At 44.9% G+C, this 288,358-nt stretch overlaps 4 protein-coding genes and 1 long non-coding RNA gene across 16 annotated transcripts; 2 read left to right on the forward strand and 3 right to left on the reverse strand.

The window, feature by feature from the left end:
- The first annotated feature begins 64,937 nt into the window (after positions 1 to 64,937).
- Positions 64,938 to 82,905, forward strand: ADPGK (ADP dependent glucokinase). 3 transcript variants are annotated; one of them, XM_084816945.1, is made up of 9 exons: positions 64,938 to 65,172; positions 65,708 to 65,792; positions 67,206 to 67,556; positions 68,266 to 68,491; positions 70,862 to 70,924; positions 72,831 to 72,951; positions 77,695 to 77,891; positions 78,560 to 78,658; positions 80,142 to 82,905. In XM_084816945.1, the coding sequence occupies exons 3-9, from the start codon at positions 67,339 to 67,341 to the stop codon at positions 80,691 to 80,693; spliced, it is 1,476 nt and encodes a 491-aa protein (XP_084673071.1). In that variant the 5' UTR covers positions 64,938 to 65,172; positions 65,708 to 65,792; positions 67,206 to 67,338; the 3' UTR covers positions 80,694 to 82,905. The 3 variants fall into 3 exon arrangements, with proteins under 3 accessions (XP_084673071.1, XP_084673070.1, XP_084673072.1); XM_084816944.1 differs by lacking the exon at positions 64,938 to 65,172 and adding an exon at positions 65,180 to 65,389; XM_084816946.1 differs by lacking the exon at positions 64,938 to 65,172 and adding an exon at positions 65,180 to 65,389 and having other exon boundaries at positions 80,145 to 82,905.
- Positions 82,906 to 83,178: 273 nt separating this feature from the next.
- BBS4 (Bardet-Biedl syndrome 4) lies at positions 83,179 to 140,817 on the reverse strand. Of its 5 annotated transcripts, XM_084816940.1 has the most exons (17): positions 140,627 to 140,817; positions 127,219 to 127,270; positions 114,039 to 114,118; positions 111,383 to 111,446; positions 109,627 to 109,738; positions 108,708 to 108,780; positions 105,767 to 105,820; positions 102,739 to 102,866; positions 99,643 to 99,697; positions 97,547 to 97,615; positions 96,660 to 96,812; positions 95,406 to 95,577; positions 94,429 to 94,498; positions 91,327 to 91,465; positions 90,636 to 90,837; positions 88,944 to 89,102; positions 83,179 to 83,444 (listed from the first exon to the last, which is right to left on the reverse strand). In XM_084816940.1, the coding sequence occupies exons 1-16, from the start codon at positions 140,648 to 140,650 to the stop codon at positions 88,948 to 88,950; spliced, it is 1,602 nt and encodes a 533-aa protein (XP_084673066.1). In that variant the 5' UTR covers positions 140,651 to 140,817; the 3' UTR covers positions 83,179 to 83,444; positions 88,944 to 88,947. The 5 variants fall into 5 exon arrangements, with proteins under 5 accessions (XP_084673066.1, XP_084673065.1, XP_084673068.1 ...); XM_084816939.1 differs by lacking the exon at positions 83,179 to 83,444 and having other exon boundaries at positions 88,086 to 89,102; positions 95,406 to 95,598; positions 140,627 to 140,791; XM_084816942.1 differs by lacking the exons at positions 83,179 to 83,444; positions 140,627 to 140,817 and adding an exon at positions 128,886 to 129,019 and having other exon boundaries at positions 88,086 to 89,102.
- A 3,309-nt stretch (positions 140,818 to 144,126) lies between these two features.
- ARIH1 (ariadne RBR E3 ubiquitin protein ligase 1) lies at positions 144,127 to 213,598 on the reverse strand. 2 transcript variants are annotated; one of them, XM_084816936.1, is made up of 14 exons: positions 212,976 to 213,598; positions 191,914 to 191,981; positions 185,846 to 185,990; positions 175,579 to 175,671; positions 174,329 to 174,384; positions 165,902 to 165,968; positions 163,901 to 164,007; positions 163,500 to 163,542; positions 162,636 to 162,707; positions 161,310 to 161,440; positions 160,435 to 160,492; positions 159,301 to 159,561; positions 148,372 to 148,484; positions 144,127 to 147,269 (listed from the first exon to the last, which is right to left on the reverse strand). In XM_084816936.1, exons 1-14 carry the CDS (start codon positions 213,357 to 213,359, stop codon positions 147,185 to 147,187), a joined length of 1,683 nt encoding a protein of 560 aa, XP_084673062.1. In that variant the 5' UTR covers positions 213,360 to 213,598; the 3' UTR covers positions 144,127 to 147,184. The 2 variants fall into 2 exon arrangements, with proteins under 2 accessions (XP_084673062.1, XP_084673063.1); XM_084816937.1 differs by having other exon boundaries at positions 159,301 to 159,572; positions 160,434 to 160,492; positions 212,976 to 213,530.
- Positions 213,599 to 228,542: 14,944 nt separating this feature from the next.
- Positions 228,543 to 260,062, forward strand: HEXA (hexosaminidase subunit alpha). Of its 5 annotated transcripts, none has more exons than XR_014785330.1 (15): positions 228,543 to 228,854; positions 235,252 to 235,350; positions 236,981 to 237,046; positions 237,474 to 237,520; positions 238,672 to 238,782; positions 243,770 to 243,871; positions 244,790 to 244,922; positions 245,209 to 245,389; positions 248,189 to 248,275; positions 248,638 to 248,875; positions 249,598 to 249,670; positions 255,150 to 255,330; positions 256,216 to 256,306; positions 256,825 to 256,929; positions 257,641 to 260,062. XR_014785330.1 is itself a non-coding variant. In XM_084816949.1 (15 exons), the coding sequence occupies exons 1-14, from the start codon at positions 228,617 to 228,619 to the stop codon at positions 257,702 to 257,704; spliced, it is 1,578 nt and encodes a 525-aa protein (XP_084673075.1). In that variant the 5' UTR covers positions 228,543 to 228,616; the 3' UTR covers positions 257,705 to 257,734; positions 259,446 to 260,062. The 5 variants fall into 5 exon arrangements, 3 of the variants coding, with proteins under 3 accessions (XP_084673075.1, XP_084673074.1, XP_084673076.1); XR_014785329.1 differs by lacking the exon at positions 248,638 to 248,875 and adding an exon at positions 257,083 to 257,307; XM_084816949.1 differs by lacking the exon at positions 248,638 to 248,875 and having other exon boundaries at positions 257,641 to 257,734; positions 259,446 to 260,062.
- On the reverse strand, positions 228,971 to 230,538 carry LOC146337043 (uncharacterized). The gene is made up of 2 exons (XR_014785331.1): positions 230,085 to 230,538; positions 228,971 to 229,986 (listed from the first exon to the last, which is right to left on the reverse strand). It is a non-coding gene; the product is annotated as an uncharacterized LOC146337043 (long non-coding RNA).
- Positions 260,063 to 288,358: the final 28,296 nt, after the last annotated feature.

Below are 288,358 nucleotides of genomic sequence, written 5' to 3' on the forward strand. Positions count from 1 at the left end.
TATAGACACAAATTTAAAAAGAATGACCATAACTTAAATAAAAATACAATCTATCACAGCATAGTGGAGAAGACTGTGACCAGGTGACTTGCATGCCTCCCTGCTCAGTCTGTTTTCCAGGTGCTCAGTGTTGATGAGCAACTTCAAGGCTCCTGCTTCTCTCCTAGCTTCTTATGGTTCTTTACCTTTATACTGGACTTGGACTGGAGAACCCTTCAAATAAAGGATGACTTCAAGCATAAGATTGTCCTCCTGCAGCTCTTCAAATGGAGGACTGACCCCTGTAAAGTAGGACACATGGCCACCCTAACTACAACCCACGCCTGATCTGCACCTGGAATGCCATGTTTGAGGGCTTACCTCCAGAGGAAACACTGCCGGCAGTAGATCTATGCTTGCTGAGCTTTCTGGAGGCATATCAGAGTCCTCTACAGCAAATGTGCCACCTCACTGGTGGAGATCCTCTCTGTTGCCAGATTGGCACACCTGCGACCGTCCTAACCCATCTCAGCCAGCCTTCAGCAGGGTTTAGGGCCCTTCTTATAATTATTAACCAAACAGGCTGTTGCCTTCCTGCCCTGCTTGTGGGCTCGTGTGGGCATCCAGTTGGCCTACCTGTGTGAGGGTGAGTGGGAAATGCCACTCTCATGTGGCGGTGTCTGCCATCTGCAGTTTTTATAAATACTTAAATTAAAATAATTAACATTTTAATTTAAGTTTTGTCCAATTAATTGGGATGCCCTTTAGTTCATTTTAAAGGTTTTCCAATTAACTGAGCCAATTGATTTAAGGCGCAGTCTTATGGTGCTAGACCGCGTCGAGGCAGACATAGGATTTTTCAGTTTCTGGGAAGCAAGCTCAGAGCAAAGGCTTCAAACTCGGTTCCTAGAACCTGACTCCCTGCTCCCTCCCCCACTGGCTCATAGGCAGCGCAGTTCATCCCCAGCTCTGCATTCATAACAGCAGCATGGAACGGGCAAAAAGGGGGTGTTCTTGGGGGCAGGGAGGGGAGGGGACTGGGGAAGCACCGTTACACAGCTTCTTAGGAACCGTCCAGCCTCCCCACCCTCTGCTCCAATGTGCCCTGGCTAGACGGCACCCTGTCTAGCTGCAAATGCAGGGCGGCTGGATCCCCGCCGTGCTCCACCCGCCCTGCATTGGATAGTTGGCCACCTCTGAGTTCAGAGATGGCCAACTATCCCCATGATAAATTAAAAGTTGCAAATATTGTTGTTGTTCTTGTTGCATTTGATTTGTTTGCAATTGGCTTTACAATCTTCATTTGCATTGCAAATTTGAGGCTGAGATATAGAGAAATAACAGAGCTATGCACAATGGCCTGGTTCAGATGTAAGGTTCCCAGTCCAACAAACTATAGTTTGTTGGAGTGAGAATGATCAATGAGCTAGAGTTCTCCTTACTCCCCCTCCCCTGCCCTCCCCTCCTGTGTCGGCTTCAAATAAGAATTCCTACTTCCTTAAACCATAGTTTCCCCATGACATCTGAACTAGGAATGTGTGGTTTAAGCACTCCCTATAAACTAGAACTGCGAAACCAGGATCAGCCAGGATCAAACCATGGACTGGAGGCTTAATGTCTGCCATGAACACACAGCAGAGGTGGGAATCCCAGGATTTATTTCATTACCAGCAGTTATGTATTTATCACCTTTCTAAACAGTGACATAGTTTTTGTCATTCCTAATTCCAACTAATTTGGGACAGGGTGTCAAGAGATAGCAGTGATTGTACACATGTGATGGCTCTACCCTCTCTCCCTCCCACCCCATAAGAAAATTCTGGGACTTCACTTGATCATTTCTGAAGTGGATCTGCCAAAGATGCCAAAACTTGCAGTCTTTCCGTCAAGGATAGAAAAAAGCCTTGCATTTTGCATTCTTGAGCAAGAGCAGAACAGCAAGAGCTCCAGTAGCAACCAGCTGGAAGGGCCCATCAAATCTGAGCATTGCCATGTGGTTTAAATGCCTCTGGGATCACTTCATCATGTGAAAGCTCACTAATCAAACCAAGGAAGCTAAGGGACAGGTTAAGCCAGAAATCTTTTACAGTACCTGGCATCCGTTTCGAGATAACATAGATCACTCATCACCGACTCAAGTGCTACTTGATAGTTGTAAAACATCGACTTACTGAAATGCCTTCAATATTTCCGGAATCTTTCATTCAGCTGATATAGCTATATATCTAGAAGTGTCTTTTGTATTCTTAGGTTGTTGTTTAATGTAGATGTTTATTGATATCCTTATTTGCATCTTCATTAAGTACAACTGTATTGTCAAAACTTCATATCTAGATAGATAGATGAGATGGATGGATGGATGGATGGATGGATGGATGAATAGATAGGCAGGCAGGCAGGCAGGCAGGCAGATCCTACAAGCCTACAATTCAGTGCATGGTGCACATGGTAAAAATATTGTACATTTCAAGTAGGATTGCAGTAAAGCAGCCACCTCCAGTTCATCACCCCAATCTGCAGGTAGCAAACAGGAACTGGTTTGTTACCTCCTGGGTACAAGCGTACCCAGCCAGAGAACTACCTGTGCTTTGATCCTAAGCAACTTGTGGCCCTCCAACTGTTCTTAGACTGCAACTCCCATCAGCCATAGCCAGTAGTGAGGAATTATAAAAGCTATACCTATAACATTGCCAATATTACCATTTAGTACAACATAGATAATCAACCTTACATTTCAGTATCATATCATCAGTCTTATAGCAAGGGAGCAAGCCTACAGTTCTTTCCCAGTAACCATATATCGCCCTTCAGTTAACATATAATAGTAAAGCTCAATAATTTAACCAGCCAAAAATATTACTAATCAAAGTCTAGTAGTGAGGAATTATAGTAGCTGCAGTCCAACAAAATCTGGAGGTCCACAAGTTGCCCATCCTGATCTAAAGCACCTACATTTAGACAATTCCTGGAGGAGAAGGCTTTCAGTGGCTACTAGTCCTGATGGCTTTGTGCTACCTCCAGTCTCAAAGGCAGTGTGCCTATGTACACCAGTTGTTGGGGAACATGGGTTGCACTCATGTCCTGCTTATGGGCTTCCCGTGAGCAGTTGGTTGGCCACTGTGTGAACAGAATGCTGGACTGATGGACTTCAGTCTGATCCATCATGGCTCCTCTGGTGATGCCACATACTTCTGGTGGTGCCACATACTTCTGAGGTCTGTTCTGGAGTCTTTTGGAGCACAGCATTTCCTCTTTTTTGGCGATTCATAAGTGGCCACCGTACTGCTGCCTCTGGTACAATGGAGGAAGCTATGGTGTCACCAGTAGCCTTTTGCAGGCATTTGGCCTGCACACTTGAGGGCTACAAGGATGTGGGGGTGGGAGGCTGTACACATAAGCCCCACACCCCAGGTCCATGGGCACCTGTAAATGGGCACCTGAATGTGTTGATAACCCCCCTGTGGACACTCAATGCACAAAAAATCTAAAGAGCAGCTGGGCATGAGCTGATGTTGGCAGTAGGGATGTTGGAGAAATCTGCAACGGATGGAAATGAGTTCAGGTTTCTATGAATCTGACCTGCAGATTCCATAGCAGGCCAACTTTTTCTGAGTCACGTGGATTCTGCAGTCATGTGGACCAGTTTGTCATTTTTTGAGGGGAGGAGATGTGCACTAATTCGTATTAGCGCTAATGCACACTTGTGCAAATGCACTAATGTTCATTAGTTAATGAAGATTAGTAGGGCTGTGCAGGGACACCTCACCCTGATTCGGAGGCCGATTCGGAGATTTTGAATCAGCACCAACTCTCCTTGGCCTGATTCGGACCCAGTCCAACCCACTTCAAACTCCAGAACTGAAGCATGATTCAGACATCCAAACTGCACCCCCCACCAAGCCCTGCACTCCCTCCTCCCAGCCATGGGAGCAACATTTCAGGCATAAATGGCCCACTTGAGCAAATGCACTAATGTGCATTGGTTAATGGGAATTAGCATATTTGGGCAAGTACACAAGTGAACATTAGCGTTAATGCAAATTAGCGCAAATAGAACGAAATTGGGGTGGGATCAGATTCTGTCAATGAATGGATGACGGAACAAAAGATGCTTAACAATCCACAGAACACCGACAGAACAGATTTCACAAAATCCATACATCCCTAGTTGGGAGTGGGGCTTGCGTGCATACTGTTGCCCCCATCAATGGACGCTGATGGCTCCGATGACAGTGGGGTGGTGAAACCGCTCTGGGTTTGAGTCAGAACTAGTCAGAACTCTAAAGGAGCTATCCAACATGCTCCACACATTGGCTAGCTCCTTCAGAGTTCTGACTGGTTCTGACTGAAACCCGAAGCGGATTCACAGCCCCACTGATATCAGAGCCACCAGCCTCCACGGGCTCCTGCTACATCTTTTAATTCTTCCGTACACAAGCAAAAGGCCTCACATAGGATTAGTGCTGTAGAATTCAACAGTCCATCCAGTCAGCTTCTGTATGTAGATCTGGGGATGCCATCTTGTCCTTCACCTCAGGCATCAAAATGTCTTGGGCCAGCCCTGGAGGTGACCATGCCCTCATGTTAGCTTTTATGCATTCAAACTCTCCATGGCTTCATCTGGAGACAAGTCACAAATCTCCTGTGTCCTCCCCCCTCCCTCTTCTGCCAGAAAAATTCTTGTCCAGCAATGTTGTGCTTGCGTGTGACCTTGATGTGCTCTCTTAATCCCACTGAGCTCCCAGCTTAACCATCCATGTATACAGCGTCTTCCTGTCCAAGAACCTTGTACACGAGACAGGCTGCTCTCCAACTGGGTGTGAGCTTTCTCCTGACTCCAGCACCCATCCCCAGGGCCAACCAGACAGGGATCTGAATGCTTCTGACAGCCCGCAGTGGGTCCCGGAGGTTCGTGGTGCGACCTCTAACTCGTCTCCGGCTGCTCCAGCTGGAGGCATACGCAAGGCGGATCAGAATTCCTGCAGTCTTTGGGGGATGGGCTGGCAGGCAACTTCCTAAACAAGACACGGCATTTATAAATCCCTTGTAAATTGTTTACCTAGCCCACAGAGAATGACAGATCAGGAGCAGCTGGTACTCTTTCCTCAGATGCCCCTACGTTTGAATTTTTGCTTGATGGTTAAATGGGAAGCTCAAGACAGAGTTGGCACAAGTGGAGAGGAGGGGAGGGCATATTTATTTATTATTTATTACATTTCTATACCACCCAATAGCTGAAGCTCTCTGGGCAGTTCACAACAATTAAAACCACAAAATGCATGATAAAATACAATGTAAACAATTAAAATGACAATATAAAAATACCAACCACAATAAAACCTAGCAGCAATGCAGATAATTAAAATACAATAACAGAGCTAAAAGACTAAAATGCCTGGGAAAATAAGGTCTTCACCTGGCACCAGAAAAAGCACAGCATAGGTTCCAGGCAAGGCTGACTGAGAAGCTAATTTCACAGCCGGGGTGCCACAGCAGAAAAGGCCCTCTTCTTTGTAGCCACCTGTCTCCCTTCCTTTGGCAGGGGCTCCTGGAGAAGGACCACTGAAGAAGATCTTAGATTCTGAGCAGTTACATATGGGAAAAGATGATCCTTCAAATAAGGCTTAGAAGTATCACCATCGTCATCTGCACACCCTGGAGGGATTCTCGTCTTCATTTTGAGTCATGTTCCTGGGCTGAGCCATGACTAGTTGTACACAGTAGTGGAGTGGAGCCAGGGTTCAAGCAATGCAGAAGTGGCACTTTCTGATTAGCAGGGGTGTTGAAGTGTGCCGCCACCCCTGTTCCCTTTGAGTGCAGCTGCAATCCTGAGAGTAGGCGGGGGTGGAATGGGTTTTCCCAGTTCGCCATGCAGAGTATTTGGGGGTGGCTTGGTCTTGAATGGGCAATGAAGACCCATCGGTTTTACAAAAGACCTGTTCCTGATTGAGATGAAAACTGTCGAAATGGTTTGTTGACTTCAAGTTAAAATGTTTCTCTCTGGTGCTGGGTAAAGAAACTCATGGAAAATCTTGAGCCAGTGGTCTTATCCTGGCTAGGGATATGTGGTGTCCCTCTTTCAGATCTCTCCAGCCAAAGTCCAACATGCTAACCACTGCACTGCCCTTTGCCAACTCGCTATTCTATGATTGATAGCTGATCTTAATAAAATGGATGTCATGTTAGGTCCTCCTCTCTGTGATGTTGTGTGTGTGTGTGTGTGTATATATATATATATATATATATAGAGAGAGAGAGAGAGAGAGAGAGAGATGGATCAACAAATGGGCCTGTCATGAGTGTCCGTGCTTTGAAATTTACCACTACACCACTGTAACTCAGGCTGGGGTTTGTGGTGTTACCCTGAGCATGAAAAACCATTTCTGCAACTGGTGGTATAGTGAATTCAGGACTCAAGGGGATACAGCACCATCACCTTTTGACTAGCAGGGATGCTGACATCATCTGCCACCTCCCACCCCCACCCACTCCCACGTTCCCTCTGAGCTTAGGTGCAATCCTCACAATAGCTGAGAGGAAATGAATTTTCTCAGCAACAATATTTTGTTCCATGTTATAACATGAAGTATTTGGGGTGACTTTGTCTGAAAGGGCAATTAAGAGTCATTTGCTTTACAAAAGTCCTGCTCCTGGTGGAGATGAGAACTGCTAGAACTGTTTTGTTGACTTTGAGATAAATTCTTTCTCCCTGGTGCTGCGGGGAGGAGTGGGGGACTTATGGAAAATCTTGAGCTGCTGTGTTTGAGTGTGTGTGGGTGTGTGGGTGTACTCATGTATAATACACCCAAACATATAGATATGGACAGTGGAGACTGGTGGCTCTGATTTTGGTGGGGCTGTGAATCCATTTTGAGTTTCAGTGAGAACCAGCCAGAACTCTAAAGGAGCTACCAAATGTGCTGTTTTGGGGATGGGGTCCAGCACCTTGGCTAGCTCCTTTAGAGTTCTGGATGGTTCTACTCAAACCCAGACTGGATTCACAGCCCCACTGAAACTGGAGCCACCTGCCTCCTCTTGTTCCAACACTTCAGTACAGTCCTATGCATGTTCAGTGGGGCTTAAATGTGCTTAGACAAATGTGCATTGGTTTGCAGTCTTGGCTGCAGTCCTATGTACATTTCTCTGGGAGTAAGTCCCATTGAACTCAGTGGAACCTACTTCTGAGTAAACATGCCTAGGATTGCACTGTCAAGTATGATAACCTGTGCTTGATGGGGAAGGTTGCACCAAAGGCTTCCAGTCACACCAAAGGCTTCTGGGAGAAACAAGTAATAGGTGCTCTCTATTTGAACATCTAAAAACCTGTCGTAATTTGGTTCTGTCTCCAGCATAGTTCAGAACACATGGATCCCTTGTGAAGCCTAGTAGAAAAGGAAAACATGGCAATCCTTACATTAGCAAAGCTGGGGATTAATTTTAGGTGATGTGGTAGATCAGGAGTCAATAGAAGCCAATGTGTAATATTACCCACTGGTTGGAGTGTATGTTTACCCCACAGACATCCCATCATTCTAAAGTAGAAGCCAATCTTACTCCAGTTCTCCCCTTCTAAACAGCTAAATTTGGCACCCTGCTAAGCCAGGGGTGGGAAACCTAGAGGTTGATGGACTACAACTCCCATCATTACTATCCATGGTGGCTGGAGTTGATGGGAGTGGGGCTCCAACAATATCTGGAGAGACCCAACTTCACCATCCCTAAGCAGACAAAAGTTGCAGGTAACCAAACAGGAGAAAGCAAGTAAGAGTAGCATACTACCTGTTGTAGGACCAGCTAAAAAGTCACAAAGTATCAACCAAGCCTTTGAATTCAAGTTGGATGTTAAGCACACATTGTTGTTGTTTATTCGTTCAGTCACTTCTGATTTTTCGTGACTTCATGGAAAGTACTTCAGTTTTGCCTTTAATATCCTTCCCTCAAGTGAGCAGTCTGGCTTTATTTCCTGGAGTATGGACTGGTTTGATCTTCTTGCAGTCCAAGGCACTCTCAGAATTTTCTTCCAGCATCACAGTTCAAAAGCATCTATCTTCCTTCGCTCAGCCTTCCTTATGTTCCAGCTCTCACAGCCATAGGTTACTATGGGGAATACCCTTGCTTTAACTATGCTTTAACTTTAACTGACAACTTTGTTGTCAGTGTGATGTCTCTGCTCTTAACTATTTTATCAAGATTTGTCATTGCTGTCCTCCTAAGAAGTAAACGTCTTTTGATTTCCTGGCTGCAGTCAGCATCTGCAGTAATCTTTGCGCCTAGTCTGTCACTGCCTCCACTTTTTCTCCCTCTATTTGCCAGTTATCACTCAAGCTGGTTGCCATAATCTTGGTTTTTTTGAGGTTTAACTGCAACCCAGCTTTTGCACTTTCTCCTTTCACCTTCATCATGAGGTTCCTCAGCTCCTCCTCGCTTTCAGCCATCAAAGTGGTATCATCTGCATATCAGAGATTGTTAATGTTTCTTCCAGCAATTTTAACTTCAGCCTTGGCTTCATCAAGCCCAGCACGTCGCATGATGTGTTCTGCATACAGGTTGCAAAGGTAGGGTGAGAGTATACAACCCTGCCGTACTCCTTTCCCAATCGTAAACCAATCCGTTGTTCCGTGGTCTGTTCTTACCGTTGCTACTTGGTTGTTATACAGATTCCTCAGGAGGCAGACAAGATGACTTGGTATCCCCATACCACCAAGAACTTGCCACAATTTGTTATGATCCACACAGTCAAAGGCTTTAGAATAGTCAATAAAGAGAAATAGATGTTTTTCTGAAACTCCCTGGCTTTCTCCATTATCCAGCGGATATTGGCAATTTGGTCTCTAGTTCCTCTGCCTTTTCGAAACCCAGCTTGTACATCTGGCAATTCTCGTTCCATGAATTGCTGGAGTCTACCTTGCAAGATCTTGAGCATTACCTTACTGGCATGTGAAATAAGTGCCACTGTTCGATAGTTTGAACATTCTTTGGTGCTTCCCTGTTTTGGTATGGGGATATAGGTTGATTTTTTCCAATCTGTTGGCCATTCTTGTGTTTTCCAAATTTGCTGGCATATGGCATGCATCACCTTGACAGCATCATCTTGCAAGATTTTAAACAGTTCAACTGGGATACCGTCATCTCCTGCTGCCTTGTTATTAGCAATGCTTCTTAAGACCCATTCAACCTCACTCTTCAGGATGTCTGGATCTAGCTCACTGACCACATGGTCAAATCTATCCCCGATATTATTATCCTTCCTATACAGATCTTCCGTATATTCTTGCCACCTTTTCTTGCTCTCTTCTGCTTCTGTTAGGTCCTTGCCATCTTTGTTTTTGATCATACCCTTTTTTGCCTGGAATTTACCTCCAATGTTTCTAATTTTCTGGAAGAGGTCTCTTGTCCTTCCTATTCTATTATCTTCTTCCGCTTCCGCACATTGCTTGTTTAAAAATAATTCCTTATCTCTTCTGGCTAACCTCTGGAATTTTGCATTTAATTGGGCATATGACCCCCTATCACTGTTGCCTTTTGCTTTCCTTCTTTCTTGGGCTGCTTCCAGTGTCTCAGCAGACAGCCATCTTGCCTTCTTGGTTTTCTTTTTCTTTGGGACGTTTTTTGTTGCCGCCTCCTGAACAATGTTGCGAACTTCTGTCCATAGTTCTTCTGGGACCCTATCTACTAAATCTAGTCCCTTAAATCTATTCTTCACCTCCACTGCATATTCATTAGGAATATTAGTGAGCTCATATCTAACTGATCTGTGGGTCTTCCCTATTCTCTTTAGTCTGATTCTAAATTGTGCAATAAGAAGTTCATGATCTGAACTACAATCAGCTCCAGGTCTAGTTTTTACCGACTGCATAGATGTCCGCCACCTTTGGCTACAAAGGATGTAGTCAATCTGATTTCGGTGTCGACCATCTGGTGAAGTCCATGTATAAAGTCGTCTCTTAGGTTGTTGGAAGAGAGTGTTTGTTATGCACAGTGAGTTGTCTTGGCAAAATTCTATCAGCCTATGTCCTGCTTCATTTTGTTCTCCCAGACCATGCTTGCCTGTAATTCCAGGTGTCGTTTGACTACCCACCTTAGCATTCCAGTCTCCTGTAATGAAAATAACATCTTTGTTTGGCGTACTATCCAGTAGGTGCTGCAGATCCTCATAGAACTGATCTACTTTTGCTTCTTCAGCATCTGTGGTTAGGGCGTATATTTGGATCACTGTGATGTTAAATGGCTTACCCTGAATTCAAATTGAGATCATTCTGTCATTTTTTGGATTGTATCCAAGCACTGCTTTAGCCACTTTATTATTAATTATGAAGGCTACTCCATTTCTTCTGTGGTCCTCTTGTCCACAGCAGTAGATCTGGTGGTCATTTGATGTGAAGTGGCCCATTCCAGTCCATTTCAGTTCACTGACACCCAAAATGTCTATATTTAATCTTGACATCTCCCCAATAACCACATCCAATTTGCCCTGGCTCATAGATCTTACATTCCAGGTTCCTACGGTGTGTTGATCTTTAGAACATCGGATTTGTCGTTCACCACCAGCACCATCGGCTGCTAGCTGTCCTTTCGGCTTTGAGCTAGCTGCATCATCACATCTGGGGCTAGTTGAACTTATCCTCTGTTCCTCCCCAGTAGCATTTTGACCATCTTCCGACCTGGGAGTCCCATCTTCCGATGGTATACCGACATATCTGTGGTTGTACTGATTCATTTAGTTTTCATGGCAAGAATACTGGGGTGGGTTGCTGTTTCCTTCCGCAGGGATTGTATTTAGTCTGACCTCTCTACCATGACCTTCCCGTCTTGGGTGTCCCTTCACGGTTTAGCTCACGACGTCATTGAGGTGCTCAAGCTCCAGAACCACGACAAGGTAACGATCTCCTTTGCTGAAGAAAGCACACATACACAGACAAATTTAATTGAGGTAGAGAAGGAGGAGCCCCAGTCTGCAGTTTGTTAAAGCCTTAAGATGGAATGGAAAGAACAAATGTTTCGGACTTCAGCTCCTACCAGCCCCAGGCAGCATGGTGCCAATGATTGGGAATGCTGGGAGTTGTAGTCCAAAACTTCTGGAGGGCAGCAGATCAGGGAAGGCTGTTGTAGGATTTATTTTTATTTATGTATGTATTTGTTGTTATTATTTATTACACTTATTTATATCCCACCTTTCAGAACAACAATCCTTCCATAGTGGTTTACAAGGAAGACAACAAGACATTAATAAAAACCACTGTAAGCACTCATCAGGATCCATCCCACAGGGCAAGCTGATGGTAGAAAGCCCTGTGAGGAAAGGGAGGGTCAGCGACATCCTGTACAAGTCTACTCAGAAGGATGTCCCACTGAGTTAAATGGGGGTTACTGCTAGGTAAGTGGGCATAGGATTGTAGCCTTAGGCTACAAGCCTATACATGCTTACCTGGAAGTAAGTCCCAGTTTTAGACCATACCTGCTACAAAAAGATCCCATGGGAGAGGAGCCAGGGCTGACCTTGGAGGGGCCGTGGCTCCGTGCTACAGGACACGTGTCAAGTTCCACTCATGACCTGGACCCCCTGAAAGAGTGACTCCTAAGGATCTCTTGCCTCCTTAAGACTCCCACCTTCCTTCTTTTAAGCTTCCCCTTCCCAGTAAACATGAGGTTTCAGCTGTAGACATGGGGTGACTGACACTCTAGACACAGGGTTTAGCCACAACAGCTTACTAGTAAATTTAAAGCAAACAAATTACAACTAAAGGTAGTCACACAATAGAGCTGAGGGATACAAAACGTATTAAAAGAAAATAAAAGTTGAAAAATGCAAGTTCCTTTACCCTAGCTGTCCCTAGACTTTTCTAGGCTGCTTCTTCCTGCTCACTCTTCAGACTCTACTCTCACTTCAGGCTCTGGCTGTCTCTGCTCTTACTGGCTCTCTCATTCTCTTTACTCCTCTTCCTCCTCCTCCTCCTCCTCCTCACTCAAACTGAAAGTACTGCTTCAAACCTGAAGAAATGAAATTTAAGTGGAGAAATGAAACTGACACTCAACTGGAGAAACGCAACTACTTCTCTCAGGGTTGCCCCTCCCAACAGAAAACCTCAGGCCTCGAAGCCTGACCTTTTTCCCCTTTGCCTCTGTAGGCCTCAGACCTTCACAACATGCTTTGCATGCAGAAGGTCCCAGGTTCAATCCCCGGCATCTCCAGACAGGGCTGGAAAAATTCCTGCCTGAAATCCTGGGAAGCTGCTGCCAGTCAGTGTTGACAATACTGGGCTAGATGGACCGATGGTCAGACCGGTATAAGGCAACTTCCTATGTTCCTTATAGCGTCTCTTTGAAAATCTAATGCTAACAGTTATTCAGCACTGATCGGAATGTTTTTCATACTTGTGGCTTTGACTGCGGTTGGCTAGAGCTGAAATCAGACTTAGCATCCCAGAAGAGATGGTTGACTTAAAGCAGAGTATTGTTCAGTGTCTGCATTTTTATTTTTTTAAGCTGCAGAGGATGATCTAATCTAGAATCCTACAATTAATGCAGAAATATCCTCTGAACCCAAACATCTCTGAATAGATTGATTTCTTTCAACACTTTATGGGTCGCTTTCCTACAGAAGCATCCAAGGCAATGTACAACCATAAAAAAATTACATACCAATAAAAAAAATCAAACTAATAAAATACTAATACCATTAATCAGTTACGAAAACAAGCAGCGGCAGCAATCGGTAAGGCAGCAAAAATGAAAAGCCAAGAAGTGCTGAAAGAGCCTTCTCCAACCTGTCCCACTTCAGATGTTTTGGACTACAACTCCCAGCATGCCTGACCATTGGCCATACTGGCTGGTTGCTTTTGGGAGTTGAACTCTAAAATATCTGGAGAGTACCAGGTTGGGGAAGACTGTACTAAAACAATAAAAGGCAAAGGGCAGTATCCAACAGTGTCATTCCACAAACTCAAATAGAGCTAGTGGAGCTCTGCTGAATTTCTCCATTGTGCAAGCGATTGCCCATTACACTTGCGCAACTGGTTGTGCGAGCAATTGCTCATCTGATTGTACAATAGGTTGCACAACAGTTGCACAAGAGTTATGCACAATGCATTGCACAATGGGTTGCACAAGAGTTTTGCACAACGGGTTGCACAACATGTTGCACAAGCATAACTTTAGTTGGATTCTTCTCTTGCACTTAGTTCAGAACCTAGTTTCTGCCAGCCCAGCATCATTTGCATGAATGAAATGACACGAATACTGCCCAAACCAGCCACTTACAGTGGAACACTACACATGTGTACTCAGAAGTACATCCCACTGAGTTCAATGGGACTTATTCCCAGGTAAGTGTGTTCAGGGTTGCAGCCTTAAAAGCTTTCATAGAATAATTAAAGGGTTGGAAGGGGCCTATAAGACCATCGAGTTCAACCCCCTTGTTGAATAACGAAGTTTAAACTTGGCACTAAAATATCCATTAATGAAGGCACCTCTCAAATCTGTTTGGGGAGGATGTTCTGGAGATGAGATGCCACCACTGTAAAGGCCCTGTCCCTGGTAGCCACCTGACTCACCTAACAAGGCAGGGACATGTGTCCACTCTACCAGCAACCATACACCCTTCTCATTCAGCCAATATGTGAAGATTCTCTAAGCATATATCGATCCTCCAGGCAAGAGTGGGATACTGGTTCAATTGGGATCCCCCCTCATTCATTCATTCATTCATTCATTCATTCATGTATTACATTTATACCCCACCTTTCTTCCATTGTGGAACTCACCTTTCTTCCACTGTGGAACTCAAGGTGGCTACATGTGGTTCCCAGTGGTCTCCCTTCCAAACACTGACCAGACCCAGACCTGCTTACCATCAGAACGGTGGCTGCCTTAAGTGCCTTCAGAGCATGTCTTGGGACCTCACTTGGAGGATCTGTAGACATGTACATCACCAGTACACATGCAGATTTCCTTCACATGTGTGCCAAATGTTCGGGTGGCAGGGGGCGCAGCTCCACAACCACCTTCATGCATTCCTTGACCGCATGGGAGGTTCATCTGAACTCCCCTCCCATCCAGGGTATAATGTGTCTCAAGCCAAAAGCATGACAAAGCAAACTCTGCTATTGCCCCAATCCCAGGCAAATGCCCATGGCTCCTGCAGAAGATCCACTGGCATTCTGAACAGTTGTGAGTTCCTGCATTGAGTGGACACATCTGATCCCCAGGGATGGTGCAAGACATGTTATGCTGCCTGAGGCAGACAAGATGGCAGCTACTCCCCATTCCCTGTATGGAGGCTAGCTGGACTGGCAGTTCAACTCTGCTGATGGGATTGTGTCCTCTACCCTACCTGAGGCAGTAAGCTAGGTTAGGGAGTCCGGACAGGTTGTGTGGCACTCACAGCTCTGTCATCCAACAAGGGGGACAGCCAAGGAGTCCAGGAAGAACAGCAAGGAGGCCACCACCACTTCCACCACCACCCCAGAGCATCTGCCACCTGAGGTGATTGCCTCCCCTCTGCCTAATGATAGGGCCGGCCCTGCCAATCTCCAAGAGAAACCTCTTGCGGAATTGTCCCCAATATGGGAAAACAAGAAGGTGGGCCAGTAAGTTGGTTGGGGAAAATGCTGGCAAGGGAAGGGAATGAGGCCTCACTACAGAGGGATGAAGTAAACTCCAGGGAGGAGATGATCCTAGAGAGGAAAGATTAATCATTATTGGCAGCAAAGAAGGTGCACAGCTAACAAAAGCCAATAGTACTTTTTATTACAGCCCAATTGCAGCAGAGCAAGCAACTTCAGCTAACAATCATTAAACCTATTGCAATAATAAATTCACTTTGGGCTGAATCATAAAGTGGGGAGAGAAGGGGAGGGTAAAAGTATCTTAAGAATGAAAGAAGTCTCCTACACACACACACACACACACACACACACACCAGCAATCTCCACAGACCAAATAAAATAAAATAAAACTGCTCCAATTATTAAGAGGAGAGATTAGGTTTCAATATGGAAAATATTTACTCAGGCAAACTCTGGCTCATTCATTATCCAGCACAAGTAATTTTAAAGTTTTGTATTATAATTGGACAGAATAATGACATTGGCTGCCTATACAAATATGGATTTGTGGATCCAGTTTGCCCATAATTCCGGTATACGGAAAGATGTTGAAGAGAGAGAAAGAGAGAGAGAGAGAAAGAGAAATCCTTCATCTTGCTAACCCTGGATAGTTTCAGTGCTTCTGTACTCAGCTTGGGAGGTTACACAGTTTCTGGCAGCATACAATCAGTGAAGGTAAAGCCAAGGACTTCTTATTTAAGCAAGTCATTCGATAAGCTGAAATGTCCAAAGGATAACAGGCCATTTGTGCTGCTTCTGAGTAGGAAGATTTTCTTTTTCATCCTGGAGGGTAACATTTCAATGATGGGTGTGGGTTGAGTGGGAACTTACACATCTCTAAAAAAGAAGATATGCATCACCGAAACAGAGGACAAAATAGGGCACTGATCTGCATGAACTGTGCATATGGTCATTGATACACATAGACACAACTTTAGAAAGGATTGCTATAACTTAAATAGAAATGCCATGCATCTCACCATAGGCAGTCCAGGTCACCTGTGTGCCGGCCTGCTCGGTTTGCTGTTCAGGAGCTCACTGTTGACAGCAACTCCAAGGCTCAGCTCTGCTGGATTGTTACAGTTCTGTACCTTTATACCGGACATGGACTAGCCAGCTCTTCCAATAAAGTGTGCCTTCATAGAAGACTTTCTTCTGATAGCCCTCCCAAAAGGGCTATCCTCCGAGACTGTAGGACATGAAAGCTGTTTAATTTACAGGAAGGCAGATTTCAGCTGAACGTCAAGAAAAACTTCCTAACGATCAGAGCGGTCAGACAGTGGAACCACCTGCCCAGGGAGGTGGTGGGCTCTCCGTCGCTGGAGATATTCAAGCAGAGACTGGGCAGCCATCTGCCAGGGATGCTTTAAACTGGATTTCTGCACTGAGCAGGGGGTCGGACTCATGGCCTAATGGCCTAATGGCCCCTTCCAACTCTGTGACTCTATGAAATCTCTGTAAAGGACATACAGCCACCTGAGGTGTGGGAGATTCATATCACATAGGCACAACACTTTAAGAATGATGGGAGAACCAGTGCAGTGTAGTAGTTAGAGTGCTGGGCTGGAACTGGGAAGACCTAGGTTCTGGTCCCCACTCAGCCATGAAGCTGACTTTGGGCAACGCTGGGCCAGTCACTGTGAGGTAGGCCTAACCTACCTCACAGGGTTGTTGTGAAGATAAAATGGCAAGGAGGAGGAAGAGTAAGATCATGTATGCTAACTTGGGCTCCTTGGAGGAAAGGCAGGATGTACATAGATAGTGTTGCTACCCATAATACATGCACCAGAACTGCTTTGTTTGCACAGTGCAATCCAGGCCTGGTATCAGCACACAGGACCTTTGGACAGTTGTTGGGTTCCTGGCAAGGCCCACTACTGTTCTGACACTTGCCCCAGGGGAGCTTCTGCCCTGGGCCACTGGGATTAGTAGCCGTCCACCATTTTAATTCCTGACAATGCCCCCAGTGCAGCATCAGTCTGGGGCATCATGGGAAATTTGAATGGCAGCTCCAAGTCAACTGGTGGTCACTGCTGATGCTGCTCCTTACCAAAACTACCACCCAGTAAGCCCACTGGCCTTCCCCACTGTAGGAGGGGCCCATCAGAGTACACTCTGCTGAGGGCCCTTCAAGCCTGGAGTTGCCTCTGATGTAGTCTGCAGACTGCAGTGAAACCACTTTGGAAGGTTTTTCGGTACATATCAAGATGTAACTTGCAAAATCTTATTTCCCCTCCAGGATGGGAAACAAAGGCTGGTTGTTTGTTCCATAGCAACTCCAGCTGCCAATTTTATTTTATTATTCTTATTTTTGGGGAACTCTGGGTGGGGAGGTGCAGCCCACAGCGGGGCGAGGGGAGTCCAAGAGATGAAAATGGCCCCTGGACTTCACAAAGTTGTCCACCGCTGGCTAGTGTACAAGTGGTCTGATGTCTGTCTTGCATGGTCTTCTTTTCTTTTCCTTTTTTGCTAGAATCTTTGTGGTCCATTGGTGTGTTTAAAATTTATGAACAACTTATTTCTCTTGATAGTACTTTCAAAATGTTTGAGGCATTAAAAGCCATGGATCACTGCCTTGTTGTGGCGAAGGGGCTTGCGTAACTCAGGGAAGCCATAAGCTATGCCGTGCAGGGCCACCCAAGATGGCAGAGAGTTCTGACAAAATGTGGTCCACTGGAGAAGGAAATGGCAACCCACTCCAGTATTCTTGCCAAGAAAACCCCATGGAACGTATCACAAGGCTAAAAGAGATGACGCCGGAAGATGAGCCCCTCAGGTCGGAAGGTGTCCAATATACTACTGGGGAAGAGCAGAGGGTATTTCCAAGTAGCGCCAGAAAGAGTGAAGTGGCTGGGCCAAAGCTGAAAGGACACTCAGCTGTGGATGTGTCTGGTGATGAAAAGAAAATCCGATGCTGTAAAGAACAATATTGCTTAGGAAGCTGGAATGTAATATCAATGAATCAAGGCAAGCTGGAGGTGGTCAAACATGAGATGGCAAGATTGAACATCGACATCTTGGGAATAAGCGAACTAAAATGGACAAGCATGGGCAAATTTAATTCAGGTGACCATTATATCTACTACTGTGGGCAAGAATCCCTTAGAAGAAATGATGCAGCACTCATAGTCAATAAAAGGGTGGGAAAAGCAGTACTGGGGTACAATCTCAAAAAGCAGTACTGGGGTACAATCTCAAAAACGATAGAATGATCTCAGTACGAATCCAAGGCAAACCATTCAACATCACAGTAATTCAAGTCTATGCCCCAATCACTGAGGCTGAAGAAGCTGAGGTTGATCGGTTCTATGAAGACCTACAACACCTTCTAGAACTAACACCAAAAAAAGATGTCCTCTTCAGCATAGGGGATTGGAATGCTAAAGTAGGAAGTCAAGAAATCACTGGGATAACAGGCAAGCATGGCCTTGGTGTACAAAATGAAGCAGGACAAAGGCTAATAGAGTTTTGCCAAGAGAACACGCTGATCATAGCAAACACTCTTTTCCAACAGCACGAGGTGACTCTACACAGGGACATCACCAGATGGTCAATATCGAAATCAGATTGATCCTTTGCAGCCAAAGATGGAGAAGCTCTATACAGTCAGTAAAAACAAGACCTGGAGCTGACTGTGGCTCAGATCATGAGCTGCTTCTTGCAAAATTTCAGCTGAAATTCAAGAACGTAGGGAAAACCACTAAACCGTTCAGGTATGACCTAAATCATATCCCTGATGAATATACAGTGGAGGTGAGGAATAGATTTAAGGGATTAGACCTGATAGACAGAGTGCCTGAGGAACTATGGGCGGAGGTCCGTAACATTGTTCAGGAGGCAGCAACTATCCATCCCAAAGAAAAAGAAATGCAAGAAAGCCAAGTGGCTGTCTGATGAGGCTTTACAAGTAGATGAGGAAAGAAGGGAAGTGAAAAGCAAGGGAGAAAGGGGAAGATTTACCCAACTGAATGCAGAGTTCCAGAGAATAGCAAGGAGAGACAAGAAGGCCTTCTTAAATGAACAATGCAAAGAAATCGAAGAAAACAACAGAATGGGAAAGACTAGAAATCTCTTCAAGAAAATCGGAGATATCAAGGGAACGTTTTGTGCAAAGACAGGCATGATAAAGGACAAAGAAGGCAGGGACCTAAAGGAAGCAGATGAGATTCAGAAGAGGTGGAAAGAATACACAGAAGAACTATACAGGAAAGATCTGAATGTCCCTGATACCAATGATAGTGTGGTTACTGAACTTGAGCCGGACATCCTAGAGAGTGAAGTCAAGTGGGCCTTAGGAAGCATTACTAACAACAAACTAGTGGAGATGACAGTCTTCCAGCTGAGCTATTTAAAATCCTAAAAGATGATCCTGTTAAAGTGCTGCACTCAATATGCCAACAAATTTGGAACACTCAACAGTGGCCACAAGACTGGAAAAGGTCAGTTTACATTCCAATTCCAAAGAAGGGCAATGCCAAAGAGTGTTCAAACTACCACACAATTGCACTCATTTCACATGCCAGCAAGGTTATGCTCAAAATCCTACAAGCTAGGCTTCAGCAGTATGTGAACCGAGAACTAGCGGAAGTACAAGCTGGATTTTGAAGAAGCAGAGGAACTAGAGATCAAATTGCCAACATTCACTGGATCATGGAGAAAGCGAGAGAATTCCAGAAAAACGTCTATTTCTGCTTCATTGACTACGCTAAAGCCTTTGATTGTGTGGATCACAACAAACTGTGGAAAATTCTTAAAGAGATGGGAGTACCAGACCACCTTACCTGTCTCCTGAGAAACCTGTACAAGGGCCAAGAAGCAACAGTAAGAACCAGACATGGAACAACCAATTGGTTCAAAATTGGGAAAGGAGTACGACATGGCTGCATATTGTTGCCCTGCTTATTTAACTTATATGCAGAGTACATCATGAGACATGCCGGGTTGGATGAGTCACAGGTCGGAATTAAGATTGCTGGGAGAATTATCAACAACCTCAGATATGCAGACGATACCACCCTAATGGCAGAAAGTGAAGAGGATCTAAAGAGCCTCTTGTTGAGGGTGAAAGAAGAGAGTGCAAAAGCTGGTTTGAAACTCAACATTAAAAACACTAAAATCATGGCATCTGGCCCCATCACTTCCTGGCATATAGAAGGGGAAGAAATGGAAGCAGTGACAGATTTTATTTTCTTGGGCTCCAAGATCACCACAGACGGTGACTGTAGCCATGAAATTAAAAGACGCTTGCTCTTTGGGAGGAAAGCTATGGCCAACCTAGACAGCATAGTAAGAAGCAGAGACATCACCTTGCCGACAAAGGTCCGCATAATCAAAGCTATGGCTTTCCCAGTAGTAATGTATGGCTGTGAGAGCTGGACTATAAGGAAGGCTGAACGCCGAAGAATCGATGCTTTCAAACTGTGGTGCTGGAGAAGACTCTTATGAGTCCCCTGGATTGCAAGGAGGTCAAATCAGTTGATCCTAAAGGAAATCAACCCTGAGTGCTCATTGGAAGGACAGATACTGAAGCTGAAGCTCAAATATTTTGGCCACCTAATGTGAAGAGAAAACTCTCTGGAAAAGACCCTGATGCTGGGAAAGACTGAAGGCAAAAGGAGAAGGGGACGGCAGAGGATGAGATGGCTAGATAGCATCACTGATGCAATGAATATGAACTTGAGCACACTCCGGGAGAGAGCGGAAGACGGGAAGGCCTGGCGTGCTATGGTCCATGGGGTCTCGAAGAGTCGGACACAACTTAACAACTGAACAACAACAAATGACTGTCCTCAGAGTGCTTGTTGGCAATTTATTCAACTTAAACATTTGTTATCTCAGCTTTTTGGTCATGGTGCATTTGCAGCTTCTGAAATTCCACCTTTGTGACCAAATTTGGATTTCTCACTGGGTGTACCTTAACTGGTAGCTTATCTATCAGAAACTTTAAGTTGTGCAGAAAAGGCACAGAGAAGGGCAACCCAGACGATCAAGGGGCTGGATCAACTCCCCTATGAGGAAGGGTTATGATGTCTAGGATTCTTTGACTTTGAAAGATCGAGTCGGGGGAGACATAATAGAGGTGTACAAAATTATGCATGATGTGGAGAAAGTGGACAGAAAGTCATTTTTCTCCCTCTCTCAGGATACTAGAACCTGGGGTCATCCCAAGAAGCTGGTGGTGGGATGATGAATGGTGGGAGATTCAGGACAGATAAAAGGAAAGACTTCTTCACACAGCACATAGTCAAACTATGGAATTTGTTACCACAAGATGTAGTGATGGCCACCAACTTGGCTTGAAAATGGGGTTGGACAAATTCATGAAGGATAACACTGTCAATCCTGATGGTATGTGCTACCTCCAGTATCAGAGACAGTAGGCCAATGAATACCAATTGCTGGGGAGCATGGGCAGGAGGGTGCTGTTGCACTCATGTCCTGCATGTGGGTTTCCTGTTGGCAGCTGGTTGGCCACTATATGAACAGAATGCTGGACTAGATCAGCCTTTGATCTGATCCAGCAGGGTTCTTTTCATGCTCTTATGTAGATAAAATTGATCTTGATTCTCTTTGAGATCTTTGGAATATTGAACATGAGTGCCCTATTCTTTTAAATTCAATGGCAAACCATTTTGAAAACAGTGAAGTGTGCTTCTTTTGATCTTTGATGAGGCTAATGAAACTTCCCCAAATTATTGCCCTCTGGGTGTAATGGACTGCAACTCCCATCATTCCGAGTCAGCATGGCCAATGCCTTCAGGAGAGGAACTGGAGCAAGCACAAGTGGCAGAAGGGGAGCGGAGTAGGAGGGGAGGGGCTGAGGAGAGAGGCATGGCAAAGAGGAGAGATGCCATTGACCAGACTGGAAATCTCTGCAGACTGGTCCAACCCAGAGGCTGACAATCACTCATCCCTGATTGAGACACTGAGTTGCACTTTGTTGAAGCAACTGCCACTGCTCCTGGAAGTCTTCACTGGGAGCTGTTGCAGGTCCTGATAGGGATGTCCATTGCTTGGAAATCTGGCCCTTTTGGGGCTCGATGGACTTCCACTGCCAACCCAACGCAGTTTGCATTTGCGAGCCAAGCCGCGGGTTTTCCTGAACTCCAGGGACTTTTTGAGGATTGGGGCGGGGGGGCAGGCCACAATTTGCACACATAGATGTTTGCACAAATTGTGCCCAAAATTTGCACAAATTTGCATAATTTGCACAGATCGCAACTGTACTTTGCACAATTTATGCACATTGCACAAATTTATGCAAGTTGTGACTGTAATTTGTGCAAATTAAAGAACACAGATTCTTCCAACTTCCATTGGTCCTGACCCTGCAAACATAAAAGCATGCCACGGTGCCCCACTGGCCTTCAATTCCCTATCAGCACTGAATACTGTGTGGGGACAAATGCCTTCCCCTCCATTTTGTGATGGGATTGGAATGGGCATTCCCAAACCTTCTCTAGGGCCAATGCATGCAAGTACTAGCCACGTGTCATTGTCCCATTCCTGGTCTCCCAGGCGTGGTAGGTGAGAGGGCCAGCTGAGCTAGCAAGGTCCTGTAAGAGGCAGAGGCCTGGCAGCTAAAGTAGGGATGGGCAATGTGTGTGGCACTCCAGATGTTTTGGACTACAACTCCCATCAGCCTTAGCCAACATAGCCAATGATGAAGGATGATGGGATTTGTAGGCCAAAACATCCAGAGGGGCTTCAGTTGCCCTCCCCTGAGCTAGAGTATTGACTAGCAAGGGAGCTGTCTGCCAGTGCAACCACATATTTTGCACAAGTCAGAGGGCGAAGTGCTGAACTGCAGAGGAGCTGTCCAGAAGTTGCTAGGTGCTGCTCCAAAGGGCTGTTGCACCAGCAACTTCCAGGCAGCAGCTGTGGGCTGTTCCAGGCTTCCCAGTGCAGTAGTGAAGCCCTGATCATAACCATATTAATGGTAAGGATCTCCTGAGCAGGACTCTGAAATGGGATGCCTCATGCTGTGATTGGGTCTGAGCTTCGCATCATGCTCCTCTACTCTTGAGGTCCGGGGGGGGGGGGTAGTCATGGAAGGTCCAAAGCTGGGAGGTGAATCTGTTTGGAGTGCATCAGGTCCCTCAATTCTACAGATAAGATTCCCTGAGTGGCGTGTCTTCCTGGTAGGGCTGGCCCTACCATGAGGCAGTGTAAGGCAGTCGCTGCAGATGGCAGATGCTGGGAAGTGGCGGGAAAGCGACAGGGGAGAGAGCTGTGGGCCACGTGGCATGCCCTATGCCCCCTAAGCTATCCAGCTACCTTCAGATGCAGTGGAGAAAAATGCTTCATCCCCAGTATTGAAGTAAGATTCATCTGCTAGTCCGGTTGGCTTTTGTATGTGGAAAGGGAGTGGGCACCATCTTGTTCTTCGCTTCAGGCAGCGAAATGTCTTGGGCCAGCCCTGCATCCTGGATTGTGGTCTCAGGATTTCCCTAACTCTCCCTGGCCCTGGTAGGCACTGGGGCCCATGGTGGAGATCCTCCTGTAATGAGGAGGTCTCCTCTGATTCTGGTTCTAGATGCAGGCTGGTCTTGAAAATAACTAGCTGTTTGTAACACCTCATTGAGCACGGCTCTCTCCAGGAAAGGGCTACAGCAAGGGAGTTGAGACTGTGCAATGCTCATGAAATTACAGGCAATGGGTATGCAAAAGTGACACGGGGATAGGATTAGGAGCTACCATGCCGTGTTCAATAAGAGCAGAGCTGGCTCCATTTTCCGAAGGACTCTATCCATCACAGCACAGCTTTGCTCTAATTCCTATTACTTTATCAGATCATGCCATGTCGCCAGGCCCTCTTTGCATTAAGCACTTGGGCAGCCATTATCCTCTGGCTCACTTGCTCTCTCACGTGCTCTGTGCTCATGTGTTACCCTCATATTTTCTCGTCAAATATGACAAGCAATTCGTGGGAAAAAATGTGCAATATAAAAACTCCTCCAGGCTGAGGCCTCCATTTCCTCTGATTGCTGCACTCATCTGAGGTGAAGGAGCCAGTTTCAGGGTAAATCAATAAACAACCTTTAACGGGGACTTACAGCAAGACAGAAAAAGAAACAGCCAGACAAAGAAGACTCTGTTTGGTGCTCCTTGTTTCTGAGCAGTGCGATGTTCCAGTGTGGGGCTTATGGAACCCAGTTTCCTTCAGAAAAAAGGGCACCAGAGATGTAGGTTGCAATCCAAGGCACACCTTCCTAGGAGTAAGCCCCATTCAAGACAGTGGAGTTTACTTCTGAGTAAAAATGCCTGAGATTTGGCTGTTAGGGCTAGGGATGTACGGATTTTGCAAAATCCATTCCGTTTGCATTTCACGGATTGTCAGATGCCTTTCATTCTGTTGTCCACTCACTGATGGAATTAGATTATTTCCAATTTCCTGAATTTGTGCAAATTCACACCTGCAAAAATGTGCAATTCCCCCCAAAATGTGCAAACCCCCCAATGCATATTTTCATGATTTAGCCTATGGGGTAAATGTACATTTTTGGACAGTCTTTTAAAAAATATATAGATATGTATTTTTCTACAACTGAATGTGCATAAAATTCTAGATTTTTTTTAAAAAAAACATGGTCCCCATGTCTGCAGAATCCATGCAACTCTGGAAAAGCCAGTTTGCTGCAGAATATGCAGGTCAGATTCATAGAAATCTGAACTCATTTGTTTCCATTGCAGATTTCTCCGACATCCCTAGTTAGGGCATTGTTGTCCTCAACCCCTCTAGTAATGCACTCAGGTTGTGAGTGCTGACACAAATGCAGCCAAAACCGGAGCACTGAGATATCAGCTTGCTCTGGGGAAGTTCAAGGTTTGCATAAATACAAAAAGATCTTTTTTAAAAAACCCACAAACCTAAGGAGACAAAAACTAACCCAATGAGGACTTACTATGCTCAGTAACCATGGAATGCTGACTATCAGTTGAACATGAAAAAAAGGTCATGGGTGTCTGCAGAATGGCTTGCTGGAAGAGGGCACAAGTGGCTGGCTGGCACCAACCTATCGGAGCTGAGAATAGATGAGGAAAACAAAAAAGGAGCACACATTTTGGCTTATATATATATATATATATATATATATATATGAGAGAAAGTACAGCCTTCCTCAACCTGGTCCCCATCAAATGTTTTGGCCTACAACTCCCATAAGTCCTAGTCAGCATAACCAGAGGCCAGAAATTATGGGACTTGTAGTCCAAAATTTCTGGAGGGCACCAGGTTAAGTAAGGCTGAAATATACAAAATGATGCAAAACTGTTTGAGGAGCATATTGTTAAAAACATTAAAACCAACAATACAAATACTTCGTAATACATCAGAGGCAGGGCACCAGCTAGGGAGGAGGTTGGTCCAAAGGATAACAAGGAAGTTAAAAGTATACTAAAGGAAGATTAGGAGACTGCAGAAATGCGGAATGATTTCATTTTATTTTTTGCATCTGCCTTCCCTGCGGAAGATGTAGGGCAGATACCTGTGCCTCAACTGACATTTTCAGGAATTGAGTCTGAAGAACTGAGGCAAGTAGTGGTGATGAGAGAGGAAGTTGCAGCCCTTGTTGATAAATTAATTATCAGATCACCTGATCTGGATGGTATCCTCCTGAGAGTTTTTAAAGAACCTGAAGGTGAAATCAAGGTGTTTTTCTGTATGCTTGGTCATTGTGTCTTTAATAATGCTTTCCAACAATTTACCCAGAACAGATGTTATGCTTAACTGGCCTGTAACTTCCTTCATCCCCCCTGGATCCCTTTTAAAAAATTGCTCTTAAATTGGCTGCTTCCCAGTCCTCTGGAAGGGAAGCCAATCTTAGGGACAATTTACATATTTTTCTTAGACAATCAGCAATTTCACATTTGAGTTCAAATCCCAACTTCACATATACACTGACGGGGTCTGACCACAAGTAATTGGTTAGGAATAGGATTTTGGTGTTGTGATGGACAGCACAATGAAAACGACAACCCAGTGACCATTGCCCAGTTGAAGCAACCATTAAAAAGGCAGATTTTATATTAGGGACCATTAGGAAAAGGAATTAAAATAACACTCCCAATATCATAATGTCTGTATACAAATCTATTTTGAGACCACACTTGGAATAACCGTGTATGGTTCTGGTCATCACATCTCAAAAAGGATATTGTAGAGCTGGAAAAGGTGCCAAAAAGGGCAGCCAACATGATCAAGGGTCTGGAGCAATCCCCTACGAGGAATTGTTACAAAGATCGGCCCCTTTAGCTTAGAAAAAAGGTAAGTAAGGGGGTGCGTGATAGAGGTATATACAATTATGCATGGTGTGAAGGAAGTAGATAGGGAGACATTTCTCTTCCTCTCTCATAATGCTAGAACCTATAGCTAGAACCTATAGCTAGCTGTATGCTATAGCTTCTGAGAACCCTGTGCTGAGAACACATAGGTTCTATTCATAGGTTCTGTACTATAGGTTCTATGTATTCCCCACAGCAGCTATATAACCTATAGCTATATGCTAAAACCTATATGATATAGAGACATTTATCTCCCTCTCGCATAATGCTAAACCTATGATATTTCTCTACCTCTCTCATAATACTAGAACCTATGATATTTCTAGTATTGTTGAGTAAAAGTATAATGAAGCTAAATGGTGGGAGATTCAGGACAGGCAAAAAGAAATACTTCTTCATCTGGCACATAGTCAAACTGTGGAATTCACTACCACAAGATGTAATGTTGGCTGCCAACTTCAACAGCTTGAAAAAAGGATTAGAAAAATTCATGGAGGATGCTATCCATGGCTACTAGTCCTGATGGCTATACATTACCTCGAGTATCAGAGGCAATATACTGGACTAGATGAACCTTTGGCCTGATCCATTGCAGCTCTTTTTATATGCCTATTTTATGAGCCATGATAGATTGGACAAACTTGGCTTGGCCACCACTGAATTTTTCACTCATTTTAATTCAGCCGCACACTCATGCTGTTAATGCACACAAGCTTGATATTTAATCCAAGTAGTGGCCTTGTGATTTAATCCTCCCTTCTTCAAACTGCATGCTTTCTCAAAAGCCAGATGCTCTCCTGGCTTTAAAAGTCCCCACTCTGTGCCCCCAAGGAGACCACTTTGGTATGCTCTGTGCAGACAAAGGTCTGATAGACTCTTTTGGAGTTTTTGTGGACTGTTGGCTAAATACTTCATTAAGGGATTCATTGAAACACAGACTATCTATCCTGTGGGGCTGTTCTGCACTCAAGGATCAATGAGGCCCATTGAGTTGAAGGGCTAAAGTTTCCTGTTGAAAGCTTGGCTAGTTTTTGTTCACAGAGACATTTTGGCAGCAAAGACTCTCACTGCGAATATTTGCTCTGCAAACCATCAAAGAAACAGCAGTAAACTTAACAGACTACATCTGAAGAAGACACGTTGCACTGGCAAATAACATTCTTTGGATGATAGGTACAATTTTATAGGATATTGCTCTGATATTTCAGGTAGAGGAGCTATGGCGTGTGTTTAAGATATGTTTCCCATACTGAGAGAATCTCCGTGCAGAGGACATGTAGGAAGCAGGTCATAAGTGTTTCTTTGGCCATGAGGACACATGTGGAGAACCCAATACATGAACTTGTGTACTTACAGCGAAATAAACATGCCATACGTCACATAACTGGGTTCACTGTGCTTCGAGGACTGTGCCCTTGGGATGTTCCTTGCCTGATCACCTGTTATACCTCTAGGAGGGAAGAACATCTGTAGCAAAGGTGTAGAACCTCAGGCCTGGGGCTAAATGTTGCTCTCCCCAATCTTCTTCCCCAAGGTCCCCCTTGTCCTGTCCCCACCCACTTTACCCAAACCACCTATCCTTTGGTGGTTTCCTGGGTTTTGAGCAGTTTTCCCCCTTATTCAAAGGTGGAAATGCCTCTCTTAAATTATTAAGCTTAGTTACTGGCAGTAAGCTCAAATATGCTGGTGTTCTTGGTATTTTTGGCCCACCCCTTATGCCAATGCCCTCTCCCCCTTTCACCTTTCACCCCTCCCACCATTGCAATGCAGCCCCTGGGAGCTTCCCCGCCATAGAGTTCAACCCATGGGCAGAAAGAGGTTCTCTGATCAATAGAATACATACAAAGGCTCACAGTCCAACACAAAGTGAAATGCACTTGAATCAGTGGGGTCAGGTATTCAGACACATACCGACATTGCCCCAGTCGTAGGAGATGCCAGTTCATTTCCAGATTCAATTTAAAAGCCTGGTATTGATGTTTAAAGTCCTAAATGGTTTTGGACTTAATTTAATGGTTATTCAAAGGACTTGTTGTTCAGTCGTTCAGTCGTGTCCGACTCTTCGTGACCCCATGGACCATAGCACGCCAGGCCTTCCTGTCCTGCGCTCTCTCCCGGAGTGTGCTCAAGTTCATATTCATTGCATCGGTGATGCTATCTAGCCATCTCATCCTCTGCCATCCCCTTCTCCTTTTGCCCTCAGTCTTTCCCAGCATCAGGGTCTTTTCCAGAGAGTTTTCTCTTCGCATTAGGTGGCCAAAATATTTGAGCTTCAGCTTCAGTATCTGTCCTTCCAATGAGCACTCAGGGTTGATTTCCTTTAGGATGGATTGATTGGACCTCCTTGCAGTCCAGGGGACTCATAAGAGACTTCTCCAGCACCACAGTTCGAAAGCATCAGTTCTTTGGCACTCAGCCTTCCTTATAGTCCAGCTCTCACAGCCATACGTTACTACTGGGAAAACCATAGCTTTGATTAGACGGACCTTTGTCGGCAAGGTGATGTCTCTGCTTCTTACTATGCTGTCTAGGTTTGCCATAGCTTTCCTCCCAAAGAGCAAGCGTCTTTTAATTTCATGGCTGCAGTCACCGTCTGTGGTGATCTTGGAGCCCAAGAAAATAAAGTCTGTCACTGCTTCCATTTCTTCCCCTTCCATATGCCAGGAAGTGATGGGGCCAGATGCCATGATCTTCATTTTTTAATGTTGAGTTTCAAACCAGCTTTTGCACTCTCCTCTTTCACCCTCAACAAGAGGCTCTTTAGATCCTCTTCACTTTCTGCCATTAGGGTGTTATCATCTGCGTATCTGAGGTTGTTGATAATTCTCCCGGCAATCTTAATTCCGACCTGTGATTCATCCAACCCGGCATTTCTCATGATGTACTCTGCATATAAATTAAATAAGCAGGGTGACAATATGCAGCCTTGTCGTACTCCTTTCCCAATTTTGAACCAATCGGTTGTTCCATGTCTGGTTTTTACTGTTGCTTCTTGACCCTCATACAGGTTTCTCAGGAGACAGGTAAGGTGGTCTGGTACCCCCATCTCTTTCAGAATTTGCCACAGGTTGTTGTGATCCACACAATCAAAGGTTTTAGCATAGTCAATAAAGCAGAAATAGACATTTTTCTGGAATTCTCTCGCTTTCTCCATGATCCAGCGAAAGTTGGCGATTTGATCTCTAGTTCCTCTACCTCTTCGAAACCCAGCTTGTATGTCCGGTAGTTCTTGGTTCGCATACTGCTGAAGCCTAGCTTGTAGGATTTTGAGCATAACCTTGCTGGCGTGTGAAATGAGTGCAATTGTACGGTAGTTTGAACACTCTTTGGCGTTGCCTTTCTTTGGAATTGGAATGTAAACTGACCTTTTCCAGTCTTGTGGCCACTGTTGAGTGTTCCAAATTTGTTGGCATATTGAGTGCAGCACTTTAACAGCATCGTCCTTTAGGATCTTAAATAGCTCAGCTGGAATACTGTCATCTCCGCTAGTTTGTTGTTAGTAATGCTTCCTAAGGCCCACTTGACTTCACTCTCTCAAGTTCAGTGACCACACTATCATTGGTATCAGGGACATTCAGATCTTTCCTGTATAGTTCTTCTGTGTATTCTTTCCACCTCTTCTGAATCTCATCTGCTTCTGTTAGGTCCCTGCCTTCTTTGTCCTTTATCATGCCTGTCTTTGCACAAAACGTTCCCTTGAGATCTCCGATTTTCTTGAAGAGATTTCTAGTCTTTCCCATTCTGTTGTTTTCTTCGATTTCTTTGCATTGTTCATTTAAGAAGACCTTCTTGTCTCTCCTTGCTATTCTCTAGAACTCTGCATTCAGTTGGATATATCTTCCCCTTTCTCCCTTGCTTTTCTCTTCCTTTCTTTCCTCAGCTACTTGTAAAGCCTCATCACACAGCCACTTTGCTTTTTTGCATTTCTTTTTCTTTGGGATGGATAGTTGCTGCCTCCTGAACAATGTTACGGACCTCCGCCCATAGTTCCTCAGGCACTCTGTCTATCAGGTCTAATCCCTTAAATCTATTCCTCACCTCCACTGTATATTCATCAGGGATATGATTTAGGTCATACCTGAACAGTTTAGTGGTTTTCCCTACATTCTTCAATTTAAACTGAAATTTTGCAAGAAGCAGCTCATGATCTGAGCCACAGTCAGCTCCAGGTCTTGTTTTTACTGACTGTATGGAGCTTTTCCATCTTTGGCTGCAAAGGACATAATCAATCTGATTTCGATATTGACCATCTGGTGATGTCCCTGTGTAGAGTCGCCTCTTGTGCTGTTGGAAAAGAGTGTTTGCTATGATCAGCGTGTTCTCTTGGCAAAACTCTATGAGCCTTTGTCCTGCTTCATTTTTTACACCAAGGCCATGCTTGCCTGTTATCCCGGTGATTTCTTGACTTCTTACTTTAGCATTCCAATCCCCTATGATAAAGAGGACATCTTTTTTTGGTGTTAGTTCTAGAAGGTGTTGTAGGTCTTCATAGAACCGATCAACCTCAGCTTCTTTGGCCTCAGTGGTTGGGGCATAGACTTGAATTACTGTGATGTTGAATGGTTTGCCTTGGATTCGTACTGAGAACATTCTATCGTTTTTAAGATTGTACCCCAGTACTGCTTTTCCCACCCTTTTGTTGACTATGAGTGCTACTCCATTTCTTCTGTGGGATTCTTGCCCACAGTAGTAGATATGATGGTCACCCGAATTAAATTCGCCCATGCCTGTCCATTTTAGTTCGCTGATTCCCAAGATGTCGATGTTCAATCTTGCCATCTCATGTTTGACCACCTCCAGCTTACCTTGATTCATTGATCTTACATTCCAGGTTCCTAAACAATATTGTTCTTTACAGCATCGGATTTTCTTTTCACCACCAGACACATCCACAGCTGAGTGTCCTTTCGGCTTTGGCCCAGCCGCTTCACTCTTTCTGGCGCTACTTGGAAATACCCTCTGCTCTTCCCCAGTAGCATATTGGACACCTTCTGACCTGAGGGGCTCATCTTCCGGCGTCATATCTTTTAGCCTTGTGATACATTCCATGAGGTTTTCTTGGCAAGAATACTGGAGTGGGGTTGCCATTTCCTTCTCCAGTGGACCACATTTTGTCACATTTTCTCTGCCATGACCTGTCCGTCTTGGGTGGCCCTGCACGGCATAGCTTATGGCTTCACTGAGTTACGCAAGCCCCTTTGCCACAACAAGGCAGTGATCCATGAAGGGGATTCAAAGGACTACTTGCACCCAAATGAACCTGCCTTGGCCTTAATTACGATGGCCACATGCATCATCAAAAAAGAGGGCAAAAGTGGGTACATAAAGTTGCATAGAATTTTCAGGTGCTCATTTCTAGCTCTAGGTCACATATGGGCAATCCCTTGGTCATGCTCTGTGAATCCCATCAACCCCAGGGGTGCTACCCAAAAAAACTGTTCCCAATGACAGCCAGTAGCTGGGTGGTGAGGAACCCATCACTTCTGCCTTCTGCCATTTGCAGTGGGGAAACAGCCATCTTAACACCAGCTGCAAAGTAAAACAATCCAATCAACCAGCAACTAAATAGGAGCAGTAAAATATAAGGTCAAAGGTCAGAGGTCTTCCTAAAAGAGAAGCACTCCACCATCCACCCAAAGGCCAGTGAAGAGGGCATCAAATGAACTTCCATCAGAAGGGCTGTCATGGTCTATCTATGGCTATCAAGAAGGCTCTCTCCTTCCTGGCAGATAAATAGACAACAGGGTGAGATGGAACAAATTAAAAAGGGTCTCTCTTCATGACCTTAATGAGCGGACATGTTCGTACAGGAAAAAAGCAGCCCCTTAGATATGCTAGTCCCAACCCATAAAGGGTTTTAAAGGTCATAATGAGCACTTTGTATTGCCCCCAGAAACAAACTGGAAGCCAGTGCAGTTGTTCAGTAACAGAGGAATATGCTTCTAATTAGTGATGCTGCTGAATTTTGTAATTAGTTGTCTTCTTTGCCGAAACTCATCAATTCATAATGTTCACCTTCATAGCAAGCCTGGGTCAATGTATTATGAATGCACTATTAAGATTGGAATTGATTGTGAGCTTCAGAGCATGTGCAGTAAAGTAGTACACAGATTTTGTTGTTGTTCAGTCGTTCAGTCGTGTCCGACTCTTCGTGACCCCATGGACCATAGCACGCCAGGCCCCCCACCTAAATTTTCAGTCATCCTACCACCTAGATGTGCCCCTCCCCCACAAACTTATTTGAAGCAGTCTCTTTAGCTGCCTCTCTCATCGCTGCCACAACTAGGGATGTCAGAGAATTTCGCCAAGAATCTCGGGGAGGCGGAATGCCAGCGCATTCAGCCCCCCAAAATCGGTGGCAAAACAGTCTGCCCCCCTGCCCCCCCCCCGGGACGGGACTTACCTTGGGCAAATCTCCCTGGCAGCAGCGGCGGCGGCAGCGGCTCCGGCAGCGGTTCGGCGGCAGCCGGTCTTCCGACCGGATACCGCCACCGCCATTTCCAAGTTAAAAAAATAAAACAAAAATGTGATAGGCTACGTAAACATTTACGTAGCCTATCATGGCTAGATTTTAAAAAAATACCATGATAGGCTACATAAATGTTTACGTAGCCTATCACAGCTGAGTTAAAAAAAACCAAAAAAACCCACACGTATGCAAATGGCGGCGCCCATGGGCGCCGCCATTTGCGTTCCTTATTTTGGCACGTGTAGTCTACGTAAACATTTACATAGACTACGGCGAAAATAAGGGGAATGCAAATAGCGTAGCGTCTATGCTATTTGCATTCCCCTTATTTTCGCCGTAGTCTACGTAAATGTTTATGTAGACTACACGTGCCAAAATAAGGAACGCAAATGGCGGCGCCCATGGGCGCCGCCATTTGCATACGTGTGGGGTTTTTGGTTTTTTTTAACTCAGCTGTGATAGGCTACGTAAACATTTACGTAGCCTATCACGGCTGACTGCAGGGACGCAAACGGCGGCGGCTATGGCCGCCGCCATTTGCAGTCCCGGCAGGACAAGATTCATGGCAGGAGGGATGGGGCGCCTCCCCCCCCCCGCCAGAATTTCGGGGGGAGGGACGGGGTGCCTCCCCCCCGGCCAGAATTTCAGGGGGAGGGACGGAGCGCCTCCCCCCCACCGCAAATCAACTTTCGTAAAAGGTAAGGGACTTTCGTACATCCCTAGCCACAACAGCTCTGACTCCACAAGAAGGAGGAGGACTTTTTGGTGTCCATGTTCATACTGGCAGTCGGTGATGGCAAGTAAACAGCACATGACATCATCAGGTAGGCAGGCCACATGAAAACAGCCAATCACAAATGGGGCCATAACATGGTGATGCATGATGTCATGTCGCACTACGCGATTCCAAATGACAGCTCCCGAGATGCACCTTGATACTGTGCATGCACAAAGACTCGTATACATGGAATGAGATGTCGTATTACAGGGGAACTCTAATCCGAGCTCACATGGACAAATGTGTCACTTTCTGAGTAACACACTCACATAACAAATTCACTCAGGGTGAGTTCGCTCATCACTAGTTCTACTATGCAGCTGTGGTTAACAACCTCCATGTTGCATACTGGACCAACTGAAGTTTCACAGTGCTTTTCAAAAGCAGCCCCATGTAGAGCACATTGTAGTAGCCCAACTAACTAAGGTATGTGTTACCATGGCAGGATATAAGTGTTCCAAGAATGGGCATATTTGGCACACTAGCCTAAGCCAAAAACCATTTTTGGGGTGCAAAATCCTCTTGAATTTAGCAGGCAAGAGCTGTGAACTGGATCCACTGACTCCAATAAGGAAGGTGTGCTAAGAACAGGAGAAGGCGGAACAGCTCATAGCCTGTGTTGAGTTGAGGAAGGTAAACTGCAAGCAAGTGGCTAATGAAATCAAAAATAGTGGAGAGAAGCAAAGGTTAGGACAAGAGCACTTCAGAGAATATTTGGTTACCCTGAGTGAACTGAAGGCAGCAGTTGTTACTGATCTGCACCATCACGTCCTGAAAGAACTGCCAGAAGAAATCCAAGCAATTGTCTGCAGGAAAGCAAAATTGCAAGAATTTGGCTGTCCATCAAAAGGCAAACATACTACAAACAAAACATAGAAAACCGTTGATTTATCAGACCTATTGGTTTATCGGTCAACTTCCTTGGTAGGTTACTAGAACAAAAACTATGAAACTATTTGTAAGCTGGGGAGACCAGGAGTATAAGGGGGATGACTAAACACCAGCCAGGATGTGTGAGTAGGAAATCATATTTCACTAGCCTAATTTCCTTCTCAGCACCCTCCTGCCCATGTTCCCCAGCAACAGGTGTACATAGGCATACTGCCTCTGATACTGGAGGTAGCACATAGCCATCTGGCCTAGTAGCCATTGATAGCCTTCTCCTCCAGGAATTTTCTAACCCCCTTTTAAAGCCATCCAAATTAGTAGCCCTCAATATGTCTTGTGGAAGCAAATTCCATAGTTTAACTATGTGCTGTGTTTCCTTTTATCTGTCCTGAATCTCCCACCAATCAGCTTCGTGGGATGACTGCATTGGGTTCTAGTATTTTGAGAGAGGGGAAAAAATGGCTCCCTCTCCACATCCTCCACGCCATGCATAATTTTGTAGACCTCTATCATGTCTCCCGTTACCCTCCTTTTCTCCAAGCTAAACAATCCCAGCTGTTGTAACCTTTCCTCATAGGGGAGTTGCTCCAGCCCCTTGATCATTTTAGTTGCCCTTTTGAGGGAGGGGCACCATCTTGTTCATTTCAGGCAGCAACTTGTCTTGGACCAGCCCTGGTACCTCGATTGAACCCGGGACCTTCTGCACACAAACCATGTGCTTTGCCACACCGAGCTAAGGGGCTCCCACTACCTGTGACGCTTTGACACCCCTGTTGTTGGTTGGTCACCCACAGATGAGTCATTTTTGGAGCGGGAGAGGGAAAGAGAGAGATTTACAACACAATCCTATTCATGTCTTCTCAGACATGAGGCCTATTGACTGAAATGGGGCTTACTGGCATGGAAGTGTGTATAGCAGGGGTGTTGGACCTCTTTCAGCCTAGGGTTGTCCATCATGGGAAATCTGGCCCTTTTCAGGGCCGATGCATCCCTGCAAGGAACCCAGTTCAGCTTGCGCGAGCGAGCCGAACCCTGGTAAAGTTCCCAAAACTCGGGAACTCTACTATTTTTGCTGCAAATGGCAGCAGCTGGTGGCAGCAGGAGTTCCGCCACTGCCACCTGCCGCCACTGCTGCCACTACCTCCATGCGCAAACCCCTTGCGCTCTCCTTGCCGAGAAGAACGTTGCACACAGTGGCGGTAGCAGAAGTCCCTGCCACTGCTGCCGCTGCTGCCACTAATATGCAGAAGTGGCTCCTTCTCCCTCTCCCAGGATGGGGGGAGAAGGAGCCATTTGTGCATATTAGTGGCCCCATTTTGCACAAATGGCTCCTTTCCCCCTCCCGTTTTGCCTTTTGTGCAAAACGGGGCTGCTAATATGGGGACTCCTGCCACGTGCCAATCCCTTGTGCTCTCCTTGCAAGGGGACTCCTGCTGCCACCACCTACCAGCCCCTTGTGTGCTCTCCTTCCCAATGCATTGGCAAGGAGGCGTGAGGGACTGGCAGGTGATGGGTGTGCACAAGCTGGCCCAAGTCACACTGGTTGAGTCAGGCCAGCTCACTGATAAGCAAGCCGGAACCCGGGAGGCTGAGCCAGTGGAAACACGCCAAGCTCCACCCCCAAACTGGATTCCTCCAGCATCTGTATGAAGCCTGAGGTCTGAATGCCATTTTGGTGACGCTCCCAGACTCCCAATTCCAGTGGTGGGCAGGGCCAGAAGCAAAAGGGGATAGGGTCAAAACACAAAAGAATACCAGCATGTTTGAGCATAAAGCTTATATTTAGTATAACGCCAGTAACAAAGCCTTAGGAGAGGCACTTCAATCTTCTGAGATGGGGAAAAAAATCTGTGCAAAAGTTGGAAAACAACCGAACAATCAGTGGTTGGAGAAAAGGGGGTGGTGCCAGGGGAAGGGAGCATGGCCCCAGCGGGCTTGATTAGGACCCCAAGCAGGCTGGATTTGACATGCGGGCCTGAGGTTCAACACTCCTGGTGTACAGGACTGCAGCCTTTGTTGGAATCCTTAACCTGCTTGCAAGGTTGATTTTGTTACTAGCATAACCCCTGCACTTTTAGATCAGTTATCAGGCTTGATAGCCCAGTTCTTTCTGAATACAGGTACAGGTCTGGTGTCAAGGGTAGGTACAGTTGAAACCCTGCCAAGGGCCCACACCCCAAAAGAGGTCCATTGACAAGAGCGCCCTGGAGCTGCTCGTCCTCTTCAGCACTGCAACCTGCTTGTTCACCTGCCTCTCTCTCTGGCCCAGACAACGGTGGTGTTCAGAAGGAGGAGCAGGAGATGCCGCTGCCGACTTGCTCACTGGCTTTCTGCTTGTCCAGCAAGGAAGCAGGAGCAATGATGAGGAAGAGGAGGAGGAGCAGAAGCTGCTGGTGACAATGGCGATAAGGAAGTCAACTCACTCAGGGAGCGGGGGACACTGTGGGTGTCTTGCCCAAGGGCCCTCCAAAACCTGCTGGTATGAATACCTGATGCTATTCATGGTATGAATACCTGCTGCCATTCATCAGTCAGATACAGGGATGTCCATTTTTTGTGAAATCCATCCTGTATGCATTTCGTGGATTGTGCGGTGTCGTTCGTTCCAGCATCCATTCACAGACAGATTCGATTTTTATTTGCTGGTATGTGGAAAAATACGCAAATAATTCTGTGAGAGGGTTCGCAACAATTTACGGAATTTACGTAAATTAATATACTATCCCCCTCCCATTCCACTCAACTTTTCCCCGTGCAGCAGGGCATATGTCTCAGCAGAAGGTTACGTATTTTCCTATGAATAAATTTGCTGAAATTTCAGGAAAGTTCAGGAAAAAAAAAAAAAGATCCAAAAGTACACGGACTCTGCATGGCCTGAAGAGCCTGGTCCACAGCAGATTCCACAGGTTGGTTTCTTAGAAATCCAAATGCATTTTAATCCGTCTTGGATTTCTCTAGCATCCTTCGTTAGAAACCACGTTTAACATGCCATTATCCTTACTACAACTGCTAGGACTACTACGATTTTCTAGGCACTGTACAAAGATTAAAAACAGCACCGTCCCTGCCTCCAACCTTGCAATCTAATACACATGATAACAAAAGGGGGAAAAGGATGGGCATGGAACAGGAAACAAGCAAATTCAGGCACTCATTCTTCATAAGTTACATCATGTCACTGGTGATAAGGAGTACATCTTCCATGGGGTGCTGTGCTCTTTAGCTGGACAGTCGAGTCTCACTTGTTGGAAAGAGAATAAATAATTTGCTTCTGGTAGATTTCACCCATACACACACACACACACACACACACAGTGTGTGTGTGTGTGTCTGCATGTGTGAACATTTTGCTGGGAGTTGTAAATTATTCTGATGAATTAGGCCTTATTAAAAGGCAGCAGAAACAAAGGGAGCTTGCTGATTGGCTCTCAGTGATGTCATACAATAGTAAGATGCAAAGTCCTCGGTTTCCCTTTCTTTTATATACATGTGTGTACACACATACACACACACACGCATGTCAGATAGTGGCTAGGAAGCTTCTCCAGCATTACCTTTCAGCGCTCACACATGAAAAGGATTTTGCTTCCCCAGAGTGGTTTTCTGGTCATTTCTTTTGTAAGAACACCAGATAGTAATATTCACTTTCGAGTACATTCGGTTTTCTACAGCCCTATTTTCAGCAAGAGAGAAAGGTAGAGAGACCTATAATTTGAAGGTCATGTGTAACCTAGATTAAGCAGCCAACAGCCGCTGATGGAAAGAGAATGGGTTTTGATCTTTGCAAAGCTGGCTAAGGGCCGTGGTCCTATAAACACTGACCTGGGTGTACATCCTATTGAATTCAATGGGCTTACTTCTAAGTAGACTTGTTTAGGATTGCACTGCAAGTCACAGCTTGGTAAGGACATGAGTTCTAGCAAAGGAATATCTGATTCAGATCTGCCTGACCTGGATACTCTGAGGTAGACAAGAGAGAAGTTGTCAAAGAACACAGCTGAGAATTGCTTTAGTAGTGACTTAATTTTACTAGCAACTTTTTAATGCTCTCCGATAACTCATAGCAAAGTTTTTATAAATTCCAGCCTTTAGCAATTAATTGCGGAACCTTGTAAAAAACCACTTTCTAGGTACACACCTTTGCAGTTGTACCGAGTAGCTCAATTTCTTCTCAACCATAAATTCTCAGCTAATTTCCATAGGAACTGGTCTGTTCCATCAACTGTGCAAGCTTGACCAAGAGATCAATTGCTTGCTCCTGAACAAGAAACTTTGTCTGCAGAGCAGAGCATTTTAGAGATTTGCACAACAAATAAACAATTACCATAGACCATACTCAGTGACGCTTTGGGATTTTTTTTCCTTCCTGGGTTTTTTTTTAGCCTCACTAGTTCACTTTTAGGAAATGGGTGCTTTGTAGGGATGTCACAAGAGTTCATTTGGGGCTTGATGCTCCACAATTCCTCTCCAGCTCAGCCCCAGGGATGCCAGGCCACAGATCCCCACACTTGCCCGACTAGGTCAAATCCAGCACCTTGAATCAGGCTTGGAAATGTACAGCCAGTGCAAGTGGGCCAGAATCAGTATCATAACTTGAGACCTTCTGTTCCCCATTATCATTCTCACTGCCACATTTTGCACAAGCTGCAGTTTGTGATTGAACCATCTTCAAGCGCAGCCCCATGTAGAGCGGATTGCAGTAATCTAACTTGGAGGTTACCAGAGCATAGACAACTGAAGCCAGGTTATCCCTGTCCAGATAGGGGCTGTAACCTCCTGATGTGTTTGCACAGGAGCAAAGCATTCGGCCCAGGTTCCTTTAGCAATGTTAAACTGTTTGCAAATACTATTTCTCTAAAAGGGTCACTTCCAAGGTGGGTGGGCCACTTGGACACTGCAAAATATAAACAAATCTCAGGAAATAATAGTTTTTAAAGCCTGTAGCCATGTTCTTTGCCCCCACCAAAATTCCCAGTTCCCTTGCCAATTTGGCCATGGAGCCCTTTTCGACTGGGTGTACAAGCAAGCAAGCAAGCAAGCTCTGAAGGCTTTCAGGAAACATGATGCAAAATTAGATACTGTACATGGAGATTATCTCTGTGTAGGGAGCATGTTCCCTCTGAGTTGGTCCTAATGCTCCAGTCCTAAACATATACTGTCACTTACCTTCCTGCAGTGCCAGCTTAAGATCATATTTCACTGTATTGACTTTTGACTTACTGTAAACATAGCAAAATAAAGGATTGCTTAAGTCAGGGCTAGGCAACCTGGTGCCCTCCAGATGTTTTGGACTACAGCTCCCAGAATCTGCGACTATTAGCCATGCTTGTGCATGGGGCTTATGGGAGTTGTAGTCCAAAACATCTGGAGGGCACCGGGTTGCTTGACCTTGATTTAAGCAGATGCTCCAGCCAAGCTATGCATCCTCAAGCAAGCATCAGGAAGACCAGCGAGAAAGGGGAGGGTCTCCTTTGGGAGAAAGGGGAGGGTCTCCAGTGGCTGATCACGCATTTTGTGTGCAGAAGGTCCCAGGGTCAATCCGCGGCATCGCCAATGAAAAGGTTCCGGTAGCAAATGATTGGGGGAATCTACACCCGAGACCCAGTCAGATAGTAGGCAATCGGAAATGCCTCTGCCTGAGACCTCAGGTGTTGCTGCCAGTCCGAGTAGCTGATACAGTTCTCAGTGGAATAGTCTGACCTGGCATAAGGCATGTTTATACGGAAGAGAAAGAAAGAGTGGGGAAGGCACCAGGGGGCGCCAGATATACCATACTCTTTGCACTAGTGCTGTGCAGGGACCCCCCAATCCAATTTGGGAGCCACTTTGTGGCTTTGGAGGCGGGCCCGATTTGGCTCGGGCTGATTCGGGGGCCCCCGACCTGACTCGGCCCCCAACCCAAAGTGGGATTCGGATGCCAAACCCCACTTCAGGTCCCCCCCGACACCTCCATGCAACCCCCCCAGCTCTTTACCTTGCCGCCACCTTCTTCACCTCCAATGCCGCCGCCTCCACTGTCTCCTTCTCCCCCGCCACTGCTGCAGCCTTCTCTTTGCCACCACCTTCCCCGTCTTCTGGGCCTTCGCCACCTCCTCCTCGCCGCTGCCATCTCCACCACTGCTGCCAGCTCCTGCGGCCTGGATGTGCACCAACTCCTCTTGCAGGGAGTCGCTGTCTTTAAAAGGGCAGCCTCTGGGAAGTGCCTGGAAGTTGCCATTTCTAAAATGGCGACTCCCTGCAAGAAGAGTCTGTGTGTGTCCAGGCCTCAGGAGCTGGCAGCAGCGGCAGAGACGGCAGCGGTGAGGACGAGGCGGTGAAGGCGGAGAAGACGGAGGTGGCGGCAAAGGCGGCAACGGCAGAGATAGCGATGATGGCGGCGGAGGATGAGGCGAAGGTGATGGCAGTGGCAGAGAAGGCGGTGACGGAGGAGTTGAGCAGCTCAGGTAAGGACCTGGAGGCGCCAGTGCGGCTGGGCCAGGGGTGCCGAAGCTCCGAAGCGCACCGAGCGCTTTGGAGAACCCCCAACCCTCTCCGGGTCGCTTCGTGCCCCCTCTGCTTCGCCTCAGAAGGGGCTCAAAGTGACCTGAAGCAGCCTGCTTCACCTTGGGGTTTGGGTCTCAGGCTGAAGCGGTGCACAGCCCTACTTTGCCCCACCAGAGCAGCTGAGAATATGATGTTCCAAAACGGTGACACAACAGGACATGCCCGGCTCAAATGGATATATGAACCTTGCTGATTACAATTTCTCCAACATTCTGTATTGTTTGCATTAGCTATTCTTGCCAGACCTACTGGTGTGATGTATACCATCGATGTAACAATTTCAGCGCATTCTCCCCGAGAATTGTTGATACAGTTTTCTTTGATTGCATCGTCCATATTTTATCCCTTGCCTTTTGCTCTATTGTTATCCCAGTATCATCTTCCCATATTATTCCCATATTATTTTCAATCTATCTGACATATTTGTATCTATTTCAACAAAATGTGAATAAATTTTAGAAATGAATCCTCTTGTATTGACCATTTGTTCCAGTAATATACCATCAAATTTTGTCATATTTCTAGCCACACTTCGTTTTACTAAAGGATTTGTAATAAGATATTTGGTGAGGAAGTATTCCATTCCTTTGCATTCCCTGAAGTTTTTCTTCTCACTTTGCTACAGTAAGAGGAGTTTTGTTTTCATAGAAATCTGTCATTCTAGTAAAATGCCTTTTGTTTCCACTTTCCATATTACATTAATAGTGATTTTTCCCCATTTGTTCCATTCCTACCCATATCTTCTCTAATGCCCACAGTGGAGGAAGCTACTGGCCTGGGTGGCCAAGTGTCCTCTTTTACAGAGGACAGTCCTCTATTTGAAGGGCTACCAGAGGACCACCCTCTATTTGAAGGCTTTATTTTATAGGCTTCAGTCCAATTCTGGTGTAATGATAATGGACCATAAGAACTGTTGCCCATCAATTGTGAACACCTGGACAGGAAGCTGGACAGGCCAGCACACAAGTCACCTGATCACAGTCTTCCCCACTGTGGTGAGATATACTGTATTTCTATTTGAATTATAATAATGATTTCTAAATTTGCATCTATACATGCAAATTTTATGCAAAACACTGTCCTCTTTTGCCCTTCTTTTTGGTCATGCATTTCCTCTTTTGGGGTGATTCATAAGTGGCCACCCTAGGCCTGATCCTCGCTGCTCTACGGTGCCACCCAGGTCATGGCTGGGAGGTGTACTGCAGCTTGCGAGTGCAGCTGGATCAAGTGGAGAGCTAATAAAGGCCCTGCTGACCTTGTATAACTGCTTAGGCTTGTTTCTCCAGTCTAAGCAACAAATCAGCCTGGTTAGCTGTGCTACAGAGTCCCAAAGCTCTATCCCTGCTTTCTTCCTCCGTGCTGATGTTTAGACCCCAGCCATCAGCTTGGGTTCCAAAAAATGACATCCTTTGCTTTTGGAAAATTTGGTTGCAGCCTTTGGAACTTGACCTCTGGTCTCTTGGACTGCTACCTCTGGCATTTGATCAGAACTGGGCTGGTCACCTCGGACCCCTCAGACTGGCAACCTGTAGCCCCACAGACCCATAAAGGGGATCGCTTAGGTGTCTGACTCCATTGGAACATGACAAAGAGAGTGAGAGCGTGCACTACCAGTTCCACCTATTTTTAAAACTCCTGAAGTCCCACCACATCATACATCAGATCTGGGTAAATAGATTTCTGCCTAATATTTTAAAAGAAACTTCCAGAAAGATGGGATTTCAACCTTACAATTTCCTGGGTCTGGGTAGGTGATTGGCAAGGAATGTATATGTCATATACATTGGGATTCCCAACCTTTTTGGATCAGTGGGCAAATTTGGGATTTCGGGAGAATGTCTCACAAAATGGCTGCCGTGGTGAGGGTGGCCATCAACAAAATGGCTGCCATGGTGAGGGTGGCCATCAACAAAATGGCTGCCTTGGTGAGGGTGGCCAATCACAAACACCCATTTCCTAGAAGGCAAACTGGTGAGGCTAAAAGAAGAAGAAAAAAGTAACTTACTCAAGAACCAGTAGAACGCAGAGGGAGGTCTGAGCTCCAAAGCACAAAGTCATTCTTTTGAACCCACTGTTTTCTACACAAACTGATGAGGCTCAGAGACAAGTCACTTGGCCAAGAATGCCGCATGGGACCCAGAGGCATTCCTGGAAAATAAAGATGGCCCTGGTGACAGGCACTTCGCTTTGCAGCATGTCAGCCTCTCAGTTAAAAATAAAATAAAATAACAAATCAGGAGAGACAGGGAGTCTGATGGGCACCAAGGGAGGTGCCTATGGACATCACACTGGAGACCTTAGGTATATGATAAGGAAGACAGACATGCTTGGCTGACTCTTGAAATGGAATTTGAACACTATGAAATGGTGGTACCAGATCCAGTTCCAGATTTTTGAGGGCCCTTGGGCAAGACACCCTCAGTGGGCCCCCTCCTCCCTCAGTGAGCCTACCTTCTTGCCACAGCTGCTCTCGCCTCTCATCCTCCTTCTCCTCATTGCCAAGACTAGCTTGCTTGAGAGGCAGAAAGAGCCAGCGAGCAAGTGGGTATTTACCACTCCTTCTTCTCACCACCACCATGGTCTCAGTCAGAATGAGAGGCGAAGAAGCAGCCTGCAATGATCAAGAGTAGGAGCAATGCCAGGGGGCTCTTATCAGTGGGCCCCTGCTGGGGTGTGGACCCTCAGAAAGTGCCTGACCATGCCTACCCTTGACGCCAGCCCTGGACAGTAGCTATGTCAAGCAGGATGAGGCCATCCCATGCCTTGAGTGATGCTTTGGTGTCTGTTCTCTCACCTTGGCCAGCTCTGGCCTTCCTCTTCGCCTTAGCCATGCCACGAATGTAACCATTCTAAAATCACCCCTTTCTTTTAGTGGTTTCTGAGGCAAAAGAATCTGGGCTGTGAGTTAACCCAGACAGCTTGAGTGTCTCTCATCAATGGCACGACAGCCTCATTCGTCCTACTAGGGCACAAAGCAGACACACAGACCATTAGGAAGATTGAGCCTGCCCGACAGATTCCCTTGCTGTCTGTGTTGGGGGAATTCAGGCATCTGGCTTGTCAGAAAAGGGTAAAGGTGGTGAGTGATCTGCCATATTCAAACTCTGAAATTTTCCGACAAGCGTATTTTCCGACAAGCGTATGTGTGTGTCTGTTCCTGATGGCTGCCTGGCATCAGATTTGTGCCTGTCTGCGCATGTGTGTGTGATGCTCTCTCTAATATCCTGGCAAGAGCAGAACTGAACCCTACCCACTGGTGTGGCTAAAAGGAAGTGAAAGGAAGGATTTCTCCCAACTGCCCAATTTATGAATGTATTTATTTATTTAGAAATTTATTTTCTTCTACCCTGCCTTTGCATTCACAGAATCCACAGCACAGCTGTCAGTAAACTTAAAATGACAACCAACGAGGTCAAGTGGGTATTTGCAACAAAATATTTCCGCAGTGTGTCCCCGGCCACCAGAAGGCATCATCTGAGATGCTCACTCTTTCCCAGCTGATCGCCACTATCCCTCTGACAGCAAGGAGCACCGGTTGCCCCTCCAACCACACAACAAACCCTTCACTGCAAGGACCACTGGATCAGAGCCTTGGGCGGTTGCTTCCCCATAAGTCCAGCATGCCTTGAGGTCCATCGCAAACTATACGCTTCTTCACAGAGCACATAGTCAAACTATGGAATTCGCTGCCACAAGATATAGTGATGGCCACCACTTTGGATGGCTTTAAAAGGGGGCTGGACAAATTCTTGGAGGAGAAGGTGATCAATGGCTACTAGTCCTGATGGCTCTGTGCTACCTCCAGTACCAGAGGCAGTGAGCCTATGTACACCAGTTGCTGGGGAACATGGGCGGGAGGGTGCTGTTGCGCTCATGTCCTGCTTGTGGGTTCCTGGTTGGCCACTGTGTGAACAGAATGCTGGACTAGATGGACCCTGGGTCTGATCCAGCATGACTCTTCTTATGAATGTAAGTACATAAGAAGAGCCCTGCTGATCAGACCAACTGGAAGTCATAGGACTTTTTTCTGTCTAAACATGCATAGGATTGCACCCTTAGTTACCCTTTTCTGCACTTTTTCCAGCTCTAATGTCTTCTTCTTTTTAGGTGTGGTGACCAGAACTGCACACAGTATTCCAAGTGTGGCCGGACCATAGATCTGTATGCTCTTAAAGCTTCTGAAAGTACATTTGAGCTATAGCACAGTTGAATTGAAATACTGGTTGTTTTGGAAGCTTGGCAAACACTAAAGCAGGGGTGCAGATGCTCAGGCCTGGGGGCCAAAACTGGCCCACCTGGGATCTCAGTGTGGCCCTTGGGATCCCCCAGATGGCCACACTCCCTTCTCCTGGTCCCACTTCTTTCCCCCAACCCCTAATCATTGGTTGGTTTCCTGGCTTTCATGCAGTTTTTCCCCCATTCTAAAAGTTTGAAATGCCTCTCCTAAGGCTTCACTGCTGGCAGTGGGAGCTTGAAGCTAAACTATGCTGGCAATTTTGTCCTTGCCTCTTTTGTCTCCAGCCCCAACCACCACTGGAATTTGGCCCCCGAGAGCTTCTCCAAAATGGAATTCAGCCTGTGGGCAGAAAAAGGCTCTGCACCACTGCACTAAAGCATAAAAACACCTGCTACAGTACATACCAAATAATGCCTGCATCAATCCAATCGACGCACAATCTTGGTTTGCCACTGGGGTTGCATGAAATGGACACAAGTGGGGAGACCTAGATTGATCTATACCTGACTGTCCTCCAGTGACATCGGGGTAAGAGCAGGCATGAAGCACCTTCTAGTTTAAGCCAGTTTAGCAGAAATAAGAAAGGATGGAGTTGGGGCTACAACAGAGCAGGGATGACTTCTCTGCAGAGAATTTGCAGGAGTCTTTTTACATCTCCCTGCTCATGGCATAACCTGCATGTTCCCTTTGGCTTTATGGTTGTCGCGGATGGAGTAAGATGCATTAGCAACAGAATCTGGCCCATTTACTGCTTTCTTTATGCAAGTTCTCCTATCAAGTTAAACGTTCTTAATTAATTTGTTTTTGATGTGTCAATCATCTTCCCCTCCTCACTTGAGGGCATTATTGGATTATAATACATGCTGGAGGCTGTTTGAAGGGTGATATGAATCAATTCCCCCCAGAGTGGGATTGGGTTTAATTAATCATGGCTGTCAAATGAGCACATTGATCCCATGTTTAGGGGGCTTGTGTTGGGTGGAGACAAGAGAGGGAGAAAGGCACGGGGAGGCGTGCAGGGGGTGGGGGAAGGGATGCTCAACTCCGTGCTGGAGTGATATTTTGACATTCAAGTTGATGCAGCAAGCATGGAAAGACGGAAGGCGAGACATGAAATAAAGGGAGCTTCCGGGGCTGTGTGTGTGCAATCGCTTTGTCTGAATAATCAATGGCCAAGCAAGTGTATGACTGAGCAGCAGACAAAAACACAAACACACACAGACCAAAGATCTCACCTGAAGTCTGTGTGTGTGTGTGTGTGTGTGTGTGTGTGTCTAACAAACAGGTTTCCAAATTGTGGCCCCTACAAGCTTAGTGTTTGGGGTGGAGGCAGGGAGAATAGGACTGAGGATTGTCAAGCAGCAATACAGACAAGGCTTCCCTGCCTCAAGCCAGTGAATAAATATGTGCCAGGAGAAAGCCAATGAACGCTGGAGCTGTTCGGGACAATGGAAGGTGTCCTTGCATTAAACTCTGCCGCTTGCTGGCTGCATCTCATCTGCGTGCCTGCCACTCCCCCCACCTCCCTTGCAAGTGTAACCTGGCAGGAATCCAGCTGCAAAAAAAAAAAAGGAAAAGAAAGGAAAAAGGACAGGAAAAAAATGTCTGTCATCTGAAATGGTGTGAAGAGTGATGAAAGGGGCTTGGCACACTCATTTGGAGATAGCAGTGCACCAGTTCTTGCTGCAGGGGGGCAAGAAGGTCCCTACCCTAGCAGAGATGGCACGGAAGAGGCCAGCCTTTCACTCACAATCTTCCATGCACACGGCATCCAGCTCACAGCTTCCTACCTATGGGGCTCCCCATAATCTCTCGAAGCAGGTCTGCTGTTCCGCCCGCTCTCATCACCGGCACAGCAGGTGCAAGGCAAGGGGCGTGGGAGGCAGCGAGAGCCATCTAGCAGGGGGCTAATAGAAGGCCTGGTGCCAAATTAAAACCCATGCAGGTGCGCACAGATCTGTGTCAGTTGCCATACACTGTGTTTCTCCTCCACCACCACCCCCAACCCACAGGAATGGAGTACCTTACCATATGGCATATGCAATCCAGTGGAGGCTGGTGGTGCCGACGTAAGAGGGGTGGTGCATCTGCTCTGGGTTTCAGTCAGAACCGGTCAGAACTCTAAGGGAGTGATCCAAGGAGCATCAGCCACCAGCCTCCACTGATACAATCTGCATCCGGGAAGGGGACCAGACCATGGAACTGAAGAGGGAGGAGATCAGGGGATGTGTGGTGAAAGCAACTGCAACTCAAATGATTCCATCTCACAGTGGCTTTCCAAAGCATGTGCTTTGCATGCAGAAGGCTCCAGGTTCTAATCCTTGGCATTTCCAGTCAAAAGGATCAGAAAATAGGCAGTGGAAAAAGACCCTTCTACGCACATTACTAGATTTGTTGTCATTTGATTATTCAACACTTGGTGACTCACAGTTGGATGCGTGAACCGCCTCCATCGAAAGAAGAGTTGTGTCTATAGCAATATGGACATTTTGCCCATTGGTATTTGACAGAAGGCTGCTCACTCGCCCATGAAAATCTTCAAGTGATGAACACATTGGTGTAAACTGGTCCACTGAATTCGTTCCCAATGAAATTGATAGAAGATTCGGGGACAGACAAAATGAAGTTCTTGTTCAGACTTCTACAGCCTGTTGGCCTCCAGATGTTTTGGACATCAACTTCCATTGGCCCCAGCCAGCATAGCCAATCAATAGGAATACTGGGAGTATAGTTCATGAACATTTGGAGGGCACCAGGTTGAGAAAGGCTGTTCTTGTTCATGCAACATATAAATTCAAATAGACTCCCTACCCTAAGATGCAGTGGCAGCTTCTGGCTTAGATGGAGGGAATTAGAAGGGGAGATCATGGAAGATAGCTCTATTTTTTACTTTTAGCTATCATTCCCTCTAATTCTGATACTGCAAGTGAGTGCTGTTGCTTACACAGCCAAAATGGCACTGTCCATGTTCACAAGGGAGATGTATTTCTGTAAACCTTGGCAAAGTATTTGTATTTCTGCAAACATTTGCAAAAATTGTATTTCCACAAATCTTGGGATTTCCTGAAATCCCAAGGTTTGCAGAAATGCAAATTTTAAGAAGGGGGAAGAAAAGAAAAGAAAAGAAAAGAAAAGAAAAGAAAAACTAAGCTGAGGGAGAAAAACCCCAAACAGCCCAACGGGGGTTGAGTGTGCTCATTAGCTATGGAATGCTGACAGTGAATTGCGAGGAAATCAGAAAACCAGGAATAGAATGTTGTAGCTGGAATCCTGAATAGAGAGCACTTCCCATTGCAACAAGTGTGGTGTAGTGGTGGTCGGAGTGTTGTACTCCAACTCAGGAGATCTAGGTTCTTGTCCCCACTCGGCCATGAAGCTCACTGGGTGACTTTGGGCCAGTCACTGACTCAGCCTAACCAACCTCACAGGGTTGTTGAGAGAATAAAATGGAGAGGAGGGGGATCAGGGAAGCCGCCTTGGGTTAGCTGCAAGAGGGGAAAAGGTGGGATATAAAATGTAATAATAAATAATAATTTTTAAAAACAACAACAACATTTTGTTGCAGGTCACAGCTGGGATGACTATACGGAATCTTCATTTTCATAGAAAGTGAGCCTCTGAATGCCAGTAGCAAGAAGCAGTGGAAGCTGATGGCTCCAATATCAGTGGAGCGGTAAATCCACTCTGGGTTTCTGTCAGAACCAGTTGGAACTCTAAAGGAGCTATCCAAGGTGCTTCCATTTGGAGAGCTCCTTTAGAGTTCTGACTGGTTATGACTCAAACCTGGAGTGGATTCACCGCCCCACTGACATCAGAGCCATCAGCCTCCATTGGCTAGGAGGCAACCATGGGAGATGACTATTGCCTTCACACCCTGTTTATGGGATCCAGTTGGAGGCATCTAGTTGACCACTGTGGGAAACAGGATGCCGGACTTGACTGATCCACCAGGTACCTCCTATCCTATGACCTTCTCCCTTGGACCATGGATGGTGAATGATGTTCCACATCTACAACCTTTATGTCAGGAGTGTTGAACCTCTTTTAGCCCAAGAGCCAAATTCCATTTCAAAGAAGCTCTCAGGGGCCACATTCCAGGGGTGAGTGGGGCCGAAGGCAAAAGGAGGTGGGGCCAAAGGCAAACCAAGTGAGGCCCAAAATACCAGCATATTTTAGCTTCAACCTCTTAGTGCCAGTCACTAAGCCTTAGGAGATGCTTTTCAACCTTTTAGAATGGGTGAAAAATGGCACAAACGCTGGGAAAACACCCAACCATCAGTGGTTGGGGGGAAGAGGGTGAGGCCTGGGGAAGCGGCCCCCAGCTGGACCAGAGTTGGCCCCTGGGCCTGAAGTTCTGCATCCCTGCTTTATGCGATGGGGGGGGGGAGCATCCGCTTCCCTACTGCACTAGCCTCCAGAGAAATGAACGGATCCCATTTTTAAACTTGGTAACAGCCCCAGTGTGACTTTGCATTGTGTCCAGCATGAAAAGCCTTCTGGCTAATAGGGGATCCATTTATCTCCACCAGCACTCTTTCCCACCTCCTATTGCCTGAAAAGTCCCATTATCTAATAACCCTGCATCTTCATCATCACCATCATCATTATTCCCTAACAAGCTCTGGAATCAATAAGCTTCACAGCAAATCCTTCACTCCTATTTTCTAACTCTTACTGCCCAGTTTATGCTGCATATTGCCCTTAATCCATGAAATATGTGATATGGCAATAAATCTGCTAGAAAAACGGAGGATTCGCCATACCATGAAAATGACTGAGGAAGTAAAAATGGTAAGGGCAGAGCGCTCTCTAGTGCATGCCCAGCATACTGCTGGACACATGTGTTATCAGAGCAGTTGAAATCTTCAAGCTAGTATTTGGGAAAAGACCTCCCATACTCCCTCCACTATGCGAGTCTTAAGTATCTGTGCTGCTTTGCTTATCAGGTGCAGTGGTTGGTTGGCTGGTTGGTTTTAACTGTGTTCCTTGGCAGTTTGAACACCTTTGCTGATCTTCCCCTGCAGGGTATTCAAGGAGATGCTACTGCCAACTTTGTAAACTGCCCAGGGAGCTTTGGTTATTGGGTGGTACAGAAATGTAAGGAAGGAAAGAAGCAAGCAAGCAAGCTTAGCCCAGTAGGTCTGGCCAGCACAAACTAGGACACTCCACAAAATGTCTTGCAATGTTTGTTTCTCTTTCTCTCTCTCTCATCTATCCATCCTAATCTAGTTTTGCTGCTCAGCATTGACAAAAGAGCAATAAGGTCAAAGAAAGAAAGTTGGATTTTAAAAATCAGATCCCTATATCTAACCTATCTAAATTTTATCTTTGCTGCAAAGGTCAATTAAAGGAAGGAGAAATTTGGGGGGTCCACTTGCGTTGTGCTTGTCATTTTGCTATAATATCACTGTCCGAAAATCCCACCAAGCTAGACATCAGTTGAAGAAGATTCCTTTTGTTTGCAAGGTTGGTCCCACAAGACCCTTGAAGAAGCAGTTGAGTGAGTCACTCAGCTGGCCTTTTCTCAGCAAGAGGGCTACCTTGGCATCTGCAGGAAAATTCAAGGTGACACCATCCATGGGACTTTAGACAGGGGGTCACACCTTAGACCCAAGGAAGCTTTGCAGTGGTATCCAGGATGTGTGTAAGGTCAGGTTTGCCTTATCAGACAGTGTGCTCCAGTGGATAGTGCTGGACCTGGATTCGAGAGATCTAGGTTCAAGTCACAGTTCAAGTAAATTATGGGCTTGCTGGGTATTCTTCCTGCAGGGTGGAATATCTCCTCTAAGATCATACTTGTTGCAATGCATGCATGCATCCTCTAAAAACAATGAAAATATCCTTTTTGCTATTGCTGAATGGATATTAATTCATTTGTTACACTTATATCCCATCTTTCCTCCAAGGAGCCCAAGGCGGCGTACATGATCCTCCTCCTCTCCATCTTAACCTCACAACAACCCTGTGACATAGGTTAGGCTGAGAGGCAGTGACTGCCACAAAGTCATCTAGTGAGCTTTATGTTTATGGCCAAGTGGGAACTAGAATAGGGCCCCCCAGTCCCAGTCCAACACTCTAACTACTACACCACGCTGCAATATGCTGAAGTATGCAAAATTAATTGATGGGTGAATTAGACTAATGAATTAATTCATTGGCAGAGCACGTGCTCTGCATGCGGGAGATCCCAAGTTTGGCCCCTGACATCTCCAGGCAGGGCTGGGAAAGAATCCTGTCTGAAACAGTGTAGAGGCACTGCTAGTGAGTGTAGAATGGCAAACCTGTGGCCATGCAGCTGCTGTTGGATTCCAGCTCCCATCATCCCTGACTATTGACAAGCTGACTGAGTCTGATGGGAGCTTGAGTCCAACAACACCTTCAGGGCCAATGGTTCCTCACTCCCAGTGTACATAACACTGATCTAGATAGATCAGTGGTCTGGCTTGGTGTAAGGCAGTTTCCTATATTCTGTTCTAATTAATTAGTTAATGATTAACCCACTGAGATGTCCATAACTGACGGACAGGCCTAAGTAAATCACAGTAAGTAAACCAGCAAACAAATTAACAAAACTCTTGCACTTATAATGACAGCGCTCTAAGTGGGTTGAACTACATCTCCCAGTTGGCTGGGGGATGCTGGGAGTTGTAGTCCAATGCTTCTGGAAGGCACCAAGTTAGGGACAGCTGGTATATGGGCCTATCTGCCTATAGCCGGGCTGCAAAACCTCTTTCAATGAGAGGGACAGATGCCATTTTGGGGAAGCTCTCGGGGGCTGCATTCCAGTGGTGGGCAGGACCAAAGTCAAAAGGGGCAGGGCCAAAAATCCCAGCCTATTTAGCTTAGAGCTCTTACTGCCAAGGATGAAGGCGAGGCATTTCGACCTTTCAGAATGGGGAAAAAACTGCACAAACACCGGGAAACCAAACAATTTGTGGCCAGGGGAAAGGGCATGACTATCTGAAGAACGCCGGTGGGCCACATCAGCTGGATTTGCCTGAGGTTCTGTACCCCTGGCCTGTAGGGAGTTGTTCATTACTGCAAAAACAGGGGATGGCTCAGCTGAGGTCAGTGGAGGCTGGTGGCTCCGATGTCAGTGGGGCAGTACATCCGTTCTGGGTTTCATTCAGAACCAGCCAGAACTCTAAAGGAGCTGTTGATGGTGCTGAACCCTATCGCTTAAATCGGTCCGGCACCTTGGAATGCTTAGAGTTCTGACTGGTTCTGACTGAAACCCAGAGTGGATTCACCACCCCATGACATCGGAGCCACCAGCCTCCACTGGCTGAGGCGATCCCAGACCGAGGTCTGTCAGGCATTTCAAGGCAATTGGCACTGGACTGCCTTAGAACAGAAGCTTGCCCAAACGTCAATTCCGGATTATGACTGTAAGGAGCAAGGTACTTAGGCTGCAATCCTATACACACTTACCTGAGAGTAAGTCCCATTGATCTCAATGGGCCTTATTTCTGAGTAGACTTCTATAGAATTGTACGGCTGGGCTACAATCCTATACTCACTTACCTTGGAACAAGCTTCATTTAACTCAGTGGCACTTACTCTGAGTAGATACTCTGAGGGTGCAATCCTATACATATTTAGACAGAAAAAAGTCCTACACCTCCCACCATTCCTCAGCCAGCTTGGAGCTGTAGGACATTTTTTCTGTCTAAATATGCATCAGATCGTGCCCTTAATGAACTACTTTAAAAGAAGATACACACCGTGATCCTGATTTGAGTGACTGAGAGGTTGACGTGCATTTTGTGGTTGTCGGAGACTTGAAAGTGTTCTGTCATTAACACATTGCTGCATAATTAGGGAGCCCAGCAGGAAGTAAGTGGGGTGTGTGTTTTCTTTAGTTGACAGTTCATGTGTAGAAGGAATGTTATGTATCCTGTCAGGTGACAAGTGAAAATGAATTTCGCAGTTCAAATGAAACAACTTGGCACAGTTTTTCTGTAGCTGGTGTTATCTGCTTAGGAGAGGGCCAGGAATGGAACACCAGGGGGTACTATATAATATACCGGACGATCTTTTTATCGTATGGAGCAGATGTGCAGCTTTGTATATCACATCCTAATAATCTTATTTTCCCCTTTCAGATTCCTCTATAATTGTATTACTTTGATTAGTTATATTTATTTTACTTTTATAGCCAGATACTGGATTTCCAGGTACAAAAGTCTGATCAACACACACACACGACAGCCTATGGTACATCTCACCATAGTGGGGAAAACTGTGGCCTCTGTGCCTTCCTCAGTCTCCTGTCCAGGTACTAATGGTTGATTGGCAACTTCAAGGACCAACCCTTCCTTCTTAGAGTTCTTTATCTCTAAACTGGACTTGGACTGGGGAGCCCATCAAGCAGAGGATGCTTTCAAAAACAGAACTGCCCCCTGTAAAGTAGGCACACCTTACGAGGGAGCAGGTGTGTGCATGAGGACACAGAGGTTTTGTAGATTTGAATGGAAATGGACAGAGAAAGAGAGAGAGGTGTGAATTAGCTGAAGGATGGAAGCACATTGGGGTAGCAGAGTCTCTGGCAATCTGATGTGGGGTAGTGAATTGTCAGAGGTTGCTGCATCTATGTGCAGCTCCCCCATTTGATGAACCACTGAACTGCAGGGGGCAGCTTCTCCAGGAAGTGCTTTCAGGCCCTGGACTGACTCCGCCCACCCAGGATGGCCATTGGACAGTAAGGACTATAAATGGGCTTCCAACTGATCCTTGCTTCAGCAACAAGGTCCTCCTGAACTCTGGTGTGTTCCTACATCCCTGGTTATTTTTCAGTCCCAGCTTGCTCATTGAACCTACTTCATCATTCGGTTCTGACTTGCTCTTTGGTCCTGAATTGTGGCTTGTCCCATGATATCTGCTTCCCAGCTTGACTCACCCCAAGACTGCTGCTCATCGCCCAGCCCTGGCATGACTTGACTACCTTGTAGGAATGCTGGTTTGCCTTCGCTTATGCACTCTGTCTGTAAATAAAGGAAATATTACAAAAACGGTGTACGTCTCCAATGGTTTCTCCTCCAAAGCAAACATAACCTGAGCTGTGTTAGCCTTGAAATTTCTCACTGGTGGTTAGAGAAGTGGGGAGTGTCCCAATGATTTTATTCTAGGAGACAGAAGAGGCTGTGACATCACATTAATTCCACCTGTTCGTAGCCAGGAAACTCTTCAGAAAATTGAAGGGTGAGAGTGGTCCATGGGAGTCTGAAATGGACAGTTGTTCTGGAAGCATCTATATATAGGGTTATGGCTTGTGTAAGAGAAATAACGTGAGAGGAAGTTTGGCTCATGCTCGGTATGGTCTCCTTCTTTCATTAGCAGCCGATTACAAAATAATTAAAAAGCCACCCCAAACTGGGATCATCGTTAATAACCTGTGTGCAGAGTTTGTGAGCAGCCTGCCTGTAATGCGGCCCTCTGATAAAGCCTTCCTAATAAAAGAGTCCCTGAACTGTGACAAAGCTATGGCTTGTTACTGTCTTAGAGGCATATCTAATTATGATGTTTAGTGTCAAAGAAAATGGGCTCCCCTAGGTTGAAATCTTATTGTGCTGAGCCATTGCCTGCTTCTAGCCGCTTTCCCTATTGCTTGCACAGCTATAAATTTAATCTGAAGCTAGCCTCCTCTGCCAAGAAAGCTCACAGCAGTAGCTTACTGTGTTAAACTTTCAAACTGTAGTGTGTTCAGGATCCAAAGGGGGTGTGTGGCCTGACCTAAGGTGGGTCGCACTAGCGCACCACAGGAGCAGAGAGATTGTGGGGTGGGGCGAAGAAAGGAGAAAGACCAACAGGCTTGTATCCAGGTTTAGTCCTACTTAGAGTAGACCCATTGAAATCATGGGACTGAAATTAGGCAAGACTAATGTCTCATTGATCTCAATAGGTCTACTCTAAATATAGAAAATATAGATAAATCTGGATCCAACCTAGTGTTGGATCCCGTGCTCCCCCAGCAACTCGTATTCAATAACAAGCTGCCTCTGAAGTTGGAGGTTCCATAAGCAGGGGTGTTGAACCTCAGGTTCATGGGCCAAATCTGGCCTGCGTGGGGTCCCCAGATGGCCAAGCCCCTTTTGCTGGCCCCACCCCTTTCCTCCAACCGCCAGTCATTTGGTGTTTTGTGCATCTCCCCCGGCATTCTAAAAGGATGGGAACATAGAAAGCTGCCTTAGACTGGGTCAGACCGTTGGTCCATCTAGCCCAGGATTGTCAACACTGACTGGCAGCCGGGACTCTCTAGGGTTTCAGGCAGGATTCTTTCCTGCCCCTACCTGGAAGATACTAGGGACTGGACCAGGGACATTCTGCATGCAAATTTTAATCTTTTTAAACTGCCCAGAGAGCTTTGTCTATTGCGCCATATAGAAATGTAATAAACAAACAAACAAACAAAGCATGTGCTCTACCCACTGAGCTACAGCCTCTCCCAGGTTGAAATGTGTCTCCTAAGACCAAATTACTGGTAGTAAAATGTGCCAGTCATTTGGCCCTGACCTCTTTTGCCTTTGGCTCCACCCACTCTTTCCCCCTAATATACACATTGCTTTGATTGGAGAACTCCATTGCAAAATTCAGAGAAGTGTGAATATCGAAGGATAACTGAGTTTCGCTTCATGTATTGCTCCAAAAGAGCAAAATTTCTGAACAAATTTCTCCTCTATCCCTAATAAAAGGTTTCCTATTTTGGCTGGGATTTTGCCTAAGTAGCAATGGCCCTTTGCCCCTGGTTTCTGATTCCCTGCCCCAGCTACTCGATCCACACGCATGAGAGATGTTTTTCCTCCATCTCTCATAATACTAGAGCTCCAGGGCTATCCAATGAAGTTTAATAGTGGGAGGTTCAGGACAGACAAGAGCAAAGACTTCTTCACAAAACACATCATTAAACTGTGGAGTTCATTACAATAGGTGATTGTAGGGATGTACAGAATGTGTAAAATCCGTTCCATCTGTGTTTTGCAGGTTGTCAGGCGCCTTTTGTTTTGTCGTCTGCCCGTCAACAGAATGGGATTTTTTTGTTTGTTTCTGAATTTGCGCTAATTCGCTCATGCAAAAATGTGCAAGTCCCCCCAAAATGCACATTTTTACACTTTAGCCTATGGGGGAAATGCACATTTTTGGACAGGGTGTGTGTGTGTGTCTGTGGGTGTATTTTTCCAGGACAAAATTTGCACAAAATTCCCGAAGGTTAGAAAAATGGTCTGTATGTCTGCAGAATCTGCCTGACAGGTGGAAAGCCAGTCCACTGTGGAATCCATGGGTTGGATTCATAAAAATCCGAACTTGTTTGGTTCCATCTCAGATTTCTCAGACATCCCTAGGAGATGGTCACCAACTCGGATGGCTTCAAAAGGGGATTAGACAAATTAATGGAGGAGAAGGCTGTTGATGGCTCCTAGTCATGATGGCTATATACTACCTCCAGTATCAGAGGCACCATGCCTCTGAACACCTGCTGCTTGGGAACAGCAGCAGGAGAGTGCTAGTTAGGGTAGCCATGTGTCCTATTTTACAAAGGACAATCCTCTATTTGAAGGCAGCCTTTATTTGAAGGCTGACCTGGTCCAAGTCCTGGGTAAAGGTAAAGAACCATAAGAAGACAGGAGAACTGGGGCCTTGAAGTTGCTCATCAACAGTACCTGGGCATCAGATAGAGCAGACAGCCACACAGGTCATCTGGTCACAGCCTTCTCCTACATGGTGAGATGCATCGTATGTCTATACACATTTTATGCAAATCAGTGCCCTCTTCTGCCCTCTTTCTGGAGATGTATAAGTGGTCAGCCCTGTGCTATTGTGCTCATGTCTCACTTGTGGGCTACCTATACGGAAGAGTGGGGGCCACCACAGAGAAGGGCCTTTTCTGTGGTGGCCCCCACTCTGTGGAACTCCCTTCCTAGGGAACTCCGCCATGCCCCCTCTTTAATGAGCTTCCGCCATGCATTAAAAATGTGGTTGTTCAGGCAGGCATTTGGGGTGGGTTAGGGTATTTTTAGAAATATGATGTTTTTAATGTAGGATTTTATTGTTTTAAACTGATTTTATTATTGTATATCGCCCAGAGTGGCTGGGTGACCAGCCAGATGGGCGAGTAATAAATTTAATTAATAAATAAATATATGCATCTGGTTGGCCACTGTAGGAAACAGGATGCTGGACTAGATAAGACTTTGGTCTGATCTTGCAGGGCTGCTCTGCAGTGGTGTAACAGAGCCAGGGCTCACAGGAAAAGGTGTGTTGAAAAACATCCCTGTCCTTTTTATTAACTGTTGTTGTTTTTCCTCGAGAATTCACCTCCTCCTTTTGCAGCTACTGAAAATCAAAGAGATATAACTCTGGGGAAGGAATATTGCCCTCAAGAAACTCTTAATAAAGCTCACAATCTTTTTTAGTATAAGCTGCAGTAAATTTTGGTGAAGTGGCTGAGATGCAGAGGGTAGTCCCTAAAGAAGAAATCTCAGCACTCTATGACGCTGCTCCAGGATGAAGACTGGATACACAGATAATGCTTTCTGCTTAACCACTTCGGTCCCAAATATGCTAGTGACAGATTACAGTGGCAAGTAGCAAGGGGCCTGTTCATCCAATCAGGGCTTTTTCCCCCACAGTAAATTTTCATTGGTTCCTTATTTGTTGCATGTACGAACATTCATTCGTTCTGTTGCCCAAAAGCCAAAGCTCTCTGGGTGGTTTACAGAGCAGTAGTGGTATATTTTGAAGTGCAGGTGCTTATCATACTGGTCCCCATAGCCACACACCCCAAAGAGAGTCCAAAAATTCAGGCAGCTGTGTTGATCCACATCAACAAACCAGTTCTAGTAGTTTTGACCTCCACCAAGAGCTGGTCTTTTGTAAAGTTGATGGGTCTTAATGGCCCCTTCAAGACCAAGCCACCAGAAAATCCTTTGTATAACAACAGGGAAAATTGTTGTTGGGAAAAGTCATTTCCCCCAGTTACTGTGAGGATTGCAGGAATCCTCTGAGGAAACAGGGACGTCGGCGGCGGGGTGTCACACATGACACAGATGCTCCTGTGAGTCCTGGCTCTGCTACACCGCTGCAGAGCGCTCCTACATCCTACAGGATCAGACCAGAGGCTGAGAACACAAAAGAGCCATGCTCTACCTCTCGTTTAAATCTTCACCAAGGTTGGCTGTAGAATCCCTGTCCAAATGTCTGGAGACGGTGAGTGGCTGGATGGGGAGGAATAGGCTGAAGCTGAACCCTGACAAGACCGAGGTACTTTTGGTGGGAGACAAGAGGAGGCTGGGGGATGTTGACCTGGTGTTGAATGGGGTATGGCTACCCTTGAAAGACCAGGTCCGCAGCCTGGGGGTCATTTTGGACTCCCAGCTGTCCATGGAGGCTCAGGTGTCAGCTGTGAGCCGGACAGCGCTGTATCAACTCCATCTGATACGGTGGCTGCGCCCCTTCCTTCCCGACCATCTGCTCCCATCAGTAGTACATGCCCTGGTCTCCTCTCGTTTAGACTACTGTAATGCGCTCTACGTGGGGTTACCCTTGAAGACGGTTCGGAAACTGCAGCTGGTACAGAACGCGGCGGCTCGCCTGATTAAAGGCAGCCGCCAGCGAGATCACATCGCTCCAGTGCTGAAGGAGTTGCACTGGTTACCAGTTGTTTTCCAGGCCAAATTCAAGGTGTTGGTTTTGACCTTTAAAACCCTATATGGTTCCAGCCCAGCCTATCTTAAGGAGCGCCTCCAGCAGCACCAGACAGGCCGCTTAACAAGATCAGCCTCAGATGGCCTTCTGTCTGTCCCATCAGCCAGGACAGCTAGACTGGTGGGGACGAGGGACAGGGCCTTTTCTGTGGTGGCCCCCACTCTGTGGAACTCCCTCCCTAGGGAACTCCGTCATGTCCCCTCTTTAATGAGCTTCCGTCGTGCATTAAAAACGCTGTTGTTCAGGCAGGCGTTTGGGGTGGGTTAGGGTATTTTAGAAAATGTTTTTATTGTAGAATTTTATTGTTTTAAACTGTTTTTATTGTGTGTTGTACATCGCCCAGAGTGGCTGGGTGACCAGCCAGATGGGCGATTAATAAATTTAATAATAAAATAAATAAAATAAATGCTGGATCAGACCAAGGGTCCATCTAGTCCAGCTTTCTGTTCACACAGTGGCCGACCAGCTTGTCTGCCTCTCTCTTGCTCTCTCTCTCTGCTTTGGATTGCCCATTCAGGGGGAACTATTTACTGCTCTGGAAGATGCAATCCTCTGGCCCCTAGACAGCATCTGGGAGACCATAGGATATTTTGAATTCCTGGATCCAAGGTTGGAGACAGCACTCTGAACTTTGATCTGGGAATCTGCACTCCACCCCCCTCCCCCTTGCAGCCAGTGTGGAAAGAACCATGCCAGCTGCCTCTCTGAGGTTGGGAGCTTGACCTTGAAGGGGGGGCAAAGGAGGTGTTCCAATGGGTGGGGAGGGGAGGAGACTGGAGAGGCCAGGACATGAGTTATCCCGTGGTCTCTCCAGTCTCCTACCCTCCCCCTCCAATGTGCTCCAGCAAGATGGGCAAAGAAGCCCATCTAGCGAAAATGCAGAGTAGGAGAGTGGGGAGATGACGATTGCCTCCGCCACTCCTCCCACTCTGCACTGGATGCTCATAAACCTATGAGTTCATAGGCTTATGAGCACTGAGGGCATATGTCATAGGACTGTGCCCTAAAAAACACTGACATTGAGAAAGGAAGGAGGCTTGACGTGTTTCTTATTTCCATGCAAACAGCCTTCATAAGATAAAAGCATTATTAGAGGTGCCTAGCCTCAGCAATATATCAAATTTTATTTCATATGGGTAAGGATAATCCAGTCTATACTGTAACACAGAACTTTTACAGACCAATGTTCCAGGAGAAATTTGGAACTATCTGGGGGACTGATTGGACACTTATATGGTTATGTCATCATTCAGGGAGACCTGTGATGGAATCATAGAATAGTGGGGTTGGAAGGGGCCTACAAGACCATCGAGCCCAACCCCCTGCTCAATGCAGGAATCCAAGTCAGAGCATCCCTGACAGATGGCTGTCCAGCCTCATCTTGAATGCCTCCAGTGTGGCATTGATAACATGATGGCTCAATGGTATATGAGAAAGTCCAGCTCAATTATTAGATGAAATAGAATCACACAGATTGGTACTAGAAATGTGACAGAGCCAAAGGAGGTTTTTATTCGTTATTGATGGATATGAGGGAATGCCAAGAGATTTTGAAGTCCAGTTTCATGTGCAATCCATATGACCTTTAAATAAAGATTTAGCCTGGGTCCAAAAACTTTTTTGTTGACTTTGATTAAAGGGCAAGTCTCCAAGGATAAAGAAACTTTACTGTTTTATATGACTGTGAAGTTGTTTATCTAGGACTGAGAGCAATCAGTCAGCAATCTCCCCCAAAAGAGGAAGGTTTATGATAATATTGGGAAATTAATCAAGTTCAGAAACTAGGGTAATGGTATGTAAATGTGTGGGACCTGGCTGTTTTGAGTAAATTAACTTGACCTATTTGGGTTAACCAGGAATTGTGCTCTGTAAATAAGTTCTGAAGAGGAATGTAAATGGTTTAAACATTTTGGGAATAATAAACAGAGTGTGGCTATTAGTAATCTTTTCCTTTTATTGTGAACCTTGTCAAAAGGATGTTTCTGTGTTTTTTGAATTATTGAATACATAAAATTGCCACCAAGGCAGGAAAGGGGAACAACTTTTGTTTTGCAATTCACCAGCCATCTAAACTGCTCTACAATTCTCATGCTTGTAAGGGAAGTATCCACCCAGAGGGATGCTTCACTATGATTTGGGCTTCAGAAATTAACACCAGGCTTACCCTGCCTGGTGCCCTCCAGATGTGTTAGCTGCTGGCTGCGGATTATGGGAGTTGTAGTTCAACACATCTTGACGACACCTCACAGGAGAAGGCTGAATTGCACCTTTTATTGAAGAATCTCTACAAACTTCAGGCTTTAAATTACAACACCATTAATTAAACAAAACTAGATTAAAGAAAGGAAGTTGGATTCATGAAGGACTCTATCAGCACCAGATTCACACACATATGGTTATTGCTTTTAGCCATAGGCCACTGCAAAACAACAAGACACAAAGACATCCATCAGGATGAATGCAGGTATAAACAAGAAGGGAAACACTGCACATTCCATTTAAAAGCATTCACATTTTAAAATACATCTTGGAACATTCACATTTAAAATACACCTCAAAACTTACTAAAATTACTCACAAAATCTAACAGTGGAATCACTAGTGGTGTGAACACTGAGATAGAAATAAAATAGAATTTTGCATTCAATTTACACAATTTGTAAATTATAATATAATTTTGCACAAATTGAAAATGGACCTTGAAGCCTACTAAAATTACTCACAAAGTTCGCCCTTTCAGATAATTGAATCCCCCTTACAGTCTATTGCCACACGCCACACTTCTATTCTTAGGTATTTGTCTTTCATTAAATTCAACCCCTTCCTCCTTCTCCTTTGGCTTCTCAGGAATCCATTCATCACCTTTATTGGCCGGAATCAAGCACAGGGAGGCATGCTCTGCTGTTGGCTTCAGAATCAGATCATTGTCTAATTCTATTTGCATAAGGCTTATGCTATTCATGGCGCTCTTCCTGTATTTGGGCAGACGTTTTAGCTCTCATCTTTGTTCCAGGTACAATGTTGACCTTTAGGCTGCAATCCTATACCCACTTACCTGGACGTAAGCCTCATTGAATTCAACAGAACTTACTTCTGAGTAGACATGTATAGGATTCTTCTGTTACAGCCCTAAATGGGTTGGGACCAGAGTATCTTTATTTATATATATATATATATATATATATATATATATATATATATATGCATTTTCCAACAATAACAAATACATCAAAACCTTCCTCCCAGTCCCAGAAACTAACAAATAATTATAACAATATGTCAAATAATATGTCAGATACCAGAGTATCTGAAGGAATCCCTGCTCCTGTATGAACGTGCCCCACAGCTGAATTCATCATTGAAAGCACTTTTTCAGGCGCCATCACCTGCAGAGGTTAGGTGGACAGCTACTGGAGACACGGCCTTTTCTGTGGTTCTGCCCCAACTGTGGGATTCCCTCCCAAAGAATACCCACCTGGTGCCAGGCAAAGTCTGTCCTCTGTACTTGGATTTATACTGGATGCTGATTCATTGAGGGTGGGGCTGCCTCTCTCTGGGGACCTGATGTGGGACAGTGGATTTGGTCATCTGTTAGAGTGTTTAAGTAGGAGCGTTTAAGCTGGGAGTGGGGAACCTCAGGCCCAGGGGCCAAATCTGGCCCTCCTGGGTTCCCAATTTGTCCTTCTGGGGTTCCCAGATAGCCATACCCGCTGGGTAAGTCCTGGAACCTTTCTGAACTCTGAGAACTGTTTCTGTCATTCCCAGCCATCATCATTCTATCATCTGCAGTGTGTTTCTATGTAACCGCACTCACAAAGGTGAATGGGATTCACCTTCTCTAAAGGTCCAATCCATGTTTAAACAGAAAAAAGTCCTACAACTCCCAGCAAGGCCCACCCAGCCATGCTGGCTGGGGCATGCTGGGTGTTGTAGGACTTTTTTCTGTCTAAACATGCATAGGGTTGCGTCTTAAGTTAAAAGGTGACAAAGAACTTTTTGAAGTGCCTTAAAGACTAATCCATGTTCCAGAGTAGAAGCTTTTGTCAACAGGGGGCATTTTCAGTCTGGTTTAATTCCCAACGTCTCCTCCTTTAGAAATCAATGCATTGACGGAAGGGCAAGAGGTTGACCTTTTGGGACCAGGTGTCTAAAGCAGAGATGGGCAGAAAGTAGATCTCCAGATGTTTTAGACGTCAACTCACAGCATTCCTGACCATTGGCCATGCTGGCAGGGGGTTCTGGAAGTTGATGTCCGAAATATCTGGAGATCTACCTTCTGTCCACCTCTGGTCTAAAGGACCATCTTCGCCCATACAAATCTGGCCATCAGCTGAGACCTTCATCTGAGGCCCTTCGGAGGTGAGGTGGCTAGTTACCAAAGACAGGGCCTTCTTTGTGGTGATGCCACAGTGGTGGAATTCCCTCCCCAAGCATATCTGCCTGGCGCCAGTCATTGCTATCTTTGCAGCACCAGTGTGCTAGAGCCTTTTGTTATTACATTTATATCTCACCTTTCCTCCAAGGAGCTCAAGGTGTCATATGTGGTTCTGACCCCCCCCCCACACACACACACACCCTTTTAATCCTCACAACAACCTGATGACTCAGAGGGTGGTCATGTGTCCTACCTTTCTGAAGACAGTTTTCTATTTGAAGAACTGTCTAGTCCAATCTGTGGAGAGACAACCCTAAGAAGGGAGCACAAGGGCCTTGAAGTTGCCAATCACCAGATAGCAGCGGAACTGCAGAGTGAGCAAGCAGGCATACAGGTCACTCAGTCGCACTCTTCCCCACCATGATGAGATGGATTGTACTGCTATTTACATTTTGCATCTACACACACAAATTAGCACGTGGCTGTTTTATACGTATCAGTGTCCTTTTTTGTCATCTCTCTTAGCAGTGAGCCTAGGAGCCCAAGGTCACCCCATGAGCTTCACACGGCTGTGTCAGGATTGGAACCTGGGTCTCTCCAGTCCTAGAATCAGCCTTTCCCAACAGGGTGCCTTCCACCCTGTTGTTGAACTGCAACCCCCATCATTCTTAGCCAGCTGGGAGTTGCAGTCCAACACATCTAGAAGGCACCAGGCTGGGGAAGACCAAATTGTTGCAACACATTATTTATTTATTATTTCACTTATACTCCACTTGTGTGGTAAGAGGGGCAAAAGGCCCCTTGGTTCAGTTCGTTGGCTAGCTGATGGTCCAATAAATCAACTAGACATGGGTAAGCTTCTGGATCAGACATGTATTTATTATGAGGCTCGCAGGACTCTGTCAGCAAAGGGGCAGAGAGCGCTGAATGTTCAGTGGGGCAGGCTTTTATACAGTGAAATACATCACATATAGGGAAGTACTCTAGCCATGCTCTAGTAGCCGCATTACTTGCAGGCATTCACACAGTCTGTTATCCAGAGAGGGGCTGAATGTTCCTTCTTTGGACAGGATGGACGCTTGCCAGCTGGATATTGAGTTGGTGCACGGAGTACAATGTTATCAGCCCGCAGCACAGCCTGTGAGCTGCGACTCTCTGGGGAGGAATCTTCACTCCCTAGCAATTCTCAGAGCAAACTGCTGACAGGCTATGATCTGTTTCTTATAGACTAAGGGGCCAAGAGAGGGTGAACTGGCGAACAAAGACTTAACACAAACGCAAGCACCTCGTGGCCATCTTATGCAGATGCCAACGGCATTCTTATATCTGCGTTGCCACTCTGGGGTACACACAACACATTAGGGGTGAGGTTAAAAGATTATTTCCACACACCTTTCTTCCATCACGGAACTCAAGGTGGCTACATGTGGTTCCTGTGTGGTCTCCTCCACAAGCACTGAGCAAACCCAGGCTTAGCTTCAGCAAAGTAGCTGTCTCATGTGCCTTCTGATCATGCCTGGGACCACATCCATATAGCTCTTCACTAAGTAATACTGATCTCCTTTTGTCTACTGCTGTTTTATGTGTTCCTAGATTTAGTATTGGCCACGTTTGGTGTTAAATATATATATATGTATGTATGTATATGTGTGTGTGTGTGTGTATATATATATATATATATACACACACACACATATATATATATATATATATATAGTAAGCCTCCTCCGGGGAGAAACAGAGGATTAAATTTAATCTAAATAAATGCTGAATAAATTTCATCTCCCTCGTCTCCTAGACCCCCCTCCCCTGCTCAGCCAAGGGCACCATTAAATAATACATCCAGGCTGCTAAGGAGAAAAAGGGGAAGAACATAAATCCACTCCTACTACACCTCCTCATGGTATATTCCGCTCCCCCCTTTGTTCTTTCCTGATGGTTTGTTCCGAGTCCGTTCTCTTCCCATGGGCGGCGCTTCCTTTCCTTTCATTCTCGGCCCGTTCCAAACGTACTACTTTTCAAGTGCTTCTCTCTCTCTCCCCTACCCCCCAGCTCCTTTTAGTTGGTACATCCCCTCGGATGGGCGGCTAAGGCTCTACCTTCCCTACAGGCGGCTCCGGGCCCGTTCCCTCATTCTGGAAAGGCCACTACGCTAAATGAAGAGCGCCTGTCTCGCGAAGATAACGGCGCGGCGCGCAGACGGATACGCTGTCTCCGCAGCGGTCGCTGCCGGTTCCCCCAACGTTTACGGAGGCGTCGCGCTTATTCCCCGGCGACGTTTACGGCGGCGTTTGAGCCGAGTGACGCGGTCAGCGGGTACGGAGATGGCGTAAGGGAGGGCCCTCGGGGAAGCCGGCTTTTTCTAGGACGTGGCTGGTAGCCGGCCGGGGGCGGAGCGAGGCGAGGCGTTTCGGGGCAAGCAGCAGCTCCGAGGGGCTTCTCCTTTGAGAGACGCACATTTCCTGAGGAGAAATCGGGGGGGCGTGGGGGGAGGAGAGACCCCAAGCGACCCCGGGCCCCCTCCTCAGCTGAGGTAAACGCGAGCCCGCGCTTTTCTCCTCATTCGGCTCTGTGAGGGTCTCCGTCAATTGGGGCGGGGGCAGTCAGTCAGTCAGTCAGCCGGGGTGGGTGGGCGGCCTTCTCTTCCTCCTTTCCGGCTAAAGAGGCTCCTGCCCCCGCGGCGGGCCTCGCCTTCCCACTCCCCCGGCCTCTTCTTCCCCCTTTCTCCCTCCTTTCCAGCCCCGTCGGTGCTTTTGCTTTCCGTTCCATTCCTTCAGAGGAGAAAGAAAGAAAGAAAGATTATTTATTTATCGCATCAACAACTGCTGTCTCTCTTTCTCTCCATCCCTAGGGACAGACCTGGCTTCACGTGAGAGGCAGGGGAATTAACCCCACACAGCTCAGTAGGTCTCTCTACTCGTCACCTCTCTGGAAAGGTTATTTTCTTTATTCGTTTTTCTCTATTCATGTCTTTAGTAGCAGTAAGCTGCCGTGAGGTTAATATGCATTGCCTAGATAGAAAGGTGGGGTGTGGAATTAAGCTTTAGTAGTAGTAATTCAACGTTTTTTACACCTTGCTTTTTAATGCAAGGCATATGTCAAGATGGTTTATTATTACAACCTGTTAGTAGTAGCAATAGCAATAAATAGCAATGCATCCTGAAATATGCATTGCGTTAAAAAAAAACAAAAAACAAAACACCCACCACCACAGTATAAAAATGTTGAATAAAAACAATTCAGCATGTTATATGCTGCTTTTCTATGTATATACCTCAAGGTGTCTTACTGCTACTACCTGTGAGTAGTAGTAAGACACCTTGAGGTATATACACTGTGTAGAAAAGCAGCATATAACATGTTGAGTTATTACTACTACTACCAAATTTTGGATTATAAGTACTACAACTGAATAATAATTGCATAACCTACTTTTCTATGCAAGGCATATTTTAGGGTGGTTTACTATTCCTGATACCTGTTACAGTATTGAGTCACCTTGAAGTATACACTGCATAGAAAAGCAGCATATAACATATTTCATTACTTTTACTACTACTATAATAAATGTTTGGGTTATTATTACGACTACTGCTAAATACTAATCAGAATTTTAGACCATGCTTTTTTATGCAGTGCAGTACTTCAAGGAGGCTTGCTTGCTGCTGCTACTACTGCTAAACAATAATAGTAATAACACCATCAATGTGAATGGCACTTCACAAAGTATAAGAGGGCAGGTCTCTGCTCTGAGGAGTTTGCAATTTAATTGGGAACTCCCCATAGATCTTTGGGATTTGGAGTCCTTTTGAAAAGTAGCTGGGAACATCTCCAAGGGTTTACGGAGGAAGAGGGTTGTAGATCAGTGGTGGAGCACAGACCTTGCATGTGGAAGGCCCCAGGATCGGTCCTTGGCATTTTCCAGTTAAAAGGAACTTGGGTAGCAGAGCTTGGGAGAAGATGCTTGCCTGATACTCAGGGAAGTTGCTGTCAATCAGAGAAGACAGTACTGAGCTAGAACGACCTGTGATCTAATTTGGGATAAGGCAACTCCATAAATTCATTTTTGGGCTCTGGAATCTCTCTGAAAAGTAACGGGGGAGTTCCCCCAGGGATCATTGGCCTTTGGGGTCTCCTTCCATGCCTTGAGTCTGAGCTTTCCTCCAACCCAAGTCTGGTTCTCTGGGCAGCCCCTCCCCCACAGTTTTGTACAAAAAGAGTGCGGGGGGGGGGACGACAAAGTCAGAAGAAGAAAATGTAAGGAGGAACTAGGAAACCAGAAGAATATGATCATGAGTCTTGGATTGCTGGGCAAAGTCTAATGTTCATGTTTAAACATTTCTTTATAGATTGTGAAAAATAACTGTCCTTGAAGCTGTTGATTTTGGGGAAAATCCAGCATTCTGGCAAAGCTTGAGAAAACCACACCATATTAATCGTTCTCACACACTGCATCCTTAGTCTTGGTTTAGGAACACCAGCATGTGGAACAAGTCAGTGTGTGTGGCCCTATTGGCCCTGGCTACAGGCTACATCTTCCTGTTGGACTCTGATCTGCCGGACTTCGTGCTGGAGTATATTTCAGGCTCCTTCCTTTACCAGCTGCGGGAAGATCTTGCGTCCCCAGAGAGCAGCATGTCAGCTGCCTGGGATGCACTTATCACCCGTCCAGCCAAGCAGTGGAATAGAGTTGCTGTTGGGTGAGTGATTGCGTGACATTATCGTGCAGATTACTCTGAGTGTCCTCTGGACCACTAGCTAACAAAGCTGTTGTTGCTGAAGAGCAATGGTGCTCAAATTTTCTGCAGCGTATGAGCCCTTTCTGTGTCAGCTTGTCTGCTGAGAAGCCCCACGTGTTTGTCATGTAGGATATACTGGGCCATATATTTGGGTGCCTACTTCAGTGCAGGGCACTGGCTAGTCCTATTAGGCTTCATTCTTGTCTTATGCAAAATGCAAGCATGATTTAGAATTTACCCAATGCACTTGTGTGTGGCAGTATGTGGCAGGGGAAGATGAAGTAGAAGTTGGCTAGTGTGGAATCTTGTTATGGTGGTTGGGAGTATTCTCTACATTGCACCTATAGGTTACTTGGATATATGGGAATATAAAAGCACAAACTATTTCAAATACAGAATGTATGAAAAGTCTAAGATTCAGTAATGCATGAAAGTTGTAATCCTGTACACACTTACGTAGGGGTAAGTCCCATTGAATTTAAAAGGACTTCTAAGTAAACATGCATAGGATTGTGCAGTACGGAGTAGCAATATGATTCCTTGGCATTTTCTGTCAAAGTCTACAGATTATTTGTGCCAAGCAATTGTAAAATACATTTGATTGCGTTTTGCCTTGTTGAAGCAGACCTTAGAGTTCATCCAGATCATATCTTGATTCACTGTTCTACAGGGTCAATGCCTGTGTAGATGTGGTCCTTTCTGGTGTGAAGTTGCTACAGGCCCTGGGCTTAGATCCTGGGGCTGGGCAAGACCATTCAATCTTGCATTCCACAAAAGATTTGAAAGAAGCCTTCATCCACTTCATGGAGAAGGGAGCCGCTGCAGAACGCTTCTTCAGTGATGAAGAGTCCTTCCACTACATTGCACAGACTGCTTCAGAGTATCCTGGGGCACAGGTACATTATTTTGTTTGGAACAAATTACTCATGTCTCTGACATATAATAATACCACAGATGTCAAACACCTGTTTCATACTACAAACCACAGCAGTCAAGGTAACAAAGCCTCTTTATTGCTTCCCTGTTAGATGATGTAGCTTTCTGTTAATCTGTTATTCTCTCTCTGCTCTCTGTAGAGCTATTAAATGGCCACCGTGTGGATATTTTCTGCTAATTGTGCACATTTTCCAGAAGAGTAAATATGTTAGTCTGTAGAAGCAAGAAAACACAAACTGTTGTGGCACTTGAGACAAAAGGCATGTTGTCTCCAGAGAGAGATTGGCATTTGACCGCATGCTCTCACATTGCCTTTTTTGCTGCTGTTCTCACTGCAGGAAAATAAAGAATGACTAAATGGTTGATCCAGAGGTTATTTGAACACAAGATCTCCTGTCATCCTGGTAGATTTAAAATCTCGGGAATTAATTTCCCTAGGTCTGAAAAGATCCTGTGTTAAAATAATAATCAGATCTACCATTTAGTCATTCACTTTATTGTGCAGTGAAGAGGGAGGGAGTAGGATGGGGAGGATAATGTCCAGACAGACCCAAAGCAATTTATTTGGTATGAGTTTCATTCTTCTTCATCAGATACAGTCTGATAAAGATGGGTGCTTCCTTAACAATGCTTAAGCCACAAAGACTAGTTTGTGTAAAGTGCCCCAGCAGTTTTAAAAATCTTTCCTAAACACTTAGTTATAAGCCCTCCTCCATTTTCTAACAAATACCTGATTCATATATAAAGGGGTTTTTTTTCATAAAAGAGTATTGCCTTATGTCAAAATGAAGAGATGAAATTGGTGCTGGAGCAGGCTGGTCTTGCAAAGAAGATGTTGTAATTATTTAAAGTTGCAGGCAGCAGTGTGTAAGTGAAAGCTTTCCAAATGTTGTAAACATAACACAAGTCAGTCTTCCAAGGCCATTTAAAGTCAGTATTTCTGGAATAACCTGTTTCTACTGCTGAAGTTGACAGTGGATGTTCTGGATTTTTCCCTATGTAAGTTTGTGCAAATGTATATAACCAAATGTATATAACAGAGCTTCGGCTATTGGGCGGTATAGAAATAAATAAATAAATAAATAAATAAATTCTGTTCAGCCATCTCTGTGGTACAGAAAGTTCTAAATCCCCTCTGAGCTGAAGGCATATTTTATTATGCTTGTCTACCTCCTTTTGCCTTCATTTTTGCCTTTAGGATTTGATCAATAACTTAAAAGTTCCTCAGTTTATGTTTTGATTTACCTGAGCTTTGGGATCTGAAAAGCTTTCTGCATGAGCTGAAACATGGCTCAGTTTTATTAGATTTGCTCTTATGTGATTAAGACCTATCTCATTTCTACTTAAACTAGGGGATTTAGTAGTGGACCAGGGCATGATGTCTTTCTAAATTTGTGGGGAAAGAACCATTATTGTTGGATTTTTAAAAAATGTTTTTTTGTTCAAAGTTGGTTTTAGTTATGTGTTATTTGTATATACTACCTCTTTGCTTTTATGTAAATGGTTTTAAAACTTTGTATAATGTTTTAACTTTTGTAAATTGCCCAGAGAGCTTCGGCAACCATAATGGGGATTTAGAATGTTTACTTACCAAGGTTAGCCATAGAACTCGTGCTACCTGTTTCTGGGGAGGGAAAGGAGAAGGAAAATCCTCTCACGCACCAGCTAATGGCCAAAGTGAGTAGAACAGCCTCGCCCCAGCTTTGGCAAACAACTTGTTAAGTTAGGCAGCATGGTTATTCAAAGTACTATATGGTTACGTTTTAGAAAAGTGCAAATATCAAGCTGTGCAAAGGACTGCAATTCTGTAAGATACAAGGCCATCGGAGGGAGAGGAAACAGCAGTCAGGCACCCTCCATCGTGCCTCAGTACAGCTCCAGCTGCCATTGCTGAGGCCATCAGAGGGAGAGGAAACAGCAGCCCCTCCTCCATGTGCTTCGATCCAGATTCATGTTCTTCTAAATTACTGCTTGTCATGCGGATGTGAAGAGCTAAATCTCAAAGCAAGTGCTGCTTAAATTCCAGAATCTTTCCACCATTAAAGTAACATTTCACAGACTAAGGTGTTGGACATATAAGGAGGGAGGTGGATCTGGGGTGAAGGAAGGCATAAGTGCTGGGAACCCCTTTGGTGACTAAGCATGGCAGAATGGTTCACTGTACAAGTGGATTGTATTCTACATTATTTGGAAGCATAATAGCCCTGCTATGTATATGAACTTGATTATCTTTTGTAAGCTGCCTTGAGAGGGTTTTACCTTGAAAATATGCATAAAATACTGTAAATATTGAAATTACAGGTTAAATGTGTGCTTGAATTGTCTTACAGTTGTATGTGGGAGGAAATGCTGCACTCATTGGCCAGAAACTTGCAACACATCCAGACCTGAAGGTAAGGCTCTCAAACATCAGGCTTCACTGATTTATCTATAACTGTATACTCCATCCTATCATTGGCTTTCTATTAAGAGCCCTGGGCATAATATCTAATCAGCTTCTCCTCTTATCTAGTGCATATACAGTCATAAAACAGAAAAGATTTTCACCAGATAAGTTCACTTCCTGCTGGTGACACAGACCTCTCCTGCTGGTGCACATGTTAGATGCTCTCAGTTGAGGCACTCGTATGTCATGCCTGCCTGCCTGCCTTTTTGATTATGCTTTGGCAAGGCAATGAGGTGCATGCAGGCAAAGTACTGTGGAGTAATGTGTGAAATAAGGAAAATGGCATAAGCAAGGACAGTTATGCATGCTCATTTATTACATTGTAGCTATTCCTGCCTCCCGACATCACCAACTGAAAGAGGCATGCATGTGTGCAGTGTGTTACTCTAATAAAAATTAAAAACTGCCTGCTGGCTATCGAAAGCATTACATGGTGAGGAAAATGGCAGCTGCAGCATGGTAGGGGAATGTGTGAAGCTGCCTTCAGTGAGTAAATGTGAGTAGACATACCAGCAAGTGAAAAAGAATTTGAGGCAAGTCCTAAATAACATTTCACTAACCCTTTGGAAAGAGCTTATTTCTTCATTGCTTCTGTATTGTGTGTAGAGATGCACTCGACACGTCAAAAGGAATTCATGAATCAGCCCACAGTAATGCTGCTTTTGCCAAGTCACAGCATAACTATTACTGGACCACCTGTATTAGAAGGTATCTGCTCATTTCAGCAACTCTATCTACTAGTCGCTAACTGACATCAGTGTACATGGTCCTCTAGAGGAGCCTTCCCCAACATAGTGCCCTCCAGCTGTTTTGGATGACAACTCCCAGAGTTGGCCCTAGGCTATGAGGCCCTGTACAGTGGCCAAACAACCCTAGTCTTCCTACCTATTTTGGAGCTGAGGAGGGCATAGGTCATAGATCCAAGGTTTGGAGGAAGGCCGGAGCTCATCGTTGGTTTTAATTTTTGTGAACTGCCCAGAGACCTTTGGCTATTGGGCAGTATAGAAATTAAATAAATAAATGAAATCATGTTCTCCAGAGGGCAGCAGCATACTGTCCACGGTGAGTGTGGCTAGCGTAAACGTGGACCTTTGGTCTTCTGATAGCCATGTTGACTCTTGGGACTATCCATGGGCCCACTGTAGTCAGAGAATTACAGTCCTGCTTCTCTGTGATTCCAAGCAAAGTGTGCTTGTGATTCATATTGTGGGAATCAAACACACGTTTTTTTGTGCGCATCTCTTCATTTTACAAAATAGGAAGAGTTTGTTTGAGGAGAAACCAGAGTCTGTTTCAAATCTGTGTACATATTAGTTGCTTGGACAGGAGAATAATGGAACTTTTAATTATGGTAAAGTTTGAATTTCTAGATGTTGCAGAACACAAACAGTATTCCCTAGCTCTTATTGTTAGTAGCAAAGATTCAGTATTAAATGTCTTTAAATATGATATACAGAAAAACAAAGTCCTTATCCTTTTTTGTAGGAAATTTGACTTCATATCTCAGCTGTGGTCATTATCCATATATTGTTTTTAATTTAGCTGCCAGTGTAGAAATGCCACATTTGGCCACTTAATTGGTGCACTGGTTGCAAAATTCTGAGTTTGGTTGACTCTCTTTCTTTTTCACTTTGTGCTGAAGTGTCCTTTTGGAATGCTTTGGGACTTTCCAGGAGCCTATTACTCATAGGTATTCTAATTGGAAACATTATGACAATAGTATACCTTGCTTGCACACATAGTGCATGTATGTTGGAGCAGGACAGAAAAGTAAATAGACTGAAATCCATTTTATAGTATGGCTAATTTGAGAGATGCTAACTATAAGCTACTATCAAATTTATTGGTTTTAGGTTCTGCTGTGTGGCCCAATTGGTCCTAAACTCCATGAGCTCCTTGATGAAAATGTAATTGTCCCTCCAGAATCAATGCAAGAACAGGATGAATTTCACCTTATTTTTGAGTATCAAGAAGGTATGCTCTGTTGGAAGATACAAAAGGCCTATTGCTGTATTACTTTAAACATGTCATCATTAATTTGTTGTGACTGGTGGTATAGCACAGGAGTTAAGAAAGGAGCTGGTTGTCACCTGGTATGTCACCGTTCAGTTCTCAGTTGTGAATCCACTGGGTACCCAGTATCTCTGAGCCTCAGCTTCCCATCTGTAATGTGGGGCTAATAATGGCTTTATTTTATATTGCTGAGGGGATGCATGCAATGTGCTCTGAGCACTTTTAAAAAAATGCTGTATTGGTGCTAAGTACTAATAATATGAATAATATTAGTTTGAAAAGGGCAGCTTTATTAAATAAGGCAGCTGCTTCATGCTCTGCTTTCGATGTTCATTACTTTGTGCATGCTCTGTGTTGTGTGTGTGTGTGTAGCTTTGTCTGTCTGTTCAAGAAGTGGTTGAAAATTATTTAGCTATTTTCAGGTGTGTGGTTAATGTGAGCTGATTTCAATATCAGAATGGAAATTCGCTTCATCTAGGAAATTTAATTCCTACCTCCCTTCTTAGATGTGATTAGAAAACTAGACAACTGTGTTTAGGGAGCTACAAATATAATTGCTATACTCTCAGATGTGGAGTTCTTTGGAAGGAGGTTACCAAGTGAGTGTCTGATTAATACACCAGCTCTAATTCCACTCTCAGAACACAGTGAACTGGATGGCCTCAGTGGATGACAGCACGGCCAGTGAAGCATAGAGCTGAGCTTTCTGCAATAACAAAGAATCCCTTTTTCTTAATAATGTACTCTGAAGTATTAGTTGTAGTAGTACAGTGGAAGATGCATTTCAGTTACGCAGAGACTTGTTTTGATTATCTGGAAACCAGCGTCTCCAGAAACTCTCTGGTCTCTTTGCTGTCAGTTTAAGTTCCTGGCATCTTCAATGAAAATTGGACATGGAGATTACACAGTAAAATATGTGTATGAGTACTTGACATGGTAAGAGCTGATTCACATTTTGAACTCTGGTGGAGAAAGTCCTTAAATCTAAATATGGCAAAATAACGATTGTGAATGTTGCACATGCTTTTAAATGGCTAGGTTGCCCTGCTGTGTACCTTGAAACGGCTTTTGGGAAAGCTTTTCCCCCTTTTTAAGGGAAGCACAGACATTTAAACATGCATGTAGCACTTGCAGTTGATGGCAATCCATGTGTCTTACCATTTACACTTGCATACTATTTGAACTTGAGTTCAAAAACTTAGATGTGAGTGAGCTACAGAAATTAAGGCAACCAATGAGCATGTTCTGTACAAATCTACTGAAAACAGGAAAAAGTGGCAATGGAACTAGTTCAGTGCACCACACCAATTGCATCACAGTACCTTGGCCTGCCACTTTTTCAGCACTGAGCAATATTTTACTGCAACCAGGGCCTATATTTCCTGTAGTAAAGTTGTATAGGTCTGCTTTAAAAGGAGGCAGCTTCTGTTATAGGTTAATCAGCAAGAAAGTAGGAAAACTGAAAAAACAGCTTCATTTTCAGTTGGTGCTGATGTTACTTATGCTTAGAAATTGGGGATCTCTGATTAATGTAGCTGATGTTCGAGTTGGGGGAAAAGCCCAGGATTATAGTTTTGATGGCTTTTGGCAGTGATTTGAGCATTATACTATTACATGTTTCCTATTGAAACATATAAAAATTCAGGTTTTTTTTAAACAACTGTCTCATGACTTCTGTCAAGAAGAAAGAAATCTGGATTTGACTGAGGTAGTAGTGTTAATTGGAAGATAACTATATCTCCCCTTTCAAACAACAAAAATGCAGCACTTATTGAATGTGTTCTTCTTGGATGTCGTAAAATTTTAGTGGTGAGTCGGTGCACTATTTCTGAACTCTGTGAGTGGGTGGAAGATCCTAATAGGACTGTGTTAATATGGCATGTATTCTGGATAGAGCCTTAGGTTGTTAGTAGTGGCTCTTCTTTTAAAGAGGGTACTTCCATGTAGTGCTTCTCTTCTGAGTATGTCTTTGTCTTGGGAAGTGCTCTCTGAGAGTGCTAATGATTACTAGATGCTCTCAGGATTAGGGAGTGAGGAAATCTGCTTTTTGAAGTGTCTAGGATACATTTGTTTTGATAGAGTTCAGTAACTTCTAATTTTTGCAAGTTTGAGGATTTAAAAAAATTGCTTAGGTGTCACAGTAGCAATGTGTAGAACCTTAGTGTATTTCTGGTTTTATGATTTACATCTCAAGTTTCATTAGAGTCAAGGATGCTAAGAGCCATCTAAGTTATCAGTATTAGCAGCTGTCAGTGTTGGAGTTTAATCTGGTACTTCTGCTAGGTTTCCTGTGGCTGTGTACGTTGCTAGGTGAAGAAGCAGTATAAGCTGTTTTAAAACTGTTGCTTTCCATTTGAACTAGAGCTCTGTAAATGCTCTTCTGTCCCCATTTGCTGCAGCATTGCCACCTTCGTAGTCTCAAATGTGTCTACATACTATAAAGTGGAAAATCTGATCCCTGGTTTCTGAAGAAGAATGGGAATGAAGCCCATATCCCAAGATTCTGTTGATTGAATTATACATTCCTGGCTTGGGTGCTAGGAAGTGAAAGCACTTTTGGGGTTGGTTTTCTTGTCATGGCAATGAGGACGCGCAATAGCTGGCTTTTTCTCAGAACAAACAGTATATGCTTTGTGAGAATGAAATGCTGTGCATGATTGTGCTTCTGATGCCTAATTTATTTAGTGTTTATTTAAAATCATTTCCTGCTTCTCTTATCTAAAAGATAATCAAAGCACATTTGTTGTGCTCCCATTCTACTTGATGTAGGGGGAATAGGAGCTTGACATATGTCCTTGCTTAAATAGAAACTGGCTCTGCATTGAATCCCTAACCGTTCCTTCTGTACCAACACAGTGTCCAGTCTCATTAGCAAGCAGTGCACGCTAATGCAGTCAGGTGTGAGCACATCTCTTGGAGGTTCAGCACTTGAATTCAGGGGGGTGGGGGTGGGGGCAGCCTGGGTACTTTAGCCACTGTTTTTATAAGGCTATGGGTACAGCATGATTTGGCTCAAACTGGAAATGTAAGGGTGAGGCTTGTGGATTTCATTAAGGACCCCCACCTCTTCCTGCACAATTTGAGCATTGCACAAGTCTGACATGCATCTTGGTTGTGAGCTTGCACTAGCGTAAATAACTGCTTTAGTGGCTAAGTCCCTTAAACAATGTCAACATCAGTTGATCACATTTCTTCCTTCTTGGCTGGGAGCATTCATTGCATGTGGATCATGGCGGATATTTTATGTACAATGTAGTGACTGCAGCACACACTTCTACAAATCTAGGCTTTTGGTATGAAGGCTTCAAGCTACAAATGTGTAGTAGCTGGGTTATTGTGTTTGTGTGGAGCGGGGTCTCCCCTCTAAAAAAGAGTCTTTTGAAAGGTAATATACAGCCAATATTGCCACATATTCATTAAGACAAAGGCAGTTCCCAAACCCCAGATACTACTCATTCGTTCTCAATAAATGATATTGGGGTGGATCCCGATTTAGTCCTACTTAAAAGTAGATTCATTGTCCGGGTTTGGACAATACACTGTGGCTCGTCATGGGTTATTTAACCTAGAACGAGCTGTAGTGCACCTGGGCACCTGGTTGCATACATAGCCTCCACTCTGGGGATGGTGTGTCATGCAAACCCAGCAAGCATCATTTTTCAAGGGTTGTTTAACCCTCTCATAACCCACATTTGCCAGGTTCGCATGACACTTGCCAGGTTTGCATGACATAACAACTCCCAGAGCAGGGGCTACATATTCAAAATGGCGGCTGCATGAACCTCAGCCTCACTGTGGGTTAAAATCTATGGTGGGTTGTGTCATGCGAACAGCCCCAATGAAAACAAGAGACTTAAGTGAGTCATGACTAATGGAACTTAAGCCCAGTTGATTTCAATGGGTCTACTCTGACTAAATCTGGATCCAACTTGCTACATTTTGTTGTTCAGTCTAAGAATTTTCCCACATGTCCTGCCAAAGGCAACAGAAGTAGCATATTTGACTCTGTGGGATTCAAATCCTGTCAAGGATATGAGGAATGCATGAGCTGTGACTAAAGGGAAAGCACACCCCCTCACAGTAAATCTAATGAGCATGGCAGTTCAGCAGGGCATTGCTTGCTCGTGCATTCTTTAGATTCTATACAACCCGGCTTCATTCAGCAAGTTTGGAAAGGCCTAAGAATCAAACTTCAGTACTATGAGACTTCCTTCTTTCAAACTACTTATCATACTCTGGTATTTACTTTACAGTACAATCGGTTGGTTTCAAGCAGTTTGGCTGGCAGAGGTGCCAAAGCTGAGATAAGGCCATGGAGTGATAATTAGAGATGGAAGCCATATGTAGAAGTAAACTCCTTTGGGCAATGGGTTCTTCTGGGGATTTTATCAACATTTTTAATAATGTCATATACCTTGAATTGCTTTGGTGCTTTGTGTAAGGCAATGTAAGTGAAATCTCAAGTCCTGAAGGAGGGCAGAAAGGTGGGGGGTTGTCTGAGCAGGATAAAACACTGTTGAGCAGAGGCGGAGGAAAATAAAACAAGGAAGAGCACCCACCCTGCTTGCTTCTCTTCTCTGAGGTAAGGAGAAAGGTCGTTGTTTTGCTAACTATGTTATGAAAAGAAACCATAAACATAGTAATTAATGTAGAAGCCTATCTATATAAACCTGATATAACTGTGTATTGGGGGTTGTTCCTCAGGTGAACTATGGGGGCAGCTGAGAGCCCCAAATGCCAACCGCTTCATCTTCTCTCATGACCTGTCTAATGGGGTTATGAACATGCTAGAAGTATTTGTGTCCAGTCTGGAGGAGTTCCAGCCAGATCTGGTGGTGCTCTCAGGTCTGCATATGATGGAGGGACAGACCAAGGAGATCCGTCAGAAGAGACTCCTAGAGGTAAGAACCAGAGCGTTTGTTTCCTCCTGAACCCTAGTTCCACAGTGTTCTCCTTGGGTATGTTTTGTTTTTTAAAAAGTAGCCCTACTGTTGTTATGTTGGGCGTGTTGTACAATCTAGTCATTCTCTTGGCCTGCAAGAGGCACTCTGGGATTTGCATGAGCCTCTGTCAACTAGCTCATTTACAGTGCAAGCCTATACATTAGAAGTGGTCAGACTTCAGCCTTGTAATCTACTTTGCCTACTACTGGAACCCCATATCCACAAACCAGAACCAGGTGAAAAAAGGACACGTAGGGTAGGAATTTGTTTTCAGTACCAGAGCTGAACTGAGGTCTGTCCTTTCATACAAAAGTCCACTCCTTGTTATCCCTAGCTTTCTTCATTTCAGAAGCTTAATTTAGGTGGAAAAAAGTCTTGTTTTTGTTAAACAATTGGCAAGGATTTCTGCATCTCAATCTGCTGCAAAACTCATAGTTTTACTTTCTGCCCATCCCTGCTATACATGTCTATTCAGAAGTAAGCCCCATTAAGTTGAATGGGACTTGCTCAATTGCAGCCTTCAATATCTGATCACATCTGCAGTGTATGTAATACATTGTTGAGCCAGGTCTTCCTCTTTTTGTTCATTTCTTCTAACGTAAGTTTATTCCCTCTGTTTTTTGTAGGCTGTAGTTTCCATCTCCGACATTCCCACTGATGTCCCTGTACATCTGGAACTAGCCAGTATGACTGACCCAGATCTCATGAGTGAAATAATTAATCAGGTAATCAAAATGGCAGAGTCTGTTCTGTACTTCACTTTGAATAAATAAACTCCTTGATCTCTCCCCCAAATGAGAAATGGACAATTCTCTCTTGTGATGCACTTGAGTTATGCTGGAATGTTGGTGGCAAGACACATGTAACGTAGCCAGTGCTGCATTCTCTAGTATTGTGGAGAAATATCTTGGCCAAAGGAGTGCTCAGTTAGCAAACTGTGATAGATTCTGCTTCTAGGCTTATGAGTCTGGGCCTCTGCCAAGATACAAGATACAATGCACTAGTATATGTAGCCCCTAGTAAGTCATTGCTGACATAGCAGGCCAAAGTCAAAGAAATTGAGACTACAATGATGTCCAGTTGTTGGCAGCTCCTTCTAGCTATCTTTGTCCTTACATCTTTTGGTAGTCTCTTGGTTCAGAAGACAAGATTTCCCCCTAATCTCCAGCTTGCCATCAGTTTTATACACATCTGAAATTCCTCAAACTCTGATGTTGAAGCTCTTAAAAGACTTGTTGACACGAGGCAGAGATTCTACACCATTTTTGGTTTCCTTCTTGAATAAATAAGATTCAAATTCCATTGTTTGGCAGGGCTGAGGGGGACGGGCCATGTCTGTTTTACTAAGTGTTTGGAACTGGATTGCTGGTTATTTGGTGAATTATTATAATTATTAATAATAATAACCATTATATTTCTATACCCCCCCATAGCTGAAACTCTCTGGCCAGTTTACAAAGATTAAAAGCCATTAAAAATACAGTATACACAGTTTAAAAAACTATTTACATTAAAAAACACAAACAGACTGTACACACAAACAAAGTGTGTAAGTAAGTAAAGTGCTCTCCAAGCATGGGCATAAATGAAGCTAACCCTCACCCCATTTAAGTACAGAATAATCCACATCTGGTTGTGTTTCTTATTCAGGAAAGCAAAGTGCCTGGCATTTCTAACTAGTGTTGTATATGTTCTTCAGATAATGGCTTAGTTTGCACATAACAACAATCCTGTGTATGGGTTGTTGTTGAATTGTGGATTGACATTATGTGTGAACCCTGCACTATGGTTTAACTATGGGTTGTTAACCACAAACAACCCAGGAAGAGAGCCCATGGTTTGTTGTTGGGTTGTGAACTCTGGGTTGTTCGTGGTTAACAACCACAATAATTAACAACCCATAGTTAAACTGTAGTGTAGGGGTAATGACAACCCACGATTTAGCAACAACCCGGCACCAGTAGAGTCATTTCTGCTCCCGTCCCAATTGGGGTGTGAATACTGCAGGGAGAGGCTTGGCTGGGCTTGCGGAACTAGGCTTGCGGAACTAGGTTGTCATCCCCTGCACTAATCAGGAACCTGGGGGTCTTGCTGTTCATAGAGGCTCACAGCTTTGCATGCACTGGTTTATATATCTGCTTGTCAAATCCTAATCTTCTGAATAGTAGATTCCTCTGAAGCCAATCTTTCACTTGCTGTGTTTGTTAGCAGGTCTTTCCTGTTGTGAACTCCATTGGCTTGAATGAACAGGAGCTGCTCTTCCTCACTCAGGCAGCCTCTGGACCTCATGCTTCACTAGCTTCCTGGAATGGTGTCCCAGATGTGGGTATTGTCAGTGACATCCTCTTCTGGATCTTGAAGGAACATGGAAGAACTCCAGCAAAGGCATCAGACCTTACTCGGATCCACTTTCACACTTTGGCCTATCACCTCCTGGCTACTGTGGATGGATATTGGGCCAACCAGGTGGCAGCTGTCGCTGCTGGTGCAAGAGTGGCAGGGACACAAGCTTGTGCCACCAAAACCATTGATGCCAGCAAAGTTTTCCTTAAAGCACCGCTGGAGTTTGCCACATCCAAGATGGAGGAGGCCTCTAGAGTCTCCTTAAATCCTGGTGAACCTGTGTCAGAATGGCGCAGGGATGGGATCACATTCCACTACACTCCTGTCCTAGTGTGCAAAGATCCTTTGCGGACTGTTGGCCTTGGCGATGCAATTTCTGCTGAAGGACTCCTTTATTCTGAAATCTACCCTCATTAGCCTATGGAAATAAGATACTGCTTACCTCTCCACAAAAATTTGAACCGTGCAGGCATGGGCTGGAAGTTAAGTGTGCAATACAAGAACCAAAGAGTTAGGCACAGTCAAGCTGCTGGGTGTTGCCACAGGGATGCATACAATTTAGTGGTGAGGTATGAGGCGTTAAATACAGGGGCCACATTTTGTTCAAAGTGACAATGTAATCCAAAGCAGCTTTTGCTTTACATAAGCCAGTCTTATTTGCAGTGACTTCAAAAACTGGGTACTAGAAAGAGACAGTCATGGCTAGTTAACCCAGGAAGGATATGTTGGTCCTTCACAATGTCACATCTCTGGGAAAGCAAAAGTAGAAGGTATTTGTTACCTCTTCATCACATTCCTAATATGGCTGGAGCGAACCTTCTACTTGTTTGTTAGTGGTGTGTTCAAAACTTTTACCCTTTCAGCTTCAGCAGTCCACGGGAGCATTCTCCCAAGTGAATAGTACAAAACACCTGTCAGCTCTACAAATAAGAGGTGGGCAAGATGGGAGCATCGAAAAGTTTTTTGTAATGAGGAAAGGATCCTGAACGGTACTCTGTCACTTAGACCCATGAAATGGCAAAATACTGTGGAGAAGGTAGCATTTTATCAGATGTACCTCCTTGGGTGGTGTATGCTAATTTTGATACCCTCAGTTTTGTTTTATTTCTACTGCTATCAGAGGTATATACTTCGCTTTTATTGACAAGGTGACTCTTAAAATGCAAGGCAGCTGCACACCAAGTTATTTTATCCTTTCGTAGCCACTGTTTGTATTTAAGGCAGTGATCTGGAGGTCATTATTGCCAGAAGTGAGTGTTTACAATACAACTGCTGCTTCCCTCCTAGCATAATGGGGGACAAGTGGCAATGAATCTGAGCAAATGCCAAAGCAATGTAATGTGTTGCACAACTCCTGAGATGACTCCTTGACTCCTAATAAATGGCAGGAAGCAACATTTTCAACTGTGAGGGAGGCTAGGAAAATTGGTGCACTCTGCTATTCCTGGACTGCTGTATTAGCATCAGATTCTGGCATGCTTGGATCACATGACCGCAGTAAGGAAATCGCCTTGGGCTGTCATCTGTATAGACTTTAGTCATGCATCCTACTCCTTTTTTCATACTGTTGCCTAGCATTGGAACTATATAAAATCTTCAGAATCTGAAAACAGACTGCAGGGCAAAATCTGGTGGTGGTGTATTAACTAGAGGTGGGGTGTGTGTGTGTGGGTTGGACTGGGGAATCCAGGCCCAAATCTGTGATCATTCATGATTCTCACTAGGTGACCTTGGGCAAGTATTTCTCTCTTGGCCCAACCTATCTAATAGGGTTGGAGTCAGGCTAAAAATGGCTCTAAGCCTCATGGAGGAAGGTGAGATAGAAATGTAACAAAAGATGGGACTATTAAGTCCTTGGTGTACCAGTAGATTGTGATGGAAACAGGTCAGAGTAAGATTGTCAGTAGATGTGAATAAGGCATCTTCTAGTGAACTTAGCATTTCCCCTTCTTGCTTAAGCTAACTGCATTGCCTTCAGAATCAAAGAATGTATGAAATTTATCATGGTTAGCAAGACTCCATCTAATTGGCAGGTTGTTCATTTGTTTTTGAAAGTGTGGCACATCCCCTTTCAACCAGCTGAGGTAGCCAAACATTTGTGGCACATCCCCTTTCAACCAGCTGAGGTAGCCAAACATTTTGCACAGTTTAAGACCTTAAAACAAATCTGATGCCTTTCTTGTACCTTAAGGTGAAAGTAGACATTACTTTACATGCTTATTTGAGTCCTGGTTTCAGGATTCCCCATGTCTCTTCACTAAAAGCAGTAATTGAGTCTTTGGATCAGGACTGGAGGAGGGGGCTTTAATCCTTTCCCCTAGGTGCTATTTCCCTGCTGAAATTCTTCCCCTGACGCTGCTATTTGCTGCAAATAGTGGCTTGGCGGTGGGGGTTCAGTGGGAAATCTGGGAGTGGGGAGTTAACCATCCCCACAGCTGCTGCTGTTTGAAATAAAGGAGAATGTCAAGGATGGGATTAAAAGATGCATGTAAAATAACATCTAGTTTGATGGTTACACCCTGAGCTTTTTGAGAGAGTAATTCCTCAAGACTGTGTGTTGGACCTGGTTGCCAGCTGTGTTTGTTCAGGATAATATAGAGCTGATAAAGTTTTACTTCAGGAGAGGTAGGTCTTGTACAAGCGTGTTGGTGTCTTCTCTTGGCAGAAGTTTCAGAACTATATCTTAGGGTATGCTGATACATTTTATATCTACATTTAAACATGAGCAAGGCATAATGCTGCTGCTCCAGTTGCCTTCTTTGTTACCCACTTAAAATTTCCTCTCATCATGATGTTACAATGATTGTTTGGCCACCGGTCCTGAATTCCAGAACTCTTAGGGTGTTAACAGTGCCAAAGTTGTGGCTGTGACATGAGAGAAGACAAGAGGAGGCTCCAAACTACCTCTTCTCATCTTTATTCAGGAACCATGTAGATGTGTGTTACTCCAAATGGCTTAGATACAGACAACGTTTAGATTTAGATGAAAAGTCATTTGTGGAATGCTTGAGAGCAATTTTCTAGAAGTTGTTTGAGCCTTTTGCAATAGTCCCATTGCTGAATTTCTAGAACTAAAGAGGTTTTTCTTTCACTTTGGGCTGGTCAGCAGCATTGAATCAAGCGGTCTTGAGTTTGCTTGCCTGGGGTGTTTTCTTTGGTGGTTTAGTCCTGCATTTAAAGGCAAAATTCAATGTAACTATGATAGATCCATGTCTTCAGCTATGAGTCACTGCTGAACAGCTGTAAAGCAGAGGTGGGATATCAATTTCAAGTGGAGAAGCAGTAGGAAGGAGCATTCTAAACATCTCTTCTGCTTTCAGTTTCCTCTACTATGCTTATTTTTTCTCTTAGCCAGGCTTATTTCCAGCCTGCGTCTTGACTAGGAGAAAAGTGGTGGTAGTGGTGGTGGTGGTGGAAGGACTGGTGGCCAAAGGAAAAATTCAGCACCTTCACTCAGAGATAGAGTACATGCTTTGCATGCAGAAGCTTCCACGCTTAATCCCTGGCATCTCCAGTTAAAAGGAACAGGCAGCAAAGATGGGAAAGACCTCTGTCTGGGAACCGTGAGAGCTGCTTCCAAAGTAGGCAATACTGAGCTAGATGGACAAATAATCTGACCTGGTAAAAAGGAGCTTTCTATGTTCCACCTTTTTCTTATCCATGTGAAACTGCCACTTTCATCCCTGCTTTACACCTGTTATGTAGTGAACTGTATTTGAAGCTCGTTGTGTTGGTAGTAATTCGGCTTGTCTGGCACTCTGCTGCAGGAAGTGCCTCAGTCGAATGAGCCCTACCTGCTGATACCATTTTATTATCCAGGTGCTGGCCTTGCCTATTTACAGCTGAAAGTGCCCTTTGCTGTCATAAGTCCAAGTACTGAGTGTCAGTGTGTGACACTCTTACCAAAATAACATCAATATGTAAGGATGGTGTTGCTTTTGTATGCATGAGCAGTACTTCTAAAAGAGGGCTCGGAAGGGCAAAGAGAGTTCTTTGTTATAGTAAGACCACAAAATCCAGGATCGTGGCTGGGCTTTGTTTGGTTGAATGTTCAAGAACAGAGTAATTGGAAGCTTGACTGTAGTATACAATCATGTTTGCAACACTATTGGAAGGGCTTCTGGATTCAGACATCTTGGAACAGTGAGCACAAGGATAGCACAATCAATATACTAGCAGTCTTAAGTTGTGAGACTTAAAATATATCTTGCATTGTCTCCTTTGATAGGAGAAATCATTGTTAAATGTGCAGCTTTATTCCCAGAGTTTTGCTGCTTTGGGTTATAAGAACTGTTATGTAACTTGTGTTCATTCCAAAATTGTAGTAATTGATTGGCAGCTGCATGGCAGAAGTGTTTGGTACATTTCTCTTGGCTCTCTTTGTTCACTTAACTCTATCCTAGGGATGGCGGAGAATTTCTCCACGAATCTCCGGGAGGCCGAATGCCAACGCATTCAGCCCCCCGAAATTGGTGGGGAAATTCTCCGACCCCCCCCCTCCCCCGGGATGGGACTTACCTCGTGCGAATGTCCCTCTCGGCGGCGAGTTTCGGTGGCGGCGGCGTTATAATAAGGGCAAATAATAAATAATAATAAGGGCTTATAATAAGGGCAAATAGCGTTGCCCTTATTTTCACCGTAGTCTACGTAAATCTTTACGCAGACCACCCATGCCCAAATAAGGAACACAAATGGCGCCCATGGGCGCCGCCATTTGCGTATGCACTTCCCCCCCCCCCCCCAAAGTCAGCCGTGATAGGCTACGTAAAGATTTACGTAGCCTATCACGGCTGACTTTGAAAATCTAGCCGTGACAGGCTACATAAATCGTTACGTAGCCTATCACTTTTTTTTTTTTTTTTACAATTTACTTTTTTATTTCACGGCCGGAGAGACGGGGCGCTCCCCCCCGGCCAGAATTTCGGCGGGGAGGGATGGGGCGCCTCCCCCCCGGCCTGAATTTCGGCCGGGAGGGGCGGGACACCTCCCCCCCTGCCAAGAATTTCGGGGGGAGAACCGGAGCGCCTCCCCCCACCACCGGAAACAACTGTGGGACCAGGTAAGGGACTTTCGTCCATCCTTACTCTATCCTACTCATATCCACAACACACATCAGAAGGGTGACAGAGGCTTCTTGTACAAATACTCCTGCCTTATGTCTGTAGTCTTTCTGCTCCCTCTAGGATCTCCTGGAATCCGCTATTCCTAATTGAATGTAAAGAGTGGTACAGACCTCATGTTTGGGTATATGCTGGGTAGAATTGAGCCTGGTTTTATGCTATCTATTATTCAGCCTGCTTATCAGTCAGGAAGAGAGAAAGAACATGAGCCCAAGAGTTGCACATCTCTCCTACTAGCTAGAGTAATGTAACAAAGCTGGAAGCCAAAGGCTCAGGTTGGTTGTGTCTGCTTCTCAAGATATTCAAAATATGTGGGCCTCAAATATATGTCTGTGTTCCTGGAGGCTTCCTCCCTTTCCCCCAGCATTTGGTGCCTTCCTATTTTTATTTCCATACTACTAACACATCTGGGTCCAACAAAATTGTTCAGGCTGCATTAAGAATACAGCTGCTAAATGAGCACATCCACTTGGCCACAAGCCAATCACAGCTTTAACGGCAATCACAATGTGACTGCACAGGGCCAGGCCCTCTTACAAATGTGTGTCTGTGAGCTACATTTCCCTTATAACTCTCCTTGCACTAGGGAACCATTTTGAGAAGCAAAACACTGAAGTAGGTGCATTCTCCCTCTTTCTGAAACGCTGAATAGCTGTTAGGTGATGGTTTTGCCAAAAGGTAAACCTACCTTATACCTTGTTGCTCCATAATCTGAAGCAGCAGCTATGTTTTGCTCTTCCAAATGGTGCAGATTCTTCCCTAAGCTGTCACATTGCTACAGCTCTCTGGCCCACCAGAAATCTCAGGGAGTTGCTGGCCCAAAAACCTATGGCATCAGGGGCTTCAGACTGCATAGTTTACTTGGGCAAGGAGTATACATAGCATCTGTCGTCTTGGTGCCAGGCAGTTGCCAAGGCATATGGTTGTGAAAGTCACCTGTGATGTGAGAGCTACACATTCTGTTCTCACTTCATAAATAACAGCAGGGGTAGACTAGATGTAGTTTGCAAGAGCTAAAGAGCATCCTTTAAAGCATTTTTTTTTCAAAACCCTCTATTGCCAGATCGTTCTGCCTGTGTAATTCCTATGAAAAAAGTATTTCTGGACAGTGTGTGATGTCTCAGAGAAGGATGTACATGGTTGTAACAGGATTCTGTATTATGGATGGTATTTTCGCTAAGTGTTGTTTTGCATTTAAGATATAAATGTGTCCCTTTTTTGTAATTACTTGATTTTGCGCTTCAAAATTTTGAGTGTGTGACTAACTTAGGAACATAGAAAGCTGCCTTATATCAAGTCATACCATTGGTCCATCTAGCTGAGCACTGTCTGCACTGACTGGCAGTAACTCTCCAGGGTTTCAGATGGGTGATGCAAAGGATTGAATGTGAGACCATCTGTATGGAAAGCATGTGCTCTACTCCTGAACTGTTACCCTTCACAGCTTCAGCTCTGCTGGTTCTTATCCTAGAAGAAATAACTCCGTAGTCAATTGAAGACCATTGTCCTACTTAGTGATGCCATGAAAGGGCTCCATAGAGTTCCTTTGGCTTCAAAGTTTAGCTTCAGGTTAAGGGCCACAGGTCCTATAATGCTTGAATTCTGCTTAAACTGAGCCCAATTCAAATGTGCCCTTATGCAAATAGTATATCTCTCGCACACAAAGGAGAGAAAATCCAAATTGCTGCTGGACATTATTTGCCAGAAGATTGCAATGATGATAATTTGTGAACGAAAGCTCTTTATCAGCAAAATGACGTGTGAAGGAAAGGGGGGTTGAAGTAGACTTAGCATATTAAATCTGTATAATTAGTGAAAACATTTAACATTCTTCAGTGTTGTGTGATATTAAAATATGATCTCACTGGACAAGATGGCTACAGCAGTAGCTGCTGCATCTTTGGGGAACGTACCTGGGATGGTAGCAAGATTCCATCTTGTCCCCAGTGCAGCTGTTTTGAGAGATCATTTTAGAGGGTGGTATTCCTATGCAGGGGGTACCCTGCTCTATTTCTCCCCCCTACACACACAGAATCCAGGAGCATCATCTTCAGTCCTTGAATGTTACGATCTGAATCGACAAATATTACTGGCGAGTGCTCCACATGACTTTGGGGAGGAGCGTGTGCCTGTCTCTTACAAATGCAGGTTTATAGCTGCTGGTGCTCCTGGCTGTGCTTTGCTCATGGATGCTCAGAAGTAGTCAGGGCTGCCTTTGTCCAACTAAAACTGATAAGGTGGGTGAGCCCTTCCTTGATTGCATTGCCATCCATGCTCTGGTCACTTCAGTTTCCACAATGAGCTTTGTTTAGGGCTGCCAGTATGTTTCCAAGTGTAGTTTAAGGCATTGGGCATTTTAAAACCGAAAGCAGGCTGGGGCCAATGTATTTACACCAGAGGTGCGCAACCCACAGCCTCTGCAAGTCCTACTGTGCGGCTTCTGATGACTTGCAGCTGCCACTGAGAAACTGGCACTTGCCACTACTGAGAAAAACATGGCATCCTGTAGATTTTACATGAACATGAACCTCCTGGATCTCTGAGATGATCTGAGGAGGTATTGCTCCAGTTTCCTCCTTTGTGAGGTAAGATCCAGTGACACCTAGAGCAAAGCTCTGTAGTTGTATTCGTGTTATGCATAATTAAACCTTTTTTTTTCCCCAGGTGTTCCAATCTGGGACTTTTTTTCCCAGGCAACATTGCTGTTTTATTTCATTTGCTAAGGAGATGTGTAGTCCTTTTATATTTGAGACAGTAGTGGGTCGGCATTAATTCTCAGAAATTCACAATATAAAGGAATCCAGTAACACATGAGAAAAGTAAAATATAGAAGGAGCTTCAATCCATTTATTAAAATTCTATAGGGGAAGCTTTTTAAAAAAATGTAAAAGTTTTCTTCTGCCAAATAGTCTGTAGGAGTAAATTCTACCATCCAAGGATAGGGGGAGGACATCTGTTCATTCATCTAGGCTGATCCCTCTAGGATCCAAAGCAGCAGCAAAAACATGAGACTGGTGCTAAAGCACTTGCAGCTGGATCTAATCCCAATTTAACAACCCTGAATAAATTAAATAAATCACTAGTTTGAGGAGTACAGCAGCAGGTGCCTCTGGCTGGCCTCTCACAGTCAACAGTTGGCTGGTGGTACAGCTACGTTATGGGAAGTTAAGTCAAAGCCACGAGTAGAGGAAGGTTGCAACCTCAGTTTGTAGGCCATGCACCAGGATGGTGATTTTCCTGTTAGGGACTCTGCAGCAGGAAGAGAAGTGGGTTTACAATTATCAAAGGGCTACCTGCTGCCAGGTAAGGCCACTCCCAAATCTTGCTCTGATCTTGATGGCATTTTTAATTTGCCTGTATGTGGAGTGTTGAGGAAAATAGGTTAAAATTCAGTTCCTAACATCTTGTTAGCTCAAGGAGGGAGGACTAGCATATCACCTTGCACTGGAGCAAGGGTTGTGGGATACTAAATGCACATTTGATACTGTCCCTTTGCATCTAGCAGGGTGAGAGTTCTGCAACTCTACAAGCTGTCCAAGTCAGGAACCTTTTCAAGATTCTTTGCCTTCTTCTATGGGCTGATGTCTATGATTTTGCTCCTGCCCCTCTGCAAGAGATGTGGTTTCCTCAGGACCAGTGTCAGAGTTGGGCTTAGGCTCCAGTGGCAGGGAGGGATGTTTTGCCAGCTGAGTTGAACTTCCAGCACCTGGAGAAGGAAAGTGAATAGAAATCCAGTAATAATGTCCTGGTCTCCTCTTCAAATAATAGAGGAGAGCTTCAGCCCTAGAGCTAGAGGATGGATGGTGAAATACATATGATCTATACCATTTTGAGTTTCTATATGGCTTCCTTTGTGACAATGACAGCAGATGCTAAACTGCTGTATCTATTGCTAGCATGTAACTTTGATAAAATGGCAGACGGACTGCATCCAGTCCTAAGGACACTCTGCTTACTGTGCCTGTGTTTGTAATTCTGTATAATTGGGGATTGTTTTACACTTCAAAAATTCACTCTGGCTTTTTAATGTGTCTTTCTCCTATCTTTTTTTTTTTTAACTTTCTATTTTGTGGGAATTATTCCAGTAATATCTTTTCCCACCGCCCTTTAAAGTTTCTCCAGCCTATTCTTTTCCTTCTGACTGATAACATCTTGCTTACTGTTTGTTTCCTTTCCATGCTGTTTCCGCTCATGTTTGTCCTCTACTTTTGTTTCACCATTTCCCCTTTATTGCCTGCTATTTATCATTTATTCCTCTCCCCCCTCCTTTATTATCCTGCCTCTTTACCAAAGGGCCTAAAATTCTGATATGAATATGACACCTCCAGAGGCTTATGAGACCTTTGGAAGCCCCCTTAGATGTAATGTACTCATTGGTAAGACATGAGTTAGGGCTGAGTCAAATGTCCATCTACCATGTTGGGCACTACACAGGGCCTGTAATATTTGCAGGCTGCTTAGCAGTTAGGCTCAATTCCCTGAGGATTTGCTTGTGAGTTTTCTTATGGCTCAGCTGGGCCAGACCGCATGGTAAGGAACATGCAAATGTTATGGCTGCCTACATGAAATTCCAACAATGCAAGCAGTCCTCTTCAGCAAGGTGTTTTCCTCCTGCTGCTATTGCTTCTACAATGCTTCAGTGGATAAACAGCTGAATAAGTTTTGCCTTAGGGAGAGGGGGTCAACCTGAAGAAAATCTGTAGTGATGGTAAGATCTACAGCAGCAATCACTTTTGCAGAATTATCCTGAAGCGGCTGCCTTTAGGTGCCACAGAAACTGAGGTCCCGTGCAAAATGGAAGGGATTTCCTTTCTGTCTCCTTCACTCTGTTCCTGTTCTATGCTGCCCTGCCACCATAATGTTCTTTTAACAAACGATATGCTGGCAGTACAGGATCACCACAAGCATCCATTCCTGCCCTCTAAATACAAACTGTGGCCCTAGGCAAGTTGCTTAGTTAGCATATTTCTTCAGATTATGAGGATGCATGCAGGAGCTGCTCAGAAGCCAACTACAGTTAAGCCCACCCTTCCGTTTAACCTGGGTGGCTGCGACACCCTGCACAACCATGTGGTTGCAGGCTACATCTAACCCATTACCTGTGAGATTACAGGTGCCAAGTGATGGACTCTTTAGCTGCTATGCTGTAGCTCCTGGTTGCCAGAATCCATTTCTAGTGTTCAACCAAAGGAAAAGGTAGGTCTGATTACACAAATGGGTGTGGTGTAGACAAGCATACCTGGAATCATGGTCTTTGCATACCCAGCTGCAGAAGACATGGCCTGTCCAAGGGCTTGGTTAGAGCCTAAAGGCTGTGCAGTGGAAGATTTGCCGGATGCAGTCCCTCGCTGCTTTGATTTGGAGTCCTTAGTAGGTTTAGTCCAGACTGCGACCTCTCCAAGCTGTAAGGCACCACCCAGTTTCTGTGCTACATCCACCATCTACCCATAAAAAAGAAAGAGAGGGCTGGGAGGAAAGCTGAACAGTCAAGTCCTACAGCAGGTCTCCTTGACATCAAGTCTGCTTCGATATGAAGAGGAGGAGGAGGCCGAACCTGGGTAGATGCCTGTTCTTGGCCTATGTAGTAGAAAATACTCTCCAAAGTACATCATCCTGTCTATCCAAAGAGCTGTGGCTGCCAGATAGGACAAAGATCCAGAAGCAAATGCTGACCTGAACAGGCATTCTAGCATTTCAGAGCACCACAGGCTGGGTTCACTGACTTGGCTAAGGGAAGAATCCCAACCGCGTTGCTCTTCGCTAAGAAGCCTGTTTCCACAGCAGAAACAACTTCAGCGCTCCTGTGTTTCCACTAACAGAATAGCATTTCTAATTGTCAACTGCACTCTTGAGTATATGGCTGATCCGTTTGCCAAGCTACCTAGCTGCAAAACCTTGGAAGCGCTCATCAGTGGTTTAAAACAACATACCTCAGGGTCAAATTCCAGTGTGCTCTCCTTTAATGCTTGGACCTTTCTTTTCATCTCATAGTACTGCAGAACAGCCCCTTTCTTATCCCCTTGATTGTAGAGCAAGATTGCATAGTTCAGACTTATCAGAGGGTTGCACCTGTAGCCCAGGAGAGACAGAAAATGGGTTGCTAAGATTAAGCAAGAAATAGTAAAATTGGTGCTGGTGCCAAAGGGCCACCAATGTGACAGATTATGTTGCCAGTAAATACTGCAGGCAGGACAAGGATCTTTACGGAAACCAGGATTTTGCAACCTAGAAAGCTGAATTCTGTTTGTTAAGGAAAGTATAATAGATAATGCAAATTAAATAACTACAAATATTTTATCTTTTAAAAATTAGATCTGATTAACTGGATAAACAGTAAGTCATGGGAAACTGAAAGACTATACACAGGTGAAGAGAGCTGAAAAAGGAGCTGCACAAAGTAGAGCAGCCTCACACAAAGCCCCTTCCACAGAATCTACTTCTTGGGGCTTTTAGCAGATGCTACTCTGTTTTCAAATTTATCTCCAAACCACAATAACTGAAAGAACCACAGTGTGTCTGTGTTTTTAAATGAAAACTAGGATTAACAGCATGCCAGATGCACTGGATCTTATGCTGGAAAGTTGCCATGAACTAGCATCCTTTGTTGCTCAGCAGCTTGTAAGCGTCAGGGCTGGAGGCAGAGCCTGAGCAAAATCAGCTGCATGGTTCTGAGGCAAGAGTTCCATTAGTGCATTTTTTTTTTTCATTTCTATACTGCCCCACAGCTGAAGCTTTCTGGGCGGTTTACAAAAATTAAAACCACAAAGCGTAGCATAAAGCAATATAAAATATTGTTAAATATAAACAACAAAATATGAAAGCTTAAAACTGCAATATAAAAGTACAACCAGAATACAACCTAGTAGCAATGCAGAGATTTAAAATACAGATTTAAAACACTAAAGCTAAAAGACTAGGAAGCTAAAATTCTAAAATACTGGGAGAATAAAAAGGTCTTCACCTGGCACTGGAAGGAGTACAACGCAGGTGCCAGGTGAACCTCTTTAGGGAGCTCATTCCATAGCCGGGGTGCCACAGCAGAAAAGGCCTTCTTCCTGGTAACCACCTGCCTCACTTCCTTTGGTAGGGGGTCTCTGAGAAGGACTGCTGAGGATGATCTTGGGGCCCAGGCAGGCACATATGGGCAGAGGCAATCCTTCAGATAACCTGGCCCCAAGCTATTTAGGGCTTTGAATGTTAATACCAGCACTTTGAATTGGGGCCAGAAAAGTACTGGTGTAATGTGATCTCGTTGGCAAGTCCTTGTTAACAATCTTGCTGCCCTATTTGCTGCATAAACAATCCTAGAAGACAGTGCTGCAGTTCCCAGTCACCCATCCGCCAACACATGCCTTCTCCAACCACAAGAAAGTTCCAGCTGGTTTTGGAACTCGTGCCGCACCTCTTGTGTTGGGGTACATGACATGTGGAAACAGCCTGGCTGATGCAGGGCGAAGCATCTTGGATTTGGCAGAGTGCTGGACCTTACCAGCTGGCAGCCTGTGCATTTCTTGCCTACCCTATTCCAAAAGCTTGGAGGCTGATAGAGGTGAAGCACTACTATCCACATAAAATATTTAAAAAGCACCCCCTGACTCGCAGCTAGTCCCTACTGGCTTAAGACTGGGCAGAGAGAGATAATGCTGCAAAAACACACTCAGGCTTGGGGTGAGAGGCAGCTTCCAAGAATACTTTTCCAGCTGCCTTTGATACCCTAATGGTTAAAAGAATGGCCCACCAAAATTATCTTGGAGATCATGACAAGACACATGGAGTGTGGTCTCTTATGAGTGGTGGGCCACAAGCACTACAACCAATGTAGGGTCTTTGGCTTAAGGGCTTGGGAGTCATGCTTTTCATATACAAAAGAAATCCTGCAGAGATGGGTGCTTGGGGCAATTATCACTTAGGTGGGGGAGAGGAGAGAAGTGAGACTCTTTCCTGGCTGTCGTGCTAGACCCTTCTTACCACCCAAGCTTTGCCTTGTGGATTCTCGCTGAAATGTGCTGCTTCAGCCTCGAAGAAATGGAGTCCTTTGTCTAGGGAAGTTTCAAAGAGACAAGCAGGGTCTGGGTACCCCTTTGTCACAGGCTTCACTTGCCCCTGAAAGCACATCTACATTCCTTCCTGCCTCTAGAGCTTCAGAAGATCTGCAGCAAGACTCCTTGGGGGTTCATATAGGCAGCTGTGTCCAGAGTGATACGCCAAAAATGTTAGTTATGCTTTTGTACCTTTGTGTTCATAGTATTCACTTTCCTATCACAGTGTGTGTGGATACATGCAGTCTTTGGACAGCATATCAGTTCACTGCCAGGTCACACCTGTGTCATAGCTCAGCACCAGACTTTAGCGCTGTTTCTACAGCATCTCAATGTATTATGGGCAGGGGAGGAGCTAGTGCATAAAGCAGTGTTTGCCACAAAGTTCTGGCAGCTAAGGCATGCTTTCTTTTGGAACTAGAAGCAGAGGTACAGTTCACTCTTGCATAAAGAGATTAACTTTTTAAGTGGCTATGAAACAACCCCACCTCACGTGATTCACTGTTCTAAGTGTACTTCCTACCAAGGGCAAGCAATTCTACCAGGTCTTTATACTGGGAGTGATTCACTGGGCCAATGACACCTGTTGCAGGGATGCTGCAGAATGTTATACCTCCAAGGATGGCTGATTGGAAGAGGGCAAGATCAGAGCAGGGAATGTTCCAGATGAAAAACTGCTGGCAAAGAAGGGAAAGGGGTGTGTGTGCGTGTGCGTGTGCGCGCACGCACGCACGCACACTCTGCCCTCTTGCTCAAGATCACTGCCTCCTGAGGCTGCTTTTCATTAGGAAAAAAAAAAAGTGGAGAAGGTTACATGCGTCTCATTTGACCCAGTGAACAAGAAAACTCAGCAATACCGCCAGGCCAGCCTTAAGGTCCAGTTTAAGGCCATGGAGGATGTGTAATCTGTGTTGCCACTTTGTGGCTGGTACAGAGAGAGCAAACTTAACAAGGCTGCTGCTTGCAGCGATCCCAAGTAAACAAAAAACATACATGTCCAGCGCTGAAGCTTTCTGATAGGCTAGCTTGGCATTCTCAGCATCTTCAAGGTTTGTCAGTGCAACTGCATCAAGAAAAAGAAGGATGACTTGTTGGCAATATGAAGGAATACTGAATTGATTTTGCCCTTTGGCCAGTATCTTTATTCCCATATTATGGGGGGGGGGGACAGGATGGGAAGGGACTTGGAGACAGTGACTTGCCTCGTCTCAAGGAACTAATGGCTGAGCAGAGTTTGAATCAGTGAGGCAAGACTCCACCTCACGACTCATACTCATAAGAAAACACTACAGTACAGTTGGCCTAGGGAGCACAGAGGCCTCCTGGGGAAGGGGCTCCAGTCCCAGGCAGGGAACAACCGTCGTGTCAGGGAAAGCAGTAGGTGGAGAAAGAAAGCTCAGTAGCAGAGCACTCATGCTTTGCATGCAAAGGGTCCCAGGTTCAATCACTAACATCTCCAATTAAAGTATTTCTGGGTGATGGAAAAGTCCAATGATCTGACATTGGAGAGCCACTGCCAATTAGAGTAGACAGTGGTGGGCTAAATGGACCAATGACATAACTCAATATAAGGCTGCTTCATATGTTCAAGCACAATGCTAGCCAAGGATAGGAAACTTCCATCTTCCTTATACACAGCTCTGGCTTGAAGGGGGTCTGCATTTGGGTCCCTGTGGATTTTATTTCAAGACAGAGTCTAGATCACGGAACAGATTGTTGGACGTGAACCTGGGAATATATGAGGTGGACTAGGGCAAGTTGCAGGCTCTTGACCAAAGTTCCCAATCCTTAAAATGGGAATAAAGACATATTTAATGAGACCATTAATATCAAGCACTCCACATGCTTAAAACACTACATAAATGAATACTAGTTATTTCAGCAAGGGAAACATCCCTTCCTGCCAACACGAAGCAGAATTTTCATTGCAGTAACCATGCATGGTGGGTGGGTATGCATGGCATTGCTACCTGCTAACAACATGTAGAGTCCTGCCAGCTTCGGCTGGAGATGGACAGCCGCGCTGATGAAGTGGAAGGCAGAGGCATACTGCTGCATTGTCAGATGGACTAGCCCGAGGTTGTACAGAATCTTCCAGTCAAAGGGGGCGAGGTAGTTGGCTCGTTTCAGGCAGCTGATGGCCTGACAGAGGAAAACGACTCTCTTCAGTAAAAGAAAGGGCAAAGGCATTCTGTGATGTTTCCTTAGGGCTGGAGGCCAAAGGTGCCATTTTGTTGCCCCTTCCAAATAATAGTGCCCCTCTTGAAAAGAAACTTTGCTCTCCAGTTGCCAATCCTGGCTACAGATAATTTAACGAAGCCATAATGAAATTGATCTGTTCTCTGCTAAGATGGCAACCCAGCAAGGTAAAACATTTTAAATAAGATTAATACATTATTTAAGACAGGGGTGGGCAAGTTATGGCCCTCCAGATTTTTGGACTACAACTCCCATGATCCCTTACCATTGGCTAAGCAGGCTAGGACTGATGGGAGTAGTAGACCAAAACATCTTGAGGGCCACAAATTGCCCACCCTCGATTTAAGATATAGTAGAGGCAATAAAGTGTAGAATGTCACTATGCAGCTAAATAGTTCAGAGGGATTTTTAAAAAATACAGGTGCTAAAAAGCAACTAATAAACTTGCAAGGGGAAAGAATACTGCTTCTTGGTCAATGGGAAACTATGAATAACCTTTAAAAACAGTTGCACATTAATAAAAATAAAAATGCATGTACCATCTAAGCCACATGGCTAAACAAATGTCAGTGCTAGGCTAGTGGTTCAAATAAACAGGGCATTGGTGCTTGATCAAGTGTTCACAAATCCACTAGCCAGTCTCCTCTGGAGAGACAGATGCCCAGCAGCACAAATCCCCACTTCTGAGCTCTCAGTTTCACTGGGATATAGAGAAGAGTCTCTACCCCGTTGTTTCTTAGCTTCTCAAAAAAGCAGTTCAAATGAGATAAAACCCAGGCTCGAGGGGAAGGTGGGCATTTTGCTGGCGTATATGAAAGTGAGAAACTGTGGGCTGTTTCTTACCTTCTCCGTACAGCAGTGTGAATGAGAGAAATGCCAGCCTGCCCAGCTAAAATCCCTTCCTGCATGTCAGAGGAGTTGAGGGAGGGAGGGGTTGGTGGCTAGCTAAAAACAGAGGCAGGACCCCTGCATGTGGCCCTATTGAAAAAGGGAGGGAGGACAGGGGACACAAGACACACACCTACCGCCACATATTTCTTTTTTCCAAAGAAGCACATTCCAATGTTGTTCCAGAGCGGGGGGCTCTCAGGAACGGCGCAAGCTACCACCCGGTACTTAGTGAGAGCTACATCAAAATCTCCATGCGTCTGCATCATACTGCCAGCTGCTAAAATGGCCTTTAAAGTAAACACACCTGATTGTAGTTGACTTACTAACTGGGCTTTTCACCAATATGCAAGGCAAGTAAATATGGTGCAAAGACATCTTCAAAGCACTGAAAGAAACATTTTGCTAAAGATGAGGAATACATCAAAAAGTCAGAAAGATCTGAAACCTTCCCCAATGGGGTGCCCTTGATATGTTGGACTACAGCTCCCATCAACCTCAGTCAGTATGGCCTTTGCTGGCTGGGGATTATGGGAATTATAGTCCAACGTTCCTGGAGGGACCCTGGTTGAAGAAACATGATCTAGATGATACAGGTCAGGGGTGGGCAACTGCGGGAGATCTGGGGGCCATTTTTGCCCCTGGACCCCTCTTCTCACAGGGTGCACTCCACAGGGCAGCCTGCAGGGTGCCCTGAAAAAAAAGAAAAATGGGCAGCAATCCGCTCTGTAGTGCCAAAACGGTTAAATTTATCTTGTTCTCAAGTGCTCTGTAGCGCTAAAAGCACAAAACAAAACAAAAAACAGGCCATGCAGCAGGGGGGAGCAATAAGGGCTGTGCATTGTCCGAGCCTGATATAGGTCGTTCACACTACTCCATTGCTCCCTGACCAGCTTATCCAGTTGTTTTCTTGGGTTACCATTCAGTGACACACACATTTTTTTTCAAAGGGCTCAAGTTAGCAGTATTTTAAAAAACATACATTCTAGTCAACAATGCAATATATTCATATTCCCCGTGGTACCTTATAGTTGCTGGAATCATATGTAAGTGCATTCCCAAGATGCTCAAAGGCTTTCTGATAAACCTCGAGCTGAAAGAAGATAATAGTAATTTTTAAAAAGCATCAGGAGAAAAGGACATATAACACATTCATCGCTGCTTGTTACACCATTGTCCAGCTACAGCAGTGCCGCTAAGAATCACTACAAACTAGGAAAAATGACACTCTCACCCCACTGAAGTTCATGAGAGCAGAACTAGGAAGCCAGCTGTGCACACCATCCAGTGGAGCGTGCTGCACCTCTCTAACGGACACCCCCTGCACTTTGCTTGCTGTAGAGAAAGGCCTCTCCAGAGTCAACCAGCCCCAAGTATATCCTGAGCCCCAGGATGCCAAGCTACCACTCCTTCCCAGGAGCTGCTCTCTAAGCTGAATACTCTTGGACCATTACTAAAGCTGCTGGGAAATGAATGGCTGCCAAGAATTTTCAAGCACCTGTTTTTCAAGGCTTACTAAGTATTTCCCTGGAAGCAACAGTATTTCATACATGTCAAAATGCAGGACAAACTGCTCCTTGCCCAGCTCAGCTCAGCTGAATTCTTAGTTTTAGTCCAGGGGTGGGGAAACTCTTGCCTGTGGGCTGGATGCAGCCCGCCAGGCCTCAGCATCCAGCCCACCAGGCCTTGCCCCAACCCCCACCCACTCTCCTTGGCCCTGTTTCCCCCCCACTTCCTGTGGGATCAGCTGAGCAGGGGGGCAATCATGGGGGTGGGAGATCTGCTCTGCTGCTGCTTAGCTGATCTGTGGGGGAAATATAGGTATGGAAGGGCAGGAGGGTTGGATAAGCTGGTGAAGCAGGAAGTGATTGCGCTTCTAATTGCCAACTTGCTTGGATTCCTTGGAGCCCCTTTCTCAGTCCACAGAGAGGAATCCAACACAGAGAGCTGATGATGCAGGAAGAGATTGCTTCCTGCATCTCCAGCATGCTGCGTTTCCTCTCTGTGCCCCTTTCTCAGCTCCCAGAGAGAAGTGAGAAAGAGGAGGTGGGGAGAGAAGGCATGGTAGAGAATGTTGCTTCGGCCCTGCCCACTTTTGGTTTTGGCAACTGGTAGCATGCAGACCTCTTGTGGCATGCAGCCCCCTTGGCCTAAAAAAGATTCCCCACCCCACCCCCGCTCCAGACATACTCTATTAGACACTTTTTGGATTTAAAGCCATGCCCCCCTGTCATATACACCTCTGCACAGGGATGGGGGCAAATTTTGGAACTGGGGAGTCTGGAATTGAGAAAATCACTCTCTGTTATGAACCAAGCCCAAACACCTTCGAGTCTGGGCTGGACCCATAATTGAGTTCACCCCACCAGCAAGCCATCCTTGATGGTTCCCTCCTTTCCTAAGCAAACAGCCTTGCAAGGTGAAAGGAGGCCTAGCAGGAGGGCTTACAGCAAGCTTCCGTGGGTTTGGTTTTTTCCTGAGCTCTCTCAGAAAAAGCTTGGAAAGACTCAAGTTTTTTCTCCCTTGAGAATTCTCCCAGAAAGCTCAGGGGAGTGGGAATGAATGCTTTGTAGGGAGAACCAGGGGGAGTTCACTCATCATTAGCTCCACCAGCCTCTTTTAGTTCTGATCTGTAATCCCCAGTGTGACTCCAAAGCCCTTTTGCTTTCCCCTGGGCTAAGAATGGTGTCTACTTCAATGCAGCAATGACTGCTAATTTGGGGAAAAGGTGTGCTTGCAGAGGAAGCTTCCTTTGAAATACCAGGCTCCCAACTGGTCCAAATCAGGATTTAATCTCTTTCAAGTAATTTCTGGATTTTTCTAAGCCTTTGCATCTCATACTTCTGTAATTCTTTCCTATAAAGAAAAGTCATGAAATGAACATTTTATTGAACTTGGAACAGGCAATAACAGAAACAGGGCCTATCAGCATTTCTTCTCTGGCTCAACTGCGTGGGGTTGAGTTACTTCTCTTGGGGACCTAAAAAGGATATATAGAAGGGACAGTTCCATTTTGCCAATGTGACTTGAGAAGATCCCCAACAGGGATGCTTGAACATGAACACTATACAGGGCTGCTGGACCACATTAAGCAGTTAACCAATTAACAAGCTCCCATACCTCCAGGTACAGCAAGCCCAGAGTTGTAAGGAGCTCTGTGTTTTCTGGAGAGAACCTGAAATATATAAATAAGAGACTCTAGAGTTTTAAGACATCTGGTGCCATCATTAATACAGAGCAGCATCCACTGTCATGCAAGGGAATAAATGAGTTTCAAAAGAGATGGCCCAAGACATTTTGGCTCTGAGACAGAAAATAGAAATGTTCCCCACCAGGATGATAAAAATATATAGTGTAATACATAATTTACAAGTTGCTGCCCCAAAATCTGCCACCCAAAGCAGCTTGCCTCCAATTTAATGGAAGGACCAGCCCTGACCTTGCAGGTTAAGAAAGGAAGTTTCACCAGCTCATGTGTTGCCATAGTGTGTCTTGGTCAGAAAGCTATGGCAAACTCATCTGGCAGAACTCTCTACTTGCCCCGGGCAAGTGACTAGCTGAAAATCTGAAACACATCCTCAACTGAAATATTCTATTGCTAACTGACCCATGCATTGGCAGCAGCCATAACCCCAAGTATTTTAAAATAGCTATGGCAGCAAATACACCAAAGGCTTTCTCTCTGTCTACAAGAGGTATTGTTGCAATTCATTCAGTGTATATACCACTCTGCAGCAAAGTTCTCTGAATGATTTACATTAAAATTACACATATAAAGAACAAGGAATAAAAGACAAAGGACTCCAAGTAAAAAAAAACCCATAATTCTATTTAAAGCCTTTGAACATGACCTACTTTGCTGGAAGTGTAAAAAGGGAGCTGACACATTATAAACATTTATGGTTGACATGCCATTTGGCTCACACATTTTGGTTAGATGTTAGGAGCATCATCCATAAGATAGCAGATATTCAAACTGATTTAGACCCTATGCTTTACTTGTTAACCTACTCTAAAAAAATTGAGCAAAACACTATACAGAATTGGTATCATATGCGACTTGTGTAGCATGGATTCTATATGCCCAATATTGGAGATCAGAAAAGATAAACTGTTATCATATGTCCCTGGTCACATGTATACTGAAACAGCCATGTGTACACATGTAACTGACTGACAGGTGAAAGAACTGATCTTGGGCCCAGAGGAGGTGTGCCATGAGAAGGATGTGCTTTAAACTTAAAGTAGATGAATATTAGCTATTAAACACAGACCAAGACTTGAATAAAAGAATATTATTACAAAATATACGAGATTGCTCAAATAAATATATGACTTTAATACAAAATGGAGATGTTGGTTAGATGAACTCAATTAAGCTTAGACTGACAGAGAAAGACAGAGGCAGGGAAGTTGCGGTTGCCAAATAAGAGAACTGGAGGGTGTGAGGATTTGGCAAGTGGAGCTGAAGGCCTAAATCTAACAGGGAAATTCAGTATGTCACAATATGAGATTAGGCAGTGAGAGGGATAGAACAGAGAGAGGAGAGGGGCAAATGAGAAAATGGGAAAAAAGATTAAAGCGTAGATATTTACCTATTCAAGGGAAGGAGGGATATTAAGATGAGGTTTGGAGTGTTTTGGACCTCAGCTCCATGTTCAGAGGTTTTCATTCTGCAATGGGGAACTGGAGCTAGTGAGGCCTGTGCAGATCCCTATACCCTTTGCACATTCTTAAATGTAGAGAGGAAACACAAGGCTGTGTGTTCCCTAGGAACTCCGACTGAGCCAATCACAAAATAACAACATGGATGCAAGAGATGGCAGGAAGGGAAGGGGAAGCAAAGACTAACTCTAACTCAGCTCTCTTCCTGGCAAGGGAAATTTAGTTGAGAAGGGGGTTTGGTTATTTCCAAAACAAAGGGGATCAAAGGGAATCTAGGCTGCTGGGCTCTCTTGCCATTGGTGCAAATAGAGTTCCATGTGCAAAATGGTGGAGGGGTAGTAGGTTTCAATGAGCGCAGGTTTCTATCCTTAATGGCTGTTAACAACTGCTGTTGTGTTTATCAGTTGTGGTGGTGGTGGTGGTGCTGCTTCATAAATGGAACACCAAGGCTCTGGACTGGCCAATTTAGCAGTTACCTTGAGAAGCTTGACTGGGATAGAGACTGAGGAATCAGCGAGATATTTTCAAAATTCAGAGTCCCCATTCCTTGAATACTAGGGGGCTAGTGCCTGATAATTTAATTAGATTAGTAAGTAATAGCTGTTTTGCTATGGCTAATCCATAACCCTTGCTTCCAAGACAAAATGGAGATTTCAGAGCTGAGAAGAATGAGGCACACCTCCAAAAAACTGGCCAACTGGGCTTCTCGGTAACAAAATGTAACTCCAGTACAGAAGTATGTATGGAAAACATACTTTATGATTTTGCTGTATCTGCCAAATGAACAAGTTTCATTTGCACCCAGGATGGTAGGCAATTCTGCAATTCTTTTCCAGTAAGCTGCATTCCGACATTGTTTATCAGAAAAATAAGATTCAAGCAGCTTGAATTTGGAACATGTTGTGATGTGCAATACCCATGTCATGCTCCTATTTTTAAAAGCATAAACAAACACTTGGTGGGGGCACTCGCCAGAGAGACTCCTCTATTTCAATGTGTGCGTGTCGGGGGGCAGTGGGGAGGGGAGAAATCTGGGGCAAGTGCAAAATACGTGACTTTGATCTGCTTTCAGCAAATAGTTCAGTAAGAACTTCACTTCTAGCTAGCATTAGCACTCAGCCTTCAGAAATAAGTTGAAGGACCTGAGCCATAGGCTACCACAACACTTTTTCTTTTGCTTCAGCCTATAGCAGGGGTGGGCAACCTGCAGCCCTCCAGATGTTGTTGGACTTGCAACTGTCATCAGCTTTAGCCAGCATAGCCAGTGGTGAGGGATACTGGGAGTTGCAGTCCAACAACATCTGGAGGGCCACATGTTCCCCACTCCTGGCCTATAGCCTCAGGGTTGAAGAATTCCAATATATGTCTATGTGCTCCAAAGCGACACGAAAAGGCTCCTTATGCTGACGGAAGCAGCAATCCAAAACAGCATCTGTTTGGCTAGGTCAACAGAGGTCAAGGCTGGCTAGGTCAATTGCTGGGTACAAGAAACATTTCCTGTCTCTCCATCCACCCACCCATCCAACACAAGAAGGGAAGAAAGGGTCTTACTCCACTGCTTTCTTATAGACTTCAATGGCTTGGTCTGTATGCCCCTCCAACAGGTAGATTTTCCCCAGCATCATGTATGTTAGGTCATGTCGGTTGAGCTGCAGGGCGTTGTTTAGCTGATCTTTGGCCTGAGCACAGCACAAAGAATAGGCTTAATGAAATTGGCAACTTTATATTAAATCAAGCCAGCCTCAGCATTGGTTCATATGCTATGAGGGAAAAGAGGTACCCCATCCCTCTTTCCACTGTCCTCAGGCACATTTTTGCAGTCAGTGGGCTACCATCAGAATTAAGAAATTCAGCTTTCTCTTTCTTTTTCAAAAACCCTTGCTTGCAGTTTTCATGCTTGCAGAAGTTCGAAGAAGCTCAGGGAGCCCCCAGAAAAATAATAATATGAACATCTGAAGCAGCCTTATACAGAGCCAGACTGTTGGTCTGCCTAGCCCAGTACTGTCTCCTTAGCCTTCCCCAACCAATGGCCATGGTGACTGGGAATGATGGGAGTTGCAGTCCAACACATTCAGAGGGCACCAGGTTGGGAACGGCTGGTCTACTCTAATGAACAGTTGCTTCTCAAGGACTCAGGCAGAGAAAGGTCATTCCAAATCTGGCTATCTGTATTCCTTTTCTCTGGAGATGCCAGAACTGAACTTGGGACTGTTTGCATGCAAAGCATGTGCTATGGTCCCTCCCCAGGATTCTGCTGCTGTCTAGGACTAACTGCTCCCTCGCTGCTCCAACCCCACTCTAGATGTGAAGCATCTACACCTTTGTGACAAGGAGAAGACAGCAGCCATGCTCCCAACATGTTACCCAATCGCTGCCCCTGCCTCTCCTCTCCTTTATGCCACATGATTTTTAAATTTTGCTTGCCCATTTATTCCTCACTCCCTTTTGCTGGTGCAATTTGAGCTCTCTGGGGCTCCTTCCAAGCCCTCTGCCTCTGGGGATTATTTTTTCTCTTCTCTGACATAAAAATGTAATTCTTGCATGGAGCTCCCTCCACCCCTTTTCGAAACTCCTGCAGGATGTGAGTTAAGAGCAGAGTTCCTTTTCCCTCCCTCCCTCCTTGAATGCCCCAGCCAAGCTGAGCAGTGGGCTTGGTGTTGAAGCTGGAGCTGCGTTTGCTTTGCCCCTTTCCTTCTTGCCCTCCTGGGTTGTTCAGCCCTGACACATTTGGATGCCAGAATTTGTTGTTTTGTGGGGACTGGCATGATTGGATGTAACTGAGACTTTTACAGTTCATCATTCCACAAAATGCTTATCCCAGCATTGAAGCTTGAGGGTTGCTGAACTGCACGAAGGAGCAGAACTGCTCCTCCTGGGCACATTGTTAATCCCCTCCAATGAGACACATCGATTACAATGGCCTCTTTTCCTCCTCTGGGCCCAGTCGGTGGGACAGGAATGAAAGGTTGCAGAGGTTTTTTTTTCCCTAGGCACATTAAAGGTGAGAGAGATGCTGACAAAGTAAAAGAATTATGCAGCATGGGATATTCATTACTAAAAAGTGAAAATGCCAGCAGCACACTCTATAGGCTTCATTATATTTTATAGGCCCATGTGACTCAATGCAAGGAACGCACACAGTATATAGTGGAGGGGTTGGGGGAGAGGGAGGGGAGCTTCTCACAATAATGGCATATTAAGACACCAGGAAAACCTTCCAATTAAAACCAAAGTTCATTCCATGCAAATGTCTTTGCTCCCAAAATTGTAGAGGGCCGTTGGCATGGCTCACAAGGTTCAAACTGGAGCATCCTCCAAATAATGCTTCTGCTAGAGGGAAGTATAACAAGCTCTGACCTGAGGGCTGCAATATTACCAAAAGAAACAGCATCACTGAGGTGGATGCTTCCTGCAACGACTGACTTCATCACTTATAAAAGGCCTTAAATTCTAAAAATATGAGAGTGGGAGCCAGTCATGCAACACATAGAGACTGGGTGGTTCAATGTGATTATCAGAGGGTCTGCAGGCCATAGCTCAGGCAGCAGATGGTGTGTCCTATGGGTTTGAGGCTCCCTTTCACAGGGGAGCTTAAATTTGTATGGTAACAAAAGCTGGAATCTGGCCTTCCAATCAGAATCAAGTACACTTTTGGGATTTGGGGGAGTTTCCATTTGAACCAACAAGGTTATTTTACTGTACTATTCCTGGAGAGACAGGCATCCTCATATGGGGCATCTTTTCTCCTCCTGCTTCCCACTTGCAACATTTTAATGAAAATGGGCTTGGCTAGATCCAGCATGGGGTCTAGATGGTGGTTTAACATGCAGAAGATTCCATTTTGGGATTCATTTTCAAAACAGTCCCTGAAGCCATAAAGGTTGGGGACCCCTGTCCTAGTCCCACAGAGCCATTGAGGATTCTCCTGTGTGAAACAAAACCATCTGGATTGGCTGCTGAGGAACTCTGGGCTGTTTCTGTCAAATGTTCGCTAACCACAGGAAGCTAGGCTGGGGATTCCAGTGGACAGGTAAGTGTTACTGTACCCTACATAATTTCCTGTCCATTAACTTCAGTCCCTCTCCTTTCGTTTCTATATCCTTCATTCCTACCTCACATATTTCATCCCTTTTTCCTCCTTAATACCTCAGATCTTGTAAAAAAAAAAAAAATCTGCCTTCCCCAACTCAAACTCAGATTCTACCAACAGAACACTTTATATATACTAAGACATATTATGTGAAAGTATCAGTTGTCCGTAACTTCTTATGACAGCAGGGGTTGTTTTAAGAGAAAAATTGTAGTGGTTCAAAGGATTTGAAAATGAGGCTGATTGCAAACCTTCCAGTCATGAAAGCAATCTTTTCAAATGCTTACAAAAGCAACCCCAAAGTCCACCTTTTATCAAATTGTCTTCCATGCAAGTTATTTACTACATGAAAGGTATGTAGTGTATTGTTTGGGTCCCTGGAGCCATAAAGGTTGGGGACCCCTGTCCTAGTCCCACAGAGCCATTGAGGATTCTCCTGTGTGAAACAAAGCCATCTGGATTGGCTGCCAAAGAACTGTCCACATTTACCTTGTTGAAATACTTCAGGTGCATGTAACAGACACCCAAGTTGTGGCAAATCTCCTAGGTGCAAAAGAAAATGGACATTTGTAAATTGCATGCAATACCTGAGGGATGAGAACCTATCATCCAGTGTAACAAAATACTGGTCTCAGATTCACTGCAAATGACAGAATCAATGCCCTCAAAAACCAGGGATGATGCAATCTATGGAAATATTCCACCATCAAATGGCCACCCTGTTTTCTCAAATTGATAACAGATTATTCCCATCCAGAAGTAATAGTGCAAAATGCCTTAGCGCTGGGCTTAACCAATCTCTCTACTGTATCTCTTTACAAACCACCAAATACTGTAATTTACTAGGCCTTCCAGAATCAATAATAAAAGTTCAACAGATCATAATTCCTTTGCCAAAGATGCTATAGAAATACAATGAAACTGGAAACTTGGCGAAAATGTAGCCAGACACATTAGCCTTCTTTTGACAACTATCATTGGGATGTTGCATAAAATCCTGGCCTTGGTCTTGTCAGTGATGTATTACTTCATTTATACAGAAAATAATTACTGGACTCAATACGCATCTAGTTATAGGGCATGTCAGTATACTAGTTCAACATCATAGGCTTTCAGGGTTCTACAGTTCTAGATAACATAGCCAGCCAACAGTGAATCAGTGCCAGAAACTAATCACCAGATTGTTCTTCAACACATTGAATGAATGAATGAATGAATGGTCACAGTTCTGTGCCTATCCTCTGAGGAGAGTACTTCTTCCAGATGTGGACAGATTTATGGTTAACACCTTAGGAGATGTGCTGAAAAATGTTTTCAAGCTAATCAGCACCACTGGTAACAAACATCTAAAGAGATTATACACCAGAAAACCTGGCTGAATCACAGAATCAAGTATATATCTACCGTAACTAAACCAAACCCTAACTGTGGTTGACGCTCTGGGCTTCCCAAAAGATCAAATGAACACTATAACCCTTCAGCAAATGAATCTGCTCATTAACTTCCTTGAGAAAGCGGGAAAGGCATAAGCCATGATCAAATAAAATTCTAGTGAAAATCTTCCCCAAATTATCAAAGCGGTACAAATGAGCCTTTTTCAACAGAACACTGAAAACCTTGAAAATATATTTGGGCATTGTCACCCAAACTGTGGTTTGCCTAACTATCAAAAATACTGAAAATCTGTAGCCAGGCACATGCTGTGGCCCTTTTGTACCTGACAAAAGATGGTCAGATCTGTCTCCCTGCTTTGTCATTTCTGTGGCTCAACTGGCTCAGTCTGATTCAACCATTAATGTTCATAGAAGAGGCTGGTTTATCTCTGAAAGGGTCATCTTTCAGATCAATATTAAATTTAACACCACAGCATGAACAGGAATGCATCATTCATTGTCCTCTCTGCTACTGCTGATAGCCACGTCATCCTGTACCTAAGATAATGATGATGACCTCAAAATTGAGTTTTATAACCTGGACAAAAGCCCTATTACAGCACAAAAAATGTCATTTTTGGAGACCCTTGGGAGCAAAAGGAAATGCCTGCACATCTAGCTGAAAAGTTTCCCTCCTGGCTTTTGGAAGAAAGAAGGGTCTTTTCAGCTACGACACCTCAGCAGGAAAATGTTCTCCCCAGGATGGCTCACCTGGTGCTGAGTTTGATGCATTTCGGGTGCCCGGTGAGGACCTTTTTATTTGCCCAGGCCTTTAAACTTTTTACATCTTTAAGTTTATATCAGGGTGGGCAACCTGCGGCCCTCAGCCTCACTTTGTATTGTTTTATTGTGTGCTCTTTGGTTTTAATTTTTGTGAACCACCCAGACAGCTTCGGCTATTGGGCGGTATAGAAATGAAATAAATAATTCAAAAGCCCTGTGCAAGTGATCTGTTCAGACCTGTGGGGAGAGCATTCTGTTCTTTCCCCAGCAGCCTGCAGGCAGGGAAGAAAAGGGACAGCAGGGGGTCAGAAAGAGGGAGGGAGGGAGGGAGGGAGGGAGGGAGGGAGGGAGGGGTGGCCCCACCCACTTTTGCATCTGGCCCTGCTCAACACCAGCATACAGTCCCCAACAGCTTACGCCAGAGGGGCTCCTCATCCCTTGTTCATAGACTGCTGGTTTGACATGGTCTGGCACAGGCAGGTTCTGGCTGTTCTGTCCATGTTTATCATACCCAATCTTTATTGTTTTATTACTTTTATAATTTTGCTACTCTGAGAGCTCTTTGGGTGAAAAAAAGGGGTAAGAAATGTCCCAAATAAATAAATGGTTGTGCCTTGGCACTGATGCCTTTTGGCATCTGTAGCAGTGACTAATCCTTCTTGGTACATGACCTTTTGCCTGTGGTGGGATTACCACCCAGCATGTGGTATTTGGTCCATGAGAGAGTACTTAGACACGCTTTGTTTTCTTGCTGAATATTAAAGCAGGCAGCCATCTGTGTGCACATCTGGCAGAGACACAAGCCAGGGCTTCCTCTGTTTTACCTCAGGAAAAAGTTTGTATATTCCTTCCAGCATCACTTCATCAGAGAGCTGGAATCTGTGAAATAGGCTAGTGGCTGGAAAGCGACTGGACTGTCGATGGGACGAAGCGCTGGTACACACCATCACTTTCTCCCATACACAAGCAGCCACAGTCTTGTCATCAGTCCCATGAACATGTTGGGAAACATTTTTCTCAATCAGGCTGTACCCTGATACAGGCAGCAGCAATTTCTGGTGTTGCAGTAGCACTTTCCCCAGTTACCATGATCACAGGCTGCATCTGTGTAGAGCCAGATTCATATTAAAGTCTCTCTAGGTGAGTTGCATGGGGCTGCTGTTCACACAGAGAGGAAAGTGGCTGTAAAACAGGCCCTATGTCACCCAACGGTCTGCACGTGTCAAATTCTAGTCAACTCTATTTATAAGCAGGAAGGAAAACCCCATACGTACCCAGTCTTTCTGATTGTGCCGAGCTGCATCATTGTAAACTTCAATGGCCGCTTTGTGTTTCCCCAGGAGAAACCTGCAACAAAATTTCACATCTTATTCTTATAGCTTTTCTTCCCAAGGTATCACTGGACAGGCAATAGGATTGTCAGCCAGGGGGGTCAACGGGAGTTCTATAGCCTACTGGGCTATAGAGTCAAACAGAATAACCAAGACCTGCCCAAAGAGTGTCCCATCTAAGATAGTGGGAACTGATAGCATGCCCCAACGCCTGCTCTTAGTTGGTCAAAAAGGCCTTATTATAGGTTGGATATTGTATGTTGCAGTTTTTCACAACTTTTTAAATTTTATTTTTAATGTTATCCACCCCAAGCCTTTGGGGATTTGAAGGATTAAAATAATTCAGAGCGCAATCCATTAAGATGGCTAGGGCATTCTGGGAGATGTAGGACTTTTTCTGTCTAAACATGCATAGAATAGCACCCTCAGAGACACTTAGTTTTAAGCTGTACAGCCTTCATTGTCTTAATAGCTCCAGATCTGATGGATGTTATTTATCCTCTGGTGGTGATGGTCACTAGCTAGATGGCTATAAAAGGGGGATTAGACAAATTCACAGGGAACTGATCTATCAGTGCCTGCCTGGCACCTCCATATTCAGAGGCAGTATGGGAGGTGGGGAATAAGACAGGTGGGGCTGTTGCCTTTATACCATATTTCTGGGCTTCCTTAAGGTATCTGGTTGGCCACTGTGGGTAAGAGTTTGCTAGACTAGATGGACATCGAGCTGGGCTGTTCCTATGTACTTCAGCAGGTAAAGTTAGATTGTGCAAATATGGAGGCTAATGAAATAGTAACAGTCTTCAGGAACCTGACCACCCTGATGGGACATCTCAAATCTGAAGAATAAAATGGCACCTACAGCGATCGGGCCACCTGCTTGAGGTTGTCTGCACTCCGAGGCTTGAGAATAGCACAAGTCTGGAAAAGCTCAAGTGATTCATGTATCTTCCCTTCCAAGCGAAATATCAAAGCTGAAAAGCAACAGTGCCACAAGCATGTTAATCAGGGGATCTTTTGAGGAAGTGAGTTGTACCCCGAGCAATACCTGAATGCATAAAAGGGCACGGGAATGGGGACGCAACTCCTGTCAGTTGTCCAGTGGAATCAGACAAATGGCTTTTGGAGAAGCAGGTGAAAGCAGTGCAGGGCTGGCAGTGCAGGGCTTGAGACAATGGTACAATCTGCACTACTGTTCCCTTGAAGTAAAGGTAATATGTAAAAAGTGGGCCAAAGTGGCATAATTTGCACCATGGCAGCAGACAAAGCTGATCTTCTGGCTCTCACAGGGGTGGCAATGACCACAGACAATGACGAGTTCAAAGCTCCACATCCATATCCATCCTTCTGGATCCACAATGTTAATATCAAACTCAGCCAGTAGGGAAATTACAGAAACTGTCACACCCTTACCCTAACGCATAGTTATAATACAAAATGAATACATGTCCCTGAGCTGCTACTGGAAGTGGTGCTTCATTCAAATCCTGGTCTGATTAAAGCATGTAAACAGGTAAACAGAAGTCCCACAACCCAACATCCCATCCCATGTGTGGTTTTGCTTACTCTAGACTAGAATGCTGAACACTCACTGTGCAGACATCACGACACTTACGCCGTCTCTTCTGGAAAGGGTTTAACACCCCTTCCTGACAGCACCTCTGCTCAAAATTTCCCCTCCCCAAAGTTGTTTTTCATTTAAAATTATTGCTTGGGCTTTATTACATCCATTTTTGTGTAACATGTAATTTGCACCCTGTACTTCATGACTGAGTAGGGATATGACCTGTCTACAGGGTCAAAATCCAAAACTCTAGTTGCTATATCACACTGGCTCTGAAGTGAGCTCTCCCTTGTTATGCGGTAAACTTAATATCCTAAGTTCTGACTGTTAAAATGTAAAAATGGCATATGATGCATTTCTACCGTTGAAACTAAGCAGATCTAGAACCATGTGTAAGTTGCTCCAACCTCCTCAGAGGAAGAGAGCAGCCTACATTTAATAACATATATAATACTAACATAACTCTGCATTAAATGTTGAATGTTTGCATTGCTGTTTTGTTTTTTTCATTGTATGCCACTTTGAGTGCCAGATCGTAGAGAATGCAGCTAATGAATGGATGAGTAAATAAATAAATAAATGCACCCCACTTTTCAGAATTCTGTAGTAATCATTGTTTTTTGGGCTACGTGTGTACCAAATATAGGCTTTCTTGGTGGTCTTCGAGTATTGTAAATATTTAAGAGCACACTTTAAGAGAGAGACGTATAAGTGCTCTATTTTTCTGACTTTTAGCAATCAGTTGTCTTCAGCTGTGTGTACACCAGATTAATCTCTCCTACTGATGTGTAAGTACCATAACCATGCTGCTTAAAACTTCATTCCCCCCTCTCCTTAGGAGCAAAAGATTATGCAAATGTGCCATTTTTATTTTTTTCTAGTAATCAGGTTATTCTGGATAATGGAAGCACCCTAATAATTCTGGCAGTTGCTGAGGCTGTCAGTGAAAAAATATTGGTATCAACACCAATAGAGGTTGTTGTAGTTCTTGAGAAACATGTCAGTTAAGTTTGCAGCATGTCAGCCATAGGGTGGGGGTGCACTTTTAGCTTACCTTGAACATAAACTGCATATTCACACATCCCTTGTGTCTCCTGAAGTTGTTCTTTTATAGCAATCTGACCAACAAAGTAAAGAGGCCATGTTTTAATAACAAGATTTTCTATTTTGGACAAGGGGCAGAATTTCATTAACAGCCCAACAACTGTGTCCTTTAACAAGATGGCCTCAAAATTAGGCTGATATTTCTTAAGGAAATAGCTCCTACAGCAAAAAGCATTCTTTTCTTTGGGGGAAAGAAATGCTTGTTGAAACCATTGCCTCTCATGCTGGTAATTTGTTTCTCCTGGAAAAAGAGTCTCCTGAAGTCAAATTATCCAAAAGCAGAGGCTCTTTGACACCTCTAATATTTACAAATCTCTCTCTTTCACCTGTTGTTTATTTGGTCAGTCCCTTCCAACTCTTTGTGACTTCATGGACCAGCCCATGCCAGAGCTTCCTGTCGGCTGTCGCCACCCCCAGCTCCCCCAAGGTCGAGTCCGACACCTCCAGAATATCATCCATCCATCTTGCCCTTGGTCAGTCCCTCTTCCTTTTGCCTTCCACTTTCCCTAGCATCAGCATCTTCTCCAGGGTATCCTGTCTTCTCATGATGTGGCCATTCATTCCCTCAAGTGAGCAGTCTGGCTTTATTTCCTGGAGTATGGACTGGTTTGATCTTCTTGCAGTCCAAGGCACTCTCAGAATTTTCCTCCAGCACCACAGTTCAAAAGCATCTATCTTCCTTCGCTCAGCCTTCCTTATGGTCCAGCTCTCGCAGCCATAGCTTTAACTATGCAGACCTTTGCCTTTTCCATTAAAATGTTAACATTAAAGCCTCTGAAGAAGCAACATTATAGCAAACTGAATACTTTCCACCCAAGTACTTGTGTAACAGATTACTGCTAGTCATCTATTGAAAAATTAGACACATGCCCCGATGGTCCGCAGAGTGGCACCCTCTTCTTTGCACAGGACCAACAGCAAACTACCTTTAAAACAAACAAACCTATACCAAGGCTCTAAAAGAATCTTGTTTTCAATGCAAAGAGAAAAGTGTACCACTCAGGAAGACTTTCAATTTTTCTGTTTTTAGTTGTAATTCAATCCTATTAAGTTCTAGCCAAGACAGTCACTTTTCTGAAACCAGAAGTGATGTAACATCTGTGCTGTGGTACCACTGATGCTGGAAGTTTCCAGATTATTTTGTATTTCTTTAGAATTCTTTTTCCTATCCTAGGAGACATTATACACTATGTGTGTAGCTCACTTTATCCTCACAACAATCCTGTGAAGTAGGTTGGACTGGGTAGGTATGTTAGGGGTTCCTGGCACAGAAAGAGCCAGGCTACATTGCACCAAACTGGAGCAGTTTCTTTGAAATTTCATATTTCGGCAGAGAGACAGTGAATGGACTAAGGCCAACCCAGGAGCTTATGGTTGTGCAGAAATTTGAGTATAGGTTTCTGCATTTTGTCCAATGCCTAAGGTAACCTTTCCCAGCTTGCTGCCCTCCAGATCAGTTGGGCTACAATTCCCAGAATCCCCCAGGCACTATTGTTGGCCTAAGCAATAAGCATACCTGGTCTGAATGCATGTTACCAATCTCTTTTAATTACATCAGACATCATGCTAGCAAGTAAAAGGCCCACCTCATGAAATTTAGAACCACGGTGGTAGAAAAGGAAGGCTATTGCCCATCTCTCCCCCTCCCCCCCTCCTCTTCTTACTCACACATGCACACACCAGGGTCACTTCTCAGTAGAGAAGTTGCAAAGTCAGAAAAGGCATTCTGCAAGGGAACTCCACCACCATTAAAATGTTTTGCTTTGTGCCTGATGAAGTAGAAAATGGTATATTCCAAGGGGCATACGCGCGCACACACACACACACACACACACACACAGCATCTCTCTTCATTTTTGTGGGTGAAGAAAAAATAAAGCTGAGACTGCAATTTAATCAGAAACAGCAGAATGAAAAAGTAAAAGTAATGACTGGCTGCATTCATGAGATAGACAAATCAGGGCAAAGGGGAGAGATATGCAGCAGTTCCACAGGATGCCATGAGAATGTTAGCATGCTGCTGATCTCTGGTCAGATGTTTAAATGAACAAAAAAGGAGTACCTGACCAGGAAGACGGGCCTTTAGAAGAAGACAGTATATAACTAAGGCTCCATTCAGACATCACATTCCCCAGTCTCCAAACTGCTGCTTTGCACACAGCCTCCTCTCCATCTCACCTCCCCTTTTGTGTGTGGATCATCTACTGCCTTCCATTGCTCACCACTATGCCCAAATTGGAACCAGCGATAACCAGGATTGTCCCAAACCCACAGATTGTAAACCCACTTCAAATCATGGTTTGGAGGCAATCTTGGTTACAATTACCCATAATTAGCTCTGATTCAGGCTTAACAGCAAACTATGGCTACAGCAAGGCAGGGAAGGGAGGGGGAATTTGCATGAGAAAAGAGGGAGGAAAGGAGGGAGTCCCTGGTGTATTCCTGATCTCTAAACATTGGTTTGAAGAATGGAAAGAATGACATTTCAAACAGATCCAAGAAGAATTGATCATCTCCAAAGCAAGGACCTGGGGGTCCTCTTCCTCCCCAAAGTTAGTTTTTTAAGGATGTAAAAAGGCCATAGCTGAGGTATGTCACACTCCTACCTTACACGAATCATAGTCTTTGCGGATGTAGTACAGGTGGATCAGCCAGTTCCTTTTCTCCAGAATGGGAAGTTCTGGTGCTGTGCAAAAGGTTGGCAAAACAAATATTCAGAAACTGAACAAATTATTCTGTTTAGACCCAGCCCTTATGCTTCACCCAGAGAAGCTGCACCTGGGATCAGGGCTATGGCTGAATGAATGAGGCAATCAATGCCTGCTCTTCTTGCTCCAGTGTAACAGGAAGCAGCAACAAGAGAAAAGAGGAGAGATAATTATCCTACTTGGCACTGGAGAAGATTTTTTAAAAAGAGACTTGTTCTGGATCCATGGATGCTGGGGACAAAAAAGAAGGGATGGCTACCACTAGAATTATTAATTTATTGAAATGCTTATATCCCAGCTTTCCATCTCATTTCTGAGTTGCCCAAGGCAGCTAATATCAACAACATTGCAAACAATCACATGGTATTAAAAAGAAAGAAAATACCAGCAGAAAAGATCATGTTTAGCAAGCCAAAGAATAACAATTCAACAATCTGTCAGGCCAAATGCCAGCCAGAACAACCAGGTTTTCACCTGGCACTGGGTACCACTCAGAAGGGAGCCAGATGGGGAGGAAGTTCCACAGCCTAAGTCAGCGTTCCCCAACCTGGTGCCTTCCAGATGTGTTTGACTACAACTCTCAACATCCCCAGCCAGTATGGATAGCTGGGGATGACAGATGCTGTAGTCCCACACATCTGGAGGGTACCAGGTTGGGGAAGGCTGACCTAGGTGCTGGCACAAAAGTGCTGGCACCCTTTCCTATACTCCCAGCATCTGCACCTCTGAGAGTAGCAGGTCATGAACCAAGACCTCTCCAGATGATCTGAGTGGACGAGGAAGATCATGTGGGAGGAGGCAGTCCTTTAAATATCCAGTTCCTAAGCCATTCAAGGCTTTAGAGGTAATAACCAGCACTTTGAATTAGGCCCAGAAACAGCCCAGATTTCACTCCTTTTTGTGAGATTCCCTGGGGCATCTGGCTTATTATTATTGCTATGTGGACTTTTGGACTGAGCCAGCATGGCAAATCTTACTCTCTGATTGCATCATAATTGCATTAAAATCAATGTTAAGCTCTAAAGAAGTACTAGGTTACAATGCAGTCAATAGTAAGGAGCCCCCAGAAGTAAATTCTGGCAGGGTGTTGCTTTTCCTGACAATCTTTAGGCTGGATTTAAAGTTTTAAGAACACACCACTGTTCACATCATACAGACATGACTTGAAATGCATCAAATTCATTTCTGCAGCTGAAATGATGGTAACTCAAAGGTAACCATAGCAACTGATAGGAAAATCTAATATTTGTGAGCCAATATTAGGATAGAGAAGCCTAGCAGAAACAAAGGCAAACGACTGCTGAAGCAGCAGCACAGAGGTGATAGTGGAGTTGGAATGGGGCTAGTATACGAGGGCAGCACAAAATGCAAATTCTCTTCCTCTTGAATAAGGATCAGGCAAAGCCCCTGTTGAGCTTGCCCCAACCCAAATTCGGGCTCACACATGCCCTGTAACACCTGGAGAACAAAACAATTTTTGGAGACAGACTGTCTGTGTCCCTCTGAATCCTAAATCTTCAGGAGTGCTCAGATTCGGACTCAGCCCACTTTGGAGGAGCCTCGCTGTGATTTGGACATCTTCCGAATCTGTCCAAATCGGTCTGAATCAGTTCTGGATTCAGGATTTGCCCAAATGCACACCCCTATTAATTATATGTAAGTGCACTACACTGTCAAATTCCCTTTTTGCATTGTTCCTTGGGATCTAATGTCAGTTTCTCTATGGACTCTGGAGACCAGAAACATAACTCGCAGTGGAAATCCTACACATGTCTACTCAGAAGTAAGATCCATTCAGTTCATGATATGATAGGATCAAGTATGATAGGATCACAGCCCCATTTACTCACATCTGTTCTGGGACCTGTAAATCATAGCAGCAGTGTTGGCTCCCACAGTCCCTGGGATCTCAATGGTCCTGATAAGCATGGGGCTAACGCTGCTAGAATCTGTTGGCTGCTCCCATCTGTGCAGAGGAAATGCCAGCAGGAACTAAGGAACTCTGGGACTTGTGGTTCTTGAGAGAACATGTCTCACAGGGAGGCACACTTCTCCCTGTCTCACAAATTACAAGTCCTAGAGTTTCCTGTACAAGAACTCTTGTGCACTCGCTCACTCTCTTGGAGGGGCCGAGCCAGCAGAGCATTGTTTGGAATGCTTCTTGCTCTGTTCTAATACTGCTTCAGGTTGGCTCCAGTCAATTTCATGAGATCTGGACACCATCGTATAGTTACAGAGAAATGTCTGCATCAAGACCCTCAACATGATCAACTGTTTAGCCTCATTTTCCCCCTTATGGTAATCATCCCTAAGCCATGAGCCATCTTTAACACAACCTCTAATAGGATACTACTGTATATATATTTTTTGTATTACCTTACTTGTATTACTGTATTTCTGCTACTGAGGAAGGTAATTCCATATGCAGGGTCTTTCTTTCTTTGCCTTGTTTATGGCAAAGCTGTAGGAAAATAAATTTGTGACCATTTCCCTTCTGTTGCAGCTTTAGAAATATCCAAGCCAGTGTGGTTTATAATGCCTCTTTAAAAGAAGCAGGGGAAATAGTAGTAAAAAAAAAAAAAAAGCCTAAAGAAATGACAGCAGCAGCGGCAGAGCAAAGAGGAAGGGGTTTGGCAGAAAAATCAAAGACATGGCACTAGCGTGAATTTATCCTACAACCAAAGCTGACTGCCGTAATTTCCCCTCAACAAGGAGCAGAGTAGGATTAGAACGTACACACAAGCCCTAGGAGGCCTTCTGTGTACTCTCTGAAAGCCAGTGGTTTAAAATCCTGTAGCCACAAGATACGGTGGCTTTTATAAGAGACTCTGGTTTCACACAGAATCCCAAACATTAGATCACAGCCACAGCAGGGTAAGTGAAGGGTTTGTTATAAGATGTTATATTAAAGAACGTCACCCACCCCCCAAATACTGACCATGATCTATATAGATCCACTATTAGAAAGGCCAAGAATTATCAAAGATACACCACACCCTATCTAAACTGAGGTGTTTTACTGCACTGCACTGCATACAAACAGTCCAAACACCTGCAGGTTATAGGCACATCCCTTTGCATATGCACACAACGCAAAGCTTTGAAATCTCTACTCCCCAAGCCACAACCACTGTCTCATTGCTTAGTGCTTCTTTCCCCTTTGCTCACTTCTGCAAAAAGCCACTGGAACCAACTTTAAATCAAACAATAAACCTGTATGGCTCACAGTTATTTACAGTCAACTGGGCTTCATAAAACCCATCATATACAATTCTGGTGCTCTCAACAAAGCTCTAATTCATCTCACTATCCTGTATTAATAGTCCCCATACACAGGGAAGGAAAAATTTGATTGAAACTGCAAAAATAAAAGCAGCAGACTCAAACAACAAGCTTCCATTCTTGACTCTATATCTCCCCTTAGTGGAAAATGGGTTGTATGACACGTTTCCCCACCACCACCCCTTGTTTCTAGACGCCCTCAAAAATCTGAAAGGAAATATGTGAAACAAGGTTGGTTTTCTGTTGTAATTATATATAGTTTAGCTAACAATGCATTTTCTTAGTGGTTGATGCAGACAGAATCATTTGCAGGTTGAGACTGAGCAAGGTGCAAGTCCTTGGTGGCTTCTAGTCTTCACTCACCAGTCCCTCAGACCAGATCAGGATATGGCTGACAATATCTGGTTGTTTCTTTATAGTTTTCCAGAGAGTTTTCTCTTTGCATTAGGTGGCCAAAATATTTGAGCTTCAGCTTCAGTATCTGTCCTTCCAATGAGCACTTAGGGTTGATTTCCTTTAGGATTGACTGATTTGACCTCCTTGCAGTCCAGGGGACTCGTAAGAGTCTTCTCCAGCACCACAGTTCGAAAGCATCAATTCTTCGGCACGCAGCCTTCCTTATAGTTCAGCTCTCATAGCCATACGTTACTACTGGGAAAACCATAGCTTTGATTATACGGACCTTTGTCGGTGTCAGGGTGGACACTGAGCCCATAGAATCCCAGACTAGTTCTGATTCGGAGGAAAAGCAGTCGCTCCTGGGAGAGGAGCGCGCCCCTTTTTCCCAGGGCCCGCAGCTGACAGAGATTCCTCCCACCCACATTCCTAGATTAGAAAGCAGTCCAAGGAGTGACCCAGCACCGATAGCAGACTGGTTGGATGCGCGGCGCAGAGAGCGGCGCCAAATGGAGAGCGCGGAAAGGAGGCGTAGCGCCCGATTGGCGCTCAAAGAACGGTTGCGCCCAGAGGAGCCAAGGGAAAAGGGGAGGGATTCTCCCTAGTCCTTATATTCAGGGGTCTGCCAGTAATTGCTTTTCAAACGGGGACCAACTGTTCCAACTTAGGGCATAGGGATGCTGCTGCTCAGATCTAGTTGCTACCTGTAGAGTTGTAAGTTGTAAAAGAAGAATAAAGCTTTGAAAAGAATCCCTTTGTCTGCGTCTGGACTTGGCTACTGGATTAGACTGAGAGAGCCCTCCAAGGAGCCCTTGACAGTCGGCAAGGTGATGTCTCTGCTTCTTACTATGCTGTCTAGGTTTGCCTCCATCCATAGTTCCTCAGGCACTCTGTCTATCAGGTCTAATCCCTTAAATCTATTTCTCACCTCCACTGTATATTCATAAGGGATATGTTTTAGGTCATACCTGAATGGTTTAGTGGTTTTCCCTACATTCTTCAATTTAAGCCGAAATTTTGCAACAAGAAGCTCATGATCTGAGCCACAGTCAGCTCCAGGGGGTCTTGTTTTTACTGACTGTATAGAGCTTCTCCATCTTTGGCTGCAAAGGACATGATCAATCTGATTTCGATATTGACCATCTGGTGATGTCCATGTGTAGACTCGCCTCTTGTGCTGATGGAAAAGAGTGTTTGCTATGATCAGCGTGTTCTCTTGGCAAAACTCTATGTGCCTTTGTCCTGCTTCATTTTGTACACCAAGGCCATGCTTGCCTGTTATCCCGGTGATTTCTTGACTTCTTACTTTAGCATTCCAATCCCCTATGATAAAGAGGACATCTTTTTTTGGTGTTAGTTCTAGAAGGTGTTGTAGGTCTTCATAGAACCGATCCACCTCAGCTTCTTCGGCCTCAGTGGTTGGGGCATAGACTTGAATTACTGTGATGTTGAATGGTTTGCCTTGGATTCGTACTGAAATCATTCTATCGTTTTTGAGATTGTACCCCAGTACTGCTTTTCCCACCCTTTTGTTGACTATGAGTGCTACTCCATTTCTTCTAAGGGATTCTTGCCCACAGTAGTAGATATGATGGTCACCTGAATTAAATTCGCCTATGCCTGTCCATTTTAGTTCGCTGATTCCCAAGATGTCGATGTTCAGTCTTGCCATCTCATGTTTGACCACCTCCAGCTTGCCTTGATTCATTGATCTTACATTCCAGGTTCCTAAACAATATTGTTCTTTACAGCATTAGATTTTCTTTTCACCACCAGACACATCCACAGCTGAGTGTCCTTTCAGCTTTGGTCCAGCCGCTTCACTCTTTCTGGCACTACTTGGAAATTCCCTCTGCTCTTCCCCAGTAGTATATTGGACACCTTCCGACCTGAAGGGCTCATCTTCTGGCGTCATATTTTTTAACCTTGTGATACATTCCATGAGGTTTTCTTGGCAAGAATACTGGAGTAGGTTGCCATTTCCTTCTCCAGTGGACCACATTTTGTCAGAACTCTCCACCATGACCTGTCCGTCTTGGGTGGCCCTGCACGGCATAGCTTATGGCTTCACTGAGTTATGCAAGCCCCTTCGCCACAACAAGGCAGTGATCCATGAAGGGGTTCTTTATAGCTACACATTGTGAAAACTGGGATATGTGCTGTTGCTTACAGGCTTCTAACAGATTTAGAGGAATCTTATTTCCTTCAGAGACCCCTTCCAGCTGACTAAGCCTGTAAAACACAGGGCAACCAAAATATTTGAGCAGGTTTTCCTCAAAGTGGAATGTGAACAATGTGGATCTACTCCTATAGGGGAAAAATCAAATTTGCAAGGCAGAGGCCTAGCTCTGATCCTACTGGGTTTTCATGCAGAATTTAATCCTCTCCTCTGTTTCTCTGAGAAGATGTAGGGGCACTATGATTAGTTTCCAGAGCAGTCCCCCTCCCAGAGTCCAGCAAGTTTGTCAGCAATGCATGGGTTCCAAGTGACAATATTTACTAGGCAGGGACCTCAGAAGGAAGGGAGCAGAGAGGGTATGAGCCCCAAGATTGACCAAGGAGTCTGCCCCCCACCCCCGGATGATGAGGCAAAAAAGATAGCTGTTGTAGTCCAGCCCAATTGATTAAAAAGAGGAAGAAAGATGAAGGACATTTTGTTTTCTAGGATCCAACAATCTACTGCAGCAACACGCTTGCTGTGCCTTGGGAGCAGAGTTCAGTTCAGCCTTCCCCGGCCTGGTGCTCTCCAGATATGCTGAACTACAGCTCCCATCATTCCCAGTCAGCAGATTATGGCTGGAGATGATGGGATCTGTACTCTAGCACATCTGGATATGTGTCCCCTGTGCTACTTAACCCTGCCCTGTGGTGTTCAGACTCATTCATTTTGGGAGCATCCTGTATCTCTGCCCATTTTGCTACCATGAGGGGAGACTGAGACCTGTCATGAAATGCAAATAGTGATCATCAGGGCAAGACAAGGAGCTAAACTAAGGCAAGCAAGATCAAAGTGTCAGAAGAGTCAAGCTAAGGAAATAGAGTGTTCAGCTGGGGGTGGAGGATACTGTAGCATGAAGCTACAATGTTGAACATCCTGTTAAAACAAGTAGGATCTGCAACAAAATGTTGCAGGGTGGAGTGCTCCTGTTCAGTGACCCAGCTAGCCAAGCAGGCCTTCTTTCAGTATATTTCATTCCATTCCCAGCCTCACCCCCCCCCCAATGACTAACAGACACTCAGCATTATGCAGCCACTGCGCATGCTCAGCCCTCAATCGGATACTGTTCCTGTTTTGTGAGACAGAGTGTTACCCCCTCTGGTTTGATTTCCTAAACATTTTTTTCTATTTCTGCAAACCTTGGAGCTCCACTGAATGTGCTGATACCTCCATTTTGTTTCTTAGTAGCCCCATTATGGCTCTATAGCCAATATAACTCAATATTTGAAGTTGTTATTAGCATATATCAGGGGTGTTGAAGCTCAGGTCTGTGGGCCAAATCTGGCCCTCCAGGATTCTCCCAACAGCCAAATCCTGTTCCCCTGTCCCCACCCCCTCTCCCTGGCCACTGCTTGTTTGGTGGCTTGTTCAGGTGTCAAACCTGAAACAGGTTTGACACCTCTTGTATATATGTTGTCTTTCAGCCCTAAGCAATGGGGAGATTTCCAGGTCCAGAGCTTGACAAGGGGATAAGCCTAAACACTGGAAGGGGGGGGGGAGGGGAGACACACTCCTTCAGGATGTATCTTCTTCATAAAATATTTCAGAATCATTTCTTTCACATGCTGATGTCACATCAGCTAGGAATCTAATGCTTCTGTAGCTTAGTGTCTATATAAGCCGTGCTCTGGGGCTCCTACATCATTAAAATAGTTCCTCTTCAGATCTTAAAAAGAGTGGAACAGGCACATTAAAAGTAGTGTTTACATGCAGCCAATAGTTACACTTATTCTTAATTATGCTACAAAAAGTCATTGATATTCATAAGGATTGTTTGGCTTACACCATCAAGGGTATGACTGTCATAGACCAAGACCCTGAAGCTTTGTCCTCAGAGAATCCCAACCTTTTGCCCTCTGAGGAACAGGCTCCAAAGTTAATGGCTCAGGGAGAGGACCCAGCTATGGAAAGGTGTCATGAAGTTTCCACCTCCCCAGAACCCTGTTCTCCAGAAAGTTCCCAGGGCTCAGCTCCCCTGCATCCAGAGGAGGCCGTATTCTGAGGACCTAGCCATGGAGAAATTAACATGCTACAGTCACTCCCATGTTGCTGAAGCTTGAAATTACTAAAACACGTCAGGCCAGGCCAGCCTAAAAGCAGCCAAATTCTTATTTAAGCTTGAGTCTTGTTCTGCTCCTTGTTGGAGCAACGTACAGACAACCTTGTTTGGTTTCCAGCCCCAGCACCACTTGAAGCTTTGTGAGGTACTGATCTTTTTCTGTCTTGCTTCCTGAGAAACCGGACCCCTGCTCAAGAACTGATCCATGGCAGAACCCTGCAACCCAAGCTACAGCACAGGGCACTGACAGAATATACAGCTTGAAATGGTACAATAATCCAGCCCAGTTTAAGGGTCCATTTGTTTTTAATGGGAGTAAATTCACATCTGCTTAATTTTTCCACTGAAAGAAATACCATGTAAATATCCATACGTTTTGCCAGATCATACCCCAATTGTTTTGGAGCACCTTACAAACCAACAAATTTATTGTGGCATAAGCTTTCACAGACAAGAGCAACTAGTGGTTATGTAGGTGGTTAAATAAAGGTATATTCATTCACATTTCACTGTTGGGCCTTTTAGTGCTATAACTAGCATGTGTGAATCTCATGTGGTGTAAAGTAATGGTTGTGAGAGGCACTATTAAATGCAGCACTAGAAATATATCTGCTCTCATGACAAAAGTAGTACTCCTCATGAATAATATCTATCGGTTTTGCATTCACACAGCAGGAAATTCAATCTACTCCAATCTTAGTCTATCAGGGGAAATTTACGATATTCCACTGTTGTGTGATTATTTCAACAAGAGAGAATCCAAATGACGAATTCCATTTAGCATTCTGCTGCTCTACAATAAAAAGCCTGTGATGAATCTGCTCAAAAGCCTAAGTTGAACGCTAGAACAAATGAGTCAGGAGATATTTTTTCCATAAACTTATCAACCACTGCATGATCAACCAGAGGCACCAAACTTGCCAATTGTTAGTAACTTTTTTTTTTTAACAAAAAAATTCATAAATTGAAATCATGTTCCATGTAACCACTAGCATACACAGAGAGAAAAATGCCTTCCTCAGTAGGATACTGTAAGTTACTATAAAATGATTGCATTGGACTAGAATGCTTGGGGAGAGGAAATTGGAAAGACTGGAACTAGTTGTTTTTAAATTCAAAACCAGAAAAGCATTTTAGAAAATATCCAGTTACTTTAACATGGAGCAGCAAGATTATGGTTGTCATGGCAAGCTGATATTAACTCTGTGCTGCTTCAAGAACCAGGGCTCCTTTTATTCAATACTGTTTAATTCTGGGCTTGCAAGGAGACAACATGGAGTATGCTACAGATTGTGAGGCAATAACACACCGGTTTTCAGAGAAAGTCTTCCCCCTTCCCTGTGGGGTATAAATTAAGATTTATTCTGCCAATGCATTAATCTCTGAATAGTAGCTGGCATTCAGCAAAGGCAAAGCTCTAGAGAGTTTACTTTCTGGCAGTGCCTTTAATTCAGAAGGGATTCCAACATTCAAGATAATTTGTACAGCATAAAAGTAGCTCATAATTTCCCTTTGGAATAAAGTGTGTTCTACAGACACCGTTTAGATATCTCAGAAGAGAAAGCTCATGATACCCAACATCCTATCCATTTCCCCTTGTGTTACTGGAGGTTTATAATTATTACTGTAAAGTAATGTTGCATTGGTATATTTGCAATAATGGTATTTACCATAGATAATTTCTTAATTTCTTTGAGGGATGTCTATGAATAGGTTCAGATGTCATGATTACCCAGAGTTTTTAACAAGAGTTAAAACTTAACAAGAGTTAAAAAGAGTTACAACTACCCAGAGCTGTGAACAAGTGGGAGCAAGCAAGTGTGCTGCCTCCTACCCTACCCAGCTGCAGCTAGAGTGATCAGGAGGCAAGAACCAGCCCAGCACACTCGCTTGCTCCCACTTCTCTCACAACCCAGGGTTTCAAAAATCCTGGGTTGTTGTGACATCCAAACAGTGTGAAACCTGGTACACTACTGTCTCTTAACACTGCTGGGGCATTGCTTTTTTATAACGAGTTGGAAGTGGAATTTAAACAGAGGTTCCACACAATTTATTATAATACTCTATTATCCAGCAATGACCTGCCCCATGACCAAGATCCTTCAATAAAACGTAGTCACAAATCAGTCTCATTTGGCAAAGGCCCTTTCCAATGTCCATTAAAGGTTTCTTGCCTGAGGGTCTCCCTGTCTAATGCTTCCTGTTGATCAAAGTGGGGGAATTAGTGATGAATTGTGCTTAGAATATAGGGATGGACGGACTCACCCAAGTCTGCCTCACGCACCACTCGACAGACCCGTTGACCGGTCTCTCCTGCTCACCACGTGCAGCAAGTCACCAAGCAGTTTGCGAGCACCCGGCAAGCGGCCACCGAATTCCTCAGCGAGCTGCCATTTTGTATAAAAATGGCAGCTTGTTCTTTTACATAAAGGGCCTTTGACGTAAATGGTGGCCATACAGCAGCCACTTACTCAAGATTACAGGCATAAATGTTCCATTTACACATGTAATCCTGCGTAAATGGCCGCTTTATGGCCACCATTTGCGCCAAAGGCCCTTTATGTAAAAGAACAAGCTCCTTTTTTTTTTTTAACACAAAATGGTGGCTCGGCGGACCAGCAGGGACCGCTGTGATTGCCCGACTCAGTGCACATCGAGTTGGGCAAGTTCAGCAGTCCACAGACTGGAGTCTGGGCGGCTGAGCAGGGGACAGTCTGCCAGACTCCATCCCCCTCTTGGACTCCCACGACATCCCTATTTGAATACTCCTAATGTCAGTTTGAGTTCCTGCAAGGGGGAATGGGCAGATTACGGATTCCTTGCAATATTTTGACTTGGAACTTCTTTTTGAAATGCACCATGAGAAAAAGCCCTCAATACCAAGACAATATTCTGTAGGGTATAGCCTTTGGCTGACTGAAGTATGGTATGGCTAGTTGAAGTACAAATTTGCTTAAAGAAAGTAAAATGAAATGTGGAAATATATTTGGAATAACTTAAATAGATATACAGCCTCTATGTCTTTAATAGAAAAGTCAATTAAACTTTTGACTCAGTAGTACATAACTCCTTTACAGTTATCCAAGATCTATGAAAATTGTAAAGACATTTGGTGGAAGTGTGGAAAGGGAAAAACAGACTTTATACATTGTTGGTGGAATTGTTCTGAGGCAAGGAGGTTCTGGAAAGACATTATTTTTAATATTAGTAATATTCTGCAATATACTATACCTTTGGATCCTAGAATTTGTTTATTAATTTATCTGAAAGATGCACTACCAAATAACAAAGAAAAACTACTCTTTTATATGATATTAGCAGCACATCTTTATGCCAAATATGGGATTTGGCACCTTAAACAAAATTACATGGGTTCCCTAGGTTAAGCAGGGAAGATACATGATAAATTTGAACAGGAATGGGAGCCATTTAGGAGACTCTCGAATGATAAGCAAGGTGTGATACCTGGTAATCCATTTCCTTTATTGTAAGATTGAAGGTTATTTATGTCTAGATGTTTTATTGCTGTAAGATATTTGATGGGTCTCACTGCTTTTTAAAGTTAGTAATAGGTTTTAGTGTTCACAATGTAAAAAAAAAAAGTAATGTCTTAATATTCACAGTGATCTGTTTTGTACAGTAATCTGTGTTATATGAAATAATAAATTCATTAATAATTTTTAAAGAGTTCAAAACTGTTCCTGTAGGCTGCAGTCCTGTGCACAGTTAGACTGGTTCTATCCCATGGAATTCAATGAGATTCAAGCAGCCTGAGAGATCTTCTTAAATTAATTAAACTAACTGCTTATCAGAGGAACACTGTGGACTATCAAGCCATCTGCCTCATAGGGAGACCAGTTATTTGCTATATGTTAGACTTCTGGCATGATCCAATGATGCTGCTGACCGTTTTACGCTTTGATGAAATTCCTCTTTAATATCATATCGTTCTTATCTGACCGTATTTTTGTATGTTGACTGTATTTTTTTGTATGTCATATGTACTTGTGTATTCAATGAATACTATAGATATTTTGTACTTGCATACTTTTTCAATATTAAAAAAATGTATATTGAAGAAATACGAGTGAACAGTCTGCGAGTGAGGGCTTCAGAATAACTCTTCAAGAAGAACCTGACACTGTTCACCTTTGCTCATGTTATATGACAACAAAGGTGTGACACAGTCAGTATACGGAGAATCAAACTTCGTGTCTCAGTAAACCCACCTAAATGGGAACATCAGCAGAGTTCCGTATGTTTTTCAGCATCATCTTTAATATATTGGATGAAAGAATGGATAATACACTTTTCAAAGTTGTGAATAATACAAAACTTTTAGAAGGAATGCAAGGACTTTAGTAGACAGGGGGTGGGTGGGGAATACAGATGCCCTCCAAACTGGCCTGGTAATAATAGACTCAAAGAACAAATGCAAAGTACCACATGCAGGACATACCAAACCATGCACATAAGACTGGAAATTACTAATTAGGTAGTACATTGCTGAGAGGAATTCAGAGATCACGGTGGATAACAAAAGGACTCACTACTCCTTTATCCAAGTGATATGCTGATCAACATATAGAACATCACTGAGAGCTTATGCACATAAGGCATGGATGCATGGTTGCTACTTGAAAAATGTGAATACGTGGCAGCTCCCAGTTCATAGATAACTGCCTGTGTGAAGATGTTTGCATGCACAGAATCAATGGCCTGGTTCAAGCACTCAATTCCTAGCTCACTAAAACATACTTTAGGAGCCAGGAACGAGTAACAAGACTATGTGCTCCATCCTCACCCCCTCCCTTTTTCAGTGAGATCATCCTGGTTTAATTAAATAAATAACAGCTAGCAATTATGTCTGAATTGGGGAAACTGTGGTTTAATGTCAGTCTACTAACCAAGATCTTGAACCAACTCTCTCCCATTTTGAGCTACTTAACTGGGACATATTAAAAAGCATTGTTTATCATTATGTCCAAACGTGGCCATTGGGTCCCAATGTGGTAGCTGACCTACTATAGTATAATGCAATTCAGCTTAGTCAGCTGTAACTCTCCTGTGTTAGAAACTGCTTAACCGATGAAATAATGATGTATGTGTAACATAAAACAAACCTCTTCCTGCACGGACTTTTGGAAGTTCTGTGCTTGCCAGTACAGATGCAGTCTGAAATAATACAAAAAAGCAGTAAAAGTGTGTTAGAATTAAGAACGAGTCATTCCTACTCCCTTTCAATGACTAGTAGACAGAAATGAAACACAAATAATCTAGGCTTGCCCATACATGAATAATTTTGGCCTCTAACAGTACAATCCCATGCATGTTTAGACTGAAAAAATAACTTGCAACTCCCAGCATCCTTTCAACGAGCCATGCTGGCTGGGGCATGCTGGGAAGTGTAGGGGGTTTTTTTTCTGTCTAAACATGCATAGGATTGCACCCTTAGCCTTAGCTAGTCCAGCTAAGACAAACATCCTTTAAGAAGTAATGTTATTTAAAGCATAGTTCTCACTGAGGTGATAAGCCTGTGTTATACTGCTTCAGAATGCATGCAGGAGTTCTCACACAATGGAATCTCCTCCATCCAAAAAAGAAAAAAAAACACTCCACATAGAAAGCTTGCATGCTGAGGAGAAGGCCCTTCTTCCTGACATTCTAGCTTTCTATATGCAGAATTTATTTTATGGAGAAGCATTCAATCATGTCAGCCCCCCACTGCAATCTGAAGTGTTACAGCCCAGGTACAGGTTCACCACTTCATTGAGAATAAGACCCAAATCTACAGATTTAATAAGTAGAGCTATAATTATTAGAATTATGGAAGTAAAAAAATACTCCATGGAAACTTTGGTTGAATGTACTGATACAGTCAACTATGGGTTCAATACAAAATACCAAGAACACTCATTATATTTACTGCCCTAGCTTTCTAACTGTTTAGAATTTTTTTTAAATAAAAAAAAGTTAAGCCAAGCAAAGGGAGGGGTCTCTCTGGCCAAGCAAAGGGAAGGGAAGCTGATGGGGTCAAAGTTGCAAGTCTATAGTTTTAAAAACAGAAAACTCAAATCACAATATCAGCTTTACAAGATTGTGACTTTTTAACAAGCTCATGTTTATTTATTTTATTTATTTATTTATTTCATTTCTATACTGCCCAATAGCCGAAGCTCTCTGGGCGGTTCACAAAAACTAAAACCAAACAACACACAATAAAACAATTTAAAATATATAGAACATTAAAACCACAATATAACAATACAGCCACAATAAAACCTAGCAGCAGTACAGGAGTTTAAAATACAGATTTAAAACAGCAAAGATAAAAATTTAGAAAGCTAAAATGCCTGGGAAAATAAAAAGGTCTTCACCTGGCGCCGAAAGGAATACAATGTAGGCGCCAGGCGAACCTCACTAGGGAGCTCATTCCAGAGCCGGGGTGCCACAACAGAAAAAGCCCTCCTCCTAGTAGCCACCTGCCTCACTTCCTTTGGCAGGGGCTCACGGAGAAGGGCCGCTGATGATGATCTTAAGGTCCGGGCAGGCACATATGGGAGGAGGCGATCCTTCAGGTAACCTGGCCCCAAGCCGTTAAGGGCTTTGAATGTTAACACCAGCACTTTGAATCGGGCCCGGAAATGGACTGGCAGCCAGTGCAGCTGGAAAAGTACTGGCGTAATATGAGCTCGCAGGACAGTCCCTGTTAACAATCTTGCTGCCCTATTTTGGACCAGCTGAAGTTTTGAAGACAAGTCTGCCAGGATTGAGAATTTCAGAGTATTGCCTTTTTATTCTAGGCATGTAGTTTCCTCAGGTATCTCTGCTTTCTTATCTTATTCTTTGTCCACCATGTGCGCATGCTTGTAGCTGTATCACCTAAATCTCACTCGCCTTGACAGGTTATTTTTTCCACTGACTCTGAAAAACAGTCAATGGAACAAAGCAGTTTTGAGTTGGAACCACAAATTCAAGATTCTTTTGTTGACATAAAATATTAATCTTATCAACTCTGCTTTTTATTCAGTAATATTACAGCATCATGTTTATCAAAACACCTCATTGATTTAGTTTTACCCATTGCAGAAGTGGGGGGAGGGGGAAGGAACAGATAAAGGGACCCCTCTATCGATGTAATCATGCCTCTCTTGTGCCACCAAGCTGAACGCTATGTGTATGCTGCCTTTGCTGCTGCAGTCTTTAACAGTGGAACAAATTCAGAAAGGTAAAAACCCTACAGCTCCACCCTCCCAGCTCCAGTCAGAGTGAGGGGCCTGTCTAATTGGGGCTGTGTGACAAAAAACATATGTAGGGAAAGCTACAAAAATAATTTCGCCACGAGGGAAGGCATTTGCAATGGGAAATAAACAGTTATTTCCTTTGTCATGGGAAATGAAAAGAGGTGTGTTTTTTTTAGACACTCTTGCTTCCTCTGACATAAAGGTCTCTTTCTGTTTTCTAATACAGAGGGCCCTGCCCCTAGAAGGGGAGGTCTGCACTTGGATGCCCCCTCCCAGTCCCCAGAGAAACCTTCACAGCCTGTACTGCTCCAACATCAAGTAAAGGCAAAAAAGGGAGCGGATCAAGAGGCATTCCATAGGTGTGCTGGGAGAGGCTATGGAGGGCAAGATCAACAGCTCTCCCAGGGCCCTGACTAACAGTGGGGCAGGAGGAGCTACATCAGCCTTGGAGCTGGCATAGTTCATTTCCCTCCCATTGACTTAAATGGGAGGGATACAGTTAAAGAAAGGGAGGGACCCAGAAAAGGAAAAAAGAAGGAAACAACATTGCTTCTCTTTCCCTTTCACCCTGCCGGTGTGAGCCTGACAGGGCTTTGGATTCTTCGAAGACTCTGATGTCAGAGCAATCTGCCCCAATCGTTAGGATTGCCATTTGTCATATTTTGTTTTATTTTAAGTAAAAGTCCCAAGTGCTTTAGGTCTTTTCCTGTAGGGAAGGTGCTCTATACCCCAGCTCATTTTGGTTGCCCTTTTCTGCAACCTTTCCAGATCTACAAAGCAGACACGTCTCCCACCACAGAGGACGTCCTAACAAATGCAGCTTATGCCCTGTTGACAACCAAGGAGAAAGAAAGCCTCTGCAAATCAGTTGACTGCATTACATCTATTATTAGCAAGAGCATTAGATTCATTCCAACCACTTACACCTGCCATCCTTCCTCTGTTGTTATTGGTAGTATTGATACTTGACAGCATGTAGGAACTTGTATGTAACAGATTTGCTGACGGCTGAAATGCTGGCCCAAAGCAAAACCTGCACAAGGAAAAAGCTGGAAAAGTTTTGAATTTTCTGTTGTGGATGCTAGCGGACATGCATATTCCTGAATACATATGTATGTCTTAACTAGTACTGTGCTGAATTTTCCGATCTATTTATTTTCAACCGTTCGTTGGGGTGGAGGGGTGAAAAGAAATTGTACCTGCTGCCTCCTGAGTGCCTGAAAGCTGGGAGAGGCATTTTTTGTTTTGCTTTGTTATCATGAAGTCCTTTTCAACAACAACAACAACAACAACCATAATAAGAATAACAACTCCACACTCAGTTTTCAGACATTCTGCAGGCAGCAGGCACTGCAAAGTCCCAAGGGAGGAAGTCCTGGCTATGTCCTCTAGAGGGCTTTCCAAAAAGCTCAAGCAGCCGGAGAGGCTACAAAGACACAACGGGGGGAAATGGTAAAAGGAAGAGCACACACACCCCTCAGCCACCTCCTTATAGTAAGGTAAGCACTGAAGCCCAGCACCCTAAGAAATGTCTCCACAATTCTCAGCATCCCAACGAAACAGGCAGAAAACCCACAGCCTCTTTCACAGGGAAATGAAGAGACTGCAAAAGGGCAGGTGGGGTTTCGGCACAGTACTAGCCTTAACAGCACCATGTGGTGAACTCCACTCCTGTTTGGCAAATGCATGCTACTGCCTGGACTGGTTTTGCTTCCTACAAAAACCTGAAGACTTTAGTGGGGGGCAGGGGGAGGGGGGCATCTAGGGATGTATGAGAAATTTATTTCAGTTCATCTTGGACTAGAATTTACCCAGTTTGTACCTCCTGGAACCAAATGTGGGCCTGAACGCAATCTGCAGTTGAGGTTTGTACATTTCTGGGCTTACGATATGATTTGCAGCACGCACAAAAATGCATTTGAAAATGTGTACTTTTGAAAAATGTGCACAAACACGCTTTAAGCAATGAGAAAATGCGTACATTTCAAAAATGTGTACAACTGATGGACACATTTGGAAAAATATGCATCAAGATATGCATGAATTTACATACAAAAAGAAAGAAAAAACCAAAGCTCACAATCTGATACGGGTAAGAGTTGGAACAAGCTTCGAGGTGAAATTCAGAGAACCTCAACAAACTCAAGTTTTGCTGATTTGCACATCTCTAATGCTGACTAGGGACTTCTTTCTACTCTGCTTTGAAATTAATCTGTTTCAGCTCTTGTATGAATCTCTCTTTGTAGTCTGAGTACTTGGTTAAAAGAAGGCAATTTGGAGTGTGGGGAGAGTGGCACTGACCACCATCAATGACTTCACAGGTACCATCCAGAATATATCCATGACATTAATACACAGCTACACTTCAACAAGCATTTTAAATTGCCCTGTCTCTGCTAACAGGAGGCAAAGGGAGGGGGGACTGAGTCACAGGAAACTGGAATATCCCAGAAATTGAAGTATTGCTCATTTGTTGCAAATGATCCAGACACCTTCCTTCAAGGAAACAACTGTATATTTGTTATGCCTTAAAAGGATCCAAAAGCCCTCTCCAAGCTGTGGCAGTAAACGGATATCCTCCCAATCTGGCAAGAAAGATTCTTATATTTGGTCTGTCTCACACTGAAATAAATATGCTGATGTTTCTACTAACTGTTGGGTTTATGAGCTTTATCAAGTCATCTGGAGAATGGCTACAAGATTGTCAAAGATCTTGCATTCAAGATCTTGCATTACCAACAATGGCAATTTAATTTTTATTCTAATAGGATAAGACTTTTTAAAAAATCTTAAAGATAAGGACTTGGTGATCAACACACAATCCAATTAAGCTGACAGAGGAGGGTGATGAAGCTGGACTGCTAGATGCCATAGAAGCACACAAAAGGCTACTCGTTAGGGAAGAGAGCTGCTTTGTTGTCCTTGATGCAAGTCTCAAGACTTTCAGGAGAGAAACCATTAAAAACAATGTGTTGTCAGACCAATTAGATTTTTAATCTGGGGGTGCTACTAGATCTGGCTTTTTCTTTGGAGGTTTAAGTGGCCTCAGCAGTGCAAAGAACCTTCACTGGCAAAGACTGCTCCATCAACTATGGCTTCTCCCGGACAAAGTTAACCTGGCCACTCTTGTTCATGCTGTGGTAACATCCCAACTGGATTATTGCAATATGCTGTATGTGGAGCTGCCCTTGAAGAAAGTCTGCAAAATACAGTTAGTACAGCTGCTTGGTTATTAACTGAGACCAGGTATGTGGGATGCATCCTACAGGTCGTGAAATAATTTCACGGGCTCAATTCAAGGTGCTAGGACTTTGAATTGCTTGGGACCACGTTACCTTAAGGCAGCCTTGTACATAAGCACGTGTCTGGCATCAGCAGACAACAAGGAACTGCATACATTCCATCCCTTCTCTGTCCCCAGTATAAAAGCCAAGTGGGCTGCCAGAGGTGGGAAGCCCCCTCTTCTACACCCAGCATAAAAAGGAACACACTGCTGGAGGAGGGATGAAGTTGTCCACCCCCACCCCCGACAGGCCCCAGTAGGTCAGTTGTTGTTGTGTGTTTTTCAGGCTAGTAGGTTTTGTGGCCTTATTTATAAGGCTGCCTTAAGGCCCACTATCTCCTACTCAAGCTTGCCTGGATATTGAGATCTTCTTCAGACACCCTTCTTTGGGTCCCCCTCCTACAGAGGTGTCATGAGTGATGAGCAACAATCTGGCCCTTTCAGTTGTGGCACCCTGCCTCTGGAATTCTCCTCCCATGAGAGCTTAGCTGGCACCAACCCTAATGTCTTTTTGGTGCCAGGTGAAGACTTTTATGTTTGTCCAGGGTTTTTAAGAATCAGGGTTCTATAAGGCTTTAATCTGGCTGTTTGCTTTTACCTATGCTGCTACTGTTTTATGTCATTTTATAGTTTTTATGTGTTTATTGGTGATTTGAGTTTTTAATTTTGTTAATCACTCAGATAAATTTTTACCTGAAGAACAGCCCAGAAATTCATTAAACAAACATATTTGTGAGTTTTCAGGAAAAAGTACTCAGACACAGAGCAGAGCTCTGAAAACAAAGGAGGTTTTGTTTAGCCAAGCCAGTGTTGACTTGATTCATTACAGCTCATGTGCCTCTGCCCAGAGGGCAAGCTTTCTGTGAAAATCTCAAGCCTTTCAGAATCGCTGCTTTTAAACACTACTGTCTGCAAGTAGTAATGGAGAATAACTTAAGTGCATAGATAATCTATCTCTCTATAATTTTCTTCATCCTCCAAATGTAAGTAAATCATATCCTGGACCACCACCCTAGCAGTGCCAGATCAGGATGGTAGTGTGATGAAAAGGCCAATGTAATAATCATACCACAACCAAGATGTCAAAACTTGCCCACTGTACTACCAAATAGAGTCAAAGAGAACACGACAACCAATTGGCTTTCAGATTGTAATCCTTTTGCCAAATGTATAATGCTGAGCTGAAATCACTAATAAAAAGAGCTATTAAAAATCTTGGAATGCTCCCATAAAGAACCCAGATTCTAACTAAACTCTCCAGCTGTGGCCACCAAAAAAATTAGCATCAGTGAGTCACATCCTTTGAAAAGAAGTACTGCAGGATATTTTAACAAATTCAATGCTATAACAGGGCATCATAAAAAAGATAGATGGCACTGTTAAAACCAGTAAATCTATTTCCAATGAGAATTCTGATTATTCTCTAGACTAAGGCTTGGTCTACATTTGAAGCAGAGTGATGTGAAAGAGTCCTGAGGTGGTAGAATAGACTATTATAATTTCAGACTGCAGGTAGGGGAAATCAGATTTTTTTTAAACGTTCCCCTCTGTAATGTGCTTCAATCAGAAAACAAGAATGGCAGAAAGTGGATGGGGATAGAAGCTTTCTCCATAATATGCTAGTGTTTTACTTGCAGGAAACTTGGTAGATGAGATAATTGTTTTAATAACATTGCCCACCAGCAACCTGAACATAAACTTGTGTCTCTGTCACTTCAGACTGCAGATGGGGACTTGCATAAGTGACTACTCCCCCATACAAATTACACACACACACACACACACACACACAAGGAATCAGGGAGCTCTCTGACCTGCTAATTTTGTATGTGTAGGAATCTTTCTTCATAGAGAAGTGTTCCAATTGCAAGTGCACAAGAGCTGAAATTGCACTCTTGCGTCCTTGCGATAGACTAGGGTGTAGGGTGGTGATGGTGGTTCAATAATAATTAAAAAATAGGACCACATTTGCACAATTCTGAGGGACCTTTTTTTTTAGGTGGTGAATGAAGTAAGTGCTCTGAAAAGGGGTGGCGACTGGAGCACAGAAGGGGCAGAACAAGGAGACAAGACACGCTGTGCTCTGAAAGACACTGGGATACATGCAGGGAGTGGGCTGGGGGACTGAGGGGGAAACAAGCCACACCAAGCCACCACTCGCTCAAACGTTTGTCAAGAGTAACATGAGTTGCCAAGTAAACAGCCAACCCACAGTAGCTTAGGGCGCAGTCGTATGGGGATAGGCGGCTGCCTCCGAACTCAGAGGCGACTGCCTATCCAGTGCAGGGCAGGAGCAGCATGGAGGGGATCGTTCCTTCCGCTCTTCTCCTGGGCTTGATGGACTATTTCAGCTGTCTAGCAGTGGGAAGGCACAGCGGGGGAGGAGGCTGCCGGACAACACATAGGAAGTGTTGTATCAGCATTTCCACCTTCCCCGCCCCAGAACGCCCCATGGAATGCCCCATTTTGGCTGCTCCGTGCTCTTCTTCTGAGCACGGGGCTGTTCTGTGCTGCCAGCGAGGCAGCACGGAAGGGGGGGAAGGTCGGTTCTCCAGGAACCAACTTTAGATTGTGGGCTCTGAGGTCGGTTTCCGGAAAACCACATATCCTATGGCCGTCTAGCCGCTGACTAGCGGCCATAGGATTGCTCCCCCCATCTCCAGGGTGGCTTAGCATTACATGTGAACCCGATCTATTATCTAAGTAAATATGCACAAGATACTTACAAGTAAGTATGCACAGGATTACACTTTTAACCTTACACAGTTCTATGGTCTGGACTACATGTGCAACAGAATGAGGTGGTAGATTGGTCTGCACTAATGCAGAATCCAGGTGAATCATCAGTTTCAGTGCTCCAGTATATTGAAACTCCATGAAAGTAGAAAAGTAACACAACTCAGTGCTGAACTTTAAAGCCCTTTGCAGCTTGGGAAACCAGCTGTCTTCTCATGTGCCTAAGTTTGTGTACGTACACTGAGATAGTCATAAGAAGATCTTCTCTGGATGTAACCACCATGGCTAACAGGGAAACAGCCTTTACAGTAATGGCACCCTGACTCTGGAATCCTCTCCCAGAGAGGCTTGCCTTTTGCCTAACTTATTCTCTTTCTGGCACTGGGAGAAGGCCTTTTCATTCTCACAGGCTTTTAACCTACGCCATTTTGTTCCATCCTGGCTTGTGTCTTCTACTTTTGTGCTGCTTTTATCTGATTGTATGTTTTATTCCATTGTGCTCTGCTTTAATCATGTTATTGTAAGTCATCCCGATAATTTGACTGAAGGCACAATATAAATTCAAATAATAAACAAACAGCAGACCGAAGGCCTTTCTCCATTGGGGGGCTAGTTTTCTATGCCAGGAAGCATTCAGAAGTGGCCTACCCCACCTGTAGTCTGAAGTCAAAACAATCCATCCCACAACCTCATTCAGTTGCATGTGTCCTCAGAGTAGAGTTAAAGCATGGAGTGATTATGGCTACAGTCTTCTCCTGAAAGAAGCACACACCTCATTGTTCTCTTGAACTGTTTATTAGTGCAAATATTACTAGAGCTGATCTTGCTCCACTCCTTCCCAGGTAGCCTCCATATACAATTGAGTTAAGAACTGTTTCCTCTTTCAGAAGCATCACAAGAAGAACTTTGGGATAGTCTCATATAAAATAACGGTGTAATTCTGTTCATTATGATAAAGCAGGGAATGCCCATGTGTGAATGATACACAAGTAAAAAACATACATCTAACATTTGCAATTTGTTAAATTGAAATTTTAAAGTGGAAAACTAAAAGAAAGCATGAAACACCCTAAAGACTATCAGATTTATTGTGGCATAAGGTTAATAAGGTATAATGAAAACCAGTGTGGTGTTACAATTAGAATAGCAAGGAGAGACAAGAAGGCCTTCTTAAATGAACAATGCAAAGAAATCGAGGAAAACAACAGAATGGGAAAGACTAGAGATCTCTTCAAGAAAATCAGAGATCTCAAGGGAACGTTTTGTGCAAAGACGGGCATGATAAAGGACAAAGAAGGCAGGGACCTAACAGAAGCAGATGAGATTCAGAAGAGGTGGAAAGAATACACAGAAGAACTATACAGGAAAGATCTTAATGTCCCTGATAGCCATGAGAGTGCGGTCACTGAACTTGAGCCAGACATCCTAGAGAGTGAAGTCAAGTGGGCCTTAGGAAGCATTAGTAACAACAAAGCTAGCGGAGATGACAGTCTTCCAGCTGAGCTATTTAAAATCCTAAAAGATGATGCTGTTAAAGTGCTGCACTCAATATGCCAACAAATTTGGAACACTCAGCAATGGCCGCAAGACTGGAAAAGTTCAGTTTACATTCCAATTCCAAAGAAGGGCAACGCCAAAGAGTGTTCAAATTACCGCACAATTGCGCTCATTTCACATGCCAGCAAGGTGATGCTCAAAATCCTACAAGCTAGGCTTCAGCAGTATGCGAACTGAGAACTACCGGAAGTACAAGCTGGGTTTTGAAGAGGCAGAGGAACTAGAGATCAAATCGCCAACATTCGCTGCATCATGGAGAAAGCAAGAGAATTCCAGGAAAACGTCTATTTCTGCTTCATTGACTATGCTAAAGCCTTTGATTGTGTGGATCACAACAAACTGTGGCAAATTCTTAAAATGATGGGAGTACCAGACCACCTTACCTGTCTCCTGAGAAACCTGTACGAGGGTCAAGAAGCAACAGTAAAAACCAGACATGGAACAACCGAGTGGTTCAAAATTGGGAAAGGAGTACGACAAGGCTGCATATTGTCACCCTGCTTATTTAACTTATATGCAGAGTACATCATGAGAAATGCCGGGTTGGATGAATCACAGGTTGGAATTAAGATTGCCAGGAGAAATATCAACAACCTCCGATACGCAGACGATACCACCCTAATGGCAGAAAGCGAAGAGGATCTAAAGAGCCTCTTGTTGAAGGTGAAAGAGGAGAGTGCAAAAGCTGGTCTGAAACTCAACATTAAAAAAATGAAGATCATGGCATCTGGCCCCATCACTTCCTGGCATATAGAAGGGGAAGAAATGGAAGCAGTGACAGATTTTATTTTCTTGGGCTCCAAGATCACTGCAGACGGTGACGGTAGCCATGAAATTAAAAGACACTTGCTCCTTGGGAGGAAAGCTATGGCAAACCTAGACAGCATAGTAAGAAGCAGAAACATCACCTTGCCAACAAAGGTCCATCTAATCAAAGCTATGGTTTTCCCAGTAGTAATGTATGGCTGTGAGAGCTGGACTATAAGGAAGGCTGAGCGCCGAAGAATTGATGCTTTCGAACTGTGGTGCTGGAGAAGACTCTTATGACTCCCCTGGACTGCAAGGAGGTCAAATCAGTCAATCCTAAAGGAAATCAACCCTGACTGCTCATTGGAAGGACAGATACTGAAGCTGAAGTTCAAAGATTTTGGCCACCTAATGCGAAGAGAAAACTCTCTGGAAAAGACCCTGATGCTGGGAAAGACTGAAGGCAAAAGGAGAAGGGGACGGCAGAGGATGAGATGGCTAGATAGCATCACCGATGCAATGAATATGAACTTGTGCACGCTCCGGGAGAGAGCGCAGGACAGGGAGGCCTGGCGTGCTATGGGCCATGGGGTCACGAAGAGTCGGACACGACTGAACAACAACAAAATACAAATCCCTGCTTGATCAGCTATGAGCTTAGTGGATGACCTTGGGCCAGTCACTCACTCTTTCTCTCTCAGCCCTGCCCCCAGCAATCTGTAATATGGGGATAATGCTGACTTTATAGAGCTGATGTAAAAATTACTACGAACTCATGTGCGAGAACCACTTTGAACACTTTAAATGATTTTGTAAATGCCAACAACCATCATAGTTTAGTGGCTAGTATTGGGCTCAGAGCAGAGAGTCCTAGGCTTGAATTGCCACCCAGGCACAAAACTCAGTAGGTGATTTGGGTTACTTGCTGTCTCTCAATCAGACTACCTCACAGGGTTGTTGTAATAATAATGGGGAGAGGACCACATATAATTCCCTGAGGTCCTTGGGGAAAAAGTAGGATAACAATCCAACAGATAGATTTTATCAAGTGGGGCTGCCCACAAAAGTTTATGCTACACCTACCCCGCCCCCCCCCCCATGGCTATAATAGACTAACCTCCTTTGGAATCAATTTTAAAGGTGTGATCTTATTCTAAATGAGATTAGAGAGCTGTCACTAAACATTTATGTACTTTATGAAAAACCAGTGCCTGAATTTTCCTCTTTTTCTGTTCCCTGCCAAATCCTTTTCTTTTTTGTATAGTTCTATTAGACTGTCATCCTGTGGGTAACAACTGTTGAGTTTTAATCTCTGTACAACATCTATATGACATCAGGCACAATAATCTAACCCAACCCTGTCAATGTTGAGAGGGAGAAAGTCTCACATCCCGCAAAATAATTCCACTGGTGATGCTGGTATTCAAATCTAAAGTCTTTTAGGTCTGCAGCTGTGAGCCATTACACCCACCTCGGGTAAATGATACACTTCAGAGAGACACAAATGTTGCCCTCCCAGAATACCTGCATGACACAAACTCCCTTAACTTCTTCTGGTCTCCTCAAATCTTTTCTGTGATCCCCTAATTCCCATGCCCTGCTACCATAAACAAGCCAAAGCTTTGGTAACTCAAATGACCACACATTTTCCCCAGTTTACCCCAGCTCCACTATGATGAATTTTAGGCTATAAGCCCCTCAAGGCTGCTTCGAGACCAGGGGCATTGACCCTCTTTCAGCCCAAGGGCCAAATTCCATTTTGGAGAAGCTCTCGGATGCTGCACTCCAGGGGTGGGTGGGAGGCAAAGGGCATGGAGCCAAAATAACAGCATATTTTAGCTTAAAACTCTGTCAACTTAGGAGAGGCATTTCAGCCTTTTACAATGGGGGGAAAAACTGCACAAAAGCCAGGAACCCACCAAACTGGTGGTCACAGACGGGGGAAGGCAGGACCAACTGTGGAACCCAAGTGCCAGACTGGGACCCCAGGAAAGCCAGATTTGGCTCTTTGGCCTGTGATTCTGCATGCCTGTTCTAGATGGACAATTCCTAGTTGTTGTTGTTGTTCAGCCATTAAGTCGTGTTCGACTCTTCGTGACCCCATGGACCATAGCACGCCAGGCCTTCCTGTCCTCCGCTCTCTCCCAGAGTGTGCTCACAATTCCTAGTACCACCAATCAAAAGGAACTGTACACCTATCCCATCTTTTCCTCCGTAACAGATTTTTTTTTTCCTCAAGGGAAAAACCGCCAGAAGCAGCAATAAGAAAACACAGAGGGGATTACAAATGGGAGACAACAAAGTCTGGACACCAACCCTGCCGTCTATTAAAATTCTATAAAACCACAGGGTAATCTCTTCATAGGAGGACACACACTCCATCTACCCCTAGCAGAAAGCAGTGGGTGGGGGCAGGGCCAGCAAAGACAGGCATGGTCGGGCACCTGTCAAGGGCCCACACCCCAGCAGGGGCCCAACTGACAAGAACCCCCTGGCCTCGCCCCTCCTCTTCAGCAGTGCCACCTGCTTGTTCACCTGCCTCTCGCTCGGGCCCAGGCAGTGGTGAGAAGAAGGAGCAGCAGATGCCGCTGCCTGCTCGCTCACTGGCTCTCTGCCTGTCAGGCAAGCAAGGGGCAGCAATGATGAGACAGAGGAGAAGCAACAGAAGCGCTTGAAAACAGCAGCGGGAAGGCAGACTGGCTGAGGGACGAGGCGCATTCAGGGTGCCTTGCCCAAAGGCCCTCCAGAGCCTGGAGCTGGCGCTGGGTGTGCGGACAGATCCTGGAGGCCGCAGCACCCAACACCAGGGTCGTGTTGGCTCTCCTGGCCTCTCGGGGCAAGTGTCTAGTGGCTAAACGGGGCGAGGGGTAACTAGGCCGCGCAGGTTCCGAGAAGAAGGCGCCGCCCGCCCGCCCGCGTATAAAAATGGAGCAAAAGGCGAGAATGGAGACCCGTCCCCCTCACCCGTCGGGCCGACACCTCCGCCATGGCACCTCAGCTTCCAGCCAGCCTCGACAAGTTGCCCGTTGCCACGGTGACCAGCCAACGCGGAAGCTCTACGCTGGGCGAGAGGCCCGGATGACTAGTTGCCACGGTAACCGCGGCTCTCTTCTCCTTCCGCGCTTATAGGCTTTCAGCAGGGCACCATAGAGAGGAAAAAAGGGGGAAGAGACGGGAAGTGAGGTCACGGCCCTCGCCGCAAGGGCCGCCGGGATAGGGGAGGGTTCGAAGCGAGGCGCTGAGCGTGCAGCCCCTTTTCCCTCGCGCCCCCCCCCCGCTTCCCGAAATGAGCTCGCCCAGCGAAACCTGGTCGAGAAAGACGGTAGCGCAGACGCTACCAGTTCAAAGCGCGCGGGGGGGGGGGCTGTTAATATTTGACCGCTCCTCTCCATTTAAAAAAAAAATTCCCACCTCCCTGTATGTAGAAAACTAGGGCTATAGAATTCTAGTGCCAAACGCACATCTGTCTCGCAGCGCAAGGGCTTTTAGCCTCACGTTGGAGGAACCTTCCCAAGCCCGACAGAATATATTTGCATTTGAGGTGCCACCAGACTGTTCCAGCCAGAAAGAACAAGGAAAGGCGAGCACGGCCCGTTTTACCCCTATCCACTACACTGAAATGTTTTAGCCCATTGCCGTGGCTAGTTGTTTGCAAGTGTGAAATGTGCAGGCGCTAAAATGCCAAATCTGTCCCACAAAGACTGTGTGTGCGCCCGTGCGCACACAGGTACGGGGTATGTATCTTTAGTATACGAAGAGTTATTCCGGGTTATTTTATTTGTACTGTTTTACCCAGCAGCACTAGCTGCATTGACAATTGCTGGTACCAAACCAAGTCAGACCGTTGATTCATCTAGCTTAGTACTGTCAACTCCCAAGTTTTCAGGCAGGATTCCTTACTAGTCCTACCTGGAGGTGCCGGGAATTGAACCTGGAACCTTCACAGCATGCAAAGCAGGTGCTCTACCAGTGAGCCCCCCCTCTACAGTTTGCTACTGTCCCTTACTGGTCCTTGCAGTTATGTTTCTACTGTTTTGAATTGTCATTCGGTGTTGATTTGCTGTATTGTAAGCTGCTTGCAGCATAAATAGGTCAATGAATGTGTTAGATGACACGTATACAAAAGAGTGTAGGAGAAAGATAGGGGAAGTCATCAAAAGAAGGTTCAAGTTTGCTATGCTCACCTTAATGTATTGCAAACCTCTGAGTTGGATCATGCCCATAATGTGCAACATGGATTGGCAATACTTTTTTGGGAAAAAGTGTCTCAAAAGGATGTTAAGACTGGAATGCAAGCTAGGAACTTTAAAAATTAGATTCCAAGGCAGGAGTAGCATAACTTGAGACATGTAATATTTAGTTGTATTCTTCATATTTAAAGGTTAAATGGATGATTCTCACACATTCATATAAAATACTGCATTGAGCGCAGGACAGGAAGGCCTGGCGTGCTATGGTCCATGAGGTCACGAAGAGTCGGACACGACTGAACCACTGAACAACAACAGATGTGTATTGAGCTCTACATCTAGAATTCTACTTTATCTTGCAATGTTTTGTGGAAACAGCTTTTAATGAAATACTTGTCCAGTGGTTGCATTGAAAGCACTCTTGAGCTATGCTAGTCACTATTTTTTTTGTCTTGTTTAGCAAGGTCCATTGTTGTTGTTGTTGTTGTTCAGTCGTGTCTGACTCTTCGTGACCCCATGGACCATAGCACGCCAGGCCTTCCTATCCTGCGCTCTCTCCCGGAGCGTGCTCAAGTTCATTGCATTGGTGATGCTATCTAGCCATCTCATCCTCTGCTGTCCCCTTCTCCTTTTGCCTTCAGTCTTTCCCAGCATCAGGGTCTTTTCCAGAGAGTTTTCTCTTCGCATTAGGTGGCCAAAATATTTGAGCTTCAGCTTCAGTATCTGTCCTTCCAATGAGCACTCAGGGTTGATTTCCTTTAGGATGGACTGATTTGACCTCCTTGCAGTCCAGGGGACTCGTAAGAGTCTTCTCCAGCACCACAGTTCGAAAGCATCGATTCTTCGGCGCTCAGCCTTCCTTATAGTCCAGCTCTCACAGCCATATGTTGCTACTGGGAAAACCATAGCTTTGATTAGACGGACCTTTGTTGGCAAGGCGATGTCTCTGCTTCTTACTATGCTGTCTAGGTTTGCCATAGCTTTCCTCCCAAGGAGCAAACAAAATTCGCAAGAGGCTGGATGAAACAACTGCACCTAAATTCAAATTTCAGAGACCGGTGCAACAAAAGTGACCTAGGGTTCTTGGGGGGGGGGGGGGCGAGATAGATGAAACAGTTATGCCTCAGCTGTTAGCTACCTTTATGATCAGCAAGATGGATTGCAGAAGGAAAAAAGTACTGTTTCTATGGAAACAATCCCCAACTGTGCTGAACGCATTGTAAAGGCTAAATTGCTAGCTACACAGGAAAAAGCAGATAGAAGAATGAACACTATAAGGCTTCAGTTTCAACGTCTCTATGAGGAAAGAGTTTGCAGACAATGTCCACCTCCCCCTGCCCCCCACATCCAACACATTACAAATAACCTTACCAAACGTCTTTTCATACGTGCTCTTTCAGTACTGGGTTTCATGGTGCTCTTGAAAATTTGTCAAGATTGTGCTGGGGCTCCAAAGAAACTAAGTTTTCACAGAGCTGCAACGACCACATCTTTATGTGTGCTTGTTGCATGGACTTCACACTACACAATGTTGGCTCTGGATCTGTTGCTAGGCCAATTCCCAACAATTTCTGCCTGCTGTATTTGGAAGCAGGAGGGGGGGGGAGAAAATCTTAATACAGAATGTACCTATTTTATCCATTTACTATTTTTACTGGGGGTTTACCATTTTACCCATTTACCATACGGCCTCATGGTCCACAAGGGCAGCTGCTTACTGCATCACTCAAGAGGCCAGGCCTGACCTAAAGAAACCTAGGCTCATCAAAGACATTGTGGGCAAACTTCCAAGTTTGTGGGATCTCCTTTGCGTTTAACTAGGCCTGATGCAAAAGACACACACTTAGAATTAAACAATTCTGAACCCAGTAATTTATTTTGACTAGCAGAATTTAAGGGAGCTCACAGTCCCCATATGCAGATTTCAACAGATTTGCATATGGGAAATAGGGCCATATGGACAGTTTGAAGCATCCCATCAGTTTGAGGACTGATTCCAACTTGTTCTAGGGCAAGGCCAACTTCTCCCTGGCTTGTTCTATCTGTTCACCCAGGCATTTTCCAAGGTGGGATATTTTCCTAACATGTATCAGATATACAGTCCAAACTGCTACACAAACACGCATGCACACACGCACACCCACACTTACACTTACTGTCCCTTTACTAATGCAGCAAGTTCTTCAAAGCCAGGCAGGCTAGGAAGAATGCCTGTTCCAGTTTAAAAGCAGAAGACAAAATTACGGCAAGCAAACACAAAAAAAACTAATGAAATAACAAAATAAAAGTTTATTAGAATTAGGAACGCTTTCTCTCCCTCTGTTTAGCCTTAACACGGAACAGTCCAGCAGTTACAATGAAGTCTAAGAACAGTTATTTCCACAGCATAGGGTGCTCTCTAGATGGAAAAAAAAATTAGAAGATTACAAGTATTCCATCACAGCTCTGTCCGATTGTCTTACCACCCCCAAGTGCTGGATAACAAGATCCTCCTGTACATGGAAAGGTTCTCAAAAGAGCACCGCTTTCATCTCACGCAATAACTGATTTCTAATACAGCAGTTGTACTAAAACATTTCAGGGTTAAATGGTTTTGAAAAACTAAGACTGTCTGATACATACACTACAAAAAACCAAAACAAAAAACAAACCCGCTGCAGTGGATTAAGTGGAATAGACGAGGGCGGGCGCTAAACACAGACCATGCTCTGCTCTCCTGTTTTGTGTGGCTAGAGGACCCTCGTTCACTTAGCCCATGATAAAGTCAACACAAACCATTATTTTAGCATATTGCACCAACCAAAGCTTGAGAGTAGCATCTTCATTGCCAAGTATTTGCTTGTTTGTTTTTAAGAAAAGAAGGGACTGTAAAGGATAGAAAGGGGGTGGTGGAAATGTCTAGAATTGATGAGTAAGCCTTTACAAGAATTTCTGTTTAAGTGATCTCACTGCTAAGCTGAGTTTTAGGAAGTCCCCCCACCCCTCCAAAAAATATGTGTATGGTCTTTATAAGCAGAAGATACAACATATTTATATACAGTTTGTATTTTTTAAAAAGTGGAGGGAAGAGAATGGCAAGAGCAAGCCATTTAGAAACAGGAAAAAATGGGTGTGGGATGCTGGAAGCATGAACACATTCATCCAGTTTACGCACCCACACAGCATGGCCACCTGTTTCATTATCCCAGTTCCAAGCAAAGATGCTAAAAGAATCTTGGAAAAAGATAATCTGAACCAGACTGGAACTTTTCAGTCAATCTTGGGTGGCAGTGTGCAAAGGCATAGCAGAGGACGTGGCAGAAAACCTTAGGAGAGGTATCCAAGCAACAGTTGCACTGCACTCAATTTGAACGAGCAGAATTCTTTGGAGAAATATTCACCACCCCTCTGAAAGAGATGTTTGTTCTGCTAGTGCAAGCTGACTAAGAAAATTCAACACCCTCTGCCCCACAACAGGCATAAGTTTGTTTCTGCTTTCAGGACATTGCAGGCAAGCCACAAGCAAGCAAATAAGCCCTGTCACGCCAAAGCTGCATGGGAACAGATGAAAAGCTCAACCTCCAATTGTGCTGTTCGATTCACAAGCCAGGCAATATTAGATTAGGCTCAAGAGCTCACAGTACAATCTGATACTCTTTCAACAACTACTAATTCCCTTTCTGCAATTCCCTGCAATTTTAGAAGTCTTTGCCAGGCTGCATAGGAGGGCTGTTGTTCCAGAAACACAATCTACAGCATCACTCGGTGAGCATGGAACTTGTAGAACAGATCTTTGGATCCTGGTCAGTCTCTGCTTGAAAGAGTAGCAGAAGTAGCCCTTTGGGAAACTGACTTTACACAGACCCCTTTTGAACTGCTTCAGCAGATCCAATGTTTTCCTCTTAACTTGAAAGTGTAAACACTGCCATGGTGGGGGAAAAAATAGATGCTCCCATGCAGGAGCAGATTTAATAAACTGCTTCCAACTAGTGCTTTAACATAGCTTTTATTACAAAAAAGACTATAAATGATGGTATAGTTGAAACTCACTCACTCTTCCGTCCCATGGGGAGGGGGGGAGATATCCAATGACTTCATAGAATGCAGACCCTTGCAACTAGATGGAGTGTTTGCTATATTAGGCACTTTTTCCAACATTCTAGCCCCAGAATTGTTACCCACAGCAGCTCCATCTTAGTTTTCAGTGTTCCACAACTGATAAAGACAACGTAACATGGAATGTTCCATTTGAGCACTTCAAATCCTAACACTTCCTATGAATGACTATGAGCCAGGTGCAAGGTGGATGTCTTGACGTGCATGGAAATAGCTAGAGATTGGGCAAGAGGGATGAATATTCTGAGCAAAGAGACAAAGCAGTCGGAATCACTACACTTTCATTTCCAAATGTTAAACACACACCAAGGTTAAGTCAGTTTGCATCAGAAAGCTGGAAGTGCAAATGGGACAGTGTCCGTTGCCAGCAATGAACACACCCAAACAATGAAATAGTTGCAAAGGAGCTGCAGGAGCAGGAGGAGGAGGAGACCAAGATTTCTCTTGACATTTTGAGAGACAGAGAGAAAGAGAAAGAGTCATTACAGCAGCACACACTGCCCCCCCGCCCCATCCCAATCCCAGATAAAAAGCAAACTGAAAGAAAAATGCACAGCAAATAGACATCTTGAAGATTTTTAAAGAATAAATATTTTTGTAATTAAACATTATGCAAACACGTGCCACGCTTGCTCTTTGTCCATGCATATGCGCTATTTACAATTTTGAAAAATACTGTGTTGTCCTCTTTGTTTTTTAAAAGTCATATACAAAGTTTTTTCCTTGCTGTGTGCCCCCTCCCCGCCCCATCCTCTTTACAATAAGCCAAACAACATTCACCCATGAACTGGTGCATGTGTGAGGGGAGCGGGTGGGAGGGCAGGGAGGGGGAAATCTCATACCAAAGTACATCAAAATGGCTGGTTGGACATGAAAAGCAGTGTCAAGAAACTGTTTTAAATTTAATCTGTAATACGCATAGGAGAAAGAAGGGGGGAAAAGTCAGCTTGGAGAATGAAGCTACGTTACAAGTTAAAGTTGGAGGGATGCTTTGTTTGTTTTTTTAGTGCGTCTGTCACACTTACTGGCCACCTAGAATACTGTTGTACAATGGTTTATCTACCTTTTTTATTACAATATAATTTACTTAAATTTTTCCATTAACAAAAACAGAATTCCGGTACTACAGACCAGCGGTGTAATAGGCGTAGTGCCCCTTTTTGTGTGTGTTTTGCTTTAATTGCATGAGCACTCTAGATGTAAAAGGTTTTCAGAGTTCGTTTTATGCAGGCCACTTTCAGTCCTCAATATATTCCCACAGGTCCTTCTCATAGCCTTCATGCACGTGCTGCAACAAAACTCTTCGTCGGCTCTCACAGTATCTGCAAGGGGAAGGGCAGACAATAACTGTTAGATAACACGGGCTGGTGGCCATTACACACACGCTGTATTTCAAGGCAACGGGGAAAGGGCTTTTATGCCAAAGAGTCAACAACAGTGGCTCAGTGAGGGATGTCTGCCTTTGCCTAGTTCGGAATGGAAACAGACAGAGGGCCTCCCATCTGGTCAATTTCACAACTGGGTAGTCTCCAGGGTAGATTTTGGAGATCTTGAACTACAGCAGGGGTGGGCAGAAGGTAGATCTCTAGATGTTTTGGACTTCAACTCCCAGAAGCCCCTGACAGTATGGCCAACAAGAATGCTGGGAGTTGCAAGTCCAAAACATCTGGAGATCTACATTCTGATCACCTCTGCACTAAAAGATGGGCCTCCTACCACATAACCATTATGCTTACCAACATAATACTATGGCAGCTGAGCTCAAGCTTTCCTCTGCTAAACATTCACATTTGTAGTGGGTCCTGGCCTGATGTCCAAGAACTGAAGCATGATGACTGCAGGAGAGGCATCGTATTTAAAACTATGTAATTTCCTAGGTGGCAACACTGCTCCCCCTGAGCACTGCATGCAAGTCAAGTCCCCGCCCGGCAAAAACGTTGCATATTGCCCATTCTTTCTGCCCATCTGTTAAATGGCAAGGAAACCCATTCAAATAGCCATGCCTTGCAGCATGGACCCCTAGATATTGAGGAAGGAACATGACATGCCACTGTTCCACATGCCCATTTATTCTTCACTCATAAGGCAAGATCTTTCCCTTCAAAGGCTTCAAGAAAGAAAGAAAAAAACATGACACAGTCCTGCAAGCAAGCTGAGGTCAGTTTCCTCCTTAGGAGAAAAAAAAAATGCATGCCCCCCCCAAAAGCGGGAGCAGGTGTGTGGGAACCAGCACACACACTCCTGCAGCATCGTTAACCATGGGCTGAACTGGCTCTTTGTCTGTGTCTCTTTCTCATATACACATCTCATATACACATGGCCATTTCCTATCAGCTAGGCCATTATGTAGCTTCATTCATTTCAATATCTACTTCATGGTATTTTAGTCATGAGCAAACCCTCAGTTTTAAAGACGGAGTGTACCTGTACTTATCTTGCACTTTCTGCTTTATGTCTTGCAGTGAATCTTGGGAGATATCTCGTTCCAGATACCCAGAAAGGACCTCGGTAGCGTTTTCCAAATCTGCTTGATTATTCTAGAAAGGCAAAATAAACAACAACAACCTCTTATCCAGACAGCTCCTGGAATTGAGAATCATCATGTGAACAATGCTAAAATCAGGAGTGAGAAAGAACGCTGAAACGCCCTTCACAAGAGCCCATCTATGAAATTTAGCACTTTGCTAGCAGGTACTCATTGAAGCCTTCTTGGAACATCTTCAAATCTTGAGGAAGCTCTCTCATTTGGTCTTATGAATAGCAGGTAGGAAGTTCCTCCGTTCATAATCTCCTAATTTATTAGAACCCTTAGCAGCACCTTTTGTTCTACTATGAATGAACAACAACAAAAAATTGTGGATATTTTTTGGACTGCAAGCAAGTTGCTACCCTGGCCAATCATAAACAAGATGGCTAATGACTGACTTCTACTAGTCCGGATGCCTATGTGCTACCTCCAGTAGCAGAGGCAGTGAGCTGATGGACACCAGTTGCTGGGGAACATGGGTGGGAAGGTGCTGTTGCGCTCGTGCCGTGCTTGTGGGTTCCCGGTCGTCAGCTGGTTGGCTACTGTATGAACAGAATGCTGGACTAGACGGACCCTTGGTCTGATCCAGGAGGGCTCTTCTTATGTTCTTTTGTTTAGATAAAACTGTTAAACACTCTTTCCCATTAAGAAGCCACAGTTCTTAAGAACGTGTTTCCATGTTCTTCATTACTCCTGTTTTGAAGTCAAGTAACAATATATTCTAACTGACCCCCAGCCCCAGCAATGAATTCTCTTATATCTTATAAGTAGGGCTGAAATTAATTTACAGACCAGTTGAAGCTGTAGTAGCAGCAAGGGAAAACTATTATTTTTAGTCTTTTCTGGTTTTCATATTTTACTGACATGGGAAATGAAATAAAATATTAAAAGTGACTTTTGTAGGAAGGATGAAGGTGTCAGTGTGGGGCTCCAAGATGCATGCTGGCTGCCATTTTGAGTATGCAAGCCATGACAGGGCATGCCACAGCTTGTCACATCATGTGAACCCAGGTGCTGTGAGTTATTTGAGCATTAAACAATCCTCAGATAAATCCAGAACAACCCACAATACCCAGGTTCTCATGACACAAGCCAAGGTGTGCCACCATCTGCACTTTCAAAATGATGGCCAGTGTCCCTCTCAGAGCCCTGCAGGTTAATTAATCCACTGTGGCTTATTGTGACATGCAACCAGCCCAATACTTGCATTTCCTTCAATATCCTACAATATCCCTTCAAAGTACCTATACATTTGGTAATATGGAAAGTTTTAAGTTGGAATTTTATTTTATTTGCATAGTTTATAACTCACACCTTCAACATAAATTTAAAGTTCCCAGGGTGCCTAACAAAGTAGTAAGATACAAAAAAAAATATACAAGAATATGAATACTAAAGTAAGGCATATCAAGTTATACCGAAAACCAAAACAGCAACAGCCCATTCAAACAGTCAGTAAAAATAAAAACTGCTCAAAGTTTAAACTCTACATTTCGCAGCTCTTAAAAACATGGAAAAACAAATGTTTTTGCTTGGCTCCTAAATGCTAGCAATGAGAAAGCCAGACAGGCCTCCTGGGGAGGGCAAAGCAAAGGCAAGGAGCCACCACTGAAAAGGCTTTCTCCCCAGCAGTGGTGCTTTGGTCTAAGGTGTACCATTCTATGCAACTTCAATGCTCAGCACTCTGAATAACCTTAACAGCTTCTGACCTCTGAATAATTAAGGCTGTAATCCACAGGAAACATGTTTCCTTTCAGCATTTATAGAACACTTTTCACAAGGCAGATTGCAACAAATTTTTTTTTTTTAAATACAGGATAGAAAATACAACTAAGCTCACAGAAACAAAGACAAACATTAAATTGGAAGCAACTGTCATTTGTGTTCCTCCCATCACAAAACCATCTCTTGTGGTGATCATTCCACCTGGTCATTATGCAACTTCGTTATGTAACAGTTTGAATTTGCTTTTTCTCCTCTTTCTTCCCCACCATTTCTGTACCAAATCTCTTACATCAGGGGCGTAGATTAGGATCTACTGGTGTATCTCTGGTGGATTTGCATGTGAAGGGTTCCCAACTCCCAATTGTTTAGCAAGAGCAACAAAAGGCTCTTCCATGCATCATTTCCTCCAAAATTAAGACTGCAAAAACTCTGCTCAGGGCAGGGGAGAAACCAGGGTGGGAGACTGTAAGTGTTGTTCTAGTACTAAAAGCAAATCCCTGGGTTGACCATGTGCTTAGAAACATCCTGTTCCTTAATTCTAAATGTATGCCTGCCCCTGTTGCTACTATTTTGCATATGGCTATGCTTATTAGGCCTTGGGATTCTAGTAAAAAAACCAAAACACAAGATAGATCCTGCAAGCCATTATTTTAAGCTGTAAGTCACTTTTGAGTGCTATTCCATCTGTTTCTTATCTAGCCTCTAGGGCACTTCTGTCTCCATGTATATTAGCTCGAAACAAAGCAAGCTACGTGTCTGCCTAATACAGAAGCAGTTATTACAGTGCTGTGTCCAGGAGTTATTAATGGGACACACAAATGTAACAGTGGGGACAAAGGCAGGATGGATTCACATTGTTGCTGTACTGTGTGAGGCCACTTTAAAAAAAGGCAAACTGCATGCTGGGGATCATTAGGAAAGGAATCGAAAAGAAAACTACCAATACCATAATGCCTTTATTGAAATCTGTGGTGCAGCTGGAATACCATAGGAATATGACTATTTATTTATTTATTGCATTTATACCCCGCCTTTCTCCCTCTTGCAAGGAACTCAAGGCGGCTTACATTATCCTCCTCCTCCTCACCGTTGTATCCTCACAACAACAACCCTGTGAGGTAGGTTGGGCTGAGAGTCTGTGACTGGCCCAAAGTCACCCAGTGAGCTTCCATGGCCAAGTGGGGACTAGAACCCGGATCTCCCAGCTCCCAGTCCGTCACTGTCACCACTACACTACACTGGCTCTATTTCTGGTTGCCATACCTCAGAAAGGATATTGTAGAGCTAGAGAAATGGCTAATTTGTCTCAAGTGAGAAGCAGTATATAAATGTTGTTAATAAATAAATAAATAAATAAATAAATAAATAAATAAATAAATACATGGGCAATCAGAAAAGATTAAGGGGCTGGAGGACTTCCCCTATCAGGAAAGGTTATAACATTTGGCGGTCTTTAGAAAAAAGCTGGGGGGGGGCATGATAGAGGTGTATAAAATTATACATAGTACAGAGAAAGTGGAGAGGAAGAAGTCTCTCTCTTTCATAGTATCACAACCCTGGATCATCCAATAAAGCTGAAGAGTGGACAGGACAGACACAAAAGTACTTCTTCACACTGCGCATAGTTGCTCAAGCACTCATACAGCAGAAGGATGATCCGAAAATATTTTGAATAGTCAAACTATGGAATCTGCTACAAGTAGTAGTGATGACTGTCAACTTGGATGGCTCTAAAGGGGATCAGCCAAATTCATGGAGGAGAAGTCATTATGAACATAACGACTATACATTACCTCCAGTATCAGAGGCAGTATGCTTCTCAATACCAGTTTCTGGGGAACATGAGCAGGGTGGTGGGGCTATTGCACTCGTGTCCTACTTGTGGGCTTCCCATAGGCTTCTGGTTGGTGGGATCCAGCATGACTCTTCTTATGTTCTTAACTGTATTTTTAGCCATCAGCAAACGAACTGATAATTGTGAGTGACTGAGCTGGTTGGATTGTGGTAGGCCTCGAGGCCTTGTTATAAAAACGGGGCTAAGCACATGCCTCAGGTAGAAGAGTTGAGAAGAACATGTGAGGTGACAAGTTAACCTCAAAAAAGGGATCCCAGAGAAAGTATATGGACCCTCTGATAATAACGTAGAAGACTGGCACACATATGTTGTGTGCCTTAAGTAGTATTTTGCACTTCAGGATACCCAAGATGAAAAGAAAGTGCCTAGCACTGCTCAACGAGAGAGAGAGAGAGAGAGAGAGAGAGAGAGAGAGAGAGAGAGAGAAAGGGGGGGAAGGTCAACATGCCACTTGCTTCATAGTTTGACATACCTAGAGAAAGCATCCTCCCAAATTCTTTGCTAAAATCATGGCTCAGCTACAGGAACATTTTGCACCAAAATCTTGGGACATTGCAAAAAGATTCTAATTTCACAACCATAACCAGAAAAAAGGGGAAATAGTTAAGGCTTATGGAGTTGCATACTGAAGGTTGGCTGAACACTGCAATTTTGGGGACACCCTACAAGTAGGGATGTTGGAGAAATGGGTGGTCGAGTTCGATGCGTTTTCCTAGGTTCTCCCCCCCCCCCCGGACTTTGTTCCTACTGTGGTGCCCAACTCAATCTGCAGCAAGTTGGGCATTTTGCACATTTCTCCCTGCTGGTTCTGTAATTTGCGCAAATTTCTGAGTAATTTGTCCAAATTACAGCCAAAGTTGCACAAATTCAGCCATAATTTACACGTATTGCTCAGAAATTTCTGCAGATCGCAGAAACTGCGAAAAATGCACAAAAAACATTCCTGGAGTCGGGGGGGGGAGCCCACAGGTCAGCCGAGAGTCTACCGAGAGTCCTTGGTCTTCACCAGACCCCCTCTCCGGGAGACCAAGGTTGCTGAGTGCATGTACTGGAGGTTGGACCCGAAGGGCAGTCTGGGGATTCTGCTCGTGTACCGTCCACCCCGCTGCACGACTGACTCCCTGGCCGAGGTGCTTGAGGTGGTCTCTGATGTGCGTGTACAGTCCCCTAACTTCTTGGTATTGGGGGACTTCAACGTACATTCGGAGGCCATCCTCACAGGAGCACCTCGGGACTTCATGGAGACCATGGCCTCCTGGGAGCTGCACCATATTCTAACTGGGCCCACCCATGTAGCCGGTCATGCACTAGACCTTGTGTTTGTTTCTGGAAAAGTGGGGAGTGATCTGGAAGTCGGGGGTATATTCACCACCCCCTTGTCATGGTCAGATCACTATCTGGTGACGTTGGACTTCTCGGTTCCACAACCCCTCCGCAGGGGTGGAGGACCCATTAAAATGGTCCGCCCCAGGCGTCTTATGGATCCAAATGGATTCCTGAACGCGCTTGGGGATTCTCTGGGGCATGCCAACGGCCACTCGGTCGAGACCCTGGTGGGTGGCTGGAATGCCGCAATCACTGGGCATTAGATCAGGTGGCTCCGAAATGCCCTCTCCCCCTGAACAGGGCTCGGACTGCACCATGGTTCAATCCGCGGTTACGAGCTCTGAAACAGGAGGTGAGACGGCTAGAGCGCCGGTGGCGGAAGTCTCGCTCCAAAGACGATCAGACATGGGCTAGAACTGTATCTTCAGCCTATCACGTGGCAGTGAAGGCAGCAAAAAAGGAATATTATGCTGCCTCCATCGCGTCTGCAGAGTGCTGTCCCAGGAGGCTGTTCCAAGTGGTCCAGAGCCTGGTCGGTCCTGTGGCTCCGGAACCACTGGAGCATTCTAAGGCCTCCTGTGAGGCCTTGGCAAGGCACTTTGCAGATAAAATTGATCAGATTAGGTGTGTTACTCTTCACGCTGTGGATACAGTTAGTGAGCAAGAGGCGGCCTGTGGCAAACTGGTTTTGTGGGATCGGTTCCAGCTTCTTCCTCCTGATGAAGTGGACAAGGTGCTTTCATCGGTACGGCCGACCGCCTGCTTACTTGATCCTTGCCCATCTTGGCTCATTATGAGCTGCAGAGAGAGACTGGGTGAGGGGATCAAGGCGGTGGTGAACGCCTCCCTTGAGGAGGGAGTGATGCCATCAGCCCTCAAGGAGGCAGTGATAAGACCGCTCTTAAAGAAGCCCTCCTTGGATCCTCAAGTTTTGAACAACTTTCGCCCAGTCTCAAATCTGCCATTTTTGGGCAAGGTGATTGAGCGGGTGGTGGCGGTGCAGTTGAAGGCACACTTGGAAGAAACTGATTATCTAGACCCATTTCAGGCGGGCTTCAGGCCTGGGCATGGGACAGAAACGGCCTTGGTCGCCTTTGTAGATGATATGAGGAGGGCTCTGGATAGGGGTGAATGCTCCTTCCTTGTTCTCCTCGACCTCTCAGCGGCTTTCGATACCATTGACCACGGTATCCTCCTGGACCGCCTGGAGGGGTTGGGCATTGGGGACACCGTATTGCGGTGGTTCCGGTCCTTCCTCTCCGGCAGGTACCAGAGGGTAGCACTGGGAGAGGAGGTTTCGGACCCGTGGCCACTTACTTGTGGGGTGCCACAGGGTTCCATCCTCTCCCCGATGCTATTTAACATCTATGTGAAGCCGCTGGGGGCTATCATCAGGAGGTTTGGGGTGCAGTGTCATCAATATGCGGATGACATGCAGCTCTACCTCTCGTTTAAATCTTCACCAAGGTTGGCCGTAGAATCCCTGTCCAAATGTCTGGAGATGGTGAGTGGCTGGATGGGGAGGAATAGGCTGAAGCTGAACCCTGACATGACCGAGGTACTTTTGGTGGGAGACAAGAGGAGGCTGGGGGATGTTGACCTGGTGTTGAATGGGGTACGGCTACCCTTGAAAGACCAGGTCCGCAGCCTGGGGGTCATTTTGGACTCCCAGCTGTCCATGGAGGCTCAGGTGTCAGCTGTGAGCCGGACAGCACTGTATCAACTCCATCTGATACGGCGGCTGCGCCCCTTCCTTCCCGACCATCTGCTCCCATCGGTAGTACATGCCCTGGTCTCCTCTCATTTAGACTACTGTAATGCGCTCTACGTGGGGTTACCCTTGAAGACGGTTCGGAAACTGCAGCTGGTACAGAACGCGGCGGCTCGCCTGATTAAAGGCAGCCGCTGGCGAGATCACATCACTCCAGTGCTGAAGGAGTTGCACTGGTTACCAGTTGTTTCCCGGGCCAAATTCAAGGTGTTGGTTTTGACCTTTAAAACCCTATATGGTTCCGGCCCAGCCTATCTTAAGGAGCGCCTCCAGCAGCACCAGACAAGCTGCTTAACAAGATCAGCCTCGGATGGCCTTCTCTCTGTCCCATCAGCCAGGACAGCTAGACTGGTAGGGACGAGGGAGAGGGCCTTTTCTGTGGTGGCCCCCACTCTGTGGAACTCCCTCCCTAGGGAACTCCGTCATGCCCCCTCTTTAATGAGCTTCCGTCGTGCATTAAAAACGTTGTTGCTCAGGCAGGCATTTGGGGTGGGTTAGGGTATTTTAGAAAATGTTTTTATTGTAGAATTTTATTGTTTTAAACTGTTTTTATTGTATGTTGTGCATCGCCCAGAGTGGCTGGGTGACCGGCCAGATGGGCGATTAATAAATTTAATAATAAATAAATAAATAAAAGCTCACAAACACAAATCAAGTCATACATGCCGCGTAACTCCATCAAATCAAGAAAGAATTGGATTTCCCAGTGACAGACAGCCCTGCCTACAAGTGGCTCTTAGGACCCAACTGGTCTGCGGTCATGAAACTATTCAGAAACGTCTCCTCTCTCCTTTAAAAAAGCCATGGAGATCACTCTCTCCATGGTAGCCACCGCACAGAAGTCACAGGAATTTCATCCCAAAGGCAGGAGTGAAAACCCCACCCACAACTTAAATCATGCTCAAAGAAACAAAATGGAGCCAAAACAAAAATGCAGACCCGGTGGCAAGGCAAGATAGTAGGCAACGCACTGCCATTCCCTAAGCTATGATTTGCTGGTAGCGTGGCAAAAAGGGGCACATAAACGCAGTGTGTAGTCTGACGTACAACATAGAATAAACAATGATAAAAATAAAAATCTGGAAGGGTAGCATAAAGTACATGAAGTAAAAACAGATGCAAAGAGTAGTGACAACATAGCTTCAATAAATATTGCTGGTGTAGGAGTGTCTTATGTAAAAGAGATGGAGATAAAGGAGCCATAGGGCTAATACCCACAGTGGTTATTCCTCACAAAGAGGTTACCCCCAAATTAGCAATGTGCAGTTGAATGAAATAGGTATTATGCTGAAAAATACATGGGAGAAAAGGTAACTCCACTGACAGTGTGCAGTGGCAGTATACTATAAAGGTCATAGTCATTAACAGAGATCTGAATGTTGTACCTACAAAGGGACCAGCACTGTCTGGACGAAGCTGGCTGATTAACACTAAGTTACACTGGAAACTTATCAAGGCTTTTCTACTGGAAAGACCAGCTCACAAGAACAGCTGATAGAATGCTTGGCGAATGCCAATCCAGTTTTTAAACAGGGCATTGGGCAGCTGAGGCCAGATTATTTTGACTGATGGAGCTAAACCCAAATTCTTCAAAGCCTGACACATTCCACATGCTATCAGAGACCCAGTGGCTAAGGAACTGGAAAGACTACAAAGAATGGACTACAAAATGGGAGTGGAAGACACCTATTGTTCTTGTAATGAAAAACAAAATAGATTAGTATGGATTTGTGGTGACTGCAAGGTGACTATTAAGTCTATGTTCTCCTTGCCTCAAATTGAGGATATTTTCCTATCGTTAGCCAGAGAAACAACATTAAGCAAATTGCATCTCACACAGACTTATCTCCAGTCATGGAAGCCTCTGACCATCAACAGTGAAAAGGGATTATCCTAATACAATCAGATTGGTATTTGGAGTGGCATCTGTACCTGCCATTTGACTGAGGACCATAGATCTGGTACCAGTTTTGGTGCTAACTAGATAACATAACTGTTACAGAATCCAGTGATATGGATCATCTGAAGAATCTGCCACAAGTTCAAGAGACTGAAAGAATATGGACTATGAGGAAACCATGATGTTAGTTCTTTGAGAATCAGTTGCACACTGTGGACATACTACAGATGTCAAACAACATCTGTCAAAGCTATGTCACAAGCCATTCTTGAGGGCACCTCACCCAGAGAACATACCACAGGTTTGTTCATTCACTGGGTTTCTCAACTATTACCATTTTTTTCCAATTTAGCAATGGTCCTCTACCCACTGAATCAATTACTCCAGAAAGGAAAATACTGGAAATGCACTAAGCAATGTGAACATGGCTTTCAGCAGTCAAAAGAATTTGTCACTTCAAAGTAAGTGTTGACACATTAGAACCCAGAATTTGAAATCACTCTGACATGTGATGCTACAAGCTTATAGATTTAGAACAGTGGTGTCCTTTCTAATGCCAGATGGAGAAGAGCATTCTGCAGAGCATAATCATGTCCAAGATAATAGATCAGGAGGTTTGAGCCTGGTAAGTTAGGAAATGCATTTCAATTACATACCACAAACACTTCCTGTCTGTTTTCCATCCCAAAGATAACTGCTGCCTGTATTCAAAGATGGGCTTTGTTTTAAGAGGCTCAGAATTATGATGTTAAATTTAAAGGAACAATGCTTTAGCAACAGTACTGTAGTACAGATGGCCTTTCACAACTGCCGTTACAAGAGATGGATGAAGATACAAAACAGCAAGTTGGACTCACAGCTGTTGAGATGTTCAACATGACACAAACTGGTATCCTGTCAATTATGTCTCCAGTACTGAGATGAGCAAACATTTCATCTCAGAGATGAGCAGACTGAACGGTTAGTCAAGAACTGCTCCGTCTCTCACCAGGTACAAAATTTGCCTGAATTTGCACCACTTTATCCATAGAACTAACCAACAGCTCCCTGGGAACACATTCACCTGGACTTTGCAAGCCTATTTTTTGGCATGGTGGTGGAGGGATATTCTAAAAGGCCAGAAGTATTCTGCATGTGATCCACAACTTCACTGAGCACCAACTCAGAAACCTTTTTGCTTGAGCAGACTTGCCTATACAAGTGGTAACTGAAAACAGCTCTGAATTTTTATCAATGGAACTCCAAACCTTTATGAAACCAAATGGCATCAAGCACGTGACATCAGCACCATATCATCCAGTGATGAATGGGTTGGCAGAACGCTTTACCCAAATCATGAAACATGCTTTGAGAGCTGCAGAAGAGCAGCTGGGCTTTCTGTTGGTATATAAGAATGCTACACAGGTGTCACTCAAAATACCTTGCAGCTTGTTTCAGGGACGTAATCTCAGATCCCGATAGGATCTGTTAAAACCTGACCTGTATGGGGATGTTCTCAACAAGCAGGCTGATCAAGTAAAGCACTGGGGGCACTCTTCTGTTAAAGAAGTGCAGATAGGTCAGCTTAAGCATACAGAGGAAATACAGAAATGGATTCCAGGTACTATTCAAAGTGCAAGAAAACCATATTCTTATGAAGTCACCGTCACACCTGATGTAACTTAGCATCGCCACACTGAGGAAGTATGAAAATCATCTTCACACAACTGTTTAGCACAACTTGCACAAGGTTTGGTAGATCCAACCAGCTGGCATGCAGCCCCCAGAAGCGCTAAGGGAATGTGGTCCTTGGGCTGAAAAGCGGTTCCCTTACACCAGGGGGCTTCTTTATCTCTGTGTAGGCTAGTCCAGAAACAAACAAGCATGTATGCCTAATAAGCAGTTAGTACAGTGTTGTGTCCACAAGTTATTAATGGGACACACAGGCATAGCAGGTGCTTCAGTATATACCTGTAGTAAATAATAAACTACATTAACAAGCAAGAATCTCCACTAACCCCTAAAAGCCTGAATAAAAGTGCTTTTGCTTGACTATGCAGCTCCGAAGCCATCACAGAAGAGGCCTTCAGAACAAAACCATCGGAAAAATCAAGTGGCTGCCATGGAGTGTGCAGTTCATTTTTATTTATTCAGAACGTGCGTATACCGCCCTTCATCCAATTAATTCCACAGTGGTAAGCAGCTGTATCGTCATTCTAACCCATCCACCCATGGACTGTTTTTCAAGACATCTGGCAAGTTCTCCTTACCTCAAAGATAATGGACTGATTATTCTTTTTGAGGTAGAAGGCAAAGACGTATGTGTACATGAGTGTGGCACGACACTGGCAGAGGACATCGACTGCTTTCTTCAGGAACTGGACCTCGATCCACGACATGTTGTGCTGCTGCATCTCCTCCATTTTCTGCTTGACTTGGGCATAGAGTTTGTGCTCAAAGCGCAGGCTCTGCATGTGGTTCATGTAACGGTTGCAGTAGAAGAGGTACCTCTGCAGGGCTGCTCTGGATCGCTGCGTTAATTCCCATTAGGGAAAAAGAAAATCAATAGTTAAAACACAGTAAATAGCAGAGGGCTCTTGCTATAAAGGAGGAATCCAAGGCAAATGACAGAGCAAAGTGTTTTACTCAATTCAACAGGTCCCACAATATTCTTGTACATAGGAAGGGAAGGTAACTGCTGTTTGCCCCAAGCCTGATTCCCCTTAGCACTATGTAACACAGCCAGGGAAGGTTTCAAGAGGGTGGGAGAAACAATAAATGTCCTCTGCAAGCCTCAAAGAGCACAAGGCTCCTTTCCAGGTTATCTATTAGTGACTTAGGATACACTGCAAGATTTTGTGGCAATTCCCCAGTTGTCGCTTTTATTTGGTAAACTGCATGTACCCCATTATGCAATGACCAAATATGTTTATTTTTCCAGGTAAAGGTCTGCCTGGCAGCAAAAATACAGTGTGCAGCCATAGCAGAACATGGTAAAAGAAATCACCTAGATGGAAATGATAAAATAGGATATTCATTATGTGGAAAGCATCTCTCAGAGCTAAGGAGCTGTCAAAAAGGACTAGGATGATATGATGCTGCTTAAAGAAGGGGTGAGGGAGGGAAGGAAAATATTAATGCTCCAATTAATGCTTCCAATGCTCCACAGTTTTACAAGTCAGCCAGAATTTCGACATCCGGAAGCAATTACAAAACAGATCGGCCTCTTGGATCAAAGTCTAACAGTTCTGTGGAACTTAGCTTGGAAGCTAGCAATGGTCAACTTTCACTTGAAGTGGTCAATGTTCACTTGTTCAACAGGAAAATGTGAACAAAGCGAGACAGCTAATACAAAGCATCCCACTGAAGCAGATTATCTTGAGCACCAAGAGTTATGGACTCACCTCTTGGGCATCTCTTGCTGCTTTTGCATCATCCTCATTGTAGCGATTACAGTTGTACCTGAAAAAAGTTTTTGTTTTAATGAACACGGAGGTTTCTAAACCTGCCACTCTCTTGTTTCTAGCACTCTGGGGCTCTGAAACAGTATTCTTTCACCAGTATATCACTGGACTCATGAGGTTAAACCCCTCTGATAACTTTGGTGGCCTCCAGAGCATTTAAGAACATAGGAAGAGCCATGCTGGATCAGACCATGGCTCCATCTAGTCCAGCATTCTGTTCACAGTGGCCAGCCAGCTGCCCACAGGAAACCCACAAGGAGGACATGAGTGCAATAGCACCCTCCGGCCCATGTTCCCCAGCCAAGTGGTGTGCACAGGTATACTGCCTCTGATACTGGAGGTAACACATAGCCATCAGGACTAGTAGCCATTGATAGCTTTCTCCTCCAGGAATTTATCTAACCCCCTTTTAAAGCCATCCAATTTGGTGGCCGTCATTACATGTTGTGGTAGCAAATTCCATAGTTTAACTATGCTATGAGTGAAGTCCTTTCTGTCCTGAATCTCCCACCAATCAACTTCATGGGATGACCCCGGGTTCTAGTATTGTGAGAGGGAGAAAAAATGTCTCCCAATCCACATTTTCCACACCATGTATAATTTTGTACACCAGAGGCTCACCATGGAACAGCCCAGGTCTTCTCACTCTAAAAAGTACAGGATGGAAAGGAGAGCTCTTTCATGCACACACATCAGCTACTACTTTATGATTCTTTATTCTTCCAGAGGAAATCTTTATGTGGAGTACAGAAACGAAATTCAGCAGTACGATTACACTCACCAAGACAGCTCGAGAAGCATTTGTTTAAACATACCAGGCAGACCCATGCGGCTCCCAAGGGCCAAGACACACCCAGCAGAATTCTGCTTTACAATTCTGGTTCCGACAGACCATGTGATTGCAGCCGCCATCCTTTTCTATGGTCACATGGCATTTGGGGCATTCCTGCAAAGAGTATAAAGAGTTGTGAGAATAAAAACAGACAAGTGACTCCCAACTTAAAAAAAAAGAGGATGAGGGGAATGCAGACAGTGACTTGATGGTATAAAAGTTTGAAGGAGTAACTCTTCTGACTGAACACTCAGCTGTTGCCTGGCTTCCCATTGCTCCCTCAGCAGTCTAGTTAAAAGATGGTCTTACAGCAACAGTGACACAGACAACTGTTCAATGCCAGTATTATTTATTATTATCACATTTATATCCTGCCTTTTTTCTTTCCAAGGAACCCAAGGCGATGTACACAATCCTCCTCCTCTCCATTTTATCCTCACAACAACCCTGTAAAGTAGGTTGGGCTGAGAGTCTGTGACTGGCCCAAAGTCACCCAGTGAGCTTCCATGGCTGAGTGGGGACTAGAACCCGATCTCCTGGCTCCCAGTCCAACACTCTAGCCACTACTACAACACACTGGCTCTCACACTAGTAATTCCACTTCTTCCAGTTCATGTGATGGTTTTCATAGGAAACAATCTGCAAGTAGCATGGCTCATAAGTTGGACATTGATGTATGTATGTAGGCTCACCTTCAGTCCTTAATATGAAACACATTCTGGATTTGCTGATTTAAGCCCACAGGGACTAGCTGAGTAAATATTTAACTTCTACCTACTTTGAATGAACACACTCTGAGGAAGGACTGTAGCTCAGTGGTAGAGCACATGCTTTGCATGCAAAAGATCCAAGGTTCAATCCCTGGCATCTCCAACTACAGTTGAGAAAGACCCTGGAGAGCCACTGCCAGGCAGCACAGACAGTACTGAGCTACATGGACCAATGGGCTGACATGGCATAAACCAGCTTCTTATGTTCCTATACTCAGCAAACTGCACATGTGTAAGTATATTCATCCTATATTGTACTCCAGTGTTTTCCAGTTTGGTAGCTTCCTTCTATTTAGGTTACAAACCCTCACTTTACACCAATGCTAGACTGAAGCATAGCGTACTGGTACCTTTTGGCTTTACTGTTATTTTGAGCTGAAAGGAAAGGAAACTGCAGCCTCATTATTTACACGCAGGAATTGCCACTCACTACCCACAAATGAAGGTGCAAGATTTGGCATCTCTGAAAGGGAAAAGCAGTTCTGCTAATGTAAACTTTTGAGCACTTATGGTTTTGTGAGAAACTGAAGCCACCAAACCTTGGTGTTTGCTGCAATCCAATTGGAAGTTTCACTGTCGTCATCACACTTCTTAATCCACTTCTTTAACCACTGTTAGGAGAGAAAGAAAATAATTGTTCCAAAGGTGTAATTGCAAGGTATTTAAATCATCAGTTAACATCAAATGTAAAAGGTTACCTACAAACATATATATGCAGTTCACAGACTCCTTGGAATAAACACTTGTACAAATTCTATCCTGCAATGCAAACTCTGACCTTTCAGAGCCAAGACATAACACCAGGATGCCAATATTCTCATACAATTGCTAATAAACCTAGGTGTCTGAATACTCAATCCAGGAGGAGAATGGTTCAGAAGATAATCTCTAATCATTCTTTCCTGAACAATCAAGACTCTATTTATATTCTTTTCTGTACATTTGTATGAAATGGCTTCCAGATGGGAACAAACATCCATACGAAATGAAAGATTGCTTTTTTTCTGGCTATGGCCAAATTTCTTCTCAATTATCCAGACTTCTATTCCATATATCCAAAGGGTTCCGGTGGATTACGCGTAACTTGTGGCAGCCCTCCCCAGCCTAGTGCCTTTATACTCAAACTTCCAGTCTTCCTGACCACTGACCATGCTGGCTGGGACAGACAGGAGTTGAAGACCAAAACATCAGGAAGGCACCAGGCTGCGGAAGGCTGACTTAAGGTAAACTAACAAGATGCTGTCACACAAGATGTCCCTGTTTTGACACTCTGAATGGCAGCTTTGCCAATTACCATAAAGGCCCTTTACCACACTACTACTGTGATATTTAAGCAGCAAGACTCCATTACTTTGCCACTCCTCTGCTCCACACAACTGAGGGAGAATGTTTAAAGTGCTCACCTTGCACTTAACAGGATCATGCCAGTTTTCACCACAGTTAAAGCTGGAAAATAAAAAGATGTACACATCACAGAATCTACAGTTAAGCAACACCAACACCTGAAAGTTTACTGTATTGCAAGCCTGTGCAACTGCGACACACCAAGCCAAACAGCCTACAGACCATATATTCTGGCTTGCCAGGTGCTTGACATTCCTCAGTTTTGCAATCCCAGGCAGGCAACAAAAAAGAGAGGAGGGAACAGAGATTTATCAGACCCTGAGCAGACCATGTTCAGTTTGCTGGTCATATGCTGCAGCTTAGGCCTGCTATATTGCACAGTATGTCTAGGCCAGGGACTAGCTACTGCCACTTAGATGGTTTTGGGCCACTTAAGCTAACGCAAGAAATGCTTCCTTACCAAAACTGACGGCCACATTTACAGCGAACAGGCTTAGCATCAGGATACTGTACTTTAACAACATGGTGGCAATCTGGAGCAGGACACCATTTTAACAGTCGATTGCACTGGAGAGAAAAACGTATCAGATCTTGACATGGAGAAAGATGAGAACAAAGATTGCAATCCCATACATACTTACCCAGGAGTAAGTCTCACTGAATTCAATGGGGCTTACTTCTGAGTAGACATGTACAGGATTGCATTGAGAGATATCAAGTTACAGAATGGCCCTCTCCTTCCATGCCCCCAGAAGTCTCCTTTTATCCAAAGCTTCATTTCACCTTTACAGAGAAATGTCACCATTCCCCCATTTTGCCACAGAGAAATATCCTCACTCTCCCACCTACCCACCATCCACGTTCCTGCACAGATAAGGCCATTTCACAAAATCAGTTATAAAGTTAGAACTGAGCCCTACCATTATCTAGGCTGCCCTCTTAAACAGAACCAACTCCAGCTAATCCATTTTGGGTGCAATCCTATGCATGTTTAGACAGAAAAAGACCCACAACTCCCAGAATGCTCCAGCCAGCCGTTGTAGACCTTTTTTTCCTGTCTAAACATGCATAGGATTATGCCTTTAGTCTCCCAGCAACCTTCCTAACTGCTACCCTACACAGACTACAAAAATGTGTACTTAAACTAATAACCAAATGTAAGCCAACAAAAATAGCTAATGGGACTCTATCTGCCTACACATCATAAGGGCATTTTGTTTGTTTAAGCTAAGGGCTGCAGAACCCCAGGCCTGTAGGCAAAATTTAGCCCACTTGGGATCCCAGTCCAGCTCTCCGCAGTTCCCCAGATGCCACCTCCTCTTCCCTGACCACCGATCGTTTGGTAGTCTCCTGAGTTCTCAGTTTCCCCCCACTCCCACATTCTAAACGGGTGAAATGCCTCTCCTAAGGCTTGTTTTTTTTAATGGACCCACCCCATTTTGCCTTCAGCCCCACCCATCACTGGAATGTGGCCTCTGAGGGCTTCTCCTAAATTGAATTTGGTCCTTGGGTTGAAAGAAGTTCAATGACCCTGGTTTGAGCTTTAAACCAAGACAAATGTTGAATTTCAGCTCAAAGTAAGCAAGAAGGAGGCCAAAGCAGTGTGCATCAACATGTGGCCTGCTCCTATTTGCCTTCTGTTCAGGATCCAACCAGGGGGCTAAGCCCCATCTTCATCAGTCTATGGCACCAGGCCAGGCACATTCACAAGGACCACACTGAAAGCCACGTGTGGCCTGCTGTGATTTTGCAGCCCTCTTCAGATTAAGCACCACTGGCATTTTACAAATGGAATTCTTAAATGCTTTGAGACCACTGAGAACTTGGCCAGCAGGGGTGCTTATGCATGTATTTATTTAAACAGATCTGGCTATTTATTTATTTTTAAGAGATGTGGTTAGGTATCACCTGGGTGTAACGTTGGATTCAGTTCACAAGCAACCATTCCAAGTTTCTATGAAGACACAAGTATCTAGTGCCTAGGTTTTCTCCAAAGACTGGCCATGATTCAAGTGGTTAAAATGCCCTGCTGCAAGATCAGTAATGTACATTCAGAAACGATTACCTTCTCTAATCTCCTGAACAGCTGTCTAAAGCCAGCGATTGCGATCTCAGATTTTTCCTCCATAAGCAATGTTACAGCTTAAAATGCTTTCCTATCTGAAGTAGCACTCTAGCTAAAAACATTTTCACCTATTACTACTAGTCAGGCTGACTGACTATTACTACTACTGCTACAGCAGCACCAAAAGCTTACTGCTGAATCTCAAACTGAGCCTCTGTAAACTCTACATTGTTTGTTAACAAGCCAAAAAAACTATCCCCCAACAACTGTCCAAAATTTGAACCCAAACTGTAATCAATTATCCACAAATGCCTGCTGTAAAAGAAAAGAGAAACAGGGACAACTCCCCAATATCATTCAATTCCTTCAGCATATAGTTTTAAATTGAACACTCACCTCTACAAAACTATTAGTTATTAAATGCTGGTACTTTAATTTAACTTTTGAATCTGTGATCAGGCGCCTGTAAAGAGAAGAGAAAAAGAACATTTCATTGAGAACACTCATTTCTTGAATTCAAGAACTGGTTGCCTATAATAGCTATAATGTTTGGCAGAAGCCAAACATTTTTTCCTTTAACAGATTACACTATTATTTTCCCAGCATTTTAAAGGCATGCAGTCTTTTTTACTCGACTCCTTCATTTAGAAGCAGAAATGAATGCTCTGCTGCCACCACCACCCCCCCCGCTTTAGGACCAGATTTTATTTCTTCCCAGTTGCTTATTTCTACTCCGCATTATTTGCATACCTGTCAGATTTTCCTTCAGAGAACCCCAAGTAGTGTTTCAAATATCAATTATGTTTAATCTTCAGTTTGATCCCAAAGTCAGTCAGTGGATGGACACTCAACATGGTACTTGCTCGGTCATAAGCAAAGAGAAAGCAGTTTGGAAGGGAGGGGTCACTCAGCTCTACTTCTCTGTGTCATCTGAATCAGGTGACACTGTGGAGATGATGCACCACTGTCTGGACTCGGTAATGGGATGACGGGCCAACAGACTGAAGCTGGAACCTGACAAGTCTGAGATGCTGTGGGTAGCTGCTTCCTAGGTCTGGGAAATAAGTTGGTGTTCAACTGGTTCTGGATGGGGTTGCACTCCACATAAAGGAACTGGTATGCAGCTTGGGGGTGTTTTTTGATCCAACACTGTCACTACAGACCCAAGTGGCCTCAATGAGTCGCAACATATTTTACTAGGTTTGGCTGGTTCACCAGCAACAGCCTTCCTGGACAGGGATATAGCCTGGCTACCTCAATCCATGTTCTGGAAAGCTCCAGGATGGATTATTGTAATGTGTTATATGTGGGGCAAACTGGAAGCTTCAACTGATACAGAATCCAGCTGCTAAATTTCTCCCTGGCTTACCCTAGGTGGAGCCAGATTAAACCAATTCTAAAGGAATTACACTGGCTCCCTATTTGTTACCAAGGCCAATTTAAGGTGGTAGTGCTTACCTTCAAAGCCCTAAATGGCTTTGAACACAAATATCTGAAGGAGTGGCTCCTCCCATGCCATCCTGCCTGTGCATTTAAGATCATTAGGGGTTCTCTCCCAAATTCCATTGTTAGGAGACATGCCTTATGCATTTACAAAAGACAGGGCCTTCTCTATGGTGGCACTCTTGACTCTGGAATGCCTTCCCAAGAGAGGTACAGCTAGCACAAACACTGTATTCCTTTTGGCACCAGGTCAGAACATTTTTTATTTGGCAGGAATGTTAAATAGAGTGTTTTTCCATTGGTTGAAGGGTTTTATGCCTCTCAATGTTATCGTACTGATGTTTACATTTTTGCTGTATTTCATTTTAATCCCATGTAAACTGCCCTGGGATTCTCTGTGGATGTAGCAGAGGTTTAGAAATTAAAAATAAAATAAAACGCTAAGTAGTATAACTATCATGGCAAGACTGTTTAACACTGAACGTTTTCCATAAACCACAAGATGAGAACAGTTTTAAGTAGATTTCATGCATTACTGAAGATACTGGTGTGTGGATAATAACTGCACAGTGTGATTGCTGAAGGACCTTAACAAAAATCAAGACTTCGAATGTAGTATTCAGTGTCAGTTTAACATATGCTCTACAGCTGTAACAATGTAGGCAATCCTGCTCTGAAACAAATTTGCAAAGCAATACACTCATCATAATCCTAGAGTTCTGTGACAATCGCATTTCCTTCATGAAAGTCCTGATGGTTATCCAAAACGTGAATGTTTAATCTTCTGATTAATGCTATAAGCAACCTCCAGGTACAGAGACAGTAAGCTACTGAACACAAACGGATGATTGTGGGGTTCCATGAGGCACCTGGACAGCTGCTGCAGGAAACAGGATGCTGGCTTAGTTGGACTTGGGGTCTGATCCTGAAGGGCTGCTCTTATATTCTGCAATCAATTTGTTCCATCAACTAACCAAAGTATTAAGTGTGGAGCTCTGTTCAAGCAGCTTTGCATATAGGCATTTTGAGAGATATGGCCCACATTCAAAGGCTAAGAACAAACATACCATTGACTTTCCAGGAAAATACCAGGCTACGCCAAGTATAGTGAGAGGTTTAGATGGCAGCCTTATGGAGCGAGTTGCAAAGTAGGTGCGCCATCACAGAAAGCTACATTTTGGTCCCAACTAGTCTGAGCGACAGATGAAACTTGGAGCAAAATTTGGGGGCTCATATGGGCACAGGCACTTTGAAAGCACCATGCAGCCTGGTATTAGCATATCTTTTACAGACAATAACTAGCCCCTTGAATGTAGTCCAGAAGGTAACAGGATGTCTGTGAAAACTTCAGAACACTCACGTCACACACTCCCTGCTGCTAACATTCACTAAAATGCCAAGCAGCTGAAACTTGTGCTAGCTGAAGCTTCTAGATCCTTTTCAAGAACAGCCCCACCACACAGGCACATTACAGCAATTGATGCATGAGGTTACTAAGGAATGCATGATAAAGGCTTCTTCCTTGGGTGGGGTACAGCCGCTGAATCAATTGTAATGGTACAAAGTGCTCCTGGCTGCAGGAGCAAAGCCAGATCAAGGACCACTGCCAAATTGCAAACCTGCTCTTTCAGGCAAACTGTGACCCTGTCTACAGCAGGCAAATTTCACTTCCCCTAGGTAGAACAGGCCACCTGCTATCACAACCTCTGACTTATTTGGATTCAGACTCAGTTTCCCCCAACATTCATCCGATCCACTAAGCCACCGATTGAGGGCTGAGCGGTGCTTCTGGGTCAGATGAAAGAGAGAGCTATGCAGCAGCAAGTTGATGACACCTCACTCCAAACCTTCGGACTGTCTCTCCTAGTGGTTTCTCATAGAAGTCATATAGTACTGGAAACACAATGGAACTTTGATAACCAATAGAAGATTAAGGACATTTGTTTCCAGGCTGGTTTTAACATTTAAAGCTTTGAACAATCTGGAACCAGGACGCCCGACGGTTGCCTCTTCCCATAAATCCCTACCCAAATGCTCAGATCAGCTTCAAAGGCCCAGCTCTATGTCCCACCACCACCTGAAGTACAGTGGGTAGGAATACAAAAGACAGGGCCATTTTGGTTGTAGCATCTCAGTTCTGGAACACCCCATTCCCAAGGGAGGCCACCTGACTGGCTCCACCGCTTCCAATCTTCCAGTGAATGGTAAGGAATTACTATTTCAGAAGGCTCTTTTGGAGGAGAGTGCATATCAGTCCCATGTAGGATTCTGTGGCTGATGCCAACATTTTCTGCTGATGCTTTTGCTACTTTGAGAGGAGGGGTGAGATGGTTTTTTAAAAAATATATATTTTCAGTGCATTTTATATTGTTTTCATTTGTGACAAAAGGCACAATAAAAATCATTTGAACAATGTACTTCACGGGACAGCTGTCAGCTGGGAGAACATGAGACTCTCGATACCACCTTCTGAGATCATGTAGTCAGAATATCTGCAAATCAGTGTTTTGCACTCCCAACATGTTCTAGCAGATTGTCCAGAAGAAGTTGACAATCAATAGTGTTGACCACCACTGATACACCTAGCAATACCCAACAGGGTCACATTACCCTTTTCATGTCCAGGTGGGGACTGCCTACGTACATGGACAACCAAAATTATCTCAGTCCCAAACCATGGCCTGAAGCATGCCTGCAATGAATATTTTGTCAGACTGACTTAAAAACATTTTAACCTACTTTTCAGCCAAACAGGCCCTTAGAGCGGCTTATAGAAGATCAACAATGACCAAAACAGTCTCTACCCTCAGGCTTACAATCTAAAAAGACAACATACAAGAGGAAAGGGAGGGAAGAGTAAAACAAGTACACTCGTCTCCAGTTCTTAGGAAATGACTGGCTTGAATGAAAACAATTCAGGGAGGGAGAAGCCAAACGGACCTGGTCTCTCACCAGAGTCAATGGAGCAGCTCAATAATATTAAATTGCAAGGCATGTTTTTTTCATGACACAGCAATGGAAATCTATTTTTTAAAATGTAAGATAGAACGCAACGACAGAAATACTGCATCATACTATGATGTATTTTAGTACTGATTTTATCTGACAAGAAGCAGTAAGACATACTAAATTTCTTCTCCATTAACAGAAAACTGTTCAAAAGTCAGACATATTCAGTGGGTGAGGGAATATGGGGACACCTCTTTGCGTTTCTGATGTCGATAGCCTCCTCCCACTGTGGGAGACCTCAGCACTGCTGGCTAATGAATAAAGCTTTGCTCCTTTAAGACAGCCACTGTCAAGCTTTCGGTCTTCAGATAACCTTTTCCCCAGATTGATGCAACTGCTGAGTTGCAAAGAATTTGGGGGCATGCTGTAGGGCCGCCTTCCCCAACCTCGTAGTCCAAAACATCTGGAGGGCACAACTCCCATCAGCACCAGCCAGAATGGTCAATGATCAGGAATCAGGGAGTGGTAGTCTGAAACATCTGGAGGGCACCAGGTTGAGGAAAGCTGATCTGGGCTTCACTGTCCCATGTAAAGCAGGTGTGACCCCATACACACACACACACAGGCTGCTGCAGCCACCTTCCAGAGGTATTTTGGTGAAGTGTGAGCAAGCGGTCTTTCAGGGAAGCTTGTCCTCCATTACTTAGCTTCCCCAATAAGCAACCCTAAAGAAAGCTTTGAGGAAATATTCCCCACAACACAGTTTGAAAGCCACTGCATTAAGAAGAATTTAATTACTGCCTCTCACTTCTCCCCCTCCTGCATCTCGATTCTGAAAAACAAAGAGGCAAGCCAGCTAAACCACACGCTAGGTCACAGTGAGCCAACGTTCTGTAATAAAATCCACAGAGTAACCTGGTTCACATGTCACGGCAGCAGTTCCTGGGTTGTTTAATCCAGGAATTGCCAGGGGCTGAGCAAAGCATGTGGAACTGCGTGCTCAACACCCCGCTTTTAATTAACAATGGAATGCCCAATTCCTAGGTTGTTTTGCGATGTGCAAACTTGGAAACTCTGGTTGGTTATGGGTTAAACAGACCAGACTTAACCTATGATTTGTTGTTGAACTGGAAACAACGAGCCCACAACTTGCGTGAGCCATTCATCCCCGGCAATTCCTGGGTTAAACAAGCTCTATTACTTCTTGGCTTTTGTACAGTAGACATTCCTCCACTTTTCATTAGTGGATCAAATTATGAATTTCAAGCAGTATAAGGAACACAGCAGGACAGGACAAGGAATGTCCAGAAAAGGAAGCCATGCCTTAATAAAAATGGCCATGAATGGGTAGGCATGCACAATATTCTGGGGGTTCCTTAAGAGTTCATTTTTAAAAAATCACCCAAAGTGCACTCTAAGGAAGCAAATTGGAAACATTTTGAAACAATGGAAGCTGCCTTATACGGAGTAAGACCACTGATCCATCTAGCCCAGTATTGTTGACACGGACAGCAGCTCTCCAGGGTTTCAGGCAGGATTCCTTCCTAGCCCTACCTGGAGATGCTGGGGATCGAACCTGGGGTCTTCTACATGTAAAGCACGGGCTCTACCACTGAACTACAGCCCTTCCCTTTATTAAATTAATTAACAAGCCACAAAGTTCAGGGAAATAATGAAGGGAAACTGCAGAAGTAATGATCTATCTGGTGTACACAGCACCTGACACTTATGCTTTTGTTTATTCATTATCTGGCCCTGAATATGTAGTGCTGGCTGCTAGTAGGCAACATAATCAGTGTTTAGAACTGCACCTGGGAAGTGCTCTCTCTTTAAAAGATATAGGTCAATCTTCCCCAATCTTGTGCCCTCCAGAAATTTTGGACATCAGCTCCATCCATCAGCCTCCACCAGCATGGCCAATGGTCTGGAACACTGTGAGTTGTGGTCCAAATCATCTGGAGGGCTCCAAGTGGGGGAAGGCTGATATAGATCATAGCCAAAATATAAACAAAGTACTATGTACTGCTCTGCACCAATAACAAAGGAGCAAGCACTGCTTACTAATGACACTTCTCTGTATGTAGAGATATGTTACTGACAGCTTCAAGAAAAAAATGAGAAGCCCATTATCCCATGGGCCCCACAATGTTTTTTGGACCCGTGGGCACATTTGAGAATTTGAGAAAATGCTGTGGGCACCACCACAAAATGCCAGATCAGTGGACTGCCTCTTTGGCATCTCCCTATCGCCTCTATGGATCTTACTCAGCAAAAACTTTGCGTTTCATGTCTACTGGACACGACATTTCTTTAATAAGGGACTGTCTTATTCAGCTAATTGCTGGCTGTGCAATCCAGCTAATGTTTCTTTTAAACATATGTTTTGGCAATGTCCAGTAGTTTCTTCTTGGCGGGGGAGGTTATTAGACAGAAAAATTTTGTACTGGAACAGTCTTTAATGCTCACGCTTTCAAATTATTGATCTGCTTCACGGAAATTAACAAATGTTCAGTGTAAATGGATTCTCTGTGCCCCTTTGACAACTAAAAGACTGATATTACAACATTGGTAGGATAACCATTCACCTCCTATAATGCAATGGATTGAGGACCTTACAATGCTTTCAATATCTGAACCTTCAAATGGATACATATTTGGATATTTGGTCTGCTTTTGTTGAAGCCTATTATAACCGCTAGAAAGTTGTATACATTAAAAAATGGGGGGGGGATTGGGTACCCATGGGCCCCATGTTGGGGACCCCTTCGTGAGCGCTACTGGAGGTGCCTGCGGGCACCGCACTGGGGACCCCTGCATTGTCCGATTTCAATGTCTTGAAGAGTTTGGAGTAATAACCCTCTATCAACAACAAGAGAACAGCTTTGGAGGTTTAATGCCCCCCGTGATGCTAGGAAGATTTAGGTCTGACAAGTACCTGCATGGAGACCACCTGGGAACCTCTGAGCTCCTTGGAGGATGAGCAGGTTGTAACATTTGAGAAACTATAGGGAGGCCAAACAGAGCAAAAAATCCCTGACAAGCTGCACAATGGCTAAATTGGTATATCTACATTCACTGCTGGAACAGTATTTATCTCTGAACAGTTTGCCACTAGAAAGATCATCTGTAATTAGTTTACTGGGAGAAAAGGCTAGAACTAATTGTGCCTTTTTGCTTTTAAAGTTTACAAGGGCAGTCTGAAAAAAATGTTCACTGTTGTAATGTGAATTCCTATTAAAGGCCAAAGCTCTGTAGCTTGAGAAGCAGTAAGCATAAGGATGGGTTTGTAGTCAGACTATTTCAAGCTTCCATAATATCAATGGAACATCTGTGATTTGCTGAATCTTTTACATGGGTTGCACATGGTGACAACAGCACAATTGCACATACTCTCAGCATTTATACAATGCCCCCAGTGTAAAATGAAAGCCATAAAAACATCTGTTGATAAAAGACCACAATATTAATTTGAGCAATTGCAACCTACAAGAAATGAAGGAAGGATAAACCAAAAACCCAACATTTTATTCCAGGAAAGGATTACACAAGGTAGTTGACTAACACATGTAATGCAAGGCTGTGAGATCATGAACTCGGTTTATTAGATGACCTAATTGCAGTTCAGAAGTCTCTTGCTTTAAGCCTGTGAAAATAGCTGATAAAAAACTTCAGAAACAATCCTTTTAAGAGGTGTTTTTTAAGTGCCCATATTAACAAAAAACACTTTCTGGTCTTCAAAGTACCTTCCAAGACACTACCTCTCATCTCCCCTGCTCCAGTACCTTTCCCATTCCATCACTTCTCGTTACCAGAATGCAGTGTTCCAGCAGCAACCAGTGTGCTCTCTGCTATTCCCCTTCCCAGGCTTATTTTAAGGAGGCCATTAAAGTATAGAAGGGAAGGAAATTGACAGATGCACTGTGTCCTTTTTGACTAAGAAGTGGGGCAAATAAGCATGCAAGCCACACAATAATGCAGACCAATTTAATTTATTTTTTTGTAAGTATGACTCAGTAGGACACATCGGTATGGCTCATAAAATGTCACCACTCCTTTAAGTCCTTGCCAAATGAACCAGATGTACTTCCTCTAAGTATCAGGTATTGTTTATGTCAATCTCCTGCCTTAGAAATCTTACAACACCTCATAATCTAAATTCCTGCTACTTTTCTTTAAGGCATACACTGCAAGCAAAGAGGTAAAGGAGATGGCAAGGCAAAAACATCCTTAAGTTACTATTATGGAGACTATGGGGGAGGCTCAGCATTCCTGAGGCACCCACAGATATAACTGTCCTTGGATCCACATACAAGACCAACTCATATTTGGACAGAACGCAACACTGAGCCAGTTAACGCTTGTAAGTCTGTTTTAGGGCTTAACAGAGGAAGGGTGGTATTACAGAAATCACATATCAACTATAGTACTTACATAACTGTATTGTCATCAACCAAGATATCACAGCCGTGAGCAGGGCATGAAATTGTCTGGTGAGGGTGGCAAAGGTGAGGGCAGGGAGAGACAAACAGAAGTCAGAAAGAACATTCGATTAGTTTGGATGTCAGTGAAGAGTCTCTAAGAACTGTGTACACTCAGCACTACTTCAAGAACTCAAGATAGTTGCAAGACCCTGGCCAGCCAAGAGCATAAGGTGAAAGTCTAAGCCAGGGACAGTCAACCTGCAGCGCTTGGCCTCATTTCAAAAGCCCTCTGCAAGAGATCAGTTCAGACCTCTGGCAAGAGAAACCTGTCCTGTCCCCAGCAGCCCTCTAGGCAGGGAGAAAGAGGGAGTATGGGAAGGATAAAAAAGGAGTTGGCAAAGAGAGAGGGAAAAGAGGGGCAGCAAGCAGAATGGGAGAAGAAAAGAACAGGGAGAAGAAAAGAACAGGGAAAAGGGAGGGAGAAGAGGGGCAGCGAAGAGAGAGAGAGAGGAAGAAAAGAGGGACAGCAAAGACAGAGAGAAGAGCAGTGGCCCTTTCCACTGTCAGCTTGTGGCCCCAGCAAATTGCTGCCAAGGGAAAGTAACCCTTGATGGAAATAAAATCCCCAGCTTTGGTCTAACCATTCCCCACTAAACACACATCAGTTATAACATAAAACCCTGTCCAACATAAAATCTTAACCAGGGGTCCATGAAGTTGGTCTGGCCTTAGTGGCCAACCAGAAGTTGGTAGTTGACAGGATACTGCCTCCCCGCTGGGGAATGGGAGAAGAAGAATATCTTGACCCTGACTTGGCGACTGTGCCTCCAAAACACAGCATGAGGTCAGGGACAATCCTGTTCGCCTGCCCGGCTCCAAGCCTGGAGATGAGGGCTCTTGATTTGGCCTCAGAAGGACAGGACAGAACTGAGCCAACAAGCTCCCAACCTCCCCTCTCCAGCATCAAGCTAAAGTGGGCGCTTGTCCTTTTGGTAGTGTGTCTTCGAGGCACCACAAACCCCCAGCTTTCTCCCAGGAGGGACAGCAAGAAGGGAATTGTCCCTGCAGCATTCCTGAGCACCTCCAGAGCACAGCACAACTATAGGGATTATCCCCATTCCCAGCTCCAAGGTTGGAAGGAGGCCTGGGGCTCCTCAGCCTTGCCAGAGAGAGGTGGAACATTTGAAACAGTGAGAAAAGCTGTGAACCTGCAGCCATCCCTGCCCCCAATATAAAACGTAACAGAAAAAAGTGTTTTACCTGTCCCATGCCTTCCTCCATTATTTTGGTAGTTAAATATTCACTCCAGCACTGCATACAAAACTTATGTCCACACTCCAAGCCAGTGAAGTACTGCAAAAAGAGAGACAGAGGGAGAGGGAGAGAGAGAGAGAGAATGTTTTTCTTTTCCCTACTGCCCTGGCATTTAGCTACTCAGTCTTTTATGTCTGCAGAATAAATGATCTTCCAAAATACCAGCTTCTTCACTTTATATCAGGAGTGGACAACCATATCTGGTCCAGGGAGTGGGTGAAGTCAGAGGGCAGGGCCCTGCCGGTGATGTCAGAGGGAGGGGCTGCCCCCTGATGGCATCAGTTGCCCAGCTGGCTGAAGCTCTTCCAGTCGGCGCTTTGGCTGGGGATCCAGTTTCGCTCATCCTTCGCCTTCCCTGTATGGCCAAAACACACTTGGCCAGCACTTGCAAGAGCTCCTGGGGAGAAATGGCATTAAACCTCCCAAGTTGCACACAAAGCCTAGCAGCTTTCTCTGCAAAGCTTCCTCTAAATTGAACTCAAAAATGTGTTTGTGGTCCTGTCAACAGATTTCAAGCCAAGAAAGCAGCAAGAAAGCCTGCCAGACCAACTGAACTAGCAACTGACAAAAGCAACAGGACTATGAGCTCCATGCTCAGAGGCTGATATTGAAAGCAATTTATATTGCAACTCTCCTATATTTCATTCATTCTCAACAGAAGCCCTGAACAGCACACATTTATTCCAGTTCAGCAAGGGGGAATTAGGATGAAAGCTCAACCAAACCTGTTCAGTGAATGTGCTCTGGAATCTCAACCCAGATTTTCAAGTGAAGCCTGTGCTGTTTTTTACTTGTTTTCGAGTGAAGCTTGTGCTGCAAATCAGACATAGTACATGCAAGAAGAACATATGTGCCTTAGTTATACCCAACTAAACTTTCCTTGGCTCCAAGTTTTTTGGGGGGAGGGAGGCTACCTCCAAGGTCCCTGCCACCAGCTTACCTATGGGCAGGCTGCCTGGCCACCTATGATGACAGTGGTGGTGCTGTCAAGTGCCCCTCCAGTCATCTTGGTAGTCACACAATGAAGACAATCTCTTAGTAAATAGCTTTTATTATGCAAGCCAGAGCCAGATCAGCCACACTTCAGGTTATAGATGTAATCTGCATACAGCAACACAGAGCTAAGCTCGCTAGGCAACTTTGCATGATACTAATTAGACTACAAGAAGCTACTTTGACAAATACACTATGACAGGAAGTTGCAACAAAACTGGCGACAGCTGACAGTACAAAACCTGAGTAGCTTTTCCAGTCCCGCCCTCAGGGAAAGTCTTCCCCTAGGGACCTTTTTTGAGGGGTCAACCTTTTAGAATTTATTTATTTACAACATTTGTATACCACTCCACATCCAGACAGATTCTGGAGTGGTGAACAATACAAAAAGAATAAAAATATTGTGTTAAAATAACTGCTATTTTAAAAAAGAAACACAATTCTGATAAAACTGTGACTGGTCACTCAAGGAAGGCTTCCTGAAGTAACCATGTTTTCAGGAGGCATCAGAAGCAACACAATGTTGGTGCCTGCCTGACTTCCAAAGGCAGGGAATTCCATAGGAAGGGGGCCGCCACACTGAAGGCTCTTCTCCTGGTAGACTCCAATCTGGCTATAGGTCCATGTGGAACCACCAGGAGAATGCCCTCTGATGACCCTCAAGGCCTGCTCCAAGATGGAGTGGTTTCCTGGCGACAGAGATGTAGGTTCAATGAACCACGGCAACTCCCCACCCCCAGCCCTCCAACCTATGTTGGTGCTGCATCAGGTACCCAGGTGGGCAGAGCTGAGTCAGATCAACCCCACCCAGCTCACCCACCAAAGTCTCAGTAATACAGGACAGATCAGCCTTCTCATCCACGATTAGATCATGAATGAGTGTAGTCTTATTACAGACCGACCTGGCATTAAATAGCAGCACCGCAAGACAGCAGTGCTCAGTGGATGAGCTATCAGGTACATGAGAACTAGAGGAGGGTTGCAGAAGGGGAACAATGTATAAACATCTGTAGCCCATTCTACTTTGATGTCCCAACCTGCTCCTCCTGCCGTATGTCCTTCTGTCCCAAGTCACTGGAATAGGGGTACCCCCTCCTTTGGTCCCTGTGTCAGAGTTTCCCAAGCACATCCTTGCTACACCAGAACTACCCACACACTCTCAACACTCACCCACCATTCAAATACACCCTCAGCCATTCAACACATGCACTTCATTCCTCCAACCATCACTCTTAACCAAACTAACACAGTGCCTCACATCCGGAAGCTGCTCCTCCTTCCTCACCCGACATCTGATCCTTGGGTCCGTTGACTCTTCCCCCACGTAAGATTCTGCATTCTCATGGATGGAGAAGTCTCTGTCTGGCTTTGATCCAACTGATTAGCTAGCATCTGGAAAGACACCTCTCTCCCACTGTTACCCTGCCCTATCCCCTGGGACCTTAGTGGCTCCACCACCCCTTCCTCTTCTTCCTCATCTGACTCTGAATCTGTTCCCACACTTTTTTGGAGTGCTTCTGCAGAGATGTTGAGCCCAATCCTTACAGGTGCCTTGTGGGCTACACAAATGAACTCCCCAGTAACACCATCTTAATTATGCTTCCCCCACAGCCTGATGTATGCACAACAGGGGTTGGGACAGCATAATTAAGATGGCTGGGCTGGGAAATTGGGGCACATGGCCAGAGCATCAATCAGCACCACCCTCTTCAGGCTCCTCCAGCAGCCACCATAGACAGGCAAGCAATGGCAGCAGCAGGCCCTGCTAGGGCTAATGGGCCTCAGCTCTTACCCCAGTATGCAACATGCTGGTACCATACCAGGTCACCTTCATCCCCTGCCTGTGACCACCCACAGGTATATGGCTGGCCACTGCTGGGAACAGAAGATCGACTTCCTAGAGCAGGAGTGGGCAACTTGTGGACTACCAAATGGTTTGGCCTACAACTCCCATCAGCCCTCACTGTCGGCTCTCCTGGCTACGGCTAATGGGAGTCGTAGACTAAAACATCTGGAGGGCTACAAGTTGCCCACCCCTGCCCTAGAGGGACCTTGCAGTCTAATCAGGAAGGCCATTTTTAGCCAGGATCTGCAGGAGAAGCCACCATCCAGGGAAGAGGGTGTGCCTGCTGCTGCTGCTGCCGCCACCACCACTGCTCTTCCTGTGGACTTCTGCTGGGCAGACTGCCAGTCCCTGCAGGACCAGGCCCACAGGTACTGAGCCAGCTGTGCTGACTACTTCCACCTGCCCCTTCCTGGAAGGGCTTTTTAGCTGGCTGGCTGAGGTGGCCTGGGACAGCCAGGATCTACAGGAGAAGCCACCACCCGGGGAAGAGGGCGTGCCTGCTGCTACTGCCACTGCCGCCACCACCACTCTCCCTGTGGACTCCTGCCTGGCAGTATTTCTGAGGGGATGTATTGTTTTGATTTTTGTTTCATTGTTGGTGGGTGGGTGGGTGGGTGGGTGGGGGGTTGTGGGGGGATTCTGTTATGTTTTTAGGGGTGGGTAGCCTGCCTGACAGGCGGGAGCAAGGGGGCATGTGTCCACCTGATGGAGGCAGTGCGGGGAGTGTTGGGGGCCAGAATATACAGAGGCTGGGCAGCAGGCGCTGGCGGAGCGCTAGCAGCAGGCCATGCCAGGTAAGGGGAACAAGGGAGAGATGTGTAATATCTATCCCCTGTTACGGGCCTTCCCAGGGCCAAAGGATAGCTGGGGGAGGTGTGACTCCACCTTCTGGCCTTCGTTTGCTGCTCTGCAATGCCAGGTCTGTTACCCAGAAAACATCTGTCATCCATGACATGATCCGGGATAGGGTGCGGACCTGGCATGTATTATGGAGACCTGGCTGGCTGAGGCCGCTGCTCCAACTCTTGCAGCCATGTGCCCAGCCGGATTTTTGTATGCACAGCAGCTGAGGGCTGGGGATCAGGAAGGGGGGGTGGCTATTATCTACTGGGAGTCCTTGGTCTTCACCAGACCCCCTCTCCAGGAGACCAAGGTTGTTGAGTGCATGTACTGGAGGTTGGGCCCGAAGGGCAGTCTGGGGATTCTGCTCGTGTACTGCCCACCCCGCTGCACGACTGACTACCTGGCCGAGGTGCTTGAGGTGGTCTCTGATGTGCGTGTGCAGTCCCCTAACTTCTTGGTATTGGGGGACTTCAATGTACATTCAGAGGCTGTCCTCATGGGGGGACCACAGGACTTCATGGAGATCATGGCTTCCTGGGAGCTGCACCCTATTCCAACTGGGCCCACCCATGTAGCCAGTCATGCGCTAGACCTTGTGTTTGTTTCTGGAGAAGCGGGAAGAGATCTGGAAGTCGGGGGTATATCCACCACCCCCTTGTCATGGTCAGATCACTATCTGGTGACGCTGGACTTCTCGGTTCCACAATCCCTCTGAAGGGGTGGAGGATCCATTAAAATGGTCCGCCCCAGGCGTTGTATGGATCCGAATGGATTCCTGAACACACTTGGGGATTCTCTGGAGCACACAAACAGCCACGCGGTCGAGACCCTGGTAGGTGGGTGGAATGCCGCAATCACTGGGGCGTTAGATCGGGTGGCTCCGAAACGCCCTCTCCTCCTGAACAGGGCTTGGATTGCACCATGGTTCAATCTGTGGTTACGAGCTCTGAAACAGGAGGGGAGACAGCTAGAGCGCAGGTGGCAGAAGCATCAGTCTAAAGACTATCAGACACGGGCTAGAGCTGTATCTTCAGCCTATCACATGGCGGTGAAGGCAGCAAAAAAAGGAATATTATGCTGCCTCTATCGCGTCTGCAGAGTGCTGTCCCAGGAGGCTATTCCAACAAGGTCAGCCTCGGATGGCCTTCTCTCTGTCCCATCAGCCAGGACAGCTAGACTGGTGGGGACGAGGGAGAGGGCCTTTTCTGTGGTAGCCCCCACTCTGTGGAACTCCCTCCCTAGGGAACTCCGCCATGCCCCCTCTTTAATGAGCCTCTGCCACACATTAAAAACATGGTTGTTCAGGCAGGCATTTGGGGTGGGTTAGGCTATTTTTAGAAATACATTTTAAAGTAGAATTGTATTGCTTTAAAACTGTTGTACTGCTGTACATTGCCCAGAATGGCTGGGTGACCAGCCAGATGGGCAATTAAGAAATTAAATAAAATAAGTAATTTTTTTACTCTCAAACTTCTCAGCTATCTGCAGGATGCACTGATTCTGATTTCTTAGCAATCTAACTGTGACTCTAGCATCAGCATTCTTCCATCTAACTTTGCTGTTCGCACAAGCAGTGAGCTGAGCACTCAGAGTGCTATTCATAAACCTACATCTTCCTACAAAAGCAGCTTGCTTGCCTCTCTAGCCCCCACATATATAGCATTACTCAGAGGTCTCCAAACAGCAGAGGCCTACTCACAAAACACCATAGTAAGCAGAGACAGAGGGGAGACAGAGGGGAGGGAAATGCAATTAGGAAATGTTTAATGAGGGGGAAAAGCCAGAATCACTAATATCTAACGATATATTATCCTCTACATCTGGAGAAAGATGGGAGCTTTGCTATTTCCACTGCCATTGCTCCCACATTGCCTCCCCCTCATTTTTTTTGCTTTTCTTCTTTAAGTTTTCTTCAATGTGCCCCTGGACACCTTTCTTGGCACTCGCCAAGGTATCCTACCCCTCCCACTATTCTTTTTTAAAATCAACACATTTTCTTACCAACAGCTGGGACTGCTGTGAAATACGTTTCTCTTGGTGCTGAAAACTGCAAGTCCAAAGCAGGTGCTTAGTGTGTTGGGGTTCAGACCCCATATCTACCTTGGACTCAGTCTTTTGGGCAGGTTACATGTCCTTTGCCACATCACCCGTAACAGCCATTTTGTGGTGGTGTCCAGGACAGTTCCTCAACTTGCCAGATGTGCCCATGGCCCAAAAAGGTTGCCTACACCATCTGATACCTGTGCTCAATAAAAATTGCTATTGAATGGAAGTTAGCTGGATAGTGCCCCATGGTAGTAAGCACTTTTAAGTCCAACTGAGTTCCGTGGAAGAGAATTAAGCTCATGATTCACTCTCCCACTGAAATTAATGGAACTTAGGCTGAAATCCTACTTACTCCCAGGTAAGTCCCAATGAACTCAATGGTACTTACTTCTGAATACACCTGTATACAACTGCACTGGTAAGCACTTAACCTTTCTTGGACCATGAAAATTACAGGCATAAATCTACTAAAGTAAAACTATCAAGGTAATCCTTTTTTATTACACTAATTATACTAAGGAAAGAAAAAGGCCCAGCAGCCCTGCTGGCTAGGGATGATGGGAGTTGCAGTCCAAAACATGTGGAGGGCACTGGGTTGGGGAAAGCTGCAGGATAGTATAACACACACCAACACAGATTGAAAGCAAGGAACAGGACACACACAAAATATCTCTTTTCTAAATATATACTAGGAAAATATTTTTAACGAGTAATGTTGACATTACTCTGAATAGTCTATGTGCTCTAGACACCAAACTGAAATGGATAATCTTATGGAAAAGCAGTTAATATTAGCAGGGGATTTCTATGATGTTATCATCTCCTTAAAAAGAATGCAAGTCAAATCTTACATACCAATTTCTTTTTGTCCAAGTTGATAGAATTGGTGCTTGGGATTAATTACAACCTGTTTATGGGGATGACATTTTACCCCAAAGGCACTATACTGGAAGATTATGCAAATAGATTATGCGAAGCAGAAATCTTAAAACTGAAGAGGAAACCAGATTCTACATTTGTGGATTTAAGAGAACTCCATAAACAATATATGAAGCCAAAAATCCTAAAGTTCAGGTTATTAGGACGGTTCCTTGCCAAACTAAAAATTCCAAGTTTAACATTAGCACATAAAAACAAATTAGAAGACCTACCAAAAGGAAAATGTGAACATTTACCCAGTAAAACTGCAAAATCAGATGATTTTACACCAAAATTCTAGAAGACATTTAAATACCAACTGGTAGATTTATTCACACAGTGATCGGGTTCGGCCAAACCATGGGCACCAGGTTGCATATCCAGCTCCTGCTCGGGGGTTGTCGTGTCATGCAAACTCGGCTAGCATGGGTTATGCAAGCATTAAACAACCCTAAAACAGACCATAGCAGATGCTTACTGGGTTTGAATGACATGACAATGCCCAAGCAGGGACTGCATGTTCAAAATAGCAGCTGCATGTGCTCTGCATATGCTGCAGCCGCGTTGTAACCCACAGTAGGTTGTTGTGTTAACAGCCCCATTGTATATTTTTTAAAAGATTTTTAAAAAATGGGCAGAAGCCATATAGTTGTTCCAAAAACTGGAAGGTTCAGAATGAGTGGACTCAAAGACTTGTATCACTTCTAGACATGCATTAAGGGAGCAATCCTAACTAGATAGGTGGCTGCCTCCGAACTTGGAGGCGACCGCCTAGCCAAAGCGGGGCAGGAGAAGCATGGAGGGGATTGTCCTTCCGTGCTTCTCCTGCCCTGCTTTTTCAGCTAGACAGTGCAGGCAGTTACACTCCCCCTGCCCCGGAACACCTCCAGCCATGCCCCTTTCTGGCCGCTCCGTGCTCCTCTTGTGAGCATGGAGGATGGGGCTGTTCCACGCTGCCTTGGAGGCAGCGCGGAAGTGGGGGGAGGTCAGTTCTCCGGGAACCGACCTCAGAGGTCAGTTCCTGGAAAACATATCCTATGGCCGTCTGCCACTGTCTAGCAGCCATAGGATTGCTCCCTAAAAGACAGGCTCAAAGTAGTAGTGAAGTATATAAACTGATATTACATTGTGTGTTTTAAAAGGAAGACCATTATATGAGGAGAATCAAAAAAGGGATTAATAAAAGTGTCTCAGAATACTAAGTTACTCAGTTTGCTTTATTTCATTGATACTGAAAAGGCATTTGATAGACAGGAATGGCATTTTATGAAACAAGTGTTAAATGTTTTCGGATTTGGAGGCAATATGTTGACATGGAACCACATGATGCATAGTGTGTGAGCTGCAACAGTAACTTAATATCAGTAGCCAAGTACCAAGCAATTTGAGACTCAAGTATGAAGTTGGGCACTCGTCACTTCTACCATTATGGAATAACCTGTGCACAAAAAGGCTTGCACAAGAGAATGAATGCAGGACAAGTACTATATGCAGATGTGGTATTTTTGTTAAGGAATCCTAATTTTCAATACTGACTGACCAGCTTTAGAGCAGGTTATAACATTAATCCAGCAAAGTCCAAACTGTTAGAAATGTAGACAGATCCTATTGTAAAAGTGAAACAAAAAACAACCTGCGATGCTAAAAAGACCAAAGCCTTTAGACACTTGTAAATAAGATGATCAAAGGTGCGGATAATGTCACAGAATAGTCTCTTCCAAAGTGGATTTGGGGGATGCTTGGATTCCCTGAAAGCTTATCACAGGTTTCCTAACAATAAGATCACTAATGGTTGGTAAGTGTCACATAAAAGACAGCTTGCCCACCACTGCCAATCTTCACTGTGCAGCTGGCAGGAGAGTGTTTGGTATATCCAGAGGCACAATGAGTGCCAAATGGAGTAACAGCAAGACCTAAAAAAACTGGCAGGTGCCCAAGGTGATCTTAGTACGTACCCTACAACATTCTATATTTGGGGGAAGGGGGGATGCCTTGGCAAATGAGTCCATATGGGTAAGATTACCCAAGGCAGAAAATGTGAAAAACATAAGAGGGTTACATTAATCCTTTAACAATTAGATCAGGGGTGCAGAACCTCTGTCATCTCAAGGACCAGATCCCATTTTCGAGAAGCTTTCAAAGGCTGCATTCCAGCAGTAGACAGGGCCGAAGACAAAAGGGCAGTGCCAAAAATACCAGCACATTTCAGCTTAAAGCTCTTACTGCCAGAAACTAAGACTTAGACACATTCAGTCTTTTAGAATGTGGGGAAAACTGCACAAAACCTAGGAAACCATCGAGTGATCAGTGGTTAGGGGAAAGGGCTGGGGGAAGAGGGCGTGACCATCTGATGAACCCCAGAGAGCTGGATTGGGACTCCAGAAGGACTAGATTTGGCCCCCAGACCTGAGGTTCTGCACCCAAGTTAGATCTTCGGTTATATTTTTGAGATGCCTGAATGGCCAAACATTACTTGCTAGTCTTGCATGTATTACTTGCAGCAAACTTTTGGCATACTTCAAAAGTACCAACAGTAAAAGAATGGGTAACACAATGGTTAAATGAAGTGAGGTACATAGCTCATGTATTGAGACAGCAATCCGGTTTACAAAATGAAAGAACCCACAGTTGTTAACCATGGGTTGTTTGCAAGTGCTCACCCACTTCCAGTGCTCTAAACAACCAAGGGTCGCCCATCCCTGGGTAGTTCTCTGTGATGTGTGAACCCAGAAATCTGGGTTGTTGAGGGAGAAGTAACCTGGAGTTATAACTCAAGAACAAACCATGGGTTCTAACTCTGGATTGTTTCTCCCTCAAAAATCTAGAGTTCCAGGTTCGCCTATCCCTGGATTGTTTAGCGCACTGGAAGCAGGTGAGAGGTTGTGAGCCAGCATACTTGCTTGCTCCCACGCGCTCCCAAAGAACCTATAGTTAACAAACCGTGAGTTGTTTAATTGTTCAAACCAGGTCACTTACAGCTCAAATATAGAGAGAACTTCTTGGGAAGATTGGCAACCGTTTATTCAGTTTTGGAAACATAGTTATAACATCAATATAAATGCACACAATAGCTTCTTGGTTCTGTAACACACGCTTATTTTCTTGGTTCCTTTGTACAGAGGCATAAGAGTTATATTGTTTTTTTTAAAAAAAATATACATTTATATTTATTAAAATTTACAAAAGACAGAAGCAGAGTTCTCAAAAGTGGCCAATATGTAACAAAACCTGACTCTAGACTATACTACTCTAGTCTATACATGCAGGCTCACATGTTTGAATGCTCTTCTATACAAAAAGAATCTCTGCACACAGAAAACTAGCATGCCAGGGAGAAGATAACTAGATGTCACTGCTCTTTTCACTTGAGGACAAGCAAGAAGAGCAAAGCATTTTCTTTTGGTTCAGAAAGACACACAGAAAAGACTACTGGACATTATAAACACAAATTATCTTTCATACCAACTCATACACATTGGCAACATTTTTAATGCCCCAAATCTACAAGCACTTTAAAAAATAATCTAATTTGAACTATAAACACATTACAGTTTTGAGGGCACTCACCGAGTTAGGATAGTTCAGATAACAGATCTGGCAAGGCATGTCCTGTGCGGATGACCTTGTGTTCATTTGACGTGTTCGAGACTTTTTACTAGGATTTATTACATGACATTCTGCAAACAGCTTCTCCAGGTTGCCATCAAAGTACCTGTATGAACAGAGAAAGCAAGTAAAGCCAAATGTATGGGGAAAAGGGTGCACCTTCATTTGAAAATAGTCAAGGATTGAAAGTACACTTGCAAGTAAGTGCTACACACAAAGTAATACACACACACGAAGAGACAGAGAGAGATGGAGTGTACAAGAGTTGCTGTTAGGTGGCCAAGAAGAGAGTTTATCAAGTGGAAGATCTGACTGCAGTCAAATATTTCAAAGCAGTGGAATATCTTCAAATTCAGCACTTGCTGGGTAAGTTACACATTGAATAGACAACAAATCTCTTGTTACACAACCGTTACTGGCATTTTTTGTTCTCTTTCCAGCTTTTTGTAGAAAATACTTGCTAAAAGCTCAAGACAAACTCTTCAGTTTGTCTTCAGTTCAGCAACTCTGCCTGTACTTCTGAAGTACGCAGCATTGCTGTACTGTCTGAGATATCCTTGTGATAAGCAACACATTTTCCACACACACCACTCCAAACTCCCAATTTGGTCTTAGAACAGTTATGAAATCTTGCTTTTAACAACAACAACAACAACAACAACAACGTTCAGGTTTTTTTAAAGTATACTGACTTGAGTACGTTAACTTCTCTAATGTGCAAAACTTTCAATTCTCACAGCAATGCCCTGCCATTTCAACACACTGCAAAGAGGATCAATCCCCAGGATATCCAGATACAGCTGGAAACGACCCCTGTCTGAAATCTTGAAGACCAACCTATGCTGGTCAGCATAGACCAACAACAAACCATGGACAATTGTTGGGTTAACTATGGGTTGTTTAACCCATAAACAACCCATAGTTTCCGAATTCACATGTCATGAAACGACACAGGAACGAGGCATTCCTGGGTTAACTGAAAGTGGAAATGACAAGCACGCAGGCAGCAGCAAGCTCACTGATTTGCCTGTGCCTGGGAATTCCTGGGTTAAACAATCCAGGAATTGCAACATGGCATGCGAACCAGTTCTGTGTCTATACAGTTGGTACTATTGCAGTTCTTCCCTGTTGTGTCCTTTTGGATCCCTCTTATTGTTAATCCTTTCAATTAAGCTGTTTTTAAAAAAAAAATTAAAGATTTTGAAAGATTATTCTCGGATAGTTAGCCTACTCACAGCTACAGATCTGAAGATCACTAAATGAATTAGCAAGTTTCTGTGGGCCTGAAAGAAAAGGTTCATATTTTTCTTATAAAAATGAAGACAAGAACAAACTCCCTGTATTGAAATACAAGTAATGCTTTTAAGGAGATCTGGCTAGCATTTTTTAGTTATGTAAATAGACTGCCTGCAGGTGCTAAAGGAATATTACTGGCTCTTCATTTGCTCTTCAAAAATGATTCCACATATATAATTTCACTAAGACTGCCTTATCATAAAGCCAGGCTGGGTTTACTAGATGCATATATGGAGGCTAGTCATATTGTCACCCTGCTTATTTAACTTATATGCAGAGTACATCATGAGAAATGCCAGGTTGGATGAATCAGAGGTCGGAATTAAGATTGCTGGGAGAATTATCAACAACCTCCGATATGCAGACAATATCACCCTAATGGCAGAAAGCGAAGAGGATCTGAAGAGCCTCTTGTTGAGGGTGAAAGAGGAGAGTGCAAAAGTTGGTTTGAAACTCAACATTAAAAAAATGAAGATCATGGCATCTGGCCCCATCACTTCCTGGCATATAGAAGGGGAAGAAATGGAAGCAGTGACAGATTTTACTTTCTTGGGCTCCAAGATCACTGCAGACAGTGACTGTAGCCATGAAATTAAAAGACGCTTGCTCCTTGGGAGGAAAGCTATGGCAAACCTAGACAGCATAGTCAGAAGCAGAGACATCACCTTGCCGACAAAGGTCCGTCTAATCAAAGCTATGGTTTCCCCAGTAGTAATGTATGGCTGTGAGAGCTGGACTATAAGGAAGGCTGAGCGCCGAAGAATTGATGCTTTCGACCTGTGGTGCTGGAGAAGACTCTTACGAGTCCCCTGGACTGCAAGGAGGTCAAATCAGTCCATCCTAAAGGAAATCAACCCTGAGTGCTCATTGGAAGGACAGATACTGAAGCTGAAGCTCAAAGATTTTGGCCACCTAATGCGAAGAGAAAACTCTCTGGAAAAGACCCTGATGCTGGGAAAGACTGAAGGCAAAAGGAGAAGGGGACGGCAGAAGATGAGATGGCTAGACAGCATCACCGATGCAATGAATATGAACTTGAGCACGCTCCGGGAGAGTGCGCAGGACAGGAAGGCCTGGCGTGCTATGGTCCATGGGGTCACGAAGAGTCGGACACGACTGAACGACAAGAGGGAAGAAAAAGGAGAATCCATTCATTTTTGTTAGCAACTTGTCCTGCCTGCAAGCCAGGCCCTTTCCCCTCCAAAGAGGTCTGCCACTGCTCCCTTCTCCTCCATGCTGCCTAAAAGGGCTCAGGAGCTGGGAGAACATATTCAGCTGAACATGTTTACAAATTTTCTACGATCCAGGGTTCCAGCTTACAAGAGCTTTGTAGCTGTGTTCAGCTAAATGTGCTTACAAGCCGCCTTTCTGATCTTTGAGCTTCATGCATAAAGGTCTTTAATGTAGCCAGGCATGTGGGGACATTCGGGGGCAGGGTTTGCGTGCTCCTCCATTGCCCACTTCCACTTTAGTTTCCTCATGTTGGAGGCTCTGGTCTCATAAACATCAGGAAATGGCCCCAGTAACAGTAAGAAACCAAGGTTCCAAAAGACATAAACACAGATGTGTGGTACTTAGGAACATGTCCTCATAACAGCCTAACCAGAACCTACACGAATTAGCCCAGTTATGAAATCTTTTTTGACCTGTAATGGGTTACACGGTTGCTGAGAAAACTGTCCAAGAGGTAATAAACACTCCTAATGAAAGCAATAAGTATAGTCTTAGGTTCAGCAGAACTCTGTATGTTCTAATCACCTGATGCCTTAACACTTTACTATGAGAGTCAAATAATTATCTCCAGAAGTCCATCTTCTCACCCATGGATACTAAGGAAGATTCACCAGCTGCACTGAATTTCTACCCATGGATATTATCTCAAAATGTTGTCTTTGATTTAATGCAAGTGCTGGGATGGGTCAGGCATGCCACCATACCATGGCTCAACAATATGAGAATGGGCCTTAAGTCATGTGCTCCCTTCTTCCCAGCATACACTGATTCTCTTCCTCCTTTCCTGGTTTGAGGCAAACCATAATTTGATATTTCATCTGAAGCAGAAAACTATGTTTTCTCCTCGCCCTTCAAACAAGGATTGGACACCATGATTTGATCTCGGTATTCAATTTTTATTTGCAGGGCAAGTATAAAGCATACATTGTGGTTTTGAACAAGTCAGCAAACTCTGGTTTGCCTCAATCCAGGAGAGGGAGGGAAGAAATTGCCACATGCAGGGAAAAGAGGGGTGAAAAGGATGAAGATGTGACCATAAAGCCCCCTGAAGGCTCATCTGAACCAGCCCACTGTGTCATGATGACTGGAGCTCTAATTCACCCTGTCTTGCAACACTCCCCCATTCAATCATCAATCACTCTGTTCTACCCTCTAAGCCAGGCTCCTCTAACCTGGTGCCCTCCAGGTGTGATGGACTACAACTCCCACAACCTCCAGCCAATTGCTGTGCTGGCTGGGAATGGTGAGAACTGTAGCCCACATCTGGAGGGCACTAGGTTGGGGAAGGCTGCTCTAAACCATCCAAAGGTGTGTGGAAGGATTAGGTCTGGGTCACTGCATCTTGACTCTTATTATACTGTTTCAACTTGCATTGCAGCCAAACTCAAAAAATCACAACAGGTTAATATTCTCCTGATATTAACATTGCATAGTTCAAGCTAAAATACATATTCAAGTAACTCATGGTCAAGCATCCTTGTTGCATCAAGGGGAAATTAAAGAGAAAAACTGCATCCTAAGAAGTATTACTGCACACGATTATCCAGAGAAATTGGAAATGAGGCATGAACAGTAAGAAGGAGACAGGGAAATCAACCGACTTGGAATCAAACAGATTCTGGATGTACAGCTGTGTAATTTAAAAGCAAGGGATTTTCCAAATAGTTTGTCCAAGAATTTCTAAGCAAACAAGTAAATTGCATCAATATTTCAGTGTTCACGCAAAAAAGATTCCCTTAATAGGTTCCAAAGTATTACCAGAACGAAGAGTTGTAACACAAATAAAAGAAATTTGCACTGAAAGAAACATATTCCAGTTGATCCAATATATTGCCAATGCACTGGAATAAGCACCCAACTCATGGATGTATTTTTTCCCCCACTGAGTGGTATTTGCAATGTTACCTGAAGGGTTTCTTTTTTCAAAAAGTCAGTAAGAAACCTATGTAACGCTTTGTACTTGGTGAAAACCTGGATGCCAATAGGTATGTACATTTGAACCTTGTATATTAAAAGAAAACCTCAATGAGTCTAGCTACATTTGTGCCCTTCATTTTCAACTCATAAGGTTTTACAAGCAATTATTTTCCAAAGGATAAGACACAATAACTCAATCCCATGTCCTTGACTCAATTCCTACCTGTTGTTCAGAACCGGAGGACCAAGAGCCAAGTGCAGACACAACATTCTCATTCTCTTAACCATTATTGAAGAAATATAAAAATATACCCTTCTTAGTATAAGGCTTCTATTTAGTGGGAAATTAACATTTCAGTATATCAAACAATTATGTACTTGTTTAAAAGGAAAATCTGTACATTCAATTAAGTCAAGTTTCCCATTTATAATCTTTACTTGGTGATTTTAAATCGCTCCATCCTGAAGACACCTGAGACACAATTAATAAGGTCACCTTTTAACTTGCTACAAGAATTCAGGGATGCATCAATTTCTCCAAATTAATCTCTTTCATGAAGGATAGATGGTTTTACATGGATTCTCTTAAGCCTCCACTCCTCCTATTGCATCATATTTCTTGTGTTATTTTTGAATACAGACTTAAAAAAAATTAAACAATGCTTTGTATAATTTAAGTGCAACACCAACGAAAGCTGAACTAACTGTTCTGATTTAGAATATTTTGCTTCCTACAGTCAAGGCTTCACTTCTACATTTCTATGTTGGCATAAATCCAGTGTTCAAACACAACATACAAAAAAGCCACATCCTACATTTCCTGAAAATACTGTTTTATTATAGTATTATCAGAACTACAGATTAAACACAGCAAGATACAAACCAAGATAATTCTGCCCGCAATATACGATTGTTTCATATCAGCTATTATAAATACAATCTCTCTCTCTCTCTCTCTCCCCCTCACACACACACACACACACACACACACACACACACACAGAAGGCCCACATGAGGATAACCACCACGAAAATGTAGCAGACACCCAAATGGAAAGACTATCTTCAACATCAACCCACGAGCATGTTCATGCTCGCATAGGCGATTATGAAACCCTTGGGAGAAGCACAGACAGTTGAAGTAGATGTACCCTGCACGTATCTTTTGGGAACATACTTCACCAAACCCCACCCTGGTCCTCTCCACACACACACCCGCCTGCATGATTTCCTTTATCATGGGTGGATGGTGACTATCAAGCTGAAGTGAGGCACTCAAGTACCCAAGGTAGCTTGGACAGCATTTTCTTCGCTTAGAGCTGCCTTCCCTGACCTACTGTCTTCCAGGTGTTTTGGACCTAAACTCCCATGAGCCTCAGCCAGCATGACCAACGGTTAGAAGTGCTGGGAGGAGCCATCCAAAACATCTGCAGGGCACCAGGTTGGGGAACACTGACTAAGGGGAGCTTGCTGTGACACAAATCTGAGAATTTTTTGTGAATACTGACCTACAGCTGGATCTGCAGGTTACCAGGGGCACGTTATTTGGTTAAAAATACATAAATAAGAAGGATGCTGCTTACCTCTCCATCAGCTTTTCTTTATCCCAGTTGAAATGACTAAGGAGTATCCTGGTGATAGTTGCTGGATTCTAGAAAAAAGAGGGAAAGTCATTGAAGAAGAGGTATGAGCAAATATAAGCAAGCCCATGAAGAACTGGAAATCTTAATAAAGAGCTCCGCTTATTATTCCACCCTCCAAGGTGCTGAGAGTTGCATACATGGTTCCACCCCTACGCCCTTCTATTCTCACAACAATCCAGTGAGGTAGGTTATTTTTCACAGGCAGTGCAAGTTAGGACCAGGTCCCAAATGCTAGGTAAACTATGTGCCCAAGTAAACGCAGGAGGCCATCATTGACTTTTAACTGGTGAATTCCTAAGCTCTTAAAATCCAGTCACAAGTAGATAAAGGCTGGAATCCTACGCAAGTTTAGACAGAACAGCATGGCTGGGGAATGCTGGGAGATGTAGGACTTTTTTCTGTCTACACATGCACAGGATTGCATTCTAAGGGATTTTGCCAATGGCAAGAAGATAGCAAGGGCTGTGCACTGAGATGTTGAGCAAAGTGGGAAAGCCACTTTGGGTCTAAAACTAGCTGGTTTGTACTGCAGAACGATTGCTGACAAGCTCTCTTCTGTCTTAACAATAAATGTTTGTCTGTCTAACTGTTAGCTATAGAATTTATAAATAATTTTTCACAATAGTTTAGCATGTAATTGTTCCATAAATGTTACTAGCTTGGATTTTTGTAACTAGCTTCTCTGGTACAGTTCCACTAAATAAAAGTTAAAAAACATGGGCTTCTGCCAAGATAAACCTGGTAGTCTAGAGTGCCATGGCACTCTCGGGAGTTTGCTGTAACAGACTAACACAGCTACCCCTGTGGAGTCCTGAATAAATGCTGAAAATATTTAACTATTATTGGGCAAGCGTTTTGGCTATTACTTACTAGTCAATTGACTAAATATGTTTCTACCGGCCAAATGGCCAACCAGCTTGGGACAGTACTCAGTCTTTCTCCTTCCTATCATCTAATACTGGGCTGTTTGGGTTTGTTGGTTTCTTGCCCCCTCCCTTTTCCCCTAAAGATCTGTTGTACTTCTATAAAACTTGGAGCTGCCCAAGAATGCTGATACCTTCCTCTTGTTTTTCAATAGCCCCATTTTAGTGCCAATTCCATCAGTACTCACCACCTGAATTTGCTATTAGAAGGAGTAATTATGGTATTATTGTAGACTTACTTTGATTGCCATCTTCATTTCCACCTTTCCTATGCATAAGTACTACCTTACATATTCAAGCCCTTTCCTCTACTCAACAGTTAGACCATTACATTAAATATGAAGGATTTTTTATATATATAGTCAACCTAAGATACTATCAAAACAACCCATTAGTTCCAAGTGTTTCCCATCTCTAGAACACAGAACAGAGACAGCATCCACAATACTACATTCAGATCTAGCATATAGATAATGGTTAAAATCAGCTCTATGGAAGATTTAGTCTTTCCTACCCTTTGACTGATAAATGAAGGGGCAGCAAGCTGTAGTTTTGTTTTTAAAGATTCCAAAAAAGTTTGCAGGGTTATCATAAATAGAAATACCACTGCTTCACCAAGCTCTCATATCAGTAAACATGAGCAATCATCTGGGGGAAATACTTCAGTCTTCCCAGAATACAGAATGGGGGGGTTATGTGCATCAGACGCCTGGAGGTATTTCACACGCCTTTTAAGTTTTTTAAATACCCCCAAGAGTATAAGGCCTGCCCCCTAAAATGCAAAAGGAGAAGCAATCCACAATGCTGAGCTTCCATATATTTAAACCCCACCCCAGTATTTGACCAGTGAAACAAAAATGAAGCTTTACATATCAGTTAATATAATCAAACGCAATCAAGTATTGGAAGCATCCATTATATTTTTAACTGCTAATTACAAAGCCCATTGTCTTTTTTAAAAGACTCCCATGCCAGTCCCTCCCAGAAGCTTTATCAAGATGATATTGAGGCTGCTCTTCCACACAGGAATGAACTCTTGGTAGTCCCAACATCTGGGCACTTGAAGCCTGCATTGTGTTGCCTCATTTTGCTTACAAAGGTTTGACACACTAGGACCGAGTACATGTGAAAAGATTCCTTCGCAAGGGGCTCTGCAGCAAGTCATAGAGCAGCCTTATCTGTAAATATTTGCCTGGCCACCATAGGCAACAAGGAATTCCATGCAAGCGAGTGTGCAGGCTTGTAGAAAAGGGAGACAGCAATCTTGCCTCTTGTCTGCCAGGTCTCTACATTCCTTGCTGGCCACAGAGGCAAACAAGGGACAGAGATTTGCCTCTCCTTCACCAACCCACTTGGAAGCCCTTTTTCCCCCTAATCTAGGCTCGGTAATAGACTGGTTTAAAAAAAAAAAAAGTCAAGCTATTAACTTTTTTAGCCTTATATACAAGGCTGTCACATTTTGTCCCAGGCACTTGCTTTAAGAACAACCACATTACATCCCAAACATTTGCAGGACAGACTGGGAAATATTTCCTGAAAGGTGTGCTACAGCTGTTCTCGGTAGTTCATCCATAATGTAGCCACTCTACAATTAGAACATTTCCTTGATCTACCGTATAAAAGCAAATCCAATATCATTTGCATAATCCACAATAGTAAAAAAGTAGCCTTTATGTTCTAGAAAGTATTGCTGTGTTGATCCCACAAAACAAGTAGAGATGAGGAAAACATCACAAAAGTAGTAGAGAGATACCGTTAGTTATACCAGCCTCTGACTGTTAACGGTCCGCATATTTAGCTGGCTTTGGTACCCAACCAAAAAACTACCAGTGCCTCCAAGATAAAGTTAGATCATCTTTCCAACATCGTGTTGAGCTTTCGAGGCGAGTCAGAGTGGCTCCGCAGCCCAGCACAACTGCAGCAACACATTTGTGGACCGTTGCTTGCGAGAACGTCTATATAACATTTGAACTGTGTTTACACATAACGCTAAACCACAGTTTATGTTAACTGTGGTTTAATTAAAAGCAGAAATGGCTCACACACTCCACTCATCCTCACAATTCCTGGGTTAAACAATCCAGGAATTGCCACTGTGATGAGCAAACCAGGTCGACAAGCCAGATTTAAAAAAACCACACCATGGCTTAGTCTTATGTGCAAACCAGGCCTTAAAGTTACACAGAAAACCAGACACCAAAAGCTACCCAGATTTCAGTTACAGTCTGCACATCTTACATACCCTATTTTCTAAAAGGAATCTTGTAATGGTCAAGGTTTGTAGGAGAACAAAATTGGTTTTAAGTTTTTGTTCTGACCGCTCCAGTTTGGAAGACAGTAAAAAGTTTAAAAGCCTTTTTGTATATGCTTCCAACAAGTCAATATTTTCAGGATGTCTCAGATTTAGCTTTAAAAAATGGTCAGAGCAACCAAACATTGTTAGTTTAACAATTCACAGGAAGTTAGTTTTAAGTATAATGGGATGGGCTGCCGCCACCACTAACACCACATTTTCTGGCTAGAGATGGGCCAGCTCCCCCATCTCAATTCAGATGGGCTTGTTCTTTACAAATGCTCTCAGATAAAGCTCAATTTTTCCAAGTTCTCTGAAATATCAGTAAGGCCTGACCAACTGCTAGTGATTCCTTTAAAAAAACCTGCCTTCCAGCAACAGTGCTTCATTAGGTCCAGAACTTACCAATAGGAAGTTTCTGAAGTTTCAAAGTTCTCTGGGAACTGTTCCCAGGCCCCATCACTGTTGCTGGAAGCCATGTTTCAGAGAAAGAGAATAGAAGGGGGCAGACTGCTAGGAATGGCCTGTGTTTATTTATGAGCCTAGATGAAATTCAAAAGGCATTTTGGCTCAGATCATTAAAGCTTGTTAAGTTGTTTCCAAACCCTGCCCTATCCCAACTGCAAAGCTAAGCAATATCACAAGCTTTGGCATTTATGGGCAGAGATTCAACAGTAGCTCCAACCAGACATCAGTTTGCACAATGACCAGTCTTCTACAAATTCTTCAGCAGACTAGTTCAGTCCTGTAGCACACACTCATTCACTAAAATCTTGAGCACCGAAGTAGGCCAGATGTGGGAATATTTAGCACGAAAGAGATGGGGGTACCAGACCACCTTACCTGTCTCCTGAGAAACCTGTACAAGGGTCAAGAAGCAACAGTAAGAACCAGACATGGAACAACCAAGTGGTTCAAAATTGGGAAAGGAGTACGACAAGGCTGCATATTGTCGCCCTGCTTATTTAACTTATATGCAGAGTACATCATGAGAAACGCCGGGTTGGATGAAGCACAGGTCGGAATTAAGATTGCTGGGAGAATTATCAACAACCTCAGATACGCAGACGATACCACCCTAATGGCAGAAAGCAAAGAGGATCTAAAGAGCCTCCTGTTGAGGGTGAAAGAGGAGAGTGCAAAAGCTGGTCTGAAACTCAACATTAAAAAAACGAAGATCATGGCATCTGGCCCCATCACTTCCTGGCATATGGAAGGGGAAGAAATGGAAGCAGTGACAGATTTTACTTTCTTGGGCTCCAAGATCACCGCAGATGGTGACTGCAGCCATGAAATTAAAAGACGCTTGCTCCTTGGGAGGAAAGCTATGGTACACCTAGACAGCATAGTAAGAAGCAGAGACATCACCTTGCCGACAAAGGTCCGTCTAATCAAAGCTATGGTTTTTCCAGTAGTAATGTATGGCTGTGAGAGCTGGACTATAAGGAAGGCTGAGCGCCGAAAAATTGATGCTTTCGACCTGTGGTGCTGGAGAAGACTCTTACGAGTCCCCTGGACTGCAAGGAGGTCAAATCAGTCCATCCTAAAGGAAATCAACCCTGAGTGCTCATTGGAAGGACAGATACTGAAGCTGAAGCTCAAAGATTTTGGCCACCTAATGCAAAGAGAAAACTCACTGGAAAAGACCCTGATGCTGGGAAAGATTGAAGGCAAAAGGAGAAGGGGACGGCAGAGGATGAGATGGCTAGATAGCATCACTGATGCAATGAATATGGACTTGTGCACGCTCCGGGAGAGAGCACAGGACAGGAAGGCCTGGCGTGCTATGGTCCATGGGGTCACGAAGAGTTGGACACAACTGAACGACTGAACAACAACATCTGGGACAAGAATTAGACTGTCAAATGATCAGAGTTGGAATTTTGTCAAAGTTTTAAGATGAAGATGCAAGACATTCATCAACTCCCCCGGCCCCGCAAATTCATAACATATCTGAAAAGTTCTGAACAGTTGTCAGAAGCCTGCAGTAACAACTTCGTACGGGAGCACTGGCAAAATCAATGTGTGGGGGGCGGGGAGAATGACAGAGAGAAAATGTTCCTTTTATAATGCATCACCTTTCAAGTACAAAACAGCCAAAGGCCATGCTAGCTGGGGAGGAGAACTGTAGTCCAGCCCATCTGAAGGGCATCAGATTGGGGTAGGCTGTTTTGGGGGGTGACTTAAACAAATGTATCTTTTGCAGCCCTATTAGGCTGAATGAAGTCTGCCACAATATGTTCCAGCAAACAGAAATCTTCACCAAAAATATCAGATGGTTTTGAGGATTTAATTTCTACTGCAGATGCTGTGGGTACTTTAAAAAAAACATAAACAAAGCTTCAGTCAGAGAAAACTCTGTAAGTCTAAGGCCAAGTAACTACATTTTGTAACACCACAAATATCCACTGAAATAAAACGTTATCATTGAAAAGCAAAATGTTGTTATGCTGAAACATAAACGTCTTCAACTTTTCACTCAACCACATTTAACCCCAACTTGCAGCATGGGACCATACTGGGAGGTAGACGGACAAACAGTTTTGTTCCTTTAAAAACCAAAAAATTATAACACAACAAATATGGTGGAAGTCCCACTACTGACCCCCACTTCAGATTGGGATATTGCAGTTCCAGAACCACCACTGAAAACCAATGATCCAACAGATAGCAAAAAAGCAGTGCCAAAATTAAATGCATTGTGCAAACCGATTTTAGAGCTGTGACTGCAGGAGAAGTGTAGTTATTTTTCTAAGGGTTGTATCCAATGCTAGTCTCACTTAAGTCCAATTCATTTCAATGAGTCTACTTTAAGTAGCACTAACAATAGATACAATCCTAAGTGTTTGCTGTGACTCCCCATTCAGTTTCATTCACACCCCATTATTCAAGCTACTAAGATAGCACTGGAAATCTAAACAATAGAGGCTGAGCCCTACAAAAGTGCTGACCGCATCACAAAGCACTGGGTGTATTACAAAGCTGTTACTCAATGTGTTTGTTCAGACAATCAGCAGGGGAAATAATGCAGCATCAGTAGTTTCCCCCACACATGCCAGTTGCGTGACCAGGATCGCCCTAATTATCTGCACTGCAGGTTGCTGTGTTGGGGGTTACCGTGTCGTCTGAACCCGGTGTGCGACGGTGGTAACTTTTCACCCACCCTATAACCCCTACTGTAAGCCATGGGTTGTAGGATGGGTGAAAAGTCACTACGGCTGTGTACTGGGTTCAGCCAACATGGTAACCCACGATGCAGATAATTAGGGTATTCCAAGTCACACAACCAGCACATATCAGGGCGGGAGAAACAATTGACAGTCTGTTGTTTCCCCCACTTATCGTCCAAACCCAGTCAACGTGTTTGCCATTGGACCAGATCCCGCTCCAGTGTACCAGCTGCACAATTAAATCCTGCCAGGCCCACCAGTAAGTTGTTGCTGAGGATTTAAAACACATTTTACCAGTTTTGACTCTAAACATTGTTTAATTTTTAGTTGTGTGTGTTCATGGCCACACAGCCCTAGGAACTGTTTAAAAGGATCAACTGTGAGCCTAAGAACATAAGAAGAGCCATGCTGAATCAGACCAAGGGTCCATCTAGTCTAGCATTCTGTTCACACAGTGGCCACAGCTGCCCACAGGAAACCCACAAGCAGGACATAAGTGCAACAGCACCCTCCCACCCATGCTCCCCATAAACTGGTCTACACAGGCAAACTGCCCTGATAATGGAAGTAGCAGATAGCTATTAGGACTAGCAGCCATTGATAGCCTTATTCTCCAGGAATTTGTCCAATCCAGTCTTAAAGCCATCCAAATTGGTGGCCATCACTACATCCTGTGGAAGTGTACTGCGTAGTTTAACTATGTGCTGTGTGAAGTACTTCCTTTTATCTGTCCTGGTTCTCCCACCAATCAGCTTCATGGAATAACCTCAGGTTCTAATATTATGAGAGTGAGGAATGTCTCCATGTTCATTTTCTCTACACCATGCATAACTTCGTACACTTCTATCACGTCTCCCAACTCACCTTTTTTCCTAAGTAAACAATCCTAGATGTTATAACCTTTCCCCATAGGGGAGATGTTCCAGCCCCTTGATCACTTTAGTAGCCCTTTTCTGCACTTTTTCCAACTCTACAATATCCTTTTTTTAGGTGTGGTGACCAGAACTGAACACAGCATTCTAAGTGTGGTTGCACCATAGTTTTATATAAAGGGAATATGTTCTTGGCAGTTTTATTTTCAATTCCTTTCCTAATTATGCCTAACATGGAATTTGCCTTTTTTACAGTAGCGGCACACCGCTGACATTTTCATTGAGCAAGATCTCTTTCTTAGTCCGTCGCTGTTACCTCAGAACCCATCTGCTTATACCTGAAGTTCGGATTTTTTGCCCAAACGTCCATCACTTTACACTTGCTTACACTGAACCACATTTGCCATTTGCATGCCCATTCTCCCAGTTCAGAGAGATCCTTTTGGAGGTCCTCTCAATCCCTTTCTGTTTTAGCCACTCTAAATAGTTTGGTGTCATCAGCAAACCTGGCCACTTCACTGCTCACTCCTAATTCCAGATAATTTATGAATAAGTTGAAAAGCATTGTTCCCAATACAGTTTCCTATGGGACCCCACCGTTTACATCCCTCCATTGGGAGAATTTCCATTTATTCCAACTCTCTGCTTTCTGTTCTTTAACCAGTTACTGATCCATAAGAGGACTTCTCCTCTTATTCCATGACTGCTAAGCTTGCTCAGGACTAAGTTTGCTCAGGTGAGGGACTTTGTCAAAAGCCTTTTAGAAATCCAAGTGAACAATGTCTACCAGATCACCCTTGTCCACATGTTTACTGGCACTCTCAAAGAACTCTAAAAGGTTAGTGAGACAGGACTTACCTTACAGAAGCCATGTTGATGCTTTTTCAGCAGGGCTTGTCCTTCCATATGCTTATTAATTTTATCTTTAATACTGCTTTCAACCTTTTTACCCGGAACAGATGTTAAGTTAACCAGCCTGTAATTTCCCAGATCTCCCCTGGATCCCTTTTTTAAACATTGGTGTTATATTGGCCATTCTCCAGTCTACTGGAACAGAGGCTGATCTTAGAGACGTATGACATCTTTTTGTTAGATCAGCTATTTCATATTTGAGTTAAGAACTCTAGGATGGATACCATCTGGGCCCAGTGATTTATTAACTTTGAATTTATCAATAAGGTTGAGAACTTCATCTCTTGTCACCACCTCAGTTCCTCAGACTCCCTTCCTGAAAACATCAGTTCAGGCACAAGTATCTGTCCTATATCTATTGCAGTGAAGACAGATGAGAAGAATTCATTCAGCTTCTCTGCAATCTCCTTATCCTCCTTTAGTACTCCTTTAACTCCATTGTCACTCCAGTGCCCCTTTTAGGTTTTCTAGCGTGCTTGCCACTATGCCCTCTTTGGCATACAGAGCAACACCTCCTCCAGTCCACACCTTCCTGTCCTTTCTATAGAGTTTATATCCAGAGATGACTGTATCTCACTGGTTCTCTCCATTCCACCAGGTTTCCATAATGCCCACTATATCTAGGTTCTCCTTTAAAACCAGGCACTCCAACTCTCCCATTTTGGCTCAGAGACCATAGTTTAAAAACACCTATAAGTGGTGTAATAAGGGTAATCGAAATCACTTCCATTGCAGGAAGGAGGTAGAGTGGGCAGAGGAGTGGCTAAGCCCCCTTTGCTGCTCCATCAGAACAGCAAAGGGGACTCAAGATAACTTCAACTGAAGGGGAGTCAGCCTGCCCTGCCCCCCATTCCCGCTCTTACCTCTGATGTCAGGTTGGAGATAACAGCAAGGATGGGTGATGCAGAGTGACAGGCCTTCTCCTGTGCCAAGGACAGTGGCCACTCTCACCAGCACAGGCAATTCCCACAGCTCCGCATCCCCGCTGTTATCTCCAATCTGAGCTGGAGATTTTGCACCCCTGCAATAGATCATATACAGCCATTTTAAAATTTCAGTATTTAGGCCCAACTGCCACCCATCATGTAGGAAGCAGCCCTTAGAAGAGGGATATGGCCAAAAAAAAGTGAGTGGAAAAGCGGGCCATCTGAAAGAGGTTTTACTATGAGAAGGGGAGAGAAATCAGACCTACTGGCAACTTCTCCTAGGCATCTGCCAATACAGTTCTGAAAGCAACAGATGAAACACTGCACTGACTAGTCACTGGAATTTTGTTCTAAGATTTCAGACTTTGTTTTCAAAAAGCAAAAATGCACACAAACAGATGTGCCGTGGGGAAGGTGTCTGTATAGCTCAGTGACATATAGAAGGTCCCAGGTTCAATCCCCAGCATCTCCAGGTAGGACTGGGAAAGGCTCGTGTCTGAAACCTTGAAGAGCTTCTGCCAGTCAGAGTAGACAATACTGAGCTAGATGGACCGATGGTCTGACTTGGTATAAAGCAGCTTCCTGCATTAACAGTGTTAATAATCCTATGCCTGTCCACGCAGAAGTAAATCCCACTGAGTTAAATGGGACTTACTCCCAGGTTAAGTGGGTATAATATTGCAGCCTAAGCATTCAATCTGTGAACTAGATGTGATTAACTTTTCTGCCAGTATTAGTTTACGTGCAGAACCCCTGGTGTTAATCACACTCTAAATATGCACCAAAATTAAACTGAGTGCAATCCACAGCAATGTGGTATGTATTCGATAACAGTGTTAAAATAGGTAGCATTAACACCCGAAACTGGGAAAAATTAGCTTTCACTAGGACAGTAAAAACATGTTTTTTCCTAGTAAAAACCATGCCACGCCTATTGGCCCTGATGATTTTTTTCTTGCAAATTCTGAATTTACATAGTAACCAACTGTGTAAGAAATAAGTCCCTCAATTTAGCATCCACACCATGTATGGTACTGGCATTTGTATAGAGCTGTGACTTTATTCATGAAAAGTATAATTTGAGTCTATGTTGATAAATTGCCCACACACTACAATTGAATTATGTAGACAATATTCGAATCAAGACTTTATAGGAGGATACCAGTATAAAATAAACTCTCCTGTAACGTAACAACCTTTTAAGAGAGACACCTCTCAAGTGGGTCCGTGTTACACAGCCTTAATTGCAGTCAATCCACTAAATTACTCTGCAAAAATCTTGAGGGAAGTTAGAATAAATATCACAGGTATTCACAAATCACAGAAAGATGGTTGGTCCCCGAGGGTTATCCAAGCTATGAACAAATTCTATGCATGTTTTGAAAATATTTGCAGCCTACAAAAACCACACACCTAAGCCAGCTTATTCTAAACCCTCAGAGAGCAACATGTTACATAACACCTCCTTTCTACCTAGGTCTGTGCCACTATGATAACGTGCGTGCCCTGTTACTCCAAGACTGTTGCTAGTTGCAAAAAAGAAAAGAAAAAGAAAAAAGCCAGCTGTCCTGCTGCAGGAAACCCTCATGAAGTTAAAAATATATCAAGGATTTGCAAGTCGCTTAAACACTGCAAGTGACAGCTTCAGTAACAGTCTTGATTTCTGAAATGGCTGCCAAACAGGTGGATAAAAATATTTTTTTTTAATTTTAAAAATGGATATTTTTAAAATTTGGATCTGATTTTTTATTTAAATTTCTTTCTTTAAAAAAATATATTGAATACTAACTTTCTCTCTAACTTAAAAAATAAGTTACAGTAAATCTCATCATAAACATGCTGATCCTACACTTACAGTCTCATAAAAAAGTCATGTACCAATCAAACATGGGAATTAAATTCAGTTTTTCATCTCGTGAAAATGGCTCTATCCAGACTAAGTAACAGTTCTCGCTTCTTGAAACTTCTGGGCTTTCAGTTTCTCTGACTAAAGTTACATGTGCAAAGACACAGGCTAGATATGATTGCTGTTCTGTGCTTATGTAGTGGTAGAGTTGGGCCAAGCAAGTCAGAGGAGTGAGTTAAGACAGAAAGACACTGCAGGGTGGATTTAACACTGCAGGTTTTTAACCTATGCTTAAAAAATCCAAAACATTTGACTTTAAAAAAAAATACACTGGATTTTTTCAGCCCATTAACTATCAAACTCTGACTTTCAGTCATGGGCATTCTGCTTTTGTGTGCTACACTGATTTTTGTGAGGGTTGGGCTGGGCAAGAGCAGAAATGAGCAACACTAGGGAAAAGACAAAATTGTCCACTGTGCAATTTCCTATATTCTCACACTGCAGTTGCACTCCTATACCCAATTACCTGAAAGTAAGCCCCACTGAACTCAGTGGAACTTATTTCTGAGGAGAAATGTATAGGATCGTGCTGATAACGTCAAACTGTCATGGGCGCTAGTCATAAGACTGATCTTATATGGGGATATTTTTAAAGACATTCCCTCTATAGATAAAAAAGGAAAGCATGCAAAATATATACAGTAAATGCAAAGCCTGCTTGTAGGAATGAAACAGTTCAAATAATACTCTGTTTAGTTGTAAATTAACATGGCTTAGTGATCAAATTTGCACCATTTTTCAGGAAATGTATGAAAAAGTTTCAACGGGAAACTTGATTTATATCAATGATTTAAATCAGCAAGAAAAAAGGTTGATATAAATCACTGATTTAAACTGCCTTGATTTAAATCAGTCCAAACTGTTGCCACCTAGTACAGAACACTATATCAGTAATATTTCAAACAAATTTATTTTACAACCAGATTTCAAAAATACTCCAGATTCTGCAATAAAATTAATTTGACATATTTCAAATTAAGACTACCATATCCTCATACTTGTGAGTGTGAATTACTTTAAGTGAGAGATACATCTGGGACTTTTTAGTATGTGGTGCTGATACTGGAAATTGGACAAATGAAATGAGAGTGTCTTACTCTAGCCAGAAGCGTCTCCACTGTATTTTAATCTTGTCCTTTCTCCAAAGAGCTCAGAGCAATATACATGCTTCAGCCTTTATCCTTCAAGCCACCCTGTAAGGTAGATTTGGCTGAGATAGTGTGTGCATGTGTGTAATTGGTTCAAATTTGCCCAGTAAGCTTTGTGTCCCCATGGGAATTTGAAATGGTGTCTCTTCGGTCTAAGTCAAACAACAAAGACACTACAACCCACTGACATGGTTCTCTAAACCCAGCATCAAGTAGCTGTTTTCCTATTCACTGCGAAGTGACAGTTGTGGAATAAAACTAACTTTGTTGCACCCGCCCTGTCAAAAATCAGATACTAATCCACTTTCAAATAGAAAAAGACGTACAAGAGCCAACATTGGACACATGGGATTGGACTCGATGGCCTTGCAGGCCCCTTCCAACCCTAATATTCTATGATTCATGCTTACGTGTAGATGACAACAGGTTCCAGCACATCCATAGACACCTTGCTCTACTGCTACATCGTTCTTTCTATCAGGTAGTCTTTTCTAACATTCAGCCCAAATTTCTGTATTATTAAATTTGGGCCCATTATTTCTTTTTTTTTTTTGCAAGTGGAAACAAACACCTGATCACAACATTCCATAAGACACCCTTTCATGTATCTGAGCACTTACCAAACCCACCTCCTTTCAGCAAGGAAAACTGTGACACAGAAGTTTTAAACTAATTCTTTTTTCCACCTGTACTGCTTCTCACAACATCCACTGACCTGGGCATGGGCCATGCCCAATCCAGCCTCATTTTCCAAAACAGTATGCCTAAAGTACCTACAGACTATTCCTGGAAGTGCAAGTAAGGGTGGGGGAGGAGAAAATTTGATTTATTTAGCTCAATTTCTGTCCCATCTCTTCCCAAACACTCACAGTGGTAACAATTAAAACTAAAAAAAATATCAGACTTCTGTTACCCACACATCTACTTAATCCTGAATGGCAGTCAGTGCCTTTTACTGAGTCAGACCACTGGCCCATCAAGCCCAATAACTGCCTACACCAGGGGTCAGTACACGCGGGCGCAGCAGCACCCACCAGGATCCCTGACATCACCTGCCAAGACGCCTTCCCTTGCTCCCTTCCTTACCCCCAACCTTTCAGTCTCTCGGCGCTTCTACTCCCTACCTCTGCAGCCAGGAAGCAGGAAGTCAGTGGTGGAATGGAGGCAGTGGAGAGTGGGATGGAAGTGAGCAAAACGGTGGCAGTAAGAGGACACACATGCACATGGGAAGAGCAGAAGCAGGTGGGCACAGCAGCAGGAGAAAGGAAATCATGGGTAGAGGGAGGAGGAAGTGAGCATGTCAGTGGGGAAAAAGGAGGAAGTAGAGGTGGTGTTGGAAGGAAATCCTGAGTAGGGAGGAGGAGAAAGAAGAGAAAGGGGGCAAAAAAGAGAATGAAGTAGGGGGGAGGGAGAATCAACAGGAGGGAACAGCAGAGAGGCACTCAGGAGAGAATTGCAAATGCGCCCCCAGGGCCTGGGGGGGGGAAACAAATGCACCTGTGGGCATGAAAATGTTGCCTACTCCTGGTCTACACTGACTGGCAGCAGCTCTCCAGGGCTTTAGACAGGAGTCTTTCCCAGTCCTTCCTTGAGATGCTGAGGACTGAACCTCAGACTTTGTACATGCAAACCATGTGCTCTACCACTGAACAACAGCCCTTCCCTAAAGTGCATTTCACCTAGGTTGTGCATGCGTTTTGCCTTGGGTGTTTTTTGTGGGTCGGACAGTTTTTTAACACCAAAAATCAATTAAGGTAAGAATATGTGGCCAGGCTGCTTGAACTTGGAGCTTCGATAATGTAGTCATTTTCTGAAATATGCAATAAGGTGACATCTAAACTGTACTATCCATGCACCACAGGCATGTTGGGGGGGTGAGGGAAAGAATGGGTTGGGGAGAGAGATGGAAGAGCATGACAACTGGGATGGCAAAGGCCCAGGAATAAAAACCAAGTGCAGCCCTGATCACTTGTATCTCAGAGTGGGATAACATAGCCCAAAGACTTCTTTCATACTGTTCTTTATCTCACGGAATGGTGGTGGGCAAGCCCAAGCGTACTATCACTTCCCACATTATGAGGACGTACATGCTACTTTTATGTTTTAGCGCTATTTCATTCTTTGCACTTTGCAGCCTTTACTTACATTCATACAAAGACCTTCCTGGATCTATGCATTTCAGTCATATGGTGGCTTAAGCAGCGAGTCTAGGAAGCTACTTATCAAGGAAGTTGGGTGGCTTGCTGCTGCAGCTGAACTCTGTCTTGCCTTGAGGATGTAAAATATATTCTATAGCTTTTTTGTCAGTTATGTTGGCAACTGTCTGCAAATTCCAGGAGGCTGAACGCCCTTGTGCATTCCTTTTGCATCACTGCTTAACACAGATAGCCCTTTCTCTTTTTCGCATGCTCAGGATGTGCCTCCTTATAGGTCTACATCTCAAATATAGGCTAGTGGTGGCAGTAAAACTGAATCTGGACTGATTACAGGCTGGGGGCTCACATGACTGTATGCTCCTCCATACCAAAATAAAATTCACTCCACACAGAAAACTAGATGTCAGGGGGAAGACTTCTAGCCAAGCCCTCTGCCTGACAATAGAGTCTATGTGTAGAACCATATGAACCTCCTTCTGCAGTTTTAAGTGGGGCATCCACTCAGGCTTACCACCTGTGATGCATTTTGTGAACTAGGCTAATTCCCCACCCCACCCCAGAGCAACACCAATTTCACATTCATGTTAATTTTGCTTCTGTCTTATGATGCGTATTTCTCAGCTGATATAGTAAGTCATCCCAAAGTGCACTGGTGCAGCCTGTGAGATCACATCAGTTGCAGAGACAAAACGGGAAATATGATAGCTAGCACAGACAGGGCTACTTCATACGAGATTCTCTTGCACTGTGTGGGTGGCAAACACAGGCATGGTGCCCAAGCTGAGGGAAGAAGGCAAAGGGGTGGGGGGAGAATGAACAAGCAGCAAAGTAGATACGGAGCAAGAAGGCAGCTGTATCTTCCCAGCAGCTGACCCCAAACAGGAGGCCTCAAAGCACTCACGTATCCGGTGGCCTTGACTATATCCTCCTCATAAATAAGGAGGCAGGGAGTACAGCAGGAAATTGGCTCAGTTTGCAGGGCTACCTGTAAGGGGGAGATGCCAAGGAGGAAAAATCTCCAGAGCAAGCCTGGGTGCTTGTCAAGCTCCTCCTGAGACCTGGAGCAGCCACTTGAGGAAGGCTAGAAAGAACAATCCTATGGTGTGTCCTACACATGAACTCTTCCTCGCGCATCAAGGAGTGATGCCCAAATATACACTGCGCTGCATTAGGTGTGGTGTGCAAGTGCATATTTCTCAGTCCTGTGTACACAAGTGAAGGCCTGGAAGAAAAATACAAAAACATTCTGGAGTAAAGAATTCTCCTCCTGCAAAGCCAGATATGGAAAAATGGGGGTAGGTGGGAGAGAGTGGAGAAAACGCAAACGAGAATGAACAAGAGAAATAACACTAGCTGCTTTATACAACAGTATTGCAAATAAGTCTAGGAAGCTAAAATGCCTGAGTGCCAACATAGCAAGGTTAACTCATTTGTGTCACATCAACAGCCTCAAAGTAAAAAATGGATCATGTCTCATATTTACAAGACTTCTGTATCTGGTCATCTGTGGGCACTTCATACCAGTAGCAATGTTAGGGAAAAACTGGAAACTAAAATTTCTGGGTCCCTGGTATTGGATACCTAGGCACACCTACTTAGAGCCACCTCATCTTTAGAGATGGTGTACATGCAGCCTCTTCTGCTAGCATACATGATGTCAATTGAACCCCTTAACCCATTACCCCTCTAAGCTCTGGCAAGCAACTAGCATACCCATCTTCCTACTTGCCCTGTTGCCCCAAGCATCAACCCTCTATAAGCATAATCTCTTACCCTCTTAAATTTTAAACTCCCCATACCCCATGTTGTACCCAAATGTAAACTGCAAGACCCAAGACAATCCTTACAGCAAGAGGCTATTCTCAAGTCCGTTACAGAGTTATTCACTTGAGCTCTCTCTAGAAAACACAAATGTCATGCATTTCTGCATAACATGTTATATAGAACTCAAGGTGAGTTCTACATCACATCTATAAGAACATCTTTCCCCTTTCCTTTTTTGTGTGGCTTACCACCAAGGTGATGGTTTTTATTTTCAATTTTTATTTCTTCCCCTTTGCCATGAATACATGTAGTTGCTTGAATCAAAATGAGAAACTGACACTTTATTCTTTCAAAAACACACCAAGTAGTACTATTCTGTGTGCTAACAGGTACAGAAAGAGTACAGAACTGTTTAGCGGTGAGAGGCCCACAATGGGTTGGATGGTGTCAGGGAGCAAGGCCCTGCCTCCTGACATCACATCAGAGGTGTGACCCCGCCTCCTGATATCACCCCCTTTTTTTCCCTTTCCTCTTTGTGCTGGAAGGAGGCACAGATCTACAATGCAGAGGTTACACATAATGCATTTCATGTTCAATTCTCTGTCTTCTCTGCACCTCCCAAAAAACAATGGGAAAAATGTTCAACGGCTTCACATTTGCAAAAATGTTATGTCTATGCATGTATCCTTTAAAATACACTCAAGCAGAAATTAAGAAAAGATCAGGTCCCCTTTGCATGAGTTCTAAGAGGGACAAACACCAATACACATGTGACGCAGCATCCTTGTACTCCGGTATTATACCGAGATACAAAAATATCTTGTGTGAATTGGCCCAAATGATTACATTCAAGGGGACAAGAAGTAAACGAAGAATGTTGAGTTTTCATGGTGTCCATGTTACGAAGTTTTCTCAATGGATTACTCAAGTTTGAAACGTGAGGACAGTGGTGTCTGAATAAGAATTCTGAAAGATAATTAACCAGTGGCAACACAAGGTCCAACATGTTTGTTAAAGTGATATGTAAACATGAACATGTGACATTACGTAAACCAGCTAAAGGGCTCCCTCCTGCTCATTATATACCTGATGCAGTTCTTGGTGTTGAGCAAGCACCACACCTCCTTCTATCAATATAGAAGGGCAATTTGCCCCTGTGTCAATCACAAAAGAACCCCAGAACAGCATTAATTCTAAATAATTCCTTTTTCATGGATAAAAGGTATTTTCAACATACCACTGGGTAGAAGTGGTTAAGAAAGTAACAAGCACGTGTTAGTTCAGCCTTATGAAAATCCAGACTGTGAGGAGCAAGAGCTGGGATCCCTATTGTATTAGCCAGGACTGGGCAACTTGTGGCCCTCCAGATGTTTTGACCTACAGCTTTCATCAGCCCTAGCCAGCATAGCCAATGATGAGGGATGATGAGAGTTGTAGGCCAAAACATCTGGAAGGCCACATGTTATCCATTCCTAATATATCCAAAAGCAAGCCAGGACTAAAAATCCAGCTGACCAGACTTTCCTGTCTGAATAACAACCCAATCTTACATTTAACCTTGTAAGTGTCTGACACAAAGATACCCTGATACCCTCCTAACCATGTCTCCATAATACAGACTGGAGAAAAATAAGCTTGAGATCTGGGTCTATTTTACTAGAACTGGAAGAAAGAAGGAACATAATTCATCCACACCTGGTATTACTCACCCTGCATTAGCTAGTACCCAACCCTTGTAATTTGAAGTCAGACTTTAGTTGTTCTTCCTCTCGCCTGAGAGATTCTTCAGAGGACTAACAGGGCTTGTAGGCCACACACACACACACACACACACACACTACTGCTGTGAAATATGCTATCACTGTGAAGTATCCAACATGACTTCAAATGCCAAAAGTACAGAGATAATCTGTGAAGAAACTCATAGCACTATTTCCATATTTCCTAAAATCTGAATCTATAGCAGTCCTCCCAGTAAGCACAAGTCTGCAAACTATTATCAACTGGAAAGATTCAAGATGAGTGAATAGATAATGCTGTAAGTACTTTGATTTGCAGGCCACAACTCAGTACCATTGGGCATGCTGGATGGGTCTGATGAGACTTGAAGTCCAAAAAATCTGGAGGTCACAGGTTGAGGAAATCTGATCTACAGGTTCAGGGATGTGGACAGAAGTTTCTAGGCCTAACAGGCAAGTTCTATGCAGGCCTTGGGGAGGGGGGGACACAACCTCAGGCTATGACAGCCTTCTGAGTTCTAGGACCACCCCCACAATGGGTTCATATCTATGCAGTTCTGCATATGGTCAGATAATGCAGCATCTAAATAGAGAAGAATGGCAGTAGAAACCCCTGTGGACTGGCTGAATGCACTCTCAGAAGGGGTCAGAGTACAGGCCTTCCTAGACCGTCTCCTCTCCCAGCTAAGAGATACATTAGAATGGTGCCCCCTGCCCCCAAACCGGCTGCTTTTCCACCTATAAGAGGAGACATACTAGTTCTACATCTCTCTTCCCTCATAAAGAGGAAAGCAGCTGGGGATGGGGTAGGGATTTTGATTAGACAAACAGTTTGTGGAAGCAAGAGTTGAAGTAGTTCAGGCATACACAAACGCTGCAGCAAGACAAAACTACTGTCTATGCATCTCCCATTTAATGTCTAATTTGGTCCCAAGAACATAATGGGAAGTGAGGACACCTGCACCCTCACTCTTGCAGCAATTTCATCACCAACTAGATCCAAACAAAGGTGTTGCTAAAGGAAAATTTGCAAAGGTTTCTATATTAACCACTGGCTGCCTGCCTTCTGCTATGGCAACTCACCTGCAAGTTGAAAGAAGGTAATTATTCCTGCTAAAGCCAGGAGAAATATGATTTCCAAAGAAGAAAAACAACTATAACCTATCCATTACCACTAAGCAACTCTGCATTAGCTGAAGTAGAACTGGAAGCAAAACTTTGGCACAGCTTAATACCTTCCTTAGTAATTGACACACACACACGTGTCTGGGTTACGCTGATCTGCTTTGGACTTCCCTGAATGCTGGAATCTCTCTTCAGCTCCCCTAAATCAGTCCAAGGCTATTACACTTGCAGGTATCAAGAATGATTTAAGCAAGGCCTAAGTATGTGTGTAAATCACGTAGGATTACTAAGTGGATTAATAAAAAGCTACTTCTTAAATACGGCCACTAAAGTCTAATGATGAAAATACAGAGAATACTGTATGTCTACCTTAACAATAGTTATTGACTATGTTGGAAAACACATTTCTAATTCCTAGGTACTTGTGTAAATCACCCTGAGTGCCCCATTTGGGCTGGAAGATGGGGTAAAAATATTTTTAGCTAAATTTTAAAAATGTAAAGCCAGGTGCCTGGGATTTTCCTAGTCCTGCTTTATGAAGTAGCAATCTTCAAGAAGGAACATGGAAACACACTATAGCCCATATGCCCAACATGAAGGACTGTTCAGAACTAAAAAGGACTGTTAGGAACAATCATTTTGCAAGGTGCACAAATATCAATATACTATCTGATTCTGTGCAAAGCAGATACTTAAAACACACAATTCTAAAGATACTGTGATGACATCTCTCACACACAAACACATACTTGTATTCTACATAAACTGTAGCTAAAACTCAGACAGATACCTGACTTTTCACCCCACTTCAAACAGACCACCAAAACCATAGGTTTCTAAAAGAGTTCCACCTATCCACAGTGCAATATAAACCACCATCCCCTAAACAAGTGGGTAAAACTTGCTCTGAAACTGTTCAGCTCTCAAGGACACAATGACTAGAAACTCCAGACCATTCCAGAACCAACACACATTCTTGGGCGCTACTGTTGTCATTTTGCCACACTGAGCAGCTGCACAGCACAAGCCAGGAGGTGCACTCCCTGATCAAGGGGGATCTCTGGGGCTCAGAAACCCCAAGTTCACACCCAAGAAGCCTTCTGAAACATTGCAAAGGATTACTGGGGTACAGCTTCTAGACCATGGTTTCCTGTCCCATGAAAGGTGTTAATTATCTTAGCACAATCACCCTGGAGTTTTCTATCCCTAATTACTGCTGTTGTGAATGCTCACTATTTATCTGGTATACATATACACTTAGGCTTTAATTAGAACTGTCAAAGGCTGTACCTTCCTGCTTTTGGCTCCACTGTTTACTTGTGTGCATGCAACCCCACCCCTCTCCCTGCCAAGTGAGGATAATGAAGTGGCCTCCAGTCCCCAAAGCTTGTGCCATAATACATGTGTTGGACTTGGATCCAGAGTTAGTTAGTACTTAAGAGCAGCCCCACTGAAATCAATTAGACTTCGGCCATGACTGACTCGCCCCCTTAGTTTTAATGGGTCTACTCCAAACGTGACTAAATCTGGATCCAACTCATGGCACTTAATGCGCCACAACACTCTTTGTTGTCGTTTTTACAGCTGCAGACTAGCACAACTACCCCTCTGGCTAGCAGAGCGCTCCACTGAAACCCTTAAATAAGAGCGGTTGTGTGTGTCTACATCACACACACACACACACGCTTCCCTCCACTAACCCCTACAAGGGATTTCCCGGATCGCTGGTGCAATCTGCACCGGCGGCGCCGGCCAAGGGCTCCCCGCAGCTTCCCATTCGCCTCGCCCCTCTCGAGCAACGAGCAGAATGAAGTGCTGGGCCAGGGGAGCGAGCGCGAGAGCAAGAAAGCCGCCTCCTAAGCAGCCCGGCAGCGCCTGTGCAATGCGCCTGGAAGGCGTGGCTGGAAGGGGCCGCGGCCGCTCCGGCTGGCCGTCCAAGGCCCGCATTCCACCACGGCGGCGGCGGCGGCGGCGCCCACCTCCCCCGCCCGAGCGTGCTGCGGCCGCGGCCCTCGCCCTCCTCCGCCGCCGCCCGCGGCGCTCAAGCCGAGCCGGCGGGCGCGCGCACCTGGATGACCTCGTTGACCTCCCGGATGCACTCCACCATGTGCTGCAGGATCTGCTCGGCCGTCAGGACCTCGTAGCGGTAGTCCTCCTCCTGCTCGTGGCCCAGCCCGCCGCCGCCGCCGGGGCCCGGCCCGCCCAGGCCGCTGCCGCCCAGGCCGCCGCCGCCGCCGGGCCCCAGGCCGCCCGTCTCGCCGCACAGCAGCCCGTCGCGCTCTCCGCCCACGCCCAGCCCGGGCTCCACCAGCTCCACCTCGCCCAGGTCCAGGTTGTCGTCGTCGGGGTCGTCGTCGTCGTCCGGCTCGTCCTCATCCTCCTCGGCGCCGCTGTCCTCGCTGCACTCCTCGTCCTCGTCGAACTCGTAGTTGTAGCCTTCGTCGGAGTCCATGGCGGCGGCAGGGGGCGCGTGACGGAGGGACGGGCGGCGGGAGCGGGCCCGGGCCCAGGCCCAGGCCCCACCGGGGACGCGAAGGCTCCGGCCGGGCCGCCTCCCTTCGGCGGACCGATCACCAACACCCGCCGCCGCTGCTGCCGCCGCCGCTGCTGCCGCCGCCGCTCCTCCTCACAGGCGCCGCTGAGCCAACAAAGGGACGCGTCCGGCCCGCTCCGTCACCTCGACGCACGCACGCACGCAGACGGCGCCGGCGGGGCGCAACCCCACGTCGCGTGACGTCACCGGCGTCGTGGGCTGGGCCGGCGGAAAGGAAAGACACGCCCCCTCCTTTTTTCTTCACGCCGTCCCTTTCGCTGTCTATCGGACGGGGACGGACGGGTAGTCGACGGCCGCCTGTTGGTGTCCATCTTGGGTGTGGCTAATGATTATCGGCACACCGCCCTCCTCGCGGCAGCCATTTTCTGAGCGCGGCTAGGCGCGCGCGCGTGCTTCTCCTCGCCTTTCCTCTCAGGAGGGAGGGGGTTGGGTTCCTCCATCTTGGGTGTGGCAAAGCCCGTCTTCGGCGGCTGACTTGTGGAAGGGCGCCTACTCTGGGCCAGGCCATAAACAAAGGAGCAGGAGTAGATAGGCTTGCATTTAAAATGCGTTTGGCTAAAATCCAACATAAGCCTCACTTGGAGCAGACCCACTGAAAGGGGACTGACGTTAGTCATGGCCAATTTGTCCCATTCTTTCAATGGGTCTACTCTAAGTAAGATTTATGTTGGATTTGACCCTAAGTCTTTAAGGGTGCAATCCTATGCATGTTTAGACAGAAAAAAAAGTCCTACAACTCCCAGCATGCCCCAGCCAGCATGGCTGTCTGGGGCATGCTGGGAGTTGTAGGACGTTTTCCTGTCTAAACTTGCATAGGATTGCGGCTTAAGGTGCAAGACACTTGGTTGTTTTTGCTGCAAAAAGGCTAACACAGCTACACCTCTGGATATAGATATAAACCTATGTGTGTTTAGTGTATTGTGGTGGTTATTTTCCATTCCTGGTTGCCTACATTATACTCTTTTAGGCGTTAGGTGAAGACCTTATTTTCCCAGGCATTTTAGTTTTTCAGTTTCGATTTTAAATCTGGTTGTTGTTGTTGTTGTTCAGTCGTTCAGTCGTGTCCGACTCTTCGTGACCCCATGGACCATAGCACGCCAGGCCTTCCTGTCCTGCGCACTCTCCCGGAGTGTGCTCAGGTTCATATTCATTGCATCGGTGATGCTATCTAGCCATCTCATCCTCTGCCGTCCCCTTCTCCTTTTGCCTTCAATCTTTCCCAGCATCAGGGTCTTTTCCAGGGAGTTTTTTCTTCGCATTAGGTGGCCAAAATATTTGAGCTTCAGCTTCAGTATCTGTCCTTCCAATGAGCACTCAGGGTTGATTTCCTTTAGGATGGACTGATTGGACCTCCTTGCAGTCCAGGGGACTCGTAAGAGTCTTCTCCAGCCCCACAGTTCGAAAGCATCAATTCTTCGGCGCTCAGCCTTCCTTATAGTCCAGCTCTCACAGCCATACATTACTACTGGGAAAACCATAGCTTTGATTAGACGGACCTTTGTTGGCAAGGTGATGTCTCTGCTTCTTACTATGCTGTCTAGGTTTGCCATAGCTTTCCTCCCAAGGAGCAAGCGTCTTTTAATTTCATGGCTACAGTCACCGTCTGCGGTGATCTTGGAGCCCAAGAAAGTAAAATCTGTCACTGCTTCCATTTCTTCCCCTTCTATATGCCAGGAAGTGATAGGGCCAGATGCCATGATCTTAGTTTTTTTAATGTTGAGTTTCAAACCAGCTTTTGCACTCTCCTCTTTCACCCTCAACAAGAGGCTCTTTAGATCCTCTTCGCTTTCTGCCATTAGGGTGGTATCGTCTGCATATCGGAGGTTGTTGATAATTCTCCCAGCAATCTTAATTCCGACCTCTGATTCATCCAACCCGGCGTTTCTCATGATGTACTCTGCATATAAGTTAAATAAGCAGGGCGACAATATGCAGCCTTGTCATACTCCTTTCCCAATTTTGAACCACTCGGTTGTTCCATGTCCGGTTCTTACTGTTGCTTCTTGACCCTCGTACAGGTTCCTCAAGAGACAGGTAAGGTGGTCTGGTACTCCCATCACTTTAAGAATTTGCCACAGTTTGTTGTGATCCACACAATCAAAGGCTTTAGCGTAGTCAATGAAGCAGAAATAGACATTTTTCTGGAATTCTCTTGCTTTCTCCATGATCCAGCGAATGTTGGCGATTTGATCTCTAGTTCCTCTGCCTCTTCGAAACCCAGCTTGTACTTCCGGTAGTTCTCGGTTCGCATACTGCTGAAGCCTAGCTTGTAGGATTTTGAGCATCACCTTGCTGGCATGTGAAATGAGCGCAATTGTGCGGTAGTTTGAACACTCTTTGGCGTTGCCCTTCTTTGGAATTGGAATGTAAACTGACCTTTTCCAGTCTTGCGGCCATTGCTGAGTGTTCCAAATTTGTTGGCATATTGAATGCAGCACTTTAACAGCATCATCTTTTAGGATTTTAAATAGCTCAGCTGGAATACTGTCATCTCCGCTAGCTTTGTTGTTACTAATGCTTCCTAAGGCCCACTTGACTTCACTCTCGAGGATGTCCAGCTCAAGTTCAGTGACCGCACTATCATGGCTATCAAGGACATTACTATCATGGCTATCAAGGACATTAAGATCTTTCCTGTATAGTTCTTCTGTGTATTCTTGCCACCTCTTCTTAATCTCATCTGCATCTGTTAGGTCCCTGCCTTCTTTGTCCTTTATCATGCCCGTCTTTGCACAAAACGTTCCCTTGAGATCTCTGATTTTCTTGAAGAGATCTCTAGTCTTTCCCATTCTGTTGTTTTCCTCGATTTCCTTGCATTGTTCATTTAAGAAGGCCTTTTTGTCTCTCCTTGCTATTCTCTGGAACTCTGCATTCAGTTGGAGATATCTTCCCCTTTCTCCCTTGCTTTTTGCTTCCCTTCTTTCCTCAGCTACTTGTAAAGCCTCATCAGACAGCCACTTGGCTTTCTTGCATTTCTTTTTCTTTGGGATGGATTTCGTTGCTGCCTCCTGAACAATGTTACGGACCTCCGTCCATAGTTCCTCAGGCACTCTGTCTATCAGGTCTAATCCCTGAAATCTATTCCTCACCTCCACTGTATATTCATCAGGGATATGATTTAGGTCATACCTGAATGGTTTAGTGGTTTTCCCTACGTTCTTCAATTTCAGCCGAAATTTTGCAAGAAGCAGCTCATGATCTGAACCACAGTCAGCTCCAGGTCTTGTTTTTACTGACTGTATGGAGCTTCTCCATCTTTGGCTGCAAAGGACATAATCAATCTGATTTCGATATTGACCATCTGGTGATGTCCATGTGTAGAGTCGTCTCTTGTGCTGTTGGAAAAGAGTGTTTGCTATGATCAGCGTGTTCTCTTGGCAAAACTCTATTAGCTTTTGTCCTGCTTCATTTTGTACACCAAGGCCATGCCTGCCTGTTATCCCGGTGATTTCTTGACTTCCTACTTTAGCATTCCAGTCCCCTATGATGAAGAGGACATCTTTTTTTGGTGTTAGTTCTAGAAGGTGTTAGAGGTCTTCATAGAACCGATCAACCTCAGCTTCTTCGGCATCAGTGGTTGGGGCATAGACTTGAATTACTGTGATGTTGAATGGTTTGCCTTCGATTCGTACTGAGATCATTCTATCATTTTTAAGATTGTACCCCAGTACTGCTTTTCCCACCCTTTTGTTGACTATGAGTGCTACTCCATTTCTTCTAAGGGATTCTTGCCCACAGTAGTAGATATGATGGTCACCTGAATTAAATTCGCCCATTCCTGTCCATTTTAGTTCGCTGATTCCCAAGATGTCGATGTTCGATCTTGCCATCTCATGTTTGACCACCTCCAGCTTACCTTGATTCATTGATCTAACATTCCAGGTTCCTAAACAGTATTGTTCTTTACTGTATTTCAAATGTTTGTATCAAATGTAATTGGCCGTTATTTATTTAAAAATCTCTTGCCCAATATATCAGGGGCATACTTTCAATCAGTTCTACACATGTGTACCTGAGGTCAAGCAACAGGGATGGCTCTGGGTTAGAGGGGGGCTTAGGCAAAGTGTCCCCTGGAGGGCCACTTCCTCTGTCATTGAGCCTTGGCGGGCTTACCTGGCTAAGGAGGCTGGCAGTGCTGAGTGGCTGGATCATAGAATCATAGAATAGTAGGGTTGGAAGGGACCTACAAGACCATCGCGTCCAACCCCCTGCTCAATGCAGGAATCCAAGTCAAAGCATCCCTGACAGATGGCTGACCAGCCTCATCTTGAATGCCTCCAGCATGGGGGAGCCCACCACCTCCCTAGGGAATTGGTTCCATTGTCGTATTGCTCTAACAGTCAGGAAGTTTTTCCTGATGTTCAGCTGGAATCTGGCTTCCAGCTGAACATCACTTCTGGTCACTTGAGCCCATTATTCCGTGTCCTGCATTCTGGGATGATCGAGAAGAGATCCTGGCCTTCCTCTCTGTGACAACCTTTCAAGTACTTGAAGAGTGCTATCATATCTCCCCTCAGTCTTCTCTTCTCAAGGCTAAACGTTCCCAGTTCTTTCAGTCTCTCTTCATAGGGCTTTGTTTCCAGTCCCCTGATCATCTTTGTTGCCCTCCTCTGAACCCTCTCCAGCTTGTCTGCATCCTTCTTAAAGTGTGGTGCCCAGAACTGGACACAGTACTCCAGATGAGGTCTAACCAGTGCTGAGTTGAGGGGAACTAGTACTTCCCGGGATTTGGAAGCTATGCTTCTATTAATGCAGCCCCAAATAGCACTGGCCTTTTTTGCAGCCACATCACATTGTTGGCTCATATTCAGCTTGTGATCCACAACAGTTCCAAGATCCTTCTCACTTGTAGTGTTGTTGAGCCACGTATTCCCCATCTTGTAACTGTGCATTTGGTTTCTTTTTCCTAGGTGCAGAACTTGGCATTTATCCCTATTAAATGTCATTCTCTTGTTTTCTGCCCAGCGCTCCAGTCTATCAAGATCACTTTGAATTTTGTTTCTGTCTTCCAGGGTATTAGCTATCCCGCCCAATTTTGTGTCATGTGCAAATCTGATCAGCATTCCCTGCACCTCCTCCTCCAAATCATTAATAAAATCGTTGAGAAGAACTGGACCCAGGACTGAGCCCTGCGGTACCCCGCTCATTACCTCTCCCCAGTTGGAGAAGATCCCATTGATAAGCACTCTTTGAGTCCGATTCTGTAGCCAACTGTGGATCCACCGGATCATTGTTTCATCTAGCCCACTTTGAGCTAGTTTGCTCATCAGGATATCATGGGGCACTTTGTCGAAAGCTTTGCTGAAGTTGAGGTATATGATGTCCACAGCATTCCCATGGTCCACAAGGGAGGTTACTTGATCAAAAAATGAGATCAGATTCGTCTGGCAGGATTTGTTCTTAACAAATCCATGTTGGCTTTGAGTAATCACTGCATTGTTATCAAGGTGCTTACAGTAGGATTGCTTTATAATCTGCTCCAGAATTTTCTCAGGGATTGATGTCAGACTGACTCATCTGTAGTTCCCAGGTTGTAGTAATGCTGGGAGTTGTAGGCCTTTTCTCTGTCTAAACATACATAGGATAAAATAAAATAAAAATAAAAAATAAATTGCGCCCTTAAATGACTATGCTTTTGACTAAATAAAACAAGCCATCCACTGTACAGAAATACAGGGCAAAGAAGCACACAGATCAAGAAAACAGAACAAGGAAAAAGTATGTGTGTGTTTTATGGAGTGTGAGGGTCAAGCTGTGTGACTTGACAGTGATTAATTTCTAAAAATAGCAGCGCTGTAGCTCAAGTCCACTGAGAAATCAATTTCCTGGAAGTGTCTGACCTGGAAGTCCTGCACTCTGATCCTAGATGTGTGTGGGTTGGCTTTTGCTACTCGCTAGTAAGGGCAAAGTACTCAACACAGGTGCAGAACAATGCTCTTCTTGAGGATGGCTTTGCCATGGTATTCAGCCTCAGCCTCAGGCAGTTGTGTCCCAAATTAAGTTCTGTGGCCTGTGCTGCCATTTGCCAATACAGAGTCAAGCACACCCTATTGGTGCAGTGATTAGAGCTGCTTCCCTAACCAGATGGCCTCCAGATGTTCTGGACTTCAGTTCCCATCAGCCCCAGCCAGCATGGCCAATGGTCAGGAATGCTGGGGGTTGTTGTGCAAAATTTCTGGAGGGCACCAGGTTGGGGAAGGCTGGGTTGGACTACGACTGAGAAGACCCAGTCAACTCACTGGATGACCCTGAGCCAGTTGCTCTCTCTCTGCCTTATCTACCTTGTAGGCTTATTGCGACGAAAAAATGCAAGGGGAAGGAATAAGCATGTATGTCACCCTAAGGTCCTTGGGCGGGATATAAATGCAATAAACTAACTCTGCATAGGATGGAGCTACAAAGCAGTTTGATATTTTAAAGGACTACCCTTTATTCCCACTTGTCATAAAGCAATGAGTGTTCAACCCCAGCCTCAGAAAACAAATGTCATAACTCCGAATTTAGTTATTCTATTCTGAGAACAGAATCACAAAACTCCCTAATTTATAACACTCCAGCATGGCAGCCCCCCTCCCACTGCTGGGGGACAACAGAAGGAGAAAGCTATTGCCTGTAGGCTTCCCAGAAGCATCTGTTTAGCCACTGTGGGAGCAGAATGCTGGACTAGATGTACCTTTCTTATGTTCTTATTTTGATCATGAAAAGCTAGCACATGCATTGCTTTAGCAAAATCACCTCGTTTAACATAGACAGATAATTCAGGGTCAGACTAGATGAGAGTCCATGACCAGATCTCTCTTTTTTAAACAAGTTTTGGTATCCTTTAAAGCAGGGGCGCAGAACCTCTCTCAGCCCAGGGGCCGAATTACATTTTGGAGCAGCTATTGCAGGCTGCATTCCAGTAGCATGCAGGGCCAAAGGAAAAAGGGGAGTTCCGTGTGGTATTCTGGGGTGGGGAAGACGGAAATGCTGGTACGACACATCCTATGTGTCACTTGGCAGCTTCCTCCCCCGTTCCGCCTTCCCGTGGCTAGACAGCCAAAATCGGCTGTCTTGCCGCAAATGCAAGGCAGGAGAAGCGCGGAGGGAATTATCCCCTCTGTGCTTCTCCTGCCCTGCATTGGATAGGCGGCCGCCTATCTCCATAGGATTGCACCTTTTTACCGTTTCCTGTCAATCTTCATAAACTTTTACTAATCATATATTATTGGGACCAACTGCTTGACTAGTCAAAAGCATTTATTAACTCATGTACATCTCAACTGTATATGTAGGTATACAACAGTTGCACATAGCAGCACAAACACAAAGAAGACGACTATGTAATTGTGCCATGTGCCATACCTCCTCTCACACTATACCTATCACATCAAGATGTCCTTTTCTTTAAGATGGTCAGACTGTCACCATCTGGGGCTGGGTAGGATGAGCAGTGTTGCTTGGAGGCCTCTGAGAAAATCCCTCTAAATCATGTCTGCTCTCTTGCTTTAGCTGTGGGCTTCATCACACGGCGCTTTTATCCTGCGATTGAGATTGCTCCTTCACAGAAGTTTGCAGGCTCTTTACATGACACCTTTGCAGGCTCTTTACATGACGCCATGACCCTGCCGTGACCCTCCTGCACTAAATGCCCTTTGTTCCGTTTTTAAATAGATCGCAGATACTGAGCTATCAAATTACCCTGTTGTGTTCCACTTCAGTTTCCTCGGTGCAAAGACTTAAAGCGGCAAGAAGAGGAGTGAGATCAATGAAAGATAATGGAAGACTCAGATAGGGGGAGAAGGAGGTGGGGGGAAGGAAGCGCATGCAAAGGGAGTCAGTTGTGATCTTGCATTTAAAACAGAAGCAGAAAGCCCCGTTTTAAATGCAGGATTTTAGGCTGGTGTAGAAATGCACTGTGTCTTTGGTTCTGTGCTCTCGTTTAGTCATCCGTAGGAGCACTGATGCCCTAGGATCCCATTCAGTGAGATGTGGCATATTGTGATAGATGCATTCATTTTCTGACTCAGCTGAGAGTCTGTTTCTGGTTATGGACGTCAGTGTGACACTTGTGTTCAACATCAGCATTATGAGGCTTAGCTGCTAGATGATGAGCCACGAGTGTTGTCACATTTCTGTATTCTTTGGATAATGCAAGAAAATGGACAAAATGGGACAATGTCATCTTGTGAACATCATTGATGCTGTCAAGTTGAAGTATCTCATATTCTAGCAAGAGTTCTGCCAGACTGAGGTCTGTATGTAGCACCTTGTGAACTGCTTCCAAGTTTACTAAAAGTTGTAAGGTGGCAAAAGGCTTCATAATCAGCAACGGATCAGCATCGACTTCAAAGTGTTGATTCAAGAACTTAACAAGAGAGTCAACTACTTCATTAGAGACAGTACCAACATCTCTCCTGTCAGAAACATACTAGTGGTGTTCCTTGTGTCTCTTCTTGTGCTGTGTTACCAGCTGAATTCCTTTCAGCATCACTGTTCCATCTGGCTGTGTAACAGCTTCATCCCTGAAAGCCTTGACCCACCCACCAAGTAACTATTGTTCTTGCAATACCAATAGCTTTGTTTTTACCAACATTGTCAGCTTCTCTATATCAAGGATGGTGACCCCATCTCCTTGCAGCTGCTTCTGGTACCTACTGAAGACTGTAAGTATATCAGTCAGAAATGACAGAAGTAGGAAGTTATCTTCATCAAGGAGGAACGCAAGAAACCCACATGCTCCCTTCTCCTCAGACTTCTTCATGAAGAGGACTAGGGAATGCCAAGACACTGGGGCTTTCTTCACATGGAGCTTTTATCCTGCGATTGAGACGGCTCCTGTAAGGAAGTTTGCGAGCAATTTACATGACGCCGTGAACCTCCAAGGCATCTCCTGCATGAAATGCCCTTTGTTCCATTTTTAAACAGATCTCAGATAATGAGCTATCAAATTGCCCCATTGTGTTCTGCTTCAGTTTCCTCCGTGAAAACAGTTAAAGCAGCAAGAAGAGGCGCAAGATCAATGAAAGATCATGGAAGAGTCAGATATGGGGAGAAGGGAGGGAAAGGGGGAGAAGGAAAAGGGAGCATGTGAAAAGGGGAGTCGTTGTGATCCTGCATTTAAACAGAAGCAGAAAGATCCATTTTAAATGCAGGATTTTAGGCTGGTGTAGAGATGCTCTAGGAAATGCAATAGTGAGAAGGAACGCTCTGTTCCTTCTCACTCAGCCTCAAAAAGCTTTGGGAGTGCAAGGAGACAGCAGCTGTTGGCTTCTGCAATGTCCCGAAGTTCTCTAGATCTGAGCCCTGATGTGTGGAAATAATATGTGGTCAGCCCTACAAGCTGCTGGAGCATGTGTCCAACTTCACTGACAAAATTATTTATACATCTCCATGTATGATTTGACCAGTGGACTCCACACCAGAACTTCTACAGAGGAACAGAAGATTTTTTATCATTATCCCTCATTTTGGATTAGAAGAGAGTCCACAAACCAGACGTCTCCCCTATGTTGACAGTTGTTCCATCTGTGACCAAGGAGGATACATGCATGAAGGTGTGCCTAGCTGCTGCAGGTGCAACTGTCTTGCTGCAGCCATCTTCAGTGGCACCCAGCACTCCTTTTGTGCTGCAGGTCCAACTGTCTTGCTGCAGGCATCTTCAGTGGCACCCAGCACTCCTTTTGTGCTGCAGCTCCAGGTTTCACTAGCACCTAAAAAGTACTGCTTTCAATCTGCAGATTTTGTAATGATTTTCACCATTAAATCAGTTTTGTCAGTGTTCAGTCCACAGTCCCATCACCCCCTGGGACAGCGCTATTGTATCTTTCATCAATTTCTTGGAGAGACTGTCTCTGTCACTTTCTACAATGCACTGCATAAATTCTTTGTGGGCATTTGGAGTCAAGTACTGAAAGTCCATCTCAGTCCTATGTACCAATACTTACTCACAGCTACTCTTGCACTCAGAGTCAGTTTCTTTGCATCTCCATAAGTGTGCAGGAAGAGGGCACCAACTTTGTCTGCTAGTTTTTCATTGGCCTTGGATATTGCTTTTCCCTTAGAGGAAACCTGTGTGGTTTCCACAGGTGTCAAGGTTGATACCTGGAGCACTTTAATGATTTCACTGTGATAGGATTGTTCCAGATGCTTCTGAATTGTCTCATTCCTGTAAAAACTCCCAGATTCTTTTGCAATGGGGGGCATTTGAGTATTCTTTGAAAACAATTTTACTATGTCAGGAAACTGTTGGGAAGCAACGAGAGGTCCTTCTTGGTGGTAGCCCCCCAATTATGGAATGATCTCCACGATGAGGCCCGCCTGGTGCCATCATTGTTATCTTTTCAGCACCAAGTCAAGACTTTTCTCTTTTCCCAGGCATTTGGCAGCATGTGATGAGTTTTAATTGATCCTGGATTTTTTTTTTATGGTTTGGCTGATTGCTCAAAGTTGTTTTTAAATATATGTTGTTTTTGTGTATACTGTCTCTTTGTGTGTTTCTTATATTTTTAAATTTTGCATATTGTATTTTTAATGGTTGAACCTGTCAGGAGCACCCTTGCTGCCTTCTGAAATCCTCAAGTAGCCAGAATCAACATGCAGACAATAGGGCTCTTTTCCAAGACTTTATTTCCATTCAACCTAATGACGCTAATTACAGATGCTAATTGCCTGAGCCTAATGAGGGAAACTTAAGAGAGCTGCCTATCCAGGGTTTCTAGCCTTAGGGAATCAGTTGGTCTCTGTTTGGAGGGAAAAGGCAGGAAGCCCCTGAACTTAAGGGCTAGGAGGCGAAAGTCCACCCCTTTCCCGTGGGGCATTGGGGCGCAGCTGTTGACGTGGCACCAAGTGGGCTGAGTGCCTCCTCTCGGCACCCTCCATCTCCTGCTTGTCCCTGCTCCAGCCTAGCATCCCGAAGCTCCAGTTGTCCCTCCCCCTGCCTGCCAGGGTTGCTACCATTCTCAGGAATGTGAGCAGAGAGGGGCTTTCCCTCTGGTGGCGCCTCTGAACAGCGCGCAGGTTCCTCTCCCACAGTTTCTGTCTCTTCCTCAGAATCAGAACTGCTTTGGGGCTCTATGGGCTCCGATCCAACCCTGACAGAACCTTTGTAAACTGCCCAGAGATCTTCGGCTATGGGGCATATAGAAATGTAATAATAATAAATAATATTGGGAAACTTGAAACATGCTCTACATCTAACATAGTCAGCCAGTTTGATGAAAATGTTCAAAGGTGTTGTCTTTTGGACTGTGCATGATTAATTTGGAAGCTGGTCTCATAACACCCTTATGACCTGACGTTCCACCAGACTTGGTTGGCTTAGACATAGTGCTTTCAGCACCTCCAAAGGCATTGTCAGCTTCCGTAACTTTCTCCTGATTGCTGGCAGAGTCAGGAGCATTTGAGAGTATTGCTGGTGCAGCAAGAGTTATTCTGTTGGTATCAGCAAACACTAGAAGTTCATCAGCAGGCACAGAAGCTGCGAATGATACGTTGGCAGGTGGTGCATGAAGTATGTGAGCTAGCAAAGCTGCTGTAGGCGCTGGTGCATTGTGTGACAGTGCAAGCTAGAGCTTGGTTTTCCACCAGCAGTCTTGCACTGACGCGTCTTCATTCTAGTACAAATGATTTACCAAAATGAATTTTTAGGTAGGAAGGATATACAAGGGATTAACAACTGACCATATGGATTAAAAGAAAGCCGAGTAACTGCTTCCCCCCACTTCTTTCTAAATGCATCCCTACAGACATAGGCCTTGCGCTTGTACTAGCCAGCAAGAAACTCTTTCCAAAGGCAAAGTGGTTTTGTGAAGACTGGGCTCCACTCTAGCAGAGCAATCTGTGCTCCAACTACTGTCTCCAGCAGCTACAATTCTCCACAGCAGCCCTGGAGCTGACTTCTCCCTTCTCAGCCCTTCAGCAAAGTGTAGCCTGGGTAACAAAGTTCTCTCTGGTCCCTTTCGGCTGACAGCTCAACACGGGACAGGCCAACTCTACTTCCAGCTCTTTGTGTAGGCCCCTTGCCCGCTTCCTCCAGCTCCTGGTCTTCCCTCAATTACAGCAGCAGCTACAGTACAGGCCTCACATTTCTATTGTGTCATATTCCTAGAGTACTTTGGGGTCTTGCTTTTCCTGTTTGCATCAGTCCTTCAGCCTTCTGTGGGATCCTTGAAGAACACTCATATCACATGACTGGACTTCCAGAAGGTTCAGTTCAGTGCAGGTTCTTCAGGAGGCAACATATCTCAGAGAGACTCCCGGACGGAGGGCGCTTTTATCCTGCGATTGAGATGGCTCCTTCACGGAGATTTGCGGGCTCTTTACATGATGCCGTGACCCTGCTGTGACCCTCCTGCATTAAATGCCCTTTGTTCCATTTTTAAATAGATCGCAGATACTGAGCTATCTAATTACCCTGTTGTGTTCCGCTTCAGTTTCCTCTGTGCAAAGACTTAAAGCGGCAAGAAGAGGAGCGAGATCAATGAAAGATAATGGAAGACTCAGATACAGGGAGAAGGAGGGGGGAAGGGGAGGGGGGAAGGGGAGGGGGGAAAGGAAGCGCGTGTAAAGGGAGTCAGTTGTGATCCTGCATTTAAAATGGAAGCAGAAAGCCCCGTTTTAAATGCAGGATTTTAGGCTGGTGTATAAATGCCCTGAGACAAGGCTTCAGCTCAGCCCAGCAGACCACCAAGCCTTACAGAGTGAGCGTGGCCAAGGAGCACAAAACATCCAGACACAATTGCAATATACTGATGTGAATATGTTTGTGCATTTCCAGAGGGCTTTGTCAATAAGACAGGAGATTCTTGTTACACTACAGTAGGGATAATGTGGATAGGGAGACATTTTTCTCCTTTCATGATACTAGAACCCAGTGGGATCATCCCATGAAGCTGACTGGTGGGAGATAAAAGGAAGGACTTTTTCACACAGCGCATAGTTAACTGTAGAATTCACTACCATAAGACGTGGTGATGGTCACCAAGGCCAGAACTACACCTTGGCTTTCTTCACATGGAGCTTTTATCCTGCGATTGAGATTGCTCCTTCACAGAAGTTTACGGGCTCTTTACATGATGCCGTGACCCCCCAAGGCGTCACTTGCACTAAATGCCCTTTGTTCCGTTTTTAAATAGATCGCAGATAATGAGCTATCAAATTACCCCGTTGTGTTCCGCTTGAGTTCCCTCCATGAAAAGAGGAAAAGCGGGAAGAAGGGGAGCGAGATCATAGAATCATACAATAGTAGGGTTGGAAGGGGCCTATAAGACCATCGAGTCCAACCCCCTGCTCACTGCAGGAATCCAGGTCAGAGCATCCCTGACAGACAGCTGTCCAGCTTCATCTTGAATGCCTCCAGTGTGCGAGGCCCACTACCTCCCCAGGTAATTGGTTCCATTGTCGTATTGCTCTAACAGTCAGGAAGTTTTACCTGATGTTCAGCCAGAATCTGGCTTCCTGTAACTTGAGCCCATGATTCCGTGTCCTGCACTCCGGAATGATCGAGAAGAGATCCTGGCCTTCCTCTCTGTGACAACCTTTCATGAAAACTTCTATCATGTTTCCCCTTGCCCTCCTTCCCTCCAAGCCAAACAGTCCCAGCCACTGCAACCCTCTCCCATAGGGGAGATGCTCCAGCCCCTTGATCATTTTTGTTGCCCTTTTCTGCACTTTTTCCAGATCTACAATATCTCCTTTTAGGTGTGGTGACCAGAACTGTACACAGTATTCCAACTGTGGTCGCACTATATATTTGTATAGGGGCAGTATGATATTTGCAGTTTTATTCTCTGTTCCTTTTCTAATTATGCCTAACATGAATGGAAAATTCAGATATGGGGAAAAGAAGGGGAAAGCAGTGGGGGGAAAGGAAGCGGGTGAAAAGGGAGTTGTGATCATGCATTTAAAACGGAAGCAGAAAGCCCCATTTTAAATGCAGGATTTTAGGTTGGTGTAGAGATGCCTCTTGTGTCATATCATTACAATCCCATTGTGGCAATGCTATATCCGTCTTCTGCATTTACACCTAGTAGGACACACAATGACATTTGTTGTAGTATTTTGGGTAATGTGGAATAAAAAGCAGGAAAGACATCACCTTGCCGACAAAGGTCCGTCTAATCAAAGCTATGGTTTTCCCAGTAGTAACGTATGCTGTGAGAGCTGGACTATAAGGAAGGCTGAGCGCCGAAGAATTGATGCTTTCGAACTGTGGTGTTGGAGAAGACTCTTACGAGTCCCCTGGACTGCAGGGAGGTCAAATCAGTCAATCCTAAAGGAAATCAACCCTGACTGCTCATTGGAAGGACAGACACTGAAGCTGAAGCTCAAATATTTTGGCTACCTAATGCGAAGAGAAAACTCACTGGAAAAGACCCTGATGCTGGGAAAGACTGAAGGCAAAAGGAGAAGGGGACGGCAGAGGATGGCTAGATAGCATCATCGATGCAATAATTATGAACTTAAGCACACTCCGGGAGAGAGTGGCGGACAGGAAGGCCTGGCATGCTATGGTCCACGGGGTCACAAAGAGTTGGACACGACTTGATGCTTTCGAACTGTGAGGATGAGACGGCAAGGTGGTATCACCGATGCAGTGAATATGAACCTGAGCACACTCCGGGAGAGAGCGGAGGACAGGAAGGCCTGCCGTGCTATGGTCCATGGGGTCACGAAGAGTCGGACACGACTGAACGACTGAACAACAACAAGCGCCATCCTATGAACGTTTAGACAGAGAGGAAAAAAGTCCCACAGCTCCCAGCATTCCTCAGCCAGCGATGCTGGGAGTTGTAGGGCTTTTTTCTGTCTAAACCTGCACAGGATTGCGCCCTCAATCTGCGCAGGATTGCGCCCTAAATAAATCTCCCTTTCTGTGGAAAACTAGCCCATCCGGGAGAAGGGGAGAGGGAGACGCTTCCTCCCCGATGGGCTGCTCTACTCTCTACTCGCAGGGATGCAGCCGCCTGGGTCGTCCGCACGGGCAGCGCCGTTCCAAAGCGGCAGGCGCGCGGCCCCGCCGGCCCCGCCATCCCTTCTCCGCCGCCTCGCCCGCGACGGGCTGTGCGTCGTCTCTCCGCCTAGATCACATGATCCGGGCCGGGGGCATCACGTGAGCGGCGGCAGCGGCGGCTCCCCATTCGGAACGCGGCGCCCAGGCGGAGCGGGCCGGAGCCATGGCGGGGCTGCCGGGCGCGCTGTTGGTCCTGCTCGTGGCGCGCTCCGGCGCTGCTGCCGTGTGGCCGCAGCCGCAGTCCGTGAGCGTGGCCTCCGGCGGCGGCTGCCGGCTCAGCGCCAGGCGGTTCCGATTCGGCTACGCCAACTCCTCGGCGGTGCGTCCCGGCTGCGCGGTGCTGGATCAGGCGTTCCAGCGCTACTGGGCGCTGCTTTTCCCTTTCGGGCTGAAGGGCGCAGGTCAGAAGGACAAGCGAGCTGGGCTGGAGGCGGGCTGGGTGGGTCGCCTATGCTTACTCTTACTTTGCGATAAAATCCTTCCTTCCTTCCTTCCTTCCTTCCTTTTGTGCCGCCCCATAGCCGAAGCTCGCCGGGCGGTTCACAAAAATTAAAACCAGAAAGTACACGGTGAAACAGTATAAAATATAAAAGCATTAAAACCGCAGTATAACAATACAACCAGAATAAAACCTAGCAGCAATGCAGAGCTTTAAAATACAGATTTAAAACAGCAAAGCCAAAAGACTAGAAAGCTAAAAGACTTAAAATCCTCCGGGAGAATAAAAAAGGCCTTCACCTGGCGCGGGAAGGAATACAACGTAGGTGCCAGGCGTTCGCGTCATTTCTGTATCGCCCCATAGCCGAAGCTGTATGGGCGGTTCACGAAAATTAAAACCACAAGGTGCGGCATAAAACAATATAAAATGCGAAAGCGTGAAACGACAATATGAAAGTACAGCCAGAACATAACCTAGCAGCAGTGCAGAGATTTATAATTATTATTATTGCTTTCATGAAATGTTATTTTGTTTTGAACAAAACAAAATATTTTCGCTTATTAACAAAGTGAAGGCAACACAACAAAGAACATTCATAAAGAAATTAACTAATTATAATTATTAAGATTTTCTTAGATGCCTTCCCCCCACCCCCCAAAAAAGAGGTTTGAGGTGACTTACAATAGAATTATAATGCTATTCAAATATAGAGGTGCCAGGGCTCTTATCTCCTTGGAACTAGGCATAGCCGTTGCCTGCTTTGAAATTCCAAACAGGGAGGTGGTTGTATTTAGTAACTGGAAGTGGGGAGGAAATTGCACTCTGCATGTGCCCAGAGGCACACCTCTTTCTCAAGTTCTCATGCTGGGGGAATGAGCGTTGCTGACACTGTCATAAGACGCCTCTGGCATGCTTACCTGCATTGGCCCTCCTTGTAGAAAGCAATTATGGGCACAATCCTATGCACGCACGCTTAGACAGAAAAAAGTCCTACAGCTCCTGGGGAATGCTGGGAGTTGTGCGACTTTGTTCCGTCAAAACATGCATAAGATTTCGCCTTAAATCCATTTACAGTACAGTCCTGTGCATGTCTCCTCAGAAATAAGCCACATGGAGCTCAATGGGGCTTACTCCCAGGAAAGTGGGTATGGGATTGTGGCCTTCATGGTGGTGAGTGCATATACCTACTGACCTGGGAGTAAGCCCCATTGAACTCAGTGGCGCTTGCTTCTGAATAGACAGAAGACTGCGCTGCACGGCTGAGGTCCTATACACATTTCCTTGGGAGTCAGCACCCTCGAGTTCAGTAGGGCTTACTTCTGAGTAACTATCCCTAGGTCCTTAAAAGTTTGGAGCCTTCCATGAGTTTATTTATTCTATTTATTTAAAATCTTTGTAGGCCGCTGTTAAAGAGTATCTGTCCTGTACACATTTCCTTGGGAGTCAGCCCTCTTGAGTTCAGTGGGGCTTGCTTCTGAGTAAATATCCCTAGGTGATTAAACATTTGGAGCCTTGCATGAGTTTATTAAAAAAAAAAAAAAGTAGGCTGCTGTTAAGAGTAGCACCCTCTCAAGGCAATGTACAAGACAAAATCAATACAAAATTATGCAAAACAAATACAATAGAAAACTAATGAATAAATATCCAATAAAAATACTATAAAAACAGATGACACCAGTACAGCCTGCAGCCCACAGACTGTGGAAAGGCCAGCGAAAAGTTCACAAACCATCATCTCCGGTAGACAACATTGAAAAGTGTACCTATTAGTCCTTGGTGTGGTTTTCTTTTTGAGCAACGCTTGGTCCTTGAACACCTGCTGGTCTGCTCCAAATTTATTATAAACATACACAGTGTCATTAATGTAACTGACTCCGCCTTACACAGGCAAACGTAGATAAGTCCTTGACCCCCTGGAGTTGACAGGCAATGGAGGAGACTGGAAAATCCAGCAGAAAGAGGAAGTGGCCAACAATAGAGACGTGTGCAGTTACGAGTGCTTAAACTAAGCTTTGTTACAGTTCCTCATTCCACCTTTTTCTGATCATATAATTGCTTTGGACCGAGTAGAATATGCATATAGGACACTTACCTGATCTATGCCCCATCTAAAATGGCTGCTGCTGCACTCCTGTTTACCTCTATGGGTGTTTGTCGGTATCCTGAGCCTACAACTTGCCTAACTGTTGTCCTCGCCTGGAGGCCTTGAAGGTTTGCTCGCTGTTTTGCAACACTGGGGTTGAGCCTCATAAAAGGCTCACCTGACTGCTCAAAGTGCTTTTCTGTTTGTGCTTCTCTCTCATAAGGTGAGCTTGCTGTCCTGTATTTGGAATACTTGTTGGCACAGGGAGAGCTTGGGGAAATGCAGGTGGGGTGCAAGTGGGCTGGCTATGTGTCACGGGACCTTGTTTTGGCTGTCGGTGCATGTCAGTGGTGTTCTTACAGGAGCACTGCACAGGGATTTTAATCCATAAGACCAGACCAAAGGCTCCCAACCTTAAATCAAAAGGCCAGCTTATCGGTGGCTGCAAGAAAAAGTATTGTTGCATGGCGTTTATAGCTGAAGAATTGGGAATATTTTAGAACCGAATATAAGCACTTTTCTACACGAGGCTGTTAACCGCTGAATCTCCTTTCAGTTTCGCCACAGAATTGAGATGTGAGCTCTACACAGAGCTTTTCCTTTCCTGCTTTTCCTCTAGGTGGCGCTATGCTATAGCGGAATATCACAATTGCTTAAGTAGGAAAATACCTTTTCTTTCACTTTCAGAAATAATACCCTATTTTCCCCACCCTAAAAAACAAAACAAGAAAGGGCTCTTAAAAAACAAAAGCAAAAGTGGAGGATCACAACATCATCTAAAGAATCTGTAAACAACCATGAGTAAGGAATCACAAGCGCACAATAAATGCCTCGTGTAGAAAGACCCTTAAGACAACCAACAGCGAGGTATACATCATTGTAGTGGTGAAAAGTGAGGAATGCAGTTGTCTGTAATGTATCCTTTTAGAGCAGTCTTCCTCAACTTGGTGCCCACCAGAAATTTTGAACTATAGCTCCCATCATCCCTGACCATTGGTAATGCTAGTTGGAGCTGATAGGAGTTGTAGTCCATAACATCTGGAGGGCAGCAGACTGTGGAAGGGTGCTGTAGTGCTTCTGGCCTTATATCTCCAATAAGGCATGGTATTATGGGCAATTTCCCAGCAGTAACGTATGGCTGTGAGAGCTGGACTATAAGGAAGGCTGAGTGCCGAAGAATTGATGCTTTCGACCTGTGGTGCTGGAGAAGACTCTTACGAGTCCCCTGGACTGCAAGGAGGTCAAATCAGTCAATCCTAAAGGAAGTCAACCCGGAGTGCTCATTGGAAGGACAGATACTGAAGCTGAAGCTCAAAGATTTTAGCCACCTAATGCGAAGAGAAAACTCCCTGGAAAAGACCCTGATGCTGGGAAAGACTAAAGGCAAAAGGAGAAGGGGACGGCAGAGGATGAGATGGCTAGATAGCATCACTGATGCAGTGAATATGGACTTGAGCATGCTCCGGGAGAGAGCGCAGGACAGGAAGGCCTGGCTTGCTATGGTCCATGGTGTCACGAAGAGTCGGACACGACTGAACGCCTGAACAACAAATTATGGGCCAGCCCTACTGTTAGGCAGAATTTGCTGCCCAACTCAGGTAGCTGGTTTTGGATGCCATGAAAGGGCAGCAAATTCCTCATTGTTTAATACTTTATTAATCTTTTTTTTTGTGATTTTAACAAAACAAATCATGAAAAAAGACAAGAAATTACTTGCATAGAAATATAAATATACCATTAAGTTCAAAATTCTAAAAAACAAAACAAAAACCTGAGATTATGTGTAAGCTTCAAGAAAAGCAGTCCAAATATCCATATATTTATCCATTTGGGAGTGACGCCTATATAACACCCGTTGAAATGTTGATAGTGTTGTTAGGTCCTCAGTCTGTTGCACTATAGGAGGTGAACATTTGTCCTTCCAATGTTGTAATAGCAGTCTTTTGACTGTCAAAAGGGCTAGGATATGTTGTTGTTGTTGTTGTTGTATTTTTACTGCCAGGGAGGTGAAGGGGCACTTCTGGGACATTCTGCCTCAGATGTCAAAAATAACTTGACCAGCCTTGGGTACTGTGCCCCATGCCGTGGGGGGAATGAGTGCCCTTTGCTGCACTGCCTCCAGCAGCAAAATGTCCTGGTCCGCCCCTAGGGCAAAAGAATGTAATATCTCAATAAAAAGATTGAGGCTGAGTGAAACATGAAAAGCATCAGTAATGCCTGAAGATTGTATATATTGGAAGCTGAGCTTATTCACTACAAATAACAGATAAAGAAGGGTGTCTGCTTGAATGGAGCACATGATTGCATATAAGCTATAATTGCAAGCGGCTTCCTGTTAATTGCAAAATCGTAACCTTTGGCAGTGTGGTTTTGTGTACCTCTTCTGCCTTCCAGCTGCAGACATAACCACTGTGTTGGATTTCTTTTAACCAAAGTCCAGTAAGGAGTGTGTATGGCTGATAAGGAAAGGGCGCAGTCCTAGGCTGTCAGCAGATCTGTAGAGGCAGATGAGCCTCAGTTCTCCAAAATAATGCAAGGCTAGTTTTATTACCTATTATTATTGAATTGCATTTATACCCCACCCTTCCTCTGAGGAGTGATTCTATTCTTGAGGAGAGCTAAGTATATCCATGCAGGCAGGCCCGGTATGGTTCTCTGGGATTAGCATACGTCAGCCTTCCTCCACCTGGTTCCCTCCAGATGTTTGGGGCTACAGCTCCCATAAGCTCTGACCATTAGCCATGCTGCCTAGGACTGATGGGAGTTGTAGTCAAAAACATCTGGAGGGCACCAGGTTGGGGAAGGCTGGTGTATGTGGTGGCTGTTGTTACTTCTTTGGATTGGAGGCAGTCTCCAATTCTTCTGTTCATGTCAAATACCTCGTACTAGCTGGGCAAGGCTGTGTGCCGTCCCTCTTGGTCCTGGGACAAATGCTCTTCCGTTATATTAATGGAGAAATTTTGTTGTTGTTCAGTCGTTAAGTCGTGTCCAACTCTTCGTGACCCCATGGACCATAGCACGCCAGGCCTTCCTGTCCTCTGCTCTCTCCCGGAGTATGCTCAAGTTCATATTCTTTGCACTGGTGATGCTATCTAGCCATCTCATCCTCTGCCGTCCCCTTCTCCTTTTGCCTTCAATCTTTCCCAGCATCAGGGTCTTTGCCAGTGACTTTTATCTTCGCATTAGGTGGCCAAAATATTTGAGCTTCAAAGGAGAAATGCTCTCCCCTAAATATTCTTCTTGGAGTACGTTATGCAACTTACATTTATGTACAATCGTGTCTCAAATCTGGGCTTTCTTTTTATAGACGTTTGTTTTGTAGGGTGGTTCATGGGTGTGGGCAGACTTAAGGCTTGCTGGGATTAACTCTGTGCTTTTCACTAGGAACCTGAGGTTCACCAACTGGAGACAGGTACAAAATGATGGCTGGGGATGGAGTCAGGTACAAAATGTGGGCTGAGCCAATAACCTACTGCAGTCTTCCCGAACCTGGTGCCCTCCAGATGTTCTGGACTTCACTTCCCATCAGCCCCAGCTAGCATGGCCAGTGGTCAGGAATGCTGGAATCTGATTAGCCATACAACATATATAAGTACAAATCTGCTCCTGCGTTACTACAGACTGGGGATTCTAATTTAGGAGGTGAGACACCTCATATGTGAAACATCATGCACATTAATGCAGTGGAGTACAAGAGGACAGGTCCCTGCCTGGAAGAGCTACATTTTTTCATGGAGTGAACCGAGGAGGGATAGGGGAATGAAGGCAGGGTTAAATAGGGGGAAAACACATGCAATACCTTCTTTTCTTCCAATTGTGTATTTCAATCAACCAATCACTTTATTGATCCAGTCAACAGACCTCACAATAAGACTGTATCAATTAACGTTTTTGAATTTTGTTCCTGCTCATTATTTAACTTACAGAAATAAGGTCCGAAAATATAAATCAGGTATTATTATTATTATTATTGATACTTTAAAAATGACTCTAATTAGATAATATTTTAGCATATCCTCATTGCTCTCAGCAAATATTTAGCTACAATTTCTATAACAGACCACTTTGTATTAGAAAGAAAAAGAAGAACGTACTATTCAGACAATCTTGCAGGATGCAAAAAGATTAATGGATTAATTAACTTATTACAGAGATCTCAGTAATAATTACAGAACAGGAAAACGTAGCTTACTGTTTTGGTTTCTTCTGAATCACAAGGACATCACCTGTTGGAATAAGGTATCCCCCTGAATCTCCCATCCATTGTGCCTTTCAGAGAATGGGCGGTTGGACGACTCATTGTGTCCTGAACTTCTCGTCTCTGTCGCTGAGCCAGGCTGCGATGGCTACCCTTCACTGGACTCCCGAGAGAACTGTAAGAGAATGTAATGTGTATCTCCCCTGCCAATGCTGTATGGGGAACTGTTTGTCTGCAGCAATCGTGCTCCAGAGCTGCTTCGCTGCAGCTGGTATTGCAGGCAAGCCCTGAACAGCTATTGCTCTCAGGACCCCGAGAGCACTTCTTATGTTCTTATGAAAGGATGCACCGAGCCCTACCATGCATAAGAACCTAAGAAGAGCCATGCAGGATCAGACCAAAGGCCTGTCTAGTCCAGCCTTCTGTTCAACAGTGGCTAAGCAGATGCTGATGGGAAGCCCCAAGCAGGACATGAACGCAATAGCACCCTGCGGGTCAAGGGATCACAAATCTGGATTACTATAGATCACGGATTATAATAGCCTAATTTGGGGGCATGGGAAGTCTTTATATTATTTTATATTATTGCTATTGTTAAACATTCGGGAGTCAGAAATCCTTAGGAACACAGGAAGGTGCCTTATATTGCGTCCGTCCATGGGTCCATCTACCCCAGCATTCTCAACACTGACCGGCAGCAATGGCTCTCCAGGGTTTCAGGCAGGAATTTTTCCAGCCTTACATGGAGATGCTGGGGATTGAACCTGGGGCATTCTGTCTGCAAAGCAGGGACTCTGCCCCCTGAGCAACGGCCCATCCCCAATCCTTGTTGGTGTGTTACAAATCATCCTGCAATTTGCCAGTAAATCCCAATCTACCTTCTGCCCACCCCTTCTGTAGGCCTAGAGAAGAACAGACTTGTTACTTTATTTATTTTATTCAAGGCATTTTTCTCCTGCTCTTCAGCCAAAAGACTCCCAGAGCGACTTACAAGAATTAACAATGAGATAGTCCCTGCCCTCAGGCTCACAGCGTCAAAAGACAGGAGACGCAAAGAAAGGGATTAGGAAGGAGGAGGAAAAAAGCATGATGGTGATGCTCATCAATTGCCCAGATGAATGGAAATATATTCTATGATTCTATTCTTCTATGATATCATTTGAACTCAGATGTGCACTGCATCTGTTGTCCTTCTGGGCTGGCTTGTTCCTCTTTTATTTCTTCTCTTCTGCAGTTTCTCCTCTTTTGAGTTCAAGCCTAGTCTGTTTCTTCTCCCTCCCTTCAGGGCAAGATGTTTCCTCATATGCCCTTTGGTGGCATTTGGGGGAGGGAGGGAGGGACCACCACTGAGAGTAGATGGTGGCAGTTCACCCGAGCTGTGCCTGCTTCTTCCCCCATCCCCTCAGGGTGATTGATTATGCCAGCCATCTATGTAACAAGTCTCCTAGTCAGCTGTGTAGGCGACCAGAAATTTCATGCTTGGTGTCTATGTAAGTGCTGAGGAAAGGAAGTCTTGTCCTTCACAACCAGCATGGAAATGTAGCAGGCTGGAGGAAGACAGGGGAGATCACTCTGTCCCTCCTTCACTATTCCACTTGGCTGAAGGCGATATTCTTTTTTTACTGGCCCTCCTCTTCAGCCAGCATGGAATTGCAGGCTAGTAAAAATAATAATTTCATGCTAGTAACTTCTGTTTACAAGGCTGAATTATCCCCCAGGGAATCCTCAGATATTGGCTTAAATCGTGAGAGAGGGTGCATTTAAATAAAACGTAACACCACGGCTCTCTCGTACCGTGCTCTTTCAGATAAGCTGAGCGTTTCAGATGAGCAGATGCTTCTGACAACGGATACTGTCTGGGGAGCTCTCAGAGGTAAGGCGGATGAAGTTTCCCACTGTCCCTCCATGTCAATCTGTGTAAGAACATAAGAAGGGCCCTGCTGGATCAGACCAAGGGCCCATTCTGTTCACAGTGGCCAACCAGCTGCCCACGGGAAACCCACAAGCAGAACACGAGTGCAGCAGCACCCTCCTGCCCATGTTCCCCAGCAACTCACTGCCTCTTATTACTGGAGGTAGCATAGAGCCATCAGGACTCGTACCCATGGATAGCCTTCTCCAGGAATTTGTCTAACCCCTTTTTAAAGCCATCCAAATTGGTGGCCATCACTACGGCTGGTGGTAGCAAATTCCATAGTTTGCGCATGTGCTATGTGAAGAGCTTCCTTTTCTCCATCCTGTGTAAGCAGGTATTATTACTTATTTGCTACCTGTAACTGGATTCTGCCCTTGTTCCGCAGGGTTAGAGACCTTCAGCCAGCTTGCCTGGAGAGACGACGATGGGATGGTGAGCCCCTCCGTTATGTGTGTGGTGCTAGTACACCGCAGAACTGTGAGAACCCTTGGCCCTTCCATGGTGGAGTATCTCTCAGGTTGGGATAGGAAACCAATGGCTATGCAGCTCAGCAACACTTGTGGGCTTCTGTGCAGTTTTAGGCATGTGACAGTAGAGCATCTTACAGAGAGAGTAACATCAGGGAAGATGTAGCTTTTACCGGTATAAATACCATGCCATTTAGAAGAGGGAGAGTTGCACTTGGCCGTGACATCCCTCCCAGAATTTGGAAGCGAGCTTTACACCTGGGATGGGGAACCTCCAAGCCGTGGGCCGCATTTGGCCCGCAGAGGCTCCGCTTTCAGTCTTTGCAGGCCCCGCCCACTCTACCCACCCATGGTCTGGACATTCCCGAGGGCTTGGGGAGGAGCTGGGGAGAGGAATCTGTGATTGGAGATGACAAGGGGTTTCCCCTTACTTAGCGTGGTGCACAGTCAACCAGCCAAGTGCGCACTTAGCTTCTGATTCTCATTCCCCACGCAGGGGATAAGCAGGAGCGAAGCCAACTGCATGCTCAGCTGGTGCTTGCTTGCAGGAGCTCCTGCAAGTGCTGGCCAAGTGTGCTTTGCTCATACTAAGGACGAGTGAAGCCGTACATTTGCGCACGCTTGTACCTGTATCTTTCTGACTTACTTCTCAACAGTAGCACAGGCTGACCAAAAAGCTTTCATGGTATGTTGTCCCTTGAGAGCAGGGAAACCTCTCTTTGAGAAGAGAAGGGATGGGCTGAATAGGTGAGATGTGGAGTTTGAAATGTAAAGAGCTCCTGCTCAAATAGGGCAGCTCCAATTTGAGTCAGAGCCAGCCCTCAGGAAGCTTGGTCCAGTATGAATCAGGGCGTGCACCTCACTTCCACTGCCTGTTACTCTGTTCTCCAAGGTATGGATTTTTTGGCTTGTGGGAGGGGATAAAAGGAAAGAAGGAGTGGCTGCTGAAGTGTGCATTTTGAGCGTTGGATTAGAATATTCAACACAGGCGATTAATTTTCAGGGCGAGCTGACCAGCGTTCATGCACCTCTAGAGAAAGTGGGGCTGGGAAGCCCTTTGCTGGAGAAGAGTGTTGGACCATCTCCTGACTGTGCTCCATCTTCTCCCCTGTATAGTTCTACGTGAACAAGACAGATGTTGTCGACTTCCCCCGCTTTCCTCACCGAGGTCTGCTGCTTGACACATCTCGCCATTACTTGCCTTTGAAAGCCATTCTGGAGACACTGGTACATGAATCTGCCTTGGGGCAATAGTCTCTCCTTGGGATCTTATGCCCTTTGGTTGCTGGTTGCTCTGCAGAACACCGTGACCTAATTGAGATGATCATCTAAATCAGCCTTCCCCAAGCTGTCCGCCTCCAGATGTGTTGGACTGCAACTCCCATAATTCCTAGCCAACATGGGAGTTGCAGTCCAACACATCTGGAGGTTGCCAGGTTGGGAATCCTGACCTAAAGCATGGTTTAGATCATTGACTCCACCCCTTCAGCCACCATTTTGTTCTTGGCTCTGGTTGGTGGACCTTGGTATTCTTGCAAAACACAAAATAGATCCTGCAAGCCTGAAGTCTGACCACTCCTGGGCTCCCTCCCCACCTCCTTCCCGTCTTCCTTTGCACACAAGGCAAACCAGTGCTTCCACGTTCACTTTAGAAAGCCTGGTTTCGGATCCTGGTTTGTTTTAACGAACTTTGGATAGAACAAACCACAGTTTTCCGACTCTGTACATAACACGGAACTGTGGCTTGTTTCAAAGTTAGAAAGGAAGCTTTTGTTCTCCTTTTCCTCAGATGTGGGAGAAGAGGGATGGGAAAAGGGACATGTGTTCACCCGAGGCTCAGTGTAGCTCATTCCCGACCACGCGGAGTCCTAAACTGTGGTTCTGTAACCCTCACGAGCTGAGATTTGTAGACCTCGTCTTACAAACAGTACTGAAAACCTGGAACTAATGGCAGCAAGGAGGACATGGAGCTATGTACAAATCTCACCCTCTAACTCATTTAGCAAGTATTAGGTAGAATGTTTTCTTTTTTTACAAAAAAAAACCTTTGCCGTGCTAAGGCTCAGGAACTTTTTGAACAGAAATCTGGTGCTGTGGAACATTCCTTCCCTGGAATGCTCAGGTCTAATTGCATTCTGAATTTTATATGTGGGTGATCTAGAATTTCCCCTCGAATCATCCTGAATTGCGTGCACATTTCTAGCCCCCTTGAATATAAAAAATAACTGGCCTCTGGAGAGCTTGCCTCTTTGTACCTGATCACACTGATCTCAATGAGCGAAAGCAGCTTGTAGCGTACCTGGCGGGTCTCCAATCGGATGCCCGTAGATACCTTTTGCGGTGCCTGCCAGACTCCCTGCCTCTCCTGATTTTCATTTTATTTCTTAAGATTTTTTCAGATTGTATTTTGTTTTAATTTGGAGGCTGGTATGCTGCAAAGCAAAGTGCTGCCCCTCCAGGGCCATCTGTATTTGGGTTCAAGAGAGCAGTTTTGTGTTTTGGAGCTCAGCCCCCCCCCCCCCCCCCCCCACACACACACACCTCTTGTAGTTAAGTTCTTGGGCAAGTTTCTTTTAGCCTCACCACTTTGCCTTCTGGGAAATGAATGTTTTGTGACCGACTGTGGCCCCCTCATGGCAGCCATTTTATTTATTGTTTATTTATTTACAACATTTGTATATTGCTCCACATCTAAACAAGTTCTGGAGCAGTGAACAGGAGATAAAATAAACAAAAGATAAAAAGGAATTCTTTTTACAAAAGAATTCTTTTGTATTCTTTGTATTCTTTGAAAAATACAGTGCCAATAAAACAGAGGCTGGTCAACCAAGGAAGGCTTCCTGGAAAAAGGCTGTGGATGGGCAAGCCCCCCCTCCACCACCCTGACAGCCATTTTGTGAGAGCACCCACAACACTCCCTCAAAATCCCAACTGTACTCACTGAGTCAAAAAGTTTGGGGACCACCCCCAGAATAAGCTGTTTCTGTAAAGCAGCACTGAAAGTCTGTGTTCCGTTGTCTCTGTCAGGGTTCCCCTTAGGACCTTGACCTCCTAAGCAACTCTTTAAGGATTTCTTGCCTCCTTAAGAGTCCTACCTTCTTTTAAACTTCCCCTTCCCAATAACGTGGGGTTTATGCTGTAGACACGGGGTGATTGGCACTGCAGACACCTGTGTGTTAACTACAACAGTTTACTGGTAAATTAAAATAAGCAAATCACAACTAACAGTATTTTCACAATAGCATCAACAGTGATACAAAAGGCATGAAGAGAAAATAAAAGTTGCAAAAATGCAAGTTCCTCCATCCTAGCTGCATTTAGACTTCTCCAGGCTGCTTCTTCCTGCATCTCTCTTCATGCTCTGGTCTTCCTCACTTTTTATCCCCTCCTCTCACAAAACTGAAAGTACCATTTCAGACCTGGAAAAATGAAACCTAACTCAGGGAAATGAGACTTAACTGGGGAAATGATACTACTCTTCTCAGGGATACTAGCCCTCCCAGCAAAAAAGCCCCAGGCTTCTAGACCTGACTTCTTTTCCGCCTCTGTAGGCCTCAAACTTTCACAGTCTCGTCGTTGTTAACTTTATTGAGGATCCTGGTTGGGCCAGAAGGCAGAGTGCAAATCTGAGAAAGAAATACTGCCTCAGACGCATTGCTTTTCCATGGAGACAGCTTGCATGTTCAGCTCCAGCTTATCAAGTACTGGCTAACCCAAGTGATGTACATGTACATAGGATCTAGAAGTGAGAAATATGTTCCTCTCCTGGTGTGTAGAAACATAGGGACCTGCCTTTTACTGACTCAGACTGCTGGTCCCTCTAACTTAGTATTGCCTACTCTGACTGGCAGTCAGAGTAGTCTCCAGGGTTTCAGACAGGCGCTTTTCTCAGCCTCACCTGGAGATGATGGGGATTGAACCTGGGACCGTTCGCATGCAAAGCATGCACTCTACCACTAAGCTACAGCCCTTCCATAATTAAACACTCTAGGAAGCTCTCTTATACCTTGATTGATTAGTTCAGTATTGTCAATGCTGACTGACAACAGCTTTCAGGATTTCAGGCAGGACTTTCTCCAGTCCTACCTGGAAATGCCCAGAACTGAACCTGGGACCTTTTGCATGCAAAGCACGTGCTCCACTACTGATCTATGGGCTTTCCTTCCTATAGAACAGCCTTCCCCAACCTGGTGGCCATGCTGTGATGGGAGTTGCAGTCCAACACACCAGGTTGGGGAAAGCTGTGTAGAGCCTAACAAAAGCAACTCCTGAAGCTGACCAGGAGGCCTTTTACATAAACTCTGCTCTTAGGGCTCATATGATACACCCGTTTTGTGTTCTGCCAGCTCTCCAAATTAATCCCAATTGAACCTAAATAAAGAGAAGGGAGGAGGGATTAAACTGGGGAGGAGCAAGTAAGTGTGTGTGGGTAAGTGGGTGTGTATGGACTGGAATGACACCAGTGTAGCAGGAAATGAATCTGCTTGTAAAGGGTATGTTATCTCTGCAGCCCAGTAAAGAACCTCACCTTCCCATTCCAAACAGAATAGGGTTTTCTGGGTACTGTGCCTAATGGCCCCACCCTGGCTTATGTGCCCAGTTATATTCGTATATGTTGTTGCTGGGAACAGATCCATCTCATGATGCAGGGCTTGGAGCCAGGACAAAAAGGAGTGCCGGTCCTGTAATATTCAGGCCTAATTGCATCTCGACGATCATATACGGCCCCCAAACATTTTTTAAACGCATTTTCTCTGAAATGGTTGGGTCCGGGCTTAGTCATGCTTTGAGTAGACCCATTTAAATCAATGGAACTTCTGGTAGTCATGACTGACTAAAGTCCTGCTGATTTCAATGAGTCAGCTGTAAGTATGGCTAAGTCTGGATCCAGCTCCAAATATGCATTTCTAAATATATTTTGATGCAAGTTCCGTATTTGGGGAGTGTGAAATCTAGCAAAATAACCAAGTTCCAGTCCGCACATTTGTCCAGTTCACTTCGCAAAAGCTACATTCCTTAAGCATCCCCACTTAGGTGACCATTTCTCGCATCTGGCAAAGTAGACACTGGACCACAACTGCTTATGCCACAGTGTTAACCTTTTTAGATGCCACAAGATCCTTGTGCCATTCATCCTGAAGTCAGTGGCTGGAATAGCTCATTAATGCAAGTTAATTAAAAAAAATTAAAAATTCTCTTTAAATGGGGGAATAGAGAAGAAAGGTTCACATCCAAGTCTTGGAGTCCAGGGTTGAGCAGCCTTGGGCTTATGGGATCTACTCTGAGTTTTACTAGAACTTCCCAAATCCTCCAGCCTTTCAAAATATTCGCTGAGGCAGGCAGGCATACATTTAGAATTAAGGAACAGAGTTCTTCTGAGCACATGTAAGACCCACTTTGTTTTCCAGTCCAGAACTGAGCTCAGGAGGCAAAAATCCACTCTTGGGGCACTTCCCTAGGCTTTCTTTGCAGCTCAATTTAGGGGGTTGAAGGGGTAGGGGAAGTATTTTTGTTTTTGCTCTTAAACAACTCTGAGTCAGGAACCCTTGCCACTCTAACTGCAAATGAAACACACCACAGCAAGCAATTTAAAAATTCTAGCATAAGAATGAAAAGACCTGAGCAAATAAAAAAGAAAATGAGGACTGCACCCGGAAAGGGGTGGCGGTCAGATCACAGACTGGGGCCTTGGAAGTCCATCTCAATAGTCTTAGGGTGCAATCCTATGCATGTTTAGACAGAAAAAAGTCCTACAGCTCCCAGCATGCCGCATTCCTGGCTGTGGCATGCTGGAAGTTGCGGGACTTTTTTTTCTGTTTAAACATGCATCGGATTGCACCCTTAAGAATGTGCACGTGGATGGAGCTCATGATGGGGTAAGAGGCATCTGTAGAAGGGTAACTGAGAGCAGAAGTAGGCAATCTGGTGCCCTCCAGATGTTTTGGACTGCAACTCCCATAACCCCTTACTATTGCCCACATTGGCTGCAACTGATGGGAGTTGTCGTCCAAAACATCTGCAGGGCATTGGGTTGTCTCCTGTGGAGCAGATGGTAAAGACCTCTTGTGAGTAATTGTGCCTTGGCTGGGCCGAACACAGCATGGTTTTTAAACCCTAGGTGAACTCTGCCGGCCACCCCTCGAGAACGCCATCAAGTGACTGTTGCTAATAAACCTCCCAACGGTGACATTCTGATGTTCTCTGATTTCCCCAGGATGTCATGGCCTACAACAAACTAAATGTGTTCCACTGGCACATTGTGGATGATCCATCCTTTCCGTACGAGAGCACGGTGTTCCCAGATCTCAGCTGGAAGGCAAGTCACAGATCCCCCACTCTGAGCCTCTGTTCCGTAGTCGACACTGGTGTAGTTCAAGTGATCCCTTGTGTCTCATGGCACTTTGGACTCTGCTTCATCCACTCAGTTAGAAAACTGGTGGGAAGATGGGGTCCGTGCCGAAATTGGATGCTTTCACCCTACTAGAAACTACAGCACCACAAGCCCTTCTTTCCTAAAGTATGAGATATGTTGGGTTGGATCCAGATGTATGCTGTATCAACTGCACTGATGGAGGTGGACCTCCCTCCCAGAAATGCTCCACAGAGAGTCAGGAGACCTTGCTCTGTGGGGTGAGCTGGAGTGCACTGGAGGGTAGGGAGATCCCCCAAAATCAGGTGCTGGGATCTTCCGCAAGCTGGGGCCATCCTCTTGCCGAAGGCAGATCCTGGATCCAACCCATTGTGTATGTACAGCACAGGCAAGCAAAGCTAGTCTGCACCTGATTGGTTGCATTTTTATACTGCCCGATAGCCGAAGCTCTTCTCAGTCTAGTCTCTAGAAAAGTTATTTGGAAGCTGCATAACCATTAGCATGGATTTCCTGCATGGTCTTGTTTGCCAATACAAAGCTCCTCCGGCGACTCCACCTAGTTGGGGAAATGGCCATCTCTGTCTAGGCTTCCGCAGTCGGTTTTGCCGAACCAAGTGTTCATAGAATCATAGGGCTGGAAGGGGCCTACAAGGCCTTCAAGCCCAACCCCCTGCTCAGTGCAGGAAGCCTGATTCCCAGGCGGTCTCCCATCCAAGTACTAACCAGGGCTGACCCTGCTTAGCTTCTGAGATCAGACGAGACCTCATCTAGGGAGAAACTTTGACTCACGCACGCTTCGTAAGTGGTGCAGACCAGGCATGCGTTTGCTGTTTGGCTGGACCTTGTGACTTTGTGCCATTCCAGGGGGCCTACAACCCTGCCAGCCATGTGTACACAGCCAGCGATGTGAAGACGGTGATTGAGCACGCCCGGCTGCGGGGGATCAGGGTGATTTCAGAATTTGACACGCCTGGCCATACCCTCTCGTGGGGTCCAGGTAAGGGCTGGCCTGCGATGACCGGACGGACGTGTGCTGGGTGGTTGTTTGAGCTGGTGCCAGTTCTGAGTCAGGAGTTAGGATCTGAACACACAAATGCCTGGCTGAAAGAGGTATGCTTCCTTTTGTCAGATGGGATTGGTGTTCTGATAAGCAGGAACCAAGGACCTTGCCATCTCAGGGTCGTTCTTTTTTGTTTGTTTGTTGTTCCATGTGCCTGAGTGGAATCTGCAACCCTAATCCCACTTCTGCCTCTGTGTGTGTATGTGTTTGTTTTTAATCTCAGGTGCCCCTGGCTTGTTGACTCCTTGCTATTCAGGCCCGAAGCCCTCTGGACCCTATGGGCCAGTCAATCCCATCCTCAATACAACTTACCAGTTCATGGGCAAGTTTTTTGCTGAAGTCAGTGCTGTATTCCCGGACTTCTACATTCACCTGGGCGGAGATGAGGTTGACTTCACCTGCTGGTTGGTCTTGCTCTCCCGGAGCAATCTGGAAGGGAGGGAGAGAGCATATATGGAGTGGAGGCAGAAAGAAGGGGTAGAATTTGTCACGGTGAACCTAGGAGTTACTGGCTGCCTTTTTCGACTATCCTCTCTGAAACACCAGAAAGCCAAGCTGGACAGAACTCTGACCTTTGCCTGAATAACTTCGCAGTCTTGCTGATGCATTTGAGACAGTGGCTCTTTCTCTGCTTTCCTGGGAAATGATAATATAAGCAATGGGCATATTAGTAGAGAGAGTATTTTTTTTTAAAAGGAAAACTCTGCTAGTAGAAAGCTTTGCAGATCTCTAGAAGTTGTTGTTGTTGTTCTTGTTATTAAACAGTGAGTTCTTATAGGAAGCTGCCTTATACTGAGTCAGATCATGGGTCCATCTAGCCCAGAATTTTCGACACTGACTGGCAGTGGCTCTCGAGGGTTTCAGGCAAGATTTTTTCCTCATCCTACCCGGAGAGGCCAGGGATTGAACCGGGGAACTTCTGCATGCAAAACAGGTGCTTTACCACTGAGCTGTGGCCTCTCCCAAGAGTTCTCCAAGTGGTGATCCTTATGTAACTAAAACGGCACAATCCATGGACAAGAGGGAGGTATCAACAGGCTCGGGGAGACTCTATGGTTTTGAGAAGTGCCAAAAAATTTAGGGAGACCCCCCCACACACACAATACAGCCCAATGAGGACGGAACATCCTCAGTGGGCACAAAAAGTGGACTGTTGGAGGGTGGAATAGAAAACTGGAGGTGGGAGTGGAATGGGAGTATCCTAGAAGACTGGCTGACTGGAACCCTGAGCAGGGGCATTCCACATAGCCAAACGCTGTTGCAGGTCCCACTTGGGATGCTTCCCGTGGATGGCTCTTAGTGCCCCCAGTCTAAAGGCATTGTGTGGGTATTCCCTCCTTTCCTCCTTAATGTTGTCTTTTGTGGTAAGGAAAAAGATGGAAGAAGCCCTCCGTATGGGAGGGTAAAAAGTAGGCGGATTCATTGTCTGGATCCCCCCCCCCCCAAGGAATTATGCGAACGAGGTAAAGCAATGTCATGTTAAAGCCTTGACTGAAAGCACCCTTATGGGTTGATGGAGCTATTAGCATTATCATTTTGTTATTTTTTATGATTTATATCCTGCCTCTCTGTTAAAAAGATATCCAAGGTGGCTTACAATTAAAATACCCAATCATTCATAACCGATAAAAAAAAAAATCTTTAAGGCATAAAAGGCATAAAAGTGTATTAGGAATGGAACTCTGCAAAAGGTTAACAAAATCAAACCATCTTTGCTGCCTATCTAAAAGCAACAAGTGATGGGGCCAGGTGGACCTCCTCTGGGGTGCTGTTCCGAATCCTGGGTGCCACAGCTGAGAAGGTCCTGTCTCACCGTATTTGTAGCAGAAATCAAGGAGCCTTACATGGAGGAAGGTTCTTGAGATATTCTCTAGAACGATTAGTCACCGTCATCCTCCATTTCTTTGTATGCCACTTTTCCACAAGATTGTGCCTGAAATGGCTTCACAACGGATCAAATGGACAGCAGTAGGGGAAGCGCCATTGCCTGGCTCAGTGGTAGATCACCTGCTTTGCATGCAAAAGGTCCCAGGTTCAATCCCGGGCATCCCCAGATAGTGCTTGGAAAGAATCCTGCCTGAAACCCTAGAGAGCCGCCGCTGGTCATAGAATCATAGAATCATAGAATAGTAGGGTTGGAAGGGGCCTACAAGGCCATCGAGTCCAACCCCCTGCTCAATGCAGGAATCCAAGTCAGAGCATCCCTGACAAATGGCTGTCCAGCCTCGTCTTGAAGGCCTCCAGTGTGGGAGAGCCCACCACCTCCCCAGGTAATTGGTTCCATTGCCGTATTGCTCTGGTCAGTGTCGACAATACTGGACCAGCGGTCTGACCTCGGCATAAGGCAGCATCCTATGTTACAGCAAATGTAACGATAAAAAACAATAATCATAGGAGCAATTACAAATAACCATATTGTCAGTAGGTAAATACATAATAAACATATCTCTCAGTTGGTACAACATTGAATAAAACCATGCAGAGAAACTGACCGAATCCACAGCTTGGAATGAAACAGGAATGAGAATAAAGCCTAACACTGAAACCAGTATCACACATACAAGGGGAAATATATCTCCTTTTGGAGGAAGGCCAGAGCACATAAAGCAGCCTTCTCCAACCTGGTGCCCTCCAGACGTTTTGGACTTCAACTCTCGTCAGTTCCAGCCAGCATGGCCAGTGGTCAGGAATCTTGGGAGTTGTGGCCCAAAACACCTGGAGGGCATCAGGTTGGGGAAGGCTGACCTAAAGACGTTGGTTGGCAGCCACACCTCTCACCTGTGACAAGTTTTGTTCCAAGGAGGGATTAGAGAAGGATATGTGCCTGGGATTAATAAAACACAGCTGGAGACTGTATAGGCATGTGGAACTGGGAGATGAGGTAAAGTGAATCATTCAAAAAATCATCCACCCATCACCAAAATTGATGAAAACCCTAGTCAGCACTCCTGTTTCTCAGGGGCTAGAAGGACATGCCTTACTCATTTTCCCCCAAGTTTCCCCCTGTAACTTTGAGGGCTAGAATCATGCTCACTTTAAAAGTTAACGTGAGGAATTCTGCTTTGTGTACTCCATAGCGATTGCATACAGGAGGTTTGTTTTCTTTGTATTCTCGTTGGCCTTGGAAGGAGGCATTTGATGCTCAGGGTCTTGGGGGCTACTTCTTGTGCTGTTCTGATCCGGGTCCTCTCTTTCACATGTAGGAAGTCTAATCCAGAGATCCAGGCATTCATGGGGAAGATGGGGTTTGGCCAAGACTACACCAAGCTGGAATCGTTCTACATCCAGAGGTAAGGAGCCTTGCTTCCACTTACCAGGGGCGTGCACAGAGCAAGATAATAGGGGCTGCCTCCAAAGACTGAGGATTGCCCCAATCCTCCAGGCTATGTTCCTCTTATTGAGTCTCAGGAGACAGGTGGCTGGAAGCATGATTTGGGCCAAAAGTCTGCACTAGAGATGGGGGGTGGGGGGATTTGGGCAGGAAATGTTGTTTTTCATTTTTCCCAATACTTTTTTGCCTTTCTTTCCCAAAAATTGGAAATGTAAATAAATTATATTATATTATATTATATATGTGCATGTGTATCACAAAATACTGGATTACGGATTAAGAAATGAATTTTACATTCTCTCCCCCACCTTTTTTTCTCAGGTCCTTTTCTGAAAATAACTGCTTTCTCTGTCTGCTTAACACTGTGGAGGAGGCTAAGTGCAAAATACATAATAGCTTCCTTTGTTTTATTATAATGTTGGTGGTTTCCTCAGTTTTCAAGGTTAACTTTTTGCTTGCTTCTCATAAACAAGCAAAAACTAAAAGTTGCTCGATCCCTCAGAAGATTGCTGCTCCATTTCTTTCAAAAATTCAAAACGTTTAAAAGTAAATTCAGTTGGTAAGTTTGCAGTTATTGTTTGAATAAACTATACATTTAAATTTAATATACTAATTATGATAATTTTGTGAACAAAACAAACCTAAAGTAAAAAGTGACTAGATCTTTCTTTTGTTTTAAAGGTCACTAAAAAAGTTCTGAATATTTGCCCCCTAAATTATCCGTTTTTTCCAGAAAAAATGTTTTCTCCCCGTGGTTTCAAAATTTCCATCACTGGTTTCCTCTGTTTTTGGCCTCTCCAAGGAAAAATTATATATTCATTTCCACCCATTTTGTTAAACCTTTCAGTCGTTACCAAAACCTTCTGATCTCCCACCCCTCCAAATCTCAAGAAATCTAGGGGGAAAGTCATTTTTGTTTGTTTGGTGTATGTTATTTTTCCTATCTGGAGAATTGATAAAAGAAGAAACTTGTGCTGCAATCCTATATACACGCATGTATCTGGGAGTAAGTGCCATTGCCCTCAGTGGGACTTACTTCTCAGTAGATATGCATAGGATTGCACTGTTGGGTTCCGTGTTCTGAGCCTCCTCTTTCTCCTCCCCTCCCCCCCCCCATGCCCACTTTTTGGTTCCCATCTTAGGAAATGCTCCTGGCATGCTATAAAAAAACATTTTGAGTTGAGGGTGCCAATGAGGAAAAGGCCCACTGCCCAGAGACAGGAAACTGGGAGGGAATGGGAAACGCCTCCTTGTCTTCAGTAGTTCTTCTCTTTGCTCCAGGCTGCTGGATATAGTCTCTTCCTATGGCAAGGGCTACGTGGTGTGGCAGGAAGTTTTTGATAACGGAGTGAAGGTGAGGTGATCAATCAATAGGGGGATTTCAGGTGCTCCATCCTTTTTGCACCATTTCTCTATTCCCCCCACTCTGCTCCCCAAATACATGGAACTGCTTCTTGCACCTTCTCCCTCTTTTTTCTCACCCTGCCCATCTCAACTGTGAGGGCACCTAGACACAGGCTGTGATATAAAGCCCTGGCTATGGGATGCTTCCATGTTGAAAGACCACGTGTATTCCACACATGTCCCCCAGACTGGCTGGGGGACATATCTAAACAACTCTAGATGTTTTATTTTGCACCCCTAGAACCTCTTCTCTTTTGACTGGTTTTCAGTTTCTGAAACCAAATCTTTCTTGTCTTCCTCTGCTGTATATTTCATGATTGTTCTGTTGGCTAGGTGTTTATTCTTCTGTTTTGTGCTCTAATACTAATTTAGTGTTATGTCACCTTGGGCAGAGATCTCTGGCAAAGACAGGTGGCAGTCACGTTTTAAAACATTTCAAATTTAGAAGAAAGCAAGTTTCTAATCCTCATGGTTACATAGGGTAGCAGGAGAGCAATGTCATAAGAACATAAGGTCGTAAGAAGAGCCATGCTTGATCAGACCAAGGGTCCATCTAGTCCACTGTTCCTACAGTGGCCAACCAGCTGTCAACAGGAAACACACAAGTAGGACATGAATGCAATAACACCCTTCCGCCCATGTTCCCTGGCAACTGGCGCACATAGGCATGCTGCCTCTGATGCTGGAGGATGGAGGATCAGAAATCGGACAGTTGCTCGTGATCAAGGGGGGACGGCTGAGTGCCCTTATTGGCTTCTTTTATGATTATATGATGGGGAGGGGCTGTAGCTCAGCAGCAAAGCACCTGCTTTGCATGCAGAAGGTCCTAGGTTCAATCCCTGGCATCTCCTGTTAAAAGGAACAGTGGCCGGTGATGGGAAAGACCTCTGCCTGAGATCCTGGGGAGCCACTACCCGTCAGAGTAGCCAATCCTGGGGTAGTGAGACAGTCTGACCTGGTCTAAAGCAACTTCCTATGTTTGCTATTTCCTGCCCCTACAGACTAGTAAATCCCAGCCTCTGTGCCTTGTTCTCTGCCTCTTTTGGGTGCCCAAAAACTCTAGATCACTTCTTAAAAGAGAATAAGGGCACAAAAAAGGACTTTTTCTGTCTAAACATGAATACAATTGCACCCTATATTAGAATAAATAGTGAGTAGAATAATTGAGACTGGATTTGATTAGGCTCTTCTCAAGGCTGCAAGTCAGAAGTAGATTGCAAATTAGATGTTGGCAGGATAGTTATTTAATTAAGGGCACAATCCTATGCATGTTTAGGCAGAAAAAGGATTGACAGATACCAAAGCAAAGGTACAAAAATATACACAATTAAAATAGTTTAATGTTAGAAAGTGCAAATATAAAAACATTGTATCCAAAACATATGTGTCACAATATACAAAATAAAAACAGAATTGTAAAACATAAAAACTGATGCAAATACATATAACCTTTGAACTGATCATAGACTCCCATCTAGTTTCTTTCATCTTTCTATGTGGATCCAGGTGATTTTTCCAAAGCGATACATTCTCTCACCCAGGGATGGGGAACATGCGGCCTTCCAGGTGTTGTTGGACTGCATCTCCTGTCGTCCCTAGCCAGTAGAGGATTATGGGAGTCCAGAACATCTGGAGACCCACATGTCCCCCATCCCTGCTGTAGCCTGTCATTGTCAAAATTAAGAACATGAAAAGGAACCTGCTGGATCAGACCAAGGGTTCATCTAGTCCAGCACGTTGCTTCCCACAATGGCTAGCCCAGCGTTCTGCAATGTGGTCATCCTCCAGATGTCTTAGACCACAACTCCCAGGATTCCTGACTACTGGCTATGCTGGCAGGGGCTTCTCGGAGTTGAAGTCCAAAACATCTGGAGGGCACCGAGTTGGGGGAGGCTGGGATAGCTTCTAGGACAGCCCTCCCCCAACCTTTTGCCCCCCAGATGTTTTGGGCTACAAATCCCAGAATGTGCTGGATAGAAGATTCTGGGAGTGGTGGCCCAACACATCTGGAGGGCACCACATTGAGAAAAGTTGGCCTGGGACACCTCCAGATGTTGGCCATGCTGACTGGGGCTAATGGGAGTTGGAGTCCAACAGCATTTGGAGAGGCTCAGGTTTCCTGACCCTGTTTTAGGAAGCCAGCAAGGAGTGCATGCGCCCAATAGCTTCCTCCAGAAGATCTCTTCTGCCTGTAGAGCTGAAGATATATAGCCACATAAGGCTAAACAAAGAAGGTAATTTCCTGACCGATAAAAACCAAAGGAGAATGAGAGATCAGAGCAAACTGCAAATCTTACACACAAGTAACAAAAATAAATCACGAGATTGATAAAGTCCTCGAAACCATGTATAAAACGTGGCTTAAAATTGCACAACAAAAGTTGCAAGTAAAAAGTAGCAATACATTCTATTGCACACTAGAAAACATCTACAAGAAATGGTAAAACACAGCTAAAATTATGCAACAAAAGGTGCAGGTAAAAGCCAACGTTTGAACCAAGTGCTAAAAGATACGATACGATACTTTATTGCTCAAAGCCATAGGCCACCACAATGTACATTAAAAAGAGAGAGAGAGAGAGAGAGAGAGAGAGCAAGAAAAAAAAAACAGTACAGTCACATATTTGTATATACATAAATTCATACAACCAACAGAATCATCCCTAGTAGGCTGTTTGGGCTTTGGCACGTATTTTCCTTGCTGCCAAGGCAAATTTTGCTACCTGGGCAGTGGTGAAAGCAACAATGCCAGAAAGAAGGACACATATTTGTTCTAAAGGTGTTCTATTTAGGAGGCTCTGGGAAATAATGGCAAGAAATTTATGCCTAGGATGGCCATAGAGAGGGCATCTTAGTAAGTAATGAGAGACATCCTCAACCTCTCCAGACCCACAGATACAGAGTCTCTGATGGACTGGGGTATTGTCAAATCTTCCCTCCAAGAAGGCAGAAGGCATGCATTGTAGACTCAATGCTGTAAATGATTTCCGTGAGGCACAGTCGGAGTTGTAAAGTAACTCTCCGGACCAAATGACGTCTTATATAATGGGTACCAGCAAGAGTAAGGCATTTGTGTGATTGTAACCAAATCCATCCACTTAGAATAAAGATAATTTTTTTCTTTAAGCCTCTGCTTTACTCTATCAGAAGGGAAAGAAGGAAAGGACTCAGTATCAGTTCCATAAACCTGCAACATAGGTTTGGTCAGGTTTACCCAAGACTTTTGGGATGGGGTCTGAAGTTGCTCTTGAAAGCATTTTTTTGGAAGGCGGGAATCGCTCATATGGGTCAACTTGAGCCAATACAAAGTGAGAGCAGTGTAAATAGATGTTTTAACTGAAATCAATCCTACTTTTGCCCTTAGAAGGGCCCCAGGTGTACTCCGGGGGACTGTTAAGAGAGATCTCATAAAAGAGTTCTGAACCACCTCAAAAATAGAGGCATTCGTGTATCCCCATACCTCGGCCCCATACGTCAGTTGTGAAACTACCTTCTTCTGAAATATCTCAACTGCAGGGGCAACCAAACTTCCCCCTTGTGATCAAGAGAACTGAAGGAGAGATTGAGTAGACTGGGATGATTTCAGCTTCATTACATCTAGATGTTGTCTCCACGAAAGTCGGGTGTTGAAATTAAGGCCCAAATATCTAAAGTTGTTCATTTGTTCAATGGATTCATTGTCCAACTTCCACATATGTGTTTTCGTTTTCTTCCCAAATACTACAGTTTTAGTCTTAGTATAGTTAATAGACAAATGTTCTCTTGTGCAAAATGTACTCAACTTTCTCAAGAGCCTTCGCATACCAATTAATGTAGTGGAAATCATTGCGATATCATCCGCATATAGGAGGACTGAGAGTTTAACATCCTGAATAGAAGCTGGGATGCATTCCAAATCACTCAGTTCTTGTACAATGCTATTAATATAAAAATTAAAAAGAAAAGGGGCCAATAAACATCCCTGATGCACTCCTTTATCAGTTGGGATGCTTTCTGATAACAATCCATTCGCCCCCAGCCTAACTCTAAGAGTAGTGTCAGAGTGAAGCATTTGGATTAAAAGAAACAGCCTTCTATCAATGTTTGTGGCAGATAGTTTTTGCCACAAACGATCTCTATCTACAAGGTCAAAGGCTGAACTAAAATCCACAAAAGTAACAAATAACTCTTTTCTGTCCTGCTGAGAATATTTCTGTATTAGGTGATGGAGAACAAAACACTGGTCTATTGTAGATTTCCCCTTTGCAAACCCGGCCTGTTCTTCAGCTAAGATCAAGTTTTCAGCTGCCCATGACTCTAATTTGTGCAAAAGATATTTAGTATATAATTTTGAAACAACATTAAGCAGACTGATTGGCCTAAAATTATTTGGATCTGCTTTAGAGCCTCTCTTGTGAATAGGAACAACAGTGCTCACTTCCCAGCCCTGGGGGATTTTTCCATGCTGGTTTATATAAGTAAACATTTTAGGAAGAATTGGGCACCACCAAGTAGAATTAGATCTAAACAATTCACCAGGAAGCATATCCTCTCCAGGGCCCTTTTTAGGAGGCAGGGAAGCAATCAAATAATGCACTTCATTCCAGGTTACTGGTTCCCAATCAGGGCAGGAAGAGAAAGACAAAAAATCCCTGCCGGGAAGGGGATAAATGCTAAAAGATACATACGAGCATTATAAGGACAGGCAAAACATACGCAGCCACCGCTGGATCCCGCTGTTGGTCCTCTTTATCAGTTTTAAAGCCGTCTAAGCTAGTGAGCATCACCACATCTTGTGGCCGCAAATCCCGTACACTAGATCCGTGTTCTGTGAAAATGTCAGCACTTCTGACCTCAGCGCCTGAAGCAGTAGGAATGACGTGAGCACAAATTCTTCTCCCGTGTGCTGGCCACGTCCACTGGCCGTTGGGGCAGGAGGTGCCCTGCCACGGCTTCAGAGCATTCCACAGCTTGCGTCTTCTCATAGGTAAAGGGGAGAGCCAAGGTCTAGCTGTGGACAGCCACTTTATGCAAGGAAACGTGCTTGATCTTGGGTGGTGTTGGAGCCTCACCAGCTGCCGCTAGTCTGCATTGCTGCTGGTTTCCATGTGCCTCGCCCCTGTCCCCGCATTGTTGCTTCTGTTGTGTCTGAGCTGGGCTGCTCTGCTTGCGCCTTTGCAGAGGAAGGGGCTGCCCCTGCTTGCCCTGTCAGGCTGCTCCTGTCGCACAGGTGTGCCCAGCTCTCGGAACGTGGAGGCCCGCAAGCAGACCACTTCTGTGCATTCACTCCCTTTTGACGGACTTCTCGTGTTCTGGAATCTGAACCAATCACGAGGCTCACTGTAATTCAGCGGCCTTATGCTTATTGAACAGCCCCTGTGCTGCTGTCTGGCAGAAAGCAGGGTTTGTCTCTGGACTAAGGTCTTTGATCCATCTTCTGTGTTGGCCAGGTGAAACCCAGCACCGTAATACATGTGTGGAAGGAGAACGCTGGGTCTTACCAAGAAGAGATGTCTCGTGTCACCAAAGCCGGTTACCGGGCCCTGCTCTCAGCTCCTTGGTATCTGAACCATATCTCTTATGGGCAGGATTGGCTGGCGGCTTACCAAGTGGAACCTCTGGCATTTGAAGGTGTGTTATTTCCATTGGTTTGCTTGCCTCTCCTAGAACCTTGTGTGCAGGGTGGCAAAGAGATGGCATGATTTGTCTTACTGCTATTGGTACAAACACTATTAACATAAATACTGTTCGTTTTACTACTATTAGTGGAAGCACTATTAGCATTATTACTATTAGTATAAGTGCTTTGAGCTCAGGAAGAAATTCAGCGAGCCATTGCAGAATGGGTTGTCCAATTCCGCCAACTTAGTTTTTTAAAAAAATGTTGGCTGGGTCTGCACGATCAACAGGGGAAACAATGCAGCATGGGTCATTTCCTCCACACCCCTGCGGCATGCACCTCCAGCATTTGCTTAATTACCCACACTGTGTCACGGGATGGTGTGTCATCCAGACCCAGCATGTGGTGTGGTAGGGTGGCTTTTATCCCACCCCACGACCCCTACTACAAGCCACGGGTTGTAGGATGGGTTAGAAGCCACCCGTGCTGCACCGTGCATTGGGTTTGGATGATACGGCAACCCGCAACGCAGCACACATAATTAAGCAGGCACAAGGGATTGTGCGAACCTGGCTGTTATCTTCTGTCTGACCAAGGGAAGCATGTTACATTCACAGGTGTAAAATTGCTGCGGTCACACTGAAATGGAGAACAAAATTGATTGCAATAAATACAATGAAGTATAAAAAAAAAGAGAGAAAGAAAATGTGTATTAAGACAGGCTTTTAAACAAGTCTAGAACGCCTACAAGTGTCTTTGTGGTTTGTTAGTTAGATCATTTACTTTGGGTGTAGCATTGCTTATCCTCAATTTTTATGTACCTGCAGTAATAAATGAAGCCTTGTAATAACCCAGTTTGGTGAACCATAAATATTTGATTGCCTTTTCTCTGACAGGCAGCCCCGAGCAGAAAGATCTGGTGATCGGCGGGGAGGCCTGTATGTGGGGTGAATACGTGGATGTGACAAACTTGACTCCTAGACTCTGGTAAGATCGGTGGTCACTATGCCAAGCCACCCCTTGTCTTGTAGGAGAAGGTCTGTTTTGGGGACTTGGGTGTAGCCATATTAATTGTGATCATTCATTCATTCATTCCAGTTCTGTACCGCCCAATGGCTGAAGCTCTCTGGGCACTTTACAAAGACGAAAACCTTAAAAAATACATTGCAAAAACCATTTACATACAAACACATAAACAGACAGCACACACAGAGACGCATACATATCTAAAACCATTTTAAATAGTCAACAATAAGAAAAATCCAGGACCTGATTAAAACGTCATCATATGTTGCCGAACGCCTGAGACAAGAGGAAGGTCTTAATCTGGTGCTGAAAAGATAACTGTGTTGGCGCCAGGCAGGCCTTGAACAGAAGAGAGAATTTGTTTCTTGTTGCATTCTTTTTATCTTGTGAGCCGCCTTGAGGGGGTTTTGTAGCCCTAAAAGCGGCCTAAGGGGTTTGAAATCAGTATAAGAAATATCTTTGTTTTTAATGTCCTCAAGGCCTAGAGCTGGGGCTGTAGCTGAGAGGTTATGGAGCAACCAGACTGTTAGAAGCCAGCAAGATGCGTACACGAGGCTGGTGGACTTCCGATGCACTCTGCTCAGGTGATGTTCCCTTCTGCAGCCCTCTGGGAGCTTCTCTTTTTTTCACCCTTGGCACTCAGGTTAGGGGGCAATGCTGTCAAGAATCCAGGATTCAGCTTCCCGCAGTGGCCAGTCAGATTTATTTATTGAAAGTATTTTTATCCTGCTCCTCAGCCAAAAAGGTTCCCGGAGCAGCTTTCGTGCAGTTGGTAAAACAAGACAGTCCCTACCCCACAGGCTTACAAGCTAAGAAGACATGACATGAAAGGAAAAAGGGATGGGGACGGAAGAGGAGAGGAGAAAGTGGTCTTTTCAGGAGGACTGGTGGGATGGCCCCGCTTCCCCTCTCATCTACCTCTGTACAGCCAGATGCTTCCAGGAAGCCCGCAAGGAGGGCATGTAAGCCAAAGCCCCCCTCCCCGTGCTGTTTGCCTTTTATCAGCTGGAATCCAATGGTGTGCTGCCACTGAAAATGGCTAATACCTGCTAAAAGGCAAGCTCCATACACCAAGGAATGTCCATCATGACTTGAGAACAAGCTTCCCCAACCTGGGGCCCTCCAGTTGTGTTGAACTGCAACTCCCATAATTCCCAGCCAGCATAGCCATTGGCCATGATAGCTGGGAATTACGAGAGTTGCAGTCCAACATATCTGGAGGGCCCCAGGTTGTGGAAAGCTGCATAAGACATGATCTTCCAGTGATATCCTTTAATTTGTTTCTTCTCTTGCAGACGAGGGATCCGGGCAGAGCCTCTTTTTACGGGATTCTGTGACTACGAGTACAATGCATTTTGATTTCGGCAATCTGCTCCTGTTGTCTTCCATGTATCTACACCACCTCTGTATATGTGGGGAGAGTTGGAACATATTTGTTTGTTTATGAAAGTTTCAGTGGGATCAATCCATTGTTGCTCCTATGTTGTGGGTTACTATTATTTTTTAAACAAGCACTTTTGGGGTGAGATTGGGGGTAAACATAGAGACAATTTGTCCAATAGACCCAGAAGGAAAAGTTGCTTTTCTCCTATGTGCTTGTTGGATTTTTTTTCTCAACTGCTAGAGGTGCTGCATTAAGGGATCGAGAGACGTGGGTAACCCTGTGATTACTTTTGTTGAAAGGCATTTAATACTTTTTTCTGATCTGTCCTATGTACTAATAGCGAACTCAGTTCTCTGAGTGCCAGCTCTTAGATAACCAAAACAGCACAATCCATACATAGGTGGGGAGATAACAACAGGCTTGGGGCAACCTCAAGCTTTCTTTGCAGAAGAACTAAACATCTTTAGGGGGGCGAAAACCCTAATGGGGTGAAGGGAGACTGCAGAATAGCCCAGTGTGGGCTGAACATGCTCAGTGGCCATGGAATGCTGACTGTTGAGGGGAGGAAAAACAGATAATGGAGTGGAGTTTATTGGGATAGGGTCTGGCTAGTTGGCTGGCTGGAAACCAGATCCCATTTGTTCTAACCAAATCCATTGTCATTATGGATGCTGGAGTGATCCGCTGCGGATACAAATGAGGCTGAATTCCCAGGAATCTGACCTCCAGATTCCGCAGCAGACCGGAACCTCCTTACCTGGCACGTCCGCTGTAATTTGCAGGTTCGCTCTCCAGCTGTCTAAAAGGCTGATAGGCTAATGACAGCCCCCATTAGCCTATTGTGGGAAAATTACAGCTGTAAATTGCGTAGTTTACAGCATTTGCAGCCATAAAGCACTTCCTTCTATGTAAATTGCAGCATGAAAATGGCCTGGACTTCCCCACAGCAAACTCCTCCCAGACCGGATGTCGGGGGTTTTGTCCATCCCTAGTTAATCATGTTCCAGTACCTTCATTATGGAAAACCATTCATTCCCTTATAAATATGAGGAGGGTTGCACTGTTTTTGTTTGTGTTTTGCCTGCCCCCAGACGCTGCCTCAGCATGCTGGTATCTTCTTCTCTGATGCAGGGCTTTTTCCAAAAGGCAACTTGACAGTTTTTACCATTAGCCAGTTCCCTGAGTCAATCCAAGCGTACAGAGAGATTTCTCCCTTATCCTAGGCTCTTTCCTCCAGGACCCAGATTATGTCATCAACTGCCAGGACCTGGAAAAATTAGGGGTTGTATAATGGGGCCCATACCAAGGCCCACATCCCAATAAGTGGCTCACAATAGACACCTCCCCCATGCTGGCTGAAATATATCTTCTCACCATGCTAACAGCCCAGCAGCATTTTTCGGTTGGGGAAGGAGCTGGAAATTCTACAATTCCTTGTCCTGTACACACCCACAGTGATGAATGTCCACAGACATGTCTGATAGGTTTCTTGGAGATAGACAAGACATATGTGGTCTGAAATAGAACCAGCTAGTTATCTGCTTAAAGAGAATACAGCTAAGAGAGCCATGATACTTTAAAGACTGGAGACCGTTGATGCAATGCAAGTGTATAATCCAGATGCTTGAGCAACACTGTCCCCATAATCCGCTTGAGCAACACTGCTATAGGACCCAATAATAACATCAGTGGCTTATTCACCTGCTCATCTTCCAGCGTGATCTAGATGCTGTCACCTGCCAGCAGTGACCTTTCTGCATCTGACAAAAACGGGTCAGTCTCTACGCAAACGAATAAATGGACATGAATCGGGCATCAGAAACAGCAGTGTTCGAAACCAACCGGAGAACACTTCAATCTCCCTGCACGCTCGGTTGCTGACCTTAAAAGTGGCCATTCTTCAACAGAGGAACTTCAGAGGAAGACAGCAGCCTGAAATAGTTGAATTAGAAGTAACCAAGATATTTGATTCTGTTGCTTTGGGGTTGAATAGAGATAATAGTTTCCTGGCCCACTGCAGGTGTTAATTAACATAGCAATGCTAGGATGATTGTGTGATCACCAATGACTGTTGTTGGGAATAGCTGGTGTGCTTGATCTTGTCTGTATTTAAGGTTTACACTGAACTGTCACAGGCTGTATTTCCTGCATTTAATGGCCATTTAGCCCCACTGTTTAATTCACTTTTCTCTATATCCCGGGGCGGGGCGGGGGGTGTACACACACATACACGAATATATGTATCTGCCAACTGAGAATAATACTTGATGTATCTGACAAAGTGGACTCATTCTTATGAAACCACCACAATAAATCTGTTCTTTAAGATGCCACAGCACTCTCTGTTCTTTTTGTTGCAGTGGTTACCCATCTGGAAGGTGTTTTTTGTTGCCGCAGCTATTGACCACCCAACATTATTATTGTACTGTCTGGTTTGGGCCTTTTGGCCCCACTGTGGCGTACAAAATGCTGATAGATTGCAAAACCTCCCTGACACATCAAATCCAACTAGCCTGACCGGAGGTTGCTCAGAGATCAAATGAGGAGCTTTAAGTCTACTAAACCATAGGCATCGTGGTGTATGGTTAGAGCAGTGTTCCCCCAAGCGGACACCCTCCAGATGGCCCATCATCCCCAGCTAGCAAACCATTGGCTATGCTGGCTGGGGATGGTGTGAGTTGTAGTCCTAACCCAGCTGGAGAGCACCAGTTTAGGGAAGGAGTGTTGGACTAGGGCCAGGGACATCCAGATTCAAGTTCCCCATCCCATGCAGCCATGATGCACACCAGATGACCTAGACCAGTCTCTCCCATCACCCCACCCAGCCTAACTTACCTCATGGGGGTACGGATCAAATTGGGGGCGGGGGGAGTGAGGAGAGAACCATATGTGCCTCCCTATGAAATAGGCAGGTTATCAATGTACGACTGCAAGAATTTGAAAAGGGAGCTATTCTGATAGAACTGCCTGAGTAAGACATGGTAGTAGGGAGATTGTACTAAGAGCTAAGGAATGATCTAGAGCTGACAGAATTGTACACAGTCTGAGTGACAAGCACGGTCCTATCTTCATAAAAGTTCTCTTTTTTTCCTGCACTGATAATCACAAGATCTTTGGATGCCACCGTGACATATGCCTTTCTTGTGAGCAACGTTGTTTGCACTCTTGTCTCTCAAAAGAAAAAATCAAAACTTTTTTTGCCTGTCTGCGTTTGTGTCTGTTCCCCTGCCCACCCCATTTAGATATTGCTGTCCTTCACTTTAACAAAATATATACAAGGCCAGCATTCAGTCCCCTTCTCAGCTATGAAGCTCAACTGGCTGACCTTGAGTTGATCGCTATCTGCCTGAGCTACCTCACAGCTTGTTGAGTGGATGAAACATGGCAGGGAGCCCATGTATGGCTCTGGGCAAAGAGCAGGATAAAGATGTAAGGAATAAACCATAAATAAAGCTAATACACATTACCCTATAGCTTACCGTAATTAAGTGGAAGTATGTGTAATTGAAATAACCACATACTCTTCCCCTAACCACATATTCATCCCCTATCTATCTAAACCTTAATTCCTCACCCCCTTCCCCTGTTGTAACCTTCTGTCTATTTTAGATGGTAAGCCTGTTGGGGCAAGGACCTGTCATACCTGTTCTTTGTAAAGTGCTTTGCACATAGATGGTGCTACAGAAAATAATAATAGATTGAAACTGTTACTTGTGAAATTGTTTTAATAATCCCTAGTACCTTTTAAAGTATTCAAACGGCTTCACATTATACTGGGGATCCTTACAACAGCCCTGTAAGGCCTCGATAGAGGGACACTTGCCTCGATAGAGGGACATTTTAGCCAGGTGTGCTTTGTACATTTCTGTTTGTATCTTACCCTGCATTGTTCCACCACCACCCTGTGAGATATGTTTTCTAGACAACAAATGCAGCACAATCCCTCACTTTTGTTAATTCTAGCCTCACTGTTAAGTGGCGGGTATTTTTTGGCTACATTGCCAGCAGGTGGCAGCGCTGGTCTGGCGTTGGCTCTCGTTTCCCTCTCCTCTGGAACAGTATGTTGGGTTCCTGAGAGGGCAGGAGGAATGATTATTATGCCTTCCTATTCTTAAAAGTTGCTGTCACTTTCTCATGCTGGGTAAATTGTTACCTTTTAGTGCCTGTACTTCTGTGCCGAGTGCAGAGCTGGCGAGAGCAGGCAAAGCTGACTAACACCAGGAATGGAATGAACACACTTGTGCGTGCATTCTCTCTCTCTCTCTCTCTCTCTCACACACACACACACACACACACACAGAGAGAGAGAGAGAGAGAGAGAATAGATCAGGACTCTAAAGCAAGTTTTTCCAATTGGGATATCCCTAAAACTTATTTACAGTGCAGTTCTGTGCATCTCTACACAGGCATAAGTCCTTTTAAGTTCAGTGGGGCTTGTTTCCAGATGAGAATGGAAGAGCTATGCTGGATCAGACCAAGGGTCCATCTAGTCCAGCATTCTGTTCACATAGTGGCCGACCAGCTGCCGACCAGGAACCCACAAGCAGAGCATGAGCACAACAGCACCCTCCCACCCAGCAACTGGTGTACATAGGCTCACTGCCTCTGTTACTTGAGGTGGCATAGAGCCATCAGGACTAGTAACCATTGATGGCTTTATCCTACATGAATTTGACCAACCCCTTTTAAAGCTATCCAAATTGGTGGCCATCACTACATCTTGTGTTAGTGAATTCTGTAGTTGAACTGTATAGGATTACAGCCTCAATGCAGGTCGTGAGCTGACACATTAACAACATGGAAAGCTGACTTATACCATCAAACCCTTGGTCAATATAGCTCAGCTTGTACTGATGAGAAGAAGCTCCCTGGGGTTTCTTTCCCAGACCTACTGAGGATTGAACCTAGGACCTTTTGCATGCAAAGCAACTGCTCTAATATTATCATAGAATCATAGAATAGTAGGGTTGGAAGCAGCCTACAAGGCCATTGAGTCCAACCCCCCATATTGGGCTATGACCCATTGAATGGCCACTGCTGTTTTTGCATTGTGCAAAAACAATTGTTTTGATTGGTAAGATTATTGTTTACCTTGAAGGGGACAGTCCCCCAACCACAGAGATGTATGATATGGGGTAGTGCTAAGCTTAGTTTGGGTTGCAGGGGGCATACAAACTTCAGGTGTTATTCAGTTTGCTGGTGGAGCTCTGTTTCAAAGTGCTGTGCATTTATTTATCTGTTTATTTTTATGCTGCTCCTCAGCCAAAAACGAAGCAGCTTACACGCAATCAGTAAAATAAGACAGTCCCTGACCCCACAGGCTTTCAATCTAAAAAAACATGACACACAAGGAAAAAGGGATGGGAAAGGAGGAGGGAAAAATTAAGCCGTGTTTCAGCAGGGCTGGTGGAATGGCCCTGCTCCTGTATAAGGAACTGGGAACCAGCAACCAACTCCAGCACTGTAGTTCAGAGCACAACTCAAAGTGCCAGGGCTTACCTGTTTAAACCCTACATGGCTGTGGACCTGGAAACTTGCGAGAAACATCTCCCACGTCAACCTGCCTGTACACAAAGACCTTCCTCAGAGGTCCTCTTTGGGGTGTTCCTGTCAGCTGAAGTGAGGTTGGTGGTTATAGAGGAGAGGGCTTTATGGCTGTGGCCACCTGCGTGTGGAACTCTCTCCCTGAGGTGGCTCACCTGGGCACCTATGCTAGTGTCTTTTAGTTGCTAGTTGAAGGTTTTTTTTCAAAAATATTTCCAGAGTTTTAATCCAGGGCCAGAGGCAGACAAGATGGCACCTCTTTCCCCTTTCCATGTACAGAAGCTGTCTGGACTGGCAGCTGGATCTTAATTCAACCAATGGAGGCTGGTGGCTCTGATGTCAGTGGGGGTGGTGAATCCGCTCCGGGTTTCAGCCAGAACCAGTCAGAACTCTAAAGGAGCTAACCAAGGAGCTGCATAGCTCCTTTAGAGTTCTGACTGAAACTTGGAGTGGATTCACCACCTCACTGACATCGGAGCCACCAGCCACCACTGAATTCAACACTACAGATGGGATTGGGTCCCCCACCACACCTAAGGCAGCAGTTCAGTTTAGAGGGTCTCTACAGGTTGTGTGATATTCACAGCTCTTCTCCTATAGGGGAACAGCGAGAAGGCTGCAGTCACTGCGTCCAGCATCTGCCGCCTGAAGTGATCACCTCACTCTACCCCATGATAAGGCCGGCCCTGTTAAGCTATTTGGAGAGGGCGATTGTCCCCCCTGCTGTGATTATTTTTAGCACTGTGTTTTTCTTGTTACTGTAAACCGCCTTGGGAATTTTAAATTGAAGGCTGGTATAAAAATCTTGCAAACGAACAAAAAACACACAGATACAGTGGCTTTGTTAAGTGCAGGCAGGGGAATGCAAGATTGCGGGGAGCTGTTGACTGGTGTATCTGTACAACTAGGGAGGAATCTGTGTGTGTGTGTGTAGCAACTAATTGCTGTTGTCTCAGGGAGCGTGTACAAGCCGCCAAACAAATAACGGAGGAGGCGCATGATGCATCCAGCCACATGAGCAACCCTCCCCTTCAGAGGTTAGGTGAAAAACAGCCTCACACTCGGTGCTAACCAGCAAGTGTCAGACTTTGGTTTGTGATGATCAGTGCTCCAGTTAGTGTGCACGCATGTGCACATGGGCTTAAGTTCAATAGTTAAACTATGGAATTCTCTGCTCCAAGATGTGGCGATAGCCACCGCTTTAAATGGCATCAAAAGAGGATTAGACCAGTTCAGTGTTACGACTATCAACAGAGCAAAATGGAACCTTCCTGTTCAGAGACAGGATGCCAGCAGGAAATAACATACACCCCCCTCTATAGTGGTGGTGTTGGGGAAGGGTTGGAGCTCAGTGGTAGCACAGTTGTTGTGTGTGCAGAAAGTTCCAGGTTCAGTCCCCGGCATCTCCAAATAGGAACAGATTTTTTTTTTAAGAATAGATTTACTTAATAATTAAAAACAGAGTTGTAAACAATCATATTAGCCCTACTTAGATCAGACCCATTGAAATGAATGGAACTTGCGTTTGCCATGAATGACACCTGCCCACAAAAAAATGTCAAAAACACCACTTATTAACATTCACTAATACCAAATTATTCTTCTTCTTGCAGTTACTATTATAATATATGAATTTACAATATATACATCAATCGCATTATAGGAGGTGTCTCTTCTTCCAACTACAGCCAGAACTTCCTCCATTTATTTGGGGGAAGTCTCTCCTTTTCATACTTACTAAATGGCCTTATCTTTTGCTTGTACTAACTTGACTGAGCTTTTTATGCCACTATAATAGGAGGAAGCACTTAGTCCAAGTGAAGTAATGACCTCATAGGTCAGATGGTTCCTGCATACCAATCAAAGCATTTTGCTTACCTTAATTTGAACAATTTAACAATGGGGATGAGTCAGAAGGAACAGGAAGAAAGGGGCTGATTAGCCTCTATTAGGAGAACCTCTATTGGACTAGAAAAGAATTAAGGAACAGTAAAATATGAACAACAAAAATGTAAGCAAAGAAAAAAAAAAGTCCAGGCTGTGTCAGGCTTGAAACCTTTAACCTTGCAAATATGGTTTTTGGATACAAGCAGCTGCATACAAAAAAAGAAAAACAAAGGCAGCCAATGTTGGCCAGAAGAAAAATCCCAAAATCCATATAGTGTAATATCTTTATTAGGCCAACTCAACCATCACAAAAAATGTGCAAGCTTTTGAGAACTCCAGGGCTCTTCATCAGGCAAGATGTTGCAAAACAACAACAACAACAACCCAGGTTTCCCAGGGGTGGGGGAGTGGGGAGTGGAGGGGCAAAAAGTCTGACTGGATGTTGTTGTCAGGATGTCTGCATAGTCAGAGTCTTAAAATGATATGGAGGAGGAGGGTTTGCAGACATTCAGATGGGGCTCTGCCAGGTGAGGTGATGGTTTCAGGTTTCAGTGCCCCTAGGACCACTGGGAACAAGAAAGTCGCAGACAATCAACAACCACAATTGTCTGCGACTTTCTTGTTCCCTGTGATCCTAGGCAGCACTGAAACCTGAAACCACCTCACCTGGCGCAGCCCAATTTGAATGTCTGCATATCTTCTTAATTTCCAGTGGCTAGCTGTGTTTGCAGCACAACCAACAAAGAGTCTTGTAGCACCCGGTGTAAGCTTTTGTGGACTGTAGCCCACTTCTTGAGACTCAGATGATGCAGACATCCTGACTACAATATCCAGACAGCCTTCTATCCCCCCCCCCCCCGGTTTACTTTTTGTAACCTCTTCCCTGATGATGAGATCTGGAGATCTCGAAAGCTTGCACATTTTTGTGAGCTTTGAGTTGGCCTAATAAAAGTATTACAGGCACAAGAGAGATTTAGGCGACTGCATAATTTCCCTGCATGGCTCAAGAAAAAAGACGAAAACTAATATACAGAATAAGCACAGGCTCATTTCTTTTCACAGTGGGTGTTGGATCTACATTAAAAAAAAAATACACATCCTTTCCTTGGAACTCCTGTACTGATCCAGTGTGAGAGAGATGCTTGACTCTGAAAGACTGAAGGCAAAAGGAGAAGGGGACGGCAGAGGATGAGATGGCTAGATAGCATCACCGATGCAATGAATATGGACTTGAGCACGCTCCGGGAAAGAGCGGAGGACAGGAAGGCCTGGCGTGCTATGGTCCATGGGGTCACGAAGAGTCGGACACAACTGAACGACTGAACAACAACAATGCAGAGATAAAAACTGGAACGTAGGAAGGCTTTTTGCCCCCTCTTTTTTTGGGGGGGGCATCTTCTCCATCTCTTGGTGTACTTGGAGCAGGAGTTGCTCTCTTCAACCCTCACCCCCCAAAGGGTGCTGTATCTCTCTGGTTGCACATAATCTCATCCAGGCAGGCTATTTGGAGCTGCCGAGTGGAAGAGGGAAAAAGGTCAAGCTGGTCTCTTAGCAACTGTTTGCCAGTTGGACTAGCAGGGACTCTCCTGGTTGCTATGACGGTTGCTGTGATACAGCCATTACTGAGCTGGCCAGGAAAGAAGACAGAGGAAGGGAGGTGTGTGTGTGTGTGTGTACATACAGGTTAGGCTCCTACAGGTGGTGTGTCCTTCTGTGCCAGCGCCTGGTTGCTATGGCCGCACTGCAGGATTGCTTTCTATCTGTTATGCTAAACAACTTCTGGAAAAATGAGGAAAAATGTGATTTTAGATGCATATGGTGTACCGCCCAAGCTCCTCTTTGGACCATCCTCTGGTCATTAAAGCCCAGCACACTTCTCTCATGGGATAAGGGAGAAGTTTGGCCAAGAAAGGCAGCTGCGTTGAATCGTAGTCACAGTAGAACTAAAACATGTCATTGTGTGTGTGGGAGGGTATGTGTCCTCTTAACTATTCATGTGTTATTCATTTGTTACGTTGATATACCTCCCTTTCCTCCAAAGATACCCTGGATAGATCTAAACTAGTGCTTTTTATCGTTATTGAAGTGAGCTGATAACTGTTGGGGCACATTACGCATCCCGTAGCCCACTTTTCTAGCGTTATTTCCCACTTTTTATTCAGCATAATGCAAAATACTGCAACAGTTGTCACTGTGGTAAAACTGCACAAGAGGGATATGGCAACACCATGATGGGATTGTAGCAATGTGACATGAAGTGTAGATATGGCCCAAGGGAAAGTATATGATCCTCCTCCTCTCCATTTTATTCTCACAACAACCTTGTGAGGTAGGTTAGTGAGTCAGTGACTGGCCCAAAGTCACCCAGTGAGCTTCATGACTGAGTGGGGACTGGAACCTGGACCCCTCCTGAGTCCAGTACCCTAATGACTACACCACATTGGTTCTCTCTTATCCTAAAATGGATCTTTCTTCTCTGCATTCTTGCTTATTACTCCAGCTTAGAATTCTCACTCTCACCTGGAAGCATGTGCTGAAAATATGAGATAAAAGCCACCTTTTATTGTTGACTAATTAGAAGAATACAAATGGGTATTCGTCTAACACAGGGGTAGGCAACCCTGCACCCTCCCAGACTCCTTGGACTACAGCTCCCATCATCCCTGACTGTTGGCCATGCTTCCTGAGGTTGATGGGAGTTGTGCTCCTAAACAGCTGGAGAGCACCAGGTTGCCTGCCCCAGTATCCCTAATGAGTTAAGACTGTCACTGAGCTGCATTAAATTATCTCGAATACTGGATCAAGAAGGGAAGGACAACTTCTCTGTGTTTACTCAGGAGTACCTCCCACCAGTGGAGGCTGGTGGCTCCAATGTCAGTGGGGCTCTAAATGTACACTGGGTTTGTCAGAACCAGCACAAACTCTAAAGGAGCTATCCAGGGTGCTGAACCATATCCCCCAAGTGGGTTCAGCACCTTGGATAGCTCCTTTGGAGTTCTGGCTGAAACTCAGGGCAGATTTATAGCCCCACCAACATCAGAGCCACCAGCCTCCACTGCCTCCCACTCTGTTCAGTGGGGGGTATTCCCAGGTAGGTGAATATGGGATTGCAACCTGAATGTTTGTGGGTCTAGATCTGCATTTCCCAACCTGGTGCACTCCAGATGTGTGGGACTGCTGGTTGGGGGATCCTGGAAAGCAAGAATAAGCACTTGTTAACTATTTGTGCATCTGCAGCATTCTTGCAGCAACCAGCAGGAAAGGAAGCATAGAACCTCAAGGACAAAGTTAAGGTTTTAATGATGATTCTATTGCTGTTTTAATGTTTGTGTTGTACACCGTCCTGGTGGGTTTTTTTTTCCAGAATGGCAGTATAAAAATACTTTGAATACGTTTATTTAACGTATCTGACTTTCCCTTAACAACAGGAACTATCAGAGGAACATAGGAAGCCAGACCCTTGGTCCATCTAGCCCAGTATTGTCAACACTGACTGGCAGCTGCAGCCCTCCCGGGTTCCAGGCCAGGGATTTTCCAGCCCTACCTGGAGTGGCCGGGGATTGAACCTGGGACCTTCTGTGTGCAAAGCGTGTGCTCTGCCACTGAACTACAGCACCTCCCCTATTGGCTGTGCAGGACTGGGACTGTGGTGTGCAGAGGTGGTGGTTAACCCTTTCACCCATCCCAAATGGGCCTCTACTATGTAGGTTTGTTTCAGTTCTAGCTTCCGGCTCTGGTTTGCATTTTCCTGCTGGACTGAAGAATACTTGCAATTTAAAAAAAATATCAGGAGACACTTCTGGGTGCTATCGCCTTAGGAGCCGAAGGATAAGTGAGGTCTGAGTATGCGCCGTGAATTGATTTATTCCGGGGAGCAGTTCTGATGCCTTTCTGATTTCTGCCCCAAATCTCCCTCCCTTTCGCTATTAGCCCTAGGAGGGAAGCCTCCATTGGCTGCAGAGGGTGGTACTATTAAAGGAAAAAAACACACACATCTATGTTGGCCCTTAGGGTACATTTGCAAAGGAAGTTGTGCAGTTAAGGTTGTTTGTTTTTAGGCTCTGGACTTAACAGTCTTATGGGAAGCACCTCTCTTTGGTTTGCAGTGTGTATTACTTCACTTACTTCAAAAAGTGGCTGTGTTGGGGGGGGGGCACCTGCTTATTCTGCCCTGGACATACATCCTAAAGCCCTGTTCTGAATGTGCCACTTCACAATGGTGAAAATCCACAGGTTGATCACAGAACTAGACTTCGGATTAGCACCAGTGGAGGCTGGTGGCTCCGATGTCAGTGGGATGGTAAATCCGCTCCTGAATTTAGTCAGAACCAGTCAGAACTCTAAAGGAGCAATCCAGGTGTGAAGCATTTAGAGTTCTGACTGAAACCTGGAGTAGATTCACCACCCCACTGATATCGGAGCCACCAGCCTCCACTGATTAGCACAGCCACTGGGGTTCAGAGCAATGTCAGTAGTGGAAAGGCTAATGTTGTGTCCCCACCAGCCACCTCACTGCTTTTGACCAAAGAAAAATATGTGCTACAGCCAATCGCCCATCTCCCTTGCTAGTTTGGCCCTTTAGTGATGGAAAACAGATCATATTGCCTGATAATGTTTTACTGGCTAATTACTATGCCAGTTGCAAATGGGCCTCTACTATGTAGTTTTCAGTTCTAGCTTCCGGCTCTTGTTTGCATTTTCCTGCTGGATTGAAGAATACTTACAACTTAAAAAAAAAAATCAGGAGACACTTCTGGGTGCTATTGCCTTAGGAGTCGAAGGACAAGTGAGGTCTGAGTATGCACCGTGAATTGATTTATTCCAGGAAGCAGTTTTGATGCCTTTCAATTAGAACTCTAATTTTCTCTTTCTCACTCTCTCTGAACCTTTCTGCTTTGACCATCACAAGCAGAGAGAGTTGGAGAGCAGCTTGTTGCTACCATCAATGATAAACGTCAAATATATTGATGAGGAAATCGATAGGTCCACCTCCCAGACAGCTTCCAAGCTATTTGGGCTCTAGCTTTTTCAGGCACAGAGAAATCTTTTGTCTTTTATTCTATTTTTGTCTCTCCTTTGCAGGCAAATCACTTGTTCCAGTCTGTGCTATCCTGATTATTTCGTGGTCTTGCTAAAGAGCAAACAAAAAACTATGGCCATGTGTCCCCGAGGCCCACTCTTATTTCATTTTTAGCCAGGACAGGAAGGCCTGGCATGCTATGGTCCATGGGGTCATGAAGGGTCGGACACGACTGAACGACTGAACAACAAGTGTCTCGATGTGAAATGTTGACGGATATGCAGCGGGCACTACCACATCTTGCAACAGGAAGTTACATAAGTTAATTCTGCATTGTGTAAAGAATTACCTTCTTTTCTCTGTCCTGAATTTACCACCACTCAATTTTATTGGGTGACTCTGAGTTAGGAAGATAGGAAGCTGTCTTATATCAAATCAGACCATTGACCTATCTAGCCCAGTATTGTTGATGCTGACTGGTAGTGGCTCTCCAGGGTTTCAGACAGGACTTTTTCTGGGGATTGAACCTGGGGCCTTCTGCATGCAAAGCGGGGGGCTCTACCATTGAGCCATGGGCCCTCCCATAAAGTTCTAACATTTATGAAAGAGGAAAGGGTGTGTGTGGATTTCTATCCATTTTCTCTACTTGATCTTTTATACCCCAAAGCTCACATGGCAGCTGTCCTGTCCTAGCTTGGCATAGGGCTCCCACAGGAGACTGGGTTGTGGCTGTAGTACTGCCTGGAAAGGTGAACACATCCAGCACAGCAATGTCATATCCAGTGTAGTGTGGTGTAGTGGCTAGAGTGTTGGACTAGGAGTTGGGAGATCCGGGTTCTAGTCCCCACTCTGCCATGGAAGCTCACTGGGTGACTTTGGGCCAGTCACAGGCTCTCAGCCCAACCTACTTCGCAGGGTTGTTGTTGTGAGGCTAAAATGGAGAGGAGGAGGATTATGTATGCTGCCTTGGGTTCCTAAAGGAGGGGAAAAGGCGGGTTATAAATGATGATGATGATGAGGCAGCAAGATCAGGTTAGGCAATGAAGGTTCCCACCAGGCCAAATCACTAGCTGGAACTCACTCAGGAAGAGCTTTGTCTCAGCAACATGTAGAGGCCCTAATAAAGCATTCCAAAGACTGGCAGATCTGGAACTGCCATTAATTCCGCCCCCTCTGAGGAGCTGTCTACTTCTTAAAGGGCCATTGTCCAATTCTGCAGCAGCTGACTCCTACAGCATGGGCGTGGTCAAGACTGCATTGGAGGGGTGCCCTCTGAGCCTGAGGAGTCTAGTAAAGCCCTATCCTAGGGTTTGGAATGTCCTGGAGTAGCAGACGGTGAGTTACTAGATGAAGCCTCCTCCTCCTACGACTTGGAGGGGGGATCGAGGCTGGAGAACATGACAACAGCGAGCAGCTGAAATGTGTTTATTGCAACAAATTTGACTGCCACAAAGTCTGCTGGTAGGAAGGCCAACTTTTTGTAAAAAATTAAATGAATTAAAAAACAGACCTGCTCCTGTGCCTTTCATTGCAGCCTGATGTGCCAAAATTAAACAGGTGAAACATTTCCCCATCACAGTAGGGGGCATTCAGAGAACCTCTTGAATGTATTCAAGGAATACATGAGAGGGGGTACATGACCTAGCCCCACGTCTGCTCACCACTGACCACACACTCCACTACATGTTTGACACATATCGGAAGGGGCTGTATGAGCAGACCACATATGCACATAGAGGCCCTTTGAGAGAGGAATAAGAATTTGATATCAGAACTTTTTTTAAAAAAGGAGCTTGTCATTTGGACTGTCATGCCCACACTGGAGGGATCCCCCTTCACAGGAAGAGCTCCCAGGAATGGAGGGCACCCCAGATCAGTCACTGTCACCAGACCAGGAGGAGCCTGGGCCCTTGGAGGAAATGGCTGCAGGTCCATCCCCATCAGGGAGAGGACTGTGCCTCTGAGGCACAGGCTGAGCAGCCCCCTGGCCCCCAGGAACATCGTCTCCTCAAGCGACAGGCCAGTAGGGCCCCTGCGAGAAGGAGCACTCACTTGCTGTCAGGGTTCTACCATTGACCTGCACCCCCTTAGCAGCTCCTTAAAGATCTCTTGCCTCCTTAAGAGTCCCACCTTCCTTCTTTTAAACTTCCCCTTCCCAATAATGTGGGGTTTTGGCTGTAGATGTGGGGTGATTGATTCTCTAGACATAGGGTTTAACCACAACAGTTTACTAGTAAATTAAAACAAGCAAATCACAACTAAAGGTATTTACATAATATTGCTGAGTGATACAAAAGGCATGAAGAGAAAATAAAAGTTCCAAAACACAAGTTCTTTTAACCTAGCTGTATGTAGACTTCTTCAGGCTGCTGCTTCTTGCTCACTCTTCAGGCTCTGGTCTCCCTGACTCTGATCTTACTGGCTCTCTCACTCTCTTTATATGCCCTCCTCTCTTAAAACCAAAAGTATTGCTTCAAACCTGGACAAATGAAACATACCTGGGGAAATGAAACTACTCCTCCAAGGGGTAACCCCTCCCAACAACCCCCCCTCCCAGGTCTCTAGGCCTGACCTTTTTTCTTCCTTGCTTCTGTAGGCCTCAAACCTTCACACTTGCAAAGAAGGACTCCTCAGGAGAACGCAACTCAGAAGTAGGACCCTAAACAGGGAGCTCTTATTACTATGGCTAAGCTCTGGGTGGGTCTTAGCAGGGATTGGGGTTAAAAGCCTTCATTGTAGACATAAGCAGTGTTGGAACAACATCATTCATCAGCTCCTGTGCTTTCTGGATTGTGCCTTGTGATTGATTTTCTGTGCTACTGAGCCTTGCACTCCTGTTTGACTCTGACTCTGCTTCTGGACTATGTATAGTAACTTACTGCTTAACTGTGCTTTGAGCTTTGCTTGTATCTGGACTGCTCCTGCCTTTGTCTGATCCTATATTGGACTGGAATGTTTGTGCATGACCATATGCCTGCTTTGTTGCCTTGCCTTTTGGATTGCCCCATAATTTGCTCTACCTCAGAGTCTGCTGCAGCCAATGCAGGACATGGACACAAATCCAAACAAAAATAGTTAAGTCTGCAGAGGCAGTGGGCATGCTAATGCCTTTCCCACTGAAGCCTCCACTAGGCAGCCTGTGTTTTGCCAATTTTAGACTCTGGACTTAATGGCCTTATGAGGTGGGCAGGGGAGGCTCCTTCATAGAATAGTCAAGAATCATAGTATAGTAGGGTTGGAAGGGGCCTACAAGGCCACCAAGTTATATGGTAACATGCATTACTCGCTTCTTTCAAAATGTAATAAACCCCACTGTGTTTGGGGGTCCTCCTGCTCATTCTGTTGAAGCTCCCCCCCTTCTGCCCCCAAATCCTGCCCTAATGGTCCACTGCCTCCAAATATAAATAGTTCCCATCCCTGCCACCTACTGCAAAGATGAAACGAGCAGTAGGTTTTTAATGAAGCTGGACAGGCCTATAATGAAGAAGGGAGGCATAACAGGTGCAAAGAGGAAATGCAGGATCAATACCCACAATCCAATTCATTAGCTGGCTTTTAAAGAGACACAAACAACCTGTCAATAGCCCTGTACTCATCCGAAGCCCATTAACTCTTAACGGATGGTCATTTGGCTGAGTTTGACAGGCAGAAATTGGATTTCTAAGGCCCTTGCTTAAATGTCTCTTCTAAAAAAAAGCAGGGGGTGGGAATACCTGGCATGCTGACAGTTTGCAACCAGGGGAAGATGCTAGAAGCAGAGATAGAAGCCTGGACAAAAAGATCCTGCCCCACAAGGAGGGGGCCTGATACTTCTGAATCAGGTGGGGGCTCCTCTTCCTTTTAACATCTGTACCAAAACAGGCATCTAACACAGGGAACGGCTCCTACTGCTACATGAGGAAGAGCTACACTTCCCCCTCACTGCAATAATACCAGTGAACAGGAAGAATTAAGACGTTAGAACAAAACAACGGCAGCAAAAACCTTTAACATTCTGACAAATTTGTATAGCATCCTTTATGTTTGGGTGCTACAAAGCTCCTGGGAAGAAAAGAGGCGTTTAATGACTGTTGTGAACGTCTTGCGCCTCTACTTTCAACTGATGCCTTTCTAGCGATCGTACAGCTGTTACATGCACAACAGCAGAAAAAAGTGTGTGTGCGTGGGTGGGGGGCAGGGAGAGTACGCAGCCCTCCCCCAAAATAAATAAATGTAGAGATAGAATTTGAGACTGGTGCTCAGGAATACATGTCGTAAGCACAATACGCCTAACAGGTTTGACAGTTCTTTTCCTGGTCTAGATGGACCAACTGGTATAAAACAGCTTTATGATCATACCATGAGCAGAATCTGCTACTTGACAGAGTTCTCTCCACTGTAAGGCAGGGTAGCCATATGTACTGCTTTATAGAGGACAGTCCTCTATTTGAAGTGCTGTCTGATGACAGTCCTCTATTGGAAGGCATCCTCTATGTCAGCTGTCCCCAACCCGGCACCCTGCAGATATGTAGGCTACAACTCCCATAATCCTCAGCCAGCTGTGGGCATGAGGTTGAGGAAGGTTGCTGTACTTCAACTCTCCCCAGCCTGGTCTCCCCCTGCCCACTGATCCTTTGGACTTCAACTCCCATCAGTCTCAGCCAATGGTCAGGAATGCTGGGAGTTGTGGTCCAAAGCATGGAGGGAGGGCACCAGGTTCAGGAATGCTGCTCTTTTGGAAGGGCTGTCCAGTCCAAGTTCAGTTGAAAGACAAAGAACTCTAAGAAGGGAGAGCCGGGGCCCTGAAGTGGTCCATCAGCAGTGAGCCCCCAGACATTAGACAGCAGCTGACCCACAGCTCATAGCACACAGGTCACCTGCTCATGGTCTTACCCATTCTGGTGAGACGTATTTTATTTCTATTTCAATTACAGGAATTATTTCTAACTTTGCATCTATGCATATAAATTAGGATATGCAAATGCTAAGCAAATCTGTGTTCTCTTTTTCTCCCTCCCTCCCTCCCTCCCTCCCTCCCTCCCTCCCTCCCTCCCTCCCTCTTTCTCTCTTTTTCTGGTGATGTGTAATTTGCCACCCTTACTGTAAGGCTTTCTCAGGAGGTGTGGTGGGTGGGGAGGAATAGGTAGCGAAGGAAAGGAAGAATTAACTGCAAGGAGTAGGTAGGATGAGATTGGGCACAGACCTATGCTGGCAAACGTGCTAGAGATCTTTGTATTCTGCAGACGGTTTGCTAACAGACAAAAGATAAAAATAGGGCAATTGTTTCACACTGAGAGTTCACCGCTTCAAAGCTGAGAAACGCATGTGACATGGGAGAGGTTGAGAGGGAGTTTCTGCTCCAGCAACCCTTTCTAAGCTGAGCAAGCCAAGAGCAAAGGAGCCAGTCTTAGGGGGAGGGTGCAGAAGAAGTATCAGATGCAGGGTGAACTCCACTGACACCAAAAAATATTGATATGCTGCTTTCCCATCAGATCAATCCACTAGTGAGCTTATATCACGTAGAGCAGGGGTGGGCAATTCATGGCCCTCCAGATGTTTTGCCCTACAGCTTCCAACATCCTTCATTATTGGCTATGCTGTCTAGGGCTGATGGGTGTTGTAGGCCAAAACATCTGGAGGGCCACAAGTTGCCCACCCCTGACTTAGGGAGCAATCCTATGTGGATCGACGGTCACCTCTGTCCCCAGGGGCAATCGCCTACCCACTGCAGGGCAGGAGGAGTTGGGAGGAGTGCATTTCCTCCATGCTCCTGCCACCCTCCTTTCGTGGCTAGACAGCCGATTTCAGCTCTCTAGCCATAGGATCTCAGAGCATAGAGAGGGGCGTCCTAACGACACATAGGAAGTGTTGTACCAGCACTTCCAACCTCCCTGCCCTGCCCCCAGGAATGCCCCGTTTGCCCTGCTCCATGTTGCTCTTCTGAGTGTGGAGTGCAGGGCCAATCCGCACTGCTTACGAGGCAGCACGGGAGGGGGTGGAGGTCGGTTCTTAGGGAACTGACCAATCCTATGGCTGTCTAGCGGCTGACTAGCTGCCATAGGATTGCGCTCTTGGAAGGTTAAAAACAAAAACAAAAAACCTATGCAGGTCTGCCTACTTTTGGAGGGTAAGGAGAGATCATGCACATTCATAGGGAATACCCTGCACTACAGTATAGACGTAACCCCAGTTAAATGTCCACTAGAAATAAAAGAGGACAGAAGATCCTGTAAAAGAGGGAGTGTTAGTTTCACTGGCACAGCTTGCTTATGCTTGTTCTTCAACTCAACTGCAAGTGGGAGCCGCAACAAAATTTGTAGCGTGCCCTGCTCACCTCCTTCTAGAGTCTGGTCCTCTTCAGTGTTCCAGCCAGTCAGTCATCTCCTCCTATGGCACACTCTAAGCCAGGGTAGGCAACCTGGTGTCATTCAAAACATCTGGAGGGCAACTCCCATAATCCTTCACCATTGACCATTCTAGCTGGGAATGATGGGAACTGTACTCCAAAACATCTGGAGGGTACCAGGTTGCCTACCCCTGCTCTAAGACATAAGGGGCTGAAGAGCACGGCATTCCACCCCCACCCCGGTTTTCTTTTCCAATGACACTCAATGTTCCATGTTGACTGAGCATGCACATTCCCCGTTGGGTGGGTTTTGGCATCTTTGTTTTTCTCCACTTTGTTATCTTTAAAGTTGTTTTCTTTTTTAACTTATGCAAACTTCCAGGTTCCACTGAGGATGCTGATACCTTTCTGTTATTGCTCTGTGGTCTTATTTTTTATCCTTTTCTATCAGCATTCATCACCTGAAATCACTATTAGAGGGAGTGATTAAGGGTACAAGTCCTTAGTTCATCCTAAGCATGACTAAGGTAAGGGATACAGTGAGAGCTAGAAGTCATGTCAGCAAGACCCAGTGCTCTCCCGACTGCTGACTCTGCCATGCAATATACACTCTGCTTGAGCCCAGTTAGTAAAGAGGAGCCAAGAGCATGATAAAAATTACTGATCCTTCCCAATTCCTTAACCCGTATCCTCTAATCATGTTATGCTGATTGACACCAGATTGGCAGGCAACCGACTCCCTTCTGTACGCTTTGCAGCAACGCCGATTCCCAGCTCACAAACGCACGCTGTTAAACGATGCTATTGATTTGACTTTGGCTGCTGCTCAGTGGTAATTGAAAACTCCTCCAAGCATCAGGAACGTGGGCAAAATGCTCCTCTGGATGTAGCCTTTTGCCTGTGCCAGGGCAAAACTTGGAAGAAGGGTACTGTTAGCCGTCTGGTCTGGGCTGGGCAATGAGGAGGTCCCAGCTGCTGGGCACTCTTGTGGATTTCACCTTCTCCTGAGTCCTGAATGATGCTTTCAGTTATCTACTGAGTGCTGGGTAACATGGCACTGAAGTGAACCCCACATATAACTATTTCAAACCATCATTTCGGTTCAGGATATGGCAGCCAGATAACTGACTGGTACTTCAATAAATCGCGCGCACGTGTGCACACACACACACAAACACACCCTTTCACTGGCTTCTAGTAGTGTAGTGGATCCAGGTCCTGCAGGGACACAGCACTGGCACTTTTTGATTAGCGCGGACGCTGATGTCATCTGCCACTCCCCTCAGACTTCCATGTTCCCTCTGAGATTAGCTGCAATCCTCACAGGAGCTGGGGGGAAATGAATTTTCCCAGCAACTGTATAATGTAGTGAGCTGTTCCTGTTGTAATGCAAAACAGTTTGGGGTGGCTTGGTCTTGAAAGGGCAATTCAGAGCCATTCGCTTTCCAAACATCCTGCTCCTGGTGGAAATGAAAACGGCTAGAACTGGTTTCTTAATGTGGATCAACACGGCAGCCTGAATGTTTGGACTCTTCTTGGGGCATATATGGCTATGGGGACTTCTGCACTTCAAAATGTACCAGTCCACTAATGCCGGCTTCCTCTTTGTTTCTAGGTACAATTCAAGTCACTGGTTTTGACTAAGGATGGAACAACTACTGGAAGCCGGGGGTGCTTGAATATGCAAGTAACCCTGCTCAATTTAGAGCACCCCCATCAAATGTAGCCTTGCTTGAATTGGGGCTTACACTACATCTCTGCTGATTTCTGCCCTCCCTGCCATCAATCCTCCCCTCCTCAAGCCCAAACCCCCAACACCTTCCCTAGGGGAAGGGAAGACAGTAGCAGGTGGAGAAGGGTTCTCTCTACACACAGGGCCTCTGCTTGATGGCAACCAATGCAGAGAGAGAGCATATTTCCCCCCCAGCAACCACAGAACGTTAGAGATGGAAGAAACCTTGGAGACCTCTACTCCACCCCCCTGCTCAGAGCAGAAATCAGAACAACGACAGCATTTGTGTCTCTTCTCGCTCTATGGAAAAGTCATGCTCTGAAAGGCAAGATATGGGCTTGCTTTGAATACAGACTGGAAGAGAAATCCATCTTCATGTTTCGTTTTTATCAACATTGGCCCAAGGCCAGCCCAAGACTTCTTGTTGCCTGAGGCAGATCGGTAAATCTCCCCCCGCCCCCAGTTGATGTACCTCCACATCAATGCATGGAACTGGCTTTAAAGGGACATTTTATTTTAGATCAGTAGAAAGAGCATACATAATCCATGCTTCTGTCCTGCCTGCTGCTCTTCCCATAGGGCCAAAGATCTGGGCCACCAAAACCCAATGAACTGAGGTGGGGACAGATAGAAACATTTCCTATAAGGTGCAGTATATCCTATGGGTATATGCATGCTTTACCCCCCCCCCCTTGCTGTATTTACCAGTGAGGAATTACTTGTGCAGCCTGATCCTAGCCATGTTGCGGGGGCTCAGTAGGAATAGCTGAGCCTCCTGCCCCTTCCCAGCATCTGCCTCCTGGGGCAGCTGCCTCACTTTGCCTAATGGCAGGGCTGGCCTTGTCCCTGACAGTTGGCTTGCCCAGCCTCTGCTGAAACACCTCCAACAAAGGAGAGCCCATCGCCCCCCCCCCCGAGGCAGTCGGTCCTACCGCTGAAGAGCTCTTACCCTTAGGAAGCTTCTCCAAACGTTTAGCCAAAATCAACTTCCTTGAAATTTCTATCCCTTGGTCCTAGTCCTGCCCTCTGGAGAACGCAACAGGGATCATGGAGCTTGATCTGCTCTGTCTGCCATTTGCCCAAGGATTTGCATTAACTGCAAATGACGCACTGGGCACCATATCCTGGGATCATTTGTCTTGCATTGAAGTCCCATGCTGGTAAAGATGCCAGTGCCGGCTCCATGCTTTGGAGAGCCCTTGGGAAGACACCCTCCATGGGCCCCCTCCCTCACTGAGTCGACCTTCTCACTGCCATTGTCACCAGCTGCTCTTGCTGCTGCTCCGTTGCCTCATCATGGCTACCGCTTGCTTGCTTGCTTGACAGGCAGATAGCCAGGGAGCCAGCAGGCCGCGGCATCTCCTGCTCCTCCTCCTCACCACCTCCCTTGTCTGGGCCAGAGCGAAAGGCAAGAGAACCAGCAGGGTGCAAGGGCGAAGAGGAGGAGCAACTCCAGGGGACTCTTGCCACTGGGCCCCTGCTGAGGTGTGGGCCTTAGTCCCCACTTGGACATGGGAGCTCACTGGATGACTTTGGGCCAGTTGCAGACTCTCAACCCAACCTACCTCACAGGGCTGTTGATGTGAGGATAAAATGGAGAGGAGGAGGATTATGTACACTGCCTTGGGTTCCTTACAGAGGAATAAAGGGAGAGGGCCTTCTCGGTGCTGGCTCCCCATTTATGGGATAATCTCCCTGACGAGGCCCGCCTGGTGCCAACATTGTCATCTTTTCAGCGCCGGGTTAAAACTTCCATCTTCTCTCAGGCATTTGGCAGCATATAATGAGTCTCTTGATTGTCTCTGGCTGATTATTTATGTTTTAGACATATGTTGTTGTTGTGTGTGTGTGTGTGTTATTTGTTCTATGTTATTATGTGAATGATTTTATATTTTATATAATGTATTTTAATGGTTTTTAATTTTTGTGAACTGCCCAGAGAGTTTCGGCTATGGGGCACGATAGAAATAGAATGAATTAATGAATGAAAAAGGTGGGATATAACTGTAATCAATCAATCAGTAAGGAAAAGGAACAATAAGCAGCAGGGGCCTTGAAATTGCCCATCCAGAGTCAGCACCTGGACAACACCTAACTGATTAGACACACAGGACACCGGGTTAAAGTCTTCTTCAGTATGGTTAAATATATTCTATTTCTATTTACAGATATTTATATTTTATTTATTATTACATTTATATCCCATCCTTTTTCCTCTTGCAAGGACCCCAAAAGTGGCTTATACATGGCCTGCCTCCTCTCCATCTTATCCTCACAACAACCCTGTGGAGTAGGTTAGGTGAGAGTCAGTGCCCATCCCAAAGTCACCTGGTGAGCTTCATGGCTGAGTGGAAACTAGAATCCAGATCTCCCAAATCCCAGTACAACAGTGTAACCACTACACCACATAGTAATTAGTTCTAAATGTGCATCCCTACATATCAATTAGCAAATGTAAGTCTGTGCAAGCGGGCGTCCCCTTTCTGCCTCTTTTTGGATGGTGCATTTCTTCCTTTTTAGCGATACATAAGCAACCCCATCCCCCAGTTGCAGCACCGTCATGTGTCTTGTGCTCCCCCGTTGCTGCCTCCTGACGCCTCTCTACTCCCAGCTCTCTGCACATGTCCTTAGACCTAGGCCCATCGGAGCTGCAAAAACGCCTTGGCTCCCTGCCTTTCCCCTGCAGCGTGGAGCTAGTTGGCTCTGCTTGCTGGAGTGAGTCATTTTGGGTCTTACAAATACCTTTCTGCAGTGCACCTGTTCTCCAAGGCAGATGGATGTCTGGACTACATAGGCTGATCTTGATGGAGCAGGAGAGTGGGTGGGCTGACAGATGAAATGTCATGACAGAAGGGAAGAATTAGGGTCCTTCTCAGTCTCTTAACAGCCTTAGCAGAGGACTCTTGGCAGCTCTTCCTCGATTTCCATGCCAGGTTGCAACCGAGAGACAAAGCTGGAGCCAGGGTGGAGCTGGCTAGTGCCTTATCCCAGCTGGAGCACTGGCTTGCCCCTCCCAATATGTATATTTTTAAACAGTCTTTAATTTTGTTTGACATTGGCACATCCCCTTTAAAGCACAAAAGAACAGGGAAATTTCTGGTTTAACAAAAACAACCCCCCCCAAATTGTGCAAGACTAATAAAAGAAAAACAGCCTTAACATTATAAGAACAAAGTTTTCCCTCAGGTAATGTAGTGATGCAGCCTTCTTGAGTTAATCAAAATGTTAAAGAGGTAATGAAGAAAACCCCGCCTCTTCCCTGAGTCACTAAAACTGTGAAGATGCTTAAATGGGATAAGGGTTAAACCAGGGGTCCCCAACCTTTTTTGGACCAGTGAGCACGTTTGGAATTTTGAGGGAGGGTTGTGGGTGCTCTTGCAGAATGGCTGCCATGGTGAGCACAGCTGGTCACAAAACATTGCCCAGAAAGCAAACCAGTGAGACTAAAGGAAAAGTAACTTGCCCAAGAACCTATGCACAAGGTGGAAGTGGGGTCTGAGCTCCAAAACACAAAAGCACTCATTTGAACCCAAATTAAGATGGTGCCAGAGGGCATCACCTCAGTTTGTAGCATTCCAGCCTCCCAGTTATTATTTTTTTAATTGCAAAAAATCCTAAGAATAAAAATCAGAAGGGATAGGGAGGTTGGTGGGCACCAAGAGAGATGTTTGTGAGCACTTTGGTGCCCATGGGCACCATTTGGGAGACCCCAGGGGTAAATTAAAGAAATATATATATAGGCCACCTTTCTGGACAAAGTCTACCCAAGGTGGTGAACAACAATGTAAATATAACATTATAATAAAATACCACTGTATCAAAAATTTCACAATTAAAAAAATATAGAAAACTAGCAATGCATTCAAATATAATTCAGCTAGTACAAAACAATTTCCAAAGCCATGATGATAAAACAGCAGGATGTCCAATAAAAGCGCATCAGTTACAAGCCTCTTGAAACCGGTAGGCTTTAGAAGATAGGCTTCTTGAATACCAGGACTGAAGGGGCCAATCGTACATCCCTTGTACAATATTTCCTCTTTGCCTGTAAGTCCCATGGGTAGATTACCTGCTAAGGCTTCCAGGCCCGGATAGGTTATGCTCTCAGGTCAGCATTCGGCATACACAGGTAGAATGATAAATAGTTTATTTTTATTAAGAACAACCCATGGAAATGGAACGTCCTGATAGCAAAGAGAAACAGCTTATGCAGACTTCCCCCTGCATATGTACACACAGAGAAAGATGGAACAAAACTAGAGCCATACCCAGTGGTACTGAACCCCACCAGGCAAGTATCAACTGGTCTATTCCATTATAGGCCCCTTAAGAAGGATTCAATCACGCTTCGGAAGGGAGCTCCAAAGAGTAGGGGCCATTACTGAGAAGGCCCTGTCCCTAGCGTCTGTCAATCTGACTGATCTTAAAGATCCCTCAGTGCACCTCGCCAATGACCAGGAGCCAATGAGCAGGGCTTCCAATGCTGATATCAACGTGTAGAACCCAATGAGCAGGGAACCGGCATAGGAGCCAATGAGCAGGGCCTCCAATGCCGATAACATGGGCAGGTTCAAATGAGTGCAAGTGGTTCTTCAAAAACCCTGGCCCCAAATAGTTTAGGGCTTTAAAGGTCAAAACCAACTGATAGCTTTAATGCACATGCATGTAAATGTACCGTGCATGAACAGTAAGTTGCCATTTCTCATGCTGGTGACATTCTATACCAGCCGCTGCAGAAGATGAGTGGGTGGGTGCTATTGCATTCACATCCTGCTTGTGGGATTCCCAGCAGCATCTGGTCAGCTAGTGTGAAAACAGAATACTGGACTACTTAGGCCTTTGGTCTGACCCAGCATGGCTCTTCGCACATTCATTTTGAACTGCTGATAACAGACTGCAAGACAATTTTGTTTTTCTGCTGCGTCTTTAATCTAAAGAACAAACAACCTTCTGAAGAGGGAAGGACTCTCTACAGTGGAGTAAATGAATAAGAGCGTGCAGTGTAATGGTTTCCGCATTGTGTACATTTGGGATGAGGGTTTGGGCAGTAATCCTTGGTACAAAATGGGCATTACAAGCATGCCCCTGTTTTAATCAGAAAGTTTGGAAGGTGTTTCATAATAGGCCGTATTTCTTGTAAGATCTTGCTGACACAACATTGAAGAGTTCTCTAACTGAGCCATAAGCAAAACAGAGTTGAACCAAGCTGCCTCAGTATTTGGAGATAGAATCATAGAATTATAGAATAGTAGGGTTGGAAGGGGCCTACAAGGCCATCGAGTCCAACCCCCTGCTCAATGCAGGAATCTAAGTCAGAGCATCCCTGACAAATGGCTGTCCAGCCTTGTCTTGAAGGCCTCCAGTGTGGGGGAGCCCACCACCTCCCCAGGTAATTGGTTCCATTGTCGTATTGCTCTTACAGTCAGGAAGTTTTTCCTGATGTTCAGCCGGAATCTGGCTTCCTGCAACTTGAGCCCATTATTCCGTGTCCTGCACTCTGGGATGATCAAGAAGAGATCCTGGCCTTCCTCTCTGTGACAACCTTTCAGGTACTTGAACAGCGCTATCCTATCTCCCCTCAGTCTTCTCTTCTCAAGGCTAAACATGCCCAGTTCTTTCAGTCTGTCTTCATAGGGCTTTGTTTCCAGTCCCCTGATCATCTTTGTGTTGTTATGTTATGGATGTGAGGACAGGCCAAGGAGGAGGTGATCTTTGACCCATTATAGATGGGATTTCACTCCCTCTAAAGCAGGGTTGGGGAATTTCTGGACCTCTGGATGTTTTGGCCTACAACTCCCATCAGCCAGCATAGCCAATGGTGAGGGATCATGGGAGCTGTAGGCTACGTGGCCCATCTCTACCCTAAAGGCCCAGGTGATTTGGCACTGGAAGCCCAGGTAGGCTGCGGGGCCTGGAGCACCTTCTACCAACTTAGACTGGTGAACCGTGCACCCTGTCCTGGGCAGAAATAGGCTGGCTACAGTCCTCTAGGCTCTGGCAACCTCCAAGTTGGACTCCTGCAATGTGTTGTATGTGAGGCTGCCTTGAAAGATGGTTTGGAAACGGCATATAGTCCAAAATGCAATTGCCAAGCTTCTAAATAGTATGGGTTTAATCACGGAGATTATTATCCTCTGGGTGGTCCTGCTGTCTGAGGTGAAGCAATTGGAGAGATGGAGGTATTGTTATTCACAGAGCTCTCATTGCGTGATTGACTCCTGATTAGAGTGCCCATGGGTCCTACTTCACAGAGGACAGTCCTCTGTTTGAAGGGCTGCCCAATCCGATTGAAAGGTAAAGAACCATAACAACAGAGGAGGGGCCTAGAAGATGTCCAATGCTGGCTCCAGGTTTTGGGGGCCCTTGGCAAGACTCCCTCAGTGGGGCCCCCTCCCTTAGTCAGTCTACCTTCTCGCCACAGCTGCTATTGCTCCTCACTCTCTTTCTCATCACTTGCTTGCTTGACAGGTTGGCAGGCAGTGACCAAGTAGGCAGTGGCATCTACTGCTCCCCCTTCTCACCACACCATTGTCTGGGCCAAAGGAAGAGGCAGGCGAACAAGAGCAGGCTGCAGTGGTGAAGAGGAGGGGCTCTTATCAGTGCCCCCCGCCTCCCCTGGAGCATGGCCCCATGGGCAAGTGCTTGACCAGGCCAACCTTTGATGCTGGCCCTGAAGATGTCCATCAACACTAGAATATGGAGAGCAGACTGAACAGACAGGTGACCTGCTCACAGTCTTCGCCACGATGGTGAGTTGGATTGTATTTCTACTTAAAGTAGAGTAACCACCTCTAAATTTGCATCTTTCCCTTTAAATTAGCACATGCACATTTAATGCAAATCTATTATCTCTCCCCTGCCCCAACTGGTCCTCTTTTGGGGGTGAGAGTGATGCACCTAATCTGCTTTGGTGTTGGATAAGTGGCCAGCTGGCTCCCGATGCTGTCGATGGAACAGTCGGGGCAAGAGGATGATGACCGCTTGGCAGGTCGCTTTCCTGTCTGAAGGACCTGCAGGTACTTGGCACCTCCCAGAATCCCATGGGATTGATTGGCTCCAAAATGAAAGTACATTGGAAATCCAGGGGCTGCAGGAAAGGACAACTGGATGAGTGGGACACAGAAAAGTACACAATTGCTCCCTTTGTTCCTCTGCTTGGCCAAGGAGTTTGGCCCACTCTCTGAAGAGCTCTGCATTGCCATTAAGCTAACAAGGGCAAATTCTCCTGCTGTTGACCTTTAAGACTGCAGTAATTTATCTGATGTTTACCCATAGTGACATGCGATCCCTGCTGGGGATTTAATTATTAACCCAGATTGCTCCAATAAAGCTGCGGGGTGGCAATTACTAGGTGGTATTTATGATCAGGTATAAACGTCTCTCTCTCTTGTCCCATTTGTTTGCTTTATTTTATTCTTCCCAGTTTGCCCTAGTCCTCTCTCTGGCTTCTTTGTGGCCAGATGGAGGCTGCAGGTTGAACACGAAGGAGCTTTCTGGGCACAAGCATGCAGAACAACACATCTTTGGGTGAGAAAAGCTCCAAGTGTCATTTGCTGCTTAGGTGTTGCCAACTGACCAAAAGAAGGTCAGCCTGGCCTGCTCTTATGCCTTTAATAGTGCTATAATTTGCAAAAATCAGAGTAGATTTTTTTTTACTGCACAGTGATCACCTACTTATTGATCATACTCTTCTTAAAGGTGCAGCTACAGGAACCGGCTGAAAAGCTGGCAACCGCATTAACAGCATCCAGCAGTTCTTTGAAAATCCAGAAGACAAGTGGGACTTCCAACAAAATCTTGCAGTGTAGAGTGCTCCTGTTCAGGGTGCCAGCCAACCATGTCCTTGTCCAGAATACTCCATTCCATTTTTCTGCCCCTCCATTTTCTGCTCCCTTCCCAACAGTCAGTTGGCATTCCATGACCATGGAGCATATTCAGTCCTCATTTCATGGTTGTTTGGTCATTGGCCCTCCAGCCCTCTCAGAAGGTTTTTTATTTTTAATAAAGATGTTTATTTGTGACTTGCAAACAAGCCTTCTGATGGTGCAGTTTTTGGCTCCCTAAGGATCCGCATTCAGAAGATGAGTTTGTTGTTAGTATATAACAGCCACCCCAAAGCTAGTGCCCTTCAGATGTTTTGGACTACAATTACCTAGCATGGCCAATGGTCAGGAATGCCGGGAGTTGTGGTCCAAAAACATCTGGAAGGCACCAGCTTGGGGAAGGCTGGAATATAATATGTCAATTTGGACAACTTCTGGACTCCAGACTTAAAAACTGGGTTGGAATCGATGTCATTCTTGTGGTTTCATCCAGGTACACAGATGCTTTCTCCTCTGGTTTTCTGAGAACAGGTTGCCAGGTTGCAAGCAGATGTCTGCTGTACCTCTGCACTCACCTGTGCAGTGGGAGATTCAGCAGGTGCAGCTTCCCTTCTCCATCTGTCAGGGCCCAGGCATAGGCAGCTGCCAAGATGAGCCAGCAGGGACCAGGAGTGAGAGTCATGGGACAAAGCAAGAGTCACAACCATGGAGCGAAACGGAAGTCTGGGCCAAGACATAAACTGGAACTGGAACCAAAGGAACATTAAGAAGTACTCTGGGGCCAGGAAGCCCTCGCTGGTCAGACAAGGTCCCAGGACAAACAAGAAGTCCTTTTATAGCTCTTCTTGCCCAGGAGGACCCAATGACCAGCTTGCATGGGTGAGACCACTCCAGAGTTCTATGCTCTGATATGCACTTCTGTGGCACACCTCATGGAGCAGCTGTGCACAGAACCGAAGGTCTCTGGTTCTAGCCCCAGCAGCCCCCCTTTTGCAGAGTGGCACACATGGAGTCTTGTTCATTACAGTGGGGAGGGGAGTAGATGAGTGGACAGCAGGAGGAACGAGTGAGAGAAGCCCCATCTATCTTGTCTCCTGTTGCAAAGTGGAAATTTGAAGGTATAGTTTCAGTTTCCAGGTCATGACCTTCCATGCTCCGGAATCACCATGGTGCTGACTATGGGAAGCTGAAGACAAAAGATCCAGTCTTGGTACTTTGAACCAGCCTTCCCCAACCTGGTGGGACTACAACTCCCATAAGCCCCAGCCAGGATGGCTAATGGCCAGGGATGCTGGGACTTGTAGGCTTTTCTCTCTCTCTAAACATGCACAGGATGGCACCTCTAGTGTCCAGTACCTTCTCAGCAGAGCCCTTAATTGGGGGAAGAATCCAGAACATCATTCTTGCACAGCAAATGGAGAAGTTATCCAGGCCTGCTGTGCAGATAATGTCTCTGGTTATCTTAGGAACTCCAAGACCTGTGACAGATCACTTCTCCAGTCACTGCCTGTGAACGGTATGATAGATTCTGCCTCGATAAAGAGCTCTGCTTGAACTGTGTAGGCCCCTTGTGTCTTGGACACTAAAGCATGAATGGTCCGGGTGGGGTGTCTGTTCCTTGTGCTCTGTGCTGCAGGATGCTTCATGTATGTGCATGTTCCGTGGGAGAATCAAGCCATGACCATAGGCCTGTTGAAAGGATGGGCATGTGTCCTTCTTTACAGGGGGCAGTCCTCTGTTTCAAGCCATCCTATATTTGAAGGGCTGTCCATGCCTAGTTTAAAAATAAGGAGCCTTAAGAAGGGAGAGCAGCACAGACCTTGACGTTTCCCATCAAATATTAGCATGAACAGCAGACTGACCAGCAGGCACACAGACTGTCACCTGGCCATTGTCTTCCCCACTTTGGTGAGATGTACAGTATTTATATTTAAATCATAATACATGTGCATCTATACATATAAATTAGCCTTTGCAAGTTCTATGCAAGTCTGTGTCCTCTTTTGCTTTTTTTGGCGGGGGGTGGGGATGATGATGGTGCATTTCCTCTTCTTTTTTTTGGCAATGCTGTACTTGTTGATGTTTTTACTTGTACAGAGACTAGCCATCTCTGTTAGTAGTCCTTGAGCAGAAGGAGTGCTGATGGTGAACAGCAAAACCTGAGTCTTGGAGCCACAACCTGAGGCCTGTTGACCCTAGGAAACAGGAAAAGTGAGATCAGATCTCCTGGCCTTTTCCCTTTTTTATTTAACTACAGCTGCAGAGGCCTCAGGATTTGATCAGAGCAGCTGTGCCAGG

Source organism: Heloderma suspectum, chromosome 11 (genome assembly GCF_057233095.1).
Source record: "Heloderma suspectum isolate Gila_16-S chromosome 11, 16-S_ref, whole genome shotgun sequence".
Classification (NCBI taxonomy): Eukaryota; Metazoa; Chordata; class Lepidosauria; order Squamata; family Helodermatidae; genus Heloderma; species Heloderma suspectum.

What these genes read in the sequence shown, in the direction of transcription:
- ARIH1 (XM_084816937.1), bottom strand. Translation starts at nt 213,359, where the DNA reads ATGGACTCCGACGAAGGCTACAACTACGAGTTCGACGAGGACGAGGAG. An exon ending in AGGTCAACGAGGTCATCCAG is followed by an intron (nt 191,982 to 212,975) that starts GTGCGCGCGCCC and finishes TCTTTTTTCTAG; the next exon opens with AATCCAGCAACTATCACCAG. An exon ending in TAACTAATAGTTTTGTAGAG is followed by an intron (nt 164,008 to 165,901) that starts GTGAGTGTTCAA and finishes TTTTCTCTCCAG; the next exon opens with TGCAATCGACTGTTAAAATG.
- BBS4 (XM_084816939.1), bottom strand. Translation starts at nt 140,650, where the DNA reads ATGGCGGAGGTGTCGGCCCGACGG. An exon ending in AAGCAGGTGGCCCGATCGCT is followed by an intron (nt 108,781 to 109,626) that starts GTAGGTGCCATT and finishes ATTTTGTTGCAG; the next exon opens with GTTTCTCCTGGGGAAACACA. An exon ending in ATGATTCCAGCAACTATAAG is followed by an intron (nt 96,813 to 97,546) that starts GTACCACGGGGA and finishes TTTACTTTAAAG; the next exon opens with GCCATTTTAGCAGCTGGCAG.
- ADPGK (XM_084816945.1), top strand. Translation starts at nt 67,339, where the DNA reads ATGTGGAACAAGTCAGTGTGTGTGGCCCTATTGGCCCTGGCTACAGGC. An exon ending in CAGAGTATCCTGGGGCACAG is followed by an intron (nt 68,492 to 70,861) that starts GTACATTATTTT and finishes ATTGTCTTACAG; the next exon opens with TTGTATGTGGGAGGAAATGC. An exon ending in CAACACATCCAGACCTGAAG is followed by an intron (nt 70,925 to 72,830) that starts GTAAGGCTCTCA and finishes TATTGGTTTTAG; the next exon opens with GTTCTGCTGTGTGGCCCAAT.
- HEXA (XM_084816948.1), top strand. Translation starts at nt 228,617, where the DNA reads ATGGCGGGGCTGCCGGGCGCGCTGTTGGTCCTGCTCGTGGCGCGCTCC. An exon ending in AAGCCATTCTGGAGACACTG is followed by an intron (nt 238,783 to 243,769) that starts GTACATGAATCT and finishes TGATTTCCCCAG; the next exon opens with GATGTCATGGCCTACAACAA. An exon ending in TTTTTGATAACGGAGTGAAG is followed by an intron (nt 249,671 to 255,149) that starts GTGAGGTGATCA and finishes TGTGTTGGCCAG; the next exon opens with GTGAAACCCAGCACCGTAAT.